The sequence below is a fragment of the Dendrobates tinctorius genome, unplaced genomic scaffold (assembly GCF_039654945.1).
Source record: "Dendrobates tinctorius isolate UK_male_01 unplaced genomic scaffold, ASM3965494v1 ptg000196l, whole genome shotgun sequence".
Classification (NCBI taxonomy): Eukaryota; Metazoa; Chordata; class Amphibia; order Anura; family Dendrobatidae; genus Dendrobates; species Dendrobates tinctorius.
This window is the reverse complement of record NW_027361863.1, coordinates 21,114,349-21,320,676: the sequence shown is the minus strand read 5'-3', so window position 1 is coordinate 21,320,676 and position 206,328 is coordinate 21,114,349. Positions and strand designations below refer to the sequence as shown.

The 206,328-nt window shown below is 45.9% G+C and overlaps 1 protein-coding gene across 1 annotated transcript; it reads left to right on the top strand.

Annotated features, from left to right (window-relative positions):
• The first annotated feature begins 29,940 nt into the window (after nt 1–29,940).
• LOC141056100 (uncharacterized) lies at nt 29,941–133,637 on the top strand. The gene is given in 24 exon segments (XM_073552755.1): nt 29,941–30,004; nt 36,375–36,451; nt 41,164–41,316; nt 41,439–41,618; nt 41,703–41,826; nt 47,421–48,156; nt 50,687–50,761; nt 63,307–63,460; nt 65,107–65,286; nt 65,361–65,484; nt 67,826–67,893; nt 68,211–68,325; nt 76,673–77,834; nt 81,166–81,244; nt 94,828–95,049; nt 95,172–95,345; nt 95,429–95,552; nt 98,424–99,274; nt 126,253–126,405; nt 126,529–126,708; nt 126,786–126,909; nt 127,634–127,701; nt 128,013–128,127; nt 132,734–133,637. Coding segments are annotated over 22 exon segments (5,961 nt in total). The 5' UTR covers nt 29,941–30,004; nt 36,375–36,451; nt 41,164–41,232; the 3' UTR covers nt 133,603–133,637.
• Nucleotides 133,638–206,328: the final 72,691 nt, after the last annotated feature.

Below are 206,328 nucleotides of genomic sequence, written 5' to 3'. Positions count from 1 at the left end.
GCTTTGCTTGCAGTTGGGCAAAGCATACTGCTCATGTGCGAGAAACTATTTGACTGCGCAGGTGCGATATCTCACAACGATCTGCATCATCCACATCAAGGACTGCGTGCAGAAGCCAAGGAGAGGGGTGGAGTAACCGAAGCCTTGCCCATCGGACCGGACGGACCCTATTAGCACACATCGCGGGAGAAATATAAAAGGTTTTTATAGGTGATACATGGGGTGTCAGGGGGTTACATAACTATTTAGGGATTGCATAGTTGACACTGAATAAAATTATATTTTTAGCTGGTAGGACAGAAAAGTGGTGAAAAGTTCCCTTTAAGTCCTTAGCAAAAAAACAACACACTGGAGATCTGCACATCTCCAGACCCAGACAATGAATGAGAAAACTGGTCTCCATTTTATCTGCCATACCACGCCCCCAGGGTGGGATATGTGAGCAGCCACTCCCACCCATCTCTTTGACTGCTCTTAAACCCAGCCCTGATATGCCCTCTTAACTCATTCAGCACTATACGTGCTTGAGTCTGCTTTCCCGGACTTACATCACTGAAGTTACCAACCTCAATGATACATATCTCCTGTCAAGGATCTGTCCAGTGGCCATCTTACATACCCCCACTCTATTCAAATCCAGGGGGCTTGGCGCCTTCTACTATTAACCAATGAACCCTCTCCGGCAGGTATCTGCACGCTCACCGCCCTGAGCCAGCCTACTCCATCAGGATCCAGATTGATGGAGTACCAGAGGTGAGGGAGAGATTTATAGGGGGACCCCCAAGACCCTCGTGATCTGCAGCTGTCAGCTCCAGCACAGGAGCGTGTGCATCGAGGATAGTGTGAACCACACTGACTGCATTTTGGGTGCCACCAGCGCCTCCCTCCCTGACTGTGCCTCTCATCAGCACGGTGAACCCTTACCTGTGGGGTTTCCCCCCCTGCTCCGCGAATCCTTGGCCCAGCCGCTGTTGAGTCTCCATGGGTCCCCCCTGCAGCTATCTTCTGCGGACTGGGTGTTGGATTGAGGGTGGCAATGCTGCCTCCAAGTTTCACTGCTGGAGACCCCTTGCTTTTGGAGGTAAGAGGGCTTCTGACCCCTCTGAGCTAAAGTATTAAGCCATCACATAATATGTTCAGTGACTCCATAAAAACTTGAAATCTTGTCAAATCCAAGCCTATACACGTCAGGCCAACAGTTCTTTGCTGATAGCTAGTGATCAGTCAACAAAATTGCATAACAAGCCAAGGCAATTTGCTTTTTATTGATACATCCTTGGGAATTTCTTACACTTTGTCATGAACTGGGGGTGTGTAGTTGCTACCAGTTCATCAGGGATTTATTATATCCCACTTTCCAGTTCCGGTTTAGGAACTTGCAGCTCTCTGGCGCCCTCCTTACTAGGAAGAGTAGTCGCCAGAAAGGCTGCCTTAATGTGTACTGAGGGTGGTATGTATATCCCCAGTCTCAGGCAGGAAATACACATATAAACCTCCGTTCCATCACTGCCAGAATTTCCCACATACCCCAGAACACTCTTTGTTGCCACCAGCTCCTCGTTCTACATTAAAATCAATATTGGGTCAGGAGCCAACCCTCACGGTAGCGTAGTTTAGCACAGAGGATGTGGCAAGACGTTATAGAGCAAGGAGAACGAAACTTTACTCCAGAAAACATAGGCAGTGTTTACAAAAATATAAAAGATGTTACAAACGAGACAAGCTACAGTATATACAGGCAATTACAAAATAACAGGGTTTAAAATATCAAACTTACAGATCTCAGTCAATGGCTCGCACCCTGGGCAAATGACAACTTCCTAATTAGGCATCATAGCCTTATACTTTCTCTTCAGTGACCTCACTGGGTGGGCGGAGCTAGGGAGTGTACTCTCCTTTTGAAAAGTACTAGAAGCTAATAAGTTCCATAACTCTGGCTGCGAGGCTCACAGCGTGATGACAGAAGTATTATAATTTTTCGGACAAAATTAGCTTTCATTTAAGTCTATACATGGTATCTCTAGGTATTACGGGGAAGCATATACCCGTTTCTCAGTTTCTGGTGAGCAAGGAGATCGCAAAACGCTGTGGTGAATAGCTTTAATCATGCAAATTCCAAAAATATGTTTCCTGCATCTATGCCCAATCTGCGTTGTTATATTCAAGTTTGAAGGAACAAAGGGACTTCCAAAACCATGTGCTTTTAAACAAAGGCTGGTTTAGCTGATACCAAATCACATTCCCGAAGGAGGGGGAAAGAGTGATATAGAATTACACAGGCAGAGACTGCAGCCATGTGCTATTCCAACAGGGAGAAAGTGAGGGGGGGGAAATGCTGCAGCTACGAGAGGGGGATGTCTGTGAGCTGGCCTGCGAAGGGGACTTTGTGTGTGCACTGCATAAACCTGGGGGGGGGGCAGCATGTCTTCAAAAACCAAGGAACTGCCGCCGACAGATCTGGATGTGTAATTAGAACAATAAGAAATATTTCATATCTCCTGACACACTTTTATGCACTTTTTGACCTGTAATTATACCTGCCTATTCACGCAAACAATACCGTGTTTCCCCGAAAGTAAGACCCTGTCTTACATTAATTTTACCCCAAAAAGTCCCACCCTGTCTTACTTTCGGGGGAGGTCTTACCATTAGCCGATAAAAAAATGACAATTTCTTTTTAACCAATAAATTAACATTTATTAACATGCTGTTATACCCCATAACAGTGCCGTATCCCACTGCACACAGCCCCACACCCCATAACAGTGCCGTATCCCACTGCACACAGCCCCACACCCCATAACAGTGCCGTATCCCACTGCACACAGCCCCACACCCCATAACAGTGCCGTATCCCACTGCACACAGCCCCACACCCCATAACAGTGCCGTATCCCACTGCACACAGCCCCACACCCCATAACAGTGCCGTATCCCACTGCACACAGCCCCATACCCTATACAGTACATGTTTCCCTACTTGTTTTTTAAATGCTGGACGTTTTCCTCTGCGGTGCGGCTGTGGGTGCGGAAGGCCTGTGCTGCAGGGAACGCTGTGCCAATCAGCAGGGAAACAGCGGTGACGTGGGGCTGGGGCGGCCAATTACAGCCCGAGCTGCTGGACCAATCAGTGCTCGAGCCGGGGGCCGGCGGTGACGTGGGGAACAGGGGCGGCCAATGAGCTGTTGAGCTGGGCGGATTGCGGGGTTAACACGGCGAGTTAACCCCATGAGCGCTGGACCCGCCCAGCTGCACCTGAGGACACCTCTGGAGCCTGGGGACCCAATGGGGGACAGCGGCGGCCCAAAGGTAAGGGCCTTACATTTCACAGCGGCCCCCAACCCTGCCTTACATTCGGGGGAGGCCTTACATTGAAGGACCCCCCCGTAACCCCCACCCTGTCTTACTTTCGGGGGGGTCCTACTTTCAGGGAAACACGAAAGTAGCAGGCTAAAACCAGAGACTTTTTGTGATGTCTTAACCCTTTCCCCATTACTCCCTGTAGAGATCAACGCATAATATGCTCCCCTTTGACCTCATTTAAAGGGAATCTGTCACCTCATTTTTCGACTTATCAGCTGCCGGCACCTTCATCAGGGGCTTATCTACATCATTCTGTAATGCTGTAGATAAGCCCCCGATGTAACCTGAAAGATAAAAAACGAGTTATATTATACTCACCGGGGGTGGTCCTGTCTTGTTCCGATGGGTGTCGCGGTCCGGCACCTCCTATCTTCTAACAATGACATCCTCTTCTTTGCTTCCCGTTGCGGTTCCGGCGCAGGTGTACTTTACCTGCCCTGTTGAGGGCAGAGTAAAGTACTGCAGTGCGCAGGCGCCGGACCTCTCTGACCTTATCCGGCGCCTGCGCACTGCAGTACTCTGCTCTGCCCTCAACAGGGCAGAGCAGCAGAGTGCGCCTGTGCAGGAGCCACGACAGGAAGCAAAGAAGAGGACGTCACCATTAGAAGATGGGAGGTGCCGCACCGGACCGCTACACCCATCGGACCAAAACCGGACCCGGACCGCCCCTGGGTGAGTATAATATAACTAATTTTTCTTATCTTTCAGGTTACATCAGGAGCTTATCTACAGCATTACAGAATGCTGTAGATAAGCCCCTGATGGCGATGCCGGCAGCTGATAGTCGAAAAATGGGGTGACAGATTCCCTTTAACATGAGCTGGGCAATAACTACCAGATTCATTTACATAACATGGACGCCCCCATGCCGAAGTCACGCAGAACCACCTCAGCGACTCCTAACCACAGAAACCAATCTTCAGTAGACCCTGGCAACATGTCCTGCAGTCCACATTCTCCAGATGATTCATCCTGCTCATCTCTGCCTGATGGGGCTGAGCCAGACAAGATCCCAGCTATCACAATGAGAAACCTGAGCACTCCTATCCTGGATCAAGTAGCTCTACTCTCACAGTTCAAGTCTATCTTAGGCTAGCTTAACACTAGCACATTTTACATGCAGCGCACGGCGCCGCTAAGCCCTGCCCCCTGCCCGCCCGTCCGGTCATCTCCTCCTACTATCGCACACGGCCGCATGTGATCTGCGCACCCTATCTTTAGCATAGGTGCGCAGACCGTGCGCTAGTAGGATTTTTGCATGCGCTGCGCACTTTTGAAGGTGCGTCGAGCGCGCCAAAATGCAACATGGTGCGTTCGGCGCACACCGGCACACCTTCAAAAGTGCGCAGCGCACGCAAAAATCCTACTAGTGCACGGTCAGCGCATGGTCTGCGCACCCTATGCTAAAGATAGGGTGCGCAGATCGCATGCGGCTGTGTGCGATAGTATGAGGAGATGACCGGATGGGGCGGGGCTTAGCGGCGCAGTGCGCTGCATGTAAAATGCACTAGTGTGAAGCTAGCCTTAGGGTATATTACCACGGTCAGTAAACGCGTCAAACCCGCAGCGACCAGATGTTACAGCATAGTGGATGGGATTTCTAGAAATCCCATCTCCACTATGCATTCAGAGATGCCTCCGGCCTCCCTGCGTAAACGGACATGCAGCACGTCTTTCCAGACCGCAGCATGTCTACTGTATTTAGGTTGCGGAGACGCTCAGTCTCCGCAGCATAAATTTCCTATACAATATGATTAGATGCGGTAAAACCCATTATCTTTCTAGTCACATGCGTAGTAAGTGCGGGAACGCTGCTTACTACGCATGTGAACTAATTTAAATAATAGCGTACCTTGTGACACAGCCGGAAGTTCAGCTACACTGCAGTTCTCGCGATGAGCTGAGCTGACCGTGAGAACTGCCGTGCACGCGACCGCTGGGGTCGGGGTAATCTCCGGACACTAGGCAAGTTCTCACGATCAGCTGACCGCAAGAACTGCAGTGCACGTGACCACCGGGGACCGAGTTATCTCTGGTCATCAGGGGTCATCATCTTCAAGGTCCGCTGTGTCTGGATGTCAGGCTGGATGGTGGCATACTGCCACCGTTCAGCCTGACATCCAGATGTAGCAGAGCTGGACTCGTCGTGGGACATTATGGATTATCTTGTCGGCGGACAGGTATGGTATACTGTTGCTTTTTTATTTTAATTCTCTTACAGGAAATCAAGGGTTTCGGTGGAATAGGCGATTCATTAAGTATGGTTTAATTAAGATTATTAAAGGAGTCTGTGCCATTATTTCAAATAAATGATTTTATTCTGGCTGTCTTTATTTACCAGATAACTATAGGATTAGTAATGGATAGGTGTCTTATAGACGCTTCTCCATTACTAAGCTGTGGGCATGATGTCACCGGACAATACAAAGGTGACATCACCCCCCCCAACTATTACCCCACTTGCCACTGCTACAGGGCAAGTGGGAAGAGCCGGGTAAAGTGCCACAATTGGTGCATCTTTGGATGTGCCAATTGTTGGGTGGCTGCTAGCTGCTATTTTTAGGCTGATGAGGGCCAAAATCCATGGCCCTCGCTAGCCTGAGAATACCAAGCTGCAGCTGTCTGCTTTTTCCTTGGCTGGTTAACAAAAATAGGGGGACCCCACACAATTTTTTTTGCAGGGGATCCCACTATTTTTGCTACCATCCAAGGTAAGCAAACTGCTGTGGCCTGGTATTATCAGGCTGGTAAGGTTCATAGATATTGGATCCTTACCAGCCTGAAATACCAGTCCCAGTAGTCTGCTTTACTCTGGCTGGTTAACAAATATAAGGGGACACCATGCCATTTTTTAAAAATTATTATTTATTAAAGAGGGGGCCTCTGTATTTTCCTCCACTTCCTGTGTCGTGTGCTTCCAGCTGTGTCGCAAGATTCACCATTATGTAACTTAATACACATGCGTAGTGAGCTGCATTCCCACACTTAATACGCATGTGACTAAGAAGATAATGCAGTTTTACTGCATCTAATGAAAGTGTATGGATAATTTACGCAGCGGAGGCTGAGCGTCTCTACTACATAAATTGACATGCTGCGGTCTGGAAAGACGTGCCGCATGTCCGTCTCTGCGGGGGAGCCGCGGGCATCGGTGCACACATGGCAGGAATGGGATTTCTTGAAATCCCATTCACTATGCTGTAACATCTGGATGCTGCAGGTTGGACATTGCGGATGTACGCAACGTCCAACCCACAGCATTTCCTGATCGTGGAAACCATACCCCAATATATCTGCAAACAGGAAATCACTTTTTTTTCCTTCCCAGAAGCCAACTTTAAGGCTATGTGCACAACTGCAGAAATACTGTGGAAATTTCAGCAACATTTCCATAACTTCCGCCGCGGGCAAAACGCATGCGAATTTGCATTAGTTTTTCCCGCGAAAAACAAGCGTTTTGCTAACGTTTTTTGCTTGCGGAATGCTTGCGCATTCCAAGCAATTTCAAACATTGCTTGGAAATGTGATAGGATGTTAAAAATAATACAAAAAATAAAAAATATTCTTATTCTCACCGTTCGACGGCCCCCGATCTGCTCTGCGGCACTCCCAGCATCTTCCGGTCCCAGTAATGCTTTGCGCGAAGGACCTGAGCTGACGTCACACTCGCGAGAGCGCGACATCATCAGCGGTCATTCTCGCAAAGCATTACTGGGACCGAAAGATGCCTGGAGCGTGGTGAGAGGCGGGAAGGACTCCGGGGGCCACCGGAGGGTGATTATATCTCTATTTTTTATTTTTATTCTATTTTTTACAGGAGTATGGTACCCAGGGACTGGAGGAGAGTCTCCTCCAGGCCCTGGGTACCATCCGCACATGATCCGCTTACTTTGCGTATGATGGGCATAGCCACATGCAGAAAGTAAGCAGTTCAATGCATTCCTATGGGTGCGGAATCGCCACGATTCCGCAAAAGGAATGAGCCTGATGCGTATTTTTCCGCTATGCGATTCCCCAGCGGAAAAATCCGCAGCATTAGCACAGCATTGCGGAGTCCCATAGGATTGCATGGGATGCATTCGCTTTGCATTTTCGTGGTGATTCCGCAGCAAAAAAAACGCCGTGAAAACGCAAAAAAAATTCAGCGTGTGCACACAGCCTCGATTAGCTTTATTTCAAGTGACAAAAAAACGCATCAAAAACACATGTAAAAAACACATGTGACCTGCCAGTCCAGATGTTACAGCATAGTGGAGGGGATTTTATGAAATCCCATCTCCACAATGCGTACAAAGACGCAGGTGACACACCCTCCTAAACGCACATGTGGCGTGTCTTTCTAGACCGCAGCATGTCTATTTATCTTGTGGAGACGCTCAGTCTCCGCAAGATAAATAGCACTGTCTATGAATAGGATGCGGTGATTCCGCAGGTATTCAATGAACACCTGCGGAATCACCACGCGTGCAAAAGGGGACAGCGCTTTGGGCGGAGCCGGGTTTCGCTGCGTCCAAAGTGCTGCATATCTGGACCCTGGACACATACCCTTACACTCTGAGTTATCTAATATGTCAGAAAAATTAGCTAAAGAACTTTCTAAAGAAAATAGGGAGCTAGATTCTCATACATCTGATCTGGAAGATAAAATGGACTCCACTGCAGCTACTTTCTGTACTCATGAAAAAGAGATAGAGATACTCCATGAAGAAAATTACTCCTTCAACAATAAACTAGAGGATTTTGAAAACCGGGCTTGCAGAAGTAACATCTGCATCACAGGCCTGCCTGAGACAATTACAGACCTCCAAACCACAGCTATGGCCGTTGTTCCGAGAACTCTTGCCTGGAAATGGATCGCGTCCACAGAGCCCTGAGTACGAGCAAACCAAATGGACCGCCCAGAGATATTATCCTCAAAATGCATTTATAGAAGAAAGGAACAACTTTTGCAAGTGGCAAGAAATGCCTCACCTCTAAAATTCCACGGTCACTCTTACAAACTCTTTCCAGACTTAGCCCCCACTACCATCACCAAAAGACGGGCTATGAAACCATATCTGGAAATTGCCCTATCTGCCCTACAGTCCCTTGTTCTAAGAAGCAATAATAACAGGTTAATCTGGTACTCCTCACTTCCTGCTAAATCCGCCCAGCTCACCCTATCTCCCCCTTCCTAAAATATAAATATAATCATTATACTCTATAATGTGTTGTTCCTTACAAATCTCCATGACCCCTCAGTGTTTCTACACACTGCTGCTCAGCATCTTGTGCTTAACAATATTCAATATTTGCTGCGCTCCCCTTTCCTGATTTGTCTGCCATATCTTGTACAAGATACACTAACTGTTGTACTCTCCTTAACTTCCACCCCCCTTAACTACCCGAGGGGACTCACAACAATTTACCACTCCCATTATTATAGTAACATAATAATAAATACATTTTATTTCTATAGCGCCGACATATTCCAACATTTCAGAGGGGACTTGTACAGACAGTAGACATTACAGCATAACAATAATCACATAGATCATAACAGATACCAAGAGGAATGAGGGCCCTGCTCGCAAGCTTACAGTCTATGAAGAAAAAATGGTAGACATGAAAGGTGGGTGGTAACAGTTGCCCTGATTGTATGGACCAGCCATAATGTTAAGTGTGTAACAGTACAGACACAGAGGGCTAATGGATGCATAAAGCATGTGGGAACATGATGCGGGGAACCTGGCTATGGTAAAAACTTTTGGCTGTGCCACATAGGGATAGATTAGGTTAATGTGTTGAGGCGGTAGGCCAGTCTGAATAAATGAGTTTTTTCAGGGCACGCTTAAAATTGTGGGGACTGGGGACTAATCGTATTGACCTGGGAAGTGCATTCCAAAGAATTGGCGCGGCACGTGTAAAGTCTTGGAGACGGGAGTGGGAGGTTCTGACTATTGAGGATGCTAACCTCAGGTCATCAGCAGAACGGAGGGCACGGGTAGGGTGGCATACTGAAACAAGGGAGGAGATGTAGGGTGGTGCTGAGCCATGGAGGGCTTTGTGGGTGAGGGTAATAAGTTTGTACTGGATTCTGGAGTGGATGGGTAGCCAGTGTAATGACTGGCACAAGGTAGAGGCATCGGTGTAACGATTGGTGAGGAATATGATCCTGGCAGCAGCATTCAAGACAGATTGGAGAGGGGAGAGTTTGGTAAGAGGTAGACCGATTAGAAGAGAGTTACAATAGTCGAGACGAGAATGAATAAGAGCAACAGTAAGAGTTTTTGCGGAGTCAAAAGTAAGAAAAGGTCAAATTCTAGAAATGTTTTTGAGGTGCAGATAACAAGAGCGAGCCAGTGATCGTATATGGGGGACAAAGGAAAGCTCGGAATCAAGTATGACCCCAAGACAGCGGGCATGTTGCTGGGGAGTAATAATGGAACCACACACGGAAATGGCAATGTCGGGTATAGGTACATTAGTAGCGGGAGGAAACACAAGGAGTTCAGTCTTTGACAGGTTCAGTTTCAGATATAGTGAGGACATGATGTTAGACACAGCGTTTAGACAATCGCCAGTGTAACATAGTTAGCAAGGCCGAAAAAAGACATTTGTCCATCCAGTTAAGCCTATATTCCGTCACAATAAATCCCAGATCTACGTTCTTCTAAAGAACATAATAACTGTAATATACAATATTGTTACGCTCCAGGAAGACATCCAGGCCTCACTTGAACCCCTCGACTGAGTTCGCCATCACCACCTCCTCAGGCAGGGAATTCCAGATTCTCACAGCTCTAACAGTAAAGAATCCTCTTCTATGTTGGTGGAAAAACCTTCTCTCCTCCAGACGCAGAGAATGCTCTCTTGTGACCGTCAACCTCCCTGGTATAAACAGATCCTCTGAGAGATATTTGTATTGTCCCCTTATATACTTATACATGGTGATTAGATCGCCCCTCAGTTATCTTTTTTCTAGACTAAATAATCCTAATTTTGCTAATCTCCTTGTAGATTAGTTATTGTAGTTATTAGGTATTAGGTATTGTAGTTCCCCCATCCCCTTTATTAATTTTGTTGCCCTCCTTTGTACTCGCTCTAGTTCCATTATATCGTTCCTGAGCACCGGTGCCCAAAACTGTACACAGTACTCCATGTGAGAAACTGGGTCTGAGCAGAAAAAGTAAATTAATGTGCATGCAAAATGTAATTGCATATGAACACATGACCTTTACACAGAGAAAACCAAAAACAAAACACAAAACAAATATCCTGGAATAAAAAAGTAAAAAAATATATTGCAAAAATTGCATGAAGGTAGTAATAATAGTAATAATAAGGGTATTTAGTCCCTCTGTCCTTGTTCACATTTAAGTCACTTGACAAGTGAAAAGGTTTTAAATACCAGAGTAGGGACTGTCCCACAAGGGTTGCCATGACGTGGCGGGATGGCTTCCGCATTATTTTGATCAAAATTATGTTAACTAAATACCCTTATTATTACTATTATTACTACCTTGATGCAATTTTTGCAATATATTTTTTTACTTTTTTATTCCAGGATATTTGTTTTGTGTTTTGTTTTTGGTTTTCTCTGTGTAAAGGTCATGTGTTCATATGCAATTACATTTTGCATGCACATTAATTTACTTTTTCTGCTCAGACCCAGTTTCTCATTTGTTTCATTGTGCATTCTGTGCATATAAGGGTGTGACCGCCCTGTTTCTGAGTTGGAAAATCCATCCTGTCTGGCCTACACTATTACTGGTGGTTCAGTCCCTCTGTCCTTGTTCACATTTACGTCACTTGACAAGTGAAAAGGTTTTAAATACAAGAGTTAGGACTGTCCCACAAGGGTTGCCGTGACATGGCGGGATGGCTTCTACATTATTTTGATCAAAATTGTGTTAAATAAATACCCTTATTATTACTATTATTACTACCTTCATGCAATTTTTGCAATATATTTTTTTACTTTTTTATTCCAGGATATTTGTTTTGTGTTTTGTTTTTGGTTTTCACAGTACTCCATGTGCGGTCTAACCAGGGATTTGTACAGAGGCAGTATAATGCTCTCATCATGTGTATCCAGACCTCTTTTAATGCACCCCAGGATCCTGTTTGCCTTGGCGACCGCTGCCTGGCACTGGCTGCACCAGGTAAGTTTATCATTAACTAGGATCCCCAAGTCCTTCTCCATGTCAGATTTACCCAGTGGTTTCCCGTTCAGTGTGTAGTGGTGATATTGATTCCTTCTTCCCATGTGTATAACCTTACATTTATCATTGTTAAACCGCATCTGCCACCTTTCGACCCAAGTTTCCAACTTATCTAGATCCATCTGTAGCAGAATACTATCGTTTCTTGTATTGACTGCTTTACATAGTTTTGTATCATCTGCAAATATCGATATTTTACTGCGTAAACCTTCTGCCAGATCGTTAATAAATATGTTGAAGAGAATAGGTCCCAACACCGACCCCTGCGGTCTCCGCTGGTCACAGCGACCCAGTTAGAGAATATACCATTTATAACCCCCCTCTGCTTTCTATCACTAAGCCAGTTACTTACCCATTTACACACATTTTTCCCCCAGACCCAGCATTCTCATTCTGTGTACCAACCTCTTGTGTGGCACGGTATCAAACGCTTTGGAAAAATCAAGATATACCACGTCCAATGACTCAGCTTGGTCCAGTCTATAGCTTACCTCTTCATAAAAGCTGATTAGATTGGTTTGACAGGAGCGATTCCTCATAAACCCATTCTGATATGGCGTTACACAGTTATTCTCATGGAGATAATCCAGAATAACATCCCTCAGAAACCCTTCACATATCTCACCAACAATAGAGGTTAGACTTACTGGCCTATAATTTCCAGGTTCACTTTTAGGGCCCTTTTTGAATACTGGTACCACATTTGCTATGCGCCAGTCCTGTGGAACAGACCCAGTCGCTATAGAGTCCTTAAATATAAGAAATAATGGTTTGTCTATTACATTACTTAGTTCTCTTAGTACTCATGGGTGTATGCCATCCCGACCTGGAGATTTATCTATTTTAATCTTTTTTTTTCTTTTTTAAATATTTATTTATAACCGTCTGCAAACAAGATAAGAATCAGTGACATACATAGCATATAAAGACAAAGAAGGACATAACAATATCCAGAAAGTGTAGCTTGAAAGTCTCAAAAGAAGACGGGGTTATTCAGTATAACAGTCAGTCCTGACCCCAACTCCCCCCCTCCCCCCCAGGCACGTCTGAAACCCTGCAGGTTTAATCAGGTAAGCCTAATAGGTGTGTTACCAGATATAAGCTCTCTCATATACCAATCAGTGAATTGAAAGCAGCCATGTAATGCTTGACGCACCGATAGTGGCTGCAGATTGATAAAGGAGGACCATGTGAGGAAAAAATGTTCCGGATGACTTTCTTTATGAAGTATGGACTCAATCCAATCCATTTTAAACAAATATGTTACCTTTGAAGAAATTAGATTTAGTGAAGGGGTTGCGTCCTGTGCCCACAAATGCAGAATACTCTTGCGGGTAGCCGCTGCCCAAATAGTTAAAACACGTCTTTGCTGAGCAGAGAGTCCGAGTGTCAGGATCCTGCCAGCGCCGGCGTGCAGCCTCTGCTGAGCAGGGACTGACCCGCACTGTAGGGGGGCCCGGGGTCAGGTACAGCCGGAAAGTACAGATACACAGGACCTGTGGAAGCTGAAGTTTAGCAAGCAGTAAAGGACCTACGGTCATGTGACTGCAAGGGGGCGGTGCTTAGCGTCCTGCTTTCAGAGATGGCAGGACACTAAACAGAAATACTCAGAGTCAGGCAAAACGGAGGTCATACACAGAGATAGCAGAAAAGTACCAGGGATGAGACAGAACGAATAGTCAGGGCCAAGCAGGGGTCAAAACCAAACAGACATAGAAGGTACCAAGCAGAATCCAACAAGCAATATCCAGAGAACAGACCGAGTCATACACAGAGTATCAAGCAACCAGAAAACAGCACAAACACACTCAGGGGTCACCACACAATGCCAAGGGCGAAAGTATAACTGATGGGGGATGGGAGCTTCCTGGGTCAATAAGAAGCTTTCCCAGAACCAATGAGAGGCCACCATAATAAGTCCCAGGTGTGCAGGTGAGAGTCTGCACTGAGATCAAACCATTAACCCCAGAAGTGCCGGTCCACCAGCACTGGTATCATGACAGTACCCCCCTCTCAACGGGGGGCCTCTGGACCCCCAAGGCTTGCCTGGGTACCTAGCATGGAAAGCCCGAACCAGGCGATCCGCATGCATCAACCGGGCCGGCACCCATGACCTGTCCTCCGGCCCATACCCCTTCCAATGAACTAGGTACTGTACTGACCGCCGTACCAACCTGGAATCCACGATGTGACCAATCTCATATTCCACATGTCCCTCAACTGAAACCGGAGGAGCAGCGGACCCGGATTCTCCCCGGACTGCTTCAAAAGGCTTCAGTAGAGATCTATGGAAGACGTTAGGGATCTTAAAAGAGGGTGGAAGGCACAGCCTATACGCCACTGGATTGATTTTTTCCACAATCTTGTACGGGCCAATGAATTTGGGGCCCAACTTGGTTGATGGAATCTTTAACTTAATGTTTCGTGTGGAGAGCCAAACTTTCTCTCCAACCTGAAACATGGGACCAGGTGTTCGTTTCCTGTCCACAAAAAACTTATACCTGCCTTGTGACCTACATATACACCGCTGGACTTCTGCCCATGTATCTTTTAACCGCCGACCAGAGTCCTCAGCCCCGGGACACCCCGAATCCAGACGAGAAAACTCACCAAAATGAGGACTGAATCCATAGTTCAAGAAAGGGGACATACCAGTGGATTGACTCACCCGACTATTGTAGGCAAATTCAGCCAACGGCAGTATATCACACCAGTCATTCTGTCTAGCAGAAGTCAGACACCTGAGGATCTGTTCCAGAGACTGATTAGTGCGTTCCGTCTGACCATTAATCTCGGGATGGTATGCAGACGAAAAGGACAGAGATATCCCTAATTTTTTGCAGAAAGCACGCCAAAACTTAGCCACAAACTGCACACCACGATCAGACACCACATTCAGGGGTACCCCATGCAAGCGGACCACATGCTGCACAAACAATCTGGATAAGGTCTCAGCAGAAGGTAATGCGGACAGGGGTATAAAATGAGCCTACTTTGAAAATCTGTCCACCACTACCCATATCACCATATTACCCCTGGAAGAGGGAAGATTGGTAATAAAATCCATGGACAGGTGGGTCCATGGTCTTTCGGGAACTGCCAAGGGCATCAGCTGCCTGGCTATGAGAGCTTTTAGAACGAGCGCAGACCCCACAACCAGAAATGAATTTCTTTATATCAGAACCAAGGGTAGGCCACTAGAAGATCCTAGCCACCGCCAGTCGCGTGGCTGATATACCAGGGTGAGCACACAGCTTGGATTCGTGGAACTCTTGCAAGAGTTTAAGGCGAAGTAGCTCTGGGACAAACAACTTGCCCCCTGGCTTGGCCGCAGGAGCCAGCGACTGGGCCCCCTCAATTTCCCATTCCAATTCAGACGAGATCCCTGCTACCACCACCCCAGGGTGCAGAATGGAGGACGGTGGCTCAGGGGCAGACACAGGATGAAAACTACGAGATAAGGAGTCAGCCTTGACATTCTTTGACCCTGGACGGAATGTAATAGTAAACTGGAAACGAGAAAAAGAAAGCGACCAATGGGCCTGTCTGGGCATTAGTCTTTTAGCAGTTTCAATGTATGACAAATTTTTGTGATCAGTGATCACAGTAACCGGGTGACTGGCCCCCTCCAAAAAGTGCCTCCACTCCTCAAACGACAACTTGACTGCAAGAAGCTCTCTATTGCCTACATCATAATTTCTTTCAGCAGCAGAGAACTTCCTGGAAAAGAAAGCACAAGGCCTGAGGTTGGTTAGAGTGGCAGGCCCTTGGGACAACACTGCCCCAACCCCCACCTCGGAAGCATCCACCTCCACCACAAATGGTTTGGACGGAGCTGGCTGTACCAACACAGGAGCAGACATAAAACATTTTTTCAGAGTCGCAAAGGCCTCTTTTGTGAGCGAGGACCAATTTCTCACATCCGCACCTTTGCATGTTAGATCCGTGAGAGGTTTGACCACCTTCGAAAAAATTTGCGGTAATAATTGGCGAACCCCAAGAAGCGCTGAAGACCCTTAAGATCTCGGAGTTGCACCCAATCCGCAATGGCCTGCACCTTCTTGGGGTCCATGCGAAAACCCTCACAGGATACAATTGACCCAAAAAAGACAATTCTTGAACACAAAATACACATTTCTCCAATTTGGCATACAGATGATTTTCTCTCAGTCTTTGGAGAACAGTTCGTACATGTTCCAGATGAGAATGCCTGTCGGAGGAGTATATCAAAATATCATCTAAGTAGATAACAACAAAACGACCAATGAGATCCGAGAATACCACGTTGATGAAATTCTGAAATATGGCGGGGGCATTGGTAAGACCAAACGGCATGACTAAATTTTCAAACAGTCCCTCGGACGTGAGGAACGCAGTTTTCCATTCATCCACCTCCCGGTCCCTTATCAAATTATATGCCCCCCGAAGATCCAGTTTAGAAAACCACTTTGCCCCTGATAGTTGGTTACACAAATCAGGAATCAACGGAAAGGGGTACGTATTCCGTACAGTAATATGTTTAAGCTCCCGAAAATCGAGACAGGGACGTAACCCGCCATCTTTTTTTTTTACAAAAAAGAAACCTGCCGCCACAGGTGAGACTGAAGGACGTATGTGTCCCTTGCTCAGACTTTCAGCAATGTACTCCTTCATAGCCAAGCGCTCAGGGCCGGATAAATTAAACAGACGGGCTTTAGGTAATTTAGCCCCCGGGACCAGCTCGATAGCGCAGTCAAAGGGTCTATGTGGCCATAACGTCTCGGCCTCGCTTTCAGAGAATACATCTTCGAAGTCCTTCAGGCATTCCGGAATACCTTCCAGCTCGACAGATGATACAGACACAGATTTAACAGGTTCAACCAGCAGTGCAGATTTATCACACAATCATTAAACCCCCATTGAACAATCTCCCCCATTTTCCAGTTAATAACTGGGTTATGGCGTTGTAACCAGGGCATGCCCAACGCCAACCCTGCAGGTAGATTGTCCAGAACCAAACAACTTAGGTTTTCCACATGAGTAGCGCCCACTCTGAGCGAAAACAAGTCAGACATAAAGAGAATTCCCTCCTTAGTGAGGGGAGAGGAGTCAATGGCCACCTCCTTGATCGGAACCTTGAGCTTAACTGTCCCTATCTTGCAGCGTGTGACCAATTGGGAGTCAATGAGATCAATCGATGATCTGCAATCCACGAAGGCTGTAGAGGGAAAAGAACAACCGTCCACCAACAGTTCCACATGCAGCAACACTTTAGAAAAGGAGGAAAAGGGTACCTGAGGGTCTGAGTAGTCTCCCCGCTGACTACCCAGACCTAGTCGTTTCCCGCCGACTGGGTCGAAGACAGGCAATTAGGACACTCCCTTTTCCAATGTCCCGTTTTACCGCAGTAAAAGCATAACTGCTTGTCCTTCCGTCGTTTCCTCTCCGTATCCTTCAGGGAGAGGGCGCCTACGTCCATGAGCTTAGGGGCAGTCTCTTTTCCACTGGGGAACAATGGAGTCTCCACATGCATCACCCCTCTGGCCCACAGCCTGTGGTCCATCCGGACGGCCTGGATCATGGCGACCTCGAGAGAGTTAGGTGGGGGATGTAACGTCAAGGCATCCTGCAGCCGCTCGGACAAGCCTCTGCGAAAGAGTCCTTGGAGTGCGGCATCGTCCCAAGAAATCTCTGTGGCCCAGCGGCGGAATTCAGTACAAAACCACTCAGCTGAGTGTTTCCCCTGACAGACGCTCATCACCATGTCCTCTGCCAATCGCACTCGGTCAGGCTCATCATAAATGTGCCCGAGGGCCTCAAAGAATGTATTCACAGACACTCTCTCAGGGGCAGTGGGAGGAAGGGAGAAAGCCCAAGCTTGTGGGGACCCTCTTAATAAGGACATAATGACCCCTACCTTCTGGTTTTCATCCCCAGAGGAACGTGGTCTCAAACTAAAAAAAGTTTGCACCCCTCCATGAAGATCTTGAACTCCTTTTTGTTCCCAGAAAAAAAGGCAGTTTAACAGGTGGTTCCGGGAACACCAGAACAACCAGCCTCCGGAGACCCAGCAGATAAAGCCCCTCGCACTGTCTCAGAAATTTGCTGCTGAGAACGAGCCAGAGCTTGCTGCTCCAGGGATAAACCCTGAAACATCTGACTCAGATTTTTCATCTGGTCAGCCAGAGACTGTATGGGATCCATAACTCTCTGCACAAAAAACCCCCAAAAACTTAATGGTCAGTTATAATGTCAGGATCCTGCCAGTGCTGGCGTGCAGCCTCCGCTGAGCAGGGACTCACCCACACTGTAGGGGGGCCTGGGGTCAGGTACAGCCGGAAAGTACAGATACACAGGACCTGTGGAAGCTGAAGTTTAGCACGCAGTGAAGGACCTACGGTCATGTGACTGCAAGGGGGCGGGGCTTAGCATCCTGCTTTCAGAGATGGCAGGACACTAAACAGAAATACTCAGAGTCAGGCAAAACGGAGGTCATACACAGAGATAGCAGAAAAGTACCAGGGATGAGACAGAACGGATAGTCGGGGCCAAGCAGGGATCAAAACCAAACAGACATAGAAGGTACCAAGCAGAATCCAACAAGCAATATCCAGAGAACAGACCGAGTCATACACAGAGTATCAAGCAACCAGAACACAGCACAAACACACTCAGGGGTCACCACACAATGCCATGGGCGAAAGTATAACTGATGGGGGATGGGAGCTTCCTGGGGCAATAAGAAGCTTTCCCAGAACCAATGAGAGGCCACCATAATAAGTCCCAGGTGTGCAGGTGAGAGTCTGCACTGAGATCAAAACATTAACCCCAGAAGTGCCGGTGCACCAGCACTGGTATCATGACACCGAGTAGTTGATCCCGTGGGAGAATATTAAATAATGCCCATTCTGGAGATAATGTAAAGCGAATGTTGAAAGTGTTAGTGAGATGGCGAAGAAGCATATCCCAAACCTCCTGTATCTTCGGGACAATCCCAGAGACAATGAAAGACGTCAGCTGTACAGTGTAAACACTAAGGACAGAAGGACAGAAGGGATTAGCCGATAGAGACATCCTAGATTTGACCTCTGGGGAGATGTAAGCCCTATGGAAAATCATGAGGGCCAAAGTTGAGTAGCTGTCATATGGCAATAAAGAGTTTAAACGTAGAGTGGCTTTCAAAAGATCAGTCAGTCTGTAATTAGATAGTTGTGATACCCATCTGCCCGTTCCTGGTGAAGAATCTGACCATGAAATAGAAGGTTTGATTGATTTATAGATAAGACTTAGTGAATAAACTCCTGCATGAGCGCCAAGGGAGATGAGATGTAGAGGACAGGTTCTGACACTGTCTGGTATGCCTCGGAAGACCGAGTCAACGTAATGCTTAATCTGAGTAGTAATAAAAATATTACCCACTAAGATTGAATATTTGGAGAAAATACCCTCCAAAGAAAGAGGACATTGAGCAGTTGTCAGAAGATCGCAGACCAGTCTGCACCCTCTCTCCCCCAGCACTCGGTAAATTGGGGGTGGTCTGCCTTCTAAAAAGAAAGGGTTACCTTGAAAAGGAAGGAAAATTGAGGTATAAGGGTCTAGTCCGCTGATCCTTCCAGCATGACGCCATGCCAATACCACAGACCATAGCAGAGGATTATCCCTGATCGCAGTGGGAACTCTATTTTGTTGTAAATGGAGTAAGGCAGGAAGACTGATCGGTCCAGACATTGCTTCATCTAATGGGGTGTTGGTAAATTTAGTATGAGAATTTTCTGAAAATGGCTGCAACACTATACAATCTTAAATTTGGAAAATTGAGGCCCCCCAAAGATTTAGCCTGTTGCAATTTAAACATACTGATCATAGATCTCCCCCTCGAGCCCCATATAAATTGTCGAAAAATCTTAGTTAGGAGTTGATCGTCAGCTTTAGATAATAGAATAGGTAGCGTTTGTAAAGGGGAGAGTATTTTAGGAAAGGAAACCATATTAATAAGGTGAGCTTTACCCGCGAAAGATAATTTAAAAGACGTCCAAGATTGTATTTCCCGAGTAAAGGCAGATATTAAGGGTCAGATATTAAGTTGGTAAATAATATGTGGGTTGGAGGGTAGAAGAATACCAAGATATCGTAAAGAACCATGCACCCTGAAGATCGCTACAGCCTTGGATTTGTTAAAATTTATGCGGAATCCCGAGATTTCTCCAAACTCATGGAAAGCCCCCACTATGAAAGGAATGGACTCCTTAGGAATAGCTATCATGAGCAGTATGTCGTTGGAGAATGCCAAGGACTTGAGTGTAAGGTGGCCTATCCCAATTCCCTCAAAGGAAGGAATCATCTCCAGATATCTAAGTAGAGGGTCTAGGGTAATATTAAACAATAAGGGGGATAAAGGATATCCCTGCCTCGTACCTCTGAAAATTGAGAAAGGGGATGACTGAATACCATGGAGCTATATCGAGGACTGAGGAGTGGTGTAAATCGTCCAGACATAATTGAAAAAGGAAAATCCAAACAATCTGTAATTAAGAGTTCGGATGAGGTGAGACCAAGATACCCGGTCAAAAGCCTTATCGGCGTCAAGGCTAACCAAGATGTTTTGTTTAGCTTTGGTTTGATGAATAACAGCGGCTAATGCCGTTCTAATATTGTAGGTGATGGATCGGCCGTGGACAAAGCCTGTTTGGGACGTGGTGAAGATATTAGAAAGTATAGATTGTAATCTGTTGGCCATAATTTTGGTAATTTGCAATCTACATTTAAAAGGGAGATTGGGCGGTACGAGGCAGGGAGAAGGGGGTCTTTACCTGGCTTTGGTAGTAATGAAAGGCTCGCTTCATTGAAACGGTCAGGAAGGGAATTTGAATCTATAGTATGATTAAAAAGAGAGGTAAGGTGGGGTATAAGTAATGGTCGCAATATTTTATAGAATTCTGCTGAGTAACTGTCCAGGCCAGGAGCTTTAAGCAATTTAAGAGACTGGATGACCAATCCAACTTCCCCAGGAGAGATAGGTTTATTTAAAATTTCTCTTTGAGAGATGGAAAGTTTTGGAGGATCAACCTTGTGAAGGAAATTATAGCCTTCTTCCTGAGAATCGTTGGGTGGGCCATAGAGATCTGCATTTAAATCTCTGAAAACTGCACATATTTGAGCTGGGTCACGGATAATGGAACCATTAGGATGTTTGATGTTGGTGATTTTAGTAGCCTTTCTGAAGGGTTTCGTTAGTGATGCCAAAAGGCGCCCAGGTTTATTGCCCCAACTAAAGAAGCGGTTACGTTGGTAGGCAAGTTGGTTATGCGCTTGTTCATGCAGTAAGGTGTCCAGATTATGTTTAGCAGTGAGGTAAGCCTCCTTGGATGAGGAGGTATTGTGTAGCCGGAAATCTCTATAGATTTGAGTGAGCTGGTCAAGAAGAGGCCGCAAGGAGGACAACAATTTCTTCTTTTTCTGAGACACATAAGAGATATGTCCTCTGAGCACTGTTTTAGCGGTAACCCAAAATAAACTGATGTCTTGTAAATGTTCCAAGTTATCCTCCATGTATGTCTCCCACCAGCCAGCCAAACATTTTTTGAAATCGTCCGACGTATAAAGATATGAGGGAAAACGCCAACAAAAGGAGAGAGTTTTCCTTGTGGGAAGGTCCAGGGTAAGTAGGACAGGATAGTGATCTGAAATAACCATTGGAAGAATTTCAACCGATTTTAAAGATGAAAAAAGAAGGGTAGATGTTTAGCCAGTAATCAATGCGAGTGTGTACGTCGTGAACCCTAGAGTAAAACGTATATTCTTTTTCCGTAAGATGGCAGCATCTCCAGGAATCCAGTAAGTCAAGCCTATCTAATAAGATGGGAATCGTTCCAACCAGGGAGAGGGATGCAGGCGGTGAGGTAGACCTATCTAAAAAGATATCATGAAGAACATTTAAATCCCCACCTAATAATATATTAGTAGGATGCCAGCTATGGATGACTTCTACCAGCTTAGAAAAAAAGGGCTAGCCGCATTAGGTGCGTAAACCTTAATAAGGCAGTATTCTCTCTTCTCAGCAAGGATCCTAATCAGCAAATATCGCCCCACCTTGTCTCTTACCACATCTTGAATGGAGTATTCAAGGTCTCTATGGAACAGGATGGCAACCCCACGCTTCTTCCTTGAAAAAGAAGCCTCTATGCAGTCCGGGTAATGCTTGTTATGGAGCGGAGGATGTTTTCCACGAGTACAGTGAGTTTCCTGCAACATGGTCTAAAACTTTCCTGCATTTCACCGGAGTTTTGAGCCCAGCCACGTTCCAAGATAACAATTTGAGAGAGTCTACATTAATATGAGGATCTACAGTATTAGAGTCAGCCATATTAGCCTATGCCACATTGAGGCCATGAAAGAGTAATATCAGAGAAGAAACACCTGGGCAAAGGTCTGTCCCAGCAAGCAAACCCTAACAATCAGAAAGACAAATAAAAAATCGTGCCTAGGGAGGAAGAGCCCACCCCCCACCCCACAACAAACCCACAAGCAATAGAGAAACCACAATAAACATTATATGACAGTATCTCAACTAAGACCTCCCATAATCATAATGCAGTAAAAATAACAACATGCATTAAATAGAAACCGAAAGATTAATCATGCAGGTAATTATAAACAGATGCAACATGGCTATCAACTAGAAAAAAATTACAAAAACCATGAAAATGAAATCAAGTGGCCGGAGAAGAGGCTCGGGAGGAGCGCTTCACCTCCTCCATGGCTTCATTAGGGTCAACAAAAAACATCATCTTTCCTCGGAGTTCCACCCTCAGACGTGCCGGGTAGAGAAGGGCAAAGCGGGAGCCTCTGTCATGCAGAAGTTTACAAGCTGGAGCAAAGGCGCGGCGCTTGGCCGTCACCACGGCAGAATAATCTTGAAACATAAGAAGAGAGTGTCCCTCATATTTCACAGCAGACATAGCCCGAAATGCCCGAAACATTAGCATTTTGTCCTGAAAATTAAGTAACTTAAAAATAACAGCGCAAGGGCGGGCATTGGATTCTGGAGTTGGAGGTCCAAGTCTGTGGGCTCGTTCGACTATAATGGAGCCAAGTCGGTCAGGCAAATTAAGTGCTCGTGGGAGCTAGGATGAAGTAAAGTGGTGGAGATCCTTTACCGACTCGGGAACGCCGATGACGCAGAGATTGTTTCGGCGGCTTCGGTTTTCCAGATCATCGAATTTGTCTTGTAGCTGCTCTATCACATGGTCCTTATCTTTAAGCTGAGCAACATAGGACTGTACAGTGTCCTCCAAATCACTGATCCGCTGTTCTGCTGCCAAAATTTTGGTGGAATGGTCGGACAACTGGGATGTGATCGAGTCCAATGATGACTGAAAGGAAAGAAGTCTTGCATCTATTTTTGGCATAAGTTGCTTTGTGATAGAGTCAGCAATGGTTTGTAGGAATTCTTTAGACATGACGGAGTTAGAATCTGGTGATTCAGGAGAAGATTTGGTGGCCTGTGCCCTGGTTTTAGTAGCCTTGGAGCTACTGGGATTTACAAATTTTTCCATGTAGATGGAGAGAGATAGAAAATGAATAGAAATGCACTTGTAAGGAGAGGGGAGACGTCTCAGTCGAGATTTAAGTGCAAGAACCTACATAACTAAGTAGTTTAGGTAGGATATCACGGAGAATTAGTCACAAGGAGATCCAAGATGGTTTAAGGGATACGGACCACTCAGAAGATCATAAAGGTAAACAGGCTGAAAAGGGTCCCCAGTTGGGCCGGTATCCACAGCAGTTTAGAAGACAAGCCCTTAAGAGAGGCGTCTGTGTATAAAAGAGAGCACTGAGTGCCACTCAGCAGTGGTAACCGGAGTGGTAGTATATTGCGTCCCGTATCAGTGCCTCATTTTTGTTATGAGCAGTAGATGGCAGCAGAGCTCCAACTTAACTGGTATGTTGGATGAAATAGTAAATCAGGGATCAGGCGGCTTTTGGAGTAGATACTCTCCTGCTTTATATGTATCCTCTTGGTGGGAGGGGGTGTGTGGGGGGGTCAAGAAAGTTCTGTTCCAGTAGCTGCCCCCCCCAAAGGTAACTAGTGACACAAATAACAGGTCAATGCCTGGATCTTCTCAAAGCCCCTCACAAATATTGGCATTTCTTAATAAGCTTCTCTGGCCACTATTGGGGAGAGGCAACAGCACTGCTCTGGCTACAGTAGAGGAAATCTGCAGTGTCCCTCTAAGGCCCCAGGCTGCTCAGTGATTCTGCAGCAGATGGGGATTTCCCCTGTTGTGTAACTGCACAGGAGGAGAGGAAACACAGCTCCCGGCAATCACACAGAACCCGATCAGCAATCCTCCGTCAGGTAAGGCCTGTTTCACACATCAGTTTTTACCCGTCAGTCAAAATTCGCCAATTTCTTTAAGAAACGGATCCGCCAAAAAAGGGGCGGATCCATTTTTTTCCCCCAGAGACTTACATTATTGGCGGATCTTGACTGATGGTCGTCCGTCTCACCCATTTTGTTACGGATCCGCCATGATTTTAGCGGCTCCCGGGCGGATGAGACGGACCCTGCAATGTTTTTTTTGTTTGACGGTCCGGAGCAATAACCCGTTACGGGAACTCTCTCTCCCTCCCTCCCTGCGGCCCCGCTCCACATCTCGCGATACATCGCTCCTCTTACAGCCTCCACCTCCCGCGATACTTGCCTCCACCTCCCGTGAAACATGCCTCCACCTCCCGCGATACATCCCTCCACCTCCCGCGATACATGCCTCCACCTCCTGCGATACTTGCCTCCACCTCCCGCGATACATGCCTCCACTTCCCGTGATACATCCCTCCACCTCCCGCGATATATCCCTCCTCTTCCCACAATACTTTGCTCCACTTCCCGCGATACTTCACTCCACTTCCCGCAATACATCGCTCCACCTCCCGCGATACATCGCTCCTCTTCCAGCGATACATCGCTCCACCTCCCGCGATACATCTCTCCACTTCCCGCGATACATCGCTCCTTATTGTGGTCGCCGCGGTCACTTTAAATTACGCCACTTCGCTTTTCCCACGGATCCTTCATACAGCGTCCTCCGCTGACATCCGACCGTCATGGATCAGTTCGTTTCACCCTTTGGCGGATTTCTACTGACCGCCGATGACGGATGTGTGAAACAGGCCTAAGGCAGCAGATGGGTAGGGAGAGGTCTTGTCCTGAGAGTATCTTACTGCCAGCAGGGTCTTCACCACAGATGCAGCGGGGCAGCCCCCCCCCGTGATGGATGATGGTGGCAGGCCTCCCTAAATGCTATGTGCTGGAGGCTCCCAGAAGTTCACTCACCCCTCAGTCGGGCCTCCGCTGTAGATCTGTCACAGGTGGATGGAGGGGAAGGAGTGCAGGGACCATCCCCAGCAACAGGAGAAACTTTTTCCAGCAGGGGGACCACGATTCAGGCCCTGTAGAAGGCCGCAGATTGAAGAGGCTGTGCGGCAATCTCAAGCTGGAGAAGTTGATTTAAAACTGCTGCTTTCTGGTCCCCCGGGCAGTGGGCACCCACCAGAGCAGAGCAGGATGGTTAGAGAAGCACTATTAAGTATGGATGGCACGGATTGACTCCTCTGGGTGTGGAGCTCCCTCATGTGTGTCTGATCCCTGCGGCAGCCATCTTGGAACTCCATTTTAATCTTATTTAGCCTGTTTCGCACCTCTTCTTGGGATAGATTGGTGACCCTTAAGGCCGGTTTCACATTAGCGTTTTTGTGCGCAGCACATCGTGTACATCCATCCATATGCACCATGCTTAGCTATGTTTCACATGGCGTACGCATGGTCTTGCGTTTGCATGCATTTGTCTGCGTTTTCGTACGCATGCGGTTTTTCCAGGTGTGCATCTAATGTAGACGCGCCGGACGCAACATGTTGCATTTTTGGGTCCCCTGAAAGGCATAAAAAAAACGCATGTGTACGCTTGCGCACGAAATGCGTCAAAACAACGCATTACAGTCTATAGGAACGCTGTCTAGACACTGGTTTAAACCACCCCCTACAGAAAGAAACATTGTTTGAAATTTGAGTATAAAAACCTAATGTCTGACTTTACTTTTTTCTCCATCTATATTATGTACTAATGTCTCTTTTTTTTATTGCAGCATGTCTTCTTCATCAGCAGCAAAATCTGAAGAATTCAGCTGTAGCAGGGTCTATCTAAAAAATTCCCATGACACACGCCCACTGGTGTCCCATTAGTCTGTTTCAAGGATTTTTCAAGGATTTTCCTCCTGTGAAATGTGACACCTAGATAACGCATGTGCATAAAAACGCATGCGCGTTTTTGCATGCATTTCTACTTGCGCACGATGCGCTGCGCACAAAGACGCCAATGTGAAACTAGCCTAATATAGGGTTTTCTTTGTCTCTCGGCATGTCACCTAGCATTTCATTTTCCACCGTGAATACCATGGAGAAGAAGGTGTTTAATATATTAGCTTTTTCCTTGTCATCTACAACCATACTTTCCTCACAATTTTTTACGGGGCCTACACTTTCAATTATGATTCTGTTACTATTGATATAGTTGAAGAACAGCTTGGGATTAGTTTTACTCTCCTTAGCAATGTGCTTCTCTGTTTCCTTTTTGGCAGCTTTAATTAGTTTTTTAGATAAAGTATTTTTCTCCTTTATAGTTTTTTAGATCTTCAGCCGTGCCTCCTGCTTTAGTAGTGTAAATGCTTTCTTTTTACTGTTAATTGCCCCTCTTACTTCTATGTTTAGCCACATTGGGTTGTTCCTATTTCTTGTCCTTTTACTCCCACAAGGTATAAACCGCTTACAGCGCCTATTAAGGATGTTTTTAAACATTTCCCATTTATTTTCTGTATTCTTATTCCTGAAGACATTGTCCCAGTCACCCAGATTAAGGGCATCTCTAAGCTGGTCAGACTTTGCCTTCCTAAAGTTCAGTGTTTTTGTGACTCCCTGACATGTCCCCCTAGCGAAAGACAAGTGACACTGTACAATATTGTGGTCGCTATTTCCTAGATGCCGATGACCTGCAGATTTGTTATTCTGTCAGTTCTATTAGATAGTATTAGGTCTAAAAGTGCTGCTCCTCTGGTTGGATTCTGCACCAACTGTGAAAGATAATTTTTCTTGGTTATTAGCAGAAACCTGTTTACTTTATGGGTTTCACAGGTCTCTGTTCCCAGTTAATATCCGTGTAGTTAAAGTCCCCCATAACAAGGACCTCATTATTATTATTATTATTATTATTATTATTATTTATTTATATAGCACCATTGATTCCATGGTGCTGTACATGAGAAGGGGTTACATACAAAGTTACAGATATCACTTACAGTAAACAAACTAACAATCACAGACAGATATAGAGGGGAGAGGACCCTGCCCTTTCGGGCTTACATGCTAAAGGATGGTGGGGAAGGAGACAGTAGGTTGATGGGTTGCAGCAGTTCCGGTGTTGGTTGAGGTTATATCTCCAGTAGTGGTGAGGAGGTAGCGGGGTCATTGCAGGCTGTAAGCTTTCTTGAAGAGGTGGGTTTTCAGGTTCCGTCTGAAGGATCCGTATGTGGTTGATAGTCGAACATGTTGGGGCAAAGAATTCCAGAGGATGGGGGATATTCGGGAGAAGTCTTGGAGGCGGTTGGGTGAGGAACGAATAAGTGTGGAGGAGAGAAGGAGGTCTTTAGATGACCGGAGATTACGTGAGGGAAGGTATCGGGAGATTAGTTCAGAGACATATGGAGGAGACAGGTTATAGATGGTCTTGTAGGTCAGTATGAGTAATTTGAACTGGATTCGCTGAGGGAATGGAAGCCAGTGAAGAGATTTGCAGAGGGGAGGAGCGGAGGAGTAGCGAGGAGAGAGATGAATTAGTCGGGCAGCAGAGTTAAGGATGGACTGGAGAGGTGCGAGGGTGTTAGCAGGGAGACCACAGAAAAGGATGTTGCAGTAGTCAAGGCAGGAGATGATGAGGGCATGCAAAAGCATTTCAGCAGATTATGGGTTACAGTTTCATTTATCTGCCTTAGTAGTAGACTTTCCATGATTTCTGTTATATTTGAGGGTTTGTAAGAGACCCCAATGAGAATTTTGTTACTATTTTTTATGTATTTTGACCCATTTGGACTCGACATCCTCATTCCCTTCGCTAATATCCTCCCTTAAAGTGGACTTTAGATAAGACTTTACATAAAGACAAACTCCTCCTCGTCTCCGATTTTTACGATTCTTTCTAAACAGACCCTGTAAGTTAACTGCCCAGTGATAGCTTTCACCTAACCATGTCTCAGTTATTCCCACTATGTCATAGTTTCCTGTAGATATTTCTGCGTCTAGTTCTTCCATCTTGTTTGTCAGGCTTCTGGCGTTTGCGAGCATGCAGTTTAGAGGATTTTGTTCCAATCTTCCCCCTGTGAATTGTTTTAGAAATTTTCTTACCTCCCTTCCGAGTATGTTGTCTTGGGTCTTCTTTGTCGCACCTCGTATCCTTCATCAGTATAATATCTGGCTTCATGTTCGAGTCTAATGTTTTTCTTCCTGTCCCCTCTTCTTCTAGTTTAACGCCCTCCTGATGAGTGTAGCGAGTCTTCTGGCGAACTTGTGTTTCCCAGGTTTGTTGAGGTGTAGTCCGTCTCTGGCGATAGGTTCGTCGTACAGGTAACTCACACCGTGGTCCAGAAGTCTGAATCCTTGTTGACTGCACCATCGTCTTAGCCAGTTCGCATCAAGGATCCTGTTCCATCTCCTGGTGCCATGCTCGTCTACTGGAAGGATAGAAGAAAAAACTACCTGTGTATCCAGTTCCTTTACTTTCTTCCCCCACTCTTCAAAGTCCTTGCAGATTGTCGGTAGGTATGTGTTTAGCAATATTCAATACTTGCTGTGCCCCTCCTTCCCGCTTTGTCTCCGATATCTTGTGTAAGTTATACTAACTGTTGTATCCACCTTAACCCACATCCCCCTTAACTGCCTGAGGGGACTTATAACAATTTCCCACTCCCATTATTATGCTCCTATTATTAATTACAGGCTACAGGAGGGACCTTTCTTTATAAACCTGACACCCTTATCAATATGCCTTTAACCATCTTATCACACAATGTGTGGGGTCTTAATTCCCTGCACAAATGTACCAAAGCTTTCCCCTATTACAGATCCCAAAAAGTAGACGTCATTTGCCTTCAAGAGACACATTTCTCGACCTCATCGTATCCAAAGTTTTTGTCCCTGTCTTATCCACTTTTCTACACAGCTAGCGCCCCAAATAAAACTAAAGGTGTTGTCTATTGCTACAAGAAATCTGTCCATTTAATTTTTAAATCATTAATCGCAGATAGAGAGGGCCATTATCTCATGGTGACTGGTAGTATCTCTGATGAGGTGGTGAACGTTGTCTTCTACTATTCTCCCAATACTCATCAATCTGCCTATTTCTCGCGACTACTTGATTTAGTGTCTGAACATGTCTAAGGCACTACTCAACTCTGCGGTGACTCCAACACTATACTTAACACTGCTCTCGACAAGTCTACAAACCCCCAAACTCTGACTCCCTCAATAGCTCCTCTTTCTACAGATTCATCTGCTCTAAACAAACTCCTTTCCCTGTACCAGTGGGTGGATTTATGGAGAGAACAATTGCCCTCAGGTCAAAGAGTATACATATTTCTCTCCACCACATTTGTACACTAGGATAGACCACATATTGGCCCACCCATCATTCATACCTAAGATAACAAGCGTTTCTGTGCAGTCTACTCCCTGGTCAGACCACTCTGCAGTCCAGCTCACCTGCTCCACTTTACACCTACGACCCCACTCATTCACCTGGACTCTGAATGACTCCTTACTCTCTTATCCTTTGCTAGGTGAAGACAATGGGGCACCAGACTGCGCTGCTCGCCTGTCAGGATGATGGACCAGAGGAGTCCAAGTGGATGTAATAGAAAATAGACTTTATTTGGAATAGGGTTTTTTCTCGTCTCTGGGAACGCCCAGATTCGACTAGGGTTTTGATCCATATGGTTGCAATATATATGGTATATCCTCAGGGATGATTTCACCTATTTCCTATATTATATAGTGATATACTGTATCAATTTGGGATCATCAGGGATGTGGTTTCATGTGTTTGTCTTTTAGATGTTTTTAATTGTGGGTGTTTTTTCGTCTGTCAATAAATTTTGCTCTTTAATTATTTGGGTGTGCGCTCTTTATGCATGGGCTTTTTTCTTGTTTCTTTACACATTGCAGTATTTACCATTGCATCTTGCAGCACCCCGCTGTGATATAGATTTTTATATGTGGTTATGCCCATGAATGTGGTGCCCCTCCTTATATTCCTCCCACATGTGACTGATCACATGACTGTGACATCACCACAGGTCCTGTGAGCACAGAACAGCCCTATATCTAGTGTGCGGCTCCGCAGGTGGAGGAGGAGGTATGTGGAGATTCCCCATTGTTGGGCACAGCCAGCATTAACCCCTTAGGTTTCTCATTTGTTGGGATGGGGGGGAATTAACCCTTTTTGGGAACAGCCTTTGAATAATTCATCGCTTGGGTTTTTCCTTTGCATTTCAAGAGTTTTTAAATGGCGCCATTTTTAGGTTAATATAAAGTTTGTTTTGAGTGGACAATACCTCCATGTTTTTCCTTTTTTTTCTAATTTAATGTCAATTCCAGTGTTTTCATAAAAAATGTTACTTTTTATTCTAGAATTTTTAATTTTTTCAGTTTCTTAATTTTGCAAAGTAAAAACATTTTTCTCCTTCACCACATTGGGGGACACAGGACCATGGGTGTTATGCTGCTGCCACTAGCAAATACACAGAGAAATTAACTCCTGCTCCGCAGCATACATCCTTTGCTGGCTCTATCCTGAACCAGTTCTTGCTTAGTGTCTGTAGGAGGCACTAGGGTCAGACCCCAACTTTATTATTTTATTTTTATTTTTTACTTTTTTCCTATGGATTGAAGGGGCAACGGAGCCTTTCAAGGTCCCAATCTCCCCAAATCATCAAGAGGCAGGAACGCGGAGTGTCGTCTCCCCGTACCCCCTCCTGCACCACCTCAATGCCATGCCTGGGCTGTCAGGTGCGACGGATCCCTTTCATGGGTCCACTCTGCCCTCACCGACAACAGATGGGAACATGGGGTGTCGCCCCCACGTACTCCCTTCTGGAGCCAGGCCTTCAGCTGGACAAAATGCCCTGCCCTCCCCCAAAGGATTCCTCCGGTAATATGCAGAGGCTCCCAACGGCGTCCGTGCAGCCCCACTGCATCACCACTGTCAGAAAGCGGATGATGTCAGGAGGCGAACGAGCCCTCTCCACCCCCCTATTAAAGGGATGGTGGATTGAGGATGATATGCACAGCAAAAATTCACAGCTGTAGTCCATTCACCGACCTGTGCAGGGCTCTACTCCATCTGGCCTGTGAGTAGCGCAGCGTCCGCGGTCAGCAGGGGGGCTCCTTCTTCAAAATGGTCCGGCCCCTCAGAGGGATAGGTGTCCTGTCTGCTGCACTCCCATGTCCGCCGCCCCCACCCCCCGCAAATTTAGTCCCTGGCTTCTGGCCGGGATAGGACTTGCTCCGCCCACCCGGGCGATTCCGCCCATGTCATAGGCGCTTCTCGCTCTGAACGAGAAGCCCTACGGCCGCATCCCTGCTCCCTAGCCCTGACTCCACCCACATTTTGTGGCGCTTCTCGTTCCTCATGAGAATCGCAAACTTATTCTCGGGCCACCGTTTCCTGTCACTGCTGTGTGACTACAGGCTGGGGACACGATCACTTCCTCAGTGCACCGCATGGGTGACTGACACCGCAGCGCAGACTACCTTCTCTGGGGGCACGGACACAGGACCTGAATAAGCAGGACACAGCGCTTAACCCCTTCCCTGCTAATGCCGACCCTAGCGGAACTAGCCCACCCGAGTGGGCCACGTCTCTGGCACAGTCCATGGCTTCCCTGGCTAAAGCTATAGAATCCTTCTGTGATTCCTCCTCAAGCCAGGGTTTGCGCAGAAGGCCCTTCAGCCATGTGAGAGTCTTCCTCAGACAGGGGCTGGACAGCAGCAGAAGAAGTACAATGTTCAAGAAACGTCCCCATAGTTTGTCCCCAGGCACTCTGGTGCCTCGGCTTCCGCAAGCTCTGCTTCTCGCTCCCCCTCACCTGGGGTTTGCAGCAAACACGACTCAGAATTTGAGTCAGATCTGGCCGTAGACCCGGACTCGCTAGAGTTCCAGGAGTCTCTAGATTCTCTCATTGAAGCGGTCAATAAGGCTCTGAGAGTAGACAAAGAGCCTGGAACTAGTCCGGATCACACTGTGTCCTTCAAAAGGACCAAACGTCCTCACAGGATTTTTGCTAACCACCCTGAATTTACCGACATCGTTCAGAGGCATAGAAGTCGCCTGGACAAGCGATTCACAGGGCAAAAGCCGCTGGAAGCACTGTACCCCTTTGCCCCTACTCTAAGAGTGGACTGAGTCCCCTGCAGTGGATCCACCCATATCACGTCTCGCTTCCAAAACTCTCCTGTCTTTGACGGCTCGTCAATTAAAAACCCCACTCATCAACAGATTGATAATCTTGCTCGGTCAGTCTTTGAAGCTGCCGGAGCAGCACTCTTCCCTTCCTTCGCAGCGACCTGGGTGGCCAGAGCTATGGTGGCCTGGGCAGAGGCCCTAGCTAAGACCAGTCAAGACAATAACCTACCTTCTGAGGTGGTCAGTCTCGCTTACCAGGTTGCCCGGGCCGGGGATTATGTGGTACATGCCTCCCTAGATGCAGCTAACTGTGCCGCGCTTGCAGCTGCAAACGCCATTGCTATTAGGAGAGCCCAATGGCTCTGAGAGTGGCGAGGAGACTCCGCTTCCAAAAAATCTTTAACTTCCCTGCCTCGCTGATAAACTTGACCAAATTATCTCTGATGCTACTGGAGGAAAAAGCAAATTCCTCCCTCAGCAACGACCCAGTCGGCCTTTTCGGAACCAACACCAGGTTCGCTTCCGGCCATTTCGCAGTACCGCAAGCTGGTCATCCGCAACAGCTTACCCTAGCTCGGCCCGCCCCCGCGCAGGGACAGGGATCCACATCCTTCATTCAAGCCCTCTCCTTCCTGGAAAAGCAGACCCTCACGATCTGGACCCAAGGGTACCTCAATCCACAAGTTCTCTGCTAAATGACTCATTGCAGTATCTGGAGGACACAGACAGAACAGGCGGCCGTCTACTCTTGTTTCGTCAAGTCTGGCTGGCAGTCATTCATGACCTATGGGTCAGAGATCTGGTGTCCCCCAGATACAAAATAGAATCCACGTCTCCCCCAACAAGCTTCTGCCGGTCGCGTCTTCCAAAGACAGAGGCGCGTGCAGCCACATTTTATTAAGCCATATATACACTCTGCAAGGACGGAGTCATCGTCCCGGTCCCACGCACAGAAAGGTTCAAGGGGTTTTACTCAAATCTGTTCGTGGTCCCAAAAAAAGAAGGAACCATCCTTCTCATCCTGGACCTAAAACTGTTGAACAAGTTTGTCAAAGTTCGTAATTTCAGAATGGAGTTTCTCCGTACTGTTATCACCTCGTTGGAGAAAGGGGAATACCTCGCGTCTATCGACATCAAGGACGCATATCTTCACATTCCGATCTCTTCAGGTCATCTAAGATTTCTGCGCTTCGCGATCATAGATGAGCACTTTCAGTTCACTGCCTTTCCCTTTGGTCTCGCCACTGCCTCCAGAGTGTTCACTAAGGTCATGGCAGCCATCATGTCTATTCTGCACTCTTGGGGTGTGGTGATTCTGCCCTACCTAGACGACCTCCTCATCAGGGGATCGTCCCTTCAGGCCTGTGCAGGGTGTGTTAGCATCACTGTGGACACTCTCACTCGCTTGCGTTGGCTGGTAAACCTAAGCAAGTCCTCCCCAGCCCCATCCCAGCGAATCTCCTTTTTGGGGATGATCCTGGACACTTCCCGAGGGTTGGTGATTCTCCCTCCAGAAAAGATCTCGGCATTGATCCGAGGAGTCCAGAAGCTTTCTCTTGCCCACCCCCACTCCCTGCGGTTCAGCATGCAGGTCTTGGGGAAAATGGTGGCGACAATTGAGGCAGTAATGTTTGCTCAATTACATCTCCGTCCTCTGCAGCAGGCATTACTGTCAGCTTGGGACAGAAATCCGGCCTCTCTGGACCACCAGTTCCGCCTGTCCCCCCGGGTCAGGCAGTCTCTCAGGTGGTGGACGTCGACGTCCTCATTGGGTCAGGGAAGATCCTTTCTTCCAGTCCACTGGCTGGTGGTGACCACCAACGCCAGTCTTCTAGGTTGGGGAGCGATCTTCTATCACCACATGGCTCTAGGACGCTGGTCCATTCAGGAAACGCGTCTCCTGATCAACATTCTCGAGATTCGAGCAATCAGGCTAGCCCTTCAGCGATTCCATCAATTTCTGGCAGGTCGTCCCATTCAGATTCAGTCGGATAACGCCTCGGTGGTGACGTACATCAATCGGCACACGAAGCAGAAGGGTGATGCTCGAAGTAGCACACATTCTGCTATGGACTGAGACAAACCATTCAGTGATCTCTGCAGTTCATATTCCGGGAGTAGAGAAATGGGCGGCAGATTTTCTCAGCCGTCAGGGTCTGGCCTCGGGAGTGTGGTCCCTTCATCCAGAAGTTTTTCCGCAAATTTGCCAGCGCTGGGGAACACCGGATGTAGACCTCATGGCCTCCAGACTAGATGCCAAAGTTCACCATTCGTGGCTCGGTCCTGCGACCCATTAGTCATCGGGTTGGATGCTCTGGTGCTTCCGTGGCTTCAGTTTCGCCTCCCTTACATTTTTCTGCCGCTTACGCTAATTCCCAGGGTCATCCGGAAGATAAAGGCGGAAGGAATTCCGGTGATTCTCGTCGCACCAGACTGGCCACGCCGAGCGTGGTATGCGGAACTAGTGCAACTAGTTGCCAACGTTCCCTGGCGGTTACCAGACCGCCCAGACCTTCTCTCTCAGGGGCCGATTTACCACCAGAACTCGAGAGTTCTGAGTTTAACGTCCTGGCCATTGAATCCTGGATCCTAGCCCAGGCCGGTTTCTCGCAACAAGTAGCTTCCACCATGATTAACGCTCGGAAGCCTACATCCATGCGCATTTGCATTCGCATCTGGAAGGCCTTTTTCTCTTGGTGCAAAACCCGCGGATGTTCCCCACTTGTGTTTTCTATCCCTTCCATTTTGGCGTTTCTCCAAGCAGGATTATACTCAGGCCTGGCACTGGCTTCTCTCAAATGTCAAATTTCAGCTTTGTCCGTCCTGTTTCAGTGAAGGATAGCTTCCAAATTGCAGGTTAAGACCTTCATACAGGGAGTGTCGCATCTTGTTCCTCCCTACAAGATGCCACTGGAGCCTTGGGACCTTAACTTGGTCCTAGGTGCCTGCAAGAAGCCCCCTTCGAGCCACTGCAGGACGCATCTCTTAGGCTAGTTTCACACGCCGCTAAGCCCCGCCCCTGCCGCGCCCCCCGCCGGTAGCTCCGCCCCTATCTTTATCACAGGGGGCGCAGGCCGTGCGCAGTATGCGTTTGGCGGCGCATGCGCATTTTTGACGGTGCGCCGACGCAACCAAACTGCAGCAGGTTGCGTTTGGCGCAGGTCGGCGCACCGTCAAAAGGACGCATGCGCCGCCAAACGCATACTGCGCATGGCCTGCGCCCCCTGTGATAAAGATAGGGGACGCAGGGCACATGCAGCGTCATGCGCAGGTGGGCGGAGCTACCGGCGGGGCGCAGCAGGGGGCGGGGCTTAGCGGCGGCCGTGCGCAGGCCGTCGCTGCGCTCATAAACGCTAGTGTGAAACTAGCCATACACTTCTTTCTTGGAAAGTTGCCTTTCTTGTTGCAGTGACATCCATCAGGCGGTTGTCGGAATTGGCGGCCTTGTCTTGCAAGCCTCCATTTCTAGTTTTCAACCAGGACAACGTGGTGTTCTTGCCTAAAGTCGTCTCTTCTTTCCATCTGAATGAGGACATAGTTTTGCCCTCGTTCTGCCCAGCACCAGCCCATCATACTGAGAAAGCTCTTCACACTTTGGATTAGGTGAGGGCACTCAGGAAATACATTTCCCGAACGGCGTTCTTCCGCAAATCAGATTCCCTCTTTGTGCTTCCGGAGGGACACAGAAAAGGCTTACCTGCTTCTAAAGCTACAATAGCCAGATGGATCCACTCTGCGATCCAAGAGCCTTACTTCCTCAGAGGTCAGCCTAACCCGGCGGGGATTAGGGCACACTCCACTTGGTCAGTGGGGGCTTCCTGGTCCATTCGGAATCAGGCATCGGCACAACAAGTTTGCAAGGCCACGACTTGGTCCAGCCTGCACACGTTTGTTAAGCATTACAACATTCATTCTCAAGCCTCTGCAGATGCGGCCCTTGGCAGACAGATTTCTCCAATCGGCAGTATCACATCTGTAGCCAGAAGTGATTGTTTGGTACGCAAGGTTTCAGCTGTCGGGCTGTTTCCCACCCAGGGACTGCTTTAGGACGTCCCATGGTCCTGTGTCCCCCAATGAGGCGAAGGAGAAACAGAGATTTTTGTGCGTACTCACTGTAAAATCCTTTTCTCTGAGCCACTCATTAGCACCCACCCTGTTAGCCTGTTGGCTTGTGGTTGTTCTTTGGTTTTGACATATTACGGGGTTTTTTTGTTTGCTAATTAAAAGCTCCTACTGCTTTGGCACCGAACTGGTTCAACATAGAGCCAGCAGAGGGTGTATACTGTGGAGGAGGAGTTAATTTCTCTGTATATTTGCTTAGTGTCCTCCTAGTGGCAGCCGCATAACACCCAAGGTCCTGTGTCCCCCAATGAGTGAATCGGAGAAAAGAATTTTACGGTGAGTACACACAAAAATCCCTGTTTTATTGAAAAAATGTGATGTGGTATTAATTTTTATTTTCATTTAGTTAAAGCAGCACTTCTATGAACATCATTATCTCCCATACCCCGTGCAGTGTGTATTCTGCAGTCTTTGCATGTAGTAATATATTTACCGATCAATGCCTTCTCCTGTTATCAGCGCCACTTTCTCAATGTCATCCTGAGAGCCTTGATGTGGGTCTTGTAGACTTAGGCCTCTTTCACACATCCGGTTTTTGTAATCCGGCACGATGCGGCAAAATTTTTCATAACCGGATCCAGCACCGGATCCAGTTTTGTCCCATAAGCTTTCATGATCGCCGCATTGTGCCGGATGGTTATGCGTCGTGTCCGGTTGCTGCCGGACACGGCAAAAATTAGCCGTCCGGCATCTGCAAAAAACGTTCTCTGCAACGTTTTTTGTCAGCGCCGGACCGGCTTTTTCCACAGGGCATGCCCGGACTCTGTGAATGTTAACCCCACAAGTGCCCGGCGAGAGAGAGAGAGATCTCTCTCTGTCACCCGGACACTTGTGAGAGATCTCTCTCGCCGGGCACTTGTGGGGTTAACACTCACAGTGTCTGGGTGAGAGAGAGAGATCTCTCTGTGGGGTTAACCCCACAAGTGCCCAGCAAGAGAGAGAGATTCTCTCGCCTGGACACTAAGTGTTAACCCCCCATGTCTCTCTCTCCACCCCCCACCTCCTCCTGCGGCTCCTTTAAATCATGTCCGAGCCGTATGTCTCGCCGCATACACATCCGGTGTCACGGCTGCAGGCCGGATCCGGCGGCCCGGATTTTCGCCGCACGCCGCCGGACCCCACACACCGGATGTGTGAAAGTAGCCTTACGGTGAGAAGGTTTGCAGAGGAGATGCTATGTGATCTGATGGGTAGGTGATAACTTGTTCAGAATAATCAGGGATGTACATAGAAATCATGGGGCCTCACAGCAAAAATCCTAATAGGGAGCCCGCCAAGAAAATATATGCTGGTGCAGGCGGTGTCACAGTACTTCGGTGCAATATACAAAAAAAGTTGCACTTAGTGATGAGCGAGTATACTCGTTGCTCGGGTTTTCCCGAGCATGCTCAGGTGTCCTCCGAGTATTTTAGCATGCTTGAAGATTTAGTTTTCCTTGTCTTATCTGCATGATTTGCGATTTGTAGACAGGCTGAATACATGTGGGAATTCCCTAACAAACAGGCATTCCACACATGTATTCAAGCTGTCTAGCAGTCGCAAATCATGCAGATGAGACGATGAAAACTAAATCTCCGAGCACGCCAAAACCCCCCGATGGTAGATGTAGCAGTGCTGAGTGAGTGTTGAGGAAAGAACTCTGAGGACACAGCTGGGTGCAGTTACAAAGCTTTACTCACAGTTCTGGTGCACACAGATGCCCGCTTGGTGCCGTGTCCTTCAGTTGAGGGGCTCAATCAACTCCCAGGGAGATGGAGCACACCTTTCCAGCACTCCCTTCGGTATATGCCTTTCCTGCCCATCTCACTGTGTTGCTTTCTCGCCTCTTCCTACACAACACCTCACAGTCAGAGTCCCAGGCCAGCAGCCGTGGACCTTGTCGATTAGCATGCAAAGTTCGTTTCCTTGCTCCCTTGTGGCTGCCTTTCCGGCGAAGATAACTGTGGTTAGTGGCTGTAACCCCTAAAGATGCCACAGCTGTTGGCTTGCTAGCTGAGTCCTGTTGTCCACTCTACTAGGCTAGGAGCCGAGACCCTTCTGCGACCTGATCCCTCCACTTGATGGCCGTCAGCGTGGAACGAGCCCCACGGGTGGCCTACGCTCTGCCCGTGCCTCTGGAATCTGTTCCCTCTACAGGGAGCTTCATTCAAAAGCCACTCCGTCCAGCAGCTCCTCCCAACCAGGAGCTGCTCCAACTACGTCCTTCCACTTCTCCCCCTAGGGGAGAACTGAACCTGGCTTCCTTTCAGTTCTCCTGCTCTCAACCCTTAAGCTCCACCCACCTCCCAACACCCTTTCCTATCCAGCAGGGATGAGATCATCCTCCCTTAGGGTCCATCCAGGGTGCCCTGCCGCTATAAGTGAGTGTTGGATGCAAGTGTAATAGTGCAGTCATGTGCCTCCACCTTACCTGGGTAGTGGGATACTACACCTCTGGATGAGGTGCAGTACCTTTCTGGCAACTGAACCCTCAGAGGCGCCACACCTGTATTTATGGGTAGGTAGGAACCTCCACACAATATGATGCCCCCAGTCACACCCCTCACAGTATATTTCCCCCGCACAGTATGATGGCTCCCACAGTTACCCCCTCATCCTCACCCACAGTATGCTTGCGCCCATAGCTTTCCACATAGTTGCTGCGCTGAGACACAGATGCTCATACTGAGTGGTGGAGCAGAAAGCCTATGGCTCCTTATTCCACCATTGTTTTCAACCTTATCCGCATCCTGAGAATGCAGTTACTGTTGAAATTGAGACACCAGGTGGGTGGAGGGATAGTGCCTGCCCCCTTATCCTGACTCACGAGCCCCATTGCAACTGTGGAGCGCCTGCCAGGGCAGTGGGAATACTCGGTATTGGGCCGCTTCTTAAAGGGATGTGTCATGGCAGTTGTGACCCGGTTCATGGCCCTGGACGTCCAATAAAAGGAAATATTTACATAGGAAAAATAAAGAGTTTGTAATAAAGTGTTTGTGACGCCACCTGTGCTATCTGATCAGAGGCGACCAGCGCTGCAGTGCAGATCCTCTGGGACTGATGGTGTGATGCAGCAGAGTTGGAATAGCTCTCCATAGGCAGAGCTTAGTCCCAGGGCAGATGAAAGATGTTGAGGGAGATGGTGATGTAGTATTTGGCAAGAGATGTAGCAGTGCTGAGAAGGTGTTGCAGAAAGAATTCAGAGGACACAGCTGGGTGCAGTTCCAAAGCTTTACTCACAGTTCTGGTGCTCACAGATGCCCGCTTGGTGCTGTGTCCTCCAGGTGAGGAGCCCAGCAAACTTCCAGGCAGATGGAGAACACCTTTCCAGTATTCCCTTCAGTATGTGCCTTTCCTGGCCGTCTCACTGTGCTGGCTTTTCTATTCCTCTTCCTTCCCAACACCTCACAGTCAGTGTCCCAGGCCAGCAGCTGCGGACCTTGTTGGATTACGTACTTTCTGCATTTCCTTGCTCCCTTATGGCTGCCGGAGAAGATAACTGTGGCTTGTGGCTGAGGTACCTAAAGGTGCCTCTACCTCCGGCTTGCTAGTTGAGTCCATTGTTCACTCCACTAGGCTAGGGTGCCGGCAACCCCGTGCATCCTGGTCCCTCCGCTTACGGATCGGGCCCCACGGAAAGTATAGTCGCTTATCCGTGCCCCTAGGACCCCCTTCCCTCTTCAGGGAGCTTTCTTCTGTCTCTTTCCTTCCCAGCAGCTCCTGCTGACAGTGAGCTGCTGCACACATGTCCTCTCACTTCCTCCCTTCAGAGAAGACTGCTCTAACTCTCTCTTCTCCCCTCTGAACTTCGTAGCTCCACCCACCTCCCAACACCCTTTATGACCCAAGCAGGGGTTTTCCAGGGTGCCCTGCTACTCTAGGGAGTGTGTTGGGTGCAGGTGTAGAGTTCTGTGAGATGCCTCCACCTTACCTGGGAAGTGGGATACCATATCTCTGGGTGAGGTGCAGTACCTCTATGGTGACTGAACACTCAGGAGCATCACAGCTGCATGGTCCGCCACTATTAGTAGTACGTCAGTAGGAATAACCCATCAAGGGTGCGTGTACATGTACTGATTTGTCACTTTTTCCCACTATTCCAAAGATTTGTTAAAAAGTGCAGTACTGATTTATGTAACTCATAGTTGCCATTTGTTCAAAAACATCTGGCTCATGCAAAAAGGGGGAACCTCCAGGGTTCTGCAATAACCTCTAATAATTCAACTCTTCCGAGTATAAATAATGAAGGAAAGGGTGCGCAGCCTGGAAGATGTCTTGGTCTCTGAAAAACTGGGTGTATTTGTGCAGAAAAAAAAAAATTGTGCCACATTTTGCACAATGCAATCCTAATCGTCCCAGAGAACAATTTAGAAAAGTTGATAATTATGATGTACCTAGACCCTTATGGTTCCTGACATGAATCTTTCACCTTTTTGAATTCTTGCCATTTTTCTTGAGTGACTTCAGCATTTCATGTAGTGACTGTCTATATCACTGTCAATGTATTCACACCAGTTTAATGGAGTAGCCGAGCCACCTTCATCCACACTAAGAAGCACCGCCGTATTCTTCAGTAGACAAGCCCAATCTTGTGGAATACAGCGCACACTACACCAGGTCTGTATGGCCTCCTATAAAACCACCTCAAAGGGGTTGTCCTTTACTACAATATTGAAGATCTATCTTTGTGATAGATCATCAATATCAGATTGATGGGGGTTTGACACCTGATTTCATACAGCTGTTATTAGCACCCACCAGACTCTGGTGTCATTGAGCAGGGGAAAAAAGTGAAGGGGAAGCAGCGCGGAATCAGAAACATGGCTCTCAGGATCGGTGGAGATTCCAGAGGTCAGAATCCCGATCAACAAGTGATAGCATGTCCTAGCTATAGGTATCACATAACAAGATTTTACCCCTTTAATGTTTTCTCTTATTGTCCTCAGTAATTGTATTTTATACAAGGGATTTTGTATGATGTTACATCGGCTTATCTTCCTTCTATACAGATTCCGGCAATATCGGATCCTCTGCGCTGATATCTGCTATATAACAAAATATTCCTGATTGACCTGTCAATGATGGACAGAATCAGAGATGGAAAAGTGGCAGAGACTATACTAAATCTCACCCTGGAGATCCTCTTCCGGCTTACAGGAGAGGTGAGGGATTCTGATGATCTCACATTACATCATCTATGGTAATAACAGATGATAGGACCAAAGAGGTGAGGACTCTGGAAATGGCTGAAGTTAGATTTATTACTACATCTCTCCATACACAGGATTACACGGTGGTGAATAAGACCTCTGGTGATCGCTGTCAGGCCCCTGTGTCTGAAGAATGGGTAGGAACCCTGAGCCCAATCCTGGGGCCTCCACCGAACCCGCGGCTACATGAGGACATCAATGACCAGAAGATCCTAGAACTCACCTACAAGATGATTGAGCTGCTGACTGGAGAGGTGACACTGCTGGGAATGCTGGGATATTATACAGTGGCGCTATGAAAGGATCGGGGGGGATGACGGTATCATTGTATGTGTCAGGTTCGTATAAGGTGTCAGGACGTCACCGTCTACTTCTCCATGGAGGAGTGGGAGTATCTAGAAGGACACAAGGATCAGTACAAGGACGTCATGATGGAGTCTCCCCAGCCCCGCACATCAACAGGTAATAGACAGGACTAAATGCACTCATCTGTTAAAAGGAGTTAGCAGCTTTAAGAAAATCTTAAAGGCTTTGTTCATCCACTGAAAAATATGAAAAAAAGCTTTTAGAATGATATAAAATAGATAATATTCACCTCGCTGATCCCCACTGCTCTCATTCCAACCCTTCCTCGCTCCTTTAATGGTCTTTGTACTTCTGGTCCAGACTGACATGTGACCTCCTTCATCAATCATTACAACAGGAGCAGTGGTCACCACAGCGGCCAATGATGAGACCTCTCCACATCCTCCTGTGTAACACACAGCACCTGCGCTTGTGTCTTGGATTGTTCTTTACTTAAAATCAATGTCAGAATGAGCAAAATGATCAGTAGAAAATCAGACAGGAAAACTTTCATATAGGATTATATATCCATTCTGAGATGGATTTTCACAGTAAATACACCAGCCTCAGCAGGTTGAGCACATTTATTTAAAAAAAAAAACAATCATTCATATACTTCTGTTTGCTGAAAAAAAAGTTACGTCTCGTGGAATAAGGTGAGGATCAAAATAAAACACAAAAACAGAAAACAGCTCTTTTATGAAGCAGTTAGTGTCCTTGAGTTCAAAAACTTCCATGTGTTTACCCTTGGAAATCTGTTGACTCCATTTTTTTTATATACTATCACTAAAGTATTGTGAAATGGAATTATCATACCTTTATCCCCCACATTCCCCCAGAAATGTTGTAATCTTCCTCTTAGCGATATTTGCTTTACTTGCGTATTAAACTGATTCATACTATGGCTATATCAGTTTCCTATGAAGCCTTGAAACTACGGTATGTTCTTTATAGCAACACCAAAAAAAATGCTTTCAAGAAATGGCAATTTAATGAAAAAAATTTATTGTTAACAATCGATTGAAAAGAACCACAAAGGTTCATAAAAACATAAAATAATTAATGGGGGTAAACAAGATAAAGAGAGAAGATGGTGGGTATGGCAAAAAAATGGCAAAACATATAATGCATACAGAAGGGGATATAATATTATCTCTGTATATAAAACTGAATGTGTGTGTGTGTGTGTGTGTGTGTGTGTATCACCAACCAATCATGAAGCATCTTCCTTTTCACCAGAGCTGTTCAAAAGAAGCTGAGCTGTGATTGGTTGCTATGAGCAACAGTTTTCCTTGCAACCAATCTCTAAGCATCTCTCATTTCACCAGAGCTGGTTAAAAGAAGCTGAGCTGTGATTGGTTGCTATGAGCAAGTTTTCCCACTTGACAACACATCAGCAGACACTGACATGGTGGGAGAAATCTAGCATCTTGGGGAACATAAGCTCCCAGCCATTGTCTGCCCCCCAGACAGTAGCACAGAGCACATGACAGAAATGAATCCATCCTCCTGTGCCCATATACACATCACACATCCTCCATCATATAGGCACATCTTCCCTCTTAAAGGGATCCCTGGTATGGAAGTGAGGGCAAATCCATCCAGCGCTTTGGTACTGACCCCAGGCCTCTCTTAAAGGGAAGTTAGGACCGTTCCACTCAGCTCTGTGGTTCTGACCCCAGTTTCTCTTAAAGTGATCATTGGTATGGAATTTAGGGCAAATCCACTCTGCGCTTTGGTACTGACCCCAGGCCTCTCTTAAAGTGATCTCTGGTATGGAAGTTATGGTAAATCCCTCAGCGCTCTGATTCTCACCCCAGGGTTCTATTAACGGGATCATTGGTATGGAAGTCAGGGCAAATCCACTCAGCGCTCTGGTTCTGACGCCAGGCTGACGGGATGATGTGGGATATTAGGGGTAGTAGTCCGGTGGCTCTGGCTGACGGGATGATGTGGGATATTAGTGGTAGTAGTCCGGTGGCTCTGGCTGATGGGATGATGTGGGATATTAGGGGTAGTAGTCCGGTGGCTCTGGCTGACGGGATGATGTGGGATATTAGGGGTAGTAGTCTGGTGGCTCTGGCTGACGGGATGATGTGGGATATTAGGGGTAGTAGTCCGGTGGCTCTGGCTGACGGGATGATGTGGGATATTAGGGGTAGTAGTCCGGTGGCTCTGGCTGACAGGATGTGGGATATTAGGGGTAGTAGTCTGGTAGCTCTGGCTGACGGGATGATGTGGGATATTAGGGGTAGTAGTCCGGTGGCTCTGGCTGACAGGATGATGTGGGATATTAGGGGCAGTAGTCCGGTGGCTGTGGCTGACGGGATGATGTGGGATATTAGGAGTAGTAGTCTGGTAGCTCTGGCTGATGGGATGATGTGGGATATTAGTGGTAGTAGTCCGGTGGCTCTGGCTGACAGGATGATGTGGGATATTAGGGGCAGTAGTCCGGTGGCTGTGGCTGACGGGATGATGTGGGATATTAGGAGTAGTAGTCCGGTGGCTCTGGCTGACGGGATAATGTGGGATATTATAGTGAATGTGGCTATGTGGAGTGGGCGGGGCTCTACACTCAGCTTTATATATATATATATAATCATTATAATTTGTTATAACTAACCGTAGTTAGTTACTATGCCAGGGCAGCGCCGGGCTCTTCAGCTAGTAATATATAAAGTGCAAGTGCTCATGCAATATCACATAACATATATACCTGTGCAAAGAAATGCTACTGGGGCACAATAAGTCTGCTCAGACCATGGAGAGAAACGGAAACCAGCATGGTATAAAGATGATAAGATTAACTAGATGTGTATTTCCTGAAGGAAGTACAGATAGTGGTTTGAAATGGTGCCCGGGCTGCCCCTTTAAGAGAGACTTGCCTGCTGCCCCTGCAAGACTTTCAACTCAGGATCCGTTTTAACTGTGGGTGCCTCTCAGGGGCCACTTTGGCCTGTGGGGCCCCTCAGGGTCTGATTTGGTGTGTGGGGTCTTTCAGGATCCGATTTGGTGGGCAGGGCCCCACAGGGTCCGATTTGGTGGACGGGGCCCCTCATAGCCCAATTTGGTGGGCGGGGCCACTCTGGGTCCGATTTGGTGGGCGGGGCCTCTCAGGGACCGATTTGGTGGGCGGGGCCCCTCAGGGCCCGATTCGGTGGGCGGGGCCACTCTGGGTCTAATTTGGTGGGCGGGGCCCCTCAGGGTGTGATTTGGTGGGCGGAGCCCCTCAGGGTCCGACTTGGTGGACGGGGCCCCCTCAGGGTCCGATTTGGTGGGCGGGGCACCTCAGGGTCCGATTTGGTGGGCGGGGCCCCTCGGGGTCCGATTTGGTTGGCGAGGCCCCTCAGGGTCCGATTTGGTGGGCGGGCCACTCTGGGTCTAATTTGGTGGGCTGGGCCCTTCAGGGTCCGATTTGGTGGGCGGGGCCACTCTGAGTCTGATTTGGTGGGCGGGGCCCCTCAGGGTCCGATTTGGTGGGCGGGGTCACTCTGGGTCTGATTTGGTGGGCGGGGCCCCTCAGGGTCCGATTTGGTGGGTCCGATTTGGTGGGCGGGGCCACTCTGGGTCTGATTTGGAGGCCAGGGTGGCTCAGCCTCCGATTTGTAGGCCAGGGGCGATCAGCCTCCGATTTGGAGCCTGGGGTCACTCAGCATTCGATTTGGTGCGCTGGCCCTTTAAGACTCATTTCGGTGCGCCGGCCCTTTAAGAATCACTTTGGCGCGGCGGCCCTTTAAGAGCCAGTTTGGCGCACTGGGCTTCTAAATCCACTTTGGCGCGCATTCTCTCTCAGGGGCGTGCGTCATGTGATGAAGCTAGATTTGCATTTGTGCTGTTGGGTTTCGCTTTAAGGCTGTGTGCACATGTAGCGATTTTTAAGCGTTTTTGCCACGATTTTCGGCGCGAAAACGCTTAAAAATCGTGTACAGAACGCCCCCCATGCATTCCTATGGCATTCCGCACATGCTGTGCTAATGCTGAGTTTTTTTCCGCGGCGAAATCGCATCGCGGAAAAAATCGCAGCATGCTCATTCTTTTTGCGGAATCGCAAAGAATTGCCGCGATTCCGCACCCATAGGAATGCATGAGAATCGCTGACTTCCTGCATGTGGCTATGCCCACCATGCGGGAAGTTAAGCGTCTCATGTGCGGTTGGTACCCACGGTGTGGAGGAGAGGAGACTGTCCTCCAGGCCCTGGGTACCATAACCCTGTAAAAAAAAGAATAAAAAATCGGGGTATATTTACCTTCCGGCGTCCCGCGCTGCATTCCCGGCCTAAGCGTTCCCAGTAATGCCTTGCGGCAAGGTCCTGTGATGATGTAGTCTCGCATGACTCTAGCGGTCTCGCGAGATCGCTATAGCAACGCGAGACCAACGTCATCACAGGTCTCGCAAGGCATCGCTGGGAACGCTGAGGCCTGGGAATGCATCGCGGGACGCCGGAAGGTAAATATACCCCGATTTTTTATTTTTTTTTTTAGCATTTTAACATCCTATCTTTTACTATTGATGCTGCATAGGCGGCCTCAATAGTAAAAAGCTTCTCACACTTGTCAAACATTATGTTTGACGAGTGTGACCAACCTGTCAATCACTTTCCAAGCGATGCTTCAAATCGCTTGGAAAGTGCTTGAATATCGCACGCGAAAATCGCGGCAAAATCGCGATCATAATCGCGGTGAAATCGCGCGGAAAAAACCGCGCGATTTCTGGGAAGGAGTCTGGTTTTTAGTAAGCGTTTTAAAACGCTACGTGTGCACATAGCCTAAAGGGAATCTGTCACCCCTTTTTTGAGATATCATATAATGCTATCAATCAATTGTGTGTCACATAAGGATTCTCTTAGTACTTTTGCTTCCCCCTGACCCCGCACCTTTCATGCATAAATACCTTTTTTATATCGGTTCAGATGTATGTAAACTGCCGCGGTCCGGTCCGATGGGCGGGGCTTATTCACCTGCTCCCACCCTCCCTGTCTTGCTCTACACAAGAAGAAATGCAAGCCAGGGACCCACCACATGCCACGCAACGTACATTTCGTTATGGAAAGCTTTGTCCAGGGGTCCTTCGTTGTTGTTTTGTTTCAGCATATGTAGGTTAATTATGTTAATGCTCCTACATAGGCTGATACCTCTTTATGTACCATTTTATTAATGAGGGTATCTGTCTGACACCTGTTCATTACTACATTACTAAACCTCTGCTAATATTTGTTTTGTGTGTAAACATTATTAATTTCAACATGGTATGTAATGATATTATGGTCTTCAATGGAGAATGAAAAAGAAGAGGTTGAACAAGGAACATCACATTTTTTGTAATAATATACAGTATCTTTATTTAGCTTACAAAAACGCATGAAAAAACACATAAAAAACTCATCAAAAACGCACATAAACACACGAATTTTCCACTGCGTTTTTCTTCCAAGAGATGAAGAAAGCATACAGAAATTTCTGCAAGCAGATATGCAAGGTGCACACATAGCCTTCCAATTTTTTTAAAATTAAATATGAAATTAAAGCTATAAGACATTGAAATATATGGGCAGGAGATACAGAACAGGAGACTATCAGCATATGCTGCAACCTTACGAATTGTGGTTCTAACTGTAATTCCAGCTTTAATGGGCAAAATGTTCTAAAATAGCAACACAATTTTAAGGTTTCGTTATTCAAAAATAATAAAATTAACTTTACTTTTTTGTCAGATGACTTTACCAGAAGCTCAGTGACGCATGAGACGTTGGATTTTAAAGTCTACAATCAAAATATCATACCAGCTTCACATGAAGAACATGCCAACATCCCTGATATACCCTCATCCTCTAACTCATCACACATTGATAAACAAAATAAAATTCGTAGAAGGGGTACAAAACATCAAATGTCTCCAAATGGGAAGCCATTTCCTTGTTCAGAATGTGGAAAATCTTTTAACCATAGATCACATCTTCTTAGACATTTGAGAGTTCACACAGGGGAGAAGCCATATGCCTGCTTAGAATGTGGAAAATGTTTTACAGTTAAATCAACTCTTGTTAGACATCAAAGAAGTCACACCCAGGAGAAAGCATTTTCATGTTTAGAATGTGGGAAATCTTTTAACCGGAAAGAAGATGTTGTTGCGCATCATAGAATTCACACGGGTGAGAAGCCATATTCATGCCTAAAATGCGGGAAAGATTTTACACATCAATCAAGTCTTGTCAAACATGAGAGAAGGCACAGAGGGGAGAAGCCATATATGTGTTCAGAATGTGGAAAGTGTTTTACCCAGAAGTCAGATCTTGTTATGCATCATAGAATTCACACTGGTGAGAAACCGTATTCATGTTCAGTATGTGGGAAATGTTTTTACAAGAAATCTTATCTTGTTAGACATCAGAGAATTCACAAAGGTGAGAAGCCACATCCATGTTCATACTGTGGGAAAAATTCTAATTAGTGATGAGCGAGTATGCTCGTTACTCAAGGTTTCCAAGCATGCTCGAGTCTCACCAAGTATTGCCAGTGCTCGGATGCAATGCTCAGATCTCTGCCCTGCATGTTGCATGACTTACAGAAAGATGCATCGATTGCCTGCCATACACGGTTAAACTGTAGCCATGTTTATTGGCTGTATTACAGCCACGAAACATGCGGGACAGGGATCCGAGAATCGCATTCGAGCATCGGCAATACTCGTTTGTGAGTCGAGCATGCTCGGAAACCTCGAATAATAAGCATACTCGCTCATCACTAATTTTAATCAAACATCACATCTTATTAATCACGAGAGAATTCACACTGGTGAGATGCTATATTCATGCTCTGAATGTGGGAAATGCTTTGCCCATAAAATAAGTTTTATTGTACATAAAAAATTGCATGTAGTTTATGAAATGTATGCAATTACCAATAAACACCTTTAAAGCAAATAGAATATAGAGAATACTGTAGGGTTTCTACTCATTCAGCTGTGGTTGAGGTAAGCACAGGAAGGAAGTGGTTTCATCAAAATGTCCAGGCTGGTTTATTACAAACTTCATAAACAAAAGCCCTCACAGAGTGAAAAAAAAAACAAATAATCCATATGGCATTGCGGGTTTGCCCACTTGTATTAGTGTTGTCCAGTGCTTAAGTCCTTAGCAAAAACCAACACACTGGAGATCGGCACATCTCCAGACTCAGACACTGAATGAGAAAAGTGGTCTCCATTTTATCTGCCATACCATGCCTCCCCCCCCCGGTGGGATATGTGAGTAGCCACTCCCACCCTTCTCTTTGACTGCTCGTAAACCCAGCCCTGATATGCCTTATTAACTCGTTCAGCACTATAAGTGCTTGAGCCTGCTTTCCTGGGCTTACATCACCGAAGCTACAAACCTCAATGACACATATCTCCCTTCAAAGATCTGTCAGGCGGCCATCTTACATACCCCTGCTTACATGCGTAAATCCGGGTGGTTTGGCATCTTTCATTATCAAACAGTGTGCCCTCTCCGGCAGGCATCTGCACTCTCACTGCCCTGAGCCAGCCTGCTCTATCTGCGAAAGGATTCGGATGGACAGAGTACCAGAGGTGAGGGAGAGATTTCTCTGGGTTGTCCCCTGGACTCATGATCTTCAACTGTCAGCTCCAATACAGGAGCATGTGCACCGAGGACAGTGTGACCCAAGGTGACTGTGTTTCGGGTGCTGCCAGCGCCTCCCTCCCTGACTGTGCCTTTCAACATTATGCTCCCATTATCAATTACAGGCCACAGGAGGGACCTTTCTGTATAACCTTGACACCTTTATTAATATGCCTTTAACCATCTTATCACACGATGTGCAGGGGTCTTAATTCCCGCACAAATGTACCAAATCTTTCCGTTATTACAGATCCCAACATACAGACGTGATTTGCCTTCAAGAGACACATTTCTCTACCTCATCAAAGTTTTTGTCCCTGTCTTATCCACTTTTCTACACAGCATGCGCCACAAATAAAACGTTTAACCATTTGCTTCCAGAAAAATGTACCCTTCATTTTTAAATCATTAGTCGCAGATAAAGAGGGTGTTGTCTCATGGTGACTGGTTCTATCTCTGATGAGGTGGCAACCATTGTTTTTCTACTATACTTATCAATCTGCCTTTTTTCTCTCGACTACTTGATTTTGTCTCTGAACATGCCCAAGGCACTACACAACTCTGCGGTGACTCCAACACGATACTTAAAGGGAACCTGTCACCCCCCAGGGTGTTTTTAACTAAAAGAGCCACCTTCAGCAGCACTAAGGCTGCATTCTGTGAAGGTGGCTCTTCTGTTTCTGACCCCCATTAACACCAAAATATAGACTTTTATAAATAGCTCCTCATACCTGTATTCTGTCACAGTGGTATGGAGTGTCCCTCTGTTTAATCCGCCTCCCAGCTGTCCATCAACCCCCTTCTACAGCGTCCCTGCACCACCTCCTTCATTGGTTTTTGCCGTTACATGTTGTCGGGCGCCTGCGCTGGGACAACAATTCTCAGGCATGCGCAGTGCGCCCAGGAACTTCCATCAAGCTATCGCGCCTGCGTGTTTCTGCGTCCCAAGATTCCCAACCACGCAGTGTGAATACTTCATAACACACTGCGGAGCGGGATCTTGTTCTCAACAAGTCTACAAACCACCAATTACGGGCCCTTCAATAGCTCCTCTTTCTACAGGTTCATCTGCTATAAACAAACTCCTTTCCCAGTGCCAATGGATGGATTTATGGAGAGACCAGTTCTCCTCGGTCAAGGACTATACATATTCTCTTCACCACATTTATACACTAGGATAGACCACGTATTGGCCCACCCATCATTCATACCTAATATAACAAGCGTTTCTGTGCAGTCTATCCCTGGTCAAACCACTCTCCAGTCCTGCTCACCTGCTCCACTGCTCCTTACTGTCTTATCCTGAAATTGCTCAGTGATTGAAAGATCATCTTGATTAATATTTTTCTCTGAACCTTCAGCCAGCTTCTTCTCCAGTCTCCCTTTGGAAAGCTCATGAAGCTTGTTGAGAGGCTTCTGCATTCAAGAAGCTTCTCGTAAGAAGAAAGAACGGTATACAAGAATAACAGCTCTGGAGAGTGGGGTGTCAACATTAGAGTCCCAGATGAAGAACTCACCCTCCCATTCTATATACTGTGACCTCACACCCGCACACTCTGAACTCGATCTTTGCCTCTCCGAAAACGCAGACCGAGCCATTCGCTGGACTCAACAACACTTTTATGCCTTTAATAAAAATAATTCCAACCTTGCCAGACGACTCAAATGCTTTCCGACACCTCATACTCCTATACGTCTGCGCACTGCCAAAGGCTTAACCTCCAATCCACAACTAATTATCTGCCAATTTCAACAGCAACTTGAACATTTATACGATGACATCTATTCAAATAATGCAAAAAAAATAGAAAATTTCCTAAACTCGACCCCTCTCCCAACGCTTGGCCCCAATATGATTGAACTTCTAAATCAAGCTCTCTCCCTCTTAAATATAAAATGCAATAAAAAATTAGACAAAAATCCAGGCCCTGATGGGTTCAGAGCCGTTTACTACAAGTAACACGCCTCTGTCCTAATCCCTCATCTCACTATCTTCTTTAATTCATTATGAGATGACCATAGGCCTGGGGCAACCTCATTAATGGCGGTGATATCCATGATACCTAAACCAAACTCAGATCACACATTATGGTCTAATTGCAGACCAATATCCCTGATCAACATAGATCTCAAACTCTTAGCAAAAATTTTATCTCAATGTCTAAATCCAGGTCTGGGATCTCTCATACAGAAAGATCAGGTTGGTTTTGTGCTCCATAGGCAAGCGTCTGATAATATCCTGAGGGTTTCTCATCTTCTGTATCAATGCAAACAACATAACATTGAAAGTATGCTACTATCATTTGATATTAAAAAAGCCTTTGATTCGATCTCATGGCCATATCTGTCATGGCAGTCTTGCGGAAATGGAAATTCCCCGATAAATGTCTTTCAAGGATCTAAACCTAGTATAGTTCCCCTACGGTCTATGACCGCTATAACGGTTTCTACTCAGCATAGTTTCCTATCAAAAGAGGTACATGTCAGGGATACCACCTATCTCCAAAATTATTTCTCTTAGCAATCAAACCATTAGCAATTCACCAAATATACATGGTATAGAAATAGAAGCTTTTTATGTTTGCAGACGACATACTACTCTTTTTAACTGCCCCGCAATCTTCTTTGCCAGCCCTACTCCACTCTCTTAATTAGTTTGAACACATATCCGCGCTACAGATAAACCATTCAAAATCACACTCCATGAACATATCCCTTCCTGCCACCATTATCCGGCAGCTTAAACTAGATTTGCCCTACCTATCACCTCAAATATCTAGGTGTAAACTTATCAGCTAACTTAGAGTTCCTTTTCTTTGCCAGCTATCCTCAAACACTTCGTAAACTTTGATCACAACTTCAGAATTGAGAGAAGCTGCATCTCTCTTGGCTGGGTTGGATACGGGTGAGATGACTTTTCTCCCCAGAATACTCTATTTATTCCGTTTATTGTCTATCCCTGATCCATCATGCTACCTCAAATTAGTTAACGCTTTTGTTTAGAAGGGTGGTCTCCCCAGAGCTAACAGAGCAAATCTTTATCTACACCGCGTAAAAGAAGGTCTGGGAGTCCCTAACCTTTCCAATTATTACCAGGCAGCCCAGTTAACTCTATACCATGCTTATTCAGAACCCCACAATGGCTTTCTGTAGAACCCCCTGAGTGTCACCCAATGACCCTTGATGCTTTTTTATGGATCCTCCTAGTACAACACAAACAAATTATATATCCAATTTTATCACATTCACTCAAAATATGGGATTCCCTAAAATATTCCTCAAACTTAATTTCCCCCTTACTGCCTCTTGCCCCACTATGGGGCAATTCACAGTTCCCCCCTGGAAATGAGTCTCTCTGGAGCTTTCATCTTTGGGTCACTGCAGGGATTACGAGAGTCCACCATCTATTTAACATTGATGGTATTATTCCATTCCCAGCCCTCCAAGAAAAGTAAAGATTCCCTTCTAGAGAAATATTACGCTATTTACAACTGAAGAACTTTAGTACTGTAGGGGGTGGTGCTGTTATGGACAATAAGGAACACGCTGCCACATTAAGAGACAGCACCCCCTTGTCTGGTGTGATGAAATGTTCTGCTCCCCCATGCAATAGACTGTGTTTATAGACTGCCCTGTGCTGTGGGGAGGGGTTGAGCCTGGACAGTGTGTGAGCTGCAAGCTGCTGCAGAGAACATCTGTGCTTGCTTATAGCTGTGGAAGATAAAACTGGGGAAAGAAAGAGCGCAATAGGGTCTTATCTGGGTAACAAATGAAATAAATTCAAAAGAATCTACTCACCTTTTCCAGGAAGGATAAAAGCATGTAGGTCAATGTCAGCCTGCTGCACGCCCGAGGTTCACGTCCGTGACCACAGAGAGAAATCCTTTTGGATAAATTATTTAGGCTTACTTGTGCGCTGCTGAGACCAGGATAAAGTCACCACATGAGAAACTTTTTAACTCTTTATTCCCAACGCGTTTCGAAGTGGAAAATCACTTCTTCATCAGGGGATGACATAGAGTGAATAGATACAGACTTCTCCGATTAAATACACCAAAATTTGAATTTGGGCGCCAAAGGTCCCATGTGATCAGGGGACAGAAGTCAGAGTTCAGGGGTTAATGAAATACAAAGACCATTTACAAACGTACAACAATTATACTTTCTTAATTTCTATTTTGCAGATCATATATGAAGATATATGGATAGAAATGAAAATGATTTAAATCTTGAAGAAAAGAGAAAAATTATATAATATAAAAGTTGAAACGAACCCACTGAAAAAATATACATGTGTCACAGTCCGAAGCCTATACCGCTGAAACGGAGCGGAATTCGTTGGAAAAAGAAGTATAAAATAAGATGCAGGAAAAAGCTACTGCAGAGTATATATATGTATGAATGTTTTTATTAAAAGAAAAAACGGGGGGAGAAAAAGGGGTAATAAAATATATGTAATAAAAGATATGTATATATATATAGTAAAAATTAGTGTATATATAAAAAATATGTAATATAAAAACGTGGTTAAAAATTCTTTTATTAAAAGTATGAATCTGTTAAAAATATGTGAAGAGACAATGTATTCGTATATAATAATAAAATTGAGTTGGATCAATAATTGTTTGGAGAGGATTTTTTCATTATATAGGTTTGGGAACATGACTCGGGTCAGAATGTCAAAATGATTGATGGGTGTATGAGGAAAGAAGCGGACCTACAGGAATGAGGATCCCAAAAATAGGTTCGCAACCCGAAGGGGGAGCAAGCCTAAATGAATAAAAATTCTTGATGGAGAAAAGGAAAATAATTAGATCAATTAATAAGAACGCTCCAATAGAAGACAGAACAAATACATAATGAATTCACTTTAAAAACACTCCAAAAAATTATTAAAAGAAAAATATATTATAAAAAATTATGATTACAGGAAAACTTCTGCAATTTCGTTGAGACCATTGGGCTTCCTATAATCATAATTTTTATATAGGCTGTATTTTGTATAGGCTTCAGACTGTGACACATGTATATTTTTTCAGTGGGTTCGTTTCAACTTTTATATTATATAATTTTTCTCTTTTCTTCAAGATTTAAATCAATTTCATTTCTATCCATATATCTTCATATATGATCTGCAAAATAGAAATTAAGAAAGTATAATTGTTGTACGTTTGTAAATGGTCTTTGTATTTCATTAACCCCTGAACTCTGACTTCTGTCCCCTGATCACATGGGACCTTTGGCGCCCAAATTCAAATTTTGGATGTATTTAATCGGAGAAGTCTGTATCTATTCACTCTATGTCATCCCCTGATGAAGAAGTGATTTTCCACTTCGAAACGCGTTGGGAATAAAGAGTTAAAAAGCTTCTCATGTGGTGACTTTATCCTGGTCTCAGCAGCGCACAAGTAAGCCTAAATAATTTATCCAAAAGGATTTCTTGCTTATAGCTGTGAAAGAGGTCGCACAGCCTGGGACAGATTGGACACGTGAAATTGGACAGACTCTTTGGGTGTAGCAAGGGTGGCTGTCCTGTGCTAGTTTGAGAAGCCACGAAGATACCAAGAAAGGGATTAACAGTTTCCAAGAGCACCTCCCGTACCTAGAAGCAAGGAGAAGACCACGTTTCATGAAGCTGGCAGAGAGCCGTGCGCACCTCCATACTAGACTGTTGAGGGCCCCCGGGACTGGACCTGAGTCCCCAACATCACTGTGAGTTTGTTCCTGTTTTGTGCACATGTCAGGGCCTAGTGTAGGCTTAAAAAGACAGAACAAGTCAGCCGTGTGGCCTTCTTAGAAGAGGCCAGGGAGGCTATACGTAGAGTAGCACCATTCTTTGTTTATTGTTTGCATTTGCTTGTGTGACATATATTGATTCTGTAATAGTTGGAGCACCGTGCTATTTGACGGCCCAGCTAAAGAATACAAACTCTTGTAAACTATCTTTTGCCATTGCATACCCCTGTTTGCACCTTCCTCATCCACTTCATTCTTCGCCTTCCAATAAATTTACCCTTTGTTTTTTGCACCTCATCTTGTGTACGGTAGTCTCCCTGCACCGTGGTGGTTCCCCGGCCATCGCTTCATTACCAAATGTGTGAGAAACTCCAGCCTGCTTTACACGTTCACTACTTTCAAATAAAGGTGTCGCCAGAATCCACATCCCCCATCTCACATATCAAATACACCTCACACAGGTGTAATTTAACCTACACCTCTCGCTGGGAGTCTGATATCGGCTATGATCTTACTGAATCAGAATGGTCTCAGATTTGATCCTCTTCAACCAACAGAATTATAAATACCTTAATACCAGAAACAGACTATAAGGTGTTAACTAGATGGTACCTAACCCCAGCTAGAGATGCCAAGGCAGTTCCCGGCTACTCTCCCAAGTGTTTTAGAGGTTGTGATTTTGACGGATATATGTGCCATATTTGGTGGATGTGCCCCATGGTGCGCAGATTTTGGACTAGGGTATATTACCTTATTCTCTCAGTAACCAACACTAACCTTAAAAAAACCCTTGGGAAGCCTTACTTGCCCCTACCATCCGTAAACATACCCAAATTCTCATCTCATTTTTATTCCTAGTGGCCAAACAAACCATAGCATTGGCCTGGAAAAAATCAGGTCTAGATTTGTCAGAAATCAAGAGATGCCTTTCTTGGCATATGATCAATAAAAATTATCTTCCATACTTATGGATAAAGTCCATAAATTTCCAAAAATTTGGCTTCCTGTGGGCGGAATACGCCAACCACACTTCCTTCACCACATCTTCACTTCGCTTACATGCTCCTGACTCCCCAGATTTGTCCTAATTCTTTATATTAAATTTAGACTTAACTAACCAATGACCCCCCCAGGCTCCTTTTCTCCCTCCTTTACCGTTTACTCCTTCCCGTTAGTTACGTTAGCCCCTTCCCTTGTACTCCACCCAACTAAATGTTCATTTTCTTTTTGATCGCTACAAAGTACCTGTTTGTTAATTGAATAATTCTTTAATAATAATAAAATCTATTGTTGAAAAAAAATGTAAAAGCCATCCCACCACGACAAGGTGTACTGTTGTGAGTTCATTCTCTGGTTCACCAGTTGTGAGTTCTCCTTCCAGACTCCCTCTGGTGATGACAGGAGGTAGAGAGGCTGATTTGATCGGTGGAGATCTGCCACCTGAGAATGAGGATGACGATTGGATCTCAGGAGTCTCAGATTGGATTTAAGACAGCCGACGCCCTATTCAGTTGCTGGTGATTTCTTCTGGCTAGTCAGCTCTTGGTTTTCAGCTATGTTCCAGTCATCTAAAGCTAAGTTTTTCTGCTAATGTTCACACTTTATTTTGTTGGTGTATTCAGTTTTTTTGGTGTGGTCAGCCAGCCCCTGCTGGGGGCTGTGCTGAATTTCCACTCTTATTTATCAGTATTTTGCCAATTGGCTTTTTGTCCCTTACTAGTTCGGCCTCTTTTTGCTCTGTCTCAGAATATTTCAGAGTGCTGATATAGTGGGAGAAGTCTAGTGACTTCAGGGTTACTTTTGTTATCAGACGTGTTGGACATGATTTTTGTAGGGTTTTTTGCAGGTTGCAGACATTGTCTTCCCTTTCCTTTCCTGTCTAGTTAGTTTGGGCCCCATCATTTGCTCAGCCTATTTTCCTGCCTGTGTTTGTGCCTTCATCTTGTTTCACCGTCAATACATGTGTGGGGGCTATCTATTCCTTTTGGGTCTGCTCTGGGGCAGTTAGTTTTCCCTTTTCTTGCTTTAGGCTTATTTAGTCCTCCGGCCGTGACGAGGCGTCTAGGAACATTGTAGGCATGCTCCACGGATACTGCTAGTTGTGTGGTAAGATCAGGGATCTGCAATCTGCATAGTTACCAACCTCTCTGGTTTTCTGTGACTTAGCTTGTTTTGCTTTTTCTCCTCGGTGACCCATTCATAACAGTGTACCCAATTGTGGGGTGGTCCTATCTTCTCGTATTATTACCTGACTTTGTATCAAACTACCCCAATGTTAATAAGGGCAGAGCAGGACTAGGGTCGAACTGTTCGGCCACCTGCCCATGGGAATCTATATAGATGAAGTCCCGAGCTCAAAAGGGGTGCGTGAGGGGGGCACGCCCTGTTTGAGAATCTACAGCAAAAAAAAAAAAATAAAAATGAGCTGGAACATAAGTTGGTATACTTAATTTTGTATGTAACCCCTTCTCATGTACAGCAGCATGGAATCAATGGTGCTATATTATTATTATTATTATTATTATTTATTTATATAGCACCATTGATTCCATGGTGCTGTACATGAGAAGGGGTTACATACAAATTACAGATATCACTTACAGTAAACAAACTAACAATGACAGACTGATACAGAGGGGAGAGAGGACCCTGCCCTTTCGGGCTTACATGCTACAGGATGGTGGAGAAGGAGACAGTAGGTTGGTGGGTTGCAGCAGTTCCGGTGTTGGTTGAGGTGATATCACCGGTTGTGGTGAGAGAGAAGGAGGTAGCGGGGTCATTGCAGGCTGTAGGCTTTCTTGAAGAGGTGGGTTTTCAGGTTCCGTCTGAAGGCTCCAAATGTGGTTGATAGTCGGACTTGTTGGGGCAAAGAATTCCAGAGAATAGGGGCTGTTCAGGAGAAGTCTTGGAGGCGGTTGGGTGAGGAGCAAATAAGTCTGGAGGAGAGAAGGAGGTCTTGGGAGGACCAGAGATTATGTGAGGGAAGGTATCGGGAGATTAGTTCAGAAATATTTCCAGGATACAGGTTGTAGATGGCCTTGTAGGTCAGTATTAGTAATTTGAACTGGATACGCTGAGGGAATGGGAGCCAGTGAAGAGATTTGCAGAGGGGAGAAGCGGAGGAGTAGTGAGAAGAGAGATGAATTAGTCGGGCGGCAGAGTTAAGGATGGACTGGAGAGGTGTGAGGGTGTTAGCAGGGAGACCACAGAAAAGGATGTTGCAGTAGTCGAGGCAGGAGATGATGAGGGCATGCACAAGTATTTTAGTAGATTGAGGGTTGAGGAAAGGACGGATTCTTGAAATATTTTTGAGCTGGAGGCGACAGGAGGTAGAAAGAGCTTGGATGTGCGGTTTGAAAGACAGGGCAGAGTCAAAGGTTACTCCGAGGCAGCGGACTTCTGGTACTGGGGAAAGTGTGATGTCATTAATTCTTATAGCTAGGTCGGGTAAGGAAGATCTGTGAGATGGAGGAAAGATGATGATGAGTTCAGATTTGTCTACATTGAGTTTGAGGAAGCGAGAGGAGAAGAAAGAGAATATGGCTGATAGACACTCTGGGATTCTGGAGAGCAGAGAGGTGACGTCTGGGCCAGAGAGGTAGATCTGAGTGTCATCAGCATAAAGGTGGTGGTGGAATCCGTGGGACTTTATGAGTTGCCCCAGACTAGGTGTATAGATTGAGACGAGTAGGGGTCCTAAAACAGAGCCTATATAAATAAATAACAACAACAACATGCAAAGTGTACAAGTGTAAGAGCATGGGTATGTGATAATGAAGAAGAAAAACTACAATAAAGGAAATTGTCCAGCATCCAAGTGCCGAAAACCCTCAGGACGCGATCCCCCTGATCTGATGAATCGGAAATCCATTCCTCCAGCACCATGACAACCAGCTCATACTGAGCCTCCTGGTCATGTGCTCCCAGACTCCTCCCACACATGTGTCTGATCACATGACTGTGACATCACCGCAGGTCCTGTAAGCACAGAACAGCCATATATCCAGTGTGCGGCACTGAATGCGGAGGAGGAGGTATGTCTATATAACTCTTGTTTTGAGTCAACAATTCTTCCATTGTTTTTTTTCTAATTTCCAGTGTGGCATAAAAACGTGCTCTATAAATTTTCTTAATTTTAACCCCTGCACAACCATGAGGTTTTCTAAATTTTGCATTTTTGTTTTTTTGCCCTCCTTTTTCCCCAGAGCCATAACTCTCTTTATTTTTCCATCAATATGGCCGTCTGAGGGAGTGTTTTTTGAGGGACAACTTGTACTTTTAAATGACACTTTTGATTTTACCAAAAAATTCCAAGTGCGGTGAAATTAAAAAAGTGCAAATCCGCTGCGGATCCGCAGTAGAAACCGCACTGTGTGCACAGGGTCTTAAAATGTATCTTCAAACCATTTGGAACTATTTTTTGATCAATACAAATACCTAGAAATTCTGCATCGATCTGATGTCTTATTTCCATCTTTATATGTTTTTCAAAGTCCAAAAAAAGACCAGTGATGGTCCTTTTAGTCTCAATATCAATCACAGGTTCAGTGCAGGAATTATCCAACCTTATATTAGTCATGTTCTTAATGGATGATAACAGCTCCTTTCTCCTCTCAATTCTGTTATTATAATACTCCATTCTCACTCCAGGCCGCTCGCTCCCCTTTGCTATCTGGGGTGTCTGTCTTCAACCGATCAGGAAGAACTCCTTTCGGTAACAATATGTAAGCATAGTCTCTCAAGGCATCTGCTGATTAAACATAACAAAACTTTTAATATAAAAGTAACTCCGGTGGAGCAGATCCCCTCTGGTGTTCCAAATAGGAATGCTCTTTTAAACCGGAAAGAAACGTTTTGGATATATCGTCTGGGAACATTATATCCAAATGGATTGAATGATATCATAGAGAGAGTTTGAACGTTGCCTTTTTTTTTTTTCTCTGTTTTTTTTTTCTTTTGGGTTTTTTCTTTTTTCCTTCTCGCATCTATGTTGTCAAGGTTGGATCAATCAGTGGGTGTGTTCCTGAACTTGGTCCACACCCTAAATCAAGTTTCTGAGACTGGGATAAAAGGTTGCTACTATATATAAATGTAACTGAATTTTATACTATTAGGGGGCGGCACGGTGGCTCAGTGGTTTGTCCTGGGTTGTCCTGGGTTCGAATCCCACCAAAGACAACATCTGCAAGGAGTTTGTATGTTCTCCCCGTGTTTGCGTGGGTTTCCTCCGGGCACTCCGGTTTCCTCCCACATTCTAAAGACATACTAATACGGAATTTAGATTGTGAGCCCCATCGTGGACAGTGATGATGATGTGTGCAAACTGTAAAGCGCTGCGGAATATGTTAGCGCTATATAAAGATTATTATTATTATTTGTACTGTGTTTTTATGACACCTGATGAAGGCTATACACTATCCGAAACGCGTTGTATCTCTTCTTTTTTAACCTATGAAATAAAAAAATATGAAATATCATCTTTGGAGGTGAGTCCTGGGAAGTGCTGCCGTTCATGGGCTGGATGTGCCTTTCTTGATTTACTCATCCTGTTTGAGCCTGAACCTGGCTCTTTCACTTGGATCCACCCGAGGCAAGCTGCAAGCCCTGTCTACTGAGAAGTATCCCAGAAGGAAGGATTTTTGAGGATACACAATCTAAAGCCATATTAGTCTTCTATCAGGTAAGTGCATAAAATTGTGCACCCACTACAATATTGTGTTTACGCACTTAGGGCGCCGCGATTTGTCTGTTCTTCTCTCCCAAACAGGGTTTTGGGGGTTTTTTGCACTAATGAAGATGTTGACATCCAAATATAAAGTATATGGGTCTGCCTTTCGGTTGGGACAAAAAGACAAACCTCTATTGAGTAATTTTATCTCAACTGATTTTAGAGAATAATCGGACAGATTATAGATTCATAACTCCTGTTCTTTTTCTGCAGGGTTCCGACGAAGATCCTCCCTGGAAGATCCATCTAGTGAGTCCCACTGCCTCCCCTGCAACCTCTGTAATGTTTTTTCTTTTAATGGGACGATTGGAATTGGGGATGGATAACCGGGGAAAAAATGAAGTGATCTTGTTAAAATTTGTTTTGGCTCTTACAGACAACTAATTTCTGTCTGTGCAATTATGGGGGTTTCTTCCTGGTATCTATGGGTCCACAATCAATGTTTGGGGATCTTACTCCTGTGACCCTATTTAGGTTGTTATTGTTGGCATATGCAACAGCTGTGGACTTATTGTTTATGTAAAGGTAAAGGAAGACTTTATGCTGATCTGACAATAGATGGCGATGTTGTGTAAAGTTTCCTTGCTTAGTGTGTTGTAAGAGAAAAGGTCTCTTTTGTTAGTTTCAGTTTTGTTTTCCTACTTTCTGATGATGCAGCATTGTATGACTGTGCATTTTTTCCTTTACCTCATGTTCTGACAAGTAAAAGCTTGTTATCCCATGTAATCTGCTCTGTGAAGGTTTCTACTGAACTGTGGATATTCAAGGAGTTATACAACAAGCTGTGCAACAGTTATGTATAGGTGGGAATACAATCCCTCCAAAGTCCCCATTGGGATTATTAATACAGGAGGTTGGATGATCAAAATTTGTGATCATCTCTGATGACTTGTCACTGGAAGTTACTCCACTGATAATGGGGAGAGAAGTCACCGATGGCACAGTATATAGTGAAAGCCATCCTCCCTCTAAAGTGGATATAGAGTGATTGGTCTGTGATTTAGTGGAGTCCAAGTTATCTAAATGTTTGCTGGTTGAAAACAAACAGACAATCCCTGCATGTGTTGCAGCTGTTGGGCTGTTGAACAGCTGCGAGACATGCAGCCGTGGGGACACAAACATATTTTTCAAGCACGTCGTAGACACTCGATTAGCACCCGAGCATGCTCGGATAGCACCTTATCTGAGCATGTTCCCTCATCACGAATTATTGTCTAACTGCTTGAACTCATGTGTACTCATGTATTGGAATATTCTATGTTTTACTTCCCTGATTTTCATAGTCGTCTCTGCTGAAATGCTGTCATGTTTCCTAGTCAGCCTTTTTATCATGTCTCATGAACATTCTAGCATGAAGTTATCCTGATCGTAAGTAAAAATGGGGTCTTCTTTGAAGGTGGAAGTAGTGCCCGTTCCTATTGCCCAGCAGTCCGGTGGCAGTCCTCCCATCAGTGGAGCACGTCCTGCCATGGGCAAACCTGCAGGGCTCTGCCTGGGAGACCAGAACTTCCTCTGAGGCTGCTAATCCAGCCCCCTGTGTTAACCATTACTGTCCCTGAAGTAATCATTTGATATCAAATTGAAACTTGGATAAACACTTCTACCAATGGGATATTGACAAGGATGATTAAACATCATACATTGTCCTATATATCAACCTTTGTAAAGGCTGCAGCCATGGATGATTAATCATGTTAGTACCAGGGATGTGCTTGGAGCTGAACAACAAATCCAGGTGATTAGAAACCGCGATCGGGAATGAGGTGTATCCGTTTTTTCCTTGCTCAGCATGGTTTGGGAGACCCCACCCCTCTCCTGTGTGACATGCACATAAATGAGCTGTTACACCACAAGCCCATATACTAGGAGGCGCCTGTCTGTATCCTGTTCATTTAGACACTGTTCACATGTTCAGGTTTTAAATACATTAGATAGGGACTGCTTCGTGAAGGGTTACCGTGACGCGGTGAAGCAGCTTGGTATACATTTCTTGCAAAAAACTTATTGACTAAATACCCTGTATTTGTTATACAGCACTTGCTGATTAGTGTCATGTTTTTTACTGCAGAGTATTTTTACAAATTTGTTATTTTGTGCTTTCTTGTTGTGTTTAAACCCAATCGTTCTGAGTACAAAGCACACTACACCAGGTCTGCATGATCTCCTATAAACCACCTCAAAAGGGTTGCCCTTTACTACAATATTGAATATCTATCCTTGTAATAGATCATCAATAGCAGATCACGTCACCATAAGGCTGTTATTAGCACCCATCAGACTCGGGTGGCTCGGAGTGTTCTTGTGCAGTGAAAAACAGTGAAGGGAAATCAGCACAAAATTAGAAACGTGACTGTCAGGATTGATGGAGATTTCAGAGGTCAGAACAAGTCATGGCATGTCCTAGCAATATGCCATCACGTCACCAGATTAAACGTTTTCCCTTATTGTCTTCAGTAATTGTATTTTCTACAAGGGATTTTGCATGAAGCTACATCGGCTTATCTTCTTTCTATTCAGATTCCGACAATATCGGATCCTCTCAGTGGAGATCTTCTATATAAGAGAATTTTTCCTGATTGACCTGACAATGATGGACAGAATCAGAGATGGAAATATGGCAGAGACTATACTAAATCTCACCCTGGAGATCCTCTTCTTGCTTACAGGAGAGGTGAGAGATTCTGATGATGTCACATTACATAGACTTATGGTAGTATATTATACTAGCTGAAGAGCCCGGCGCTGCCCGGGCATAGTAATTAACTGTGGTTAGTTATAACAAATTATAATTATCCTCCATCCCATAGTCCCGTGCCCATATACCCATCACACCTCCTTCATCCCATAGTCCCGTGCCCATATACCCAACATACATATCCACGATCCCACAGGCCCGTGCCCATATACCCATCATATATATCTTCCATCCCATAGTCGAGTGCCCATATACCCATCACACATCCTCCATCCCATAGTCCCATGCCCATATACCCATCATACATATTCTCCATACCATAGTCCCATGCCCATATACCCATCATACATATTTGCCATCCCATAGTCGAGTGCCCATATACCCATCACATATCCTTTATCTCATAGTCCCATGCCCATATACCCATCATACATATCTTCCATCCCATAGTCGAGTGCCCATATACCCATCACACATCCTCCATCCCATAGGCCCGTGCCCATATACCCATCATATATATCTTCCATCCCATAGTCGAGTGCCCATATACCCATCACACATCCTCCATCCCATAGTCCCATGTCCATATACCCATCATACACATCCTCCATCCCATAGTCCCATGCCCATATACCCATCATACATATTCTCCATCCCATAGTCCCATGCCCATATACCCATCATACATATTTGCCATCCCATAGTCGAGTGCCCATATACCCATCACACATCCTTTATCTCATAGTCCCATGCCCATAACCCATCATACATCTCCATCCCATAGTCCAGTCCCCATATACCCGTCATATATATCCTCCATCCCATAGTCCAGTGCCCATATACCCATCACACATCCTTTATCTCATAGTCCCATGCCCATAACCCATCATACATATCCTCCATCCCATAGTCCCGTGCCCATATACCCGTCATATATATCCTCCATCCCATAGTCCAGTGCCCATATACCCATCACACATCCTTTATCTCATAGTCCCATGCCCATAACCCATCATACATATCCTCCATCCCATAGTCCCATGCCCATATACCCATCATACATATCCGCCATCCCATAGTCCCGTGCCCATATACCCGTCATATATATCCTCCATCCCATAGTCCAGTGCCCATATACCATCACACATCCTCCATCCCATAGTCAGCCATTATGACATCATAATGAGTGGCGGGGTTTGCAACCTATGATGACATCAGCGTCGCAATGGCAACCATTATGACATCATAATTAGGGGCGGGGCTTGATACACACACACTTTTTCCCCATTACATAGATAGGGGCAAAATTGTTTGGTGAATTGGAACGCGTGGGGTTAAAATTTCGCCTCACAATATAGCTTAGGACACTCTCGGGGTCCAGATGTGGGACTGTGCCAAATTTTGTGGCTGTAGCTGCGACGGTGCGGATGCCAATCCCGGACATACACACACACATACATACACACACACATACATACACACACACATACATACACACACACATACATACATACATACATACATATACACCCACATTGAGCTTTATATATTAGATAACCAAAGAGATGACGACTTTGGAAATGTCTGAAGTCAGATTTAATGCTATATCTCTCCATACACAGGATTACACGGTGGTGAAGAAGACCTCTGATGATCTCTGTCAGGCTCCTGGGTCTGAAGGACGGGGAAAAACCCTGAGCCCAATCACCGGGTCTCCACCAAACCCGCGGATACATGAGGACATCAATGACCAGAAGATTCTAGAACTCGCCTACGAGATGATTGAGCTGCTGACTGGAGAGGTGACACTGCTGGGACATTATACAGTGACGCTATGGAGGGATCGGGGGGATGACGGTATCATTGTATGTGGCAGGTTCCTATAAGGTGTCAGGACGTCACCGTCTACTTCTCCATGGAGGAGTGGGAGTATCTAGAAGAACACAAGGATCGGTACAAGGACGTAATGATGGTGGTTCCCCAGCCCCGAATATCACCAGGTAATGGACAGGAATAAATACACACATCTTTTCAAATGGATTGGCGGATTGGCTGCTTTCGGAAAATCTTAAAGGTTTGTTCAGCCACTGAAAAATATGAAAAAAAACTTACAGATGATATAAAGTAGATAATATTCGCCTCAGTGATCCCCACTGCTCTCACTCCAACCCTTCCTTAGTCCTTTGATGGTCTCTGTACTTGCTCTTCTGGTCCAGACTGATGTGAGCTCCTTTATCAATCACTGCAACCGGAGCAGTGGTCACCACAGCGGCCAATGATGAGACCTCTCTGCATTTTCGAATGTAACACACCACCTGGACGTACTTTTCTTTTCTCTTCCTCTGTTTATAAAAGATAAACATGAGGTATAATTAACCACTTAGTGACAGAGACAATTTTAACCTTACAGGGAGCCTGTCAGCGGGATTTTACTATATAAAGTACAGACAGGGCCATATTGACGCTGTCTTGCTGATTAAAATGATACCTCAGGTGTAGAAATATGTTTTGTAGAGTTTCATTAATCTGTGTTTGAAGTTTCCTTGTAATCATATCTTCGTGCATCAGGTTGGGGCTGTGGGTAGGGTCTTCAGTTTTGTTTTTATATTTTTTTTTTTATAAAACTTAGCTTTTAATCATAAATATAAAACCATATAATGAGTATATTCCAAATGGACTGAAAGTGCAAAACCAATGCAAAACAACAAAGCAAAAACCAAATCATATATTTACAGACACATACAGCGGGGAAAAATGTATTTAGTCAGCCACCAATTGTGCAAGTTCTCCCACTTGCAAAGATGAGAGAGGCCTGTAATTGACAAAAGATTTATTTTGCAAATTATGGTGGAGCCCCAGATCGAGGGAGATTATCAGTGGTCTTGTATGTCTTCCATTTTCTTACTATTGCTCCCACAGTTGATTTCATCACACCAACCTGCTTGCCTATTGCAGATTCCGTCTTCCCAGCCTGGTGCAGGGTTACAATTTTGTTTCTGGTGTCCTTCGACAGCTCTTTGGTCTTCACCATAGTGGAGGTTGGAGTGTGACTGAGGTTGTGGACAGGTGTCTTTTATACTGATAACAAGTTCAGACCGGTGCCATTACTACAGGTAATGAGTGGAGGACAGAGGAGACTCTTAAAGAAGTCACAGGTCTGTGAGAGCCAGAAATCTTGCAGGTTTTTAGGTGACCGAATACTTATTTTCCACCATAATTTGCAAAATAAATCTTGCCAAATCAGACAAGGTGATTTTCCTGGATTTGTTTTCTCATTTTGTCTCTCATAGTTGTGGTCTACCTATGATGTCAACTACAGGCCTCTCTTATCTTTTAAAGTGGGATAACTTGGACAATTGGTGGCTGACTAAATAATTTTTTCCCCACTGTATATCATGTCACTAGCACTGACCAACATAAAGGACTATAGATCCTGGCAGTATGCAACTAGAGACATAATGTGCACCGCACAGTGGTCTTAGGATACAAGACCAGAGGTCTTCTGGTGTCATTATGGTGGAGCTCACTAGTTGCATGCTGCCAGGTTGTATAGTCCTATATGTTGGTCAGTGTTAGTGACTCGAGATATGTATGTGTAAATATATGATTTGGCTTTTGTTTTGCTGTGTTGCACTATTTCTGCACTTTCAGTCCAGCTGGACTATACTCATTATATGGTTTTATATTTATGATTAAAAGCTATGTTTTATATAACCACATACTGCTACATTAGTGCTTACCTAAATTAAAAACACATGGGACATGCACAAGAATGAACAGGTCAGTAAGACAATGTTCACACCACCCAAAGACTGAGACAGAAAAAACACATGATCAGGTTTAAATACATTAGATAGGACTGCTTCGAGAAGGGTATACCATGACGTGGTGGAGTGGCTTCGTATACTTTTTTTGCAAAAAACGTATCAACTAAATACCCTGTTTTTGCTATCATCTTTTACCAGCACTTGCTGCTTATTGTCACATATATTTTACAACAGAGTATTCATGCACGTTTGTCATACTGTGTGTTTTTTCTGTGTCTCATTAGTGCTTACCTTTAGTTTTTTTTTTTCTATTATCCCTTACCTATTGTTATTTTCTGAAGTGGATGGGGGCAGCTTGTGATCAGAAGATACGGCTGTTGTAAGAAGGTGGAATGGCTTCTGAAGAAGCTAAAATGAAGCGAAATATATTATTATATTGGGGAATCTGAAAGTAAGATCAGCCTGCCACAACCTCATATATGGGCTTGCAGGCATTAACAATGTAAATCCATCCAAAGCAATTAGTGTTTTCATTCACGTGCAAATAAGGTGTTAATTTATGTGTTTCCTACAGTAAGAACCACTAAGAGGACGACACCAGGGAGACAGCCCAGACCTCCGGACCGTTCACAGGATCATCAGGTAGGTGGAGAGAAGGTTGTAGGACTCTGATGTGTAGGAGGCTGTGCAGGCCGGGTGTTCTGCCAATCTCCATTACTATATGACTTATACATGGCGGAGATGGCAGCTGACCTCAGACATTACATGCTATCTGGATCTCCTCACACTTTTCTGGCTATGGATTAGGTTGGAATAAGGAACCAACAGGTTCGATTTATACAGGAGACCTGCAGATATTTGTGGTTGTGTAATTATCGATCATCCTGATAATTACTAATATTTTCTGGTCATCTAAATCATTTGCAACATCTGGGAACTTTTACAATCTTATTTCTCAGTTTTTGAATCAGGGTGAACTCCAGAACCATACTACAGATATCCAGGTAAAAGAAGAGACGTATGTGAGGAGTGATGAGCAGTGTAAAAAGGAGATTCCTACAGATAACAGATCGGGTGAGTGATCGCCACTGAATGCAGATTACAGTCACATGTTCACTGTATCCACTGGATGAAACAATTTTATGTTGCATGTAAAAACTGAAATTTATCGTATTTTTGCAGACTGTACACAAGAACCGCAAAACTGATTTCTTCACCCCAGCTATCATTTTAATCAGCATAACAGCGGCAACCTGGCAATGTTTGTAGTTTACTTATCCTGCTGACAGGATCGCTTTAAATGTTTCAGATGACCTATCAAATGTACCGTATTTATCTGACCATAAGACGCACTTTTTTCCCCAAAAATTTTGGGGGAAAGTGGGGGGTGCGTCTTATGGTCGCAATATACTCACTCCTGTGCTGGTGGCTCTGCAGTGTGGTGGTGGCGGCGGGCTGTGCTCCGGTGCAGGGGCAGTGGCTCTCTGTGCTCTGTGGGGGGCTCCGCCGGCATTTCCTCAAAGCCCGGAGTGCCCCGCACATCTGTTGCTGGCTGCTGCCATGTTGCGGTGGCCTCCGGGAACATGGACGCCGGGAAGATGGCCACCGGTCCGGGGACGGCGCATGCTCAGGTTCAGATCTCGTCCCAAGATCTCGGGATGAGATCTCGTTGCCGAGATTTGAATCTTGTCTCCCGAGATCTTGGGACCAGATCTGAACCTGAGCATGCGCCGTCCCCGGACCGGCGGCCATCTTCCCGGCATCCATGTTCCCGGAGGCCAACGCAACATGGCTGCAACGGATGTGCGAGGGGCCTCCGGGCTTTGATGAAATGCCGGCAGAGCTGCTGCACTTGCACCGGAGCCGCCACCCCTGCATCGGAGCACAGTACCACAGCACAGCCCACCCAACCCAGCACAACCCATCTGCCCCAGCACAACCCACCCCACCTGCCCCAGCACAGCCCACCTGCCCCAGCACAGCCCACTTGCCCCAGCACAACCCACCCGCCTCAGCAGAGCCCACCCCACCTGCCCCAGCACAGACCACCTGCCCCAGCACAGACCACCCCCCCTGCCCCAGCACAGCACACCTGCCCCAGCATATCACAGCCCACTCCACCTGCCCCAGCACAGCCCACCTGCCCCAGCACAGCACACCTGCCCCAGCACATCACAGTCCACCCCACCTGCCCCAGCACAGCCCACCTGCCCAGCACAGCCCAGCCCACCTGCCCCAGCACAGCCCACCTGCCCCAGCACAGCACAGCACAGTGCCCCAACACAGCCCACCAGCCTCAGGACAGCCCACCAGCTCCAGCACAACCAACCTGCCCCAGCACAGCCCACCTGCCCCAGCACAGCCCACCAGCCCCAGCACAACCAACCTGCCCCAGCACAGAATCCACTGCCACCGCACCAGCCTGGACCACTGAACGACCCCTGTGATCACTCCCTTCCCTGGTAAGCTGAATTCAGACTGTAAGATGGACCCCCATTTGACACATATTATTTTTTTCCCTATTTTCCTTCTGAAAATTTGGGGTGCGTCTTATGGTCCGGTGCGTCTTATAGTCCGAAAAATACGGTAAATATTAGACAAAGATAAAACGAGTAACACAAAATGTAGTTTATAAATGGAGGTCTTTATTATTAAGGGAAAAAGAAATTAAAATCTACAGAGTCCTGTGTGAAAAAGTGATTGCCCTCCCTTAAAACATAAATTAACTGTGGTTTATTGCATCTTCGGGAAGCTGAGTTCACATTTGCTAGCCACACCCAGGCCTGATTACTGCCACACCTGTTCTCAATCAATAAATCACTTAAATAGGACCTGCCTGACGAAGTAGACTAAAAGTCCTCCAAAGCTAGACATCATTTCATAATCCAAAGAAATTCTGGAACAAATGAGAAACAAAGTAATTGAGATCTATCAATCTAGAAAAGGTTATAAAGCCGTTTCTAAAGCTTTGGGACTCCAGCGAACCACAGTGAGAGCTATTATCCACAAATGGCGAAAAATATGGAACAGTGGTGAACCTTACCAGGAGTGGCCAGCTGACCAATGTTACCCCAAGAGCATATCGAGGACTCATCCAAGAGGTCACAAAAGATCCCACAGCAACATCCAAAGAGTGTGAAGCCTCACTTGCTTTGTCAGGAACACCGCATTGCACTTGCTCACTGAGCCAGTGTGCGTGTCCTGAGTACAAAAACTGTGCACAAAGATACCTGCAGAGCGGGACAGCAGTGGTGACGATGCATGTTCCAGGCTCACAGGACCTGAAGCATGTGATTGCTGGGGGCGTGACCTAAGCCCCTCAGAGCTAGGAGCTGCAGGGAAACTCCTAGAAAGGTAACTACTGGACAATGTTACCAAGGGACAGAGACAGAAACCAGATCAAGCCAAGGTCAAAGCACGAGATTGCACGACAGTACCAAAGGGTTAGACAGAATGGATAGTCGGGACGTAGCAATAGATCAGAAAACAGGCAATAGATGGTACAATAGGGGCAAACTGTAACGGAGTAACGATAGCCAAGCCAGGAGGTCAGAACCGGAAAAGACAATAGTAACAAAACGAGAGACGGAGTTCAGAGTGAGGGGACAGACCGGGTCATACACGGGAAGCAAACAAGCAATGCAATATACAAGCACACCAGGGGTCAGACACTCCAGAACAACAGTATAGCTGACAGAGAACCCTGGTAAAGAGTGAGTATAAATACCGCTCCCAGATCCAGAAAGAGGCCGCGTACACTTAACCCTGTGAGTGCAGGACAAGAATCCTGATCAAACCATGACATACTTCAGTTAAAGTCAGTTTTCATGACTCCACCATAAGAAAGAGACTGGTCAAAAATACTTATTTTACACATTGTACATATAGTTTATCACAAAAGTGAGTACATCCCTCATATTTTTGAATATATTTTATTCCATCTATTCATGGAACAACACTGAAGATCTGACACTTTAATACAATATAAAGTAGTCAGTGTATAGCTTGTATAACAGTGTGAATTTGATGTGTCCTCTGAATAACTCAACATGCAGCCATTAATGTCTAAACCACTGGAAACAAAAGTGAGTACACCAGTAAGTGAAAATGCCCAAGTTAGCCATTTTCCCTCCCTGGTTTCATGTGACTCATTGGTTTTCCAAGGTCCCAGGTGTGAATGGGAAGCAGATGTGTTACATTTGGTGTTATCCCACTCACACTCTCTCATACTGGATGCTCAACATGGCACCTCATGGCAAAGAACCCTCTGAGGATCTGAAAAAAGATTTGTTGCTCTACATAAACAAGGCATAGATTATAAGAACATTGCCAACAACCTGAGCTGGAGCATGGTGAGAAAGACCATACAGCAGTTTGACAAGACAGGATCCACTCAAAACTGGGCTCGCCATGGTCACCAAGAAGTTGAGTGCACGTGCTCAGCGTCATATCTAAAAAAAAGACATATTGGATATCATTTTTTCACACAAAACCCCAAAAATGTGGGAGGACAAGATTGTTGACACCTTTCCAAAACTGTGGGTAATCAGCTTTGATTCACACTTGTGATGCTCCTTCAAACTCGCCTGTGGCAAGTAACAAATTTGGGCAATATGAAAATCACACCTGAAGCCAGATAAAAAGGGCAGAGATTGACTGAATCTTTGCATTGTGTGTCTGTGTGCCACAATAAACATGGATAAATATTTGGAATTGAGAGTCCTCAGTATTTGACACCTTATAATGGCTAACTGAAAAGATGGTAGCAAATTGCAATCTTTCAAGACTACTCAGGTCTCTTCATCAGGCATATAGACTAATACAAAATCTCACAACACAGAACCAGACCCCAATCAGAGGACAATAAAATTTTCACTCCTTATCTACGAACTGTTCCAATATTTATGGACACAACTGTTTATCACTCTCCCATAATGATAGTTCTGTGCTTTGTTGTATATAAATATGTGATTCTTCAGATTTTGTATTAGTCTTTGCCTGATGAAGAGACCTGAGTAGTCTCGAAAGCTTGCAATTTGTTACCATCTTTTCAGTTAGCCATTAAAAGGTATCAACCAATGAGGACTCTCAATTCGAAATATTTTTCTATCTACTGGCTAGCACGGTATAAAGATACAGTCATGGCCAAAAGTATTGACACCCCTGCAATTCTGTCAGATAATATTCAGTTTCTTCCTGAAAATGATTGCAAACACAAATTCTTTGGTATTATTATCTTCATTTAATTTGTCTTAAATGAAAAAACACAAAAAAGAATGAAGCAAAAAGCAAAACATTGATCATTTCACACAAAACTCCAAAAATGGGCCAGACAAAAGTATTGGCACCCTCAGCCTAATACTTGGTTGCACAACCTTTAGCCAAAATAACTGCGACCAACCGCTTCCGGTAACCATCAATGAGTTTCTTACAATGCTCTGCTGGAATTTTAGACCATTCTTCTTTGGCAAACTACTCCAGGTCCCTGATATTTGAAGGGTGCCTTCTCCAAACTGCCATTTTTAGATCTCTCCACAGGTGTTCTATGGGATTCAGCTCTGGACTCATTGCTGGCCACCTTAGATGTCTCCAGTGCTTTCTCTCAAACCATTTTCTAGTGCTTTTTGAAGTGTGTTTTGGGTCATTGTCCTGCTGGAAGACCCATGACCTCTGAGGGAGACCCAGCTTTCTCCCACTGGGCCCTACATTATGCTGCAAAATTTGTTGGTAGTCTTCAGACTTCATAATGCCATGCACACGGTCAAGCAGTCCAGTGCCAGAGGCAGCAAAGCAACCACAAAACATCAGGGAACCTCCACCATGTTTGACTGTAGAGACCGTGTACTTTTCTTTGAATGCCTCTTTTTTCTCCTGTAAACTCTATGTTGATGCTTTTGCCCTAAAAGCTCTACTTTTGTCTCATCTAACCAGAGAACATTCTTCCAAAATGTTTTAGGCTTTTTCAGGTAAGTTTTGGCAAACTCCAGCCTGGCTTTTTTATGTCTCGGGGTAAGAAGTGGAGTCTTCCTGGGTCTCCTACCATACAGTCCCTTTTCATTCAGACGCCGACGGATTGTACGGGTTGACACCGTTATACCCTCGGACTGCATGGCAGCTTGAACTTGTTTGGATGTTAGTGGAGGTTCTTTATCCAACATCCGCACAATCTTGCGTTGAAATCTCTTGTCAATTTTTCTTTTCCGGCCACATCTAGGGAGGTTAGCCACAGTGCCATGGGCTTTAAACTTCTTGATGACACTGTGCACGGTAGACACAGGAACATTCAGGTCTTTGGAGATGGACTTGTAGCCTTGAAATTGCTCATGCTTCCTCACAATTTGGTTTCTCAAGTCCTCAGACAGTTCTTTGGTCTTCTTTCTTTTCTCCATGCTCAATGTGGTACACACAAGGACACAGGACAGAGGTTGAGTCAACTTTAATCCACGTTAACTGGCTGCAAGTGTGATTTAGTTATTGCCAACACCTGTTAGGTGCCACAGCTAAGTTACAGGTACTGTTAATTACATAAATTAGAGAAGCATCACATGATTTTTCAAACAGTGCCAATACTTTTGTCCACCCTCTTTGTTATGTTTGGTGTGGAATTATATCCAATTTGGCTTTAGGACAATTCTTTTTGTGTTTTTTCATTTAAGACAAATTAAATGAAGATAATAATACCAAAGAATTTGTGTTTGCAATCATTTTCAGGAAGAAACTGAGTATTATCTGACAGAATTGAAGGGGTGTCAATACTTTTGGCCATGACTGTATATATCTTTCCTGTAACAATAAACATGAAGAATAGAAAAAGAAGAGAACTGTCTGGGGATTTGAGAACCAAATTTGTTGAAAAATATCAATAATCTCAAGGTTACAAATCCAACATAATGAATTTTGCAACTTATGGCACTGCAGCTAATCTACCTTGATGTGGACAGTAAAGAAAAATTGATGATTGGTTGCAACTCAAGATAGTCCAGATGGTAGATAACCAGTCCCAATGAAGTTCCAAAGAAATTCAAGCTGCATTAGTGTCATCGCAAACTACACATTGACCAAAATCCTTCTAGGAAATCATTTTGTGGACAGATGAGACCAAGATAGAGGTTTTTGGAAAAGCCAACATTCTACTGTTTACCAAAAACGGAATGAGGCCTACAAAGAAAAGAACACAGTACCTACAGTCAAATATGGTGGAGGTTCAAAGATGTTTTGGGTTTGTTTTCCTGCCTGTGGTACAGGATGCCTTGACTGTTTGCAATGCATCATGAAAGGATGTTTGGTCACAATGTAGTGCCCAGTGTCAGAAAACTGGGTTTGCGTACTAGGTCACGGGTCTTTCAGGAGGACAATAACACCAAACATACTTCAAGGAGCACCCAGAAATGGATTGAAACAAAGCGCTGGAGAGTTTTGAAGTGGCCAGCTATGAGTCTGGCTCTAAATCCCATTGAACACATGTGAATAGATCTTAAAATTGCTGTTGGGAGAAGGCGCCGTCACATACGAGAGACATGGAACAGTTTGCAAAAGAAGAGTCATCCAAAATTATGTATGAGAGGTGTAAGAAGCTTATTGATGGTTTTTAGAAGCGAATAATTGCAGTTATTTATTCCAAAGTGTGCAACCAAATATAAAAGTTGAGGGTTGAGAGTTTCGTGTGAAATTATGTCCAATTTGCCTTTTTTTTCTCTGTTTTGTTGTGTTGTCCCAATACACAAATGAAAGAAATATGTATAACAAAACACGTGCAATTGCAATAATTTTCTAAGAGAAATACTTCATTTTCTGGAACAATTTCAAGGGTGCCAACACTTTCCCCTATGACTGTATATCAGTAAAGTATTATGTAATAAAAATATCGTGCCTTTTCCCCACCTACTCCCAAAAATGTTGTAATCTTCCTCTTAGTGATATTTACTTTACTTGAGATTCATACTATGGGTATGGCCAAACATCATATCATATGTTGTCTTTGCAATCGGACTAAAGAACTACCAAAATGGTACAAAACATTCTAGTCGGCTATGAACATGAATAACATTGGACATTAAAAAGCATTCAAATTAAAGGGGTTGTCCAGTATAAATCGATAAGTCTGCAGCAAGACTGCGCCCACTGCCCGGGTGTATGCATAACGCATATATACCTTCCAGTCCCATGCCAGAAACCGGTGAATCTCCACAGATCACAGCACAGTGCGTGCGCTGGTGGATTTATAAGTCTGCAGTCACACAGAGTGACTGCAGACTTATTGATTTCAATGTGAAGCGAAAAAAGAAGAAAGATGCAGCACTCACTGATATAGCTGAAAAACTGTGCGTCTATATTTCACATAAATTCCATCAATAGATGTGTGGACATGCAGGACGTTAGAGGAATGCTAGGGGAGGGAGGTGCCGGACAACGGCCGTTTCGCGATTACTCGCTTCTACGGGTCCAGGTGAGGGGATTAGCTAAAGGTCATTCCCTTTATAGGATCACAGACCCTACTAATTAACATACATAACAAGTTGTGAAACAAACATTTACAAAAAAATATATAGTTATACAATATACAGAGTGCAAGATACTAGTAAAGAATAAATCTTTCCATATCGATTTACAAGCTAATCTATATTTTTACAATATCATAGGAAGATTATAATCTAAATAACTTTACATACAATTTTTTATATAACATTTTTTATAAAAATACTGATAGATCGATCCGGTCATTTAGTCCCAAAGGACCTTGTGCGTTCGCTTTCAGGATCCATTTTGCTTCTTGTTGCAATAAAGCTTTGTCATGGTTGCCTCCTTGAGGTGGAAGTTGACTTTTTAAAAAATAACTATGAAGGATGGACCACGGATTCGGACTCAAGTGTTGCAGACAATCGAGAGGACTCAAGCATGCTTACTTTTCCTTCTACCTCTAATAATACGCCCCCTTTGGGAAAAAACAAGACGTCCTGCATGTCCACACATCTATTGATGGAATTTATGTGAAATAAAGACGCACAGTTTTTCAGCTATATCGGTGAGTGCTGCATATTTCTTCTTTTTTCGCTTCACATTGAAATATTCAAGTTTTTTCATGCAAGTACCTCCATTTTTTGACTGAATTATATGCTGCCATACTTCAGATAAATAGCTCCGTCTGGTAATGTGGTGATTTGTGTGCCCTAGTATGCCGTTCATCTGTTTGCTCTTTGTTGAGACTTATCGATTTGGACCGGACAACCCCTTTAAAGCTATAAGGGATTGAAATATATTGGCAGGAGATAAAGAACAGGAGATTGTCAGCAGATGCTGCAACCTTAAGAATTGTTGTTCTAACTGTAATTCCAGCTATATTGGCCAAAATGTTATAAAATAGCAACACACTTTTCAGGTTTTGTTATTCAAAAATAATAAAATTAGCTTTACTTTTTGGCAGATGACTATACCAGAAGCTCAGAGAGACATGAGACGTTGGATTTTACAGTTTGTATTCCGGATATCATACAAGCTGCACGTGAAGAACATGTCAATATCCCTGATACACCCTCATCTTCTAAGTCATCACACAATAAACAAAATAAAATTCAATATAGCGGTACAAAACGTCAAGCGTCTCATACAAGTGTGAAACCATTTTCATGTTCAGAATGTGGAAAATGCTTCAAAAAGAAATCACATCTTGTTAAACATCAGAGAATTCACACCGGTGAGAAGCCATATTCTTGTTCAGAATGTGGGAAATGTTTTAACCAGAAAACACATCTTGTTCTACATCAGAGAATTCACACAGGAGAGAAGCCATATTCATGTCCAGAATGTGGAAAACGTTTTGCAAATCAATCAAATCTTGGTATACATGAGAGAAGCCACACACGGGAGAAAGGATTTTCATGTTTAGAATGTGGGAAATATTGTAACCAGAAATCAGATCTTGTTAGACATCAGAGAATTCACACGGGTGAGAAGCCGTACTCATGTTCAGAATGTGGAAAATGTTTTAAAACTAAATCAAATCTTGTTAGACATCAGAGAAGTCACATAGGTTGGAAGCCATATTCATGCCCAGAAAGTAGCAAGCATCTTACAAATCAATCAAATCTTGTTATACATGTGAGAAATTACACCCAGGAGAAAGCACTTTCATGTTTAGAATGTGGGAAATATTGTAACCAGAAATCAGATCTTGTTAGACATCAGAGAATTCACACTGGTGAGAAGCCATATTCGTGTTCAGAATGTGGAAAACATTTTATCCAGAAGTCAGATCTTGTTATACATCAGAGAATTCATACGGGTGAGAAGCCTTATTCATGTTCACAATGTGGGAAATATTTTAACAGAAAATCACATCTTGTTAGTCATCAGAGAATTCACACAAGGTAAAAGCTATATCGATTTCCTGAATGTGGGAAATGTTTTACCTTCAAATTAAGTCAAGTACATAAAAAAGTGCATGTAAATTATTATAAATGTATGCAATTACTAATAAACATCTTTAAACCAAATGGAATACAAAACTTGGAAAACTTATGTACAATAGGTGATAAGTCTGCAAATTTCTATGACATTTTCTGGTTTAAAAAAACACATTTCAATAGGTGATAATGATATAAAACATTGTTCATGGACCCATTTCCATAGAGTGTAGTGAAGGCCATGAATTGCTCCTCTGCCAGACTCATAATGGGGAAATGGAAGAAGCGAAGATGATTTCGTGTTCACTTGGCGATTGATATACATGAAATAATTTTGTGTTGCAGAGGTCTCTGCTGCTATCTGGCCAAAAGTACTGCCAAAACTGACGTTGACATGAGACTTAGAATTTTGATGCAGATCTTATTCTTCTGAGATTACTCCTCCCAGACTAGTCTCAGTAGATTCCTTGACTGTTGGAGTCTACAATATATTCTTAAAAGATCTTTCTTGAATTAGACTGGATTTCTTCAGGTATATTACCCATCTCAGACCTTGTAGTATACTCAATACTAACTTGTTGCCTTGAAGAGCAGTTAGGATCACTACCATTATCCAGTCAACATAGTATAAAATCAGGCAGACACCTCTTAGTTTCGTGAACACAAATGGTAACTTTGACATGTCAAAAAGTAGGACATAAAACTGTATGTATGTACTGCATCTCGGCCTTGCTTCCCTCGCCCCAGCCCTCTAGACTCTCTTGCGCTCCACGTCGGGCTTTGCAGATGGCCCAGTGTGATCTCAAGTGAGCATCCGCCTGGACCTATATAAGGCTCCCAAAGAAAGATTTCAATGTTAGCAGACGCTGGCTTGCTCTACACACCTTGACCTGCTCTCATCTGCTGTTTGCACATCTTCTCCTTGCTTGTCTGCAGTCTCCTGGACATATTCCCCACACTTGCCTATGGTCTCCTGCATGTCATCCATCTGCCAGCGATTTCCAAAATCCTGCCTGCTTGCCTGCGGTTTCCTGGATGTCTCCCAACTGACAGCCATTTTCAGCATCTAACCTGCTTGCCTGTGGGCTCCTCGACGTCTGCCACCTGCATAGTGTGCTAGAGAAAATTTCTGTGTTTCAAATCACTGAAGCTAATAGCCTCTGTGAGACGTATCTCCCCTCACTTTGCCAGTGACTTTGTTGCATATCCCCCTCCCTCTGCCCAAAGCCAGGGGTTTTGGAACCTACACTCGCTAAGCAGGGAAGTTTGGATAAGGCATGTGCGTTGCTATGTAGCTTCCCTGGCCTATGCTCGACGTGGAAGCTGAAGTCCTGGAGCACCAGAAACCACCTAGTCACCCGTGCATTCTTCCCATTTCTTTCCCTCATCGATCTCAGGGGCGCATGGTCTGACATTAGCCTGAAGTTCCAGCTTAACAGCTAGTACCTCAGAATGTCAATTTCCCATTTGATGGCCAAGTGCTCTTTCTCTACGATGGCACAGTTCTTTTCACATGAGGAGAGTTTCTTACTCAGGTATAGGACTGGATGTTCGTCCCCATCTACTTCCTGGGACAACACAGCTCCAAAACTGACCTCAGAGGTGTCCGTCTCGACCACAAACTCCTTTGTGGTCTAAGACCAGCTGTTTGCATAAGGCAAGCTTCAACTCCTGGAACACCATCTTCGCTTCAGAGAACCATTTGGCCATCGACATCTTTGTGCCCTTCAAAAGATCAGTCACGAGGGTAGCTATCATGGCAAAATTCAGGATAAATCGCTGATAATATTCCATAATTCACAGAAACGCCCTAATCTGCTTTTTAGAGACAGGTTGAGGGCAATTTTGGATTGCCTCCCCTTATTTAGTTGCAACTTTAATTTGCCCTTTCTGACGATGTAGACCAAGTATTTTGTCTCTTCCTTACCCATGGCACACTTCTTTGGGTTTATGGTAAACTCTGCCGTCCTCAGTGCATCCAGTAGCACCTGGACCTTCTGCAGGTAACTTCTCCAAACCGAGCTGAAGATTACAATGTTGTTCATATTTGTGAGAGGCTATGATCCGGTCCATGGCCCTCTGGAAGGTAGGTGGGGCTCCCTGCAGATTGAACGGCATCCTGGTGTATTGAAAGCACCCGTCAGGCATAGAGTAGTCCATCTTTTACTTGGCACTTGTTGACAGGAGAATTTGTCAGTACTCTTTCGTTAAGTCATCAACCCTAGGCATCGGATATTCGTCGAACTTGGACACCTCATTTAGCTTCCTGTAGTCGTTACAGAAATGCTACTCTCCGTCCGGATTCGGCACAAGGACAATGGGGCTGGACCAACTGCTCTTTGACTCCTTGATGATGCTCAATATTCTCCTCACCTCTTTGGAGATCACCTCTTGGCGGGCTTCAGGAATCCGATACGGCTTTTGGTTCACCCTCACATGCGGTTCCGTCAGGATTTCATGCTCTATGTCCTTAGTACAACCAGACAATTCCGAAAATAGGTCCCAGTTCAACTGAAGCAGCTCTCGGTATTGTTGGTTCTTTGTCGGTGACGGGGTCTCTGCCAATGTGACATCCTTGACCCTGGCTTCAGGGTTGGCCCCCTGGCATGTAGCGTGCACCGGTTCCCTGTCTCGTCATGGTTTGAGCAGGTTAATGTTGTACACCTGGTATGGCTTTCTTCTCCCTGGTTTGTTGACCTTGTAGTTTATGTTATTCAACTTTTTGATCACTTTGTATGGCCCTTGCCACTTAGCCCAGAAGTTTCTGTCAACTGCGTGTACCAGCAACCGATCTTCAGGGCTAAACTGTCTTAGCCTAACTGCCCAATTGTAGACCCTTGCCAGGGCCTCTTGTGCTTGAAGGAGGTTCTCTGGGCCACATGCTCGATGATGCTCCAGTGCTTCCCAGGACTCATTCACAATATCCAGAAATCCCTGAAGGTGCCATCCATATAGCAGCTCAAACGGTGAGAACCCCGTAGAGGCTTGTGGAACTTCCCTGATAAAGAACAACAGGTATGGCACTAGGCAATCCCAGTCTTGGCCATCCTTCTCCACAATCTTCTTAAGCATAATTTCAAGGTCTTGTTGAACCTCTCCATCAGGCCATCCTTCTGCATGTGGTACACTTAGGTCTGGAGTTGTGTAATTTGGAGAGCCTTACACAACTCTCTCATCACTTTGGACATTACTAGGAGTTCCATGGTCCATCAAAATCTCCTTGGCAAGCCCGTGCAGGAGGAAATATGGACTAGCTCTCGGGCTATACTCTTGGCGGAGGAGTTTCTCAGTGGTACCGCCTCCAGATACCGTTGCATAGACCATCACCAATAGGATGTATTGTGCATCCTGGCTGACTTAACTAGGGGCCCTACAAGGTCCATTGAGATCCGATAAAGTGGGACTTCTATAGTGGGCAACGACACTAGGGTACTCCGGAAGTGGGATACGGGAGCAGCTAGCTGACAAGTAGGGCAGGACTGGCAGTAGTTAACAATCTCTCTGTGACATCCAGGACAGTAGAACCTCTGAAGGACCCGTTCTTGAGTTTTGTCTACTCCCAGATGCCCAACCAAGATATGAGAATGGACCAGGTCTGGTACCCTACGCCTATAGGGACCCGTTACTATCAACTGCTCTACCACTTCCTCTCTTAGTTTAGTGACCCGATATAGCAGTTCCTCTTTTAAGGTGAAATGGGGAAACCTGGTGTCAGCCCCCCGACTGTTGGGCTACCCCATTTATCCCTTTTAGAGTAGTATCCCACATTTGAGCAGTCCCAAAATATTCCACAGAAACCCCCAGTTCAATAATCTCAGCCTCATTTGTCGCCGTCTCATCCTCTTCAGCAGCAAGGACAAAGAGGGGGAATTCAATCGCCTCCGACTGCGATGTGGATTCATCACGATGGAAACAGCTGCTCTCTGAGTAACCTGCTTCTTCCACCTTCCTCAATAAGTCACAAAACAAGCTAAAGTCTCGCTCTATTATCACCGGGTGTCCTCAACCACCCTAACCTCATGGGTCTCAGCCCCACAGTTCATTCTTATAGACAATTTGACAATGGGGTAGTCCTTGACATCCCCGTGAATACAGCGGATGCCCACGTGTTTTCCGGGGATTAACAGCTGGGGGAGTGTGACCCTTACCAGGGTCACTAAACTGCCCGAGTCCAAGAGTCCTGACACCAGTATCCCTTTTATTGTTACATGTCTGCGGCCCCTCACCGGGCTAATAGTCCACACTGCAGTAGGGGTAGGCATAGTACGAACAGCACCAACCTATGCTGCAATCCATCTGTTCGTAGGATATAGGACACTGGGCAGTCCATGACTGTATATGACCAGGGCCATGTCATCTCCAGCAAAGCAAGTCTTTACCAGCGGCCCTCTCAGCGACCCCTTGGGACCTCTGACTTCCCCCAGTGGTGGCTCTACTACCCCTCTTTTGGGAATTGGGCTCCCTCTGAGTACCCCAGTATGGGGATGCAACACCACCCGGCTTTCTTAGGGACCTCTTAGCCACCTGGTACCTTTCTACTAGGCCATCCAGGTCATCCACATTTCATGGATCACCTTGGGGAATCCAGGTCTGTACTGGCCTGCGAAGGGAGTGGACAAATCTGTCCATTACTACCTGCTCTACCATCTGGGCTGGGGTGGAGGACTCCTGCTGCAACCACTTCTGTACCAAATGCAGCAAATCGAACATTTGATAGTGAGGGAGTTTATCACCGCAATATGCCCAGTGGTGGACCCTTTGAACTCGGACATAGTCATCCCTGAGCGTTCCAGTATCTCAGTTTTTAGATTGGCATATTCTGGGGCATCTTGTAAGGTCAGGTCATAATAAGGCTTCTGGGGCTTGCCAGTTAGGGGGCCAGCACATCTGCCCACTGGTCTGGGGGTAGATTCTCCCACTCTGCTACCCGCTCAAAAATAGTCAAAAAGGCTTGCACATCATCCCATAGGGTCATCTTTTGCATAGCTTGTCTTACCACCTTCCATGGGAGGGTTGTTTTCTCTGCTGCAGACATTCCATCTGCTGTTGCTGCTGTTGGATCTGCTGCATCAGGAGTTTATTTGTCTTCTGCTGTACTTGCTGCTGGTTCCAGTGCTGCTGCTGACTTAGGATCAGGTGCCTGACCAGTTCCTCCATTTTGTCTAATTGCAGTTCCATCCCTATAGCCGCTTTCACCCAGGACCTATGGTTTATCACATTTGCTTCCTGGGGATCTTGCCTGCACTTTTAGCACCAACTATAGTAGATTGGCTGCACATGGAGGTAGACGCAGGTATGCTGTCGATTTAAAACCTTCACTGGTTTATTATACATGCGGCATAAACCAATGCAAGTGAAAATAAACGTGACCCTTCGGGCAAAACAGGAAAACAAAACAAAAAGATATACAATCTCTGCAGTTGCGGGGATCCTCCTGCTCAGAATATAACTACCAGGTTCAGTACAGCTTAACACACAAAAACCACTCCTCTTGAGCTGCCGGCTCCCGACCCACTGAACTTTGAATGCCCCAGGAGGCCGCCTATTTTATTTAAACCCCAGACCAAACTCTGGGGTGCAGATAAGGTGGACAACCACCCACCTGCACTAAGGTAGTCCACAAAATGCCAGCCCCCTAAAATGGCCTATTAACCCCTCTCAACACATCATGTGCTGGAGAAAACGTCTGGGTTTCAAATCACTGAAGCTAATAGTTTCAGTGAAACGTATCTCCCCTCCAGCACTTTGCCAGTGACTTTGTCACAATACATACTATAAAAGATAATTTATCAGATTCAGTCATTCTGCATTGCTTATTTGGTTCAGGCCTAATGCTCATGTATTCATTGTAAGCACTTTCAGTGGTGGATATGGTCATCATAAGCAGTTGTACTGGTCTTCAGTTACACAATCCATCTATAGTAATCAGTTATACAGTACGATGTGTGTTCTGACTCCTTTCTGTCATAGTCCGCATTAACTTTATCAGCAGCCTGTGTTTTATTAGCTCTGCATAATCATACCAGATACATTGTACGTAGAGAAAGTCATGATTTCTTTTATTTGTGAACAAAACATGTTTTGGAAGAAGTTTACAGCTTTTTAATAACTTTTCCTGTGTAGGATAGGAGTTCCTTCCCTAGAGCAGAAGGACAGTAAGAGCCATGAAGAACCAATGGTTTCTTTTAGTCATTAAAAAATTATCCCTTTTTTGGAAGCTGATTCAGGGTTTATCCTGTGAGAGGTGGGGTTCCTAGCAGCACACAGTACAGTATGGAACATGATGAACAGGCAGGCAGCAACAGTGGTATCACTGGACCGGTGATAATTAGCAAGTGCTGACTGTCAGCATTGGCAGATCTAATCACTGGCATCAGCCGAGGTGACAATCATTACAGAGTCAAGCTTGACTCTTTTTCATAAATGTAATTTTTTCAAACTTGTGGAGGCGAATCTTGTCCGCTTTGATGCGTCGATGCCACGAGCTGAATACTTTTTCTGACATTACAATTGATGTTGCACAAGATTGTGCTTAGTTGAAATACTGGACTAGTTCCTGCCACTATTATAATCTGCTGACCCAGGACAAGAGGTCATAGTTTGGTGTATCTGCTGGAGAATGGACACCATCTAGGTACAAATGAATCAAACTAGTCAATTAGTGCGTCTCTCTGCTGATGTGGTTGGCACAGCGGCTGAAAAAATTGATCATGTATGTCAAACAGTATTGGCTTCTGCTTTGGCTATTTGTAACAGGAGCATTGGCCTACAAAGAAGAGCAGGGCTGGACCACCTGGTCAGAATGTGGCTGGCGGTCATTTGCGAAAGATGCGCCAAGCTGTTGACAGTGTTTGGTTATATGCTAATTTTCACAGCCTTTTAGAAGCACAAAAAATACTCATTTTCCTGTATCCATGAGGATCTGAAAGCATGGGTATCCTATATTTATCGCTTTGCTTAAAAAAGTACTCACAACAAAATTTTTATCGTCTTAATATGTTGCAGCCATCATATTATATAGCAATGTGTACAATTGCACATTTTGTCTTTCTACCCAGCTAATTCTTCTCTTTCTATTTGGTCTATATATGACATCACATGATCAAAAACTGACAAGCTGAATCCTTCTAAGGCTGGTTTCACATTAGCGCATTTTCAGCGCGCGCACGGCCGGGGGTAGCTCCGCCCCCGAGCCGGCTCTCTGCCCAGCGTGCCCGCCCCTTGCTTGTAGCGCCGCCTACTAGCGGACAGCGGCGCCTGCGATCGGCGCACCCTATCTTTAGCATAGGGTGCGCCGATCGTGCGCAGGCCGTGCGCTAGTTGCGCTTTGACCTGCGCTGCGCACTTTTGACGGTGCGCCGTGCGCGCCAAAATCAAACTTTTCGGATTTTGGCGCGCACGGCGCACCGTCAAAAGTGCGCAGCGCAGGTCAAAGCGCAACTAGCGCACGGCCTGCGCACGATCGGCGCACCCTATGCTAAAGATAGGGTGCGCCGATCGCAGGCGCCGCTGTCCGCTAGGAGGCGGCGCTACAAGGAAGGGGCGGGCACGCCGGGCAGAGAGCCGGATCGGGGGCGGAGCTACCCCCGGCCGTGCGCGCGCTGAAAATGCGCTAATGTGAAACCAGCCTAAGCTCTATGTAGAAACAGGACATCTATTTTCCCTCCATGAGTCATCACCGCAAAAGTTTCTGGCTGGGGAGTAGTTGAAGATAGGTTTAGGAGAGGATAGGATAGTCCCTTTTGGGTACACCTTGTCACGGTGGGATGGTTATTAAGGTTTACCTACTGTACTTACTGCAGGGTATATGCTCAATTTGTTTTTATCTTAGGTTTTGTCAAATGGCCAAGAAAGAAAGAAAAGAAATGAGAGCGAGAGAGAAAGAAAGAACAGAGAGAAGAAAGAACAGAGAGAGAAAGAAAGAGGGGAAAGAAAGAACAGAGAGCGAAAGAAAGAACAGAGAGAGAGAAAGAGAAAGAAAGGGGAAATAAAGAAAAAACAGAAAAAAAGAAAGAGAAAGAAAGAAAGAACACAGAGAGAAAGAAAGAGGGGACAGAAAAAAAAGAACAGAGAGAAAGAAAGATGGAAGGGAAAGACAAAAAAAAAGAGAAAGAAAGAAAGAGGGGAGAGAGAGAACAGATAGAGAGAAAAAAAGGGGAAATAAAGAACAGAGAGAAAGAAATAGGGAAAAGAAAAAAAGAAAGAACAGAGAGAAAGAAAGAGGGGAAAGAATGAACAGAGAGAGAAAGGGGACAGAAAAAAAGAACAGAGGGAGAGCGAAAGAAAAAGAGGAGAAAAAAAGAATAGAGAGAGAGAAAGAAAAAGAAAGAAAGAAAAAAAAGAAAGAGGGGAAAGAAAGAACATCATTGAAGGCTGGCGTCAATGGATGGGAGGCGTGGCGGCTCGGTGCAATGCGGGAGGGAAAATAGCTTCCCGGGCGGGACGCGGGAGGGGGTGTCAATAACGGGACTGTCCCGTGGGAATCGGGACGCTTGGGAGCTATGGTTAATCCCTTCATATGAGGCAAGGTCAAAAGGTCAGGCAGTAAGATTTGGAATCCACACGCAGATTATTTCCAGTTTTAGCTGGTGGTTTTTAATTCGCTCCTTTGAAAAAGTGCAGGAAAAGAAAAAGTATAAAAATCTGAGGTGCTGACAGTTACCTCATCATCCTGTCAGAAGAACGAAGATAGAAGATGGACAGCTCACTTCAGCAGCTGGTGCAGGGGGCAGGGGAAGAGGTCGGAGCAGAATGGCTAAGAAGCTGCCTAGCTAAAAAACCTACCTCAGCAGCTGATGAAGCTATTTCTCCTCCTCCTGTATCTCTTTCCACTCATCGATCCACAGCTGAAACACTTCCAGCATCCCAGAAAAAGCGTACCAGAAAAGCAGGAGTGCTAAGAGGACTCGCAGACCCAGGGTGTCATATTCTCCGCCAACATCTTCATCAAATGCCGTGAGCCTCGCACAGGAAGTGCATGCGATGAAGCAGCGACACCGTCCCTGGAAATCTTGCAGCCCTGCTCGAGATCTCCCGCGTCATCAAGACCCAGTGCCAACGATGTCATCAGGATTCGCCGAGGATGCATCTAGTCGCCGCAGTTGTAAAAGCACTGTAGAGGCCCAGGGTTAGGCAGACGCTGTAGCCAAGGTTGTGTCCCACACAGGAGCCACAAGCGCCAGTGCAGCCATGTTTGGGCTTGAGCGCGAGGTGACAAAAGATATGGACTAGGAATAAGGACTATCCAGGAAGGGTGAGACTCTCCATGTGCCCCTGTCTTTGTCTCATTTAGACTTCAAAGCTTTAGATAAAATACTGCTAGATCCAGAATCCAGATCTGGAGAGTAGAGATTTGTTATACCAAGGTTTTCCAATGGGATATATATACTGTATATATATATACTAGCTGAAGAGCCCGGCACTGCCCGGGCATAGTAACTAACTACGGTTAGTTATAACAAATTATAATGATTATATATATATATATATACTGTATATATATATATATATATATATAAAGCTGAGTGTAGAGCCCCACCCACTCCACATAGCCACATTCACTATAATATCCCACATCATCCCGTCAGCCAGAGCCACCGGACTACTACCCCTAATATCCCACAGCATCCCGTCAGCCAGAGCCACCGGACTACTACCCCTAATATCCCACATCATCCCATCAGCCAGAGCCACCGGACTACTACCCCTAATATCCCACAGCATCCCGTCAGCCAGAGCCACCGGACTACTACCCCTAATATCCCACATCATCCCATCAGACAGAGCCACCGGACTACTACCCCTAATATCCCACATCATCCCGTCAGCCAGTGCCACCGGACTACTACCCCTAATATCCCACATCATCCCATCAGGCAGTGCCACCGGACTATTACCCCTAATATCCCACATCATCCCGTCAGCCAGAGCCACCGGACTACTACCCCTAATATCCCATATCATCCCGTCAGCCAGAGCCACCGGACTACTACCCCTAGTATCCCACATCATCCCGTCAGCCAGAGCCACCGGACTACAACCCCTAATATCCCACATCATCCCGTCAGCCAGAGCCACCGGACTACTACCACCAATATCCCACATCATCCCGTCAGCCAGAACCACTGGACTACTACCACTAATAGCCCACATCATCCCGTCAGCCTGGGGTCAGAACCAGAGCGCTGAGTGGAACGGTCCTAATTTCCATACTGGGGATCCCTTTAAGAGAGGCCTGGGGTCAGAACCAGAGCACTGAGTGAATTTGCTCTGACTTCCATAACAATGATCCCTTTAATAGAACCCTGGGTTCAGAATCAGAGCGCTGAGGGATTTGCCCTAACTTCCATACCGGGGATCCCTTTAAGAGAGGCACGGGGTCAGTACCAAAGTGCAGAGTGGATTTGCCCTCACTTCCATACCGGTGTGGTCATCGCAGGTACGCGGGATGCAATGACGAGACGCGAGACGGATTGAACTTTAAGGGTTAACTTTTATATATATGTATATAGATGCTGATAGGGGTTATCTTGAGAAACCAAACCAGATAACAACAATTGTCCTCGCAGGGACCCAATTACAAGAATTCAGTGATAATGCAAACACGACTAACTCGGCAAAGGCCGGTCACTATAGGGCCACGGTATGGCCGACTACGGGTCCTTAGTTATAATGTGTCACTTATCCTCTCTGTCATTCGGCGGCGTGCTGTTCAGTGATGCTCCGGCGATGCAGCCTCTGGGCCCAGCCGCTGAGGATTTGGCGAAAGGCTTCGGGTGTTCCTACGCCCCGGCGAGGTGGGGGCACAGCAGGCCCCGGGCGCCCAGTGGCGGAGGCAGCGTGGTACCGCCTGAGAGCGGGAGGATGGAGGCCGTAGTCCCAGAATAGGGCCGGGCAACGATGCTGAGCGGCTGCAGGTAGGCCACAGGTGCAGCCCCAGGCTCTACTATGGGAGCCGCGGGTGTCGATGGGCAGGCCACAGCCGCGGAAAACGGTGGGGTGGTGACCACGGAGGGCGGCAGGACATCTGCAGCCACGGACTGAAGCGGGGCGGTGGCGGCAGCGGGCAGGCCGCAGCCGTGGGCTGGAGTGGAGCAGCGGCGGCTGCGGTCAGTGCGGACGGACGGTCAGTTTTCCTCTGCTGGGCTGCTCGGCGCCGTCTCCCTTCCTCCCACAGTGAGTCTCTCTTCTGTCTCTCCTGTCCCTGTCCTCCTCTCTAGTCTTGGTCGACAGCTCTTGCTCCGGCTCCTAGACGCTCTCTCAGTCTCCTGCTTCCTCTCCCCCGGTCTGCTGACTTACTCTGGCTCGCGTCCTCCGCCCCTTTTATATAAGCTCCTCCCCCAACCATTCTAGAAGTCTCTGCAGTCCGTCCTCTGTTCCTGTCCCCCGGAAACAGTCCCCCTAGGAACCTCAATGACGGTCCGTTTGGTTCCGGCCTGGACACGCGACGGGGACCCCTCTTCCTACACTGAGGATCCCTTTAAGAGGGGCCTTGGGTCAGAACCAGAGTGCTGAGTGGATTTGCCTTAACTTCCATAACGGGGATCCCTTTAAGAGAGGCATGGGGTCAGTACAAAAGTGCAGAGAGGATTTGCCCTCACTTCCATACCGAGGATCCCTTTAAGAGGGGCCTTGGGTCAGAAACAGAGCGCTGAGTGGATTTGCCCTAACTTCCATACCGGGGATCCCTTTAAGAAAGCCTGGGATCAGAACCAGAGCGCTGGATGGATTGGCCTGACTTGCTTACCAATGATCCCTTTAATAGAACCCTGGGGTCAGAATCAGCGCTGAGGGATTTGCCCTAACTTCCATACAGGAGATGCCCTAACTTCCATACAGGAGATCCCTTTAAGAGAGCCTGGGGTCAGTACCAGAGTATTTGAAGGCAATTGCCCTGACTTACCGGGGATCCCTTTAAGAGAGGCATGGGGTCAGTAACAAAACGCTGATTGGAATTGCCCTAACTTGCATACCAATGATCCCTTTAAGAGACCCTGGGGTCAGAACCACAGAGCTGAGTGGAACGGTCTTAACTTCCATACCGGGATCCCTTTAAGAGAGGCCTGGGGTCAAAAACAAAGCACTGGATTTGCCTTGACTTCCACACTGGAGATCCCTTTAAAAGGGAAGATGTGCCTATGAGATGGAGGATGTGTGATGGGTATATGGGCAGGGGGGAGTCATTTCTGTCATATGCTCTGTGCTCCTGTCTGGGGGGCAGACAATGGCTGGGAGCTTATGTTCCTGGGGATGCTAGATTTCTCTCACCATGTCAGTGTCTGCTGAGGTGTTGTCAAATGGGAAAACTTGCTCATAGCAACCAATCACAGCTCAGCTTCTTTTAACCATCTCTGGTGAAATGAGAGATGCTTAGTGATTGGTTGCAAGGAAAACTGTTGCTCATAGCAACCAATCACAGCTCAGCTTCTTTTGAACAGCTCTGGTGAAATGAAAGATGCTTCGTGATTGGTTGGTGATACACACATACATACATACATTCAGTTTTATATAGAGAGATATATACACTGCTCAAAAAAATAAAGGGAACACTTAAACAACACGATATAACTCCAAGTCATTTACACTTCTGTGAAATCAACCTGTCCAGTTATGAAGCAACACTGATTGTGAATCAATTTTTCCTGCTGTTGTGCAAATGGAACAGACAACAGGTAGAAATGATCGGCAATTAGGAAGACACCCCCTATAAAGGAGTGGTTCTGCAGGTGGGGACCACAGACCATTTCTCTTTTCTAATCTTTTTTGGCTGTTGCTTTGGACACTTTTGCATTTTGTCATTGCTCTCATCCTTAGAGGTACTGTACAGTAGCATGAGGCAGTGTCTACAACCCACAGAAGTTGCTCAGGTAGTGTAGCTTATCCTGGATGGCACATCAGTGTGAGCAGTGGCAAGAAGGTTTGTTGTGTCTGTCAGCGTAGTGTCCAGAGGCTGGAGGTGCTACCAGGAGACAGGCCAGTACACCAGGAGACGTGGAGGGAGCCGTAGGAGGGCAACAACCCAGCATCAGGAATGCTACCTCAGCCTTTGTGCAAGGAGGAACAGGAGGAGCACTGCCAGAGCCCTGCAAAATGACCTCCAGCAGGCCACAAATGTGCATGTGTCTGCACAAACGGTTAGAAACCAACTCCATGAGGATGGTCTGAGCGCCCAACGTCCACAGATGGGGGTTGTGCTCACAGCCCAACACCGTGCAGGATGCTTGGCATTTGCCACAGAACACCAGGATTGGCAAATTCACCACTGGCGTCGTGTGGTATTTACAGATGAAAGCAGGTTCACACTGAGCACATGTGACAGACGTGACAGAGTCTGGAGACGCCGTGGAGAGCGATCTGCTGCCTGCAACATCCTTCAGCATGACCGGTGTGGCAGTGGGACAGTAATGGTGTGGGGTGGCATTTCTTTGGAGGGCCGTACAGCCGTCCATGTGCTCGCCAGAGGTAGCCTGACTGCCATTAGGTACTGACATGAGATCCTCAGACCATCTGTGAGACCATATGCTGGTGCGGTTGGCCCTGGGTTCCTCCTAATGCAGGACAATGCCAGACAATTTAAATTTGACCAGCTTGGTTTTTCTGAAATTGCCTGCCCCCCGACGAGCAATGTGCGAAAATTTCGCATGAGCCAAGCTAGTGTATATAATGTTATGTGTAAGTTGTAACTTATCTCAGATGTAGTAGTTCTTGCAGGTATTAATGAGTGGATTTTCCCTTCACATAAAATCAGTCACTTATAGGTCTGGGATCTTCACATTCACTGGAATTGATAGATTGCATTATGTCCTGGAAAAAAAACACACATTGACCAAGGGAATGCACTGATGGAGAAGAACAAAATGATAACACTTACAATAGAAAGAGTATAAAAAGTGATATAAGAGATAAAGGAACAGAGGAAGGAAAGTGACGTCCAGCATCCAAGTGCAGAAACCCCTCAGGACACGATCCCACTGATCTGACGAATCCATTCCTTCAGCGCCATGACAACCAGCTCACACTGAGCCTACTGGTAAAGTGGTCTCTGACTCCGCCCACATGTGACTGATCACATGACTGTGACATCACCACAGGTCCTGTGAGCACAGAACAGCCATATATCCAGTGTGCGGCTCTGCAGGCGGGGGAGGTATGTGTGTACATATAACGCTTATTCCGAGTGGACAATTCCTCCATTGATTTTTTTATATTTTTTTCTAATTTGACTCCATTTCCTTTGTGGCATAAAATCTTCTTACTGATCGCCGCCTTCTCCGGCCTCCTTTCGTAAAAAAATGACTGGCAGTCTGGCAACTCGGGCCGCGCAGCGTCGCTTTCTCTATGTCATCCTGCGAGAGCCTTGATGTGGGTCTCATAGGTTTACAGTGAGAAAATTGACAGAGACGATGCTATGTGATCTGATGGGAAGGTGATAACTTGCTTAGAATAACCAGGGATGTACATAATAATAATAATAATACATTTTATTTCTATAGCGCTGACATATTCCGCAGCACTTTACATTTCAGAGGGGACTTGTACAGACAATAGACATTACAGCATAACAATAATCACATAGATCATAACAGATACCAAGAGGAATGAGGGCCCTGCTCGCAAGCTTACAGTCTATGAGGAAAGAGGGAGACACGAAAGGTGGGTGGTAACAGTTGTCCTGATTGTATGGACCAGCCATAGTGTTAAGTGTGTAACAGTACAGACACAGAGGGATAATGGATGCATAAAGCATGTGGGAACATGCTGCGGGGAACCTGGTTATGGTAATACTTTTGGCTGTGCCACACAGGGATAGATTAGGTTAATATGTTGGGGCGATAGGCCAGTCTGAATAAATGCATTTTCAGGGCACACTTAAAATTGTGGGGGTTGGGGACTAATCGTATTGACCTGGGAAGTGCATTCCAAAGAATTGGCGCAGCACGTGTAAAGTCTTGAAGACGGGAGTGGGAGGTTCTGACTATTGAGGATGCTAACCTCAGGTCATCAGCAGAACGGAGGGCGCGGGTAGGGTGGTATACTGAAACAAGGGAGGAGATGTAGGGTGGTGCTGAGCCATGGAGGGCTTTGTGGGTGAGGGTAATAAGTTTGTACTGGATTCTGGAGTGGATGGGTAGCCAGTGTAATGACTGGCACAAGGTAGAGGCATCGGTGTAACGATTGGTGAAGAATATGATCCTGGCAGCTGCATTCAAGACAGATTGGAGAGGGGAGAGTTTGGTAAGTGGGAGACCGATTAGAAGGGAGTTACAATAGTCGAGACGAGAATGAATAAGAGAAACAGTAAGAGTTTTTGCAGAGTCAAAAGTAAGAAAAGGTCGAATTCTAGAAACGTTTTTGAGCTGCAGATAACAAGAGGGAGCCAGTGATCGTATGTGGCGGACAAAGGAAAGCTCGGAGCCAAGTATGACCCCAAGACAGCGGGCATTATGCTGGGGAGTAATAGTAGAACCACACACGGAAATGGCAATGTCGGGTGTAGGTACATTAGTAGCGGGAGGAAACACCAGGAGCTCAGTCTTTGACAGGTTCAGTTTCAGATATAGTGAGGACATGATGTTAGACACAGCGTTTAGACAATCGCCAGTGTTTTCTAGAAAGGCTGGCGTGATGTCAGGAGAAGAAGCGTATAATTGGGTGTCGTCAGCATAGAGATGGTACTGGAAACCAAATCTACTGATTGTACGTAGAAATCATGGGGCCTTATAGTACAAATCTTAATTGGGCCGCCCCCCAAAGAAAATATTTATGCGTGCAGGCGGGGTCACAGTGCTTAGGTGCAGTCACAGCGGGGCATACCTCAAAACCTTTAGAAACAGGAAGAGGGGCATGTATTTTAGCACGTACACAGTAATTGTGCCCCTATTGAGACCCTTTAGTGTTCTCACCCCAACAGTACCCATCCATGGCCCCCAATAATGCCACTTACATACAGTATGATTGCCTCACAGTGCCAACATTGTATGATGTCCTTATAGTGTGTCTAAACAGTATGATGCCCCCAGTCACACACCCCACAGTATACTTCCCCCACACAGTGTGATGGCTCCCACAGTTACCCCCAGTATAATTGCCCCATACCTTTCCACGCACTATCACGCAGATGCTCATACTGAATGGTGGAGCAGAAAGCCTATGGCACTTTATGTCACCGTGGTTTTCAACTGCATCTGAATCCTGAAAATGAAGATGCTGTTGAAATTGAGACACCAGTTGAGTGGAGGGACAGTGTCTGCCCCCGTATCCTAGCTCAAGGCCCCATTGTGACCGCATCGTCTGCTGCTATTAGCGGTGTACCATTGGGAATTACCCATCAAGGGTGTGTGTACATGTGTTTGTTTATCACTTTTTTTGCCACAATTCCAAAAGTTTGTTAAAAAAATTTTAAAAAAATGCAGCACAGATTTATGTCATTCATACTTACCATTTGTCCAAAAACATCAGGCTCCCAGAGAAGTAGAGATATCTCGAGGGTGCTGCAGGAACCACTAGTAAGGCAGCTCTCCTGGGTTTAAATAATAAGAGAAAGGGTGCACAGTCTGCATGATGGCGTGGTGTGTGAGAATGGGGTGTATTTATGCAAAAATAAAAAATTGTGTTGTGTCTTGCAAGATGCAAGCCCGATCCTCCCAGAGAGCAATTTAGAAAAATTGACAATTATGATGTAACTAGAATCTCACAATTTCTCATTTGAGTCTTTCATGAATCGTTTTTAAATTTTTGCCATTTTTCTTGAGTGACTTCAGCATTTCATATAGTGACTGTCTATCAATGTATTTACACCAGTTTTTTTGAGTAGCTGAGCCGCCGTCTTCTACAATCAGAAGTTGTGCCATATTCATCGGTAGACAAGCCCAATCTTGTGGAACACAGCGCACACTACACCAGGTCTGTATGGCCTCCTATAAAACCACCTCAAAGGGGGTTGTCCTTTACAACAATATTGAAGATCAATCCTTGTAATAGGTCATCAATAGCAGATCGAAGGGATTTGGTACCCCACACCAAACACCTATTATTAGCTCCCACCAGAGTCTGCTAGCTGGGAGAATTGTTGTGCAGGGAAAAAAAGTAAAGGGGAAGCAGCACGGAATCAGCAACGTGACTATCAGGATTGGTGGAAGTTCCAGAGGTCAGAATCCAACCAATCGTTAAGTCATAGCATGTCCTAGTCATATGCCATCACGTAACAAGATTATACCCCTTTATATTGTTTCATCTTTCTATACAGATTCCGACAATATCGGATCCTCTCAGTGGAGATCTTCTATATAACAGAATTTTCCATATTGATCTGTCAAGAATGGATAGAATCAGAGATGGAAATATGGCAGAGACTATACTAAATCTCACCCTAGAGATCCTCTTCCGGCTTACAGGAGAGGTGAGAGATTCTGATGATGTCACATTACATCATCTACTGTAATAACAGATGATATGACCGGAGAGGTGAGGACTCTGGAAATGTCTGAAGTTAGATTTATTATTGCATCTCTCCATACACAGAATTACATGGTGAGGAAGAAGACCTCTGATGAGCGCTCTCAGGCCCCTGTGTGTGAAGGATGGGAAAGAAATCCAATCTCAGGGTCTCTAGCTCCCCCCCGGACACATGAGGACATCAATGACCAGATGATCCTTGAACTCACCTACAAGATGATTGAGCTGCTGACTGGAGAGGTGACGCTGCTGGGAATGCTGGGACGTTATACAGTGGCGCTATGAAGGGATCGGGGGGATGATGGTATCATTGTATGTCTCAGGTTCCTATAAGGTGTCAGGACGTCACCATCTACTTCTCCATGGAGGAGTGGGAGTATCTAGAAGGACACAAGGATCAGTACAAGGACGTCATGATGGAGGTTCCCCAGTCCCGCACATCACCAGGTAACAGACAATGCTAAATACACCCATATGTTAAATCCTAAAGGCTTTGCTCAGCCACTGAAAAATAACAATGACACCGTAAAAATAAAACACAATAGTAACATTCATTTTTTCCAAAGTATCAATCCTCTTGGGGGTTTAGTTTGCTGAAACAAAAGGAATTGAGAAATCTCTAGAAAACATTGTTAGTCTATCAAAGGCATAAAATCCTTTATCCAAATAATAGAATTAATATAATGAGAGCAATAAAACAGACAATATATAGATTACATATGGTATGAAAGGGACATACAGTGGGTACAGAAAGTATTCAGACCCCTTTAAATGTTTCACTCTTTGTTTCATTGCAGCCATTTGGTAAATTCAAAAAAGTTCATTTTTTTCTCCTTAATGTACACTCTGCACCCCATCTTGACTGAAAAAAACAGAAATGTTGAAATTTTTGCAAATTTATTAAAAAAGAAAAACTGAAATATCACATGGTCATAAGTATTCAGACCCTTTGCTCAGTATTGAGTAGAAGCTCCTTTTGAGCTAGCACAGCCATGAGTCTACTTGGGAATGATGCAACATGTTTTTCACCCCTGGATTTGGGGATCCTCTGCCATTCTTCCTTGCAGATCCTCTCCAGTTCTGTCAGGATGGATGGTGAACGTTGGTGGACAGCCATTTTCAGGTCTCTCCAGAGATGCTCACTTGGGTTTAGATCAGGGGTCTGGCTGGGCCAGTCAGGAATGGTCACAGAGTTGTTCTGAAGCCACTCCTTTGTTATTTTAGCTGTGTGCTTAGGGTCGTTGTCTTGTCGGAAGGTGAACCTTCAGCCAAGTCTGAGGTCCAGAGCACTCTGGAAGAGGTGTTCATCCAGGATATCTCTATACTTGGCTGCATTCATGTGTCCTTCAATGGTAACCAGTCGTCCTGTCCCTGCAGCTGAAAAACACCCCCATAGCATGATGCTGCCACCACCATGTTTCACTGTTGGGATTGTATTGGGCAGGTGATTAGCAGTGCCTGGTTTTTCTTCGTCTCATCAGATGGTTTTTTTTAGCAAACTCTATTTGGGCTTTCATATGTTTTGCACTAATGGGAGGCTTCCGTCAGGCCACACTGCTATAAAGACTGGTGGAGGGCTGCAGTGATAGTTGACTTTGTGGAACTTTCTCCCATCTCCCTACTGCATCTGTGGAGCTCACCCCCAGTGATCTTGGGGTTCTTCTTTACCTCTCTCATCAAGGCTTTTCTCCCATGATTGCTCAGTTTGGCTGGACGGCCAGGTCTAGGAAGCCTTCTGGTGGTCCCAAACTTCTTCCATTTAAGGATTATCGAGGCCACTGTGCTCTTAGGAACCTTGAGTACTGCAGAAAATCTTTTGTAACCTTGGCCAGATCTGTGCCTTGCCACAATTCTGTCTCTGAGCTCCTTGGCCAGTTCCTTTGACCTCATGATTCTCATTTGGTCTGACATGCACTGTGAGCTGTGAGGTCTTATATAGACAGGTGTTCGCCTTAACAAATAAAGTCCTATCAGTTTAATTAAACACAGCTGGACTCCAAGGAAGGAGCAGAACAATCTCAAGGAGGATCACAAGGTAATGGACAGCAAGTGACTTAAATATGAGTGTCTGAGCAAAGGGTCTGAATACTTATGACCATGTGATATTTCGTTTTTTCTTTTTTAATAAATTTGCAAAAATTTCTACATTTCTGTTTTTTTCCGTCAAGATGGGGTGCAGAGTGTACAGTAATGAGAAAAAAAATGAACTTTTTTGAATTTACCAAATGGCTGCAAAGAGAACGAGTGAAAAATTTAAAGGTGTCTGAATACTTTCTGTACCCACTGTATTTTTGTAGCTAACTGGATTCGTATGATAGATGACACGTATAACTATAGTACACTGGTTCAAGTGGAATGGTGTTCAAAGTATATAGAAGGGCGTGGGATAATCGGAATAAAAAAATCAGGATAGTATATATGAATTTCATTCCTGTAAAAGATTTATAGCACATGTTGCAGAGTGATAACAAATTGAAAATAACAAGTTATTAGACAAGGAACAGATATTAATGAGAAGGTAAAAGAGAAGATTGGTACCAATACACACCTATTTCTGTGTTATAAACACATAGAGAAACTGGATAGTTCAGTGTGGAATGCTGATATTAGGTAGGCAAGCACATCCTGCGCCCTTGCAGAAGGTCCTCGCGTCATCCACACTGGTGGACTAAATCTTGCGCCTGCGCACAGAAATCGCTGCTCGCACCTGCACCATAGGATTTACCCTACTGTGGGCAAAGCATAAAACATAAGTGCGCATTTGCCCACATAGTGCGCAGAAGCGAGACGTGATTTCTGAGCACAGGCGTAAGATTTCACCCGGCAATGTGGATGAGACAAGGTGTCATTCATTTCAATTCAAGAAGGAGGACGTCAAGCAGCTGGGTGGAGGAATGGATAGGCCTGAGACCACACCCATCGGACCGGACCGACTCGATTTCCATACAGTGCGGGAGAACTTAAAAAGGTTTTTGGGGTATACATGGGGGAGTCGGGGTAATATAAGCATTTATAGGCAGCAGCACAGGTGCTGAATAAGGTCATAGTTTTAGTTGTTATATGACAATACTGCTGACAGGTTCCCTTTATGCGCTTCCAAATTTTAAAAAATTTATTTTGAAATTAATTAAAGCTATAAGGGTTTGAAACATATGGTAAGGAGAAAAAGATCAGTAGATCGTCAGCAGATGCTTCAACCTTACGGATTGTGCTTCTAACTGTAATTCCAGCTTTATTGGGTAAAATGGTTTAAAATAGCACCACACTTTTCAGGTTTTGTTATTCAAAAATACTAAAATTAGTTTTTCTTTTCGGCAGATGACTATACCAGAAGCTCAGAGAGGCATGAGACGTTGGATTTTAAAGTCTACAGTCAAGATATCATCCAAGTTGCACATGAAGAACCCTCGAATATCCCTGATATACCCTCATCTTATAATTCATCACACAAAATTCACAGAAGGGGTGCAGACCATCAAACGTCTCCAACAAGCGTGAAGCCATTTTCATGTTCGGAATGCGGAAAGTGTTTTAACCATAAATCACATCTTATTAGACATGAGAGAAGTCACACATGGGAAAAGCCATATGCATGTTTAGAATGTGGAAAATGTTTTATAACTAAATCACATCTTGGTAGACATCAGAGAAGTCACAACCGGGAGAAAGCATTTTCATGTTTAGAATGTGGGAAAAATTTTAACCAGAAAGCAGATCTTGTTAGACATCATAGAAGTCACTCAAGAGAGAAGCCGTACTCATGTCTAAAATGCGGGAAAGATTTTACACGTCAGTCAAGTCTTGTCATACATGAGAGAAGGCACACTGGAGAAAAGCCATATATGTGTTCAGAATGTGGAAAATATTTTACCCAGAAGTCAGATCTTGTTATGCATCATAGAATTCACACGGGTGAGAAGCCGTATTCATGTTCAGTATGTGGAAAATGTTTTAATAAGAAATCTTATCTAGTTAAACACCAGAGAATTCACACAGGGGAGAAGCCGTATTCATGTTCACAATGTGGAAAACATTTTAACCAAACATCACATCTTGTTAATCATCAGAGAATTCACACAGGGGAGAAGCCATATTCATGCCCCGAATGTGGGAAATGTTTTACCCGCAAATCAAGTCTTCATGAACATCAAAAAATTTCATGTAATTTATGAAATGTATGCAATTAACAATAAACATGTTTAATCAAATAGAATACAGAGAATACATATACATTAGGTGATGAGTCTGGACATTTTTCAGACATTTTCTGTTTTATTTTAAATTATATTTTCATATGGGATAATTGTATAAAACATTGTTTGTGGACTCTCTTGCACCACAGAAAAGGCTATGAATTTTTTCCTCTGCCATCCTCATGATGGGGAAAAATTGTAGAAGCGAAGATGATGTTGTGTTCGCTTGGCGATTGATATATATTATATGACTGTATCTTGTCTTAGTATATTCTTACTACATTACCTCTGATCTTGGCCCGATTATTGTAGAGGTCTTTGATAATTGCCCTTACTCACACAAATTGGATGTGTTGGCCTTCCTAATGTGTTGCTATTCCTATTGGCCCCTCATTGATTCTATATTTAGGTTACACAATGAAGAAGGACATTGAGCCTTTTAAAGAATGATGGATTCGTCAATAGGAAATAATATCCTGTTGCCTAGGTCTCTCATGCCATCTGATCAACGGTACTGCCTCTACTGAGGTTTAAATGGGACCAAGTATTTTGATGCAGATCTTATTCTCTTGAGACTACTCATCCCAGTCTAGTCTCAGTAGGTACTTTGACTGTTGGATTCTACAATGAATTCTTAACACATGGGGGCAGGATGGAGATCTATGGGGCCAGCATGGGAGAACATATGGGGGCAGGATGAAGACATAAGGGACCAGGAATGAGACACATGGGGCCAGGATGGGGTACGTTATTACAAAAAGGGGCCAAGATGTGGAACATTATTACTGTAGGGGCTAATTATTTATTTTTATTATTATTATTCATTTTTATAGCGCCATTTATTGCATGCCACTTTACATGTGAAAAAGGGGCATACATAGACAAGTACAATAAACATGAGCAATGCAAAGCACACACAATTACAGAAGGAGAGAGGACCCTGCCCGCGAGTGCTCACAGTCTATAGGGGATGGGTGAGGATACACTAGGAGAGGGTAGAGCTGGTCGTGCAGCGGTTCAGTAGACTGGGGATCACTGTAGGTTGTTGGCTTGTCAGAAGAGGTGGGACTTCAGGTTCCTTTTGAAGGTTTCCATGGTAGGCGAAAGTCTGATGTGTTGGGGTAGAGAGTTCCAGAGTATGGGGGAAGCACGGTAGAAGTATTGTATGCGGTTGTGGGAAGAAGAGATAAGAGGGGAGTAGAGAAGGAGATCTTGAGAGGATCGAAGATTGCATGTAGGTAAGTACCGGGAGACCATGGCACAGATGTTTGGAGGAGACAGTGTGTGGATGGCTTTGTATGTCATAGGGTTTTGAGCTAGAGCCTCTTGGCAATAGGAAGCTAGTGAAGGGCCTGGCAGAGAGGAGAGGCTGGGGAACAGCGGGGAGACAGGTGGATTAGTCAGGCAGCAGAGTTTAGAATAGATTGGAGTGGTGCAAGAGTGCTAGAGTGGAGGCCAGAGAAGTAGGAGGTTGCAATAGTCAAGGCGGGCATGCACGAGCGTTTTTGCAGTTTCTTGGTCAAGAAATGTACGGATCCGGGACATATTTTTGAGTTGGAGTCGGCAGGAGGCAAGGGCTTGGATATGTGGCTTGAAAGAGAGGGCAGGGTCAAGGATCACCCGAGGCACCGAGCATGTGGGACTGGGGAAAGTGAGCAGCCATTGACATTGATGGATAGGTCTGGTGGAGGAGTAGAGTGAGATGGGGGAAAGATGATGAATTCTGTTTTGTCCATGTTCAGTTTTAGAAAGCGAGCAGAAAAGAAAGATGAAATAGCGGACAGACATTGTGGGATTTTGTTCAGTAAGGAGTTGATGACAGGTTGATGATAGGTAGATCTGCGTGTCATCGGTGTAGAGATGATACTGCAAACCGTGGGATTTTATGAGCTGTCCCAGGTCGAAGGTGTAGATGGATAAGAGTAGGGGTCCTAGAACTGAGCCTTGGGGAACACCGACAGACAGGGGGTGAGGTGAGGAGGTGGTGTGGGAGAGGGAGACACTGAATGTCCGGTCTGTTAGATATGACGAGATAAAGGATATGGCCAAGTCTGTGATGCCAAGAGATGAGAGAATCTGTAACAAGGGGGAATGATCCACAGTGTCAAAGGCAGAAGACAGGTCCAGGAGAATGAGGACAGAGTAGTGTCGCTTGCTCTTGGCTGTTAGTAGGTCATTGGTGACTTTAGTTAGGGCAGTTTCAGTTGAGTGCTGCAGTCAGAAGCCAGATTGTAACCGGGCAAATAGGGAGCAGGAGGAGAGGTGGGAGGACAGTTCAAGATGGACATGCTGTTTCAGTAGTTTTGAGGCATAAGGGAGAAGTGATATCAGGGGATAGCTAGACATAGAGGGTGTGGGTTAAACCCGTAATTGATAAAAAATGGAGACCTACCAGTAGATTGATTGACCCAATTGTTGAAGGCGAATTCCGCTAAAGGCAGGGCATCACACCAGTCATCTTGCAACATAGAGGTCAAACACCGCAGAATCTGTTCGAGTGATTGATTGGTGCGCTCTGTTTAACCGTTACTTTCAGGATGATACGCTGAAGAGAAAGACAAGGATATCCCTAGCATTTTACAAAAAGCCCGCCCAAAATTTAGCCACAATCTGTACCCCCCTGTCGGACACCACATTCATAGGTACACCATGAAAATGCACAACATGTAGAAGAAAATATCTGGAGAGAGATTCCGCTGAAGGCAAGGCTGCCATAGGTATAAAATGGGCCTGTTTGAAAAACCTGTTCACAATGACCCATACCACCGTATTACCCCGGGAAGGAGGGAGATTAGTAATGAAGTCCATGGACAGATGAGTCCACGGCCTCTCTGGAACTGGTAAAGGAACCAATTCCCCAGCCGGCCGGCAAATGAAAGCTCTTTGAACGGGCACAGACCCCACACGCAGAAACATGTTTTTTAATATCAGAAGTCATTAAAGGCCTCCAAAAAATCCAGGCCACTGCTTCAAGCGTGGCAGAAATACCTGGATGAGCGCTTAGTTTACTCATGAAATTCCTGCAGGAGCTTAGAGCGCAATTGCGGGAACAAATAGTTTGCCTTCAGGTTTAGACCTTGGAGCTGAAGACTGAGCTTCCACAATCTCCCGCTCAAATTCCGATGAAACTTAAACTACCACCACCCCAGGTTGAAGAATGGTGGACGGCGGCTCGGGGACGGACACTGGCTCAAAACTACATGACAAAGCATCCGCTTTAACATTTTTCGATCCAGGGTGAAAAGTGATAGAAAATTGAAATCTAGAAAAAAAAGCGACCAACGAGCCTGCCAGGGTGTTAACCTTTTAGAAGACTCAACATACGCCAAACTCTTATGGTCTGTGATCACGGTGATAGGATGAGCCGCCCCCTCCAAAAAATGCCTCCATTCTTCGAATGCCAATTTAACAGCCAGGAGTTCCCTATTGCCCACATCGTAGTTCCTGTCGGCCGAAGAAAACTTCCTGGAGAAGAAGGCACAGGGCATGAGGTTAGTTAAGGTGGCGGGTCCCTGGGACAACACTGCTCCCATCCCCACCTCTGATGCATCCACTTCAACAACAAATGGCTTGGATGGGTCAGGTTGTACCAAAATTGGGGCAGACATTATACATTTTTTCAGAGTAAGAAAAGACTTTGGCCAAAGGAGACCAATTTTTAACATCCGCCCCCTTACATGTGAGGTCTGTGAGAGGTTTCATCTGAGAAAACCCTTTGATGAATTTGCGGTAATAGTTAGCGAATCCCAACAAGTGCTGGAGTCCCCTGAGGTCCCGAGGTTGGACCCATTCAACTGTATCTTGCACCTTCTTGGGATCCATCTGAAACCCCTCTGCTGATACAATAAGCCCAAGAAAAGATAACTCCTGTACAAAGAACGAACATTTTTCAAGTTTGACAAACAGTTGATTCTCCTTGAGTCTCTGGAGCACCATTTTTAAATGAAGCAAATGAGTATGACTGTCAGCAGAATATATCAGAATGTCATCTAAGTAAATTACCACAAAGCGGCCTATGGGGTCGGCAAAAACCACGTTATTAAAATTTTGGAAAACAGCTAGGGCATTAGTGAGACCAAATGGCATCACCAAATTTTCAAAAAGACCTTCCGACATAAGGAAGGCTGTCTTCCAATCATCCCCCTCTCGAACCCTTATCAGAAGGTCGAGTTTGGAGAATCATTTAGCCCCGCAGAGTTGATTACACAAATCCGGAATAAGAGGAAGGGGAGAAGTGTTCCTCACCGTAATTTTGTTAAGTTCCCAAAAGTCGAGGCAGGGGCGTAAGCCTCCATCCTTTTTCTTAATAAAAAAGAAGCCAGCAGCCACAGGAGAAAAGGAAGGTCGTATATGCCCCTTATGAAGGCTTTCAGCAATATACTCCTTTATGGCTAATCTTTTCAGACCTGACAAATTAAATAAACGAGCTTTAGGCAGTTTAGCCCCGGGAATTAAATCAATGTCGCAGTCATAGGGTCTATGCGGGGGTAAAGCCTCGACCTCGCTTTCGGAAGATACATCCTTGAAGTCTTTTAGGTACTCCGGAATACCTTCCAGACTATCAGATGGCACAGAAACAGATTTTGCAGGTTCTAAACTCAAAACAGATTTATAAAAGGAATTGGCACATTTCGAAACCCACATGACAATCTCGCCCAACTTTCAGTTAATAACAGGGTTATGGTGTTGCAGCCATGGCATTCCCAGCACCAGCCTTTCGAGCAGATTGTCCAAAACAAAACATTTTAACTCCTTCACGTGAGAAGAACCAATTTGTAACAAAAAAGTTTCAGAAACATAAAGAATCCCCGCTTGGGTGAGGGGAGACGAGTCAATCGTCACGATTTTGATTGGGGTCTTGAGCCTGACTATCTTGAATTGGGAAACCACACGGGAGATGATCAGGTTGATGAATGAACCACTGTTCACCAGAACTGTGGAAGAAAAATGACAAATGTCCACCAACATTTCAACTTTTAGCAACATCTTAGCACATGAGAATTGTACCTGAAGGTCGGGGCAGCTTCCTCGACCACCAACCAGACCTGGTCATTTCCCGTCACCTTGGAGGATGACAGACAGGAAGGACAATTACTCTTCCAGGGGCCAGCTTCTCTGCAGTAAAAACATAATTGCTTCTCGCGGCGGCGTCTCCTTTCTTTTTCCTTGAGTGTAATGGTACCAAGTTCCATAGGTTCTGGAACAGCACCAGTTCCTTTACTACTGGAGAACAGAGGGGTTTCATGCTGCATTATCCTTCTTGTTCGTAATCATAGAATCATAGAATCATAGAATCATAGAATCGTAGAGTTGGAAGGGACCTCCTGGGCCATCTGGTCCAACCCCCTGCTCAAAGCAGGATTCGCTAAATCATCCCAGTCAGATGTCTGTCCAGCCTCTGTTTGAAGACTTCCATTAAAGGAGAACTCACCACTTCTCGTGGCAGCCTGTTCCACTCATTGATCACTCTAACTGTCAAAAAGTTTTTTCTAATATCTAATCTGTGTCTCCTCCCATTCAGTTTCATCCCATTGCTTCTAGTCTTTCCTTGTGCAAATGAGAATAAAGTTGATCCTTCTACAATATGACAGCCCTTTAGATATTTGTAGACAGCAATTAAGTCTCCTCTCAGTCTTCTCTTTTGCAAACTAAACATTCCCAAATCCTGCAACCTTTCCTCATAAGACAGGGTTTGCAGACCGGTCACCATTCTGGTCGCTCTTTTCTGAACTTGCTCCAGTTTGTTGATGTCTTTTTTAAAATGTGGTGCCCAAAACTGGACACAATATTCCAGATGAGGTCTGACCAAAGAGGAGTAGAGGGAAATAATGACTTCACGTGATCTAGACTGTATGCTTCTGTTAATACATCCTAGAATTGCATTTGCCTTTTTTGCTGCTGCATCACACTGTTGACTCATATTCAGTCTGTGATCTATTAGTATACCCAAGTCTTTTTCACATGTGCTGTCACTTAGCCCTATTCCTCCCATTCTATATATGCTTTTTTCATTTTTATTGCCCAGATGTAGTACTTTGCATTTCTCCCTGTTAAAAACCATTCTGTTAGTTACTGCCCACTTCTCCAGTTTATTTAAATCTTTTTGAATCCTCTCTCTCTCTTCTCTAGTATTAGCTATCCCTCCTAGCTTTGTGTCATCAGCAAATTTAATCAGTTTACCCTCAATTCCTTCATCTAAATCGTTGATAAAGATGTTGAACAATACAGGGCCCAGGACAGAGCCCTGTGGTACCCCACTTGAGACATTCTTCCAACTGGATGTGCAGCCATTTACGACCACTCTTTGGGTCCGATCACTAAGCCAGCTATGAATCCACCTAACAGTTGCCTTGTCCATTCCATACTTAGTCATTTTTTCAATAAGGATTGTATGAGAGACTTTGTCAAATGCTTTGCTGAAGTCAAGATAAACTATATCTACAGCATTTCCTTGATCCACCCAATCAGTGATACCGTCATACAAGGAAATTAAGTTAGTCTGACATGACTTATTAGTTACAAACCCATGCTGACTCTGTTTGATCACTTCATTCTTATCCAGGTATTGACTTACATGTTGTTTAATAATTTGTTCAAAGATCTTTCCTGGTATAGAAGTCAGACTCACCGGCCTATAGTTGCCTGGGTCCACCTTCTTCCCCTTTTTGAAGATAGGAACAACATTTGCTCTTCTCCAGTCTTCTGGCACTTCTCCTGTTCTCCAAGAATTTTCAAAGATTATGGAGAGTGGTTCAGAAATTTCTTCTGCTATCTCCTTCAGTACTCTGGGGTGTAAATCATCTGGACCTGGAGACTTGAATTCATTTAGGTTAGCTAAGTGTTTCCTCACTATCTTTCTGTTTATAGATATCCTGGATTCTTCTATTCCCTTAATAGGACAGTGAATAACAGTTGGTGTTACATTTCCTTTCTGAGAGAAAACAGATGCAAAATAGGAATTTAAAAGTTCAGCCTTCTCAACATCCTGTCTTACCATTTCATCATTTTCATCCTGTAAAAATCCTATAGCATCTTTGACTTTTCTTTTACTTTTGACATATCCCCAAAATCCTTTATTATTGCTTTTGACATCTCTTGCAAGCCTCAATTCATTTTCAGCTTTAGCTAATCTGATTTGTGCCCTGCAGATTCTGCAGACAGCATTATATTCTTCTTTAGATATGCCTCCCTCTTTCCATTTTATAAACATTTTTTTCTTCCTTTTTAGCATGTGCTTTAGTTCTGTGTTCACCCATCCTGGTTTCCTTAAATGCTTCCTATTCTTCCCTCTTTTCGGAATTGTTAACAACTGTGCTTTGAGAATTTCATTTTTCAAGATTTCCCATCCTTCCTGGACATTTTTGTCTTTAAGGATATCCAGCCATTGGATCCCTCCAATTATCTTTCTGAATCCCTTAAAATCTGCCTTTCTGAAATCTAACCTTGACGTCTGAGTCTTCACAGGTCTTCCGCCTCTAGTTATCCAAAATTCTAAAATAGCATGGTCGCTACCTCCTAGGGTTCCAGCCACTTTTACCTCCTCAACCATTTCCTCCCTGTTTATAAGGATTAGATCCAAGGTAGCAGTTCCCCTTGTTTTCTCCCCTACCTTTTGGAAGATAAAGTTGTCAGCAAGAGAGGATAAGAATTTCCTTGACCTGTTAGTTTTGCCTGAGAGAGATTCCCAACAAATGTCTGGATAGTTGAAATCTCCCATGACAACTATGTCATATTTTTTGGAGAACTTGGCCATTTGATGCATAAAGAGTTCATCCATATCTTCAGCTTGCACAGGCGGCCTGTAGTAAATGCCTACAATGGTGTCCTTTCCATTGTTCTGTCCTTGTATTCTTACCCAAACAGTTTCCACAGAACTCCCAGTCTCTGAAGCTTCAATCTCTGTGCAGATATACGCGTTTCTAACATACAATGCAACACCTCCTCCTAATCTGCGATCCATGCGTACCGCTTGGGTCATTGCGTCCTCCAAAGAGTCGGACAGAGGGTGAAGTGCCAGAGCATCCTTAAGGCAATCGGACAAGCCTCTCCGGAACAAAACCCGCAAGGCAGCATCATGCCAGGAGACCTCCGCAGCCCAACATCGGAATTCTGAGCAGAACCACTCGGCCGAGTGCTTCCCGTGGCACACATTCATTACCATGTCCTCCGCCAAGCGCGCTCTGTCTGGGTCATCATAAATATGACCCAAGGCTTCAAAGAAAGCATCCACAATCAATCTCTCAGGGGCTGAGGGGGGAAGTGAAAAATCCCAAGCTTGGGGAGCCCCTCTAAGTAAGGATATAACGCCCCCCACTCTCTGAAACTTATCCCCTGAGGAACAGGGCCTTAGGGAAAAAAAAGTTTGCACCCCTCTTTGAAGGCTCTAAAATCCTTCTTGTCCCCTGAAAATGTATCTGGCAGTTTAACTGGGGTTTCAAGGGACACCAAGGCAACATCCCGACCCCCTGCTCCCAGGTCACCAGCAGAAACTGCCCCTTGCACAGTATCAGCTAATTGCTGCTGGGCATGAGTCATAGTATGATGCTCCACGTTTAGTTTCTGAAACATCTGAGTCAGGTGTTTAACCTGCTCACACAATGCCTGCATGGGATCTATAACTCTCCCACCCCTCCCCTGGGAAGGAAAGCAAGGAAAATACAGTGTGGTCGGTTATAATATCAGGAGAAACTGCTAGGTGGGCACTTACCAGCGGTTTCAGCAGCCCTGACAGTGAGAGCCCGGAGCCTCTGACGGCCTGTGACAGCTGTACTCACAGCGTACGGGAGCTAAGATAAGATAAGATAATCCTTTAATCGTCCCACCATGGGGAAATTCAGAGCATTGCAGCAGCAAGGCAGGAACAAGTACAGATACAGATGCATAAAGGCATTACATTGAAGCTGAGTGAGATGACAGTGATACAGCAGGGCTGGAGTGAGCAGAACAGCGGGAGGTGAGTGTACAGACAGGACCTCCAGCACATGACCACAGGAGGCGGGGCTTAGCGTGCTGCTGCTGGAGATGAGTGCAGGATGTTACAGGGACCCTGGAGCAGAGGAGAGGAGAATGGGGGCCACCGGACACCAGGGAAAGGACGGGGCACCAGAAGGAGATGAAATCCAAGACAAGACAAGGTCAGTAAATGAGAAAGGCAACGCGGTACACAAGGAGCAGGCTAATCAGGAGTAGTCAGGGACATAGCAGGAATCAGAAAACCAGAGAAGCAGATACACAGTACAGAATCAAAAGGCAAAATCACAACGGGGGAAAGAACCGGGTCAGAACCATACAAGCAAGCTAGAACACAGGCACAGGCACACAGGGGTCGACACACTCAGCTGAGGGCAAAAGTATAACAGACAAAGCATGGCCCCACAAAGAGGCTATAGAAAGCCTCAGAGAAACCAAAAGGAGGCTATCCGGATTTAACCCTAGACACTCCAAACAGGATACATCCAGCAGACCATTGTAGGGTTCAGACAGGTTCTCAGGATGCAGTGACGAGACACGAGACTGAGTGTGATTGGTAAAATAAATATTTATAAATTGGTGCCGCTGGGGCTGTGCTGAACAAATCAAATGGGCAACAACAAACTGTCCTCGCAGGGACTCAATAACATTTACAACACTTTTCCTTATACTAAATGTGACTAATCCGGCTAGTCCGGGTGTTGTAGGCCACGTACGGCCGAACTAAGGGTCCTTATTTCCTATGGACAACTTATCCTTCCAGGCGTCGTTCAGGATCGCAGATGCGGCCGCTCAGAGGTCGCTGTTGCGGCTGCCTTGACGCCCCGATGTCCCGGGATGATTTGGGTTTGACAGGCCCTGAAGAATCCGTGCTGGCGGGGCACAATAGGCCCTGAAGAATCAGTGCTGGTGGGGCACGACAGGCCCTGAAGAATCGGTGCTGGTGGGGAGCAACAGGCCCTGAAAAATCGGTGCTGGTGGGGCACAACAGGCCCTGAAGAATCGGTGCTGGTGAGGCGCAACAGGCCTTGAAGAAATGATGCCGGTGGGGCGCAACAGGCCCTGAAGAAATGATGCCGGTGGGGCGCGGTGATGACGCAGTTTCTAAATCTACCGTTCACCAGTCTCTGCCCAGAGTCCCTCAGCAAACCAGACGGGGGCCTCTACTGCCGCCTGTAGCAAGGTGGCGCCCCCTGGGGCCGGTGATGACAGGGCCGCAGCTGTGGAAGAAGGCAGGGGGGCAGTGTCCTGACTGCTGTAAAGGTCTATAGTCGCAGCGGTCAGTGGAGGTCGTGAACTTGTCACAGCAGGACTGGAAACAGCGGGGGCGGCTGTATGCGACCGTATGAGGGGAGCGGCCGTCGGTGCAAGGCTCTCACGTGTCACTGGTCGGTAAGTCCGCGGCTTTCCTTTCACAGACCCCTGTCGGTCTCTCCACAACACACCGTTCGCTCCCTCGGTCCTCTCTGTCTCACCCGACTTCTTGTCTGTTGTCCTGCTCTCTGTCAACTGCCACTTCAGCGCGCCCCCTGCTCCTGTTAAGCTTGCCCCGTGTTTCCCTGACAACTTCAGTCAAGTCTATTCTTTTACTGTCCTCCCAGCATCGTTCCCTCAGGAACCCTGATGGCGGTCCCCTGGGCACCTGCCCCTTCACTGTCTGGGAGTCCTCCTCCCCACACCATGACAACATGATAAGATGCCATTTGGTTTGGCAAGAGCCAAGAGATCATTTTAGTGACTGTTACTTTTATAATGCGAAAACTTCAGGATATAACAAGAGAAATAAAATAGAGAAATAAAATAAAATATAGTGTCCTGGTCTATCATCAGCTATGTGTCCACCATTATGATGAAGAACAAAGTGACAGCAATGAAGAAAACTTTGAAAATGTAAGATTTCTCAGTTCACAAGGGATTTAACCAGCATGAGATGATCGATTTGATACAAGATTTTGGACTATCAAAAAAGGCTTCAGAATTCCTAGTGTCAAGACTACATGAGACAAACTTGCTTGAAAAAGAGCAAAGGTATCCAACCAGAGAAAGTGTATTTATGCCATACTTTAGAAGTGACAGTGACTTTGTGTATTTCCATAACATACATGGTTTAATTGGGGAATTGGGAATTCCAATATATAACTCAAATCAATGATGATTGTTCATAGATAGCTCAAAGTGGATCTTAATGTCTGTCCTCCTCCACAATGGCAATTTATTTGGTGCAGTCCCAATTGGCTATTCAGTTTCTCTTTGAGAACAATCTGGAGACATAAAGAGAGTCATTGAGTTGTTACAATATCCCAAACACAATTGGATCATCTGTGCCAACCTTAAAATGGTTTCCTTACTTTTTGGTCAGCAACACGTATACGCCAAGTAGCCTTGTCTTCTGTACATGTGTGACAGCAGAGCTCGTGAGAACCATTGGGTGGAATTGGCCTCCAAGATCTAACTTCAAACATTCTCCATGAGCCACTTATTTCCACCTCTGCACGAAAAACTGGGTCTCGTGAAGAAATTCGTTAAAGCTTTGCAAAATTAAGGAGACTCTTTTAAATACCTCATTTTGCCATTTCCTAGCCTGTCATTTGAAAAAACAATAAAGGCCATTATGTTTGATGGCCCACAGATTTGTCAGCTCATCAAAGATAAACATATCAATGGGATAATATCAGAATTCCAAAAGAATGCTTGGTTATCAAAGACCTTGTCAATGACTTTCTTGGAAATGTGTGAGCAATCAATAACACGAAAATTGCCCAGAAACAATTGGAGAGCTAGAGAGTGCTTGGTTGCAGCATGAGCATCAAGGTGCATTTTCTGCATAGACATCTTGCTAACTTCAATGCACTCAGTGATGAGCAAGGTGAACGATTCCACCAAGACGTGAAGGACGTGGAGGAACGTTATCAGGGGATTGGAGGCACTTATGATGGCTGACTATTAGCGTCAGGTGAGATTGAAGACTCCAGGAAAAGCTATAAGAGTACATTTTTCCCTTAACTGCTACCTAACTTTACTCCTTGTACACAATGTAAGAAAACCGACAAGAGTAAGCCAGTGTTTGTACCAGGTGGGGGGGTGACGAAGGAGATTCTCTCCGAAATGCGCGTCGGGGTACGCGTTGACTACCCGGCCTTCTATATTCCTTCTTCTGAGGTAATATTCCGCTCCGGTACCGTTCACTGCTATGTGGGTGGGCGGATTAGGTGCCATGTCTAGGGGTGGATAATATGCCCTGGCCTCTCGGGATATCACATTGCCTGTGTATTTATATTTTTCTGTGATTTGGTCACATTGTAAAAATTGTAAATTTGCACGGATGTGTATTGGCAGCCGAAAAAAAGGGGGGTCTTTCAGACTCCTTTGCAGATCCAAGGGCTATAAGGCTAAGTTGTTCCTCAGTGAAGGTGGTACTTACCTTAATTTAATTGCATACTTATGTATATGTAAATATGGTCAGGGTAGGTCACGTGTCCTCTAGCACTGCAGCACTTTGCTTTCTTTGCACATGTTCCCCATTTTTCCCGTTCTGTGTATTTTCCTTAACCCCTTTCTGACATCAGACGTACTATTCCGTCCATGGGACCCAGGCCCCTATGCCCATGGACGGGATAGTACGTCTAGCGGTGGTGAGCGCCGCTGATCGCGGCCGGGTGTCAGCTGATTATCACAGCTTACACCCGGCACAATGTGTCAAGGGTGGTCATTGACCGCCCACGACACGTTAACCCCTTGCACACCACGATCAAACATGATCACGGTGTACCGGGGGTTAAAGGGAAGCATCGGCAGGGAGGGGGCTCCCTCCGTGCTTCCCTGAGCCCCCCACAGCAGCGCAATGTGCAGCGCTGCTGCGGGGGCTCCTTTCCTGCAGGCCCCCGAATCCAAGATTGTGACGGGGGCCTTCGGGGGCCTGCAGGGAGCTGACTTCCTCAGTGACTGCAAAGCGCAGGCACGAGGAAGTCTGCAGCAGTGCCTGTGGCAGCGATCTGTCACAGGACAGTGATGTCCCACCTGGGACAATGTAATAAATTTAAAAAAAAAAAGTGTTAAAATAATTTTTAAAAAATCGCCAAATAAATTAGAAAAAAAAAATATTCCCCAATAAATTCATTTTTTGGAAATTAAAAAAACAAAACAATAAAAGTACACATAATTGGTATCGCCGCGTACGTAACGACCTGCCCTATAAAACTGTTCCATTAGTTAACCCCTTTAGCGAACCCCTTAAAAATAAAAAACGAAGCAAAAAATAATGATTTATTATCATACCGCCAAATAAAAAGTGCAATAACGCGCGATCAAAAAGACATATATAAATATCCATGGTACCGCTGAAAACGTCATCTTGTCCTGCAAAAATCAAGCTGCCATACAGCATCATCAGCGAAAAAATAAAAAAGTAATAGCTCGAAGAATAAAGCGATGCAAAAATAATTATTTTTTATATAAAATAGTTTTCATTGCATAAAACCGCCAAAACATAAAAAAATGAACTAAATGAGGTATCGCTGTAACCGTACTGACCCAAAGAATTAAACCGCTTTATCAATTTTACCGCACAAGGAACGGTGTAAACGCCCCCCCAAAAGAAATTCATGAAACGCTGGTTTTTGTTCATTCTGCATCCCACAAATCAGAATAAAAAGCGATCAAAAAATGTCACATGCCCAAAAATGGTAACAATGAAAACGTCAACTCGTCCCGCAAAAAATAAGACCTCACATGACTCGGTGGGTCAAAATACGGAAAAATTATAGCTCTCAATATGTGGTGATGCAAAATCTATTTTTACAATAAAAAGCATCTTTTAGCATGTGACAGCCGCCAAACATAAAAACCGCCATAAATAGTAAATCAAACCCCCTGTTATCACCCCCTTAGTTAGGGAAAAATAATAAAATTAAAAGAAAATGTATTTATTTCCATTTTCCCATTAGGGTTAGGGTTAGGGCTAGGGTTAGGGCCAGGGCTAGGGTTAGGGCTAGGGTTAGGGTTAGGGCTAGGGTTAGGGTTAGGGCTAGGGTTAGGGCTGAGATTAGGGTTAGGGGTGTGTTGGGGTTAGGGTTGGAGTTAGAATTGGGGTTTCCACTGTTAGGGCACATCAGGTGCTCTCCAAATGCAACATGGCGTCTGATCTCAATTCCAGCCAATTCTGAGTTGAAAAAGTCAAATGGTGCTCCTTCCCTTCCAAGCTCTGCCATGCGCCCAAACAGTGTTTTACCCCCACATGTAGGGTATTAACCTACTCAGGACAAATTGCAAAACAAGGTCCAATTTCTCCTGTTACCCTTAGGAAAATAAAAAATTGGGGGCAAAAATATCATTTTTGTGGAAAAAAATGATTTTTTATTTTCACGCCCGGGCGTTATAAACTTCTGTGAAGCACTTGGGGGTTCAAAGTGCTCACCACACATCTAGATAAGTTCCATGGGGGGTCTAGTGTCTAAAATGGGGTCATTTGTGGGGAGTTTCAATAGTTTAGGTACATCAGGGGCTCTCCAAACGCACATGACACCCGCAGACCATTCCATCAAAGTCTGCATTCCAAAACGTCACTACTTCCCTTCCGAGCCCCGACGTGTGCCCATACAGTAGTTTTCTCCCACATATGGGGTATCAGTGTACTCAGGACAAATTGGACAACAACTTTTGGGGTCCAATTTCTCCTGTTACAATTGGGAAAATAAAAAAATTGGGGACTAATTGATCATGTTTGTGGAAAAAATACAAATTTTTTATTTTCACGCCCGGGCGTTATAAACTTCTGTGAAGCACTGGGGGGGTTCAAAGTGCTCACCACACATCTAGATAAGTTCCTTGGGGGGGTCTAGTTTCCAAAATTGTGACATTTGTGGGGGGTTTCCACTGTTTTGGTACATCAGGGGTTTTCCAATCGCGACATGGTGTCCGATCTCAATTCCAGCCAAAAACGTCAAATGACGCTGCTTCCCTTCCGAGCTCTGCCATGCGCCCAAATAGTGGTTTACCCCCACATGTGGGGTATCGACGTACTCAGGACAAATTGCACAATAACTTTTAGGGTCCTGTTACCCTTGGGAAAATAAAAATTGGGGGTGAAAAGATCATTTTTGTGGAAAAAATATGATTTTTTAATTGTACCACTGTACGTTATAAACTTCTGTGAAGCCCTTGTGGGTTCAAAGTTCTCACCACATATCTAAATAAGTTCCTTGAGGGGTCTAGTTTCCAAAATGGGGTCACTTGTGGGGGGTTTCCACTGTTTAGGTACATCAGGGGCTCTCCAAATGTGACATGGCGTCCGATCTGAATTCCAGCCAATTTTGCATTGAAAAAGTCAAACGCCTTCTGAGCTCTGCCATGCGCCGAAACAGTGGTTCCCCCCCACATATCAGGTATCAGCGTACTCAGGACAAAATTGCACAATAACTTTTGCAGTCCAATTTCTCCTGTTACCCTTGGTAAAATAAAAAAAATTGAACCTGAAGTATTTTTTTGTGAAAAAAAGTTAGATGCTCATTTTTTTAAAAATATTCAAAAAATTCCTGTGACGCACCTAAAGGGTTAATAAACTTCTTGAATGTGGTTTTGAGCACCTTAAGGGGTGCAGGTTTTAGAATGGTGTCACTTTTGGGTATTTTCTATCATATAGACCCCTCAAAGTGGCTTCAAATGTGATGTGGTCCGCAAAAAATAAAATGGTGTTGCAAAAATGAGAAATCGCTGGTCAATTTTTAACCCTTATAACTTCCTAACCAAAAAAAAAAATTTTGGTTCCAAAATTGTGCTGATGTAAAGTAAACATGTGGGAAATGTTACTTATCAAGTTTTTTGTGTGCTGTATCTCTGTGATTTAAGGACATAAAAATTCAAAGTTGGAAAATTGCGAAATTTTCAAAATTTTCGCCAAATTTCTGTTTTTTTCACAAATAAACGCAAGTTATTTGAATGAAATTTTACCACTGTCATGAAGTACAATATGTCACGAGAAAACAATGTCAGAATCACCGGGATCCATGGAAGCGTTCCAGAGTTATGACCTCATAAATGGACAGTGGTCAGAATTGTAAAAATTGGCCCGGTCATGAACGTGCAAACCACCCTTGGGGGTGAAGGGGTTAATAAAGTATATATGTTTTTGTTACTTGGATCTATTAGTCGCAATTTTTGTGGTTTCCACATCCCCATGTTGTACACAATGTGAGAAAACCGACAAGAGTAAACCAGTGTTTGCACCAGGTGGGGGGGTATAGGTAGTTTTCATATTGTAATACAATCGGAATGGTGTAAATCCACCGTATAATTAAACCAGTATTGGTCCCTGCATTGAGAGTGTCAGTGGTTTCAATATAATTATAATCATATATCCTTTATCACATTAGTAACTAGATATTAGATATTAAACCAATAAGGTTAACGCGCTTTTCACCTACTGAAGAAGCCATTGTGGTGAAACGCGCGTTAAAGAGATCAGTACTCTCAGTTACATGTGTTAATAACTATTTTTTTTGTTTTCTCTCCTTTTCTTCCTTGTTCGTTTTTGTTTCCCTCTAAGCTTTTATTGACCTATTGGTTGGAACTAACACTGGTTTAAGACTTAGTTACACAATGTGAATATATTTGATAACTATAATCATTTACTATGAACAACTACCTTTGCACTTATGTGGAACTGTAATATTATACAGTATATATTGCACTTTATACATGTCTAAATTCTTCTTCTAATCCACCTTTATGGGGTTAACTACCATTTGAATTATGCTAAAAAAAAGTCATTATTCTTTAAAATGGTCTTTATTTTACTGGCAGTTTATAAAGGGATGTGATTCCTCCTTTACTCACTGGGTGGTGTTATTCCCTACATATGACCGTATTATTATTATGCTTTGCTTATATAGCGCTATCATATACCGCAGCGCTTTACATACGATGCATAGTAAGCTATAAACTTTATTCATGTATTGGTAAAGGAATTTCATGCTATGAATCATGTTTGTGTATGATATGAATATTGTCTCTGCTTTAAGCTAAGTTCACACTAGGCAGTTTTTTCAGCTTTTTTTTTTGCAGCAGTATCTGATCTATTGCCGCTTTCCTTGTCCTTTCTTGCATTTTTTGCTGCAGTTTTGGGACGCCAGATTTGTCTCTTGCGCATGCTGATAACGTTTAGTGTTGAAAAAAAAAAGTCCTATTCTATAGAATCAAGTTTTGGCACAAAAAAACGCAGCAAATCCAGATAAGTGCGTTTTTGGTGCATTTTTTCAGCAGTTTTTTCACTACCCATTCATTTCAATGGGTGAAAAATGCTGGAAAAAAAACACTGAAAGAAGCGACGTGCTCTACTGTGCAAAGAAAAAACCTGCGAAGCACAAAATACTGATCACAAAGAAAAACCCAGGCCGTGTGCAGGAGATTTCTGAAAACTCATAGACTTTGCTGGTACTGTAAAACGCATTCACACAGCGCCATGACAACCAGCTCACGCTGAGCCTCCTGGTGAAGCGGCCTCTGACTCCTCCCACACATGTGACTGATCACATGACTGTGACATCACCACAGGTCCTGTAAGCACAGAACAGCCATATATCCAGTGTGCGGCTCTGCAGGCAGAGGAGGTATGTGTGTACATATAACACTTATTCTGAGTGCACAATTCCTCCATTGTTTTTTTCTTCTAATTACCTTGTCTTTTAAAAAATGTGTTAATTTTATACTCAAACTTTTCTAATTTTTAAGTTTCTTACTTTTGCAAAGTAAAGCCATTTTCTATTTAAATAAATAGGGGCGGGGGTAATAAACTTTTTTACTGTTTTCACAGTACCACGTGGTCTGCCGCTAATAGAGGTAATCCTCTAGGAACAACCTATCAAGGGTGTGTACCTGTACAGATTTAGACACATTGGTAATTATGATTTTACTAGATCTTCATAGTTTCTCTCCTGAATTATTCACCTTTTTGAGATTTTACCATTTTTTTTAGTGACTTCAGCATTTCATGTAGTAACCATCTACAGGCGCTTCTCACTAAATTAGAATATCATCAAAAAGTGAATTTATTTCCGTTCTTCAATACAAAAAGTGACTCTCCTATATTCCATAGAGTCATTACACACAGAGTGATCTATCTCACGGGTTTATTTCTGTTACTGTCGATGATTATGGCTTACAGCCAATGAAAACCCAAAAGTCATTATCTCAGTAAGTTAGAATACTTTATAACACCAGCTTGGAAAATTATTGAAAAATCCGAAATGTTGTCCTTCTGAACTGTATGATCAGTAAATGCACTCAATACTTGGTCGGGGCTCCTTTCGCATCAATTACTGCATCAATGCAGCGTGGCATGGAGGCGATCAGCCTGTGGCACTGCTGAGGGGTTATGGAAGCCCAGGTTGCTTTGATAGCAGCCTTCAGCTCATCTGCATTGTTGGGTCTGGTGTCTCATCTTCCTCTTGACAATACTCCATAGATTCTCTATGGGGTTAAGATCAGGTGAATTTGCTGCCAATCAAGCACAGTGATACTGCTGTGTGTAAACCAGGTATTGGTACTTTTGGCAGTGTGGACAGGGGCCAAGTCCTACTGGAGAATAACATTTCCATCTCCAAAAAGTTGGTCGGCAGAGGGAAGCATGAAGTGCACTAAAATGTCCTGGTAGATGGCTGCGCTGACTTTGGTCTTGATAAAACACAGTGGACCTACACCAGCAGATGACATGGCTCCCCAAACCATTATTGATTGGGGATACTCCACACGACCTCAAGCAGCTTGGATTGTGGCCTCTCCACTCTTCCTCCAGACTGGTGTAATGTGCTGCTGCAGTGCACCAGGGGGTGCTGGTGAGGGAAGAGAGGTTGCACACACAGCATAGTAACACAGAGCAGCAGCACAGGTGTCACAGGTAACGAAAGAGTGGTCAGACAAGCCGAATCAGAAACTGTCAGGAGCAGAAGTACCAAAGGTCGCAGCAATGCACGTAGTCAGAGACAAGCCAGGAGTCAGAGCCTAGCGAAAACATGGTATCCAAAATGTGACATGTAAGACGAAGCCAGAGTCAAAGCCACTCGTGGAGCGTGCTATCAGAGACGGAAAACAAGAGGCGGAGTCCAGAGTTCAAGCTGAGTTTAACACTGTAGGGAATCCACCAAATGTACACAAAGTCAGGGATAGGGAATGGGTCAGACACTAATATGGGACGTCAGAGGCAGAAGGATCACTAGGGTAAACGGGTCAGCGGCTCTAGCCTGGAAGCTTGGACTATAGCCTGGAAGCTTGGACTATAGCTGACACTGGCCCGCAGGCTGCAGAGGACTGAAATAGCCCAGCAAGCTCCAAATTGAGGCAGAAGGGATTAATTCCCGCATGACCAGTCCAGAGAGAAGGCAGCAGAAAACAAACTCTGGACTGGATCGTGACATCTGAGACCTTGATTTCCAAATGAAATGCAAAATTTGTTTTAATCTGAAAACAACACCTTGGACCACTGAGCAACAGTCCAGTTCTTTTTCTCCTTGGCCCAGGTAAGACGCTTCTGGCGTTGTGTATTGGTCATGAGTGGCTTGACACAAGGAATGTGACACTTGTGGCCCATGTCCTGGATACATCTGTGTGTGGTGGCTCTAGAAGCAATGAATCCAGCAGCAGTCCACTCCTTGCGAATCTCCCCCAAATTTTTGAATGGCCTTTTCTTAACAATCCTTTCAAGGCTGTAGTTATCCCAGTTGCTTGTGCACCTTTTTCTACCACACTTTTTCCTTCCACTCCACTGTCCATTAATATGCTTGGATACAGCACTCTGTGAACAGCCGGCTTCTTTAGCAATGACCTTTTGTGGCTTCCCCTCCTTGTGGAGTGTGTCAGTGACTGCCTTCTGGACATCTGTCAGGTCAGCAGTCTTCCCCATGATTATGGAGCCTACTGAAACAGACTAAGGATCTTTTTAAATGCTTAGGAAGCCTTTACAGGTGTTTTTTTGTTAATTAGTCTAATTTACTGAGACAATGACTTTTGGGTTTTCATTGGCTGTAAGCCATAATCCTCAACATTAACAGAAATAAACACATGACTCTATAGAATATAGGAGATTCACTTTTTGTATTGAAGAACTGAAATAAATTTAACTTTTTGATGATTTTCTAATTTAGTGAGAAGTACTTGTATATCACTGTCAATCTAGTGGCACCAGTTTTCTGGAGTAGCTGGGTTATCTCCCTCCACAATCAGAAGCTCCGCTGTATTATTCAGTAGACAAGCCCAATTTGTGGAATATAGCGCACACTACACCAGGTCTGTATAAAACCACCTTGAAAGGGTTGTCCTTTATTGCAATACACCAAGGTTACTTACCGGTAGCCGGTTTTTCCAGAGCCCATGACGGCACACATGAGAGAGGGGATCCGCCCAGTCAGGACAGGAACCCTACTGAAGATAAAAGGGGCGGTACCTCTCCCTTACTTCAGTTGGTTTACAGAGCATGAGAGGCCTCCCCGGGTTAGTACATATGGTAAAACTATCACCACATTATTTCTAACTAAAAAAGCACACAAACTATAGTGCACACCAAAGGAGTGAAAAGGCGGGGAATATACAGGTGCCGTCATGGGCTCCGGAAAAACCGGCTACCGGTAAGTAACCTTGGTGTTTTCCCGTCTCCCATGACGGCACACATAATAGACTTTTGTAGAATAAGACACCTTAGGGAGGGACCACCGCTTGCAGCACCCTTCTACCAAAGGTTAGGTCAGTAGAGGAAGATAGATCAAGTCGGTAGTGCTTAAAAAAGGTTGAAGGTGAGGACCAAGTAGCGGCTTTACAAATTTGTTCAATCGATACCTCAGCCTTCTCTGCCCAGGAGGTAGCCACGGCTCTGGTGGAGTGAGCCTTGATACCTTCTGGAACCAGAGCGCCACTTGCAGAGTAGGATAACATAATGGCCTCCCTGATCCATCTGGCAATGGTACTCTTAGCTACCCCGTACCCTTTTCTACTACCCTGAAAGGCTACAAAAAGGGACTGATCTTTCCTTCACTGACTAGTTATTGACATATACTGTAACATGGCTCTTCTTACATCTAATGTATGGAACTTTTGCTCCCCAGGGTTTCTAGGATTGTTACAGAAAGATGACAAGGAGATCTCCTGAGTCCTATGAAACTTTTGGACTACCTTGGGGAGGTAGGCCGGCTCTGGTCTTAGAACCACTCGGTCATCCAAGATCTGCGTATTTGGAGGGCATATAGATAGAGCTTGTAGGTCGCTCACTCTCCTGGCTGATGTTAAGGCTACCAGTAACACAGTTTTAAGTGTAAGTAGCTTTGGTGACAGCTCTAGTAGTGGTTCAAAGGGATCTTTGGTTAAGGCCTCTAAGACTAGGTTAAGGTCCCAGGGTGGTATCTTTGGGATAATGACCGGCCTTGACCTGTCACTGGACTTTATGAACCGGGACACCCACCTATTGGCTGCTAAATTGCAGTTATATAGGGCCCCCAAAGCTGAGACTTGGACTTTGAGTGTGTTAGTGGCTAACCCAAGTTGCAGCCCAGACTGTAGGAATTCTAGGATAGGTCCCACTGGAGCTACATCCCCCAAGGGTTCCCCCAGGAAGTCTAGGAACTTTTTCCATGTTCTACCGTAGATTTGGGATGTTATAGGTTTCCTGCTTTTCAACAGGGTGGAGACTAACCCTGGAGAGAATCCCTGGCGACTCAGTAGCGCCCTCTCAAATTCCAGGCTGCTAGATGGAAGCCCTTCACTTGAGAGTGGACCACTTGTCCCTGGGAAAGCAGGTCTGGAATCTCTGGTAATATCCATGGATCTGTCACTGACATGAGTCTCAGAAGGGAGAACCAAGGTCTCCTCGGCCAAAACGGAGCTATAAGAATTCTCGCTCGATCCTCCCTGATTTTCCTGACCACTACTGGGATCATTGTTATTGGGGGAAATGCATAGGCCAGGATGAACTTCCAGGGTATTTGTAGGGCATCTACTGTGAAGGGGTTTTCCCTTGGATTCAGTGAGCAGAACTTCTTGACCTTCTTGTTGTGTGCGGTAGCGAACAAGTCTATTTCTGGTTTGCCCCAGGACTGAACTATTTGTTGGAAAACTTGGGAGTTTAGGGAGCATCCCCCTTGTCTTAGGTGCCTGCGACTCAGGAAGTCTGCCTGTGTATTTTCTACCCCCTTTATATGCAGTGCTGTGATGGATAACAGATGTTGTTCTGCCAGCTGGAAAAGTAGATCCGATATTTGCATGAGGCCCCGAGATCTCGTCCCCCCTGGTGATTGATGTAGGTTACTACTGCCTGATTGTCCGTCATAACTCGGGTGTGGCGGCCCCGAAGTAAGGGAAGGAAATGTTTCACGGCTTTTTCTAATGCCCATAGTTCTTTTACATTTGAACCCTGATCCTTTTCTAGCGAGGACCAGGTCCCCTGTATTGAGTGGGATCTCAGGTGTGCTCCCCATCCTGTGGCACTTGCGTCAGTTGTAATGATGTCCTCGACTGGTTTTTGCCACGGAACACTGGCTGTTAATTCTTTTCTACAGTCCACCATAGCAGGGAATCTCTTACAGCCACGGAGAGACATAGTTTGCCCTCTAAATGCTCTTTTAATTGTTTCTGTGCTGACAGAACTTCCCACTGGAGTTGTCTTAAGTGGTACTGCGCCCACGCAACCGCGGGTATGCATGATGTCAACGAGCCTAAAAGGAACAATGCGTTCCTCAGTGTCATAGCTGGTCTTTGTATTGCTGTGCAAGCTAGGCCCCTTATCTTGGTCACTTTGTTCTCTGGTAGGAGGCAGCGTTGTCGCTCGGAGTCCAATATCAACCCTAGGAAGGATTGCTCTTTTACTGGGGTTAACCTTGACTTGGGGATGTTTACTATCCATCCTAGTCCTACTAGAGTTGCTATCACTTGGTGTGCGCAGTGGGTCTCCGACCTCCCTATTACAAGAAAGTCGTCTAGGTATGGGACGATCACTATGTCCCGGGAATGAAGAAAAGACATTACTTCGGCCATCACTTTGGTGAACACTCTGGGGGCTGTAGACAAGCCAAACGGAAGGGCTGCGTATTGGTAGTGTTTCACCTGTCCTTGGACATAGAGCGCTACTCTCAAGTATTTTCAATACTCCCGATGAATTGGGATGTGATAGTAGGCATCTTTTAAGTCTATCACTGCCAAGAGGCAATGCTGGAACAGGATCTTTGTGGCCGTGTTGTCTCCATTTTGAAGGAGCAATTGTCTACCCACTGATTGAGTCTCTTCAGGTTGACTATGGTTCTCCAAGAGCCGTCTGTTTTTTGTATTAAGAAGAGGGGGGAGTAGAACCCTCTTCCTTCTTCTTGCACTGGGACTTCCTGTAAGACTTGTTTTGCACTAGTCCCAAGACTTCCGTCTCCAGGGCCAGCTGTTGCTCTTGGTTTTTCCTTCGGGGTGTCATTATAAAGGTACGCCTGGGCGGACGGGTGAATTTTATTTTTAAACCGTCCTTTATTATGTTTAGGACCCATGTACTGGGGGAGATATTTGCCCAGGCGGAAAGGAAGAGAGAAAGCCTTCCCCCTACCTCCGGCCCGATGTCATTGGGGAGATTTTTTGGAGGAAGTGGAGGGCCCCTTAAACATATAGCCCGATCCTCTCCTTTCTTTAAAATCCCAGTTTTTCCTATCTCCCAGGGGACGACCCCTGTTAAATCTCCTCCTCCGAAAGGGCTGCTTTTTAGGTTCTCCCGGAAATCGGGGAAGGCTTTTCTTCCTATCCCCCGCATGTTCCAAAATTTCTTCTAGTTTTTTCCCGAAGAAGAATTGGCCATCACATGGAACGGAACATAACCTATGTTTTGATGGTAAATCTCCGGGACACCCTTTAAGCCACAGGACTCGTCTTGCCGCATTTGACAGGCTTGCTGCTCTAGCTGTCAATCTTGCGGAATCTGCAGAGGAATCCACTAGGAAAGCCGCTGCTTCGTGTACCAGTGTCAGATTAGACAGAATTTCGTCCCTAGGAACTCTATCCTTGATCTGGTCTTCTATTTGTTGTAGCCAGACCATGAGGGCACGAGCGGTACAGGTACCAGCTATCGCTGGTTTTAATCCACCTGCCGAAGCTTCCAAGATGTGCTTTAGGAAACCGTCTGCTTTTTTATCAAGCGGGTCTTTCAACATGCCATAGTCCTCTAATGGTAGAGATACCTTTTTTGAAGATTTGGCTATGGCCCCATTAATTTTTGGAACTTTTTCCCAGGTCTCAGAATCCTTTAGCTCAAATGGGTACCTTCTTTTTGATGTAGAAGGTAAGCCCCCTGACCTCTCAGGTTTTTTCCATTCCCTGTCAATTAGGGCCTTTATCTTATCATTTACAGGGAAGGTACATTTTTTCCTTTCCTCCAGTCCTCCAAACATCACATCCTCCAATGATTTAGGAGTCTTTTCCTCTTTAAGGCCCATTGTAGCCCTGATAGCTTTGACCAGCTTTTCCACGTCCGCTGTAGGGAAACATGGATGGCCGCCTATATCGCTGTCCGAGGAGGATTCTGAGGAATGAGAAGAGGAGGTGGAGGGGGACAAGGATCTTTCCCCCCCCTTCTGCCCTGGCGAGGCCTCTGAATCAGAATCCCTTCTACGGCTTCTTTTATCCTTTTTAAGGGCTGCCTTTAGGGAACCTTTCACCTCCTGTTGTATTAACGCCTTAAGGCTAGTCACCAAATCAGGGGTTACCTCCTGTATAGTTTTATTTATACAGTCAGCGCAGAGGTCTTTCTGCCACTGATCTGCCAGCGGGTGTTTGCATAGGCCGCATTCCCTATTCTTGGTTTTGCTGCTAGCCTTCCTCGACCCCTAGTGATCAAACAGAGAAAATGGAACCCCGTTACCCTAAGGGTGACATTCACGTAGATCACTCACCACCGCTGTCAATCAGGGGTACCGATCTCGGAGGCTCCTCAGATGCACTCGTGACGTTTCTTCTGGACGTCTCAGAGTCATGCCGGTCGCGTTTACTGCTCCTGGTATGCTGGCAACTCGGCCTGGAATCTGGCGGGAGCTCTTGCTGCTGCTGATGCTGCTGTCGCCGCTGCTGACGCTGCTGCTGATGCTCATCTTGCTCAACTTCCATTGTGAAGCCTTGGGCATGAGTGCGTCTTCTGTGGTCATCCCCCTTATGTAAGGGGGATCCACTGCACTCTCTGCCTCCTCCGGTTACCCCCACAGACCCTCCCCCCCATGCCATGCCGCCGGGATCTTCTTTTGCCGGCCGGCATTTTTTCCTATGGGCGCCGCCATCTTGGATACCGGTGCCGCCTCCTGATGTCACGCGGGCACGCCCCTTCCCAGCGACGTCAGAGGGGCGCGACCCAGAAGTGGCCACTCCCTGATGCTGCTGTGCTGCTCCTGGATGCGGCATAGGGGAGAGGGCGGCGCGGCAGCCACGGCAGAGCCCCAGGACCCCAGTGCTGCTTCTGCACTCGCTCGGATGCTGAGCCCCCGGGGGACCCGCGGACGGCGCTTCCCCCTCCCATCGCACAGTGCCCAGGACCCTGCCTGTTCTTTCATGCCGGCACGAGAGAGGGGCAGGTACGTGTTCTTCAGTACACGGGTCCCTGTCAGGACAGGAAACCCAACTGAAGCGAGGGAGAGGTACCGCCCCTTTTATCTTCAGCAGGGTTCCTGTCCTGACTGGGCGGATCCCCTCTCTCATGTGTGCCGTCATGGGAGACGGGAAAACTGAAGATTTACTCTTGTGATAGATCATCAATAGCTGATTGATGGGATTTCATACCCGACACCAAACACCTGTTACTAGCGCCCTTCAGAGTCTGGTGTCATTGTGCAGGGAAAAACATTGAAGGCAAAGCAGCTCGGAATCAGCAACGTAACTCTCGGGATCTATGGAGGTTTCAGAACTCAGAACATCATAGTAACATAGTAACATAGTTTTGAAGGCTGAAGGAAGACCTTATGTCCATCTAGTTCAGCCTATTTTTAGTGCAGCTGTTCTGCATTGTTGATCCTGGGGAAGGTAAAAAACCCACTGAGCAGAAGCCAATTTTCTCCATAGGTAAAAAAATTCCTTCCCCTAAGCTGGGTCAACCATCTACCTATAATATTCTGTTATTCGTAACCTTCTATACTGTTACTCACAAGAAAAGCATCAATTCCTTTCTTAAATTCATTCAGTGAGTTGGCCATCACCACTTCCTCAGGAAGAGAATTCCAGAGCCTCACTGCTCTTACCGTGAAGAACCCTCTTCCATGCTGGTGCAGAAATTGTCTTTCCTCCAAATGAAGAGAATGCCCCCTTGTTCTTGTCACAGTCCTTGGTACAAACAGTTCATTGGAGAGATCTCTGTATTGCCCTCTGATATACTTGTACATATATATTAAGTCTCCCCTAAGTCTTCTCTTTTCTAGAGTAAATAGACCTAATTTTGATAACCTTTCTGGGTATTGTAGTGAACCAACTCCATTTATCATTTTAGTAGCCCGCCTTTGAACCCTTTCAAGTTCAGTAATGTCTTTCTGGAGCATCGGCGTCCAAAATTGCACACAATCCTCCAAGTGTGGTCTGACGAGTGATTTGTACAGAGGGAGAATTATGTTTTCATCTCGTGTCCCAGACCTCTTCTAATGCATCCCATGACCCTGTTTGCTTTGGTGGCAGCTGCCTGACACTGGGCACTCCAATTTAGCTTCTTATTGACTAAGATGCCTAAGTCTTTTTCCATGTCTGATTTCCCCAGCAGTTTCCCATTTAGTAAGTAATTGTAGCATCTGTTTCTCCTTCCCATGTGCATAACCTTACACTTATCTGTGTTAAACCTCATTTGCCATTTTTCAGTCCAATTCTCCAATCATCATTTCATAGCATGACTAAGCAATATGCCATCATGTAACAAGATTATACCCCTTTAAATGTTTTCCATTATTATATCCAGTAATTGTATTTTTTACATGGATTTGTATCATTTTACATCGGCTTATTTTCTTTTGATTCAGATTCCGACAATATTGGATCCGCTCAGTGGAGATCTTCAATATATGAGAATTTTGCTGATTGACTTATCATACATGGAGAGAATCAGAGACAGAAATGTGGCAGAGACTATACTAAATCTCACCCTAGAGATCCTCTTCCGTCTTACAGGAGAGGTGAGAGATTCTGGTGACCTCACATTACATCATCTATGGTGATAACAGATGATATGACCGGATAGGAGAGGACTCTGGAAATGTCTGAAGTAAGATTTATTACTCTGTCTCCCCCATACACAGGATTACACAGTGGCAAAGAAGACCTCTAGTGATCGCTGTCAGGCCCCTATGTCTGAAAGACAGGGAGGAACTCTGAGTCCAATCCCGGGACCTCCACCGAACCCACGGATACATGAGGACATTAATGACCAGAAGATCCTAGAACTCACCTACAAGATGATTGAGCTGCTGACTGTAGAGGTGACACCGCTGGGAATGCTGGGACATTATACACTATAAAGGGATCGGGGGGATGACGGTATCATTGTATGTGGCAGGTTCCTATAAGGTGTCAGGACGTCACCGTCTACTTCTCCATGGAGGAGTGGGAGTATCTAGAAGGACACAAGGATCAGTACAAGGACGTCATGATGGAGGACCACCAGTCCCACTCATCACCAGGTAATAGACAGGACTAAATACACACATCCGTTAAAGGGGATTGGTCGCTTTAGGAAAAACTTAAAAGCTTTTGTTCAGCCACAGAAAAATCTGAATATTTCAGAATTCTATAAAGTAGATCATATTCCCATCAGTGATCCCCTCTGCTCTCATTCCAAATCTTCCCGGGTCCCTTAATGGTCTCTGTACATCTTCTTCTGGTTCAGACTGACATGTGATCAATCATCAATCATTGCAACAGGAGCAGTGGTCACCACAGCGGCCAATGACGACACCTCTCCGCATCCTCCAATGTAACACACAGCACCTGCACTTGTGTCCTGGATGTAGTTTTTTTTTTTCTTTATCTCTTTATAAAGTTCAAACATGAAATTGAATTAACATAAATGCTGCCCTGCACAGACACCTGGATGCAGAGTGATGTGTCTGGTCACGTGCCCCTCTGTGGATGGGAGCGCCGTGTGATCAGTAGATACGGTTGTTGTAAGAATGTGGAGTGGCTTCTGAAGAAGCGAAAATGAAGCGAAACATATTACTACATTTATTACAATCATTGGATTTTCTAAAGGGAATCTGTCAGTAGGATCAACTTACAGAAACCGCGTATATGGATGTGCAGGTCTTAGAAAAGTAAATCTAACCACACCTCGAAACTGTGCTTCTCCAGCTTGTTTCCATGCCCAGCACCAGCCTATTTATTTTATCATCTATGTGTTCCCTACAGTAAGAACCAGTAAGAGGACGACACCAGAGGGACATCCCGGACCTCCGGACTGTTCACAGGATCATCAGGTAGGTGGAGAGAAGGTTGTAGGACTCTGATGTGCAGGAGGCTGTGCAGGTCGGGTGTTCTGCCCAATCTCCATTATTATATGATTTATACATGGCTGACCACAGACATTACAGGGTGTCTGGATCTTCTCACAGTTTTCTGGCTATGGAATAGGTTGGATAAAGGAACCGACCGGTTGGATTTATACAGGAGACCTGCAGATATTTGCTGTTGTAATTATTGCTCATCCTGATAATTATATTTCCTGGTCATAAAAATCATATACGACGTCTCCAAGTATCTGGCAACTTTGAAAATTTTTATTTTTCAGTTTTTGAATCAAGCTGAAGTTCAGAACCATACTACAGATATCAAGGTAAAAGAAGAGACAAATGAGAGGATTGATGAGCCGGGTGCAAAGGAGATTCCTACCGATAACCGATCGGGTGAGTGATCGCCACTGAATGCAGATTACAGTCACATGTTCACTGAATTCACTGGATGCAACAATTTCATGTTTTAAAAAACATATTTATTTCAAAATAAAACTACATAATTTATAAAATAGACTGTAAGCCTGATGAGACTGGTGTACTACTTCCTTATAAAATCAGTGTCAGAAATACTGTATAATCCTGATTTTAATTATATTATATTAAATTGATCACTTGCAAAAATCATCATTAGAAGATCAGAATCGAAAACTTTCATATAGGAAATCATATATCCATTCTGACATGGATTTTCACAATAAGAACACCAGCCTCATCAGGTCGAGAAGATTTATTTTTCACTCAATGCAGTTTGTAATGTGAAATTTGCAGAAAAGTCTGCTTTAGCTCCTTCATAATCGGGATATTTTACGGTTTTTTTTTGTCCCCCCTCCCCCCTTCTTCCATGACCTATTACCTTATTTTTTCCATCCACATAGTTATACGGGGGCTTGTATTCTTGTTTTTTTTTTTAGTGGAACGAGTTGTTCTTTTGAATGACAGCATTCATTTTGTCATGTGATGGAAGTAGGAAAAAGAATTGCAAGTGATTTGAAAATTTCAAAAAAAGTGCAATTCACAATTTTTTTTATTTATTTATGTATTTATTTTGTATTTATCATGTTAGTTAAATTGTTCACTATAAGGGAAAACTTACCTGGCAATATGATTCTCCAGTACGATTAAGCAGATGTCAAAAATGTATATTTTTCTTTATTTAAGTGTTGAAAAATAATTTGGTGATTTGTAAAAAAAAAAAAAAAAAAAGGCAAAAAACTACAACAATTTTTGCTTGTGTCGCCATTTTCCAAGACCCATAGCATTTTCAATTTTTGGGATATGGGGCTGGGTGAGGGCTTTTTTTTATTAAAAAAAACCCATTACTTTGTCATTCCAATTTTTTTTTTATCGTTATGCTGTTTACCAATTATTATTTTACATATTTGATGTTTTAATAGATTGGACTTTTACGAATGCAGTGATGCCAAATATGTGTATTTTTTTATTGCTTTATTTTTAAAGGGGAAAAACGGGTGATTTGAACTTTTGTATTTTTTTTTTATTTTTTCATATTTTTAAAACCATTTTGTGTTCACATTTTATTGTATTTGTTAAGTCCCCTTTGGGGACTGGAAGCTTCGATCATCTCATCGCTTGTGCTATACTTAGCAGTGCATCAACACTATAGCAAAAATCATGGTCTCCTACTCTATAAACATCAGGTACAGGCTGGTCTTCACAGGAGAACTGTCATGACATGCGCAGAGGTCTTCAGCAGACCCCCCAGCTATCATGGCAACCCATCAATGCTCGGCCATCACGTCACAGGTGTTCCGATGGGCGCATAAAATGACGTTCCCCCCTACCGGCACATGTTAAATGCCCCTGTCCAAGATTGACAGCAACATTTCATAGGTTAACAGCGGCAGGAGGAGCTCCATGGCTGTTATAGACTGAAGATGGCTGAATAATGATAATGTCGGTAAAGCGCTGTGGAATTAATGGCGCTATATACCGTAAATGAGTAAAATAAATAATTCAACCTTCATCTGCTGGGAAAAATGCACAATTGACATGGCTGTTATTTTTGCAAAAGGAGGATCTACGAAATATTAATGTCACTTTTATGTTGAGGTGCCCATACTTTTGCACCGGTCAAATTTTGTTTAAATGCAGATTGCACATTTTCTGTTAGTACAATAAACCTCATTTGAATCCAGAAATATAACTGAGTCCATCGGTTATTAGATATATGAAACCGAAATAGCTGTTGCAAAAACCAAAATTGTTATAAAGAAAAAAGGTTAACATTAATAGGGGTGCCCAAACTTTAACATATGCCTGTAAATAAATTCCAAATGTGGTAAAATGGTGAATAAAACACAATTCTACCATTCTTTTTGGGTTTCCTTTTTATGGAATTCATTATGTGGCAAAAATGTGATGATTCCGAGAAGAGTCAGCAATCAGCCCAGAACTATAAGGGAGGACATGGTCAATGATCTGAAGAGAGATGGGACCACAGTCTCAAACATTACCTTTAGTAAAACATTACATCATCATGGATTAAAATTCTGCAGGGCACACAAGTTCACCAATGACTATTTGGATCATCCAGAGGAGGCATGGGAGAAAGTTATTTGGTCAGATGAGACCAAAATAGAACTTTTTGGTATCAACTCCACTGGCCGTGTTTGGAGGAAGAAGAAAGATGAGTACAACCCCAAGAACAGCATCCCAACCGTGAAGCATTGCGGGGGAAACATCATACTTTGGGGGTGCTTTTCTGCCAAGGGGACAGAAGGACTGCCCCCCAATGAAGAGATGATGGATGAGGTCATGCATAGCAATATTTTGCCCAACAACCTCCTTCCATCAGTAAGAGCTTTGAAGATGGGTCTTGGCTGGGTCTTCCAGCATAACAATCACCTGAAACACACAGCCAGGGCTACTAAGAAGTGGCTTCACAAGAAGCATTTCAAGGTCCTGGAGTGGCCTAGCCAGTCTCCACACCTGGACCCAATAGAAAATCTTTGGAGGGAGCTGAAATGCAATGTTGCCCAGCGACAGCCCCGAAACCTGAAAGATCTGGAGATCTGTATGGGGAAGGGGCCAAAATCCCTGCCATGGTGCCATGGTGAGGGTGCCATGTCATATTGTCAGACCAACTAACAACTTGTGAGATGAGCTGAAGTTTTTATTGGTACCGTTTTTGTGTACAAAACATTTTTTGATCGCTTTCTAATCCACTTTTTGTTGGTGAAATTAACAAAAAAAACAGGAATTCAGGGATTTTTTTTATGCTGTTCACCATGTGGTCAAAAGTGATAACAAAGCTTTATTCTTTGGGTCAATACGATTACAGCGATACCACATAATTTTTTAATGTTTTACCGCTTTTACGCAATTAAAACAATTTTATAGAAAAAAATAATTGTTTTTGCATCACTCTATTCTAAAAGGTATAGCTTTTTTATTTTTACTCTGACAGAACTGAGTGGCGACTTGTGTTTTCCCAAGACAAGTTGACATTTTGAGCTATACCATTTTTATTTATATTCAACTTTTTGTTTGTGTTTCATTCCACATTCTTTTCAGCGGTATGATGAAAAAGCATAGTTTTTTTTGCCATGTTCTTATTTTTATTTTTTTTATGGTGTTCACTGTAGGGGTTATATAGTGTGAGTTTTATAGATTCAGTCATTCTGTAAGCGGTAACACCAAATATGTGTTCTTTTTATGTTTATTTTTGTTTTTACATAAATATAAGTGTATTTTTTGTTTTTTTATTGTGGTTTTTTTTTTTTTACAGTTTTTTTAAAACTTTTGTACTTAGTCCCTCTATGAGACTTTTATTGCAATGAACATTGGTATAATGCATTGTAATGCACCAGCATTGCAATACATTAGACCTGTCAGTGGTGCGTTGGCAGATCGCCTTTTAGATCATACTCATGGTATGGCAGACCAGTAATTCATTATTTGACCTCCTACTGACATGACAACAATCAGGCCACATTGCAAGGGTGCTAATTGGGTGGGAAAGGGAGCCCCCTACTTCTCCTAATACTCTAAATCCTGCGATCAGCTGTCACTTAAGCTGAGCTCCCAGCAGCGATCGTGCTGGCACCACTCCTGTGCCTGCATAATCACCATGAAGTACCAGTATGGAAATTTGTGGGAACACACTGCAAAATACGACGTATGTCATATGTTGGGAATTTGCGATTTTTTTAAAAATATTTATTTGAAACTATTTAAAGGCAATCTGTCACCCCATTTTCGGCCTATAAGCAGCGGCCACCGCCATCAGAGGCTTATCTACAGCATTCTGTAATGCTGTAGAGAAGCCCCCGATGAAACCTGAAAGATAAGAAAAACACGTTAGATTATACTCACCGGGGGACAGGTTCGGTGGGTGTCGCGGTCCGGTCCAGCGCCTCTCATCTTCATACGATGATGTCCTCCTCTTGCTTCTCCCTCAGCTCCTGTGCAGGCGTACTTTATCTGTCCTGTTGAGGGCAGAGTAAAGTACTGCAGTGCGCAGGTGCCGGGAAAGGTCAGAGAGGTCCGGCGCCTGCGTACTGCATTGCTCTGCTCTGCCCACAACAGGGCAGATAAAGTACGCCTGCACAGGAGCCGAGGGAGAAGCAAGGAGGAGGACATTATCGTATGAAGATGGGAGGCGCCGGACCGAATGGCGACACCCATCGGACTGGATTGGACGCCAGGGTGAATATAATCTAACTCGTGTTTCTTCTCTTTCAGGTTACATCCGGGGCTTATCTACAGCATTACAGAATTCTGTAGATAAGCCCTGATGGCGGTGCCGGCAGCTGATAGGCCGAAAATGGGGTGACAGATTCCCTTTAAAGCTATAAGGGATTGAAATATATGGGCTGGAGATAAAGAACATGAGATTGTCACCATATGTGGCAACGTTATGAATTATGGTTCTAACTGTAATTCCAGCTATACTGGGCAAAATGATTTAAAATGGCAACACACTTTTAAGGTTTTGTTATTGAAAAATAATAAATTTAGTTTTACTTTTTGGCAGATGACTTTACCAGAAGCTCAGAGAGGCATGAGACGTTGGATTTTAAAGTCTGTACTCCTGTTACCGTACAAGCTGCACATGAAGAACATGCCGATATACCTGATATACCTTCATCTTCTAATTCATCACACACTGATAGACAACATAAAATTCACAGAAGGGGAACAAAACCTCAAACGTCTCCTGCAAGTGTAAAGTCATTTTCATGTTCAGAATGTGGAAAATGTTTTAACCGGAAATCATATCTTGTTAGACATCAGATAAGTCACACATGGGAGAAGCCATATTCATGCCCAGAAAGTGGCAAACATTTTACAAATCAATCAAATGTTGTTATACATGTGAAAAATCACACCGGCAAGAAAGAATTTTCATGTTTAGAATGTGGGAAATATTGTAACCAGAAATCAGATCTTGTTAGACATCAGAGAAGTCACTCAGGGGAGAAGCCGTATTCATGTTCAAAATGCGGGAAAGATTTTACACGTCAGTCAGGTCTTGACATACATGAGAGAAGGCACAGAGGGGAAAAACCATATTCGTGTTCAGAATGTGGAAAATATTTTACCCAGAAGTCAGATCTTGTTAGACATCAGAGAATTCACACGGGTGAGAAGCCATATTTATGCTCAGAATGTGGAAAATGTTTTAACAAGAAATCACATCTTGTTATACATCAGAGAATTCACACAGGGGAGAAGCCATATCCATGTTCACAATGTGGGAAATATTTTAACCAAAAATCACATCTTGTTAATCATCAGAGAATTCACACAGGGGAGAAGCCTTATGCATGTTCCCAATGTGGGAAATGTTTTACCCGTAAATTAAGTCTTCAAGTCCATCAGAAAATAGCATGTAATTTGTGAAATGTATGCAATTGCAAATAAACATCTTTAAAGCAAATAGAATACAGAGAATACATATACATTAAGTGATGAGTCTGGAAATTTCTCTGACATTTTTTGACTGTTAAAATGAAGTTTTCATGGGTTATAATCGTATAAAACATTGTTTGTTGACCCTTTCACATGGACCTTGGAAAAAGGTATGAATTGCTCCTAATGGGGAAAATTGTAGAAGTGAAAATGACTTTGTGTCAACTAATGTACATGAAATTCCCTGTTGCAGAGGTCTCTGTTGCCATCTGGCTGAATGTACTGCTTCAATTAAAGGGAACCTGTTGTGGGGAGGTTGACCTGACAGAGGCACTGAGAAGAGAAAAGGGTGCCGTACTGAGAGTGACCATTAGAGGGCAGTGGGGAGCACAGAAGAGAGTGTTACATAACTGCCACAGGTCAAGGTCACTCTGATTGGTCAAAGCTGACTGTCAGGTGACAGTGGGCGTAGCTACCAGGACTGGCAGTATAAAGGCTGAGGGAAGTTTCTAGAAGAGTCAGTCAGCCAGGGGAGCTCACTAAGAAAGGAGGGTCTGCTGCCCAGTGGAGAGCCCTCACAGAGCACCAGACAGTAGAGACGGTCACAGGGGGTGACCCAGGAACACAGGAGCATCAGACGGAGACAGTCTGAACGGAATAGGTACCTGTGTACTTTGAACGGGAAAACACTGTGGTGGAAGTGCCTAGGGCAGCCACAGTGAGGAGAACCACAGAGGACACCACTACAGTGTCACCGAGGCATCTAAGGTACCCGGGTCTGTGTGAGGAAGAAAAGTGAACAGCCCTGTCTTAAAGTGTGGACATTGGCAAAGTTGGTGAATAAAATCAGACCTGTTGAACTACAGTACTGTCTCCAGTCTGTTTGTGCTAAGAAGTGGGTCACCCCACAGTTCTGTTGGACCAGCACACCTCTCCCGCCTATCAGCAGCAGTACCACCGCATTATCGTATCATCTCTCCAAGCCCTGGCTTCTACATTTGGTGTAGTCGGCAGGATCAATTGCCGCCAAAACAACATCTTCAGTGGCAGGCCTGCCACCAAGTAGCAAAGGCCCCAAGTTGTGTGTGGTGAAGAATTGTTTTGTTGCTGTACCCTGTGGAATACAAATAAAAAAAAAATTGGACTGTGGATTGCTGGCTGCCAATAAAATGGCCGTGGTGATTTGGCGCCCAAAGAAAGAGAAACAGACATTGCTGATTGTACTACTGGATGATTCGGGGCTTTGTCAAATCCGCCCCTGGGGGGAGTGGTGTTTGCCTGAAGAGAACTGTTCCCTTATGTTGGACCCTGGAAGATGGGTGGAGAAGCCCACCGCCGCACCCTCCCAAGAACGGGAGTGGCCCGGGTGGAGAGACCTGCTGTGGCTGTTTGGCGCCATTCAGCTACTGGACCTCGGACGGCATGAGACGCTGTAGCTGTCGGGGTGTCGGACTCCAGGAATGGCGGTGGCGCCAAGAATTGGAGACATGTCGGGAGACCTGCTCAGGGAGCCTCCCCGCGGAGCTGTTAGGCCTGGAGGCCGGCCCTGTCGGACGGCAGGGTGAAAATCAACGGCCAACGAAGGAGCAGTGGGAGAACCTGCTGGGAGCCGCCGTGGCTGGGAAGGTGAGCGTGTCCCCGGTCCCTCTGGCGACTCCCCGGGAATACCCCATCCCCACGTGCCATGCAGCGGACAGACCACGGGGCCTTGACACCGGTTCTCGGCCTCCCCGCCCACCTCTATACGCTGTGGTGCCTCCCGCTCTGAGCAATGGCGTAGCCCCTGCCAAACTGACCTCCAACGCATCGGTCTCACTCCCGGCCACTACTGAAATCGGGCCATCAACTGCAGTGTCTGACTTACCGGAAAGTGCGGCCGCTGCTTCATCTGTGGCCCTACCTGAGATTGCTTTGCCGGATCCCGTGGAAGCCTTGGTAACAGCTGCGGCCTCCCCTGCGGCCGCGCCAATGTCGCTGTCAAAGCCGGCGTCGCCTATTCACCATCGGAGCCTGCGGCCGCTTCTGTTTCGACCTCGACCGCGACCCGCCCACTGGACTCTGCAGCCTATACCGGACACTCCGCCTGGGTTGCGGAGGTCATTGAAGGAAAACAGGCCAGAGAGCGGGAGATCTGGGGGCTGCTCCATGAAAAAGGAGAGGCGGGCATCGCGGCTCCACGGTCTATCGGGAGGCTGGTGCACACAAACCGAGAGAGAGGGTATGGCTTTATCCGTGATCGTGCCACTGGAGAAAAAGTTTATTTAAATGTGGCGTCCATCCATCATGGTCGGGCTTTACAGGAAGGAGACTGGGTCTCTTATTATAAGGAGTATTGCCCCTATTACGCGGTAGCCGTCATCGCCTGCCCTGAGGGGTACAAGCCTCCATAAAAGGACGAGGTCGCCTGGGTCTCGAGCATCAGGGACACTCGAGGCCCAGAGTTATTTTTGGCATCCCAGAGACTCCACGGCTGTGGAGTCCCCCTGTTATGACGAGACATTGGCCACCAGGAGGTGGCCCGGAGCACCTACTACATTGAACTGCCGGGACTGTAGTGCACCGTTGCACAATGAGGGGACTGTTCCGCGTCCCCGTAGGAAACATATCCTCCTGGTGCATCAGGGATGCCTAATGAGAGTGTTTTATTTAAAGGAAGGGGGCACCCCTGTCCTCATTTGGTTGACATGTTTTTTTTTTTTATGTGTGTGTAGTTGTGTTTAAAAAAAAAAAAAAAGGAAAAAAAAAAGAGCTCTGTTTTGATAAAATTGTATTGCAACAGATGTGGAAAACTGTGTAGTGAATTTGAAATGTTAAAGTGTTATTTATTTTAAACAAGAAAATGTGTATTCAGCAGGTCCCGGGTACAGAGAGTATGATGACCACGACTTGTCCAAGATGACAGGACAAGAAGAAGACAGACAGACCGGGTACCTGAGCAAGGGTCTGTGTGACCGAGAGTCTGTGTGACAAAGGGTCTGTGTGACCAAGGGTCTGTGTGACCGAGAGTCTGTGTGACAAAGGGGTCTGTGTGACCAAGCGTCTGTGTGACATAGGGGTCTGTGTGACCAAGGGTCTGTGTGACCGAGAGTCTGTGTGACAGAGGGGTCTGTGTGACAAAGGGTCTGAGTGACCCAGATGCCGACCATGACAGTGCCAGTTCCCTGACACAACTTTCACCCCAGGACGAGATTGTCGAGGACGACAATTGTTAAAGGAAGTTAGAATGTGGGGAGGTTGACCTGACAGAGGCACTGAGAAGAGAAAAGGGTGCCGTACTGAGAGTGACCATTAGAGGGCAGTGGGGAGCACAGAAGAGAGTGTTACATAACAGGTCAAGGTCACTCTGATTGGTCAAAGGTGACTGTCAGGTGACAGTGGGTGTAGCTACCAGGACTGGCAGTATAAAGGGAAGTTTCCAGAAGAGTCAGTCAGTCAGGGGAGCTCACTAAGAAAGGATGGTCTGCTGCTCAGTGGAGAGCCTCACAGAGCACCAGCAGTAGAGACAGTCACGGGGGGTGTCCCAGGAACACAGGAGCATCAGACGGAGACGGGGAAACGCTGTGGTGGAAGTGCCTAGGGCATCCACAGTGAGGAGAACCACAGAGGACACCACTACAGTGTCACTGAGGCATCTAAGGTATCCGGGTCTGTGTGAGGAAGAAAAGTGAACAGCCCTGTCTTAAAGTGTGGACATTGGCAAAGTTGGTGAATAAAATCAGACCTGTTGAACTACAGTACTGTCTCAGTCTCCAGTCTGTTTTTGCTAAGAAGTGGGTAATCACCCAGTCCTGTTGGACCAGCACACCTCTCCCGCCTATCAGCAGCAGTACCACTGCATCATCGTATCATCTCTCCCACCCCTGGCCCGGACTCCTACACTGTCACATTCAGAATAGAGAGAGGGTCACGAGCCACATCCAGCACTGAGAGAGGGTCGGTCGCGAGCCACATCCAGCTCCCACCCCCTCAAAGTAGTGTCAACCAAAGCCCCCATTACAGGTATAATCATAACCAAAGCTTTTCCCCAGAAATAATTCCAAAGAAGTACACTGAGTTCCAGGGGTTGTTCCCACATTACCCCCATTCAGTATTCTCCCATCGAAGACTCCCAACACACTGTCACATCCAGCTTCAAGAACCTCCTCTAACAGGTAGTATCATCCTCCAGTGTACCATACCTAAAACATCTCTAGAGCCCAAGACAGTATATCTGCATCCACATCTGCTCTTCTGTGCAGGGCTACTCACAAAATTCACCATTTTGAGAAGTTCTTTTCTGTTTGCTAGACATGAAGCTAATGCACCAAGCAGGCAGACAGCCGCGAGCCACAATTCATGGGACCGCGAGCCACATGTGGCTCCCGAGCTACAGGTTGGGGACCCCTGTATTAGATAGTCAGGGTATCGCACTTAACCAGATTGTTTACAAAATGATAACCCTTTGAGAGTCAATAAAACATCAATTTTATTACCGTATATACTCATGTATAAGCCGACTCGTGTATAAGCCGCCCCCCTAATTTTCTCACAAAAAACTGGGAAAACTTATTGACTCGCGTATAAGCCTAGGGTGCACAGTGAGTGGCCCCAGTTATGCTGTACAGTGAGTGGCCCCAGATAATGCTGCACAGTGAGTGGCCCCAGATAATGCTGCACAGTGAGTGGCCCCAGATAATGCTTCACAGTGAGTGGCCCCAGTTATGCTGCACAGTGAGTGTCCCCAGGTAATGCTGCACAGTGTGTGGCCCCAGATAATGCTGCACAGTGAGTGGCCCCAGAAAATGCTGCACAGTGAGTGGCCCCAGATAATGCTGCACAGTGAGTGGCCCCAGATAATGCGGCACAGTGCGTGGCCCCAGATAATGCTGCACAGTGCGTGGTCACAGATAATGCTGCACAGTGCGTGGCCCCAGATAATGCTGCACAGTGCGTGGTCACAGATAATGCTGCACAGTGCGTGGCCCCAGATAATGCTGCACAGTTAGTGGCCCCAGATAATGCTGCACAGTGAATGGCTTCAGATAATGCTGCACAGTGAGTGGCCCCAGATAATGCTGCACAGTGAGCGGCCTCAGATAATGCTGCACAGTGAGTGGCCCCAGATAATGCAGCACAGTGAGTGGCCCCAGATAATGCTGCACAGTGAATGGCTTCAGATAATGCTGCACAGTGAGTGGCCCCAGATAATGCTGCACAGTGAGTGGCCCCAGATAATGCTGCACAGTGAGTGGCCCCAGATAATGATGCACAGTGAGTGGCCTCAGATAATGCTGCACAGTGAGCGGCCTCAGATAATGCTGCACAGTGAGCGGCCCCAGATAATGCTGCACAGTGAGTGGTCCCAGATAAAGCTGCACAGTGAGTGGCCCCAGATAATGCTGCACAGTGAGTGGCCCCAGATAATGCTGCACAGTGTGTGGTCCCAGATAATGCTGCACAGTGAGTGGCCCCAGATAATGCTGCACAGAGAGTGGCTCCAGATAATGCTGCACAGTGTGTGGCCCCAGATAATGCTGCACAGTGAGTGGCCCCAGATAATGCTGCACAGTGAGTGGCCCCAGATAATGCTGCACAGTGAGTGGCCCCAGATAATGCTGCACAGTGAGTGGCCCCAGATAATGCTGCACAGTGTGTGGCCCCAGATAATGCACAGTGTGTGGTCCCAGATAATGCTGCATAGTGTGTGGCCCCAGATAATGCTGCACAGTGAGTGGCCCCAGATAATGCACAGTGAGTGGCCCCAGTTATGCTGCACAGTGTGTGGCCCCAGATAATGCTGCACAGTGAGTGGCCCCAGATAATGCTGCACAGTGAGTGGTCCCAGATAATGCTGCACAGTGTGTGGCCCCAGATAATGCTGCACAGTGAGTGGCCCCAGATAATGCTGCACAGTGAGTGGCCCCAGTTATGCTGCACAGTGAGTGGCCCCAGTTATGCTGCACAGTGAGTGGCCCCAGTTATGCTGCACAGTGAGTGGCCCCAGTTATGCTGCACAGTGTGTGGCCCCAGTTATCTGCACAGTGAGTGGCCCCAGTTATGCTTCACAGTGAGTGGCCCCAGTTATGCTGCACAGTGTGTGGCCCCAGTTATCTGCACAGTGAGTGGCCCCAGTTATGCTGCACAGTGAGTGGCCCCAGTTTATCTGCCCAGTGAGTGGCCCCAGTTATGCTGCACAGTGAGTGGCCCCAGTTATGCTGCACAGTGAGTAGCCCCAGTTATCTGCACAGTGAGTGGCCCCAGATAATGCTGCACAGTGAGTGGCCCCAGTTATGCTGCACAGTGTGTGGCCGCAGATAATGCTGCTCAGTGAGTGGCCCCAGATAATGCTGCACAGTGAGTGGCCCCAGTTATGCTGCACAGTGAGTGGCCCCAGTTATGCTGCACAGCGAGTGGCCCCAGTTATGCTGCACAGTGTGTGGCCCCAGTTATGCTGCACAGTGTGTGGCCCCAGATAATGCTGCACAGTGAGTGGCCCCAGTTATGCTGCACAGTGAGTGGCCTCAGATAATGCTGCACAGTGAGTGGCCCCAGTTATCAGCACAGTGAGTGGCCTCAGATAATGCTGCACAGTGAGTGGCCCCAGTTATCAGCACAGTGAGTGGCCCCAGATAATGCTGCACAGAGAGTGGTCCCAGATAAAGCTGCACAGTGAGTGGCCCCAGATAATGCTGCACAGTGAGTGGCCCCAGATAATGCTGCACAGTGTGTGGTCCCAGATAATGCTGCACAGTGAGTGGCCCCAGATAATGCTGCACAGAGAGTGGCTCCAGATAATGCTGCACAGTGTGTGGCCCCAGATAATGCTGCACAGTGAGTGGCCCCAGATAATGCTGCACAGTGAGTGGCCCCAGATAATGCTGCACAGTGAGTGGCCCCAGATAATGCTGCACAGTGTGTGGCCCCAGATAATGCACAGTGTGTGGTCCCAGATAATGCTGCATAGTGTGTGGCCCCAGATAATGCTGCACAGTGAGTGGCCCCAGATAATGCACAGTGAGTGGCCCCAGTTATGCTGCACAGTGTGTGGCCCCAGATAATGCTGCACAGTGAGTGGCCCCAGATAATGCTGCACAGTGAGTGGTCCCAGATAATGCTGCACAGTGTGTGGCCCCAGATAATGCTGCACAGTGAGTGGCCCCAGATAATGCTGCACAGTGAGTGGCCCCAGTTATGCTGAACAGTGAGTGGCCCCAGTTATGCTGCACAGTGAGTGGCCCCAGTTATGCTGCACAGTGAGTGGCCCCAGTTATGCTGCACAGTGAGTGGCCCCAGTTATGCTGCACAGTGTGTGGCCCCAGTTATCTGCACAGTGAGTGGCCCCAGTTATGCTTCACAGTGAGTGGCCCCAGTTATGCTGCACAGTGTGTGGCCCCAGTTATCTGCACAGTGAGTGGCCCCAGTTATGCTGCACAGTGAGTGGCCCCAGTTATGCTGCACAGTGAGTGGCCCCAGTTTATCTGCCCAGTGAGTGGCCCCAGTTATGCTGCACAGTGAGTGGCCCCAGTTATGCTGCACAGTGAGTAGCCCCAGTTATCTGCACAGTGAGTGGCCCCAGATAATGCTGCACAGTGAGTGGCCCCAGTTATGCTGCACAGTGTGTGGCCGCAGATAATGCTGCTCAGTGAGTGGCCCCAGATAATGCTTCACAGTGAGTGGCCCCAGTTATGCTGCACAGTGAGTGGCCCCAGTTATGCTGCACAGCGAGTGGCCCCAGTTATGCTGCACAGTGTGTGGCCCCAGTTATGCTGCACAGTGTGTGGCCCCAGATAATGCTGCACAGTGAGTGGCCCCAGTTATGCTGCACAGTGAGTGGCCTCAGATAATGCTGCACAGTGAGTGGCCCCAGTTATCAGCACAGTGAGTGGCCCCAGTTATGCTGCACAGTGAGTGGCCCCAGTTATGCTGCACAGTGTGTGGCCCCAGATAATGCTGCACAGTAAGTGGCCCCAGATAATGCTGCACAGTGAGTGGCCCCAGATAATGCTGCACAGTGAGTGGCCCCAGATAATGCTGCACAGTGAGCGGCCCCAGTTTTGCTGCACAGTGAGTGGCCCCAGTTTTGCTTCACAGTGTGTGGCCCCAGATAATACTGCACAGTGAGTGGCCCCCAGGGCTGCCACTAGGAATTTCGGGGCCCCATACTGGCAAAATTTTCGGGGCCCCCTTGAGACTCCGCCCAGGCTCCACCCAGCCCCGCCTCACCCCTCAAACTGTCCACAGTCCCACCGCTCTCTCTTGGAAAAACTCCACTTCTCACCTATCATACATTAACAGTTCCCATCACTAGATCACACATACAGCCGGCGGCTTTTGCTTTGGACAAAAGATTTTTTTAAGCCGCCATCATAACAAGGTAGACACTTTTGGCCGGGCTCTACTCTACTGTAGCCTATTATATATTTGTTAAAATATGCAATACAATTTAGGTGAAGTCCTTCATCTTTGCTTTTCATTCATCCAGCACAGATCGCCATCACGTCTTCTAGCCAGGGCTCGTCTCTGCAGGAAATAACACAGTTATCTAGCGCTCCGCTTGCAGAACACATTACTTATTTTTTCCCAACTTCTACATTACACCACATGAAGAAAAAAAGGCAACATATTGTCGCTCTGCACAGTAACAGGACCACCCCCCCCATTTAAAACAGTATCCTCAAAAAATTAAATACATCAGTGCAGTAATAATATCCCTTAATTAGCCCCTATGGTTATAATATCCCACATCCTGACCCCCGTGTGTCTCATTCCTGGCTTTAGCCATATGTTCTCCCATCCCGCCCTCATGAGTATCCATTCTTCCCCATATGATCTCCATCGTATCCATCCTGCCCATGATCCTGTGCGATCTGTCTCCAACCCTGCCCCATCTGTCTCCAATCATGCCCGTATCTCCATTCTGCCCAGTGTTTCCAATCATGCCCCGTGTCCAGCATTCTGCCCCCATGTCCAGCATTCTGCCCCATGTAACATCAAAAGAAACAAATGTTATAATACTGCCATACAAGGCAACAGCAATACTCAAAATCAGTATACCAAACCAGAGAGAAAAGGGTACACAAGGCTGTTTACAAGATATCAGAAAATAATAATTTTATTTTATTACATAAAAATTATATAAAACACACATTAAAAATATTTAATAAACATTATTGCCAAGGGCATGAAAAGTGATACAGTAAGTGATACATAGGATCAATTTAAAGGACCGGGTCTATCATAACCCAGGTAAGTCCTAGTGTACCACATATACAGCAGCCCCAACGCGCGTTTTGCGTGTGCTTCCTCAGGGGGCTGTGTACCTGGGTAAGAATCTCCCCATCTTCTATTGCACGTTAACACTTTTTGCCATTTTTTATTTTTGGTTCTGTGGAGTGACTCAGACCTTTTGTAAGCTGATTATAGATATTTGTGCACTTTTTTCACTCCCTTGTTTTTTAGTATGCTCATTTTGAGTAGTTGTACATATTAGCACATTTTAGGAGTTTATAATTTCTACATTGGGGTTATGATAGGCCTGGTCCTTTAAATTGATACTATGTACCACTTATTGTATCACTGTTCATGCCCTTTGCAATAATGTTCATTAAATATTATTAATGTTTATTTGATGTAATTTTTATGTAATAAAATAAAATTATAATTTTCTGATATCTTGTAAACAACCTTGTGTACTCTTTTCTCTCTGGTTTGGTATTCTGCCCCATGTCCAGCATTCTGCCCCCATGTCCAGCATTCTGCCCCCATGTCCAGCATTCTGCCCCCATGTTCAGCATTCTTCCCCATGTCCAGCATTCTGCCCCATGTCTAGCATTCTGCCCCCATGTCCAGCATTCTGCCCCATGTTCAGTATTCTGCCCCAGTCCAGCATTCTGCCCCATGTCCAGCATTCTGCCCCGGGCCCCCCAGATCGCCGCTGTCGAAAAAGAAAAACAAAACAAACAAAAAAAAACAAGTTCTTCTTACCTGGCCACGTTCCAACGGCGGGCAAAGCTCCGTCCCTTCACGCTGCAGCGCGCTCTAGCTGGCGACTGACACTGACGTCAGATGTCGACGAGGTGTGCGCTGCGGCTGACGTCAGCTGCGAGCCTCCAATTGGCTGGCGGCCGTTAACTATTCACATGCGGGCCGGCGGGCCCGCATGTCAATAACGTTTAGCTGCCGCCTGCAGCGCCGCGCTAAGGGCCCGGTTTACCTGCCTGTAGGGGCCCGGTGAGCAGAGGAGACTGGGCCCCCTCTGCCCACCGGGCCCCATACGCCAGTCAGGGCAGTAATGCCCTGATGGCGGCCCTGGTGGCCCCGGATAATGCTGCACAGTGAGTGGCCCCAGTTATGCTGCACAGTGAGTGGCCCCAGTTGTGCAGCACAGTGAGTGGCCCAAGTTTTGCTGGACAGTGAGTGGCCCCAGTTTTGCTGCACAGTGTGTGGCCCCATCATGTTGCTGCTGCTGCCGCTGCCTCCATTACCAAAACAAAACATATACTCACCTCTGTCGCTGCCCCCTGCTCATCAGCGTTGTGGGCTCTGCAGCGACTGTGCGGGCAGAGGGCACGATAGTGCCCTCTGACCTGAATGTCACTGCAGAGGACGCAAGACAGCAGAGCGACGCGCAGGGACAGGTGAATATGCCTCCCCCCCATTCATACTCACCCCCGTCCTGGCGATTGTCTCTGCAGCGCAGCCCCCCTCCTTGTCCCATGTTCTCCGCACTGCTCTTCCTGCTTCAGCAGTCATGTGGTACCGCTCATGAAACTCATGTATATGCGCATATTCATGAGTTTAATGAGCGGTACCACGTGATTGCTGAAGCAGGAAGAACAGGGGGCGCCGAGAACATGTGTGGCGCCCCCAGGAGTATGGTCGCCACAGTGGCATAACCTTCCTCCAGGGAGGGTGATGTCATGCTTGGAGGCAATGAAGGGTCTCTCTAGCAGTTAACCATGTCATGCAACACAGTTCCCACTCCAGGCCAGCAGAGGGAGCTCTGAACCAGGATTGGGGAGGAGCGCGCTCTGAGGGCCAGGAGGGGAAATTAGTTAGTGTGAAGAGGGAAACGAGTGTAGACGTGTGGAGAGAAGCTGGAGGTTGAGCTGAGGAAAGAGAGCTCCCTCCCAGAGCGCATGATCTGGAGCCTGGTCTCCACGGTTGTATGGGTACTGAAGGTCCTGCAACAGAAACCAAAGGAATAGGAAGCTGTAAATGCTCTATTCCCAACTAAGACTCGGAGGCACAACAGCGACGGGTGAGCCAAGAGAGATAGAGGGCTACAGCTGTCTGCCATATGAGGTAGTTCTAAGAGACGATAAGAAGGAGGAACTTCAGTGTAACACTGTACTGCATGTACCTCAAGCCAGCGCTAGGAAGGAGACTTCACAACCCATCTGATAGAGAGATCCCTGAGTTGCTTCCAGGCTAGCCTGCTCCTGTGCCATCTGTAATCAGGACCCTGGACTGCATTTGCCAAGTAAAGGTAAAGAAACTGCACCTTGTTGTGTCCTTGCCTCCTTCCTGCAACGTCCTCAGCACTGCTACATCTCTGTGCCAAACACTGCACCCTCTTCCTAAACATTCCGCTACACTGCCCTGGGACCAACAGCCCTACCTGTGGAGGGCTACACCATCTTTGCTGCACCACACCATCTGTCCCAGAGGATCTGTCTGCAGCGTCGGCTTAACACCTCCCTTGCCGAACACCACAGATGGCGTCACAAATCACTTATAAACTTTATTCCCAACTCAACCCCTTTTATATGGGCGCCCAGGGCCACGAACCGGGTCACCGCTGCTGTGACAACCCCCTCTGGGAGACCAGCCCGGTACCGAGTACCCCACAGCCCTGGGAGGGCGACACACATGGAACAAGAAGGGGGCTGCAGAGAAGGGTGAGTATGATCTCTGACACCCCCATTCCCCCTCCCCCACCGATCCCCCCCCAGTATATGATTCGTGTATAAGCCGAGAGGGGGACTTTCAGCCAAAAAAAATGGGCTGAAAATCTCGGCTTATACACGAGTATATACGGTAAATATGTATTAAAAACCTTAAACGAGGTGAAGACCTCCTTAAGACAAACATGACTAATACCGTCTATGATGAAAAAACCCAATGTGGCTAAACAAAAAAGTAAGAAGGGCAATTAACAGTAAAAATAAAGCATTTAAACTACTAAAGTAGGATGGCCCCGCTGAAGATCTAAAAAACTATAAGGAGAAAAATTCTTTATCTAAAAAAATAATTAAAGCTGTCAATAAGGAAACAGAGAAGCACATTGCTAAGGAGAGTAAAACTAATCCCAAGCTGTTCTTCAACTATATCAATAGTAACAGAATCATAAGTGAAAGTGTAGGCCCATCAAAAATTGTGAGGAAAGTATGGTTGTAGATGATGAGGAAAAAGCTAATATATTAAACACCTTCTTCTCCACGGTATTCACGGTGGAAAATGAAATGCCGAGAGACAAAGAAAACCCTATATTAAGGGTCACCAATCTAACCCAAGAAGAGGGGCGAAACCGGCTAAATAAGATTAAAATAGATAAATCTCCGGGTCCGGATGGCATACACCCACGAGTACTAAGAGAACTAAGTAATGTAATAGACAAACCATTATTTCTTATATTTAGAGACTCTATAGCGACGGGGTCTGTTCCACAGGACTGGCGCATAGCAAATGTGGTACCAATATTCAAAAAGGGCTCTAAAAGTGACCCTGAAAATTATAGGCCAGTAAGTCTAACCACCTCTATTGTTGGTAAAATAGTTGAAGGGTTTCTGAGGGACGTTATTCTGGATTATCTCATTGAGAATAACTGTTTAACGCCATGTCAGCATGGGTTTATGAGGAATCGCTCCTGTCAAACCAATCTAGTCAGCTTTTATGAAGAGGCAAGCTATAGACTGGACCAAGGTGAGTCATTGGATGTGGTATATCTTGATTTTTCAAAAGCGTTTGATACCGTGCCACACTAGAGGTTGGTACACAAAATGAGAATGCTGGGTCTGGGGGAAAATGTGTGTAAATGGGTAAGTAACTGGCTTAGTGATAGAAAGCAGAGGGGGGTTATAAATGGTATATTCTCTAACTGGGTCGCTGTGACCAGTGGGAACCGCAGGGGTCGGTGTTGGGACCTCTTCTCAACATTTATTAACGATCTGGTAGAAGGTTTGCACAGTAAAATATCGATATTTGCAGATACAAAATTATGTAAAGCAGTCAATACAAGAGAAGATAGTGTTCTGCTACAGATTGATCTGGATAAGTTGGGAACTTGGGCCAAAAGGTGGCAGATGGGGTTTAACAATGATAAATGTAAGGTTATACACATGGGAAGAAGGAATCAATATCACCATTACACACTGAACGGTAAATCACTGGGTAAATCTGACATGGAGAAGGACTTGGGGATCCTAGTTAATAATAAACTTACCTGGAGCAGCCAGTGCCAGGCAGCGGCTGCCAAGGCAAACATTATCATGGGGTGCATTAAAAGAGGTCTGGTGAGAGCATTATACTGCCTCTGTACAAATCTCTGGTTAGACCGCACATGGAGTACTGTGTACAGTTTTGGGCACCGGTGCTCAGGAAGGATATAATGGAACCAGAGCGGGTACAAAGGAGGGTAACAAAATAAATAAAGGGGATGGGGGAACTACAATACCCAGAGAGATTAGCAAAATTAGGATTATTTAGTCTAGAAAAAAGAGGACTGAGGGGCGATCTAATAACCATGTATAAGTATATAAGGGGACAATACAAATATCTCTCCGAGGATCTGTTTATACCAAGGAAGGTGACGGTCACAAGGGGGTATTCTCTGCATCTGGAGGAGAGAAGGTTTTTCCACCAACATAGAAGAGGATTCTTTACTGTTAGGGCAGTGAGAATCTGGAATTCCCTGCCTGAGGAGGTGGTGATGGCGAACTCAGTCGTAGGGTTCAGTCTTCCTGGAGCGTAACAATATTGTATCTTACAGTTATTGTTAGGTTCTTTAGAAGGACGTAGAGCTGGGTTTTATTCTGACAGAATTTTATAGGCTGAACTGGATGGACTAATGTCTTTTTTCGGCCTTGCTATGTTACTATGATGACCATCAGTCATGAGTCTCCATGTGGTGGTGCATGTCTAATGTTGGGTTTGCCATTCCCTTCCAGGTGCTGTTTGGGAGGCCTTGTTTTGAGGATATGGACTATGACTAATATGCACTGTGCACTTTATTCTTTTTGACTCTTCAATGGGGAAAATAAGTATTTGATACACTTCCTATTTTGCAAGTTTTCCCACCTAGAAAGAATGGAGAGGTCTGTAATTTGTATTGTAGGTACCCTTCAACTGTGAGAGACAGAATCTAATAATAAAATCCAGAAAATCACATTGTATGATTTTTAAATAATTAAATTGAATTTTAATGAATTAAATAAGCATTTAATCAGCGACCAACCAGCAAGAATTCTGTCTCTCATAGACCTACTACTTTTCATTCATTACCTGTATTAATTTCACCTGTTTAAACTCGTTGCCTGTATAAAAGACACCTGTCCACACAATCGCACTCCAACCTCTCCACCATGGCCAAGACCAAAGAGCTGTCTAAAGGCACCAGGGACAAACTTGTAGACCTGCACAAGGCTGGGATGGGTTACAGGACAACAGGCAAGCAGCTTGGTGAGAAGTCAACAACTGTTGGCCCAATTATTAGAAAATGGAAGAAACACAAGATGACTGTCAATCTTTCTCGGTCTGGGTCTCTATGCAAGTTCTCTCCTCGTGGGGTAAGGATGATTCTGAGAAAGGTCTGAAATCAGCCAAGAACTACACGGGAGGACATGGTCAATGATCTGAAGAGAGCTGGAACCACAGTCTCAAACATTACCGTTAGTAAAACATTACACCGTCATAGATTAAAATTCTGCAGGGCACACAAGTCCCCCTGCTCGTTCATGCCAGCACACATCCAGGCCTGTTTGAAGTTCAACAATGACTATTTGGATCATCCAGAGGAATTGCCCAGCAAAAGCCCTGAAACCTGAAAGACCTGGAGAAGATCTGTATGGAGGAGGGGGCCAAAATCCCTGCTGCAGTGTGTGCAAACTAGGTCAAGCACTACAGAAAGCGTCTGACCTCTGTAATTGCAAACTAAGGTTTTTTGGTACCAAATATTACGTTTTCTTTTTCTATTGTATCAAATACTTGTTTCATGCAATAAAATACAAATTAATTATGTAAAAATCATACAATGTGATTTTGTGGTTATTTCGTATCTCACAATTAAAGTGTACCGACGATAAAAATTGCAGACCTTTCCATTCTTTGTAGGTGAAAAAACTTGCAAAATCAGCAGTGTATCAAATATTTATTTTCTCCACTGTATATACAATGCTATGTGTAAATTGGAACTTAATTCAGATGTGGAAGTTCCTGCAGGTTTTAATACGTGGATTTTTCTTTCACATAAATTCAGTCACATATAAGTCTGGGATCTTCACCTCCACCAGAATTGATAGATTTAATTGTGCTCTGAAAAATATGATAAACACAAAATGGTGATCCACAAGAGGGAAGATCCAATGAATCAAAATAAGAGCTCAAGTCTTATTACATCTTACAAAATGGCATTGTTAAAACATCAGTTCATGACATTTCAAGTTGTGAATTCCCTGGCTCAGACTTCTGAGCCGAAGCTCCCCTTCCTCCCTCCGGTGGTTACTGGAGGTAGTGGAGCTGGCCAGATTGACAGAGATCTGCCACCTGATGATGATGATGACGATTGGAGATCTGGGGTTACGGATTGGAGTATTTAAGTCTGCAGACTTCCTGTAATCCATGCTGGTGATTGCTTTCCTGTGCATTCAGAGGTCTGATGTCTCCTGCCCTGTTCCTGCATTGTTCAGCTAAGTGGTTCATTTGCTAATCCTTTGCATCTGATCTGGTTTTGTCTATCTCTGCTTGTTGTGTGGGTTCAGCTTGCTCCTGCTGGGGGCTGTGCTGGACCACCGCTCCATATACTACTGCTTGTGTCAGTTTGTTCAGTCCCCTGTTATATTGGTCTCTTTTGCTTTGCTTCCAGTTAATACTGGAGTGCTGATATAGTGGGGGCGAAGTCATGTGACTTCAGTGTTTTTTGTACATCAGATGTGTTGGATTTTTCAGGGTTTTTTTGCGTAATTGCAGACAGTGTCTTTCCTCTCTGTCTAGTCAGTTTGGGCCCCATCTGTTGTGAGTTCATTTTCTGGTCCACCAGTTGTGAGTTCTCCTTCCAGGCTCCCTCTGGTGGTAACAGGAGGTACTGAGGCTGATTTAATCAGTAGAGATCTGCCACCTGATAATGAGGATGACGATTGGATCTCAGGAATCTCAGACTGGATTTAAGACAGCCGATGCCCTATTCTGGTGCTGGTGATTCCTTCTGGCTTTTCAGGTCTTGGTTTTCAGCTCTGTTCCAGTCATCTCAAGTAAGTTTTTCTGCTAATGTTCACACTTGATTTTGTTGGTCTATTCAGTTTTTTGTGTGGTCAGCCAGCCCCGGCTGGGGCTGTGCTGAATTTCCACTCTTATTTATCTGTATTTGCCAATTTGTTTTTTTGTCCCTTATAAGATTGGCCTCTTTTTGCTCTGTCTCAGAATATTTCAGAGTGCTGATATAGTGGGAGAAGTCTAGTGACTTCAGGGTTAATTTTGCTATCAGAAGTGTTGGACATTATTTTTGTAGGGTTTTTGGCAGATTGCAGACAGTGTCTTTCCTTTCCTATTCTTTCTAGTTAGTTTGGGCCCCATCGTTTGCTCAGCCTATTTTCCTGCCTGTGTTTGTGCTTTCATCTTGTTTCACCGTCAATACATGTGTGGGGGCTGTCTTTCCTTTGGGGTCTGCTCTGGGGCAGTTAGTTTTCCCCTTTTCTTGCTTAAGGCTTATTTAGTCCTCCGGCTGTGACGAAGCGTCTAGATTCATCATCGGTACGCTCCACGGCTTGTTTAGTTTTTTTTCTCCTCGGTGACCCATTCATAACACCCATCATTTGCTCAGTCTATTTTTCTGCCTGCGTTTGTGTTTCATCTTGTCTCACCAACAATATACAGTATGTTTGGGGGCTATCTATTCCTTCGGGGGTCTGCTCCGGGGCAGTTTAGATTACACCTTTCTTGCTTTAGGCTTAGTTAGCTCTCCGGCTGTGTCGAGGCATCTAGGACATCGTAGGTACGCTCCACGGCTACTGCTAGGTGTGTGGATAGGATCAGGGGTCTGCAATCCACTTAGTTACCAACCTTTCTGGTTTACTGTTGGCTTAGCCTGTTCCTGCCTTCCTCCTCAGTGACCCATTCATAACAATTTCAGCTGCCTAACTCCATGGCTATGATTACAATGCACTCCAGCGGTTCAGTATACCTCTAAGCACATTCTGGGGGATACATAATGGCCTTTGCATATGATTTCCCCCAATGTCTCACGCTTGCCACACAAACACACAACGACAATTCCAATGATGGGCCACCATGTAAGAGTCCAAAACAGGGGCAGCTTTCTTCAAGAAATAATGTAGGCTTGGTATCTTCCAATAAGCCTGAGACAACACCATCATTTCCCAAAAGGTAATATTGATCCACTAAGTAGTACGTCCATGACTGCACCACCAGCAGCTTGGCCAGGTGGGAGTTGAGATTGCACACAAGCAGATGACTGGAAGCGTATAATTGTTTCCTGACCACACAATCAGGTATGGACAACTGACAATGAAGAGCAGGCAAAGTAGGACGAGCTGTAGATGATGATGATGACAATGATGAAGATTCAGTAAAAGATGGTGAAGATGGGATGGAGGATTACAGTCCTGCTTACATGACTGGCCAGAGTGCTTTTCTCATGTCAGCTGGTGACAGTACCGCAATCTTTCCAAATTAAAACCTGTGCCATTGACACCCAACCCCCTGCTCCCTCTCTCTGGAGCACTTTGGAATGCCCGTTCCATCTGCAATAAGCTTCATGTGATTCATGACCTCTTTCTCTCTCGTAATCTTGCCTTCCTTGGCCACACAGAAACATGGCGACACCCTCTGACACCGCCTCACCTGCTGCGCTGTGTTAAGGCGGCCTCCACTTCACCCACACTCCTCGCCCTGGCAATAGACGTGGTGGAGGAGTGGGTCTTCTCCTTTCTTCCAACTGCACCTTTAACCCAATCCCACCTCTTCCCCCACTAATCCTCCCCTCTTTTGAAGTCCACTCTGTCCACATCTACTCTCCATCCAACCTCCAAGTGGCCGTCATATACCGATCTCCAGGCCCGACCACTGCCTTCATTGACCAATTCTCGACCTGGCTTCTTCATTTTCTTTCAACTGACATCCCCACTATCATCATGGGTGACTTCAACATCCCCAGTGATACCCTTCAGTCAGCAGCCTCCAAACTCCTGTCCCTTACTTCATCCTTTGGACTTACTCAGTGGTCCTCCTCAGCCACCCACACAGACGGACATACATTAGACCTGGTCTTCACCCGCCTCTGCTCTCTTTCTAACTTCACCACCTCCCCTCTCCCTCTATCCGACCACCATCTACTCACTTTCTCATCCCTGTCCTCCTCTCCTGGCACCCATGTCCAGCAAGATGCGCACCCCCGCAGAAACCTCACACACCTAGACACCCATACGCTCTCTGACTCTATTCTACCACTGGCATCCATATCCTCACTCCACGACACAGACAGTGCCACTGCTTTCTACAATGCCACTCTCGCATCAGCTATTGACACGGTCACCCCTCTCGTTCATGGCAGAATGCAACGTATCAACAGACAACCCTGGCACAATAACACCACTAAAAAAACTCCGGCAAGCGTCCACGATTGCAGAGCGGCGTTGGAAGAAAACAAATTCGCAAGACGACCGCATTCAAACAGGCAACACTTGCTTTCAAATCTGCCCTCACCTCTGCTAAACAGGCCTACTTCACAACCCTTGTATCTTCCCTATCTTACAACCCCAAACAGTTATTCAAAACTTTTAACTCCCTCCTCCACCCACCACTGCCCCCTCCAACCTCCCTCATCTCTGCCGAGGACTTTGCCACACACTTCAAAAATAAGAAACAAGGCAAGTCTTCATCATTCAACCACCACAACCCCTCAGACAGAGGCCCCTGATAATGTGACCCCTGACTCCCCCCTCCCGTGACCTCATCACAGGTCCTGTGCGCACAGAAAATCCTAGCGACATCACTGCTGGGATTCATCAGTGAGGGGGCTGCGGTGACCGTTGGGTCTGTGGGAGGGCGAGGATGGGGTAGGTGCATGGGGGGGTGGCGGCTGTTTTACCAAATCAAGTTAATGAGGGCAAACACGCCCTTACTTACGAAGCGCTCACATGCTAACATGCGAGTTAGGCACACTGGAAACAGTTTTATGGTAAACAGTAAAGGTAATTTATTTATATATAATAGCATTTTTAAGCATGAATTAAAGGATATATAGTGACTGTTAGGAACGGCGGAATGCACTAAATAAAAATATAAATAAAGTGCGTTCGCCGCTCGGGGTCCACCGTGCAGTAGGTGATATAACCGCTGCTAGATAGTGGCAGAGACAATATGGCGATTATGCACACGGGTTAAACTTCACCCGGAGTGTGCAGGACGGGCTCTGTTCACACTCAGAGGTACACACGACACAGGCTTCAGGTACAATACACACAGGACGGTAAAAGGTCACAGGAGTAGTCCAAAATGGCGGTACTAAATCCTTCTAGACCTACCGTTGTTATCAGAGAATATAGGGTTGCAGCCGCGAACGCTCAAAGGGCTGCTAAAGCAGCGCGGCGTGGATACTGCCGCTGGATGACACCGCTATGGCGCAAGCGTGATGTCGGACGCTAGCAGCTGTGGTAATGGAACAATAGCGCGCTGGCGCTGGTACTGGTAGTAACTCAATCCCTCACACAGTCTTAATATCCAAGGGTAGGGGTTTCAAATGAGTCATTCACCAGATCATGCATCCATCAACAAACACACAGCAGCAAGTATGACTATACTAGCGCATGGCGGAACGGCCATGCGCGCTTTTTATAGCAGCCGGGACCTTCCGGAAGCTTCCAGACCTCCGAGATGGACCAATGAGATCTGGAGCGGGACCTGAGCACATGACTCCTGATCTCCAATGGGAGACCGTTTCATGAGCATGCTCAGAAGGCAGATGGAAGAACTTAGCCTCTGGAGAGATTTGCTGCAAGGCAATCTCTTCTGCAATCTCCTCTGCAGTAGATAATGAGCAGGAGACTGCAGAATGTGAGGGTCTGGATTCCTGCATATTAACCGCAGAAATCTGACTCCTAACACTATCAGAGTCATGTCATAAACATGTAACAAATTACATAGGAATGAATAAGCATTAATACACCAACGGATATTACAGCTTCACTCGGAGGGACCTCGATTCAGAGAGGAGGGGAATTCCGGGAAAAACATCAAGACAGTCAGCACGTCTGCTTCGCCCGTCTGAAAAGTCCCTCCCCACTGAAAAAATCCCTGTCTTTTTATACATTATGTAAATCTACCAGCACATGCGTAGCTAATATAACTGTTCACGCTAGCGCAGTCGCAGTTCAGTTATTTCGAACATTCCAGCGCGTGCTCAGCTCGTGTGGTCATGCGCAGTTAACCTGTTTTCCAAGAGGCCTTATCAGCTATTTTGTTCTTTTTCAAGGACATACATCCAGCTAAAACCAGAATTTTCCACTTATGCGAGAGCAATTATGAACTCAAATAACTGTATTCTTCTTCTGCACATATAAGTTTATACCAAGTCAAACCTCGTGCTCATAAATTATACAATATAAACCATATTGATCACCTAGTCTATTGATCAGGATACCTATCTAGATATCACTCACACTCATTCTTATCACATTTGTATCACAGCGGCTCAGTGCAGTGCGGGAAAAATAGCGTCCCGGGCAGGACGTGGGTCAAAATGGGACTGTCCTACGAGAATCGGGACAGTTGGGAGCTATGCCTGAATGGATTGCCTAACAAGCAGGACATCCCTTCATCTGTTGCTGCTGTCGAACAGCTGCGAGACATGCAGCCGCGGGGACTCAAACATATTATTCGAGCACGCCGAAGGCATTCGTTTCGCACACGAGCATGCTCAGATAAAACCTTAACTAAGCAAGTTTGCTCATAACAAGTAGATAGCTATTAGACAAGTGTACCCCTGTTCAGGTGCCTGTCTGCCAAGAAAACAGTGACATGTGTTATCATATGCTGGAAAATTTGTCCTAAATTTGACACTTACTGTATGTGGGGGAAAAAAATGAAATGTTATTTTTTCACTCTCATTTTGAACTAAATTCTTTAATAACATGTGGGCTCAAAAAAAAAAAATTTCAACCATAAATGATTTTTTTAGGGAGTGCAGTTTAGAAATTGGGGTCAGTTGTGGAGTTTCTGCTATTTTTAAATGTCAAGAACTCTATTTTAGCTAAATTTGTGATCCAAAATTCAAATATTGCTCCTTCCATTCTGAGCCCAAACAGAGGTTTCTGACCATGTGGGGAATGTGACTTGACGGACAGATGTGACTGGTAGTAGGAGGGGACGGTTTCTGCATTAGAGACGGAGATTGACAGGGTGACAGCTGGGAAATGTGGTTAGGAGAGTGCAGTACCTAGAAATGACCACAAGATGGCAGGGGGGAGTAGCTTAGGACTCAACAGCAGCTTATTGTTTGAGAAACGCTTAGTCATGGGGGGCGGGGAGATAGGAACCCAGGAGGGGAATTCCCGGTGAGAGAGGGGATAAATAGGACTGGTTGGGGTTCCACGTTAGGTTAGTCCCGGGAGGAGTTTGGTAGAAGACAGTGAAGAGAGTAGAGCTCGACCAGGGGACGGACAGCCAAGAGACAGTCAGGGGGGTGGCCCTGACCCGACGGACCGCAGGACAGACGAGGCCCCGGGGGTACCGATTGGACGACGACCTCGGGCAGGTGAAGCGCTGGCGGTAGATTGGTCTAGGACAGCCTCAGCGAAAGATCCGCGAGGGACGTTACTTCGACTGGAGGAAAGGTGCAGGTACCCGGGCCTGGAGACAGAGAACTGTAAAGTGGCTGCGGTCGTCAGGAGGACGACAAATAAAATCCGGAACTGTTAGTATTGAAATCTGTCTCCGCCTCGTCCTTGCATCGCCTGGTGTCTGTGTCATCCGGACAGGGTAAGCAGTGGACCACCCCCCAATCAGGCCCCCTACCACAACCACATATGGGGTACCGCCACACTCAGAAAAAAAACAAAACGGAGTGGCTACATCTTCTAAAAGTGAAAAATTTGGGGGTAAAACAACATTTTCGTGAAAAAGATTGAACTATTTCTATATGACGACCTAATGTTATCAAATTCTGTGTTTTAACTGTGGGTTCAAAATCCTCAATACACCCCGGGATAAAGTCTATGAGGGCTGTAGTTTCCAAAAAGGGGTCACTTGTGGGGGGAGGTTAATCTCACAAGGAGTCTTATTTCAACAATTGATGCAAATAATCAAAGAAAATTTCATATTTCATTTTTTCACAAACGTATTATTTAAAATGTATTTTAATGTGAAAATTAAATTGAAAAAGTTTGAATTTTTTTTATTTTTTTTTTTACATTCCCTGAATTAAAAAAACATTTATAAAATCTAAACCAAAAAATTCTATATACCCCAAAGACTTATAATAAGTAATATAAGAGATATAGGAACACAGGAAGGAAAGTGACGCCCAGCGCCATGACAACCAGCATATGCTGAGCCTCCTGGTCATGTGATCTCTGACTCCGCCCACACGTGACTGATCATGTGACTGTGACATCATCACAGGTCCTGTGAGCACAGAACAGCCCTATATCCAGGGGTTGCGGCTAAATCCAAGTGGGCTATAGGACCTCTGCTGACGTCAGGCCCATGTGACCAGAAGGGGCGGTGCCTCATAGAGCAGAGCACGGAGCAGACAAGAGGAAGCTGTGGATGTCATGGCGGGATTTGGAGTATTTTGGGGGTCATTCTCCCTAGAGTACGTGTCATGGCGGGATTTGGAGTATTTTGGGGGTCATTCTCCCTAGAGTACGTGTCATGGCGGGATTTGGAGGGTTCTTCCGATGTCGTAAGTGGATGTTCATGCGCGAGTTGGTTGGGGCTGATGTTACTTGCATGGGGCTGCATGTGCTTGCTGGATGGGGGGTCTGCCTGGGGAGAAGGGGTTGATGCTGCTTGCATGGGGCTGCATGTGCTTGCTGGAGAGGGAGCTGCCTGGGGAGAAGGGGGTGATGTTGCTTGCATGGGGCTGCATGTGCATGCTGGAGGGAGGAGCTGCCAGGGGAGAAGGAGGTGATGTGGCTTGCATGGGGCTGCATGTGCTTGCTCGATGGGGGGTCTGCCTGGGGAGAAGGGGGTGATGTTGCTTGCATGGGGCTGCATGTGCATGCTGGAGGGAGGAGCTGCCAGGGGAGAAGGAGGTGATGTGGCTTGCATGGGGCTGCATGTGCTTGCTCGATGGGGGGTCTGCCTGGGGAGAAGGGGGTGATGTTGCTTGCATGGGGCTGAATGTGCATGCTGGAGGGAGGAGCTGCCTGGGGAGAAGGGGGTGATGTGGCTTGCATGGGGCTGCATGTGCTTGCTCGATGGGGGGTCTGCCTGGGGAGAAGGGGGTGATATTGCTTGCATGGGGCTGCATGTGCTTGCTGGATGGGGGGGGCTGCCTGGGGAGAAGGGGGTGATGTTGCTTGCATGGGGCTGCATGTGCTTGCTGGAGAGGGAGCTGCCTGTGGAGAAGGAGGTGCTGTTGCTTGCATGGGGCTGCATGTGCTTGCTGGATGGGGTCTGCCTGGGGAGAAGGAGGTGATGTTGCTTGCATGGGGCTGCATGTGCATGCTGGAGGGAGGAGCTGCCAGGGGAGAAGGAGGTGATGTGGCTTGCATGGGGCTGCATGTGCTTGCTCGATGGGGGGTCTGCCTGGGGAGAAGGGGGTGATGTTGCTTGCATGGGGCTGCATGTGCATGCTGGAGGGGGAGCTGCCAGGGGAGAAGGAGGTGATGTGGCTTGCATGGGGCTGCATGTGCTTGCTGGATGGGGGGGTCTGCCTGGGGAGAAAAGGGGTGATGTTGCTTGCATGGGGCTGCATGTGCATGCTGGAGGGAGGAGCTGCCTGGGGAGAAGGGGGGTGATGTTGCTTGCATGGGGCTGCATGTGCTTGCTGGAGAGGGAGCTGCCTGTGGAGAAGGAGGTGATGTTGCTTGCATGGGGCTGCATGTGCTTGCTGGATGGGGTCTGCCTGGGGAGAAGGAGGTGATGTTGCTTGCATGGGGCTGCATGTGCATGCTGGAGGGAGGAGCTGCTTGGGGAGAAGGAGGTGATGTTGCTTGCATGGGGCTGCATGTGCTTGCTCGATGGGGGGGTCTGCCTGGGGAGAAGGGCGTGATGTTGCTTGCATGGGGCTGAATGTGCATGCTGGAGGGAGGAGCTGCCTGGGGAGAAGGGGGGTGATGTGGCTTGCATGGGGCTGCATGTGCTTGCTGGATGGGGGGTCTGCCTGGGGAGAAAAGGGGTGATGTTGCTTGCATGGGGCTGCATGTGCTTGCTGGATGGGGGGGTCTTCCTGGGGAGAAGGGTGATGTTGCTTGCATGGGGCTGCGTGTGCCCGCTGGATGGGGGGTATGCCTGGGGAGAAGGGGGTGATGTTGCTTGCATGGGGCTGCATGTGCATGCTGGAGGGAGGAGCTGCCTGGGGAGAAGGGGGTGATATTGCTTGCATGGGGCTGCATGTGCTTGCTGGATGGGGGGGTCTGCCTGGGGAGAAGGGGGTGATGTTGCTTGCATGGGGCTGCATGTGCATGCTGGAGGGAGGAGCTGCCTGGGGAGAAGGGGGGTGATGTTGCTTGCATGGGGCTGCATGTGCTTGCTGGAGAGGGAGCTGCCTGTGGAGAAGGAGGTGATGTTGCTTGCATGGGGCTGCATGTGCTTGCTGGATGGGGTCTGCCTGGGGAGAAGGAGATGATGTTGCTTGCATGGGGCTGCATGTGCATGCTGGAGGGAGAAGGAGGTGATGTTGCTTGCATGGGGCTGCATGTGCTTGCTCGATGGGGGGTGTGCCTGGGGAGAAGGGGGTGATGTTGCTTGCATGGGGCTGCATGTGCATGCTGGAGGGGGAGCTGCCAGGGGAGAAGGAGGTGATGTGGCTTGCATGGGGCTGCATGTGCTTGCTGGATGGGGGGGTCTGCCTGGGGAGAAAGGGGGTGATGTTGCTTGCATGGGGCTGCATGTGCTTGCTGGATGGGGGGGTCTTCCTGGGGACAAGGGTGATGTTGCTTGCATGGGGCTGCATGTGCTTGCTGGATGGGGGGTATGCCTGGGGAGAAGGGGGTGATGTTGCTTGCATGGGGCTGCATGTGCATGCTGGAGGGAGGAGCTGCCTGGGGAGAAGGGGGTGATATTGCTTGCATGGGGCTGCATGTGCTTGCTGGATGGGGGGGGCTGCCTGGGGAGAAGGGGGTGATTTTGCTTGCATGGGGCTGCATGTGCATGCTGGAGGGAGGAGCTGCCTGGGGAGAAGGGGGTGATGTTGCTTGCATGGGGCTGCATGTTCATGCTGGAGGGGGAGCTGCTTGGGGAGAAGGAGATGTTGCTTGCATGGGGCTGCATGTGCTTGCTGGATGGGGGGGGTCTGCCTGGGGAGAAGGGGGTGATGTTGCTTACATGGGGCTGCATGTGCATGCTGAAGGGGGGCTGCCTGGGGAGAAGGAGGTGATGTTGCTTGCATGGGGCTGCCTGGGGAGAAGGGGGTGATGTTGCTTGCATGGGACTGCGTGCTGGGAGTCTGCCTGGGGAGAAGAGGATGATGTTGCTTGCATGGGACTGCATGCTGGGAGTCTGCCTGGGGAGAAGAGGATGATGTTGCTTGCATGGGTTTGCGTCCTGGGAGTCTGCCTGGGGAAGTGGGTGAAGGTTGCATGGAACTGCATGCTTGGGGTCTGCCTAGGGAAGGAGGTGCGCTGCCGCTGTAACCAAGGTTTGCCCACGGCGCCGCACCTTTAGGGCTAGGGACCCCTTGTTTTGGACACTGTGGCATGGTAGTGGGCTTCATACAGTCTGATCAGAATGTAATAACCTCATGTTCAGTTTGTACATTTTTGCTGATGGGCATTAGATCAAGGTGTGAATATTGGGAGGGGCGGCCATGGCTTTTTGTACAGTTTAGGCAGGATTTTTCATTAAAAAAAGTCTTTGTTTTATTCTAGGTGTTGTGGGTTTCCTCCTGTGGGGTCTACCACCTTTTCATTTCCTTTGTCCAATATTTAGTTCTCACCTTTACCGTATTTGCCTTACATACTTTCTGTACTGTCATGCTTCTCTATGTCTTTTTTTCGGGCTTTGTTTTGTTTTTTAGGTCATCCTAGGACGTGTTATCTGTGGCACAGAGCCCACCTCGGTCCCCTTCCCTTTACCCACGCTCATGTCCTATAGTGTATTCAGTGAGAGGAATTTTGTGTTAAGTACCGCAATACAATTTTTGCAGATAAAGCACAGGGGACTTTTGGTACAAATTTTTTTTTTTGTCATGAATCTCTAATGTGCCTTAAATCATTGTTTTGATTTCTAAAACTCATTATCATTTTGTATGTATGCATAGATTTATATATTTTAGTTCTCACTATTTGACTTGTAATAAAATAGTTTGACAGCTATGAGTTGAATTTTCACTTCTAGAATGATAAAGCTCGGTGTGACATTAGTGGAGTACCGTATTTTTCGCTACGTGTAAGGCCTGTTTCACACTTCCGTTTGTCACCATCAGTTAAAATCCGCCGTTTTGCATAAAAAACGGATCCGCCATTTTTCTTGGCGGATCCGTTTTTTTCCCCATTGACTTGCATTATTGGCGGATTTTGACTGATGGTGATCCGTTGCATCCGCATGTCAGCGGATCCGCCAAGATTTTGGTGTCCGTTGACATGTCCGGACGGACCTTGCAACGTTTTTTCAGTGCCCGGATCCGCCATTTAGTGTTTGTAAACATTTTTAACCCCCACTCCTCTCTGGCTGCAAATCTATCTCTCTCCTTACCCGACTTCCATGCGATCTGCCTCCCCGATCTCGGCCATTGAGCGATCTTGTCTGCCTCCCCGATCTCGGCCGGCCCATCGCGAGATCGGGGAGGCAGTCAAGATTGCGCGATGGCTCGGCCGAGATCGGGGAGGCAGATCACGCGGAAGTCGGGTAAGGAGAGAGAGAGACCATCGCGCGATCTTGTCCGCCTCCTCCATTCCTTGCGCGATCTCAGCCCATCATGCGATAGCACTTTCCACAACCCGCGGTCCCTTTAATTGACGCCGCTCACAGATCCGTAGTCCGCGGTCATCCGTACTTCGCTCAAAGGGGCGGATCAGTTTTTTCCACCCTTTGGCGGATTTCAGCTGACCGCCGACTACGGATGTGTGAAACAGGCCTAAGACGCACTTTTTTGCACAACAGTTTTGGGGGAAATGGGGGTGCGTCTTACAAAGCGTACATGCCGTACCGATACTGTGGGTGTAGACCGCAGGCTGGGATGAGGGGTTGTCCGTCGGTTGCTGTCCGCTGCTGCAGGTGTCTCCGGTGCCTAGCGGTGCTGCGTGGGTGTCTTGCTCTGACAACATTTTGCGACATGCCAGAGCCCAAGTACTTTCATGGTTTCCTGTGCGTGTGCTGCGGCCTCCAGGAGTATGGCCGCCACCGGGGGCAGCGCATGCGCAGGCTGTGATCTCGGGACCAAGATCTTGAGAGATGAGATCTCAGTGCTGAAATCTCATCTTTCGAGATATCGGCCCCAAGATCACCGTCTGCGCATGCACCGCCACTGGCGGCGGACAGATTATTGGAGTTCACTGCACATGCACAGGGAAACGTGGAAGTATCGGGGCTCTGGCATGTTGCAAAAAGTCGGCAGAGCTCCGGGGACCTTCTGGACACCCAAGGCGGGACCGGAGACACCCGCAGCTCGGCCAGCAACTGCCGGTGACCCCTGCACCAGCACGCCGCAAATCGGAGCACCCCCTCATCCCTGTCTGCGACCCACAGAATCACCTCACTCCTGCCTCCTCCAGCAGCGACCCTGGGACACCGCTTCACCGCAGCCACCACCCCCAGTAAGCAATAAGATGCATGGATTATAAGAAGCACCACCATTTTATTAAAAAATATTTTTGTTCTTATTTTTCTCCTCAGAATTTGTGGTGCGTCTTATAATCTGAAAATTACGGTAACTGCAGTTGGATCTGTTTCGGGCTGTGTCCACACATTGCGTTTTTTGGGGGGAACTATCTGCAGGGAAGTCCTCACCAGTAGACCAGACCCGCACTGACGTACCCTATATAGCCGGACCACCTGTATATTTTTTTTTTTTTGTCCATATTTGTTTTTTCTTAAAAATACATAAGCTGCTTGTTGCTGAGGGTTTGACTGCTGCTGTCACCACTGATGGGACAGGCTATGGCAGATTTTCCAGAGGAAAAATATCTTTGTAATGTTAGGGAATATGCACATTTTATTTTTTGGATACTAATGGTTTACAAAATTCTGACGACCTGTATCAGAGCTGGAATGAATGTAATAGCACAATGAAAGAAAAAAAGAATGGCACTCACCGTTACCAAAAGTAGAAGTCTTTATTTCATGGATAAAAATGCATGGGCTCGGAAGCAATGCAGAGAGTGCGGACGACGGCCGTTTCGCCCTCCTGCGCTTCAACGGGTCCTATTGGCAAGTGGCAGGAGAAAGGTGCCTATAACCACACACCTGTGGAGCAAAGCCTCCTGACAGCCGACATTAATAACACTCTTACTTACCAGAGTGAATGCATAGAACATTAAAATCAACATATGCACAAACAGTTAAAAACAAAAGCAAAACTTATAAATCTTAAAGAGCACAAATTACAGTAAATTCAGAGAATAACGGATATGTCCACCCTTTCATTCAAGCCCAACGCACCTGTTGCATTGGACCGTAGTATCCATCTCTTTGCAGAAGGAGCCTGCGATGATTACCTCCCTGAATGGGAGGATTAACCCTTTCTAAACCCACAAACCGCAGCGATTCTGCCTTGCCACCAAGGAATTCTCTAATGTGGCTGATCAAAAGGGGGACTCCTTTGCCAGATGAAATGGAATGAAAATACTCTCTAAACCTAACATAAAGGGGACGGATTGTTTTACCTATATAGAACAAAACCGCACGGACAGAAAAGAATATATACTGCAAATGAGGTTTTGCAAGAAATAAACTGACGCATTTCATGCGGAATGGGACCAACCTTCATAGAATTGCCAACAAGTTTAAATGGCCAAAAAGGACAGTTATTGCACTTAAAGTTACCCTTAGCAATGCCTGAACGTATCCAATTACGTACATGTTGTTTAATAATTTGTTCAAAGATCTTTCCTGGTATAGAAGTCCGACTCACCGGCCTATAGTTGCCTGGGTCCACCTTCTTCCCCTTTTTGAAGATAGGAACAACATTTGCTCTTCTCCAGTTTTCTGGGACTTCTCCTGTTCTCCAAGAATTTTCAAAGATTATGGAGAGGGGTTCAAAAATTTCTTCTGCTACCTCCTTCAGTACTCTGGGGTGTAATTCATCTGGACCTGGAGACTTGAATTCATTTAGGTTAGCTAATTGTTTCCTCACTATCTTTCTGTTTATAGACATCCTGGATTCTTCTATTCCCTTAATAGGACAGTGAAGAACAGTTGATGTTACATTTCCTTTCTGAGAGAAAACAGATGCAAAATAGGAATTTAAAAGTTCGGCCTTCTCAACATCCTGTCTTACCATTTCATCATTTTCATTCTGTAAAAATCCTATAGCATCTTTGATTTTTGTTTTACTTTTGACATATCCCCAAAATTCACCCAATCACTATCCATGAGTGGAGAAAAAGTTTTGGTGTTATCATTCATATTCTCTGAAAAAAAGTCCAAGAAAGCAAAAACTTTTGAGCGCAACTGTAAAGATCTAGGCTTCCTTGTCTACCTCAGGAATTCGCACTGAGGTTGGAGCCTCTTTCTTTTTTTAAGGCAGCACCTTGTTTTATTAAACCTATTAATAGCTATGCCAGTCCTACTCTAACATGAAAACCTCAAAAAGAGGAAAAAATCCTCCAAAAAATTCAGATACAAACCAGACAGGCCTAAATGCATCTGCACTAATACAGGGTGCAGCGGACCCAAGTAAAATGGCAGCTGCACAGGTGCAATAATACCAAATGAAACAGCCAGCCTACAATCAGGGATTGGCCGTGTGGTACACCAGTGCAGAAGAAATAATCCGCATGTGGCAGTGTTCACACAGGGAATGCAGGGCTTCAGGTTCACAGCCTCTTAGTAACACCATATAGGGGGGCTGCCCAGTGCCAACTAGAATGCATCCCGTGTGAACATTTAGGCCTGTCTGGTTTGTATCTGAATTTTTTGGACTATTAAAAGCTATGTTATATTCTCACCCCTTGTAGTGATTTCTACTTAATACACTTTAGATCAATTTTTAAGGACAAAAAAAAGTTTTTTTTATGATTAAAGCAGCACTCAAAAAAATATTTTATCCTCTAGGCCAGGGGTTGGGAGCGTCAGGCCCTCAGGTCATTTACAGCCCGCGATGACCTTTTCTCTGGAACCCCGGGCAGATCCCTAGGGATCGCAGTGCTTGGGTCGGCAGCTGTGGTTTGATTGCCACCAGCCTTTTAATTTGTTCTTGCTTTGTGAGCATGTGCAGGCAGCATTCACTACTGAACTCTGAGGCTGGTTTCACATTTGCGCTTTATGGCGCAGCGACGGCCTGCGCACAGCCGCCGCTAAGCCCCGCCCCCTGCCGGCTCCCTGCCCGCCCCATCCAGTCATCGCCGCCTACTAGCGCACATGGACGCTTGCGATCTACGCACCCTATCTTTAGCATAGGGTGCGCAGATCGTGCGCTAGCAGGATTTTGCCGTGCGCTGTGCACTTTTGAAGGTGCGCCCGTATGCGCCGATCGCAGGATGTTGCATTTCGGCACGCACGGCGCACCTTCAAAAGTGCGTAGCGCACGGCAAAATCCTGCTAGCGCACAGCCAGCGCATGATCTGCGCATCCTATGCTAGAGATAGGGTGCGCAGATCACAAGCGTCCATGTGCGCTAGTAGGCGGCGATGACCGGATGGGGCGGGCAGGGAGTCGGCAGGGGGCGGGGCTTAGCGGCGGCCGTGTGCAGGCCGTCGCTGCGCCATAAAGAGCAAATGTGAAACCGGCCTGAGGCACGTGTAATGAAAGATTACGTCCTGACATCAGCGCCAGCGTCAACACTTACTTTGTGGGTAAGCGCACAATTTGTACGGCCCATAAAGGACGGTTTAAGTATCCAAATGGTCCTTGGCAGAAAAAAGGTTCACAACCCCTGATCTAGCCCCTCTGCCCTCTGTATTGTGCACTTGGTTAACGTATTCGTATATTTACCGATCATTTACCGATCAAATGTCAATTTACCTAATTTAAAATAAAACATTCGGTAACTTTTAATTGTTAAGTTAAAAATCAAAGTAATTCATGCAAATCACATGTTCAGGTGCACATTAAAATTACGCTGCTTCATATAGATAGAACCAATGTATGATGAATCCCCAGCGGTCACATTGCTGTGCTAAAGGTAAATCCTATAGAGGCAACAAGCCACAATACATTTTAAGACAAGTCCAATGACTACTGTGTGAATGTGAAAGGGTTAATGCAATAAAGCATTGTAGAGCATATACAGAAAAAGCAGCCAAGAACCAATATATAATCATAAAAGGTAACACTTTATTGAAACATATTAAAAATTCAAAGCAAAGCATGAGGGTAGGGTGATGACAGAAAAAGACCAGGAATGTGGAACCACAAATCAAAGATAAAAGTAATAAGACAATGATGCGGAGTAATACAAGAGCAATTTAGCAAGTTCAAGTGTAATCAGGTTAATCCCTGTACAAGGTAAGTACCTAATCAATGATGGGGAAGAACCCACCAACCCATCGGTGATCAGTAGTACAGTATGTATATAGTATATTGAAATAAGCATTCAGTCATGTGGATGACATAGTAATACCTGAGAGCTGCGGTGCCACCACCCCAACGCGCGTTTCAGCATTATTAATCCTATGACTTTTACTGCATCATGGGTAAGCTCTACACTTTATCCCTTTCCATGTGGTTGATTTAAATGTTTTTTTATGATTTACATTTATGCACTTTCCTACCATTTTTGCATCTGCCGTCCTCGCGCTGCATGGCTCCTTTCCAGGTTGGGTCAATAAAGGTAAAAGTTCCAGGCAAAGAGCTCCTCAGAGTGTTCGAGTGTGGGATCATTTATCTCCTTGGACTCACCATGGTCCAGACTCTTGGCTAGTGAGAGTGGACCGTATGGATGACAGGGTGATGCTGGGAATAATACTGGAAGCATTATCTGCCATCCAACTGACCACCGGTTTACTCTGTTCTGGCTTCAAGAGTGGTGTCCCACGCCTCTCAAAAGGTGGGACAGGAACCTTGGTCTTGTGGTTGAGTGTGTTTGTTGTGCTCCTGCAGTAAGGACAGTTAATAAGCCCTGCCTATATACCTGTTCTAATCTATTCTCTCCCTCATAGAACTAGGAGCATCGCATCGCCCTTTTTTTTTTATAAGACCCATTGACGCGATGCGGTCGGTCAATCACTCTAATGACAGTAGCCAACATGTCTAAGGCATTATCGTGCATGACAGGCAATCCCCACATTTTTATTGGCTGACTAAAAGCTGCGGGGACTTGAGCATGAGCAACAGCGATACTCGATCGAGTAACGAGCATTCCTGAGTACCCCGTTGTCAATCGAGCAGCGCTGAGCACGCTCGCTAATCACTTGTTATAGGACAATTTTCTCAGCTTTTTAGAAACCTAAAAAGTTTTGCTTTTAGTATGGATCTGAAATCGTAGGAATCCTATATTTAACCCTTAGATAAATGCTCATCACAACACCTCATCATAATATGTGTAAGCCTAATTCTGTAGGTGTGCCTTGGATAACTCCATGTCCGCCTTAATTCCACCTGTTCCTCTTCCTCAATTGTGAGAATTTGCTCTAATATAAATATAAGGGAGATAACATTGTTGATGCCACCTTTGTTTCTACTGATAAATCCGGTGGCCTCTTTCAAAGGTCCAAGTAGGTGACACCAGTGTTGGACTGAGGTGCCAAGGACCCAACAGTAACCAACTCCAGGGCCCCACTTTTCAGCTTCAGGCAAATGTGACATTATTCTCAAACACAAATTTATATATCAATGAACAAGGTAGATTGTTACATGAATAAAGGTGCTGCCATTGTCTGTACATAGTGATTCAGGTATATAGTGCCAAGTTCTGATACTTAGAAGAGCGTAGTGGCCCACTCTTACACAAGGGTCCCATTGGAGAATTCCCCTGTGGGCCCGTCCAAGCCTGGGTGACACACATCCCTAGTCAGATGTCAATGCTTAAATTCAAAGAGACGCCAGCTAAATGTAGCCTGTTGCATGATAAAATCATTGACCGTTTTCTGCAGCTTGTACTGATAATCCAGCATGTACAAGATGGAATTCCGTGAAACTGGCGCACCACAAATCTGGTAGGAATAAGGCAGACCATGTTTTCACTGCAAAGCCTGGAAGGCTGAAGTGCCAAGATACTCTCCTGGACATGGGGCATGCAAGGAAATGAAGGAGAAGAATGAAGAACCGAAGGTTATGATAATGTTGACCGTGATGATAAGCGCAAGAACTGGCTACTGCTTGTGGATGAGAAAGAAAACAAGAAAATAAAATGAACATATACTCTGCAGAAAGTAAATAGTAATAACACAAACACATATAAATAGGCTACTTGGTTTACACGAATCCTGCTTTGAGCAGGGGGTTGGACCAGATGGCCCAGGAGGTCCCTTCCAACTCTACGATTCTATGATTCCATTTTAATGAAAAAAGATAAAAGCCAACCCAGCACGACAAGGTGCGTCCCCCCAATCTGGATGGTCCTGTCTTCTAGTATTAAAACCTCACTTTTTCTCAGAAGACCTGATGAGATCTAGTTCTCTATAGACAGCAGAGCCAATGTCCTAGTTGCAAATGCTACAATCACATGCAGGTGGGTCATACGGTCTTCAAAACGGCACTAGATCTATAATGTTATGTGTATTTGGGAACTTCTCATGTGTAGCAGTTCCTGCAGTTGTTAACGCGAGGATTTTTCCTTCACATAATATCAGTCACATATAGGTCTCGGGTCTTCACATCCACCGGAGTTGATAGATTTAATTCTGCTCTGGAAAATATGATAAACCCAAAATGGTGATCCACAATAGTGAAGGTCCAAGGCCTCAAAACGAGAGCTCAAGTTTTATTACTACTTACAAAATGTTAATCTTAAAACATCACATCATAAAATGTCAGCTGCCCAACTTAAAATGTCACTTTTTGGCTTTTTAAAGGCCAGTTTGCTTTTCCTAAATGAGCTAATGGAGAGCAGTAGCTTCTCAAACAGGTAATGCCCGCACATAAGTCATCGCCAGCAATGCTCACGATATTCCTACCAAAGCTACGACCAGAGCTTTCACGCGGTCTGACAGGTTTTGTGCCTAAACTAACGGTGCCATCTGCTCCAGTACTGACCACAATGGAAGCATCAAGCATGATGAGCCTACAGCGAGCAATTTTCTGCTCAATGGGGATGAGCAATATTTGTATTTTTTGGCACATCAGTTGTAAGACAGCAAGGGGGTGCTTCAGCTTATAGACACAAAAGGTGTGATTGCAGAAGGTGTAAGTACTGTAAAAGAGGTGGTGGAGAAGTGCCTTGTGGTGCTGGAACCTTTAATGGACCTAGTGCCGTGACAGTGTTGTGGTGGTGCTAGCATGCAAATCATTTATCCAATGTACTGTGAAAGACATGTACTGTCTCTTGCCATAACTGCTGCCACCCGGTTTGATGGTGGAGTACGCCTAGCCACACGACGGCAATTTTAAGGATATGAAAGTACAAAGAAGGGACAGTTTTCTTCAAGAAATAATGTTGGATAGTTATCTTCCAATGAACCTGAGCACACACCATCATTTGCCAAAAGGTAATATGATCCACTAAGTGGTACGAATATAACCGCACCACCGGCTGCTGGACCAGGTGGGAGTTGAATTTGCACACAAGTTGTTTCTTAACCACCCAGTCAGGTATGGAAAAATGACAATAAAGAGGAAAAGTAGGACAAGTTTTAGATGATGATGATAATGCTGTTGATGATGACAATGACCAGGATACAGCCAAAGTTGACTAGGATATGGTGGAGGATTACAGTTCTGCTTACATTACTGGCCGGTTTGCTTTTCCCATGTCAGCTGGTGATGCCACTTCATGTAGAAATAGAGAGGCATAGTTTCTAGTTGCTAAGCACAGGAACATCAATGGCTTATTTTGTGAAAAAATAATTCTCACACCGTAGATGCCCACACAGTCACCACCGCGCCGTCCACAAGCATGGCTTTCAGTAGAAGATCTACTCCAGGAAGATTTTGGTCTTATGACCATGGATCAGCTCTGCTCTTTATCACCGATGCCACCCCCCTCCTCCTCTGATGTTGTTCCTTCCTTGTCATTACAATCTTCTTATCAGGTTGTGTCCACCACACAATCAGCATGATCATCGTCATCATACCGGCAAGTTCTCTCATTCTTGGAAGCGTCATAGCCCGTCTCATGAATCTCACCTCTAAAATTCTTGAGAATACAGATTTTTGAAAAGTTCAAATATATTTCTATTCCACCTAAGTAAATGCACCCATCTCTACTATCCATCCCATCATCCCTCTATCACAAGTATTCAAATTCGTCGACTTTGTTTCAAATCGATTTGCTCGTCTCTATTGAGGGATGAAATAAGTACCCTAATCTCACAAGATGTCTTGTTTTTAACAATTGATGCAAATAATAAAAAAAAGTCATATTTCATTTTTTCATAAACTAGAGTTCTAATCCTCTATCTCTACCTTCCCAACATGACCATAGGTGGATGGTGTGACGTCACTAACCCCTAACCAGAAACGGTCAGACGGCTCGGGTCCATTGGCATTGATTTTTCCAACACTTGCACTGGCCGGGGCAGAGTTTGTTTCACCGAATCACTGCCTTGAGCTCCTCATAGTTTATTGAACTTTAATCTACGGCATCTGTCACCATAAACGGAAACACTTAGGTCAGTGGAATAGACTGCGTATTATTTTGAGAATATTGTATCGACATCCAGAGTTACCCAGGTACATTTCATATAGACTCCACCTACTCCTTCTGGACCGCGGGCTTCCTATGCCATTTACCGCTTGTCTCCCTTAGTGCCTGGCGGCTAGACCCTTTCAAACCGACGCCGCACTTGCTCTTATCCCGGACACTGGCGGGCATTCCCTCATCAACCTCGGAAAGGCGGTGGTATCTCTTCATGCAAGTGGGCCGGAATCAGCGTACTCAACATACCCAGCTTTCCTGATGAGATCAATGTACCCAGCTTTCCCATCAATCAGCCTCTCCAAGCCAACAGGTAACCAATTGCATTTTCAGTAATACTGTATTTAGCATATTGTATCTGATCTCTGTATCCCTTACGGGATCAATGTACCCAGTTTTCCGTCTCCAAGCTGAAGGTAACCAATTGCAATTTCAGCTATATATTTATTTGTTTTAATGGCACACTTTATCATCAACTAAACTAGTGACACCAGCGCTCTGGTGAAATTAATAACGTCCTCTTACAATGTGACCCTATGGTAGGCAGCAGTATTGGTGTGTACTATCTGCCAAATCCTGCATGAGGACAACCCCTCTTTTTTTCTCCCTCTCTTATCTCCCATTACATTAGTTTGGAGCGCTGTTTGGATGTTATATATTTATTCCTGCTTATCTATACTTAGAAATTTTATAGCACCCTATATGCTAATACATATTGGCAGAACAGGACAACAAATTTTAGCACCAGCGTTCCCCCAACATGTTTCACTGCGCTAGCGGCGACATAAGGGGATGAGACATAGGCCGGGGTCACACTTGAGTGTGCAAGTGTGAGCAGGTTGCAGTGACGGACAGGAGGCAGAGCAAGGGTTAGGTTTATTAACAGAGGTATATTCCACGCAGGGAGATAATGGGTTGAGCGGGGGAGGTGATATTAGCACGGTATGGGTGCAAGGTGAGGTATAAGGTAAAGCAACTGTTCATGAAAGGGTTAACTTATCAGTCCACCGGCTTCCTGACTGCAGAGCTGTAGGTTCCAACAGTGGCGCCTACCCAACTGGCGTGTGATGTCTCCGGTGTCGTCTTGAAGAAGTTGGGGGTCCGGTTCCCGGTGATGGCGGTGGGTCCTCATTGTCCTAAGCGGGGTCCTTGATCTACGGTTCGTCGTATGGGATGCAGAGCAGGCTGTGTTACTGCCGGAGCGGGATTCGGCTCGGCCGTAGTATGGAATTACACAGTTCAAAATGAGTCACCCGGTCTGTCTTAGACGGCACGCCCGCAACAACCACCGGCCCGGAGAGTCTGCAACTTTCGGTCACGGGGGACAACGGGCACACAACAGATTGCTGTACACAGTCAGGGTCTCTGGACGCTGGGAATCTACAGAGCAGGTCTGTGCTATCACGATGCTCGAGGGACGGAGCACCAACCTTCCCCTGTTGCACACTCTCTCTTCCCGCCGAGTCTCCACTCAGTTTCCTGCGCACAGCGCCTTTTATAAAAGACACGCCCCCTACTGTTGAGCGCAAAGGTCTGTCCAGGTCGGAAAGCTTCCCCCCGGGCAACAATGGTGACAGCCCCGATAGTTCCGGAACCGGCACAAGAGAGGAAACCCCTGGTGTGGTCCATCTTCTTACACAATGCGAGAAACTCGCGCATCAATACCTGGCACTCGGGACCAGAGTGTGCAGCTGCATAGAAACAGAAAAAAAAATATACCCCAAAATAGCTTCATCAAAAAATAATATAAAAAATAATTATATATATATATATATATACACTACAGACCAAAAGTTTGGACACACCTCATTCAAAGAGTTTTCTTTATTTTCATGACTATGAAAATTGTAGATTCACTCTGAAGGCATCAAAACTATGAATTAACACTTGTGGAATTATATAATTAACAAAAAAGTGTGAAACAACTGAAAATATGTCTTATATTCTAGGTTCTTCAAAGTAGCCACCTTTTGCTTTGATTTCTGCTTTGCACACTCTTGGCATTCTCTTGATGAGCTTCAAGAGGTAGTCACCGGAAATGGTTTTCACTTCACAGGTGTGCCGTCAGGTTTAATAAATGGGATTTCTTGCCTTATAAATGGGGTTGGGACTATAAGTTGTGTTGTGCAGAAGTCTGGTGGATACACAGCTGATAGTCCTACTGAATAGACTGCTAGAATTTGTATTATGGCAAGAAAAAAGCAGCTAAGTAAAGAAAAACGAGTGGCCATCATTACTTTAAGAAGTGAAGGTCAGTGAGTCCGAAAAATTGGGAAAACTTTGAAAGTGTCCCCAAGTGCAGTGGCAAAAACCATCAAGCGCTACAAAGAAACTGGCTCACATGAGGACCGCCCCAGGAAAGGAAGACCAAGAGTCACCTCTGCTGCGGAGGATAAGTTCATCCGAGTCACCAGCCTCAGAAATCGCAGGTTAACAGCAGCTCAGATTAGAGACCAGGTCAATGCCACACAGAGTTCTAGCAGCAGACACATCTCTACAACTGTTAAGAGGAGACTTTGTGCAGCAGGCCTTCATGGTAAAATAGCTGCTAGGAAACCACTGCTAAGGACAGGCCACAAGCAGAAGAGACTTGTTTGGGCTAAAGCACACAAGGAATGGACATGAGACCAGTGGAAATCTGTGCTTTGGTCTGATGAGTCCAAATTTGAGATCTTTGGTTCCAACCACCGTGTCTTTGTGCGACGCAGAAAAGGTGAACGGATGGACTCTACATGCCTGGTTCCCACCGTGAAGCATGGAGGAGGAGGTGTGATGGTGTGGGGGTGCTTTGCTGGTGACACTGTTGGGGATTTATTCAAAATTGAAGGCATCCTGAACCAGCATGGCTACCACAGCATCTTGCAGCGGCATGCTATTCTACCCCGTTTAGTTGGACTATCATTTATTTTTCAACAGGACAATGACCCCAAACACACCTCCAGGCTGTGTAAGGGCTATTTGACCAAGAAGGAGAGTGATGGGGTGCTACGCCAGATGACCTGGCGTCCACAGTCACCAGACCTGAACCCAATCGAGATGGTTTGGGGTGAGCTGGACCGCAGAGTGAAGGCAAAAGGGCCAACAAGTGCTAAGCATCTCTGGGAACTCCTTCAAGACTGTTGGAAGACCATTTCCGGTGACTACCTCTTGAAGCTCATCAAGAGAATGCCAAGAGTGTGCAAAGCAGTAATCAAAGCAAAAGGTGGCTACTTTGAAGAACCTAGAATATAAGACATATTTTCAGTTGTTTCACACTTTAATTATATAATTCCACATGTGTTAATTCATTGTTTTGATGCCTTCAGAATGAATCTACAATTTTCATAGTCATGAAAATAAAGAAAACTCTTTGAATGAGAAGGTGTGTCCAAACTTTGGTCTGTACCGTATACATGTACATGTATACAGTGTATTACATATTTACAATTTATTACAGGTTTTTGTGTTCTAAAGTTGTATTCCAATAAATAGATATTATGTTCTATCTAAATATCTTGATTATTGGATCATAGAAATGATTTAATGTCTGATGTTCACATTGTACCACAATAAATTTTTCACTTAAATATAAGCAATATATGTGGGAGTCGGAGTCGTGGTGTCGGTGTAAGGGAAATTGAGGAGTCGGAGTCGCAGGTTTGGCTTACCGACTCCACAGCCCTGCCTCGTACATACGTGGCTCCGCTCCGTACACCCGCGGCTCCGCTCCGTACAGCTCGTACACACGCGGCTCCGCTCCATACACCTCGTACACACGCGGCTCCGCTCCGTACACCTCGTACACACGCGGCTCCGCTCCGTACACCTCGTACACACGCGGCTCCGCTCCGTACACCTCGTACACACGCGGCTCCGCTCCGTACACCTCGTACACACGCGGCTCCGCTCCGTACACCTCGTACACACGCGGCTCCGCTCCGTACATCTCGTACACACGGCTCCGCTCCCTACACTCCATACACACGGCTCCGCTCCCTACACTCCATACACACGCGGCTCTGTTCCGTACACCTCGTACACACACAGCTCTGCTCCGTACACTCCGTACACACGCGGCTCCGCTCCGTACACCTCGTACACACGCGGCTCTGTTGCGTACACCTCGTACACACACGGCTCTGCTCCGTACACTCCATACACACGCGGCTCCGCTCCGTACAGCTCGTACACACACGGCTCCGCTCCATACACCTCGTACACACACGGCTCCGCTCCGTACACCTCGTACACACACGGCTCCGCTCCGTACACCTCGTACACACGCGGCTCCGCTCCGTACACTCCATACACACGCGGCTCCGCTCCGTACAGCTCGTACACACACGGCTCCGCTCCGTACACCTCGTACACACATGGCTCCGCTCCGTACACTCCATACACACGCGGCTCCGCTCCGTACAGCTCGTACACACACGGCTCCGCTCCGTACACCTCGTACACACACGGCTCCGCTCCGTACACCTCGTACACACACGGCTCCGCTCCGTACACCTCGTACACACACGGCTCCGCTCCGTACACCTCGTACACACGGCTCCGCTCCGTACACCTCGTACACACACGGCTCCGTTCCGTACACCTCGTACACACACGGCTCCGCTCCGTACACCTCGTACACACACGGCTCCGCTCTGCACACCTCGTACACACGCGGCTCCGCTCCGTACACCTCGTACACACGCGGCTCCGCTCCGTACAGCTCGTACACACACGGCTCCGCTCCGTACACCTCGTACACACACGGCTCCGCTCCGTACACCTCGTACACACACGGCTCCGCTCCGTACACCTCGTACACACACGGCTCCGCTCCGTACACCTCGTACACACACGGCTCCGCTCCGTACACCTCGTACACACACGGCTCCGCTCCGTACACCTCGTACACACACGGCTCCGCTCCGTACACCTCGTACACACGGCTCCGCTCCGTACACCTCGTACACACACGGCTCCGTTCCGTACACCTCGTACACACACGGCTCCGCTCCGTACACCTCGTACACACATGGCTCCGCTCTGCACACCTCGTACACACACGGCTCCGCTCCGTACACCTCGTACACACGGCTCCGCTCTGCACACCTCGTACACACACGGCTCCGCTCCGTACACCTCGTACACACACGGCTCCGCTCCGTACACCTCGTACACACGCGGCTCCGCTCCGTACACACTGGGCTCCGCTCCGTACACCTCGTACACACACGGCTCCGCTCCGTACACCTCGTACACACACAGATCCGCTCCGTACACCTCGTACACACACGGCTCCGCTCCGTACACCTCGTACACACACGGCTCCGCTCCGTACACCTCGTACACACGGCTCCGCTCCGTACACCTCGTACACACGCGGCTCCGCTCCGTACACCTCGTACACACACGGCTCCGCTCCGTACACCTCGTACACACGCGGCTCTGCTCCGTACACCTCATACACACGCGGCTCTGCTCCGTACACCTCGTACACACACGGCTCTGCTCCGTACACCTCGTACACACACGGCTCTGCTCCGTACACCTCGTACACACACGGCTCCGCTCTGTACACTCCATACACACACAGCTCAGCTACATCCACCCTGTAAACTTCTCCTGACCCCACACAGAAACTTCCCCTCATCCAGCAGGATGATTGACAAGCAGCACAGCAGATTCTTGCACTTAGGCTGTGTGCACACACTGCAGTTTTCCGCGCGAATTATCTGCGGTTTTCAATCCGCAGAAAGAATTGCCATGTCAATTCTTTCTGCGGATTCCGCTGCGGTTTGCTATTTCCTCTATTGAGATGAAAAACCGCAGAGCAATCCGCACCTAACCCGCAGCGTGTGCACACAGCCTGAGGCTCCTGATCATGTGACCCCTCCCCTCCTGTGACCTCATCACAGGTCCTGTGCACTGCACACACAAGAGATTAGAACAGTGGCCGGGCGGTGGAGTAAGGAGATTGATTCTCCCTGCTCTTGCGCAGAATGTCGCACAGTGCCCTAGCTCCGGGTGGGCCCCTGAGAGCGCGGGGCCCCCAACCCCAGCTACCTACTGCTCCAATCACAGCGCGCCGCCGGCCTCAGCTGTGTCTGCTCTGTGTGTGGATGGCCGCTCTCCTCTCCACTACCGCGGCCATGTTGTCTTCTATCACCTAATGTACCCGCTGTGGCTGGGGGGGCGGGCAGGCGAGCGGCGCGGCCCTGTCTGACGCTAATTAACCAGCCTGGGGGGGCAAATGCCTCTCTGCCACCCGGCCCGGCCCACCCCTGCCCTCAGGCCACGATCCCCCCCATCTGATGAATCCATTCCTCCAGCACCATGACAACCAGCTGAGCTCACACACACTGAGCCTCCTGGTCATGTGATCTCTGGCTCCGCCCACATGTGACTGATCACATGACTGTGACGTCACCACAGGTCCTGTGAGCACAGAACAGCCCTGTACCCAGTGTGCGGCTCTGCAGGTATGTGGAGGGTCACTGTTACCAGGACCAGCCTACTTTTAGTAATCAAGAATTTGTCAACAGTCAGCATTTTCCAGTTTATGTCTCTGAGGTAACGTTGGGCGGCACGGTGGCTCAGTGGTTAGCACTGCAGTCTTGCAGCGCTGGGGTCCTGGGTTCAAATCCCACCAAGGACAACACCTGCAAGGAGTTTGTATGTTCTCCCTGTGTTTGCGTGGGTTTCCTCCGGGCACTCCGGTTTCCTCCCACATTCCAAAGATAGGGAATTTAGATTGTGAGCCCCATTGGGGACAGTGATGATAATGTGTGAAAACTGTAAAGTGCTGCGGAATTTGTTAGCGCTATATAAAAATAAAGATTATTATTATTACCCGTGCACGGAGAATAAGCCTCCTCACCTTGGCATGTCACTCTCCACAAGGAGTGATAAAAAGGTGGATTAACTCCGCGCTGCTTGAAAGATAGAAGTTCAAATGGCTATTCAGATGAAAAAGTGGCTTTATTCACCGCGTTTCAGAGTACTATGACTCCTTCATCAGGAAGCCACAAACGTATATCATATACTGTGAAAAAGTCTAATTCTGTGAGTCCAGAAGTGGATTCCTGATCAGGACTCTGTGTCTCATAATCTTCTGGGGATGAGGTCCTCGGGGGGTCACAATAGGGGGTCGCTGGCTCCTTTAAAGTTTTGGGACGTATGCATGGCAGCTCGCTATCACTTATCCTCTCCCTATCAGTGTCGGAGGCAAGGTAGGCGTATGCCTCCTCGGTCGGCTGAACACCGTGTTTGGAAGGAGTACAACTTTTTTTCATGTGTGGTGTGTGTGTAAAATAAGCTAATTTTATTCAGGTGTGTGTGTGTGGTGTAAACTTTTATTTTTTAGATTATAAGAAAGAAAAAATTAATTCAAGAAAAGAAGCTAGAAAGAAAAAGATAAAAAAATATATATACAAATTTGGTAAAATAAAAAACAAACTTACTAAATGGACATCAGAAAAAAGAAATAACTGAGAGCCCTCAACTGACCCTAACCCTGACTATCGTCACTAAGAAAATGTAAAAAATAGCGCAGTAACTACGATAACGACTACAGTATATTATAGTGTCTCTAATCTAGTCTTATCAACTAGTCCAAATTATTATTTTCATTTTCTTCATTTTCATACTTCGAAAACAAAAAACAATCCGATGCCGATCATTGATGTGCGTCACTGATTAGCGCTTGGAGGCTGTAGGACGTATGCATGGATGAGATGCAAAAGGGGGGAAAAATTGATGGAAAAAAAAAAGGTCCTGGTTAAAATCAAGCACAGATGCTGATGTAGGACTCATACAAGGATGTGGTGCAAAGGGGGGGAGAAAAAAGTCCTCGCCAAAAGTGAGCAGCTACTGATCAGTGATGTGTGTCACTAATCAGCAGCTCAGTGGCTGCAGGACGCACGCACGGTGGTGGTGCACAGGAGGGGGAGAAAAAACGGCCAGTGAAAAAACGTCCTGGCCACAAGTGAGCATGGACACTGATCAATGATGTTCATCACTGATCAGTCCTTGCTGGCTTCAGGACGCATGCACGGGGGGGGGGGGTGCAAAATAAAAACCTGTTAAAAATGAGCTATCAAGTACTGATGAGTGCTTGGCGACAGAAGGGTGGGGAAGGGGTTAAGGAGAGGAGAAAGGGGAGAGAGGGCAATTGGGATAGATTAAAAAAGGGACGGAACAGTTCAGGAACACATAAGGAAGGTATTGTTTCTTCTATCAGCTGCTCAAGAAGTGGTGGCACGGCCTTAAAAAAGTCTGTGGCCCCACAAGGCCCAGCAGATCCGCAGCAGAACAGCACAGTGACTAAGCTACAACATCTACAAGCTGGAATGAGGGGGAGCAGAGCGGTCACTGTGAGGTCAGACCGCTTCTCTAATTGCTGCTAATGGACGTCATCGTCCGATCGCTTCAATCAGTGCTGGGGCTGGTGACGCTGCTATTGCTAAGCTCCAGCCAGTGCACAGCGCTGTTACAGAGCCGATCCGATCATAGCTGGACTTCAGTGTTTCAGGCAATTTCATTTGCTGAAATCGCTATCCAGAATTGAACTCCAATCAACCGTAGATGCAGGGGGGGGGGGGCAGCGAAACCCCCGTGACAACGAGCACAGGTGCCCTGCTGTCAGAAATAGCAGGTACCTTCACGCAATCACTGCACCTTTAGTCACGGCGCCACATGATCGCCAAGACGTATCCATACGCCTAAGGTCGGGAACCCTTCCCAAGCAGGACGTATGGATACACCCAAGATCGTGAAGGGGTTAAAGGCAGGGAGAGTGAAATATATAGTGGCAGGATCACAGTCATTTTGCCTCTTGAGACCCCTTAGTGTTCTTACCCACTACAATGCCACTTTCATGTCCCTCATAGAGAATAATGTCTCTAAAAATGAATCTCACACAGTATGATTACCCCACATTGCCAACACAGTGTGATGTCTCTGTAGTACACCCACACAGTGTTATGTCCCCAGTCACTCTCCACCATGGTATGGTGCCCCACAAACTGCTGGCCCCTATAGACCTTTACACAGTATACCGTCCGCACAGCCTCCACCCCCCCACACAGTCTCTGTATGATGCCCCCAGTCTCGTCTCCCACAATAAAATACCTCTACCCAGTAGGATGGCTCAAAAGTTGCCACCACACATTATGATGCCCCCACAGTCCCTACCACAAAGTCTGATCCTCCTCTAGAGTCCCTACCACACAGTATGATGCCCCCTACAGTCCCTACCACACAGTATGATCCCTACAGTCCCTACCACACAGTATGATCCCTACAGTCCCTACCACACAATATGATCCCTACAGTCCCTACCACACAGTATGATGCCCCCTACAGTCCCTACCACACAGTATGATGCCCCCTACAGTCCCTACCACACAGAATGATGCCCCCTACCACACAGTATGATGCCCCCTACAGTCCCCACCACACAGTATGATGCCCCCTACAGTCCCCACCACACAGTATGATGCCCCCTACAGTCCCCACCACACAGTATGATGCCCTACAGTCCCTACCACAAAGTCTGATGCCCCCTACAGTCCCTACAACACAGTATGATGCCCCCTACAGTCCCTACCACACAGTATGATGCCCCCTACAGTCCCTACCACACAGTATGATGCCCCCTACAGTCCCTACCACACAGAATGATGCCCCCTACAGTCCCTACCACACAGTATGATGCCCCCTACAGTCCCTACCACACAGTATGTTGCCCCCTACAGTCACCACCACACAGAATGATGCCCCCTACAGTCCCTACCACACAGTATGATGCCCCCTACAGTCCCTACCACACAGTATGATGCCCCCTACAGTCCCTACCACACAGTATGATGCCCCCTACAGTTCCCACCACACAGTATGATGCCCCCTACAGTCCCTACCACACAGTATGATGCCCCCTACAGTCCCTACCACACAGTATGTTGCCCCCTACAGTCACCACCACACAGTATGATGCCCCCTACAGTCCCTACCACACAGTATGATGCCCCCTACAGTCCCCACCACACAGTATGATGCCCCCTACAGTCCCTACCACACAGTATGATGCTCCCACAACCTCTTACAAGGAATGTACGTTTATGATGCCTGACCGGATGCTTCTGTGACCTGATGTTTGTCTCGAGCAGATGTTCTTCAGGCAACCGGTCCTACTGTGTGTCCTCTGTAATTTAGGATGGGTTGTGATTGATGGCAGTTGCCACGTTTAAAACTCCTGACAGAGTGCACTTCATAAAAAATACTTTTTTGTTAAATAAAGGTATTTAGAAAAATGTTTTATATAAAAGTGTATCTATTACATTATTTATCTATTTTATTTCTCATAGAACCCGTTTATGGGTGTGTGTACACATGTTGATTTGTCACTTTTTTGGGTTGATCTGTTATAAATGGTGTGTATTTATGCAAAAACACATGTGCCTCATTTTACAGGATGCAAACCCGATCCTCCTGGAGAGCAATTTAGAACAGTTGGCAGTTATGATGTAACATTATGTTCCTCGCCTGAATCCCTCATGAGTTCTGCGCCTTTTGAATTTCTGCCATTTTTCTTTTGTGAGCCTCATAATTTTTACTTCAGCTCCTCGTGTAGTGATCATATACGGTTTATCACCATCAATGTATTCAAACCAGTTTTCTCGAGAAGCTCGTTTGTCTTTCTCCACAGAAGCTCCGCCGTATTCTTCAGTAGACCAGCCCAGTATTGTGGAACACAGTGCACACTACACCAGGTCTGTATGGCCTCCTATAAAGGGGTTGTCCTTTACTACGTTATTGAAAATCTATCTTTGCGATAGGTCATCAGTAGCAGATCGATGGGGTTTAATACCTGACATCAAACACCTGTTTTTAGCTCTCACATGAGTCTGGTGGCTGGGAGCGTCGTGGTGCAGGGAAAAAGTGAAGAAGCAACACAGAATCAGCAACGTGACTCTCAGGATCACTGGAGGTTCCAGAGGTCAGAACCCCAATCATCAAGTCATAGCATGTCCTAGCGATATGGCTTCACGTAACAATTTTAAATATTTTCTCTTATTATCTTCAATAATTGTACTTTCTACAAGGGATTTTGTATGATGTTACTTCGGCTTATCTTCTTTCTATTTAGATTCCGACAATATCGGATCTTCTCAGTGGAGATCTTCTATATATGAGAATTCTCCTGTTTGATCCCTCAGTGATGGATAGAATCAGAGACGGAAATATGGCAGAGACTATACTAAATCTCACCCTAGAGATAATCAAGCGAATTACTGGAGAGGTGAGAGATTCTGATGATGTCAAATTACGTCATCTAGGGTAATAACAGATGATATGACCGGAGAGGTGAGGACTCTGGAAATGGCTGATGTAATATTTATTAATGTGTCTCTCCATAAACAGGATTACATTATTGTGAAAAAGACCTCTAGTGATCGCTGTCAGGCTCCTGTGCCTGAGGGACGAGTAGAAATCCTGAACCCAATCACGGAGTCTCCAATGCACCCCTGGATACATGAGGACATCAATGAGCTGAAGATCCTAGAACTCACCTACAAGATGATTGAGCTGCTGACTGGAGAGGTGACACTGCTGGGAATGCTGGGACATTATACAGTGACGCTATGGAGGGATCGGGGGGGATGACGGTATCATTGTATGTCTCAGGTTCCTGTAAGGTGTCAGGACGTCACCGTCTACTTCTCCATGGAGGAGTGGGAGTATCTAGAAGAACACAAGGATCAGTACAAGGACGTGATGATGGAAGTTCCCCAGCCCCACAAAACAACAGGTAGACATGACAATATGAGACTATGTTTTTACATATCTGTCTTATGTATTGAATTGATTTTAAACTTATTAATACACTGACAAGCAAAAGGGTAACAATGTTTCGAAGTTTTAATTTTCAAGCTCCATAACTCTCCATCCACTACTGCTTAGAACATGAGACTACCATAGTTTTATAGCCAATTTGATTTATTTATTTTACTCACAGTATATAGCACCATTAATTCCACATTGCTTTACAGACATGATCATCACTGTCCCCATTGGGGCTCACAATCTATATTCCTTATCAGTATGTCTTTGGAGTGTGGGAGGAAACTGGAGAACTGGGAGGAAACCCCCGCAAACACGGGGAGAACATACAAGCTCCTTGCAGATGTTGTCCTTGGTGGGACTGAACTCAGGAACGAAGCTAACCACTGAGCCACTGTCCTGCCCGTCATCTTGGATTTTTCATATAAATTTTACTTGCAACAATTTAGCATATGATTTGTTACGCAGATTCTTGTCATGTCGCTGCATTGCTGCTGTTTTGCTCCTCAAAATCTAAATTTTAATTTTTTATTATTTTGTTAGTATTTTGTAAATCCACCTTTAGCTTTTAACACTGCCTGAATCTTCTAGACATGCATTCAATCAGATTCAAGCTATGTCTCTACCAAAATCTGACCCCAGGTCTCTTACACGTTCCCAGAGTTGGTGAATACTGGTCGCCTCCCTTGGGTCTGTATACAGCTTTTTCTTCAAATTTTACCCACAAGTGTTCCATTGGGTTACAGTCTGTAGACTGTGGGGCCAATCCAGCGCCTCTACTTCATTGTCATTGAACCATTTCTTCGCCAATCTCCACGTATGCTTCTGGTCATTGTTCTGCTGGAACACTATGTCGTCCTTTTCATATCCATGTTAATAAAGTGTATGAAGAAGCTTATCTTGTAAGATAGCTCAGCATTGAGACCACCATCGATCCTGGGCAAGTTTCCAATGACTTTGTCTGTGAAACAACCCCATATCATCAGGCTGCCTCCACCAAACGTGGCAGTCCTTACTTCTTGAGCTCCTTTTTACTTTGTTTCATCCAGACCCCTTTCCACCCATCAGAGCCTAGTCTATTGACTTTAGTCTCATCGCTCCAAATCACCCATTTCCAATCTTCTACTTTCCACTTTTCATACTTTTTTGCAAACTCTAGCCTTCTTCACCTTTTTTCGGGCCACCACTCCAGACTTGTGCAACGTACGTCGCACGATGCTTGCATGGACGTCTGTGATCTCATTATTTTGAAGCATACGAGCCTCCTCCACTGCCGTGTTTGTTGCGCCAGAACTGATAGACCTTGTGCTGAACCGACTAGTTGACTCTGATATTTTGCCTGGACTCTCGGCTTATGAATGGAATGACGCACTTCATTTCATATTCTTCCAATTGTGATGGTACACTCACATTTTCTTGGCCGAGAGGCCTCTATCGATGAGCTGGATGATGCTGTTTCTCTTTTTTTGGGAAATCTTCTTCATGGCTGCTCCTCGATTTGAGCCACTGACTTTTCTCTTGGGAATCATCCTAGTAACACACTGAGCTATTAGAGAAAGTGATGACAGGTTGTAATTTGTAGTATTCAAGTAGAAAAAGATTTTCCACCACCAGGAGCAAAACAGTAACAATGCAGTGACATGACGAGAATCTGCAGAACATGCAAGTAAAATTTTTGTATGAGATAGCCAAGATGGTTGTCTATAAACTGATGGTAGAAGAAGTAGTGGATGTGGAGATATGGAGCCTGAAAGTTAAAGGTTCAAAACATTGTTACCCTTTTGCATCTCTGTGTATGTCTTATCTACATTTTTGCATTTTATAAGGTTTCTATGTACGACCCCGATAGCAGAACTTATGTAACACAATTGTGTATGTAGAAAACATGAACCTAACTATGGGATCGTCTTCCTGTAATGTCTACTGAGAAATCTTATTTGCTCAGAGTTAAGTTTGAAGAAAGCAAGAATACCAGACTCAAGGTACAATAAAGTGATGAAAGTGAGGTATTGTGGCACAGGAATAAAATAAATATAAAAGTGAGGCTATGTATAGAATGGATCCAATGAGGGGATGAGATGGTATAATTGATGTGTTGTGGTCTAACAATCAGTGAACTGAAAATGGAGGCCGAAATGAAATCTAACTCTATGTAGAACCATGGTTTGCATGACTTGTGTCCACATCAACCGAGACCAGAAAGTGGCAACCCCCCCCCCCAATATTAATAGCGTTAAAAAAAAATTACTCCACTTTTGTCATCGTTGACTGTGTGGTGAAGTGGTAAGTTCTGAGGGTGTAAAAGAAGTATTACTTGTGACTCATCAAGTATTTGAGGGAGGATGTGGTCACGAAATGGAAAGGAACCAAACAGGAGACTGTCAAAAATTATTAAGATTAGAGATGGGTGAACCCGAACAGTAAAGTTCGGCGTCTGTACTGAACACCGAGTAAGAACATCGAACACGGACTTCACTAGGAAGTCCGTGTTACTACTCGAGTTTGGCCCCCTGAACACCAGGTGTTTGCCGTGCTGTCATGTACATGACAACGCGGCAAACAAAGCTCCTGATCAGCTGTAAAATCATCCCTGCCAGTCAGACATCCGAGGTTCCCACGCTGTCAAATGACAGCGTGATCCCGCAGCTGTGATTGGAGGTATAAAGTTTACCTCTGTTCACTGGTGTCAGCTGATGAGACTACTGCTCTCATCAGCCGATGCCTGCTGGTGCTAATAACAAGAGCAGGTGGCGGGTAATGAGAGTATTCATCAGCTGACGCCTGTGCTGTAAATGAATAAAAAAAAAAAAACATTGTGGGATCCCCTGTATTTTTGATAACCAGCCAGGCAAAACTCACATCTGGGGGCTGCAACCCTCAGCTGACAGCTTCGGCAAGGCTGGTTATCAACATTACAGTGATCCCCACTCCGATTTTTTTTAAAAATCATTTAAGTAAATAATTTTAAAAAATGACGTGGGGTCCCCCACATTTTTGACAAGCCAAGCTAAAGCAGACAGCTGGTGGCTGGTATTCTCAGGCTGGTAAAGGGCCATGCATTTTGCCCCCCTAACCTAAAAATAACAGCCAATAGCTGACCAGAAAAGCGCATCTACTACATGCATTAGCGAGTCTCATCCATTCTGATATTTTTTTTTTCTCAGTTCGATCTGAGCTGAGAAAAAAATTGCAGATGAGCCGGGTCACATAAAATAACATCAGTCAGAGTGAAATCCGATTTTTTTTCTCGGATTGCACTCGTCTGTTTTTTTTCGAAAATAAGTATGAGCCCTAACCTTGCGAATTGTAGTTCTAACTGTAAGTTTGGGTAAAACATTATAAAATAGAAACTTTTTGCAAGGTATTATTGCTCAATAAAAGTTTTATTTTTGTCAGATGACTTTACCAGGAGCTCGGCAGAAGCTCTGAAATCACATTTCAAATCAGATAATGTTGATGTCACAACAGCTAGATATGAAGGGCCTGCTGTTATCACAGACATATCCTCATCGTCTGATTCATCACAGATCGATAAGGAAAATGAAATTCACATAAGGGTTGAGAAACCTCAAACAACTCAGAAAGGTGAGAAACCATTTTATGTGGAGAATGTGGAAAAAAATTATTACCAAGTTTAGAAATGTTTTTTCCTGTGTGTGTGATTTTATTTTCTTAAATTACTGGATTAGTAATGGGGGCATTTGACGTCAGCTGACATCAACCTCAAAAACCATTACCTTGCTTGCAGGGCCGGTTTTAGGCAAAGTGGGGCCCTATGCAAAGTTTAAAATGGGGCCCCAAATGCTAACATATTACACATCACACAGAAGCATTTTGATTGTATTTACATGCGTTAAGTTCAGGCCGCTAAATGAGTGTGATCGACAATATTGAAGTCGTTAAACACTTGTTTCCCGGCCTTGTTCCATCATCTGAGAAAGAATGATGGGACAGAACAATCACTAATGGATCACTAACAGATCACCATACAGTATCATGCTGTCAGCAGCACATCTACAGTTTACACCCCATAGTCCTCCATATAATATAATGTCCCCTATAGTCCTCCATATTAGTATAATACACTCCCCATAGTCCTCCATATAGTGTATTACACTCCTCATAGCCCTCCATTAAAATACACTGCTCAGTCCTCCATATAGTATAATACACTCCTCATAGTGCTCCATGTAGTATAATGCACCGCCATAGTCATCCATGTAGTACAATTCACTTCCCATAGTATAATGCACCCCATAGTTCTTCATATAATGTATTACCCATAGTCCTCGATACAGTATAATGCAGCCCACATATAGTATAATGCAGCCACCCCATAGAGCATAATGCAGCCACCCCACAGAGTATAATGCAGCCCCGCCATACAATATAATGTAACCCCCATAGAATATAATGCAGCACCCCTCTAAAAAAGAATGCAGCCACCCCTTAGAGCATAATGCAGCTACCCCTCAGAGTATAATGCAGCCACTCCACAGAATATAATATAACTCCCCCCATAGAATATGATGCAGCTCCTCCATAGAATATATGGCAACCCCCTCATAGAGTATAATGTAGCCCCTCCATAGAATACAATGTAGCCCTCCTCATATAGTATAATGCAGCCCCCATAGAATATAATAAAGCCCCCATACTATATAATCTAGCCTCCCATAGAATATAATGCAGGCATCCATAGAATACAATGTAGCCTCCTCATATATAGTATAATGTAGCCCCCTCATAGAGTATGATGCAATCACCCCCATAAAATATAATAAATATAATACAGCCCCCCATGGAATATAATGTAGCCCCAAATAGAATATAATACAGCCCACCTCCCCATAGAATATAATGTAACCCTGAATATTATATAACACAGCCTCCCCCTTAGAATATAATGTAAAATGTACCCCCCTTGGTATATAACACAGCCGCATAGTATATAGCCCAGCACCACCTGGTATATAGCACTACCCCACATGGTATATAGCACAGCACCACATGGTATATAGCACAGCCCCACACGGTATATAGCACAGTCCCACCCAGTATATAGCACAGCACAACCATGGTATCCCTGTTTCCCCGAAAATAGGGCGCCCCACGAAAGTAAGGCATGCTAGGGGGAGCACTGTGCCTGCTTAATATAAGGCACCCCCCCAAAAAAAATAAGGCATACCTTGTTCTGTGCATGGGGCATGCAGTTGTGTCTCACTCCCGCTGTCCGGTGCCCGCCACTGCAGCCGCGCTGTTCGCAGGAGTTAATCACAGCCTCGGAGCTGTGTGCCGATCTCCGCCTATGAGCCCTGCGCCAATCACAGTGCAGGAACCATGGGCCAGCTGACGTCATCCATAGCCTCTGATTGTTCCTGGGCTGTGATTGGCCCAGGGCTCCTGCGCTCTGATTGGCCCAGGGCTGCTGCGCTCTGATTGGCCAAGGGCTCCTCCACCACCAAAGCACTGAAAGCAGCACTGCGGAGGAAACCAGTAAGAAAGTGAAAGTGTCTGTGTATGGGTGTGTGTGTGTGTGTGTAAGGGTGTGTGTGTGTATGTGTGTATACGGTACACACATGGGAGGCTGCAGTGGGATACCGTGATAATGGGAGGCTGCAGTGGGATACCGGGATGATGGGAGGCTGCAGTGGGATGATGGGAGGCTGCAATACTGTACTATAGAATGATGGGGGCTGTAATGGAATGATGGGGGTGCTGTATTGGAGACTGTAAAGGGATGATGAGGGCTGCAATGGGATGATGGGAATATTTGGGGCTGCAAAATGATTATGGGGCTGCTACGGTAAAGGAACTGCTGTGGGTGATTGTTACGGTAGCGGTACAGTGTCCAGAAAGTGTGTGGGAGCCATTTTAGAGCCCTTATGTTTTGTGGCCCTGTGTGGGAGTCAGGCAATTACAGTACCGTACCGTAGTGTGTTACTTTGATTTGTTGTCTGCTTTTCTGCTGAACGGTCTACCGTAAAGTACCGTACTGTAAAAGAAATACCGTAAACAATGGTGATAAGGTATATTACTCTGTCACCTCACTGGGGGACACAGAACCGTGGGTGTTTTGCTGCTGTCCACTAGGAGGCGACACTATGCATAATCTGAAAAAGATTAACTATGGCTCCTCCTCTGCAGTATACACCCCTGGACGGCGTCAGCCTTCTCCAGTTTTTGCTTAGTGTCGCATAGGAGGCACACCTAAAGATTTTTTCCCTTTTTTTATTTTTTTCCGTTTTTTTCCTGACGGACTACAGATGAAGAAAAGTGGGTCTCCTGCGAGACCCCCGGCATGGCTCCTTCCTCGGCCCCTATTATAGGGTGCCCGGTTGAAGTTGAGGTGGCTATTCCCCATGTCGCTACTTCCTCAGTCCCTCGGGTACTGGTTCGAAGTCGAGACCCCCCTCCTTCCCCAATTCCCTTGGGTTCCGGGTTGAGGTCGAGGCAAGGATAAAGCCCCCTGATGGTGACAGCAGCACCCTCCCTAATCCCCCTCTGGGGGCATTAGGTTGAGACCCCTCAGGTAGGGCCTGTACAAGGCAGCATTCTGCGGCTCCAAAGCCAGGGACCTCCAGCCCAGCTGCGGGCTCCTGTTGGGGCCGGGGGAGAGTGCACGCAGGCATAGCACACACAGACACAGGGCTCCTGTGCCCGTCTCTGCGGCAGCGCCAGCTCCGTAGCGCTTAAGGGGGACCCCTCATAGGGCCCCTCTCCTGTTACTAGCCCCACCGCTATCCTGCCTTTAGATCCGGGGGGGTCTGGTTCAGATCCGAACCCCTCCCGGACATCCGCGCCGGCCTGGAGCCCTTCTGGGCATCAGACTTCAAATTTAGACCGCGGCTTCGGCCTAGCTGAAGCCGCCGCCCCCGGATGACAAATCTGTCACCTTACAGTGTCATAGAAGGGGCGGATCGAGACAGAAAGGGCACGTTTTTACATAACTCTGCGCACCCTTTTCAGCTCTCCGCCCCCTTCCTCCTCGTCCTCTCAGCGGCCATTTCTGGGTCAGAATTGCTGCAGGAGAAGGCATTGTGACATCAGCAGCATGTCAGCCAGTCTTCGGGGGGCACAGGACTATGAATCTACGGCGCTGGACCTAGGGGCACACTGGTGGGGTAAGATCACAGCTGGGTTTTCTTACTCGGCTGTGAATCCATATTCCCTATAAGGATCCCCTATAGGTTTCCTCTGCATAGCCACCCCTGTAGGGCCCTCTGCATAGCCAGCCCTTCTGCACTCGGTGCACTATGCCGGGCTCAAGGTACAAGAGAACCAGGCAGGACTGCTTTTATGCATTTCTTCACAGCCTGCAAAACCACTCTCCCCAGTGGCAGCACGTACCAGCACTGCCGGGATTGTATCCAAAATACTGGGTCAGAACCCCAAGAGGCTCCTACCAATGCTTCAGCGTCTGCTACCACGTCGGAATGGGCTACTCAAATGTCGCAGTCTATGACGCATTCCATAGATAACCTGACCTCCACATTACTCCAGGCTCTGCAGGGTCATGTCTCGGCTATGTGCGTTACCCAGCAAAGGGACAGCTCCACTCAGGGACAGGCCGTTTCTGGCTCTCCCAGACGTAAGCGGACCTACAGGTCGCGTTCATCTGCGTCATCCCATAGCATACGGTCATCCCCCTCTAGGGAGAGACACCGTAGTTCCAGGTCACCTAGACCGTCCCCTACTAGGGACAGACAACGCAGATCTCCACAGCGATCCCCGACCACAGGAGACCTCCACCCCAGTTCGCCCACCAGGGAACGCCTCAGTGATACGCAGGATTCGGAAGGCATCTGTGACTCCGACTGAGACAATGAAACGGAGAGGTCTCTGGTCCCCGGTACCCCTAGCAATGCAGCGCTAGTTGAGGACATTATCTCTTCCATCCATCGGGTGCTGGACTTTTCTGATCCACCCCCAGAAGCCCCAGAACACAAGATTTGCCTTGAAGGTGTTCTGAAACCGCCTAAGGTCTTCTCTAATCACCCGGAATTTCAGGCAATACTTACTAAGCAGTTTTTGCAGCCCGAGAAGAAATTCTCCAATCGCAAATATTTGGAGGCAAGGTACCCTTTCCCACAGAAGGACACCAAGGAGTGGACAGATCCGCCCGAAGTGGACCCTCCAGTCTCTAGGCTAGCAGCACAGACCCTCCTGTCACTGTCAGATAGCTCAACCCTTAGAGACGCAGCAGACCGGCAGGTAGAACGCATGGCTCGTTCAATTTTCGAAGCGGCAGGGGCCTCCCTGGCTCCCGCGTTCGCTTGAGTCTGTGCTGCCAAAGCCATTCTGGCTTGGGCCAAAAATTTGCAGGATGGCCTCCAAGCTTCCAATCCTGAGCTGTCGGACTAAGAGGTTCAAATAGAAGTGGTAGCAGATTACATGCTTCATGCAGCTCTGGATTCCGCAAGAGGTGTAGCGGGAATAGCATCAAACACCATCACAATCAGGCGTATCCTTTGTCTACGGGAATGGAAAGCGGACGCAGCCTCGAAAAAGTCCCTCACACACCTCCCGTACCTCAGTGGGCGACTTTTCGATGAAAAGTTGGACACAATGATATCCAATGCCACTGGGGGGGGGGGGGAGTACCTCTCTCCCTCAACTAAAACCTAAACACACGTTCAAAAGGCGTAACCAAACACGATTCCGATCCTTTCAGAATTCTTTAGGCTGTCCGTCTCGCGTCCAGCACAAAATCGTAACCGCTCTCCACGCAGTGACAACCCACGGGCGGCGCAGAGGCCGGACAGGACCTGGCAGCCGAAAGCAGGCCAGGCAAAGCCCAAAGGAGGAAAACCTCAGACTTTCTCCTCATCATGACTCACGAACTCCGGAAGACACTCCACCCGTAGGCGGACGACTTTTACTCTTTCAGCAAGTCTGGCTGCCTATTACAGAAGACAGGTGGCTCAGGGAAATAGTGTCTTCCGGATACAAGATAGAGTTCAGTTCCAGCCCACCGTACCGCTTCTTCCTCTTTGTTCCCCCAAAGCCGCCAGACAAGGCTCGTGCCTTCCGCCACGCAGTTTCCTCCCTCCTTCAAGCAGGAGTCATAGTACCGGTTCCCGCCACCGAGCGCTTCCGAGGGTTCTACTCCAATCTATTTGTAGTCCCCAAAAAAGGAGGCAGTGTACGGCCCATACTGGACCTGAAACAACTTAACAAATATGTACAGGTTCGTCATTTCCGCATGGAGTCCCTTCGGTCCATCATTGCGTCCATGGAGCAGGGAGAATTTCTCGCCTCCATAGACAAACAGGACACATACTGCACATACCGATTGCTCCCGCCCATCAGAGATTTCATCAGGTTTGCTATCGACCAGGATCACTACCAGTTCGTGGCTCTCCCGTTCGGACTTGCCACGGCTCCCAGGACGTTTACAAAAATCATGACAGCCACCATGGACGTTCTACACTCCACAGGCATAGTAGTCGTTCCATACCTGGAAGACCTTCTTATCAAGGCTCCCACCTTCAAGGACTGCGAGGTCAGCGTCTCAATCACAATCAACACTCTGAGTTGCCTGGGCTGGTTAGTCAACTTGCAAAAGTCATCGACTACCCCGAGTCAGTCTCTGACATTCCTGGGGATGCTATTCGACACCTCCAGGGGTCTGGTGCTCCTTCCCAGGGACAAGGCACTGGCTCTCCGTCTGGGAGTTCGCATACTCCTCCGCAATCCCCCCCGATCGCTCCAGTTTGCCATGAGAGTCCTCGGCAGGATGGCAGCAGCAATGGAGGCGGTACCATTTGCCCAGTTTCATCTCAGACCCCTTCAACTAGCCATCCTTAAGTCCTGGGACAGGAATCCTTTCTCCCTCGACAGGGAGTTCCGGCTAACATCAAAAACCAGGAGGTCCCTGCACTGGTGGCTCAAGCCAACCTCGCTTGCAAGGGGAAAATCCTTTCTCTCAGGTCAATGGAAGGTTCTGACCACCGACGCAAGCCTGACAGGTTGGGGTGCGGTGCACCTACATCACAGGGCACAAGGCAAGTGGTCAACACTGGAAGCGACTATGCCCATCAACGTCCTGGAGATTCGGGCCATCTTCCTGGCACTAAGAGCCTTTCATCACTTGCTGGCAGCATCTCATATCAGAATACAGTCGGACAATGCCACGGCGGTGGCATATGTGAATCACCAAGGCGGAACCCGCAGTACCCAGGCAATGAGGGAAGTGGCACATATCCTCCACTGGGCGGAAGACACGAGGTCGGTACTCTCTGCGGTCCACATTCCGGGTGTGGACAACTGGGAAGCCGACTTCCTCAGCAGACAAGGAATGGACTCGGGGGAGTGGTCTCTCCATCCCGAAATTTTTCACCAGATCTGCCGTCGCTAGGGGACCCCGGACGTGGACCTAATGGCATCCCATCTCAATGCTAAGGTCTCCAACTTCATGGCCAGGACACGTGATCCGCGGTGGCTCGGAGCAGATGTCCTGTGTCAGGACTGGACCCAGTTCCAGCTTCTGTACATTTTTCCACCCCTCCCTCTGATCTCCAGAGTCGTGAGGAAGATCAAACAAGAGGGAGTTCTGTTGTGAGTTCATTCTCTGGTTCACCAGTTGTGAGTTTCCCTTCCAGACCCCCTCTGGTGGTGACGGGAGGTGGTGAGGCTGATTTGATCGGTGGAGATCTGCCACCTGAGAATGAGGATGACGATTGGACCTCAGGATTCTCAGATTGGATTTAAGACAGCCGACGCCCTATTCAGTTGCTGGTGATTCTTTTTGGCTTATCAGTTCTTGGGTTTCAGCTCTGTTCCAGTCATCTAAAGCTAAGTTTTTTTTGCTAATGTTCACACTTGATTTTGTTGGTCTATTCAGTTTTTTGTGTGGTCAGCCAGCCCCCGGCTGGGGGCTGTGCTGAATTTCCACTCTTATTTATCACTATTTTGCCAATTGGCTTTTCGTCTCCTACTAGTTCGGTCTCTTTTTGCTCTGTCTCACAATATTTCAGAGTGCTGATATAGTGGGAGAAGTCTAGTGACTTCAGGGTTAATTTTCCTATCAGAAGAGTTGGACATTATTTTTGTAGTTTTTTGCAGGTTGCAGACAGTGTCTTTCCATTCCTGTCTAGTTAGTTTGGGCCCCATCATTTGCTCAGCCTATTTTTCTGCCTGTGTTTGTGCCTACATCTTGTTTCACCGTCAATACATGTGTGGGGGCTATCTATTCCTTTGGGGTTTGCTCTGGGGCAGTTAGTCTTCCCTTTTCTTGCTTTAGGCTTATCTAGTCCTCCGGCCGTGACGAGGCGTCTAGATTCATCGTAGGCATGCTCCACGGCTACTGCTAGTTGTGTGGTAAGATCAGGGATCTGCAATCTGCATAGTTACCAACCTCTCTGGTTTTCTGTGACTTAGCTTGTTTTGCTTTTTTCTCCTCGGTGACCCATTCATAACAGAGTTCCAACCATCCTGATTGCGCCAGACAGGCCCAGATGTACATGGTACGCCGACATTGTACAACTTACAGCAGACGCCCTGTTGTGAGTTCATTTTCCCCTTCGTCACTGAGGTCTGGTGAACTCCCTATTCTGGTGAAGGAATGTAATGAGCCTGATTATCAGGCACCTGAACCTGATGAGGATGACTGGCTGAGTGGAGTCACGGACTGGATATAAGGCTGCCGACGCCCTTCTGCCCTGCGGGTGATTTCTCTGTGGGATCCTTGGAGACCAGTCTGAATTCCTGCTCCTCCAAAGCTAAGTTTGCTGCTCGGCCTTTGCTTTTGTGCTTTGACTTTGTTTTTGCTTTGTTTTTCTGGATTTCTGCCATTCCCTGCTGGGGTGTGCTGAATTCATTTAGCGCTGTCTTCTGAAAATACCTGAGTGCTGATTCAGTTTTTGAAGCCTAGCTGCTTCAGGGCCTTTTTCATATCAGCTTGTTGGCTTATGTCTTTGATAGGGTTTTGGCAGATTGCAGACAGCAGCCTTCCTGTCCCTTTCCTATCTAGGTAGTTTTGGGGCCCCTCTTTGCTCAGTCTATCTTTCTGTCTGTGTTAGTATTTTCATCTTGCTTCACCGTCATTATATGTTGGGGGCTGCCTATTGCTTTGGGGTCTGCTCTGGGGCAGTTTAGATTTCCCCTTTCTTTCTTTAGGCCTATGTATTTCTCCGGCTGTGATCGAGGGGTCTAGGGCATCGTAGGAACCCCCCACGGCTACTGCTAGTTGTGTTGATAGGTTCAGGGGTCTGCAATCTGATAGTTGCCAACTTCTCTGGTTTTCTGGACTTAGCTTGTATTTCTGCTTTTGCCTCCTACGGTGACTCATTCATAACAACGCCCCCTGGCGTCTCCCCGACCGTCCCGATCTTCTGTCACAAGGCCCGTTCTACCACCAGAACTCAGGGGCTCTCAATTTGACGGCGTGGCCCTTGAGACCTGGGTTCTAACCCAGGCAGGGCTCTCACCGGACATCATTAAGACCATGATCAGGGCACGGAAGCCAGCCTCCGCCAAGATTTATTACCGTACCTGGAGAGCTTTCTTTACCTGGTGCGAATCTCACGGCCAGATTCCACTCCCTTATTCCCTCCCAAAGGTACTTGGTTTTCTTCAATCGGTCTTGGATGCCAGGCTATCCCTAGGCTCGCTTAAGAGCCAGGTGTCAGCGCTCTCAGTGCTTTTCCAGAGGCGCATTGCTAACAAGCCGCAAGTAAGGACTTTTCTCCAGGGAGTTTCCCGATTAGTTCCCACCTACAAACGTCCACTGGAAACGTGGGACCTCAACCTGGTCCTGACAGCATTGCAGGCACCACCTTTCGAACCCCTTAAGGAAGTCCCACTCCGCATTCTATCACAGAAGGTGTTTTTTTCTGGTGGCAATCACCTTGCTACGCAGGGCGTCTGAATTGTCAGCACTCTCCTGCAGACGGCCCTTCCTAGCCTTTCACCAGGACATGGTGGTTCTCCGTACAGTCCCATCCTTCCTTCCGAAGGTTGTGTCCAACTTCCACCTCAATGAAGAAATTTCACTGCCATCCCTTTGCCCGGTTCCGGTTCATAGAGTGGAGAAGGCTCTGCATACGCTTGACCTCGTCAGGGCATTGCGTATATACGTGTCTAGGACTGCGCCCTTCCGGAAGTCTGATTCCCTTTTCCTTCTTTCGGAAGGCGTTCGCAAGGGTCTGCCGGCTTCCAAAGCTACCCTTGCCAGGTGGATCAAGTCCACCATACAAGAGGCTTACCGCCTTAACAATTCTCTTCCGGCCGGTATCACGGCACACTCTACGCGGGCGGTAGGGGCCTCCTGGGCAATTCGGCACCAGGCTTCAGCACAACAGGTGTGTAAGGCAGCCACTTAGACTAGCCTACACACGTTTACGAAACACTACAGAGTTCATACCCAGTCTTCAGCGGTCGTGAGCCTGGGTAGACGGGTTCTGCAGGCGGCGGTGCCCCAAGTTTAGGGACCTGTCAGCACAATATTCGTCCATTGCTTCCCACCCAGGGACTGCTTTGGGACGTCCCATGGTTCTGTGTCCCCCAATGAGGCAACAGAGTAAAGGGGATTTTTGTGTACTCACCGTATAATCTCTTTCTCTTAGCCTCTAATTGGGGGACACAGCTCCCACCCTGTTGCCCTTACGGGCCGTTGTTATGGTTGAGTTCTCATATTGTTCTTTGAGCTCGTACATAGTGGCCTTCTTACAGGCATGGTTATGTTGTTTCTGTTATGTTCCTCCTAATGCTTTTGCACAAAACAGGAGAAGGCTGACGCTGTCCAGGGGTGTATACTGCAGAGGAGGAGCCATAGTTAATCTTTTTCAGATTATGCATAGTGTCGCCTCCTAGTGGACAGCAGCATAACACCTATGGTTCTGTGTCCCCCAATTAGAGGCTAAGAGAAAGATTTTACGGTGAGTACACAAAAATCTCCTTTTTTACCCCTAGACATAAGCGCTAAAAGAAAGAGCTATTCCGTCGAGTACAAAAAAGGAATCGTGGAAAAATCTTGGGGCAAAAATCTTACTGAATTCTGCAAAGAGAAAATGTTGAGTGTCCGATTAGTCCAAAAATGGCGAGCAGATTACGGTAACCTCAGTCAACAAGTGGACAGCGGAAATGCTAAAAAGCGCAAGGTTGGATCTGGTCGGCAACCATTATATTCCGAGTTGGAAGACCTAATCTGTGAGTGGGTTGCTGACAGGAGAGCAAAGACATTGGTTGTGACTAGGGCTCAGATTCAAGAATTTGCCCTTGCAATGGCACCACAGTTTGAAATTGCCCCTGAAGAATTCAAGGCATCACAACACTGGCTGGATAACTTCCTTCAACGAAGTGAACTGTCTTTGAGAAGATCCACAACACTCTTTAGGCTGGAAGATGCTGAAATTATTAAACGCGCATTTGCATTCAAAACCTTTGTTGATGACGCTGACCTCTCTAAATACAATCTTTCCAACATGATTGCCATGGATGAAACTGCAGTGTTTATGGGCCAAGCATCTCAAACAACAATTGAACAACGAGGTGCCTCCTCAGTGTATGTTCCCTCCACTGCTTATGAAAGTGCACGTGTTACCTGTATTTTGGCAATGCGTCTGGATGGCACTAAAGTCCCACCTTTACTCATTTCAAAGGGCAAGAAAGACAAGATTGAACGTGTTTCAGGCATTTATATTCTTGAAACTGAAAAAGCCTGGGCCACACAAGCAGTTATAAGGAAGTGGGTCGATTTAATGCTGCCGCTTGTTATGCGAGGGAGCCAAAGAGGAATGCTGATCTGGGATGCAGCCAGCACACACCGCGCCAAAGACATGAAGAACTTCCTTCATGAGAGAAAAATAGATCAAATAATGATTCCTGCAGGAATGACGGCTTATCTCCAGTCTCTTGATATCGCCATTAACAAGCCATTCAAGGACAATTTGCGTGTGGAAATCAATGACTACATTGAAAATAGAATGGAGGGAAATCAACGTGGCAACTTTGTGAAACCTAAACTGCCAGAGATTGTGACTTGGGTGAAGAATTCATGGGAGAAAATCACTGACACTTGCATTGCAAATGCACTTCGAGCAGGCTACCTTGACAAGAAGTGCTCATTTAAGAACAGTGCTATTGCTAGACATGAGAGATATGGGCCAATGATTCTGAAAGAAATGGAGTCACAAGAAATTCCACAGGAACTTCAGAGTTTGGATTGTTATGATGATGTTCCAGAAGATGATGACATGGTTGTCATTGAATAAATCTTGTTTTGTGTTATTAAATATTGAGATCAGTAAATGAACCATTGTTCATTGTTTTACATGTTGTACATGGAAATACCGTAATTATACAGTAGTAACAAGAAATTCTTGATACGATTCACAGTTTATTTGATTCTACTGTTTTGTGATGACTACTGTTCAGCATACGCTGGTATGTTAATAAATGTTAATTTTTTTGTTCAAAAAAATTTGTCAATTCTTTTTCTTGAGAAGACACCCCCCCGAAAATAAGACATGGTGCAACTTTCGGAGCAAAACTTAATATAAGATAGTGTCTTATTTTCGGGGAAACAGGGTATATAGCCCAGCACGGTATATAACCCAGCATGGTATGCAGCCCACCATAGTATATAGCCAAGCATGGTATATCGCCCAGTACCACATGGTATATTGTCCAGCACCTCATGGTCATGGTATATAGCCCAGCATAGTGTATATAGCCCAACATAGTATAAAGCCCAGCATAGTATAAAGCCCAGAATAGTATATAGCCCAGCACCACATGGTATATAGCCCAGCACAGTATACAGCCCAGCATGGTATACAGCCCAGTATGGTATATAGCTGAGAATGGTATATAGCCCAGCATGGTATATAGCCCAGCATAGTATATAGCTCAGCACAGTATATAGCCCAGCATGTTATATAGCCCAGCATAGTATATAGCCCAGCATACTATAGTCCAGCATGGTATATAGCCCAGCATGGTATATAGCCCAGCATGGTATTTAGCCACCCCCCCCGAGTGGCTCCACAGTCCAGTATTCACCCTGATATATTTAAAAAAAAAACAAAAAAAAAACTCCTCACCTCTTCTCGTGCCCGCGCTGCTCCCGACAATCTCCTGCTCTGCCTGGCTGGCACACAGTGAGAGCACGATGACGTAATCACGTACCCGCTGTGTGAGAGGCAGAGCGGGGAATGATGGGAGAGGGAGCGTCGGCTGACGCTCTCTCCTCCATCATTGCTTTGAACTGTACCGGCAGTCGCCGGTATAGTTCAATGCGGCGGTGGGAGTCGGCGCTGGGGGCAGGCAGGTCCCCCTGCCTCACAGGGGCCCCATAGCGGCTGCGTGATGTGCCGCTAGCTGGTGCTCCTGGGGGAGCGGGGGCACTAGGCAGATGCCTGGTCTGCCTGCCCCTAACGCCGTCCCTGCTTGCTTGCCAACATACCAGGGCAAGTGGGAAAAGCTGAGGCTAAGCACCAGAATTGGCACATTTATTGGATGCGCTATTTCTGGGGTAGCTGAGGACTGCTATATCTGTGGCCCTTCCCAGCCTATTAATGTCAGCCTGCAGCTGTCTGATTTGCCTTAGCTGGTTATTAAAAATAGGTGGGACCACACATGATTTTTTTTGGGCCCCCTATTTTTAATAACCAGCTAAGGGAAATCAGACAGCTGCGGACTGATATTAATAGGCTGCAAAGCTGCATGGATATTGTCCCTGCTCAGTCTAAACATACCAGCTCACAGCTGTCTGTTTTCCCTTGGCGGGTTTTAAAACTGTGGTGGACTGACATTGTTTTTTTTTTTTCTTTTTAAGTATTTATTTTTACTGTCAGGCCAGGTCACGTGTTGCACTGGCCAATCATAGCCATGCCATTAATTGACATGGTTGTGATGGAGCCAGAAGTGCCCACAGAGTTGAAACCTGTTGAATGGCTGCTCTGCAGCCTTTCAACAAGCTGTTAGATATCCGGACCCAAACAGAAAACTGGACATACATTAAGTAGTCTTTGCATCAAGTTCGGTACATGATAATTCAATTCCAGTACGAACTCTGGAACTTTCTAGTTAGTTTGCTTAACTTCAGAGAAGTCACACAGAGAGAAGCCATATTCATGTTTTGAATCAAAACTTGTTTTACATCAGTGAAATGACAAACAGTGAAGAAGCCACATTCATGTTCAAATGTGGGAAATGTTTTCACTAGGATTCACAACTTGTTATATATATAGAAGTCATATGAAGAAAACAATTTTCATACTCAGAATGTTAAAAATGTTTTACCCAAGAATCATATTGTAACGGGGTCACCTGTGCTGTAATACCTCTTTACATTACCACCCCGTTTTTCAGGAGGTTCACTCTGCTTCTCCTCGCTTCTGAATGAAGGACGCTGGTTCGAAAGGCTTTGTAACATGGGAACATATAAAAGATCACTGCTACTCCATGTATTTCCAGTGTGTGACAACATTTTACTCACCGGTCTCAGAATATATATACATACAGAGGGCAGGACAATCAATGTGTGTCCGGCCAGTAGATAACAGGCTCCAATTAAGACTCCAGACGTACATTACAATAGCCGGGGGATTTACAAAGGTGGGGGAGGTCAGAAGTGGGATATCTCGTTTACCTCTGCCCAGGGGGGAAGCCGGTCGATTGCTGCATTAAGGGCATAGTCTCACATTACAACTATCATACATGCATCTCCTCTTCGGGATGTTGGGGGGGTTCTGTAACACATATCTTTTTACTCCTGAAAGGACTTAGACGTGTCATGTTTGGAATATAGGAAATATTTTAATCACAAATTACATCTTGATTTGTGGTTTTAGCTGAAATTTCAGCCATGTTTGGGGAAAATGTTACACAATATAAACAGACTTTTAAGGGATTGTAACTCAAAAATAATAAGTTTTATTCTTGGCAGATGACTGTACCATGAACTCAAAGAGACATCTTGTATCGTCAGATTTTGAAGCAGATGATCTGAGTATCAAAAGAGATACAAATGAAGAGCAAGCTATTATCACATCATCTCCTAATTCATCTCAAACTGATAAAATGTACAGGAGTCTAATAAACAATCAACCAATTCACAAAGGAGAGAAGCCACATTCATGTTCAGACTGTGGAAAACATTATAAACTGAAATCGCATCTTATTATACATCAGAGAGTTCACAAAGGGAAGAAGCCATATTCATGTTCAGAATGTGGGAAATGTTTTCCACGTAAATCAACTCTCATTACACATAAGAGAAAACACACAGGTGAGAAGCCATATTCATGTTCAGAATGTGGGAAATGTTTTCTACATAAATCAACTCTCATTATACATAAGAGAAAACACACAGGTGAGAAGCTATATTCTTGTTCAAAATGTGGGAAACGTTATCACCAGAAATCACTTTTGATTATGCATGACAGAACTCACACAGGGGAGAAGCCATATTCATGTTCAGAATGTGGGAAATGTTTTAGCCAGAAATCATATCTTGTTTTACATCAGAAAAGACACGCAAAGGTGAAACCATTTTTGTGTTCAGAATGTGGGAAAGGTTATATTGTGAAATCACAGCTTGTTATACACCAGAGAAGTCACACAGGTGAAAAGCCATTTTTGTGTTCAGAATGTGGTAAAGGTTTTACAAGTAAAACAAAACTTGTTATACATTGTCGATGTCACACAGACAAGAAGCCTTATTCATGCAAAGAATGTGGGAAATGTTTTACTGTTAAATCACATGTTGTTAGACATCAGAGAATTCACACTGGTGTGAAGTCATATTCTTGTTCAAAATGTGGAAAATATTTTTCAAAAAAATCAGGTCTTATTATGCATGAAAAAAGTCATACTGGAAGGAAGCTTTGTTCATGTTTGGAATGTGGGAAATGTTTTACTAGGAATTCAGGTCTTATTGAACATCAGAGAATTCACACAGGGGTGAAGCCATATTCTTGTTCAGAATGTGGAAAATTGTTTTGCAATAAATCAAGTCTGGTTTTACATCTGAGAATTCACACAGGGGTAAAGCCATATTCATGCCCAGAATGCAAAAAATGTTTTACTGGTAAATCAAATCTAATTAACCACAGGAGAATTCACAAAGAAGAGAAACCTTATTCATGTTCCCAATGTGGAAAATATTTTAAGCAAAAAGCACATCTTTTTATGCATGAGAAAAATCACACAGTGCAGAAGCCATTTTCTTGTTCAGAATGTGGGATATATTTCAAACGGAAATGGAATCTTACTAGACATCAGAGAAGTCACACAGGGGAGAAGCCGTATTCATGTTCAGAATGTGGGAAATGTTTTACAAGTAAAGAAAATCTTGGTACGCATCAGAGAAGTCACACAGAGGAGAATCAATTTTCATGTTCAGAATGTGGGAAATGTTGTACAAATCAATCACATTTTGATAGGCATCACAGAAGTCACACAAGAGAGAAGCCATTTTCATGTTCAGAATGTGGGAAATCTTATAGCCAGAAACAACATCTTACTAGACATCAGAGACGTCACTGAGGGAAGAGACCATTTTCATGTTCTGAATGTGGAAAATGTTTTGCCCAGAAGTCAATTCTTCATAAACATCAAAAAATTCACATGTGGAAGTAGCAATTTTCTTTTTTCAATAACAAATCAAACAAAATAAAAAAAAAATTATAGTCACAATAAAGCTAAATATATAAGAGAAAAGAGACAAACATTAAAGCTAAATGATTGTGATATGCATGAAATTATCAATAAATGTCTATTAAACAAAAAAAATAGAATCGACATAACACCCCTACATATAAACCGTGTGCGTAGAATATTTCACGCTAATATACTGTATATATTTGCGCCGGAAAACTTGTTTCTAATTGTTAGCAAAAGTTTTATTAAAACATTTGCTATTATAAAATTTGTATGTTTGTGTCTGTCTGGTTCCTTCTTTTCTTAGATATTACATTATAGCCTCAGAACCTAATGGTGTTGAGGGAGAGCTAATGGGCATTAGAGGAAAAGGAGAATTACACCGTAGATCCTAGATATTCTTCAGTGTGGCAGGGAATACTGTCATGGAGGTAACGTCAGACATATCTAATTCATGGGTATTTAAAGGGTAACTAAACCCTATAAATATGCCGCAACAGGAATAGACTAATTCTGCAAAAAGAAATAAGGCTATGTGCACACGTTGCGGATTCTGCTGCGGATTCGCAGCGTTTCTGGCCCTGCGGATTCCCAGCAGTTTCTGCTGCGTTGTACAGTACCATTGTTTTCAATGGTAAAACCAAAAACGCTGTGCACTTGCTGCGGGTTACAATCCGCAGCATGTCAATTCTTTGTGCGGAATCCGCTGCGGTTTCACACCTTCACCATTGTGAGGTGTGAAACCGCAGGCTAATCCGCACGTCTTTTGACCTGCGGATTTTTCCAAATCCACACGGAAAAATCCGCAGCATTTCCAACTACGTGTGCGCATAGCCTAAAGTGGATTTTCTATCTCAAAACGGTCGCCCCAGGGGGCTAAAATGAACAACTGAACTATGGCTGTTATGTCTAGGCTCAAATTCATCAAATAATTCTGTTTTCATCTGTTCCTCCATTACTAATATTTAGATCAATTTTTGATACTGCCAATAAACCTCAGTTCTTTTGATTTGGATGCCTTATTAAGCCCAGATTTTGTTCAGATGTCTTCTATTGGTCCACTACATAAGACCTTAGTCTTCAAGTATTGCTTGTCTCTGCTGCAATAGAAAGAGCTTAGGAGTTGCCCTCTTTACCCTGCACTTTTATGAGAAATCCCACATGTGCCTTTGATCCCCCGAGGACTCTAGTTTGATGAAACGCATTGGGACACACGCAGGAAGAGTGCAAGGGCTCCACAATAGGGCCAGATGTGGACTGCTTTTGTCAGGACAGGAGCTTGGGGATTCAGTATATACAGTGGGGGAAATAAGTATTTGATCCCTTATTGATTTTGTAAGTTTGCCCACTGACAAAGACATGAACGGTCTATAATTTTAAGGGTAGGTTAATTTTAACATTGAGAGATAGACTAGCAAAAAGAAAATCCAGAAAATCACATTGTATAAATTATATAAGTTTATTTGCATTTTGCAGTGAGAAATAAGTATTTGATCCCCTTCCAACCATTAAGAGTTCTGGCTCCTACAGACTAGTTAGACGCTCGTAATCAATTTGTTAACTGCATTAAAGACAGCTGTCTTACATAGTCACCTTTATAAAAGACTCCTGTCCACAGACTCAATTAATCAGACTTTAAGCTCTACAACATGGGCAAGACCAAAGAGTTTATAAGGATGTCAGACAAGATCATAGACCTGCACAAAGCTGGAATGGGCTACAAAACCATAAGTAAGATGCTGGGTGAGAAGGAGACAACTGTTGGTGCAATAGTAAGAAAATTGAAGAAATACAAAATGACTGTCAGTCGACGTTGATCTGGGGAACGATGCAAAATCTCACCTCGATCATGAGGAAGGTGACAGATCAGCCTAAAGCTACATGGGGGAACTGGTTAATAATCTCAAGGCAGCTGGGACCACAGTCACCAAGAAAACCAATGGTAACACATTACGCCGTAAAGGTTTACAATCCTGCAGTGCCGGCAAGGTCCCCCTGCTCAAGAAGGCACAAGTGCAGGCCCGTCTGAAGTTTGACAATGAACACCTGGATGATTCTGTGAGTGATTGGGAGAAGGTGCTGTGGACAGATGAGATGAAAATTGAGGTCTTTGGCATTAAGTCAACTCGCTGTGTTTGGAGGAAGAGAAATGCTGCCTATGATCCAAAGAACACGATCCCCACTGTCAGGCATGAAGGGGGAAACATTATGTTCTGGGGGTGTTTCTCTGCTAAGGGCACAGCATCAATGAGAGAATGGATGGAGCCATGTACCGTAAAATACTGAGTGACAACCTTCTTCCCTCTGCCAGGACATTAAAAATGGGTCGTGGCTGGGTCTTCCAGCAAGACAATGACCCAAAACATACAGCCAAGGCAACAGAGGAGTGGCTTGCACATAGATCCAATGATCCACTTCTCCTAGTAATCTGTCTACATCATAAACTGAGCAGGTCCAGGCTCCCAAGTCCTGTGTTTGCACGTCCCTCAGATCCACAAGCATGCCTAGATGAGACTTAAAGCTGCAATGCTCCTCTGGGAAATATGCAAATTGTCTCTTCAGAGAGGAAGAGGACTAGAACTCTAGTGCCAACTATTGGAAGTAGCAATCCTAAAAGTCAATGTCTAATTTTAATGAGCCTGGTTAAACTCCTCATCTCGGCATGCTTAGCATGTCATTCTCCGCAACGAGAAACAATACTTCTTGGATATCGGTCAGACGCCTCTCACACAGCCAAACCAGATCTCACACTTTGCACTGACTAGGGGCAGCACCCCGAAACACAGTGTGTGCAAACTGAGATTCTGGTTTGTCTATTATCCTAAGTCATGTAACCAGGCTCATTAAGGGGTCGACATTGACTTTTAGGATTGCTACTTCCAATAGGTGGCACTAGAGTTCTAGTCCTCTTCCGCTCTGAAGAGACAATTTGTCAGTGGACAAACTTACAAAATCAGCAAGGGATCAAATAATTATTTCCCCCATTGTAAAAGACCAAATAGGGATATATAGGGCTAAACTGCTGTTCCTGCCTCCCTGGATATAACCGTCGCATATGATGTACTTCCTGGACCTGAATATTGACTACTAATAGGTGAGACCGCTTCATATATTTCAAAAAGTTATATTTATCTTGTGGGATGTGGGGGGATACTGTTTATCCATTTCTATTTTTCCCGATATCTACCTGCTCTAGGAAACATTATAGGCCATAGTTGAGAGTACAGGGCTTCCTTTGTCACATTTTTTCTTGACAACTGTCAGTACTTTAAATGAAGTAAAAAAAGGAGAGAAGTCAGCGCTGCTTGTGGTCAGAACGCAATACATAAAGTGCATATGCACATATCAATTTCTAACTGTATTCAAAATGAGATATTTGGCAAAAAATTGATCAATCATTTGAGCCACCCCGCCGCGCCAGGCATTCTCATGTGGGGCAGTCCTACTCTACGCTTTTTATATTCGCTGTGCCATTGCGGCCTCCTAAATGTATTTTTACTTGATGTTGGTTTATGGTTGACCGCCACTATTGCCGTGCGCGCTGGGTTATGTTCGCCGTTTTTTCTGTGTTCACTGTGATTGATCTAGGCTGCTGTGCACACACACAGCAGCCCAGCCCTGCCCCACCTGTATCTGGACCTGTATCGCCCTTCATCTGTGTTTGCTGGTCAGGCAGGTGTGGAGGTTAAACCTGAGATGTCTATATCCAGACCTGGTTGGCCTTTATCTGCACTTGCTCTTTCTGGCTCCATAGGAGTGATTCAGAAATGTTTCAGGTACAGATTACATTCAATATGGTCTTGCTTTTAATGCATTTAGGAGGCCGCAATGGCACAGCGAATATAAGAAAGGCAGAGTAGGACTGCCCCACATGAGATTGCCTTGGCGCGGCGGGGTGGCTCAAATGATTGATCAATTTTTTGCCAAATATCTCATTTTGAATACAGCTAGAAATTAATGTGTGCATATGTACTTTATGTATTGCGTTCTGACCACAAGCAGCGCTGGCTTCTCTCCATTTTTTACAGTACTTTAAATAAGTTAGTCGGATTGTTTTGCTTGATTAAATCATTTATATTGTTTGTTATATTGCAGTAGTTGGGGATAGTCCATCACTTTACTAGTGCATAATTGGATATTTATTATACTGGGCTATATGTAGACGCCTTGATAGTATTGACCTTTTAATCATTATAGGTGTCCGTTGCACCCATTATCATTTTTCGGACCATAAGACGCACTTTTTTCCCAAAAAATTTTTGGGGAAAATGGGGATGCGTCTTATGGTCGGAATATACTTACAAATACTGTGGCGGCAGTCCCGTTCTGACGCTGCAGGTCAATGCAGCCTCCCTTTCCAGGCTGGTTTTGGTTGTGATGCGGCGGTGGTGCTCCTCTTTGGGGCGGTGGCCGTGGTGGTGCTCTGTCGGGCGGCGGCGCTCCACCGGCATTTTGTGAAAACCCGGAGGCCCCCGCAGATCCAGTGCTGCAATGAGGTGGCCTCCGGGAAAATGGGTTTGAACAGCTACTAAAGGTAACATCCTCACCTGTGAACTGTTTGCTTGTAATCAGTGTGTGCATAAAAGTTGAGTGAGTTTCTGGGATCCAGACAGACTCTTGCATCTTTCATCCAGCCACTGACGTTTCTGGATTGAGTCATGGGCAAAGCAAAAGAATTGTTTATGGATCTACTGGAAAAGGTAGTTGAACTGCATAAACAGGAAAGGGATACAAAAAGATATCCAAGGAAGTTATAATGGCAGTCAGCAGCGCTCAAACTGTGATTAACAAATGGAAAATCAGGGGCTCTGTAAAAACAAAACCTCAGGTGTTTTATTTTTACATTTTTTTTATGATTAAAGAAGAACTAAAATATTTACGGCCTGCGATAACCCTTTCTCTGGCCCCCAGGCAGATTCCTGGGGATCACAGTGCTTGGGTCGGCAGCTGTCTTTTGATGGCCACCAGCCTTTTAATTTGTTCTTGCTTTGTGAGCATGTGCAGGCAGCATTCATTACTGAACT